Source organism: Tetrao urogallus (assembly GCF_951394365.1).
Source record: "Tetrao urogallus genome assembly, chromosome: 8".
In the NCBI taxonomy this organism is placed as follows: Eukaryota; Metazoa; Chordata; class Aves; order Galliformes; family Phasianidae; genus Tetrao; species Tetrao urogallus.
In genome coordinates, this window is record NC_136821.1 from 11,125,233 (window position 1) to 11,413,590 (window position 288,358).

A 288,358-nucleotide genomic window follows, 5' to 3' on the forward strand; every position below is an offset into this window, starting at 1 on the left:
GTCTTTAACCATGCAGTCTCCCACCCTGGTGGTGATACTGTTCAGTGCTCTGGGGAACAAAGCCAAAAGTAATACTAGAGGTACACCTCTGTGGTGCTGATCTGCCTGGATGTAGCTTACATAACTCTGTACAGAGACTTCTTTTTTTTTTTTTTTTTTTTTTTTTTTTTTTACTTTGAATCCCTTTAAAGTATTTAATACTTACAAAAAAAAAAAAAAATAAAAACAAAAAAACAAACAAACCAAAAAACAAAAAAAACAAGTCTACTCTATTGGAACAGATTATTTTTCAAAAGCACATTGATAAACCTGCTTTACACAGACCCCTTGGATAGCGCTCAGGCCTTGTGCTTTACTGTTAGGACATCATGTTGAGAAATTTACTCTCTTCTGCCAGGGTGGTCAGCATGGAGCTCATATCTCCTATTGCCATATTGCTTATTCCTGTAGGTATGGTGGGCAGAGTCAGAGAGTTTCGTGGAGTCGTCAGGCGAGAGGAGTTCTGGGAGAGGTTCTGCAGGATGCTGGGGCTCAGGGTTCCTGACATCAGGCTCGAGTGGTCCCCATCATCCATGATGGCATCAAAATCAATCTGGGGCGGCTCAAGACCTTGCGAGTCCACCGTGCTGGACACCTGGTTGGTGCCCGGGGATGGCAGAGCGGCCGGCTTGCCGCTCAGTGCGCACTGCTGCTGCCTGACCCTGCAGTCCGAGTGATTATCAAAGCCGCTGTTTTGTTCGTACATGTGGATTTGACCATAATAGTACATCAAATTGTTTTCCCTCGTGCCATCCGCACACTGTTGGGTCGATGCTGGCAACATGTCGCTGGTTCTTTTATGCGCAGCCTCCACTGCTTCCTGGCCCGGGCTCATGGTGTTTGTAGGATGAGGAGTTCTCATGTAGCCCAGCTGCTGCACGGTGCGGAGGCCTCGAGGCCTGTTGGCTGGGCTGGGCTCAGCGGGGGGACGAGGTTGGACCATGCCAGGTGGATACGTCTGCGCCGCCGAACCCATCATGCTCTGCTGGGGCTCAAAGCTCTGCTGGTTGGAGGGCATGATGGGCTGATGGAAAGCCTCCTGAGCCATGGGGAAGTTCATGTGGGCTGGCTGAGACGAGTAGTTCTGCTGGCTCGGTTCATGCATGACCTGGTTCAGCATTGTGCGTTCGCTGTTGCTGCTGACCATTAAGGATGGGTCGGTCGCCATGTCCATTTGCTGAGGGTGGAGGTGGGGCCCAGGCTTTGTCGCCATGTTGCTACAAGAAGGAGAGAGCTGATTTGGGTTTCCGTTGATTGCACTGGGGCTCAGCATCTGATGAGCTTGGTTATACCCTGCCTGTGAGCCCAGATCAGGGTTCATCCCTGGGCCTAGGCTCATTGGCTGCTGCCGCAGCTGCATACAGTTTAGCCTCTGCCCATCCATGCCCACATTTCTTTGCATAAAGCTCTGCTGTGTTACATTCATGCTGTTGTCTGGTAGCTGCATCTGCTGCTGGCTGTAGTTCTGGTACTGACCAAAGTTCTGCTTCTGCTGGACCACTGCTAAGTTCCCTTGTGAAAACTGCTGCTTTGATTGATTGGACATGAGATCAACTGTACCCGAGCTTACTTCATTCCACTGGACAGGCATGTTATTTTTATTCATATCTGAGGCTGCATCAAAGCTCATGGGACACTCTGCCATCATGGGCCCCAAGTGGCTCATGCTTGCCTCAGCAACTGCCATTCTGCGCTGGCTGGGAAAGGCTGGTGGCTGCAGCTTCCCGCCTCCATGGAAGCTCTGCATCTCGCTGCTGTACCCCATGGAAGTGCTCTCAGCTGCTGTCCCGCTGTTCTGAGATTTGATGTACTGTACCACATCATCTGGAAGCATAATGTCATCATCTCCAACGGGCACCTCTGCCTCCCCAGACATAGCTTCCATGGCAATGTTTTCACTGATGCTCAGTGGCCGGGGTGAGTAGTTGTGCCGGGCAAGACTCCCGTCAGACCGCCCATAGCTCTGCATGCTGAAATTCCTCCTGTCGGCAGGATGTGCAGGATGGAAGGGGTTCATGCTGTTGGTGCTGTTGAAGCGGTGAACTCTTGGGAGGGCCTGGGGCTCTCCAGCAGGTCTCCTCACTGGGTCACTCGCCCGTCTCGTGCAGTTGCCTGGAACCTCATGGGGAAATGCTGCAGTGGATGTATAGCCATAGCTGTTGCCATCACTGCAACGCCTGGGGCCTGGTGGGAGGCGAATGGAGGGCAAGGTGGGCTCTGGCCCATCCATAAGTGAGATTCTGTTCTTTAAGGTCATCCTCTCCATGTTCGGAAGAGGCGTTGGAGGAGGGCCCCCTGTGGCAGCAGCGTACTTGGCTTTTAGCCTGTAGTGCTGAGCTGGTGTGAGGTTGAGTAGGCCCGGCATCCCGCTGCACTGGCTTGCCTCACTTGACCGGCGGGAAGCATCCGTTGAAATTGGGTCATAAGAGTCAGCAGAGCTCGTGTTATTGGGACGGTGCCCGAGCTGTGAAGCCTCGCTGGAGCGGCGGCTGGAGAAGTACGGGGAAATCCCTGATGATCTGCGGCTCACGGTGTAGGCAGAGCTGATGGTGCTTGTCGTACTATCACGGCGCTCATTGATTTGATTCAGCATTGTAACCTCATTGACAGACAGCTCCATTATTCTCGGATTAGGCAGCGTAGCAGAAGAACCACCACTGTTTTCTAGAATAGAGCCTAAGAGAAAGATTGTGGGAAGGAAAAGATTTAGTCAGTTGAGAAATTCCAGTTGATAATGTCCTTGGTTCCAAAACAGAGACACACTTAGGCACCCCTAAGCCCAGCTGCTGAGGTAGTGCCCTCACATGAGCTTCTCTTAGTGGGGAAAAAGTAGGACTGGTGGGAACCATACCACAGGGCAAATGAGTAGCTACAATCGCAGCTGCTTACTGGAACAGAAACACAACAGTCAGGCACAGGAGGCTGCCAGACCAAAAGCTGACAGTCAAGGGTTCTTCCCAGACTAAACCAAGAAAATTCAATATACTAAGCCTGAGGTTTAGTGCAAACAGGGACCTTGAGACTTCTTGGCAAAGAAATTAGAGGAGCACAAAAGGGATCATAAAGATACCGTTATCAAGAATCCCCAGCCAGTGGAAATCTAGTACATGAAGCTGTAGGCAATAGCCATTATTGCTACTGGCTATTACTCTTCAAGTAACAAAAGGCCTGCTGGGGCAAGAAAAAGTATGGAGGGCATGGCTGGTTTGCTGCTGTGCTCCAGCAGTCTCTTTGGAAACACACCAGCCCTTGGAGAACTGTTACTGTTGGAACAAATCCAGGTAGTCTTGTGGCTGCCACTATGATGCTAAAGACTTCCGCAATTGCGTTCTGGACAAGCCCAGAAATAAGATTTCTCTGCTTCACTTCATAGCTCTGCAGTCCAAGTTTCTTTTGCACATAACCAGACAGCTGCGCTTTCACTCAAGCTCTCCATTTTACCTAACATCTCTACCCAGCAAGGACTGACTCAGAAGTCATAAGAAACAATCCTAAAGGGCAGACTCTTGGTTATGAGATCTGAGACAAGTTCTGGAGCATTCCTATAGGACAAGACCTAGGCCCATGGCTTACCATTTCCTGAGATGGGAGGCAGCTTGGTGTTTCTGCCTTGTGGAGCTGGGTTCACCCATGAGCAAGAATCCTTAACTGTCTTGAGTTTCTCTTTCTTGAGTTGTTCAAGTCGTTGCATTGTCGTCATGTGTTTCCTCAGCTGCAGGCTGACTGTCAAATTACCAGATGAGACCGTTGAGTCCACAACAGGAGCACTGTCATCCAACGCCGTCAGATCTCCCAGACTTCCCCCGCTGTGCATGTTCATTTCTACTCCACTGTCATTGTTGTTGGTGCTGCCCAGGGGTGACGGCTCACTGCTGCATGATGACTGGCCACCAGGACTGGACTGACACATCTTGGGAAGGAACAGAGGAGGAGTTGGACAAGCGAAAAGAAACCAGGAGCTCAGTACCCTCAATGGGTTCCATGTTTGGCCCTATCCCATATTTCCCCTCATGTTACCCTTCTCTGCCATAGGATCTCAGCTCTACCAGAGAACATGGACAGCTTCCCTGGGGAGGAGAGCAGGGCTCTCTTCTCCTGCAGCTGGAGAAACTACAGTGTGTTCAAGTGGAGGATGGAGAGGACCAAAACAATGTTCCAGTAAAATATTAAGGGGCAGGTGCTTTTTGAAGGAAAGCAGCACATGCTACCTGGTGCAAGGCATATGGCAGCAAGCACTGGCTTATCTAACATAGGATCAAAGCCTACGTATTTCAAAGACAATGTATTTCTGTCCATTCTATCATATAACTGGATTAGCTGACAAATTTCCCACCTAGGTAAAAACCTCATTCACTGTTTGCAAGCTCCACTTACAGATAAGACAGATAAGCAGCATAAATACTTAATTTATGTACATTATTAATTGCATTAGAATTGGGTAGTTTATTTGCAGTAGACACTAAAAGGTTTGAACTTTCTCTGAAGTAGCATTGGTGCTACCTGACAGCACACATAGCTTCTCTGCTTGAAGCCCATGCTCTAGCAACTATGAGAAAGTGAGAGCGCTGAAAAGACAACAAACTGTGCCTGAAGACAAGGTGGGAGTGCAGGGTGATGTTTACTGTTTTACAGCAGCTCTCACTGGCAGGTCTGACTGGCTCTGATGGACTCATAGCCCTTCAATCAGGATGACAGAGACTGCAATCCTGGGACTTAATGGTGAGTTGTGATACTCAGAATGACGGGATAGTGAGGGTCCTGAGACATTGTTATGTTCTCTTTTTTTCTGTGTTTGAACAAATATCCTCTGTTCCCCACCATCACTTCAGTCTGCATGCCTCCACCTCCTCTCTGCAGATTTAGCTAGAGGCAGGAGGTCTGCTAGAAACCGTACTTTATTCAGCAATTTTAATACAAAGGATTTCTTTGCTCACCTTAGTACCGACTGTCCTTAGGAAGGTAGAGTAAGGAAGGGTAAGCAGGAATAAAGAACAGGTTGTTAGGACAAAGACAGCAACGACAGAAAAGACCATGTTAGTATATGGAGGAAGAGGGGAGTGCAGAAGAATACAACACAAATTGCTAATATTTCCTCATTCCATACCCTGCCTTCCCTGCCATAGTATCACAGAATGGCTTGGGTTGGAAAGAAACTCTAAAGTCATCTAGTCCAACACCCCTCCATGAGCATACCTTCCACCAGATCAGACTGCCCAAAGTCCCACCCAACCTGGTACTGAATGCTTTCAGGGATGGGACATCCACAGCATCTCTAGACAGCCTGTTCCTGTGCCTTACCACCCTCCGAGGAAAGATTTTCTTGGATATACCTAATCTAAATCTCCCCTCTTTTAGCCACAACCCCTAGTCCTATCACTACAGACCCTGGTAAAACTTCTCTGTCCACCATTCTTAAATGCCCCTTTTCAGTTTTTGGGCCCAAACAAAAGCTCCTTGGAAAGCCCTCCCACCAGTTTCTGTGGGTTTAGGATTAGACCAAAGCTGGATCGACACACAGGGCCTCAGAATTAAGTGAAGTAGTGAAACATCTCTCTCTCACCACTGATTTTAACCAGGAAACATCAGATGATCCTCCAGGATAGATGCTGCTCATTATTCATGCATGGGTGAGGTACTGGACAGGGAGAATACAGAGGACCAGCAGACACATGGGTCCTGCTGTCAATAAGACATCTTGGATGCAGCCCTGGGAGCACAGAGAGCTGGGAAAAAAAGCCCACACCTTCTGAAGGAACTGGGTGGGGAGGTGTGATTGTGGGTTTTGTTTTTTTTTCATAATAAAAAAACACACAGAGGAAAAGTACTGGAGAGAGGTCATTCTGTTCACCTGTTCTCATGGACCATTTTTATAACCCAGTGCAGAGTATTATTAAGGTAAAACTGTTCTTTTAGTCAGAGACAATTTTGGATGTGAAAATGCTCAAATCCTTCATAACCAAAACTTGAAACTCATTTCTAATTTGTTAAAAATTACATCCCTTAGCCTTTTTCATAAAATCCTTGTCATTTCAGAGTATGTTGTTTGGTTGGAACAGTAATCTTTTAGCCTGGATTCAAGTCAAGAAAATATATATTTTGGAGTTCAAGTCCTTCCAGCTCTACCAACAAGTCTGGGGACTGTATTTACATCCTCCTTCAAAGGTGAAGGCCATTTCTGCCACATCTGACCCATATTCTGCCACACACACAGCTGGTGCAGGAGACCAGGACTTTGGGAATGAAGGTGAAGAGAACTATCAAAAGGCAAAAATGCTCCTATGCATTCAGTGCCCCATCTCCTTCACCAGCAGCAGTATGCAGAGGAGCAGGTGGGCTCCCTGCATGTGCTGGATGAGTTTTGAAGGCACTTGGGCCCATCAGCGTATGTACTTTGTTAGCATCACTGACCATGCTACTGCCTACCGTGGAGTTGCTGTAATGGCTGGAATGTTTTTAAATAGTCTTTGTTTCAACTTATGGCAACTCATGGGGCTGTAAAGTATGATCATGGTTGACTGCAAGCTCATATTCTGTGAGTCAAATAAGAAGGACTGTTCATTCCAGCTCACCTGATCATTGCAGGCATCACTTCCCCCACCCTATCACCCCACCACAATCCTTCCTGGCAGATGGGGGTCCTGCAGTGAACTGGTGTATCCCTGAGCAATTAGCTCCAGCTGGGACAAAGGGTTGGACTAGATGATCTCAAGAGGCCCCTGTTAACTCCAGTGAAAGAAGAACAGTGAGGGAGGTGGGGAAGGAGGAGGGAGAAAAGGGATGGACTTCTGCTTAAAGACACATTCATCGATCTGTGTCCTACATCTCTTGTGCAATTTAAATTAGTGAGGGGGGTACTGAAAATCTGTGATATTGCCACGTTTTACACAAGTGCACAACACAGGCGGGCCAAGCATGATATCACATAGCCCCTGTGACTCCATGGATGGAAATTTGTGCTGCTGGGTAGGAAAGCACAAAATGTTCTGGACTGTGCCCTGACCTGCAATCTCATCTTTGAACCTGAACTCTAGGGTGTGGGCAGCCGAAGAGCAACTGTAAATGGCATGCAATGCTTCACGCCCCCACTGTACTGGAGAAATTAGGAACCGTGTGAGTTCTAAGAGCAACTGCTCTTACCACAGAATTCTCTGTTTTTATCGTCTTCACTTGTAAGCAATCCTCCATGCTCCTCGTGGTACTGTTGGCCTCGGGGCTCTCCTCTGACACCTTACTGCTCTGCTTGGCGCTTGCCTCATTGTCCCCATTTTCCTTGAGTGGAGGTGGCCTTGGGTGCACATCGTTGCGCTGTTTCTTCGTGACGTGGGCATCAGGTCCGTGTACAGTCTTGACATGTTTCCTGAGGGAACTAGGGTCTGTGTACCTCTTTGTGCAGCCAGGGATTTTACAGACATAGGGTTTCTGTAAATAAAAGCAGATATTGTGTTATATTTAGAGCAAGCCCAAATATTCCAGGTGCATTGTACGGGCCAAGAGAATATAGTGAATATGGCTGCTGGCAACAACAAAATGTGGGGCATCTGCTCCACAGGGTTGTCCAAGACCAAGATACTCCTGATGTGATATATGGGCTGCTGCTGATCCACACAGACCTGGCCAGTCATTTGATGTTGGCTAAACTCCTTGTTCTCAGTTGTTGGATTAAAAGACAGCTAAGAATTCATGAAATACTTTCCTAATATTACTTTCCCATGTATGTATTTGCTTGGGTGGCCACAGGAATGTTTCCTGATTACAAATGGGCAGGAGATGATGTAGAGGACTGGTCATAGCACGTTCTCTCTGCTAAGGTGAGGTCTGCACCGTGAAAATGCCTGAGACCTGGCTGATGGAATTCCAGCAAAACCAAGCCGGACCAGAGTAACCCTACACAATCTATCATACCACTCCAGCACCTGTCACCTTGCAATCTGTTATTGTGCAAAACAAACCACAGACATGCAATGTTTTTTCAGACGATAGCACTCTAGTCTTGAATTCATGAATCATTGATTGCCACAGGAAAACAAGGATGAAGCCATGCTTCTGAAAACAGAAGCAAACAGATACTCTTCTTCTCTTTCTTCTTTTAACTTTTTTTTTTTTTTTTTTTTTTTTTTTTTTATTGAGCTTCAAATACGAAGCACCACAGTTGTTTGAGATGGTGCTGCTGTGCTGGAAGCTCTGAATTCATCACAAGTTCCACTTTCAGCCTCACAGCTACTCTAAGTACTTTTCTGCCAATGCACTGGAATAGATCCACAAAAAAACCGCTCCTATAAATGCTGTTTGAAGGCTTCCCAAAATGACCATTCTTACTCTTTTTTTTAATCTGTTTTCCAGTGTTATCCAGAAGCTTGAGTAAAAAAATACAAAGGAGTGTGTACTATAATCACAACTATAAGCACATGAAAATCACCCAAAAATCTGTTTCTTATTCAAAAGCATGCTTCCTGGCTGATCTTGGCAGGTCATTTGAATAAACTAAATGCTTGTAACACCACACTGAGGTAAATATTTAATATATTTTAACGCTGGGTAAGCCAAAGCACAAAAAGTAAAATAGCTTGTTTATGAATCTCATGCAACTCCTCCTATGAGGCATTATAGAAATATTATTACTGCTACTAAAACTCATTCTGAGGAGCAGACACCACCCTGTGCTAAAAAAAGCAATATTAAACAGTTCAATGCTACAGAAAGCAAGAGAAGAGGGAAGAATTCCTATCTGTTATCTGAGTCTTTAATTTGTGTTGTTGGATGCAGTCTTTGTAGGGTATCAGCACATGAAGTCAGGAGCACAAGGAGCTGGATGTTACTGCCCTACAGCTTCACATTTGTGCAAAATGGGAACGCAGAGGAGCAGGCATCTTGCATTCAAGCTTTGCTCGCATGAAGAGCCGAGTCATCACAGACCTTGTGCAGCTCCTGATCTGGATCACTTGGGAAGCTGAACCTATTTGAAGAAATGTAATGTAATAATACAGCCAAAGGCAAAATTCCATATGTAGGAATATGGGACATCTCTTATACAAACAGAAGGGAAGACTCTGGCATGCCTAGGAGGGATCCTGAAAAAGCTCTAGGGATCAGAGTTCAAGGGATCTATGGGCAAAAGATAATTCACATAATAAAATTAGTTCACAGGTGCTTCAATGCACACAAACTGGTCAGAGAGTCTGTACCCAGTACTGAAAGTTGTACAAGAAGTCTTGGTTCATTCAAATAAGGATCCTTAGGGACGGAAGAGGCACACAAGTTTGATTTAAGATAGGAAACAGTGCTGTACTAGTGGGAGACTTCAGAGTCTTGATTGACGTACTTAACTTGAGAGAAAGAAGAGTGGCTTAGCAGTACAGTGCTGTGGAAGGGAAATAGCAAAAGTGAAAGAGACATTGTATCCAATTCTGGAGGAAGGCATAGGAAGATTCCAGGGCTGGAAAACAAGCTGTTTCTAACACATGAAGTTTTATCAGTGAGAGTAAATCACCCTATCTATCACCCAGTTAGAGAAACTTTAACAGAAAACAAATTTTGTTTTAACCAAACACCAGCTATTGAGAATACAGACTAGCGTACTCAGCAAGTGGGAAGCTGCACGTCCTGTTGGTCACTCCTGACCTCAGGGTCTGCACAGCCTTGAACCAACCCCAGTGCAGACACAGGTTAATTTTAACCTTCATATTGCTGAGGAAATTGCTCACAGGCAAAGGACAAACCTGGCTTTTGGGATCATACCCAAACAAATTAAAATAGTACTAGGATCCAGGTCTCAGCATCACACAGAACAAAAGGGTACCCTAGACTCTGAATCCCTCTTCTGACTTCAACAGAAGAGCTTTAACCGAGCTGCGGTTATTACTGGCAGATATTATGATACCAGAGATAGAAACTCCCCAAAAGCCCTTTGTAGACACAGCATCGCTTTAAAAAGCTCTCACCCATGGCACTTGCGTTCCATTCTCCAATAGTCTATATTTAACAGTTGCAAATTAGGCTGCAGACTGAATTCTTCATGGCTACAAACATTATTAGAACTTCAGAGTGTTGTTTTTTCTCCCCCCCGTCAGCTAATTAGTGGTAATATAAATTTCAATCATCAGCTATGGTTGATTGCAACAGACCATCACATGCGTTACAATAAAGGCAATTTCCTCTGCTCCCCTAGTACTAATAGCGGGTCTTAATTAGCCAAGGTTAACAAAGCATTGCATTGTGCTCTATCATTGTACATCAAACGATGGAGGAAGTATTATTTCCAGAGTGTCAGAATCCCGGGTAGCTGTTATACTACTGAGAGTCTGTGCTACACTAATATGAAACACTACATGCACAAACGTACAATCCTATTCACACTATTAAAAATTATGAATTTGGAAAATGCTCACTTTAATTTCCAAAGCCGATTAAGAAGTTTGCATACTTTAACATCTGTTTATGATTTCAAACATGGCTTTCATAAATATAAAGCTAATGTGGTCTGGCTCTTCAGCAAAATAAATCCCATTAAAAAATAAGAAAAACCTCTCATTACAGTAGGTTTCTTTTTACATGAGTCCAGCATGTAAAGTGCATGTTTATTGTCAGCAGAATTAAAAAAAAGCCCTCCGTTGAGCTGCGGTGAGCCCAGGCTTACCTCATTGGAATGCGTCCTGTTTTGGTGCTTGGCTCTATCCGAGGCATTGGAAAAGGCTTTATTGCAGCCTTCATGCTCACAGACGTACGGTTTTTCTCCAGTGTGGGACCTCAGGTGTGTCTTTAAGTTCTCCAGGCGGGAGTAAGCCTTGGAGCAACCCTCAAACTAAAATAAAAAAAAACAACACAAGAGGGGTGATTAATTAACCAGAAAAAATTGATTTCCCTCCTGCCTAAACCCTTCTCATCTGTTTCTCATTCTTTCTTTTTTTTTTTTTTTTTTTTTTCCCTTCCATTTAAAGGGCTTGTGTTTTAGGGAACAACATCCACTTTGTTGGGAGAATTCCCCTCCCTAGGCATGCTGAGAGTTTCAGCAGTGACTCACACTTAAGGTGCTGCTCCTTGTCGGATACACACCTGACATTTCAACAAGAAACTGCTTTTTCCAGCAGGGCTGAACAGCCCTCCATTCTCTTAGCCATCCCTCTGCAACTAACATACTCAGAGATGGAGATCCTTTCCTCTCACCCAGAGAATCGATGGCTTCTCGACAGCTTGACCAGCCTTGCAGCTTCCCTAGCTCCAGAGCTGGAAAGATCAGACCATTCTCTAACACACAAGTAAAAATCCCGCAAGCTTTGAAGTTTCCCAAATTACAGCTTGGGTCTACTCTCGGAAGATGCTGTGGTCAGGCTGTCTGACATTACCAGTTTAAAAAACAAGGCTCTCAATCTTGAAGACAGATGGATTCTTGGACGAGAGTACAGGCCAGAAGCCTTGCTCCTGGAAGGAAACCAGCTGCCCACACAACGAGAAGGAGCAGTTTGGGAGATAAAGTCAGACTTCAGGAGATGCAGTCCCGCCACCCTCTGCTCTGCTTGGAAGTTTCTCCCTGCACCTGCCCCATCTGCAGCATGAAGGATCTCACCAGTCACTCAAATCCAAGAAGTTGTCTTAAATGCTCTTTGATGAAGCGTGTGGGAACTTACAAATGCTGAATTTTAAGAAATGTGGGGCTTTCCTTACAAATTCTGGCTGAATGCAGCCCTCACACCAACCATGGGGTGAGCTTAGGTGCAGTAGTTCAGGTGCCACTGTCCTGGCTCTGCACAGGTAGGGCTCCTCTAACTAGGTTCTCCCATTCCTTGTTATCTAAGATCCCAGCACATGGGCACAGGATGATCCCATACAGCTCCACTGTGCTGAAAAAGACACAGCAAATTCAGGTATCCCTTTATGGTCTGGCATGGGGATGGTGGAAATAAGGGCTCTGTGATCTTCTGATACCCAGATCTCCTCAAGGAACATCCTTCAAGAGATGATTCCTTCTGTAGGTATGTTTGGGTGGGATGAATCTGGTTCGCCTTCCTCAGACAACCTTCCTCAGTCCATTAGATCCATGGAACATGCTGTAACTGTGAAGAAGCACAGTATAGCATTTCCTTCCCTTGGCATAGGCAGACAGTCCTTTACAACTGGAGTCATTTACGGTTACTGAAACACAACATTCCACTCGCTGAAAAACAAAAGGAACTCAGCATGAGTTCAACTCAAGTGTCCATTTTGGTTTTGACAGATACTGACACACACGCATTTAAAGAAGAAAAATTCTGAGGTCCCATTTTCGAATAAGATCTCAGCAAAGCATCCCGTGTTTGTTCAAAGCGGTTCCCACTCTCAGGCGTGGATTTGATTATGTCAGTGGGAGTTCTGGCTGTCATTTGTTGAAACAGTTCTTTACCGGATCCCAAGCTGCAATGGGGTTCATCTGTAGCTTTATGTACACCACAAACTTCTTGTCTGAAATGAATGGCACTTGGAAAAATCACTGCCAGACTCAGGCAAGGAATGTTCTGCCAAAGAAGGGCACCATCTGCAGAGCTTCCATGTATCGCAGGCAATTGGAAATGGTCAGCGCTCCTCTTCAGAGAGAGTTTCTCTGACACATCACACGCAGAAGCAGCACAGTTCTCCTGCAGGCAGAGGATGGCTCAAGACTGCAAATTCCCACAGCTCTGTAATTGCTCCAGTGAGAGAAAATCAAGACTGGAGCGAGGTGGGATTGAGCAGCTGAGGATTTTCCTGCTCCATCTCAGTACTGAAAAAGTCCCTGCTACTTTTCACCTTCTCAGTCCTTCCACCTGCAAGGATAGGGCTAGTCTTCCCTTCCTGCTTACTTTGCAGCACACCACAGATCAATACGCCTTGATACTTTCAAAAGTAAGATTGGTAAAGCATGAGAACTGGGCAAGGTACTTTAGAAGATTAAAACAAAAGACACGGCCCCATGCCCTGGGGAGCTTAGGCTCTAAATTAAATGAACACAGAGCTGGAAGACTGATAAAAAGTTGTGCAGCAAGCAAATAATACATATCCTAGTATTTGTAAGCAGGAGCTGGAACAGAGCTGGGGGGAGCAGGGCTGGAGGCTGGACTAATGCAGCAGAAGAGGAGGAAGATACTGGAGGAGGGCTCAGACATCTGCCAAGCAGAAAGAGAGGCTCATTCTGGAGACCCTGGGGAGAGGAACAGCATAATGCTGGCAGTGGAAGAGGTCCTGGCAAGAGGAAGAGGGTGGGAGCAGAAGATAGCAGAAGATACAGCTGGACCCTAGGGCTGAAGTATTTGTGGGAAGAGATGATGAGTTCCTCTCCTACCAGCTGGCCGCAGCCACTGAGCTCCATGGCTCACTTCTTTCCAGTGTTCCCTCTCACGCGTCCTTGGCTGCCCCACATCAGCCAGTGGCTTGATGAGAGATCCACATGGGATGGGAGACATGGGCTTCAATCCCTCAAGGCTGAGGAAGAGGTGAGTCTCTACCCTCAGGACTGAGATACAAAATGGCAGCCTACACTGTTCCTCAACGAGTGATTAATGCTAGGTGCTATGCTGTGTGCATGCAGAAGGTTTGGGAACAGAGCTCTTCCCAAGGTTCCCCAGGGTTTTCATCACCTCTGAATTAAAACAGGGGAGGCAGGAGTGCATACCTGGATACACGGGTGCAGGAAACTTGCAGCCCCCAGCAGTAGTGCTGGGCAGTGCTGAATGTGATGCTGAATTACACACAACCAAGGCTGGCTGCTTCCCTATAGTGTGCTGTTCCTGAGTTTCCTTCTTGGACACAAGCACTAAGTTGCCTTTTTTGCATATTAAGTGACCTGTCCGGAGTCACTCTGTATCCCTGTGGTAGAGCTGAACCCACTTTCTCCATGAAATAGTTTTGCCCACCAGCCTCTCAATTGCCCTCCTCCTGCTGCACTTTCCCCAGGGTGCGACCTGCAAGCAGCGATGATCCTGTCTGCAAGTTTATGTGACCCAAAATCCAGTGTCCCAATTGACAAGCTGAGAAGTTCTGCACACCCCCGCCAGCTCACCGTGCACTTGTGGGGCTTCTCTCCAGTGTGCCTTCGCATGTGCACCACCAGCATGTACTGAGCTTTGAAGGGCTTCTGCTCCCGCGTGCAGTCCTGCCAGCGGCAGACAAACTCCTTCTTCTCCCCGTGGATATGATCATTGTTGATGTGCTGGTGGGAGAGAAGGGAAAAACAGGTCACTTCTGGAAGAGCTGATGCCAGCAAAGCACAGATGGTGTTCCCAAAACCAGCCATGCCCTCCCCAGTGCTTGTCATTGGGCATTGCACCTGGGTGCCAGGTGCATAGATAACCCCAATAACCCCTCTGCCCACAGGGACACAGGGACCAGTGCTGTGGTCTGGCATGTCCAGCTGGGTGCTGGGTCCAAAGCAGCTATAAATCAGAGGTTTTCCATAAGTGCTGCAAAAGCAAGGGAGACATGCAGTGCCAGGGAGCAAGTAGCCCTCTTGGTGTCTCCGGGGCTGCCCAGTGCCAGTGCTAATGGGTGAAGGGAGGATAATGCTAGTGGACCCTAGTTGACAGGAATCAGACTCAATGATCTTTATGGGTCCTTTCCAACTCAGAATATTCTGATCCATGACAGTGTCATTTCTGTCTGCTGAAACCTCCCACACCACACCATGCAGACAGGACCCCTTTGTGGAGAGATGCCAAAAGAGGGGGCAGAGGAGATGAGCCAGACAGTGCTGGCCCTGAAACCTCCACTTGCCTCAGAGTGGGGCAGGCAGGAAATGACAGCAACTGAGAGCTATGTGCTAGGTAGAGCTTGGTGGCCCCAGTGACCGCTAGTTTCTTGGGTCACTAAAATCCTCCTTCTGAAAAGTCAGATGCAGAACAATGCCTTCATCTTCCCTGAGAGGAAGATGAGGGTTGCTTTTCACCATTCAGAGGCAGATGAGGCCCTGATGAAAATAAACAGAGTCAGAGACCGGCCCATTGGAAGCCTGGCTGCAGCAGCAGCCTCGTCTCTCTGAATGGGGTCTTGCTGCCAAAAATAATGCCTGTCCTTGCTCCTGTGTTTTCAGCAGACATTCACTGACAGGAAATCCTAAAATAAACCACTTTGGGTTTGGGTTTTGTTTTTTTGTGCTGAGATTTTTTTCCAGTCCCCGTCTCCACCCCCTGGCCAAGGCCAGGCACACATGTTGTGGCTTGGGATGAGATTTGTTGGGGTGGCGGGGCAGTGTGAGGACACAGAAACTCAGGAAAACAGAGCAGTGTGCCTTCATGGCCCTGACTAACTTACGCCTGGCATTCTGTATGCATGATCCAGGCCTGGGAACAAAGACCTGCCACATGCCCAGATGACGGAGGGAGGCTGTGGCAGACAGGTTTGGGTTAGGTTTCAGGTGGGACTGGAGCACAGCTGCCTATGGTTCTGATTTTATAACATGACACTGGTGTGATATTTTGGCAGAAATCTGGTTAGCCCCCTGGGAGACCTATGGACACATTAAACCATATCTAGACCGGACTGCAAAGATGCCTCCTGGCTCTGTTTGCGTGGGAATCTGACTTGCAACCAAGACTATGCAAAGCAGTGCTAGCAGGAAGCGTGTAAGCTCTCCTATTGGATTCCCCTTGGGCCAGAGGAAGACACTTTTATTGGTGGAAGACTGCAGCCCCCCTTAAGGCTTATGAACTCACTGTCTGGGCAACATCTGCTTCCCATCACACCACGCAGGAACAGTCACACGTCTTACCACACTTAACTACACTGCTCCGCAGCCCTCACTAAAACCCTAACAAGCCTATGGCTTTCCTTGGGCTTCTCTGAGATGTGTGCAGCCTTCTAGGCTGGAAGCAGTAGCAGTGCTTGAAAAAATACATTCTCATTCCTGCTGCTCCTCTTTGACACGCACTGCTCCCACAAGCACATTGCCCACTGCATGTGCAAAACAGGCCCTGCATGCCCAAGTACTTTGCTCTGCACACAAACAGAATTTTTTCCATGCATGGTGGGATGCCACCTTCTCAGAAATTGGCCCATGACATCTGTATTTCATTTACATGTGTATTTTGGGCATCCCAAATCCACAGCCCCACATTGCTAGTAATCATAGTACAGACATATCCGTTTTTAAAACCATCCAAATTTAGGAAAATCTTGGACATTCTGTCAAATATTTTTCTTTGGCTTTTCTCTGGAAATAAATTGTGCTGAGCTGCCTGGATCTGCCCTGCACTGGGCAGAGTTAAAGGGTTTTTCTTACGTTTGAGAGGGAAGTGCACAAATACTGCTGGACAAAAGTGAGACCGGCCCATCCGACATGGCCGTTGTGGTTTAACTACAGTAAAGCACCACCCTGAGGCACAAAGTGCAATCCATTAAACAGAAATGCATATTGCTCATTTGGCCCTTGAAAACAATTTCCAAATCTGTTTGTCCTCAAGGACTTGTTCTGAATGGGTGACATCTGGTTGGTTGGGCAGGTGTTTAGCTTTAAGTTGAAGAAAAGTAAATGCCCCAGATGATCATTTGGAGCACACTCTCTGAGCTTAAGGTTACATTTGTGTGCAGAACTTGAGGGATAGAGACTAATGCTTACTTGGTGGCATCTAAACATGACTACAGTCAAATGAAGACCTACAACAAAGCATTGTTGCTGAGGCTGATGAATTCCCAGCAGGCCCAGGCTGGTGTCCAACAAGCAGGGCTCACACCACAGGGCCCAAATGAGGACTGGGAGGTTGCAGGGCTGAGGGCAGGATGGGGCTCAGACACAGTTTCTCAGGGATTTGCTTGGAGTTTGAGGGATTTGTCAACCCCAGAAGCCAAAGAAAAACCAAACAGTGGATTCCCACACGATGCAAAGCACACAAAAGGTTCTTGGAATTAATTAGAACTGAAAATTTGGTTCAAATGACTTGGTTTGGAGATCCTTCAGAGAGCAGCTTTGACATTAGTTTGGGGACATCACTGTGATTATTGAAACCTTATTTCCCAATTTTTAAAAAATCAGCCCACTTTCTTTATTTCAGACCCTGAGGGAGACACTGTAGCATATCTCCACACTCTGGAAGTGCTCTATTTCTGCTTATGGGCAGGGAGGTGAGAGGAATGAGCTGGGCACGTCAACAGTCCCTAAGTGACATGGCCCCACAGCTTGTACCACTGGCCAAGGTCTGTGGATGCTACAGATCATCCTTGCACACTAGTGTAGCTGTATGAGGAGGCTCAGTGAATACAGCCTGAGAGAAGGACTCAGTCCTCCCCATTTTCTGATCAGGTCCTATACGTGGATCTTCTTTTACTAGATTGTGCACAAGGGAGACCAAAATTGCAGCCTCAGCAGCTGGGGAGAGAGCAACATCAAATAATCTATGAGATGCTTCTTGCAGCTAAACTCCTCAGGGAGCAGCAACCTGCTTTGGCAGTGTTTACACATCGTATCTCTGATTTGCACCTTTAGTAGCTCCCAGAGTGGGCTCTGGCTGTACAGCAGCTAGTGATAAAAAATGAGGACAAGTGCACAGAAACCCAAATTTATCACTGGAGTTTCCTCCCAGCCATTACTCACATGGACGAGCTGCTCTTGAGTGTCATATTCCTTTGTGCACCCTTCCCAGTGACAGTTTGTCTCATAAATAACCTCAGGCTCCTGTTTACATTCATCCTTATCTAGATCTTCTTTCAGGTCTGTCAGATGCTCCTGCAAGACACAACAGTGCAGTGTATAAGGTGAACTTCTTTCATCTGAATTCCTCTGTCACTCATAGATTACAAGGCAGGTACCAACTGATCACTAAGGTGAGCTCATTGTAGCAATACAGCATCCTTGATTACAGAGAAATAATGAGTTACGGAGCTTTGGCAGAAATGGATCAGAGTTAATGACAATACACGAAACGCCCTAAAGCCATGGTTGCAGTGGTGCTGGCTCCAGTCAGGTCAGGAGCAGCTGCAGGAAAGGCTGGAGAAAGGAAAAAGCTTTTGATGTTTGTTTTTGTCCTTTGCTGGAGCAACACTTCTGATCTGTGGAGGTGAGGGAAATACAAGCATGAAGAAAGCAGCCAAAGTTTATAGTTACTAGTCTCACCTGATATGGGCTGCAGAGAGGCATTTATTTTATCTTTCAGTAGATCAGAAAATGATGCTTAACTGTTACCCAAAAAATTATGGCAGTGGGACACTCCACAGGGAAAAAGTGTTGAGCCTTCAGAACTTTCTGGGACTGGCAAATGTAAAAATCTTGAGCAAGACTCTATGATGAGTGGATTGCAGAGCAGAGATCCAGGGGCTCTGGCTCCAGTATGGAGTCTTCATAAATGAGTTAATCTAATCCTAGGCACACTGTGAGCTCTCCCCTGAACTTCTCTGCCTACCCAACTCCTCAGAGCTAAATGAATCACAGAAGACATTTTATATGGCTGCTGCAAGGATTAAAACATTGACACCTACATAACAGTGTAACAGAACGTGAATGCAAATTACTACAAGTCAGAGGGACAACGGTCACACAGTACGAGCCACAGCTACTTTCACTACAGACAAAGCAACCAGCAGCCAGTACTGACTCTGGAATTCAGCAATGCAAAACAAACCCTGTTGGTTCTGAACCAATTCATTCCTTTTCCTCCCAATTACTACCTCTGCCCAGCGCAGATCATCCCACCTGTAGGGCACAGGAGCACCTGGATGACTAACTCCATCAGACATTGTTGTGATCTGATGCTCCGCTTGGCCCCTTTAGTATTTGGCCACAGCTAGACCCATCTCAAATTGTCTCTGACCTGCCCAGATGGACCTATTTGGCTGCCATCTCCTTCCCCATCAACATCTTTGCAGTGCCTACTGAGAGGCTGCAATGATTAATGACTTAACGGCATTCTATGGCTTGGAAAGTAAGATGTGCTGTATGAGAGTTCAACAATTTTCATTAACTAGCTCATGACATACATGCCAGCTGTGACTTTTCAGTTCAACGGTTTAGATACGGAGAGGAAGAGATTTGTTTTAATTAGCTCTTCATCTAAATACATATATATATATATGCATATATATGTATTGCAAGGTGGCTCCTGGGAAAGGAAACTGTAGAAATTCACAGAAAGGTTTCTGGAGATTTAAAGTATATCTGAGCAATAGCCTCAGAAAGTTCAAACAGCACTTTCTTTTTCCAGCAGCTCTATTTGAATGAGCTGTGAACAATACTTTTATTGAGATGCTTCTTTCCACAAAAAGCTGTCTCTGAAAAAGTGAAATTTTCTCCTAAAAATATCATTTTGCCAAAATGTTTCTACTTTCTGCTGAAAAAACTGAACAGAAACCTTTTTAATTTGTTGAAGAGGATTGACACGTTTCATTTCTGGCTAGTTCAACATTAATCTGAGCCTGCATTGGAGCTACTGTGGTATCATAAGAACACAGTAACTCAGGTCTGTCTTGCCTGATGCTTCACTGTGTTCCACGGATTTTGTCTGGATCACATTTTTTATAGCACACACCAGCATGGGAGATACTGTCTGGCAAGGATTTTAGACACCCAAACCACAACTCACATGAGGTTTTTTAAATGCAGCATTTCCAAAACAAAACACACATATGGATGCTTTTTTGGGATGGCTGTTCCTCAGTAATCAGGTTTTCAGCAGTCTCCTGCAGAATGGAAATCCCCAAATTTCAAAAGCTGGTTGTTGCTTAGACCAGCTTAAAAGGAGACACCCGTGACATTCAATCTTCTAACCTGATCTCCCTGCCAGGAATGGACTGTCTCTCACAAGACATATTCCAATAATCTCTCAGTCAATACTGAAATGTTGCAAGATGTGAAACCTACGTTTCTCTTGGGGTATTACTCCACATATTTCCTCATTAGGAACCATTAGATAACAAGAATACATTTTCTTTCTCTTAATTTCATCTTGTTCTTCTAATCAAGCTTCCATGTACCACTTTAAACAATTCCCTCCCTTCTTGCAGTGCTTATTTCATGTGGGACTCAGTGGATGAAGCACTGGGGCAGAGCTGCAGGGAGAGCAGGCTGGTGCTTTACAGGCACTCCTTGCTGTCAATGACAGCCATCAAGGAAGTAGCTGTCTGTCCCACAGCTCCTCTGCTACAGATGCTTTAGAAAGCTGGTGATGGCTTTCAAATCTTTTTTCATTTGCTGCAGGAAAGAAACATGTTGCCTATTAGCCTAGGTGTTGGCCAGATTGGCTTTTTGGGGCATGTGCTTTTCCAGCAGTGTGTGGATGTGCTCCTAAACTCAAAGCTCCAGAGAGATGCCTCTTTGCCCTAATCATGCTGACTACAGCATGTTTATCTTTCCCTGATATGCTATCTTCATCAATTTTACCAGCCCCCTGATGACTGCACACATTGCTGTCCCCATGCATCATGCTGAGACCTGCTCCTGAACCAGGGCAGGAGGAGAAATTTGTCATCAACTCTTCCATTCGCCTGACAATAACATGGCCTAATATTTCATGAAAATGAAGTGCCCAGAGCACTCCTGATAGTTTACAGTTGTGATAAAGGATGGTCAGATGGATACTGTCAGCCATTAAACAGTTTGCAATCACAGAGCTCTGGGAAGAAAGCAAGGGGAATTTGGGCCCTTCTTGGTGTCAAATGTGACACTGGTGTAAAGGATGTTGCTAGGAGCAATTCCTTGTTGAATCAAGGAGTCCTTTTTTTTCTGCAAGCTTTCTACCTACATGCAAGAATTCCCTGTAATCTATGTTTGCTCTGAAACACCAATACTGCTTGCTTTGCAGCACAGAAAACTCCAATGCCATTTTTTAAAGTTATCATGCTTCAAATATTCCCTCCCTCCTCTATCTGTATCCAACCACAGCAGCTGCATGCTGAGTCTTAAGCACCCACTGAATGCTTCAGTCAGTCACTGCATCAAAACATGCCAACAGCATCGTTCCCAGAGGCAAGAAGACCCAGCAGCTTTGCTGCCTCGGGCCCCAACACGTCTCGCACCAAGGAGGTTACCTGCGTGGTTGGGGATACTGGGGGCAAGCCCTCGACTTCGGTCTTGACTTTGGTGCGCTTGTTAATTACAGGATTGACGGTGCTGCTCACGGCTGACTCGCTGCTCTGCTTGCTCTAGGAAGGAAAACCAGGCAAGATGTGGTACAGGGTTTGGGATGAGAGACTCAATGCAGCCCACAGCGTTGTTCAAAGTCAACTAAAAAATCAGTCAAAGTTGAACGTCAAGAGCGGATGCGGACAATGGCATGCTGGCCTGCTGCCACGGGCTTCGTGTGAAAACTAGCCTGTGAGGGTTTGTGCAAGCCAGAAAGAGGGGAACATAAAGGGCACCATCAGCTTCTGCAAGCTCATCAGCAAGCCTGGCTCTTTTGGAACGATGCAGTCCCTGTCAGATCCATGAAAATGTTATGTAAGACCCACCCAAGACACGATTTTATTTCTCAATGTGATGAAACGACTTGTTGAGAAAATGAATTCCCAAGAAGAGTGGGGGCCTCTGGTTACATGTGAGGGCTCCTTCATGCTGGGTGCATGAAAGGCAGCGTGTATATTTTGCTAAGCTTTTAAAAAAATGAAAACAACTTCATGAGAAAAAAAATCCCATTGTATGTTCATAAAATTGGAACGTTAACATTTTAAATACACTACTCTTGCTAATTGCTCAAGATTGGTCATGCAAGTTATTAAACAGAGGCATAACTCCTACCAGCCACATTATTTTGGTAGCCAGTTTGTGAGAAGAAAACAAAACCAATCAATCAAATAGCCTTCAATAACAAACAGAGTTTGCAGTTCAGCAGCCATGAGAAATCCTAAAACAATAAACCAGTCTAAAAAGTTCAGGATAGTGCAACTAAAACAACAATTTGAAATGGGTGTGAAATGAGGTGAAGTAAGTCTCTGGGGAGAAAAGCAATTGCAATTTAAACTTCAAAGGAATGAAAAGGAGAAGAAAAAATGTTAAAAATTGTGCTACGCATATTCACTGCATATGTGCGTAGGGAGGATATGTGCACACAGAGATATGTGTGTGAGTGCGTAGGTATCGGTATGGACCAGGTGAGGTGTATGACCTCATACACATTGCAGCATTCCTAATACTCAAAATATGGCCTTTGATTCTGCAAAACTTAAAATCATCAGCAGAGACATGAGAGAGAAAGTGACAAGTGAAAAAAGGGAACAATATGTAAAATGGTGAGAGGTCCCACAGGATGCACTTACCTGCTTGTGAGGGAAGGAGTCATGTGCTTTAAAACTATCTGCATGATCCACATCAGTAGGAAAAAGGGACAGGTGAAAGACCAACAAAGCTTGATTCACAGTATTCATCTGCTTATGTGGCAAAACACTTCAGCATGTGCCAAATCCCACTGACTTCAGCAGCATGTGACAGGTGCTCAAGGAGATTTGCTGCCTGAGATGGCCCTGCGTGTCATGTTCAGTGCTTTGCCAGATCAAGGCCATGGCTCCTGCACTGGTATGTGAGTGTGTGGGTGTTCAAAGTGGGAGGTGGGTGCAGAATCTGACTGCGACAAGTCCAGAAATGCTTTGTCAGGAGGAATAAAGAGTGCTGTAAGGTGAGAGCCACCCCTACCTGACTGGAGTCGGAGATGCAGTTGCTGTTGCTGCTGCTCTGTGCCGGAGGTGCGTTGACGGAGATGACGGCCATGTGCTGCCGAGGGGGAAAGGTGGGAGACGGCTGGATGAGGGGAGGAGTGTGCCCAAAAGCCGAGCTCAGACCTCGCTGCTGGGTCAGGATCTGCTGGTACGTCACGGGGTTGATGGGGTGCGGGAAGCTGAATGCAGGGCTGCAGCGGTGGGAGGAGAAGAAACGATGAGGGATTATTTCAAACAGCGTTTAGCACTTTGGCTAGTGACTGACTGAGTTTGGCCAGGACTTCGTAGAGGATGCAGCATCCCAGGTAGGTGCTTCAATGCAACAACAAGCTTGCTATTGTGCTTTGCTGCAAAAGCAAGCTTTGTCTCGTGTGAACCTCAGCAAACTTTCTGACCCATGTATCAGACTGACCATAATTCCTTTGCTTCTTATGTTTAAAAACAGCAAAGCCCTTGGCAGGGAGCTCAGAACACATCTGGCTTTGCAGCCACACATCCCCCAGCTTTTCCCAACTCTATTCTGCAGGCTTGCAAGCTCAGGGTTAAGCTGCCTGGACTGTGAGACCCCAGCATCACCTGGCTCACCTGGCAGAGATCACAGCCAGGGTGAATCACAAGCCATTTAGCATAGTCCAAAACATGTAGTTTACTTTACACTCAGGTGAGGGACATGCTGGCTCAGGGGATTGCAGAAGTATGTCACCCTTCATATGTAGGTCACTGGTTCAGCCCCAATCTAGGTCAGCGGTGATCAGAAACCCCACCAACTCCCTGGGGCTAGCTAGAGGCAATGGGCTGGAGCCAAGGTGCAGCAGGCAGAGGCATTAAAAATGAAGCTCTGCTTCTGGAAACAAGGTTTTCATACCCCAGTAATGTATCTGTGGTGGATGCCCTGTCCTTGCAGACATTCCCTGATCAAACTGTAGGTGTTCCTGTTCATTGCAGGGAGTTGGACCAGACAACCTTTAAAGGTCCCTCCAACTCAAACGATTCTATGATTCTACGATTCTGTTGATAGAGATGGAGGAACACAGGAGGTGCAGTGAGTATCCTCTGCTCCCTTTACTCCAGGTGAGGGATGAACAAACTGTAGACTCTCAGCCCCAAATCAATTATTTGGCACCTTTTAAACACAGCTGCCCTGAGTCCTTACCACTCATGGTACTTTTTCTCATGTCACTAAAACTGTCCATGGTGTAAGCGCTCAGGGAACAGAGTCATAATTAGCAACAGACTTCATTTCCAGTTTTGTTTTTAGAGAAAATATGCATTGCTGGTGATCACACAATTAGTATTTCTATTCCAAACTACTTAATGACAACTTGACCAGAAGAATAATGGGTAAAAATCACTGCAGTGTTATAGAGCTCTAGAAGTCAAAAGCGTGCTGCAGTAAATGAGGTGTGATGGCAGGTTGCTGCACAGCACTGTTGTGTTATAACAAAGTCCAAAAATGACTATCACTGTTTTTTTAAGCTAGCAGTATGTTACACTCTACAATTTCTAAATGACAGTCAGATAAAGTAACTGATAAAATTAATGTAGTGGTTACTAATGGCAGTGCTCCCCTACAAAAAAAAAAAAAAGCACAGGATCTTTATAAACCCTTGCTTTGCAACAACAATGTTAATTAGAACTAACATATTTAACAGTTAAGTAATAAAAAGAATAACAACATTGTGAAACTTGGGTTAAGCAATCACGGCAGGAACTGACAACAGTAAGCTGCCTAGCGTAAGTGCTTTTTAATTAAGATTTGAGCAAAACTTTACTCAAGGGCTTAGATTTTTTTCCAGATATGTTTTTAGAATCAGGCTCTTAAATCCACCCAGGCAATATTTGTTTAAGAATGTGGGCCAGTAATTTTGAGAATACTTTGGGGGCAGTTTCTTCAAACAGAGGGTTTCGCAGAATCAAAGAATGGTTTGGGTTGGAAGGGATCTTAAGGTCTGCCGAATGCCAACCCCCTGCCGTGGGCTGGTTGCCCCATACCAGCTCAGGCTGCCCAGGGCCCATCCCATCTGGCCTTGAGCACCTCCAGAGATGGAGTAGACTCCTCCAGTACCTCACTGCCTTCTGAGCAAAGAATTTCTTCCTGACATCTAACCTAAATCTCCCCTCTAGTTTAAAGCCATTCCTTCTGCTCTATCACTATTACACTGTGAAAAAGTCAGTCCCCCTCCTGCTTATAAGCTCTCTTCAAGTACTGGAAGGGCACAATGAATCTCCCTTGTTAGAGGACACCCCTCGTCCTTTTGAGGGTGGTTACACAGTTAGACAGCCCCCAAAGCATTACCTTATTGTCCCGGCAGATAAATGGCCGTAGGAGCCACTTGCCGCTGAGCTGCTTCTGGAGTTGTTAATATATGCCACAAGGGAGTTTGGGGAGGTCCTGATCATCGTCTGCAGATCAATGCTGGCATCAGACAGTGGGGAGATAGACAGGGCTCGTTTTCGGCTTAATCTCGGAGTCACCCGTGGGCTTGAAAACCGGGACACTGCAGGAAAGAGAGAGGAGGGGCGAATGAAGCACAGACTTTGTCAGCCAAAACCAGCGGGCTGCTCCGTCCTGCGGCCAAGTGAGGGGAAGCAGATGCCTGGTGGCTGAGGATGGGTTTCAGGAGGTGTGGGGGGACCTCCCAGTGCACTCTCACCATCACCTGGAGATGCAAATGGCCAGCTCAGCTCACTGCTGGTGTGATCATCAGTGTGCTGGGGACAGAGGGGTTCTTAGGAAAGGCGACGAGCAGGAGCTGAGACCTGCTGGCTTGGGACTGCTGTGGGATGTACAAGAAGCAGAGCAAGGCAGCAGCTGAGGCTTCCCCTCTGCTCAGTGCTGAGTGACCCAGGGCAGGCAGCACGGCATACTGCATCCTCCTCAGAGGGTAAACAGAAGCCTGTCAGTCATCGTTTTTCATTGGCACTAAATAAACTTGAAATTAAAAGGGAAAAGGCCCCACAGGATTTCTATGAGCACAGCCACCCCATTGACTCAGCGAAGAGTAGAGGCCAGCGGAACCACGTCAGAACTCAGGCAGCCCTTGGACATGGTGCGTGCAACGGTGCGCAGAGGGAGCAGGAATGAAAGTGAGCACAATGCTGACCACCCAATTAAAGCAGGGTGAGAGACTCTGGGAGCCTCAAAAGTAAATTAGGAGTTTTAAGAAAACCAATCTGGCAGCTCAGGCACAAAAGTTCAAGCTCTCCTCCTCCAAGGGGATCTGCCAGGGCCTGGACCCTATTAGCAATTGTCAATCATACAGGCATGAAGTCACTTCCAACCCTGCCAGTCCCATTTGTGGATCTGCAACACACAGTGAGTTGCTACTGTACTAATTTGGCCTCCCCCAACGTTTCGGTATTGCTAACTAGAACAACTGACTTCATCCTGAGGAAGCTCTGCCCAAGACTAAACAACCTGCAAGTCACATGGTGGTGTAGATGGGAGCCGGGGCTGGGCAACATCACAGCAGCTCCCGATAACCAGGTATGGCCAATACCTCAGCCCTGCCTGGATGGGCTTGTCCCTCCAAAGCAAGGAGAGCAGCTTCCAAGAGTTGCTGTTATTTAAAAATGATTTTTAAGGGTGAAATACTCTACAGGGTCCAGTGGTAATCCCCATAATCCACCCAAGTGAGCACAGTGCTGCATTACTACCTGTTTTTTCCAGCTGTAGTCTCCTGGGAAGCTGCCGTTCAGGCTTGCTGTGGCTACATCCCATTAAAGACTGTGAAGGAAGCAGTAACTTGCCCAGACAGGCAATGCAAGCTATTTTTCTTTAGACAGTTGGAGGGACAGATTTCAGTTGCATCTCACCAAATAGAAAGCTGGCACTTTGCAGGAGCACAAATTCTCTGCCCTACAGACAAGTGCTGGTATGAAGGGGGCGAATGGGATGTACAAGGGTAGTAAAATACAACCTGGCAGTAAGAATAATGTGTTCCTTGATTTGTATTGGCTCACAAAAGTTTTTGTCAACATTTTCCTGAGCACAGTGGATGGGCTTCAATCTCCTGGAACCTGGAATGAGTGAGTCACTCATTTACCCAAGTGGCTCCAACCTTGCTGTGCCCAGATACTGTTATGTTCATAAGGTTTGCTCTCCTGCTACTCATAATGTCCCTCTCTGCACAAGGTAAGTGATCTGCATGAGGTTACTCTGGAAATACAAGGTTAAGCTGAACCAAGTACTCTTGTGACTTCTGTCCTACACCTGGGAAGCTTCAAGAGCTGTTGGCTGCAATTCCTTCATTGCAGCTCCGCAGCCTCATGGGGTGGGGAAGAATCTTGGAAACTCAATTCAAGGGCCAGGTAGCAAACACAAAGAGCACACGGTAATCTATAACATCACCTCCTGACTTCAAGGTTGTCCCATGATCTGGTGGGACCAGACTCAAACTTTCTGAATGCTTGCGGCCAGCCCTGCCCCGCCCCATTCTCACACAGTGAGTGGTGCTTCCCTCAGGAGCTGGAAAAGTAGACGCCACTGTGCCGAGGTGCTATGGAATCAAAACCAAAATGAGTAAACAAAGTTCCTTTGTAAAGACTGGGATTGGAGAATGCCCAAATTTCACACTTTATCTGACAGGGCCCCAAAACAACAACCACAAGGGTTTCTTGGGTCCAAGTTGTAAAGGTGAAAGCAGTACTCTGTCCACAACATAATAATGCATTTACTATCACTGATGAGAACTCATTAATTTATTTTCCTGGCAATAAGGCATCCTCATTCATTACACATCCTGGACAACCTGGGTGCTGTCCCAGCCCTACCCATTTACATCGCCTTGAGCGGGTTGCTGTTTCTTTCTGCATCCCTATTTCCCAGTGCCATACATTCAGATGAACTCCTTAAGATAGGGTTTGTGTTTTATTTCCTATGTGTTGCATCTACCAAATGCAATGGGGCTCCATCTCGGCTGAGTTGTCAATGTTTCTGTCCTACAAATAATATGCATCTTTCCAGATATAGTTATTGCTTTCTGCATTTGCATTCCCACAGTCTTCTCCTTCTCTAACAGAAGGAAACAGGCCAGATTTGACAGTCATATTTATCTCTGTTACTCCCACACCTCAAGGGAGATCTGTTTATTAATGTGCCACTTCCCTTGATAAATTACTAAATAGAAAGAAAAGCCTTGTACTCATTTCTCGCTGCTTTTTCCAATGATTTATGTCCACAGTGCTGGTTCAGCCATTGGTCACCGTTAATTTGCAAAGGGAAGAAGTCCTGACGTCCAACAGAAGCCCTGCTTTCACTGGTGCAACCAGTGTGGGCACCCTTCTGTGTACAGGTAAGCCCTTCTTTCCCTGTGTAAAGCTCTGCTGAAAGCTGTCAGATTGGCAAGCTGGTCTGGGACTTCTCCTGCCCCAAACCAGTAATATCCATTGCATTAGTGTCTGTCTGCTCTGATTTAGCTCCTGCAAGTACTGTTGGGCTATACAGAATATTTGAGAGTAGATCCAGTAGGTTGGGTTCATGCTTTACACAAAAGCCTCTGAGATCTTGCAAGTTTTCAGAGAAGGCTGTGACCTAAAATTGTGCTACAGATGAGCAATTCATCTCCTCTCAATAGCAGCACCCAGGAAGGGAAGCATCTTGAAATGTAAAAGGAACTGAACCACAGAAGGAAGCACTCAAGACTGTGTTAAGAAGGGGGAATCTTTTCACAATTATTACTCAAAAGCAGGTTAACAGCACTAGGATCATTCTTAATAAAATTGGCCTAATCCCCTGATCTGACGACATGAAACATGAACATCAAGTGGAAACAGGCAGCAACAAAGACAAATGTTAGGGGAGCTGCACACACAGACAAAGTGCTCAGAGTGAGCTGACTGACAGTCACTTGAATACATGAGCAAAATCTTGTATTGCATGAGACCCAGTGATGTTTCAAAGGAAAAACCGCACAAAACTTTTCCAGCAATGAATGCCCTGAGAAGGAGATGAAGAGGGATCCATTTTTCAGACAGAGAGATGGGGACAGAGTGCCTCAGAGTGTTAAGCACCAGGGTAGTCAGAGTACCCTTCCCCACTCTTGAAGCAAACAAACATAAATATGAATTTGGCTGCTGTTGTTCTGAAAGGAGGTTTGTTCAGAAGCTTTGTTTCAGAAGTTGAAACAAAAATAAGGAATGATGTAAAAGTTCATTAATCTGCCTGAATTTCCACTTTTAAAACGAACTTCTCTGTGCCTCTCTATCTCAGAGACCTTTTAACCTTTAGTCGTTTTCCCCTGAATGCCGATTTTTTTCACCAAGGCTCAGAAAGAAGTTATGGGCCACAGCCCACACTTGGTACTGTGTCTGTGAATTATCACATCCACAGATTAGTTAGAAACTGATTTTCTTCCCAAATTATGATTTATCCACAGGGGGCCAGTGACAAGCCATAGGGCACACCTCACATTTCACACAAGGGGCAGCCTGTGGTGGAAACATTCACCATGGCTGTGGGCCATCCAAAGGACACTACAGCAGCACATGGTCTTGATCAGAGAAGGACACTGAGGAAATTTCCTTCCAAGTGGCTGAGCCCACAAAACACATGGGCTGCAAATGCTCACCAATTCCTTGCTAAAACCTTGGCCACCGCTTCCCTGCACCTAGCTCAAAGAACTCAGAAATACCCTCTCCTCCCATCATAAGAGTAAATCCACGGATGGTCCTTTTATCAACAGGCAGCAGCAAGAAGTGACTAAAGCTCTGTGCACAGCCAGTTCCTTATTCCCCTCTCCCCTTGGGCAGCAGCAGCACACGTCTCACTCAGACTGCAGCAGATGCTGGACATTTGTTCTGGCACCAGATGCTGTCCTGGGACCCTCCTTTCTGCCCTCCCCAGGGCCTGATCAGCTTCACAGTTCAAGGAATACTAATGCTTCCCTCAAATCCTCGCTGAAAGACAAGGCTGCATTCTTCTACTCCCAATCCACAAGGTAACTGTTTAGATGACCCAACTTGCATATGCAAATTGAATTCTTTAGAAACCAGAGTGCAGCAGAACTCCAGACAGAGTGCTTATGGGATGCTCTGGGACTTTTTCTCTCTTCTGCACATATTTTTCTAGGGAGGAAAACAGGATTGCTGGCTAGAACTGGGTGGGAAACCGTTTCACATTCTATGAACCTTTTCTGAGACTTCAGCAAGTTTCCATTCTGTGCCGGGACAAAGAAAACAACAAAAAAAGATCTCTCAGAGTGGTTAAGGAAGCAACCGCAGGGCGGGCCGTCTGCCCGAGTAGCCAGCAACTGGCTGGGTTGGGATGGCATCTGCGATGCAGAAGGCTCAGCCTGCACATCCCGTGTGCTGGGCCTTCAGCCCACACAAGGCACTTTTCCCAGGTCACTGTGAGGCTCCAAACCTCCGAATCGAGCAGTCACATTGTGTGAATCTGTTAGAGGGGAGTCCTGAACCTACCTCTCACACTGCTAACTGTGAGAGCCTGCCAGTGCCTGCCTGGTTACATTGCCAGCCCAGCTCCTTACCCTGATGACTATTAAATCATTTGCTTGTAGTAGAAAGGTTTCAACAACAGTGACTGACAGAAAGACAGTGGAGGCTGAATCACTGTTTGACTTGGGGGAATGAAGTTCTGCTCGAATGTCTGCCCACATCCCAGGTGACTGTTCCAGCTGCCAGTCCTGTGCTCAACAAAGCCTTTTCCCAATTAAACTGATTTTATCAAGTCAAGACATTTGTGACTGCCATGCACTAGCCAGCAAGAATCAGAGCAGGAGTCCATCCCCGCCTTCAAAAAGGGATGAAATGCCATTACAGCTTGCTAGGTTGCACAAAGATGCCTATGCAGCCCCTGCGACTTGAATGACTGTCTCTGTACAGTGCCATCTGGACATAAGGTGGATTCAGGACACTTTTTTACCATTCCCATAATCAGTAAGGACAACTCAAACACGCTTCCAACACTGTAACTAACAGAAGTGATAGCTTTAAAGATAAACTCTTTTTCTCTCTCTGGCCATGAGAATCCTTACTCCAAAGACCTAGATCTTGCTCCTGGAGCAACTAGTGCATTGCTTACTGATCACCTTGTCTCCTTTCTCTGCAGGGTTTCCAATGGTGAAACAGCTTTGCTTTGTACAATATTTACAGATCTTCTGATGTACAGAGCTATAAGAGCACAAGCATCAAGTCAGGCCAGAGGAAACGGCATTTCCTTCAGGATGACGAACCTGCATTGTTACATTGCAGGTAACAATGAGAGCTCTCCATTCAGACTTTCCTGCCCCATGGGTGCCTTCTCCACCCCATTACCTGGAATAATCCATCTCATCGCACCCACGTTTAGAAAAGAGATCTGCTCTGGTGAGCAGATGCTGACAGTTAGTTTCAAAAGTGTCCCACCAGGAATGCTGTGACACTGGAGGGGAGTTAACATTTGATTTGAAAATGCAGGCTTTTGGACAACTTGATTTAAGACTGGATTCAAGCTCTGCTCTTGGACTTAGAGTCCCTGCTTGGACGGACAGAATGCAACTGGAGCAGCCTGGTGAATAACACTTAGATTTGGTTTACTTAAGTGCTTCAACTACTGATGCAGTGGCACAGTAAAGACCTGGTAAGAGATGCAACTCTGGGGCATCCTCGCTCAGTCCATGTGAACACTCAACAGACAGTTGGTCAGTTGCAACAGGCTGCAGCTGACACTGATGCCCAATTACTTCTCTGATATTTTTGCACACCTGATGCAGTGAAAACACAGCATCAGGTGTGAGAAGAGAGATTCTCCAAGAAGTGTGATAAGAGTAATATGAAGGGCTCAGGTATGTAAAAGGATCATGCTCACTATCGCGGACTTCCACATTCTATAGATGTCTGGAGGTGATGTGACAATGAACGGGCTTTTTCTTTTAATTATTAATTAAAATACACTTATCTGCTCTTTTGCTGTTCCAGGTGCCAGAGTTGTCACAGATGTGCTGCATGAGGTTCACCAGGAACTACCTGCATTTCAGCAACTAGCAAAATAATTATTGTAAAGTTCTTACATTCTAGGACTCTGGGAAGAAAAGAGCTCTCTCAATGAAAGATGCTGCAAGACAGTGACTCACTGGGGTTTTATGCATGCTACCCATATTCTCATCTCAGAAAAACACCATAAGAGGATGCCTTATTAAATTATCTGTTCAACTATTTTTTTTAGTTCCTACTGATTTGAATTTTTGAAATAGCTTTCTAAACAGAGAGGGATATTCCAGCTCTTCGGACAGAACTTCATAGCAATTCATTTAACTCTCTTAGTAGTGCACAATTCTCTCTTCATGCTGGCACTGAGCCTCCATCATTAGACAGAACAGTTCACTGGGGATAACACATTAAGCCCACCAACAAAATGCCAACCCATGTAAGGCACCCCGATGTGTCAGGATGCAGATGATCTTAGAGGTCTTTTTCAACCTTAATGACTTTATGATTTTAAGTTCCTCTGACTTCCAACATGCTTTTATATGCCTCAATGGGCCACAGGTGATTCCAGTACCTGCAACAGCACCACGCATAGGGGCAGTGAGGGACGATAAACCAAAGCAGGAGTCTCTCTGGCTGATGGGTGAAGCTGAATGTGTAGAATGTGGTACTGGGTTGCTGCTCCTACTCACATTCTTAAAAAGTAGCCTTCCCATATCTCATCTTGCATCCTTATGAGGTATGAAAGATTTAATCTCGTTCAGAGCACTTGAAGGTCCAGAAAAACCTTACCAGTTACTGATTAACAAAGCTTTACTGAGAGATCAAAATAATGCCTGGCAAGCTCTGGCTTTCTGAAGAGTCATGGTTCTGAGCATGGCTGCAGGAAATCAAGACCTCTGCTATGTGATTTACTCTACAGCCATTTTCAGAAGCCAGGAAGGAAGAGAGTCTTCTGCTCAGAGGAGCAGCTCAGATGACTTCGGATAAAGATGGATTTTCAGCAAACTCAGAGGATGGGCATTTTGATGTACTGAGCCTGCGCTAGCATGAAAACAATTGTGTTTGCTTCTCTTACTGGCTGTTTATCTGGTACTTCAGCGAGGCACTGCTGGTCAGAGATGGACTAATAAGGAGGCAAGGAGGAAGGAGTCTTGTTCAAGGCCCAAAGAGAACTTGGCAGAGCTGATTTGCACCCATCTGCTATAACCACAGAGATTAACCCCTCAGATGGAAGACAGCGAGCAGCTTTACTGACAAGCTGCTTCGTGGAAGAGAAACTCTGAACATATTTTGGGTGTTAGAAGCAGGATGGCATCAAGGAGCACGTGCTCTCCCATTCAACCCAGGACACGATTTCCCTATCAGTCTAGGAACAGAAAAGGACTATTCAGGTAAAACTTTGGCAGCAGCTGCAGACGAGAAACTGGATTTTTTATTTAGAAATATCCATAAAGTCGCTATCACTGAATAGCCAAGAGCAGCTTTTATCATTCTAAACCAGTCACTTACGAAGCAGCAAGACCACAGTCTTTCATCTTAAAAGCTCAACAACAGAAACTTTGAAGCGGTAATGAAATGATGCAGAACTCCACTCCAAAAATTATAATGGTCCACAGGCAAATCCGAAGGCAGCCCAGCAGACAGAAGCTGGGAGCTGAAAGCTGAACCTTCTCTTTCCTGCAGCAGAAGTAATCCCCAATCTCCATATCTGTGCAATCCCAGTTCTTACAAGACATAGCATAAAGGGAAAGAAATTTCTAGCAGCTCTAAAAATCTCAGATGAAAAAAGCCTTCAGACAGTCTTCCACATAAACATTACCCATCATGTCAGGGCAGCGGCCAGGCTGGGGGTGACTCAGCACTGCCGTCCATAACATCATTTTACTTCTTCATTTAGCAATGAGCCAGAACTTTCTGGGTTTCTAATGACTTATAGTAGTATAAATACAGCATTCCAGCAATTTTTTTCTCCCACGAAATACGAACACAATCCTCCCCACCGTGGCTCCCTGTTAACATACTTTTTCTCCTTGGGCGGTTTATTTTACAGTCACCCCGACAGGCCCAAACTCAGAGGAGGTTGTGCTGAACATGGCAATAAGGGGACATCACCAGTCCACGGCCCAGACAGCGGCCAGAACAAACGGTGGGATAGGAGGGAGCTGGAGCACAGCCTGGGGCACACAGTGGTTACCCATGGCCAAGGCAGCGGGACGACAACATTGCCCTTCTGCTGCATCAGCTACCTCCCGCCTGTGCAGCAGCCCTTCCAAAAGCACTGCAGCATATCTGTTTTAAATTAGGTATATTTTATATATAGATGTATGGAAAAAGATAATGTTTCAAGCCAACAATCAGTGTAACGCCTATGGGTTTCAGCAGGATAGGGTAATCTCATCCAGCAACCTCCACCTGGAGGACAGTCCCACCTGAATGCCCCAGATTCCTGTGGCATGGTTTGCTACTCACCATCAACAGGGCTGAGGTACTCATGGAGGTGGGCCGTGCTAGCTGCTCCGCCACTCTGCATCAGGATGTCCCCATAGGGGTTGGGGTGGCCGGCCATCAGCGTCATTTGGTGGTAGTAGTCGGTTGGGTTGGCTCCTGGTGGCGGTGGGGGCAGCCCGAAGAGGCCTCGCTCCTTCAGATGCTCATGAGCCACTGCCGAAGCCGAGAGTGAAGAGGAGAACATGGAGAGAAGGTTCCCAGAGGACGTTAGACCTCGGCGCCGAGGTGGGCGGCCGCATTCCCCCCGCACCCCCACCAGCCCTTGCTGCACAGCCCCGCTCAGCGTGGTTGTGACGTGTGCTTGGGCGTGTTTTTTGTGGACGAAAGAAACTAAGCTGGGGCCTCTGCATTCCTCTATTTCCGCAAATTTATAAACAATCTCTCGTTCCCCCTTTTAATAATCCTCCCGTTCGGACGCAGCCGTCGCCCCGGGAAGGGGGGAGAGGGCCTGGCTGTCGGCAGCAGTAACCCTGTCAGCATCCACATCCCTGCTTATTAGGGAGGAAAGACAAATGCAACTCAGTTCCCGATAGCGGTATGAGGAAATTAAAGCCAAGGTCTAATGCATAGAGCTAGGTTTAGTGTTTGGCAGCATAAAACCATTTTGGCTGCCAAAGCCAATTACGCTCACTTTCTTCCAGCTGTAATTTTTCAAACCTGCCTTCCCACCCGCTTGCCCCATTAACTTATTTACGGCAGCCTTAAAAAAATAAAAATGGAAAAGAAAAGGAACCCAAAACACAATGCCTCTTTTTCATAGCAAATAACAAAACCAGCTTTGATGGGGGAGGATGGTACAGAGCACACGCACTCACAGCTCTGTGCAGCAAGGAACTCAGGCACTCATCATAGTGAGGCCATGGAGAGGAAGCACCCTACATCATGACCTCATTTTGGGAGAGGGAGGAAGGCTTCTCATCTATCTCCCCATTACTGTAGCAATGTTTTTTACCCACAGAAAATGGCTTACTAGTTTCAGACAGTAAAGCAGGACCTTGCTGCACTCTGGTGTGCCTTGTTTGTCCCCATAGTGGCTCAGCAGCTAATGGATGCTAGGTTTTGAAGACCTATCTCAGTCCTTAAAAAGCAAATCTCTTAAAAGGGGTCCTGGAACTCTCCCACGAAAGCTTTGTGTTTTCCCCTTTCCCTTGGCCATTCTTGTCCCCTGGTCCCAGACACAGGAAACCTGGTATCCACACTGACCGTGGTGTGGTCTGTCTAAAGTGAGTGGGTACCACTATCTCCATACACCCTCGCCTTCTTCTGAGAGCTTCAGCAAAGCAGCTCAGGAGCAAGGAAAAAAGCATAGCTCTCTCCTCTGCCCTGGAGCTCTGCACATCCCAGGAGATGAAGCCAAGGGGATATATCCCACACAGCACCTGAGTAATTGTGACTCTGTTGGAGAGGAGCAAGGTTCCTGGTAGAGTGAGGCAGCTCATAGGAGAGCAAAGAGCTCTGCAGAAAGGAACATACTTTAAACAAAATATTTATAATATGATCCAGTGGTAATAGCTATTCTCACGCTCTGCTTTCTCAGCGCAATGATGCAAAACAAATGTGTAGTTAAAGTAGAGGAAGAGAAAAAAAAAAATGTAGAAGAAAAGGAGACAGCTTTCCCACTTCAGAGAGCAGCTGTGGAGCCTTCACAGCTGTAAATCTCTGAGCTGCACATCAGTGCTGGTGAGCTACAAAATCGCTGCAGTACAAACAGCACGATGTGAGCACCCCGGTCACGGTGGGACGGGCAGGATGTGGTGGGGTAGGTCTCTTACCATCAGCAGGGCTGAGCCCTCTGGCAGCAGAGATGACGGAGAGCGTTGGGCTGCCATGGACAGAGCGGAGGTAGTGCTCCATGTGGGGCGTCACGTAGGGGTGCGGTGGGCTGAAGGGTGATTCGCCTGGCCCAGCAGGGTGAGGAGACAGACGGATGAGGGAGATGTCGGAGATGACGGGGCTGCCGCTCAGGGGAGGAGGCCTGGGGAGGAAACAAAGATGCAATCACCTATGGCTGTCTGGTTGGACTCACGAGGAAGGAGGTTGAGGAGGGAGTTAAACATTGTATGGTGTGCCTTGTGGGTCTGGGGCTGTCTGAGGCTACAGCAGTCCTGTGTGCATGGAGCCAACCCAGCACCTGTGTGGGGAGAATGAGGATGCAGGGACATCCAAGGCCTCCAGCCTGCTGCTTGGCCACATGAATGGCAGCCCTGGGCACATAGTCCTCCCACTCGTGTCAATCAGGGCTTGCACAAACCTCGTTGACAGGTCGGCCTTACAGTTCAGAGGGCAAAAGTTCAGGAGAGGTTTTATTGCATGCTTTCTGGGGGCCACCACTGCTAAATGCCGCAGATCTTCCCCAGGCGAAGTGTTACCTGAGAAAGCAGTCAGTAAACACTGGGGAGTCAGCAGGTAAAAAAAGTCAGAGGCATGTTTTTGGCACTTGAGGGGTTTTCACAGGGTGGGCAAGGATGGTATAGAAAGCACACAGATATCTCCCTGCCACATCCTCCATCTCTTACACAAACCACAGAGGGTGCAAGGAGAGGAGAAAAATATCTTGACCTGAGAAATGGAGAATTTGATCTAGGCACCGAAACAGGCAGGCTAAATGAAAGAGCTAATTCTGCTTTGCGTTAGACTTTGCTGTACTAGCAGGCTGCTGGGAGTGGAGCTGCTCAGACACGGGGCTGGTGCTGGGGACTGAGAAGTTCAGGTACACCACCTGCACCTCAGGTCCCACCCTCCTTATCAACAGCTCAGGTGCACTGTAATTTACTTATAATGCTTGCATATCAACAAAACCACACAGAAATGTAATATGAGCTTTGCAGACCTATTCAGCAGTTTATGAGCATGTTTGTCTTTGTTTGATCTTCTGTGCGTTTCTCTGTCTTTCTGATAAATTAGTAAACCTTGTGGCTTTTTGAACACTTTCTGCTGATGTGTAGTAAATTAAATGTCTTTTAAAATATTTATAGTTCAAAGTACTCTTCTATAGCACTACACACCATGGGTTGCTGGTGTGAAATAGAAGGCAGTGAAGCAAAGCTCAGTAATGGTCTTGCAGTGATGCGCAGCCAACTTGAGCGCTCCTCACACCAAGACCTGAGTTCCACCAGAGGAATAATAGAACCATAGAATCTTTAGGGCTGGAAAGACCAATAATATGACCCAGTCCAACCATCAATCCATATCTGTGACTGCTCCAGACCACACCACCCAGTGCCACATCTCCACAGTTCTTTATACAGCTTCAGGGACGGTGACTCTTCCATCACCCTGGGCAGCCTGTGCCAATACCTCACCACTCTTTCAAGGAATAAATTTTTCCTAATATTTAACCTGAACATCCCCTGACTCAACTTAAGGCCATAACTCTTGTCCTATCTCTGTTACCTGAGAAAAGAGGCTGACCTCCACCTTGCTACAACCTCCTTTCAGGTAATTGGATCCCCAGCAGGATCCAGCCTGGTTTCTTTCACAGCACCAGAAGACAAATTTATGATGGCATTGCTATTTCAGATCTCATAACTTCCCCACCTGCGCTGTTACAGCATTTTGTTACCCAATTTACAGGGCGACTGACGCCGGCCTCTGAAAGTGCCGAGGTGAGCTGTTGCTCAGCACCTCTCACCATGACGTCAGGGGAGCCTGGCTGCAGCCTGTGGGCTGCTTTCTGCCAAGGTCGCTAATAACGTCGGCCGAGCACAGAGCCGACCAATTTATTTCTACCGGGGAGGAGGGAGAAGTGAATCAAAGTCTCTGTTCCAGATTTAGTTTCAATTCATTTCTAATAATCTCCACTGCCTCATCTGGAAAAAATGAAACAGGATTAAAAAAAAAAAAATGATGTCATTAAGAAAACATCTGACTAATTTTTATTCTGACGAAGTCTTAATATAAGTGAGGGGGGATGTAAATTAAAAGCAGCCCCAATCTTCCCTGGGCCACAGAGGCTGCCTTAATACATAAGCCATGAAAGAAGTTTTCTTACATATACAATAAGTTCCCTCTTTCATCAGTACTCACAGCTTCTCCCAAAAGGGCTGTGAACTTCTTTGATGCAGGCTTGGAACTATGTATTACCAGGTTTACGAGCCTTTCGAGCCTCTGTGGATCAAACTGTGAGGCCCACATCTAAAATGTATATAACAATATGAAGGGTTTGCTGTTCATTTTCTCCGTGCTAAATTGGGCAGAAACTCTGGAGTCCCTCAGAACAGGAAAACTCCACCCTGGCCAAAAAGGTAACACCGGGAAACAGATCAAGAATTCACCCAAAACACATGCAGCTGGAGACCCAGGCTGTATTTCAATAGGAGGCTGGCCCTGCATCTACAGACCAGGTTGGAGAGCAAGTTCCTCCTGACGGCTCTGCGTAAAGCCTCTGCTTGCCACATCTCCCCACCTGTGTGTCAGGATAATCCCGCTCTCATTCAGGCCTGGCTCTGAATGAGATCAGGCAGTGATCACGTCTTGCTGTGATACACGTACAATTTCACCAGAGCATACCCCAAAACAGCGTGTCTTCTAGTAGTGTCCTACAGGAATAGGCCAGAACCATAGCTCCTCTGCACCTAATTCCCTAAGGATTTGTCTTTTCCTCTCTTTCTGGTTGTCTCTCTGGCATTATTTCTTGTCCAACTCCCAGTCCGAGATCATGCCATCCCATTACCACTCTTCCAATGGATTTCTTAACTGGGATTCTGGTTTTCAAACAGGCTAAGGGAATCATGTGTCCAAATGCCATTACATTTAATGGGAGCCGGGGACCTGTTTCCCCCACAGCAAGATGCCCATGTTTGATAATCAATGCTCAGGACTCACACAGAAAATTGTATCTCTGATGAAGTGCACAAGCTCTGATTAATTTCTCCATCCACCAGAAGAGAATCTCCCTTCCCTGCTCACACTGATACTGGGGAGATATTAACTGACCCCAACTAAGGGCTGCAGGGTAATGCTGTTGGAAGTGTGCTATGCTTAACGCTTTACAGAGCTTTGCCAGGGCAATGGGTGACACTCCCCAGAGAGCACACAACTTTGCACTATTTACTCACCATGTACCAGCCATCCCCAAACCTTGAACCATCTCACTGTGGGTCTGAAGCCTCCATAAAGGACACCCAGCAATGAAGAAGTTGCACATTTCTGAAATAATCTCCATCATTTAAATAAAACCTAGAAAAATGGGGACAGTTAACCAACACTGACGTCCCATGACTAGTCTAAATTAATGTTTACGTGCCAAATGTATTCATTCAGCAGAAAACAAAGGGCTGAATACTTTTCCATATGCTTAATGGAATATGGACGGTTATAGGCAATTGTTTTGGTGTGCAATAAAAAAAACTGCATAGTGGCTACCCAGGAATGGAAGCTAGGAACAGAACTGCTCTTGTGGGGGTAACACTGCCTGGTAGAGGTTTGCTATGAGAAAAGAAAAAAGAAAAATGCTTTTAAAACCAATGATCACATCCAAACTCCGCATAAAAATCCTTGGTTTTGTTCCTTAGGATAAATCAAACCTCCTGGCCTCATTTTCACAAGCCCTTAGTACCCAGAACACCTCTCCAGGTCCACGGGAGATGTAGAAGAACCATAGGGAAACCCAAAAAGGGACCATGCTCATGGCAGACACTCTATGTATGGGATGCCACTGTTTTGCACAGTAGGAAACCTACAGTGCCCCAGTTAAATGGTTCAGTCTAAACAGCCCTTGCTAGCCCCTTGACTTTACCTCTGTTTATTTCTGATTTAAGGTCTGTTACAGCAGGAAGGGCAAAAGGTCATGACTTGAGCGGTACCCTCAGGATGAAACCCTCAAAACAAGGTACCTTTCAGAGGTCAAACGAGGGCCACAATGATATAATTCATGTGGTATTTCATCATTCACAAAGATTGCCCCCCTCCCATTTTTTTCCACTTGGAAAGCAAAGGATGCGCAGATCGTGGTGTGCCAGAAGGAAGTTGTCCTGACCTTATATGCCTGCCTGAGAGCCTGACAATGATGTGAAAGAGAATCTTCCCTGCTTCCCAGCTCTCTCAGCACCTCAACAAAGTTCTAGCAGTCCAATAAAGCAACCCAATGCTCTGTGATGGAGCTGGAGGTCTGAAGATGCCAGCTTCATGGCCCACTGGGAAGAAGGAGACCCAAGACAAATCACCGCTAACTCCCAGCCCTCCTCTGCTGGGATGTTTCTCTGTTTTTCCTGTATTTTCTCAGCTTTAAAATGAGATTAATACATTATTTCTTTATACTCTGAAAAATGGGTATTACAGAAAATCGAGGTTACCTTTACCAATTCAGCAACTAATGCTCTCGCTGTGAAGCTGGATAAAAATTTCTACAGCTTCTCTGCAGAAATGTAAGGGACATGCTTTGGGCAGTTCCCATTTTCTTCTTTCCCCTCAAATATAGCTTTGAGGCATTGAAAACTAGATAAATAATTTAAAAAAAAAAAAAGATATTTAAACAGTGAGGGCAAATTCTCATTAGAACAGTTTATGAAGGGAAGTGGTAAATACAGCACTACTGCAACACTTTATGGCAAAACTAGATGTTTTTCTAAAAGATGCGTTCTAACTGTTTGGAGGTTTAGGGTTTTAATGCTAGGAAAGAGTAATTTATCCCAGTGTAGAAATGAAAGAGGAAGGAGTTCTATGGTTGGTGTCACAGATGTTAGATCAGATAACTGTGGTAGCTGCTGTGGGTCTTCACACAGAAAAAAATCTTTGAATATAAAAAACCCTTATTTATGGATTTGTGGTTAGGGCCCTGCTTTTATTAGGATTTATTTAGGCATTATGAAAAATCCCACTGCACATCCATTGGCAGTGGTAGTTGTCTAAACGCCTTTAAAAATCATGCCTTGAAGTCTGATCTTGTACCACTGAAGTTGAAGGAAACTCTGCCACTGACTCTGGCTGGGGGAACAAGAATGGGCCTCCAATTGGTTGATCATTCTGTTTTCCAGCCACATCATGGAAACAGCATAGTAAACTATGATGGGTACAGTTTCTTAGTAAATTTTTCTCCATTCCTTAGAAAAATGCATTCAGGACTTTATGCAACTTCTATACCATGAGGTCAGTTTAATATATTTGTTCCAAGTAAGAAAAAAGTTTTTGTTGTTGTTGTTTTTTTTTGTTTGTTTTTTTTGTTTTTTTTGTTTTTTAGCTCTAAAGCTTAAGATAAAGCCAAACATCTTTCATTTTTCCTTATGAAAGACCATTCTGTTTTCAGACACACCTGACTTAATCCATAGGTTAAAATACCTAGAACCAAGAACAAATGTAACAAAGGTTTAAAATCCACTTAATATGGCTGCATTAATATTTTTAATCAATGAAATAAAAAGCGTTTTCATTTAGAACTTCAATTTTTTTTTAATCTAAGATCCACCAGAAGTTAGCAATGTTCTTGAGCTCACGGGTTGCTCACAGCACGTGGGGACCACAGAATCGCTTGGAAGAAGCAAAGCTGGCAGCAGAAGTAACCCTGTATAGGAAGTGGTCCTCAGAATAGAAACTGTGCTATCTACATACAGATTTTTATTCTACTTACACAACAATTAGCACAACGAAGGTCTAGCCTTGGCTGACACTTAAAGGCACAACTGCAACACAACACAACAACAATATTTGCTATTAAAATGGAAGAAAAACACATATTTTAAATAACCAAGATTGCCCTCCATTATGCAACAGACAAAGAAGTCAGACATCAAAGCTAGAAATCAGAGTTGATATGAGACCCTCAAACCCAAATCAAATTAGTGTCTTGAGGAGAGATCTTTGATTTAAACTTAACAGTGGTGATTTTTTCCTGGGTTGTTTTGTACTTAATCAGCCACACAGCCCACTGTGCAGACGTATGTTCCCAAAACACATCAAAGAGAGTAAACATTCTGTTTCAGATCCTAATATTCCTTTTTTATCCAATTACCTTACTTACACGATCTTTTAATTTACATTCTGAAAGCCCACCTTTTCACACAATCTTTCCTTTAGCAGTGGAGGTAGAAGGATGACCACCTCAGTTCTTGTGAGATATCCGCCAAGAAAACCACAACAACACAATGAATAAATCAAAGCATGGTAGATGAGTCTCTAAGGTAGTTTCTTGAGAGATTAATGATGAAAGCCTCCAGAGAAGAAGAATATTTTAAGAAGGGGAACTTCAAGGAAGGTGGCTGAGGGGAAGAGAGAAAAGGAGGGTGAGAGAAAAGGCATGAAAGAAAGCATGGATAGAAGTCATGGAAGTCATTGGCATGGAAGAGCCAATGAAAGCAATCTAGTGACAGACCGAAGGAGTATGCAAACCTGGAGGTGTGTGAATTTCTGGTTCAAGCCGCCAGACATGAGAATCTGGTTCTGAAAGCCACAGGATAAGAAAGCTGGGGGGCAAAGATGCTACGAGTTCATGGCAGGGAAGGGATGAAGGCTTGGAAGCAACTGCAGATTGCAGGGGGCTAGCAAAGTGGGAAGCAGTGAGGAGTGAGATGGTGCCAGGTGAAGGCACAGACCGAATCTCAAAGGCAGAGCTGAGCAGGGGGATGAGGGAGATCTGAAGAGATGTTCAACTAGGGGGAGTGTGGGAAGTGGATGCTAGAAAGATATGTTGGATGTGACACAGCTGTTTATCTGCATCTGACTGATTTCCCTTGGGACACATGGTAAGGATATAAGCGCTTTTGAGTGGGTATTTTGCTCATAGCTGTGAAGATAGTGGGGTTGGGAAAACAAATGGGAAGTGTATGTGTGTGGGGAGGAGATATTAATTTTTCATCCCTGCCTAGTATCTTCTTGCCACGCTACTTTTGGGTGTTGCTTTTCTGCCTTAAAAGAAAATGACATTCACATGCTATGGAGCAGCTTAACATTTTAAAGACTGTACCTACAGTATTTCTGAAAAGTCCTTTTCCATGTTACGTTGGCCTGTCCTGGAGATGGTACATCAGTGGCAGCAACAGCACAGCAGTGGAGCTCATGGAAGAGTCAAGCAAACTGAGGAAAATGCTTATTCATTCATTACACTTTAAATCTGCCTTGGCTCCGTACCCGTCGTATCCCAGAAAGGCAAAAAGGGACCATTCCTCTTCATCATGACTGTAATACAATCAACTGGCTGCAGCATTACTCCAACCAATGTTAACTAACGGAGTCTATGTCAGACATCTATAATTTCATGTGAACAAATTAGGTAGACTCCTGCATTTCCTGGTACCTTGAATGCCCAAGAAGCTCATAACTTTTCTTTATATGCAAAATGTCAGGGAAAGGGCAAACAATGTTATGCCAGAAGACCATAGCCAAATCACTTGGTTGGAATGTGCTGTAAATCATGGGGTGAATGGAAAATGAATCTTTGTTCCAAAGCAGTGTCTTCCAGCATTAATATTGCTGCTAATACCCTCCTTTTTCTATTGGGAATATTCTCTTCCCATAACCCAACCTCCTGAAATCCTATAACTAAGCAAGACACTGAGGAAGGAAAACCTACACCCAATTAATTATAAAACACCTGAAATTTCTTATTTCTCTCTTCCAAAGTACATGGGAAAGCCACTGGACTTCATGCTTTAGAAAGATGCCATGCTTGCTCTAGACAGCAGTAAGCTGTTGTAACCAACTGGCAGTACCAGAAAAATGGTTAACAAAGGGGAATAAAAAGGAACAGGGACAGGTACACCACAGATCTCTACAAAGCCTTTTTAGACACAGCAGTCAGAGGAGTTCTGTAGGAACAGGTGACTGTGATAGCCACACAGAAATATCTCATGCACGCACACCCCAGATACGCTGCTGCTGTGCCGCGTGTACCTGTCTCTGGTGCATCACAGCACAAAGAAGAAAAAGACACACATTCCTATAATAGCAAAGCTTTGGGTTGGAGCCTGACGGGTTTTCAGTAGGAATTAATTTTATTGCCATTTGACACATTTTAAACAGCAACAGCACTCACAGAAACCTCCAAAGGGAAATATTCACGAACAATATATAATAAATACATTGATTTCTAATAATAACCATCTGCCCTAAATCTTCTTGCTGACAGGTTTAGTTGGACCAAAGGCCCCTTTCACATCTACTTCATGACAGTTCCCATCACTACATAAAGACTTTGAAGTGCCCTAACGTGCAGTAAAACGCAAGATAACCTACCAAACTGTCAATATTTCTTTGCTTCTAAAAGGAAATGCTAATGGCACTCAAAGAGCTCAAGATGTAATGTAAGATCTGATCCAGCAGGCTGGCTGATCTAACCATCCTTTCCTTTGCTATGTGGATGTGGAACAGCTAGTAATTACATGCTGAAAAGCAGAACTAGGCAAAAGTTTTTTACTGATAAAACGACTACAAGGAGAAAAGCCTTTTTATTTCTAGCGAGATTTTCTCTCTGAAATGCCCTGTGTTTCCTGCACAAAGTAAGAGAATTAACAATATCCTTCTCTTCCATTTTAATTTCCTCTTTTTAATCTATCTCTTTTTTAAAAAAAAAAACTTTTTTTTTAATCATTAGGAAAAAAAAGGTGAAGCAGAATGAAACATGCATGTTTTTAAAAAAATGTCAATACTCAGCAGTTAATTTTCATAGGGAAAAGATGAACACAATTCAGAGAAAGCAGGACCTCATTCCAATTGACCATGTTAAACACCTGGCTTTTCTCTATCATCTCCAGCTTGCAGTATAACACTGAGGAAGGCTCTACTGCAAGGAAAATTAAATGTGATAAGCCAAAGCCCAGGCCTATAGTAAAACCTCAGCACTGGTAGTGGAGTTGTGCAACTCATACAGACTTCAAAGGAGCCAGGCTGCCCCCTGAGATCATCAACCCACGATAAGAAGGGATGCGGTGTTTTGTATCATCAACCACATACTGCCTCAAAATGCATTTGTGTCATTCCTCAACAGCTGCTCTCCTGTTCTTTCAGCTAACAATGGCAAAGGAAATTATTACATTTTTCTCAGTTAAGGAGCAGGGAACTGATGTTCCTCATCTATTTACTGCTGAAAAGTTACACCAGTGCTTTTCAACCCGTGGTTTGCAAAACCTTTGGGAATCACAAAGAACTTCTATAGGTGATGTGGAAGACAGCAAAAAAAACCCTGCAAGCCTCCTATCATTCAGGCTAAATTTACTATACCATGCTTGACAGCCCCACTGAAAATTTTCAGGGAGGCCACAGACTGTAATAGCTTGAAAACCCCTCATTGACTCCGTGCTTCCTGATATCAATAAAAATTACATAGAAGACATTCACAGAGTAATCACCAACTGCCACCCCATCCATCCACCAACCCCCTCCACCAGCTAGTACCGGAACAGGCATGAACAGATGGAGTCATCTCTACTCTGCCAGCACCAGGTAACCACATCTCCCCAAGTCAGCAGCTCTGAGTATCCACTGCAACACCTTGCTCCTGCCGCCAGCAGCTCACCACCACGCAAAGGGAGACCTGAGGGCCTCATCTTTCATTCTCTTATCTCATGCAGCTATTCCTTATGCAGACACATTTCTGTATACAAATCCCATTATACTTGACCCTCAGTTCACCCTGTTTCCATTACAACGCTGTAGACTCAACCAGACTTGCTCCAGTGCCAACTCTGTGCTGTCATTCCTTGCGCAGAGTGGTAATAAAGAAATCACTGTTTTAAGCTGACAAAGAACAGATTTCTTACTAAGTAAACACTGATGTTTTGGTAGGGAAATTAAGTTATAAAATTGTGTCTACAAAGGGAGACCATACAGATGGAGTTTGTTAAGAGACAGCAATGCAGTCAACAGTGGTTAATTCAATTGCCTGCTACTTATCAGATTTCTTTTTTTAAAGGCTTATCCAGCTTTTGTAAATGCAAATGCAGAAAAACATTCAAAGAGTCATCACTGATTGCCATTTTAGCTGGAGAGCTATACACGCACACACATGGCTTTTTGAGGAGGAAAGTAGAGCCCGCCCTCGTGCATCTGTCATGGCTATGTCAGGGTCCAGTAGATATCACATGTACTAGCCAAGGAGGAGAGGACATGTGAGCACAGCACAGCTCATCACCATGCCACCATGTGCCAGAGATCCATTCACATGTCATGGCTTCACTTCTCCCAGCCACTGCTCTCACTCGACTTCCATGTGTGTGGTGCCCAACACCAACTTACGACACCCCATACCCATACCCAGGTCAGTCAAAAGCAGGGCATTAAGCTCAGCTGTGAAAAGACAGGAAATGCAATGCCTCCAGTAGTCAGCTGAGCCTTGAATCCCAGCCTCAGATGTCAGATTCCCAAAGTGCTCTATTTGGGAAAAGCATGATGTAAAGTCTCACGTGAGCCAAAAAAATGTTAACATTGTGTGCCCTTTAAATGATGGACTTAGCTGGTAAAATGAGATGTGCTTAGGTTGGAACTATGTAAATACAAGAATTTTATTAAATTTATTAAGGTAAAAATGATTTTTTAAAAAAGAGCTATTGCTGAGTAATTAAGTCACAAAGTATTGGTTCTATTTAAAATTCAAAAGAAGGGCTATTAAACATAATCATATTTTAATGAAAACATTTGCAATGGCTTTAATAATTCAGCACAAAATTTAATTTAAACATTTATCTCCAGTTGTGGAAAAGGCAAACATAGGGCCATTGCACTGCGGTCTGGGAATGAGAAAACAGACTTGCTCAGGTGCAGTGGATTATTTAACCTACTTAGACATCAGCGACAAACAAACAAACCAACCCTGGAAATCAAAGCCATGCCAAAATCCTGGCAGCAAGGCTTTCCATGCAGTAGCAGCCTTTGAAAATCCCATTAGTCTTCTCTCAGCACCTTCAAATATCTTGTGCAGCCCATGCTGCTTGCAGTGCGGTGTGAGCTCTTGTGAGCATTCAAGAAGAAGCCAGCTGCTGATGGAGCTGGATGTCTACATAAGTGTCCACTGGACTGATGTCTATGAGTTTACACTGGACTCGCACTTCATATGTTTTGGGTTTTGCTTCTGTTGCATCTTCCACTTAATTTGCTGAAGTAAGCAAAGGGCATCACACGTGAAAGTAAATCAGGTTTTAAAAATGTTTTGTGGTTTAAATAATCTATAGCATTATTAGAAACCAAGGAAATTCAACTGTCCAGAAGCTAACTTCTACTATTAACAATTCACTTTATGTTCATCATATAACGGTGCAAGTTTTAAAGTCGTTCACAATTTAATGGCAAAATACTTACTCTTGCTCGGTGCTCAGTACACATTTGATACTAACGAACACTGTGAAGATTAGCACAACCATTGACACCTGCTGTAAAAGCTTCCAGCCAAAAAAAAAAAAAAAAAAAGGCACAAGGGGGCACAGTTCATTTTCTATGCTCAGCCATTTGAGGGACAGAGCAAGAGCACGTACAGTCAACACTGCCAGCAATGCCCTCTCTATCTTCTGCCCTCATCCACCAATAAGGGCACCTAAAAGTCTCCAGTTTCCCTTCAATCTCTAGCTCCACTATGCTGAGATTTGCTCCCAGATCCTGGAGGCTCTTTCATTTGAAATTCAAAAGCATTCACAGGAGCACAGACCACAGTGCATCATATGCAGAGAGGTTATCAGCGTGGTTTTCACCCACTGGATGGTAATGGATGGAGAAGGGCACACTGAAACTGCACAGACACAAACACACAAACACACAAATCTTTACTGCACTGGAAGTTCACAGATTGCAGTAATTCTGCTGGTGATGTGTGAACCACAAAATTGTCCTTCCTGGGACAAAAGCCACCACTGAACACAGAGATGGTAGGGCTGGGGTTGGGCTTAGGAAAGGCAAAGCAATGAAATCAATCACAGCAACCAGAATCTGGATAAAGGCCAGTTTGGCAATGCAATCAGAAACCAAATGAAGGGACAGGAAACCACTGAACTCAGTGCAATTTTAATGGGAGGAAGCATGATCTGCTCTTCAGAGCAGGGCACCTCGAGGAATTTTCTGTCCTCGTCTGTCTGTCCCATTTGCTCACTGAGTAACACAACCAATACACTGCACCAGTTTGATATACCCGAAGCAATGCAATCTCTGTATGGAAACAAAGCCCAAGTCTCTGCTCTGCTCAGCATCATTCTTATCAAAACCCATCACATGCTTCAACAAAAACGCAAACCCTGCTCTGCAGATATCAAGCGTGGAGAAAGCAAGCTGATAGGATACTGGACCCGAAGGGAAAGAAGTTACAGCCCCCAGTGCTCTCACCTCTCACCTTCCTCTCATTTGGCAGACGCTGTCTCTTAAACAAACAAACAAACAAACAACTATGTGAAGATTTCTTATTCTTGCGGTAACACTCATCTCGGTACTGACAGGATTCAAACCAGACGCGGTTGTGGGAAATCTGGAGTCATACCAGGTTTAGCTCTCAAATGCCAAGAGAGGTCAAGACCCAGCCAAGCCTTGAATAGATGACTTGCAAAGAAAATCCCAGGACATGGAGGAAGTGGTGCTGTTGAGAGCAGGCCTTTCCCTCTGACTCACCAGGCAATGCCACATGATGGTGCTCTGGTGAGGAACATGAAGCAGCTGTCATTCTCATTCACCACAGTCCCAAAATTCAGTGTATTCATCCTCAGTAGAGGTCCCATGGGACTCTCTTAGAAAAACAGGGCTTGCAAAATATCTAAACTGACTCAGTTCCATGTTAGACTCTTACATTCTGGTCATCTCCTCACTGCTGGCCCAGAGGGATGGATTAAACTTTCCTGACCTAACCTGACATTTGGTTTGGTTATGCGTGTGTACATGATTCCTTTCACAATGATGGCTGGAAATTCAGTCAGAATTTAGAAGTTTGCTTTTCAACAAGTGACTAAAATGATTTGGGAGTGTTGACACTCGTTTCACCATGAAAGGTCAAGATCAGCTCTCTGTTCAAAGACGTTTACAGGGAATAAGAGACAAACAGGTAATAATTGTACTTAAGCATTCAACTGTACTGGACAAAAGTCCAGTAGACACCTTGCTTTTCATGTGTTCATGGCATTACTTCTTACACAGAAACAGTTGGGCTGGAGAACTAAGAAGAAAGGGGAAGAGCTAGAAATAACTTTTGCCTAATTTATCCTCTGGGAACTAACTTCAATATCCTCTCTGGTCTGCAGATATTAGAATCCACCCCAATCTGGGCCCTGCTGTATACCATGGAGCTGAAGTCTCTTTTCATTAAAGCTTAATTTGTACTTTGTCAAAATTATTAAAAGAAACATTACAGAAGTGAAACCCTTCATGAGAATACCAACAAATAATCCGGTAGTGTAACAGGTCTGAAGCCAGCTGCCAAGTCTATACTGTCACATGAAAAATCTCCAACATTAACTGTTTTTCCAGCATGACTACACTGGAGTGTTTAGTAATAACTCCTTTTTATGGTGCCTTCAGAAGAACAACTCTAGCCAGGCCAATATGTGAGCATGCACCTAAGCTCCTCTAAAGTCAACATTTAAGCTTACATTTATAATTAAGCATATAGCCAGGTTTTTCCTGAACTGAGACAGCCTTACAATCCATAGCCTGGATTTCTTCTCTGGATGTTCCTCTGCCTCATCAGCTCATCATTTCTTATCAAATCTCTCCTGCAAGTACCTCTTTCTTTCCTATTCCCCAGTAGATTCATCTTCCTTTCATTTACTGATTTGATGACTGAATGCTTTAATTCCTTCACTCCCTTATCTTTCTACATTCTGTTATTTTGTCATTCACAATGCTGTTTTCTCTTGTAAGATACTGTACTACACTTGATCTAGCATAGAAGTTAGTATATGAAATCAGATGTTGCATCTCCGAACTCACACAAATAGTCACAAACAAAAATACACATGCAGGAGCATCGCTTTAACGCAGCTGTAAGCCTGAAGCTTTCCTATTGGTCATGTACTAACCACAATCTGGTAGTCCTTCTACTACCAGTGGTAATTTGGGATGTGTGGTCACCTTGTGGGATCTTAAGAGGCTTTCAGCTAGCAGGTAACACATCCTGTTTCTGGTCTGCAAATGAAAAGCCATCTAAGTAGCTCCAGAATCAAACTAGGAAAGCCTCTCACGAAGAAACAAAAGGAGGAATGAGACAAATTCTTCTTCAGGATGCTTTTACAGGATCAAAAGGAAAATACTTCAAAGGCCCTTACAGGATTTAGGAACAGGTTTATTTTTCAGAGACTGAAACCGATAGAAAGCTCAGCGCAACCACACTTCAGTTACACACGCAAACCCAGCATATTTTTTCAGTCATGCCCAAGTGCAACCAGGTGCTGTTATGAGTGCCTTGGATAGCTAGAGTTTGGGGAGAGATAAAATAGGCTGAGGCAGAAAGAAATCCCTTTACTGTGAGGGGAGAAGGCTACTTCTCTGCCTCCCACCATGCTGCAAGGTTCTCTCCCCAAAGTCAGCTTGAAAAATTCATAATTGGGTCACATCTCCTTTGACTACTGACTACTGCCAGCAATCATATCACAAGTCAATTCCATACAAGCCAACAAAGTGAGTGTGGAGCATGCAGTAAATTTGCTCTTGAAGTGGAGTCTAGTCTACTGATACTATGTAAACCTTGATTCTCCATAAGCTTGGCTTCGTGCACTGGCCTACCATAGAGAGGAGGCAGGTCAGAAAACATCCCTATCAGCACTACAGAAACACAAGAACCATATAACTTGGCAGAACACCTCAGACCCCAAACATACACGTTAATATATATTCATTCCAGTCATTTTCTTAATTTCTACAAGCTTTACATCTCCATCGGGGCTGGCCTATGGGTTCAGATTTTCAATGGAAGCTGGGGCAGTTTGGCATTAACTGGAGTACAGCATGTTTGAAAAATCCATGATGCCTTTCATTTCTCAGTTGACAACTGGCCCTCCATTATGTTGAAACCCATAATATTCACTTTGAAAATAACACTGTTAGCCAGATCTAGTAAAGTGGGACTTACAATCTTACATCATACTGTCACTTTTAAAAATTGACCCAAGTAATGACCTACACTTTAGCCCTGTTAGTTGTCTATGTAGTGCCAATGGTGAAACATTAAAGAATAGACATGAAAATCCTAAGTTGGAAAATTGTGTAATATCACAATAGTCTGGCACATGAAAGAAAAGCATACGTATGTGGTATTGTCAAATTCAAGGATCTGGGAAGCCCACTTAAACGCGCATATTCCCACAGGAGCACTCTGCAGATCTGAGATTTGTCACAGTAACAGCACCTACCTCTGCCCTTTGATTTGTGCAGATGTGAGCACACGATGTTAGCTGCAAGCAGGGTATCCAGAACCGCCGTTTTGCCAAATAGGGTCCTGTCCTTTTTTTTGTCTTCTTTTTTCTTTTTTTTGTTATTATTATTTTTTCTTCCTTTCCCCCCCAGCCATCTGGGTGGTCCGAGAACCAGCCCTGAAATACCTAGGATCCCTCGAACCACATGTTCTAATCCCAGCAGAGTTGACTCAGTCCTTCATCCTTCCAGGGTAAATTGACTTCGCTGCACTTTATTGCGTGGGGGGAACTTTTGGATGAGATTTTAAAATTTCCGCTCTGCATGTACATTACAAACCCTGCATTTTTTCTTCCAATATCACAAGCCAGCATTCCTGCTATTTGTTTTTTCTCTCTCAGCACCTTGTGTTATTTGCTTCCCCTGGCCACTGGTATCTGAAAACCCAAATTAACAGCACCTGAAAAGCAATGTGCTGCAACCTTCATTTTGCAAGCCAATGGGATGGATGGGTTTTGTCCATTTTTTCTCCACGCACTGGAAGGATTTCAGAGAACAATGAAAACGAGGAGGCTGAACAGGCTGATATTTGAGTCTACGTTACAGACTGCAGCCTGGTCAGTTCATTACTGCAGGAGGAAGGATATGACAACATGCAGCAAGTATCTGGAAGGGGGTGTTACATGGGAGGTGTGTTAGGTGTAGGAGGGTGACATTCAGGCAGAAAAGGAGGGCAAACTGGGGAGATGAACTGTATGGAGAGCTCTGTAGACTGAGAAAGGATTTGCTACAGGAGCTACAAGAGCTCCTGGTGAGCCCAGTGCTGGACAGAAGCAGCCCTGGGGCAAAAAAGTCTTCACTGCCTCCTGTCCTCATGATCGTACGAAACTGGTGAGAGGAGAAACACCATCTAGAGAGGGGATTTATTTAGGATTGATAAAAAGGAAAAGTCAGGAGAGGCCGTGCTCCACATTTAGCTGAGAGAAAACTTGGGAAACAAATTTGTGACACTGGAGTTTGACAGGGCAGGAGACTGGCACTGAACACTGATCCATTTTCACAGGATGCTGAAAGCTAAGGAAAAGTGGGCTATACCATTGAGATAGCTTCTGAAAGACCTTCACTGCTTAGAAACTCTTTAAAAAGCAGTGGGAGAAGAGAGTTCAAATGAATTTTTCCTAAAGCACAAGCTTAGCAGCGGATAAGGTGGAAGCATGAAGTCACTTTTAATCTACTATAAAGTGAGGTAAGCAAAGGGATTATCACTTAAGACTCGCTGACATGAAGCTCTGAGAATGACATTTAAAAGCAATGGTGGATTACAGAGTGACATCATATTAAACGAACACATGCCAAAGGTTTACATAAAAGACCTCAGAGATCAGACTTTTATTCTCAACAGTAAAACCTCCTAGCCATTTTTACACTTTTGGCACTGATCAGGCTAAATTAGAGCTGCAGTTTTTCATTCTGTACATTGTGGTGTCACAGCCCCAGCAGTTTGGTGGCCCAAATCTTCTCTGAGTACTAATGGGCACGACTTCATCTGAGCTCACTGAGCCCCTCACTTCACTGTGATGATGCCAACACACAGAAGCTGAAGATCCAATCCAAACATTTATAAGTCTGATCTGCAGGACCTCGTTTCTGACTGCATGGTTCAGTGGCTCTGAAGCTGCACACTTTGAGGTCCCTCTGGACTTCAGGTCTGATTTTTTCAGAGTATTCTGACATTTTCAATCAAATACACAGGATCAATCTACTTTCTCAATTTTATGACAGCACAGATATCTCTTAGATATCTCTTAGAATAAAGAACACTTGGAAAATTTTACCCATTTTTTCCCCTAGAATGGTACGCAGACTGAAAAACCTACAGAAGCATTCAGGCCTGTATGACCATTTCAGATTATGCTTGCTCTTTTTTTGGAAGACCACATCTCAGCCTGTCATCCTACTGAAGACAGAAAATGTGAAGCATGCACCTTCTCTGCTTTTGCAGAGATAGGCAGAACTGTGTACTTCTTTTCTGATGCCTGAAAACATGCCACGAGCCCCTTCGGAATTGAGTCACAGTTAGTTAGCCTTCACTTCTCAGTTCTCAAACATTAAGGAGAAAGCACATGTGGAATTAAAGTTCTTTTTTTCTCCAGTCCCCCAGAAAGAAGAGCAGTAGTCCAGAATTTCATCTGTGGTCTACTGGAGGTGGGTCAAGTGACCAGTGAATATTAGACCTGGTAGTTTTACAGTGAGAACAGTATTGATAGTTCCCCAAAGCGCCTCCTGCAGGTTACCAAAGAGCCACTTACAAACAACACACTCTTGCTAATTACAGAGCGGGGAGAAGTCTGAACCAGCCTTGCGGAGGGGACCAGCCTCTGCAAACTAGCGTGCACTCACACATTCTTATTTTCCTAAGTAAATAAAAGAAGCATGTGGGAAAGAAGGGGACAGAGTAAATTGGATGTGGGAGCCCCCAAACCTGTTTCCCAAATGAGCGATGTGTCTATTTGGTGAAAGTCGTAAAAATTTGCAAAACACATAAGAAGGTCTCTCTAAGCAGCTGTTTACTCTGACTCCGGAGGGAGCTCACTGTATCTCCAAGGCAGCACAGTACCATCAATCAAGACCTGCCAAAGATTTTCTCCACTGGTAGCAAAGTAAATATGAAAACACACATGTTTTATTGGTGCGTACGTTCTGCGGTGCAGCCTGGCGGTGTCTTTGCTGCAGGAATGAATGTTACCTGGTCCCATCCCAAGAAACCTGGTGGGATCAAAGCTGGAGCCTCATGAGAGACCGTCCTACAAAGATAACCGCACACCCGGTAACGCACGGGGCCGGCGCCCTTCTGCCAATGGTGGGGGGAACGAGAGCCCTGGCAGAAAACAGGGGGCACTGGTGGGAAAGCCCCCATCGGTTGGGCTGGAGCGTGGTCAGTGCCACACGGAAAATTTCACTGCCAACCTCTAACACCTCTCCACTGACCATGTGTGAAGGGAGATTTTTCAAAAGATTTCTATCCTGCAAAACTGAGGAAGGTTTGTGTTTTGTTGCTGGCTTTTTTTTTTTTTTTTTTTTTTTTAATAGGAACTGCAAAAGACACATCTGTGACAGTAGCAAATTCCAATAAAGCAAAAAACACTGGTATATCTCAGAACACCGTGACAAGATGATCATTATTATTTTTTGTATGGCTAAACAACATACTTTCCCTTAACCCCACTTGGCCTCTGTTGGCTGAATCTCACAAAAACAAAGGAAAGAGAAAATCACCCTGAAACATACCCAAAATGGAAAACCACAGATAAAGGTTGAATCTGGAGAATCTGTAAACACTCGAGCCATAGTCTTTTGATGAACAGTCACTTTGGCCACCTGTGAGTTACCCACCTAAGCTGCTCAGGCACACTGGGAACCAATCCTGAAAAGGCGTTCTCCAATTTTTAACACAGCAAAAGGAAAACAAACTTCAACAAGGAGGGGCAATAGGATCAGATAAAGGAAAACTGTGTAGGCTGAATATCAGGGAAAATCTGCAATATATTAAGATCTCAGGGAAATGGAAGAAGATCCATGATTAATACAGATAAAAGCCCTAGCAAAGGGAAATTAAGGGCAACTCCACATTATCATGGTGATGGAACATTCTCTGTCAGTAGGTCTTTGGGAAGATTCACTCTTCTCAAAAGCCACAGAATTATGAGCTCAGTTTGTTTTTTTTTACTTTCTAAAATTATTTCTAAATGTGGACAAAAGAACAACAACAATATTTTGTTAATAAATAATGTCAGAACTGCAACCTGAAACATCACTGGGATGTCAGTAGAAAAACAAGGCTGCTTTTGTTTGTTGCACTGCATAATGCCTGATGGGTTTTAACCACAGTTTAGGAACTACTGTTAAAAAGCTTCTTGCTGAGTCAAGCCTAGGCATGCTGTTTACAAGGGTTAGCCCTGAAGGCTCTTGCATTGGCAGGTACTTTTAAGCTGAGCTAAGAGGTTTTCTGTTATTTTTGTTATAGTTTGGAAAAAAAAATAGTTGAGAGTAGCTAAGCACCCTAAAGGGGTGAGTGCAAGGGAGCTATCAGTGCTCACCTGCCATCCTCACCTGCTGCTTCACTCTGCAGTTGAGAGCTTGATCTTGCAAAGCTGGCTCCAAGTGTCCCCTTGGTTTGCAGATAAGAGATTTTGCAGAGACAGGGCTCCAGCAGTGTAAGTTTCCACAAGGAAGCTCACTAAAACGCAAACTATCTCTTTCACTAAAAAAGAACCTGTTTTAACATATGAAGTGAATTTGGTTCAGCTGTTAACCTCTGAGGATTTCTACTCAGGTGACACTGATCTATGTTCTGCCTACAGCTAATAGTACAGAGTGAAATTCTGACAAATCAATAAAAGCTGCATGCAGGAGATGCATCCAGCATCCACCATTACCCATTCACGGAGCATGGCTGTGCAAGTTAAAGCACTATGGCGATGAAAACAAAACAGGTCAGAACCTACAAAGATATTTCTGTCATTTCTTAGCTTTTGAGTGCTGTATTTGGTGACCTTAACATCAAACAAATGCTGTTTTGGAGAAATGGTGTCTCATATAATTTACATGGACCAGTATGCTTTCCTTCACTCATTCTGCTCTAACTCTGCAGTCCTGGAAGAGATTCCCTCCCACACTCGGTTTTAATCCATTCCTCACTACATGTTCTTGCAGTGTCTGTTGGGCTCCAACCCTTCCATCTCCTTCCATCCTCTGTACGATCATTGAGTCCGCAACGCCAAAATCCAATTGATGTCTTAACTCCACAATATTTCTATTGGTTTGCACTGCAGAGCTCAAGGATCAACTGAATGAAATATTTCATTTTTCCAAACTGGCCAAGAAAGCATCATGATTCCAACAAATTCTTCTTAATGCTAAAGAAGAGATCACTTGATAAAATGAAAAAGAGGTGTATCACCAAACAAGAAAAAATAACAGGTTGTGTAAAAAAGTGAAGTGTCCTATTGACAGAAGAAACACTATTTTATCCAGATAAAGTTCTCTAGGAAATATATTTCAGGGTACTATCAACATGATCAACAACTGCATAGATATACTAAATGCTCAGTGGGGAAGACTCAGGCTCTGAAAACTATTTGTCATGGCGCTTAACAAGGAACTGTCTGGGACAGAACAACAACAGTGAGCAAAAATGCAGAACATTTTTCAGACCCATCTTTGCATGTGGATCTTTCATTGCTTGAGTTTTCCATATTCCCATCCATACTCTCAAGAAAAGGGTACCAAAGCTTGTCCTGCTCAGGACAACCTTGCAGATGTGTTCCCTCCAGCTAGGATAAAACAACTGATGTTCTCATTAGGCCAAAAGCAAACAGTGATGTGGGGGAACGCAGCCACGTCACATCAAGCAGTCAGGAAACAAACCTTTGACATAATGCAGCAGGCAAGTAACAAGACCCCATAGTTAGCAAGAAATGAGACTACACTTAATTTGCTGTGCAATGTTCATGTAATTAGATAAATTTGGTACCAACAAGACAGCAGACAGCTAGAATACGGGCTTGATGAATTAGGGGCTCTGTCAAGCACTGATCAAATTAATCACGAAGCCAAAACTCAGTGACACAAATTGTCTTCCAAACATTTACCACAATTTTCTAGAGTAAAAATATACATTATTCCTCAATGTTATTTAATTTAAAGACAAGAATGGGTTTCTGCACCTCCGGGAAGGGGTACAAATTTACAGAAGTGCCTCTGTACCCACATAGCTTGCCCAGCCTATCCAGGCACAGAACTGCTAAGTGTGCCCTAGCCCAGCTCCATTACCATGTTCTGAGTGATTTCACACTGGATATCCTCCAGTGAGGAGGGTGAGTACTATTTTGTGGTATCTGGAACAGAAACTGAAAGAGAGAGAGAAGGGGAAGACAAAAGAGAAGTAGAACAAAATCTAAAAAAGAAAAGGGCAGGAGATCAGGTAGAAATGTTTGCCGATAAGACTGAAAGAGAAAAAATGGACAAGAGACCAACTCCACAGCTGGTGAGGATTTTCCCAGTGTGGTTATGCACTTGGGAAAGAAAGCCAGAGTGAAGTTGCATTCCCCTGATTCTAAAGAACAGGCTTTGCTTTACTGCAGGAAAGCCCACTCTAACTGACAGCAGAATAAGGCCCAGGACAGGACTGACACATGTACGCACTTGCACGCTCACAAAAGCTGTAATTGATATTTCAGTCTAAGTTGTTTTCAACAAGCCTGCTGCCTTCTGTAGCTCCAGAAATGTCACGGAAGACTGCACAAAAATACACGGCCAAGGAACAGTCAGCTGCTCTGCTTTGATGATTCACCATTCACATGGGCACCCTTCAACACAGTGTCCAAGCAATAAGGTTCATTTTACACAAAGTTTCCAAGAAAGCTACGTTTCCTCTTATAAGACCAACAACCAAGTTTTACCTTCAGTAACTCAGAATTCTTTTTCGTGAAAGCTTCTCCTGGGAAGGTGAAGGATTGCAAATAAGGACGGTAGGAATATACCAACAATTCTTCCCAAATCCTACGCAGGATACTCTTGGTTCCCTGACAGACAAACTCAGCCACTGCTAGGATATCAGAGTATTAACATTAGTTAGCCGAACACCTGACCCTGCCAGAGGATATAATTCACCGGACAGCTGGTAAGTTCTGCATCGCATTTTGGAGAAAATCCTGCTCCACGACTCCACCAAAATCACTGTTGTGGTGACCCAGGAAAGATGCAGCACCAGGACTGAGGGGAGCACAGTCTCTGCATGGTTCCCAAAGTGCCAGCCTGAGAAGAAGACAGACCTAGCCATGCTGCAGCAGCACTGACTCTATCCAGCTTTTTGGGGTGCGTGAGTAACCCATGCCAAACATCTGAGCATCCGCTATCCTCTTTCCTAAACACAGTTTGGAAGATGTCCCTTTCAGAAGTCAGTGTGTGCTGTCTTAGGTATAGCTCTAGCTTATTATCTGTCTCCTAGTACATTTTTTAATTAATGTGTGTTCTTTTTTTCTGCAATTTCTGCATGTACGTGCAGGCAAGCTCAGAACTTCTTCATTAATCTCCACAGACCCCCCCCCCCCCCCCCATTTTGCCTACTCACATTAGCGACCCATTCTGTTTTTTTCCCCTTTGCACACAGCATGGAAGGAGCTTCTCTGCCTCTTTAAACATCTAGTCAAGCTGACTGCCAGCCAAAAAGACAACTTGTCTCCTGCTAGCATCCAGGGGAATGCCCTATCACTTTTTCCTGCAGCGTTTTGGAAGTGGAATAAAGCCCTTGCAGCCGTGGGACTCCACAGATCTCGTGGCTGCTGCTGTCTCCTTTCTTGCCTCCCAGAGGCTGTTCCCCCACTCACACCCATTCAGAAAAAGCATGGCTCTGCAAACAGCCCTGCAAAGCTGCAGAGCAGAGAATCATAAAATCATGGGGCATGGAAGGTCATCTAATCTTTGGGGATAATAGAGGGAACAAATAAGAGTTTTTAAGTGATGAGACCTGCTTCGCTTTCCCTTCCCACAAACTGTTTTTAGCCCTTGTGGGTTCTCCTATGCTGAATGCCCTGGGACCTGCCCTCAGGTTGCCATCACAGGGTAAAGGATTTCTGGGAGCCGCGAGACCGCCAGCCCATCAGGCTGTCCCTCACCTCCCATGGGGATGGTGTGTTTCAGGGATGAGGAGAAAACCCACTGGCCGCATGGCCACCACATCCTCCCACTCCCTTCCCTTCTGGCTCCTTTCCTGCCTGCTCAAAATTAATAGGAGGTGAACCCAAATCTCTCTATAAATGTGTCTTCACCACTCTCCAAGGACCACTGGGTTGCCATGTCTAGGAGACTTGGAGATATGGACCTGGAGACCAGTGTGATTCCCCCAGCCTGGGAACAGCCTCTGGCCAGCATTTGTGGGATCTCATGAAGAGGAACCCATTGAAACCCATGATCCTGCCTGTCTAGACCGCATGTAGACACCAGAGTCACTCATCCTGTCCATGCTAAAGCCCCATGAAATAAAACTGATTTATGGAATGCCTGGCAGCTTTTTACCCTTTCCTGAAGCAGTTTCACCAAGATGGTGTCAGAAAGGCACACTACGACATGAGAAACACCGTGGGTGCAAAACCACAAGCCAGCCCCATCTCCAGGACTTGTATCCCGGAGCTACACAGCACTTCTGTAGGTCTAACAGAGCTGTATGACCCACAGGGCAGTGAGTGCCCCATGCTTCAGGAATGGAATTTGATACAGGGTCAGCGGACGGGGCCATAGCAAGGCTCAGGAGCAGAGGTGCGAGACTTACCCGTGAATAGCGTGGATAGAGTGAGGTTCGTAATGGTATCGTCCTTCCTGGTGGCGCATGTCAATGGGCAAAGGAGCGTGGAAGGCCGGAAAAATGTGCTGCGGCACTGTGGAGGGGAATAGAAGAAGAAGAAGAAAAAAGGGACTTCAAAAACTTTTCCTTTCCTTTTAAAACAATTTCAAAGGCACTAAATCTCCATGAATTTCAGAGCAAGAGCAGTGCAAGACAAGGGGTCTTCATGATATCAGCGCTATCATACACCAGAGAAGTGGAATGAATAAATAATCAAAGTCATGCGGAGAAATCCTACATCTTCGACATAAAAGATCTCCAACAGGGTTTTTGACAAAGACAAGCAGCTAAGCGCTCTTTGAACTCGAGGAGATTATAGGAAGCACCAAGGAAAACTAGACTTGCAGCGCAAATCAGACTCAACGGAGCCTGGCGGGACCCAGACTCATGCCATCCCCCGCGCCTGCAGTGGCAGCGAGCACCTCTGCTGAAGGTCTGGAAACATTTACCTAAAAACCAACAGTGAGAGCAGTGCTAATGCAAACCATGAAGGCATTCAGAAGTGGCTCAGAAATGCCTACTGCCAGCTTCTAAGAGAGGAGCCCAAATTGCTTGCGCTTGTAATCACTTGAGGCCCTATTTTTTATTCATTTGAGAAGCTTGTTTCATCTTTGATGGAAAGATAAAGTGGTCTCAAAAGGCAGAGAACACCTACATTGACTTATTAAATCTACAGGTTTTAATATTTATTATTGACCCCAAAAGTTAACGGCGAGAATACTTGAGTGAGTTGAGCCAATGGAAAATTCATCAGGTTATTTCTCCCACCGCCCCCAACTACACCGGGCCTTTCCTGTAAAAATTACTGAAGCCAAAGAAACACCATTAACAGAGGCTCAGCCCCCGCTGGTACTGAACCATGACTTGCCTCTGTGACAGGTAGCATCTCTCTGCAGAGCACCATCTGTAAGCCAAGCGCCAAAGCTTGGGCTGAATCTCTCGCTGATGCTGAGCAAACTCCAGCAGCGCCAACTCTTTTTCTATCAGCCTTCAAATTCAGCTTTTCAACCCCGTGAGTCCAGCTGCTGTGGAGCTACGCTGACCCCATCCAGCGAGGCTGCGCTCCTCTTGCAATTCCCCTGGAAGAGATCCCCATGTACGTCCTTCCCTGCGTGTCAGCCCCCAGCTCCGCAGCTCCTGCCCCCATCGCAGCGCTGAGTTCCCAAGCACACGCGGCACAGGCGCGGCAGTGGGAGAGGTGAGAGCAGGCACACAAACAAGCCTCCTGCCAACAGCGCTGAAAGGCGTTAGGCTAAGGCAGTCAGGCTGGAAAGTATTTAACGCTCCGCAGCAGCCTCACGCTCCGTGCTCTGGCGCAGGGCTGGCACCGTGCACGCCCCGATACACTGGGAGCATTTTTGCAGCTCGCCTGATGTCGGGACACAGTAGGGTAACTGTTAGTTGCTTCCCCCCTTCTGCTCCCCTCCCCTCCTCCCCCAAAAGCAGCTCAGGCAGAGAATAAACTCGCATCCTTTAGGATTTGCTTTGGCAGGAGGGAGATTCACTCTTTCATCGTCCCAGGCAAGGATGATCCCTTATGTGAGGACACTTCACTTTAAAAGGCAGCCAGTGTTTTTCCAGGTCAGAAGCACAGCAGTGCCTGCTCTCACCAAACCGCACTCAGCCCAAACCACTGCCCCGGCTGGCAGGGACCAAAAGCTGCTTCCCTCCTCCTCAGAGGCACCGCTGTCCTCTGGACACAGTGCATGGGATCAGAGAAGAGGGGCAAGGAGGTCTTGATACCCAGCGCACCCTCTGTAGTGCCAGGGCATCCCTGCTCTGCTCCCAGGACAGGGGTTTTACTCCAAGCATGGCCACAAACTGTCCCAGCACAGCCACTCACCAGACACCACAAACACCTTCACCAGCCAGAGCTGGGCTTCCTGCAGCACTCATTCCACAGAGAGCTCATGAAAATAAACCCAAAGGAGCAAGGACTCTCCTGCATTCCTGATGCCTACCTGCATAGCTCTGCTGGAGTGCCTATGGGTCAGATTTGGCATCTTCTCAGAATAGGGTGGTGACACTGCCTGGATGGGGTAGCTCCAGGGCTGAATAGCCACAAAATGCAGGGAGGTGTAAGGTGATGGGCTGACGCTGCTGGGCATCGGGGTGGTGTTTTAGTGGAACAGCCTTTATCTTGACCAATTTAACTCACCAATAATAGCAAAGCCATAAACAGCAATGGGTCAAATGCTGAATCTCAAACAAGGCAAGTTATGTCTTGTTTTCATATAATCATAGAACTATACAATTGTTTAAGCTGGAAGCAGCCCTTAAAGGTCATCTAGTTCTCCGCAATCAAGAGACACCTGCAGCTCCATCAGGTGCTCAGAGCCCCATTCAGCCTGACCCTGAATGTTTCCAAGGACAGGGCATGCACCACCTCTCTTGACAACCTGTGCCAGTGCCTCACCACCCTTACTGTAAACACTTCTTTCTTATATCCAGTGCAAATCTCTCCTCTTTTAGTTTGAAACCATTTCCCTGTGTCCTGTCACAACAGACCCTGATAAAGCACTTGTCCTCTTCTTTTTCACAGCCTGCCTTTAGATACTTCTAGTAATTAGTTTTGTAACTACCTACTACTAAATGACCGATTGCTGTAGTAATATCAAAAATTTAGTACAAAAAGATCTCCCAGTCACTCAGGAGAGCTGGGAATAAGAAAGCACGGGGTGTCTAGGTTGCTTGGCCTCTGTTCCTAGCTATTGGTTGGTACAGCAACATCTGAAAAGAATTCTTCCCTCCTTGCACATCTGACTATTAATGGAAGAAAAATTTCCACAAATTTCCTGCCTCCCACGGGCACGATTGGTTTGTTTTTGGCATTTCAACTTACTTGAATAGTGGCAGTCAGCAATTCCACTTCCTTCCAGGGATGGGTTGCTTTGGGTGACCTCCCTTTTGGCTGTCCCACTTTGGGTCCCTCCTCTGCTGCCCACCCTGGGAGTAGCGACAAAACCAACCACCACAAGTGCTGCTCCTTTTTCTGCTCTTCCAGGTGCTTGGTCAGGAATAATGAATGGTTTTATAGGCAATCAGCTTCCAATTCATGAACATCATCCCTGCTTTGCTTCTCATTCCCACCCCCCCCCCCCCCGATGAGGAGGGCGAGCTGGCATCAGGACAGCAGTGCATGCTGCTAACAAAGATGGATACTTTACATGCAGGAGTTAAAGAGACAATTATATTCAATTACTTCAAGTAAGTCATGTTGATGTATTCCTGAATAGCCAGGAGAAGGGCAATACGATGATTAGGGAAATGAATTTGCCAATTTTAATCTAATCAAGGCGATCTTTTGTTTAGTATTATCTGCTTTGTGGTGGCAGAGGATTTACTAAACCCAAGCAATCTTTGCAGATTTAACCCCAAAGCTGCCCAATTAGTACTAACGATGATTGTTTTACACGAGGAAGCTTTTAGCAGGAGAAAGCTTTCCCACAGGAAGAAGCAGGGCCATGCCAAGCCCCTTGGTAGTGTGCACCACTGAGGGAAGGCACAAAGCGACATCCCCCCTCCATGTCCCATAGCTCTGAGACAACAGAAAAAAACTCGAGAAAGGAAGAGAAAACCAAATAAGTGTCCTTTGGAACACTGGAGGTATTCAAGGTCAGGTTTGGATGAGGCCCCGTGCAGCCTGACCTAGTGCTCAGCAACCCTGCACACAGCAGGGGGGCTGGAACTGGGTGATTTTTAAGGTCCCTTCCAATCTAAGCCATTCAATGATTCTGTGAAGAAATCAAAGCAGCGCACAAAGGGCAGGGCCAATGGAAAAACAGGGTGTTTCACACTGAAATAACATGGCTCCTCATTAAGCTGTGGCATGCAGCTCTGGGGTGAACGCACGCCGATGAGGCTGGGAGGCCCCACCTGCCCCCAGCTCCTGCAGGAACGCGTCTGCTCCGCTGCATCGCTCGATTAGGGGGAGACGCTGCTACCTGTCCCCACTTGTCAGGGCTGATTTTCTGGCCAAGGTTTATGAGCCATACACGGACCTCCCACTGTTCTATTCTCATCCTTGCCTATTCAAAGGCCAGCCAGCCAGCCAGCCCTCTGGCTTCAAAGGGGAGAGATATGAAGCAGAAATATATGTTTAAAGGGGATGTCCCTTTGCCGAAAATCCCAGGAATCAGGGAGGGAGGCAGCAGAAACAGGCATTTTTTGAGGATGATGCAGGCTTTTGATTATCTCTGCAGATAAACCTGTGCTTCAAGAAAAACACACATGGCACGCAGGGATTTGTGCAGTGAGCAAAGGAGATGTTCTTATAGCACCCACAGAAGCTCCTCTTTTTAAACCCAAAAAGAAGAGTTGGGAAGGGTCAAACAAACTTTTTATATTCCAAATACTTCAACCTCCACATGTAACCACTTAACAAAAGGCAGCAGAAGAAAAGAAATCAGACCCTGTACCACTGAATCGGGTTTCATTTGTGGTTCACTTTCATAGAATCACAGAATATCCTGAGTTGGAAGAGACCCAAGAGGATCACTGAGTCGAACTTTGTAAAAAATAATCTGCAAAGCCCTTCCTCCTGAAAACTAAGCGCAGACCCTAGCAGCAGGCACAGACTCAGATGAGGTAATCCTAAACATGTACACACTTAAAGGACATCTTCAACTCCCACTTGCAACTGAGTGCTGCAGCACAACCAGGGTTTGGAGAGACTCAAAAGCTCCCCCACATCTCCTGTGCTATCCAATACATGCAGAGGTCCTGGAGGCTTACCTAAATGGAAAGTTATTAGTTGAAGAAAAACATAAAAGACTGCTGATAGAATAATTCAGTACTTATAATACTTTTTCCAACAATTTTGCAAAGCCACCTATCTTAGAAAGTGGGAAAAACCAATGCTGATTTCTTGAGAACCCTCTCAGCTTAATTTCTTGTGATATTTATGATGCGTGGAACACAAGTTTCATACAGGGATGACAAGCTGTCTTGCCAAAACTCACAAAGCTCCTTAAGAAGAGAATCAAATGCTCACACACATTGAGTCCCAGCCCTTTTTCAGTCATTGAGGGCTGGTACAGGATAAAGTAACACAACTTGCCCACAGTCAAACAAACAGCAGGTTCCAGAGCAAACCTCAGCCACAGCAGGTAGAAAATGCAACTCGATCTGAAAAAGGCTTCAGAGCCCTGCGGCATTGGATTGATTTGAATTAATGGGAGAAAAACTCCAGACAACAGCTCATGTGATTCTGTCGCTACAGTGTCATTAGCAGCTTTGCACAAGAAGCTGACCCAGAAAAAAGAAGAAGGGGACGTCCTAGAAGATACTTTTTTTTAAGTCCCTAACTTAAAAGATGCATTTTGGCATCCAGCAACTCTGTGGTGGCAAACACCATGTTCATTCTGAAACAGCAAACTGCAAAATGTGCTCTGCTCCACAGCCTTCATTCTGTGATCTTTCTCCCAGTGGAGGTGCACTGGGCTTGGTGGACTCTGGATGGGGAGGGGAACCTTCCATCCCTGAACATGTGGGTGGCTTCCGGAGCCCTTTGGGTCGTCCGGTGTTGTGCTTGGATCCAGCAAAGTGCCTCAGGCCATAGGTGTCAGCAAGGGAGATGGTTTTGTGTTTATGTGACATCCCAGGAATAATGATCTCGCTGTTTAAGTGAGTTGAGCGAATGAATAAGCGCAAGAAAAACATCTCTGCTGAAAGCACAGCCTAAGTTAATGCACCATTAATAATGGCCTGGGTGAGTTATTGGAGGAGATAATAGGGTTGGGGTCAGGGAAGGTCCAAGACAAAGAATGGGGAAAATTGGGTCACAGAAACATGACGGAGCAGATCACGCTGGTGAGCCTGTGGGATTCTCCTCTGATGAAGTCATGTGCTGCTGCTGAACAGACTGCTCTGCAGGGACAGACATTCCCACCGCCACCACGCAGCAGCCGCTGCCTCCCAGCCCCACCAAGCGCTGCCAAAGAGCTGAGCCTCCACATTCTGCTGCTTCGCAAAAGGAGCCAAGCGTGCGCTTACCTCCAAGAAGAGATAACCACGTGGCTGCTGGCTACTCCAGTCTGCACGTCTGCAAAGTGCAGAGCTGTGCTGAGGGACAGCTGCCCTCCTCAGGTGACAGTGCCGTGTTCCAGGTAGAGCCATCCCTGGTGCTTCTGCAGCCTCCAAAATCACAGCGTGGTCTGGACCGTCCAGGAGGCAGCAGCCTTCACTCCAGCCTGCCCAATTACCAACTAACCTCACCGTGTCAGAATTTCCCCTCTTTAAAATGGAGATAATAATACCTCCCTACCTCAGAGGTTTGGTTAATGTTTATACAGCGCTTTAAAAATGATGTGGTAATTAAGTGCTCAGTATTATTATATCAACGTGTATAATGACTCCAGCAGACAGCACTGTAAACAAGGCTGCACGGTGCATACTTTCCTTTTGTTTGGCTTGTTAGTATTTGGTTTGGTTTCCATACAGCATACTTCAATTAATATCGGTTAATTATTACGCTGTTTTATTTATTATTACCTACTCAGTGGCTTTGGAAACAATAAAAGAGGAACTTCACAGGTAAAATAATAGAGAAGATTAATTCTGGTGTGCTATAAACATTAAGGGAAGGACAAACGGGAGGCACGTTCCAACCAGTGCACCCAAGGGAGAGCCCTCTCCTGTCCCATTATGCACCATTTTGATGCACATCCAACCTGCTGCTCCCATCCAGCAGAACCTAGAATCAGCTTTCTCCTTCTAACACATGTAATGAAGAAAGGTGGTGGTAGCCTGATTTACAAAATCATATTTTAGACAACACCTTAGCATGCCAGCAGAGGTAACATGCTTAGTGTAACCATGGGCACAGCAAAAGCCAAGTTTCCCATTCAGGTGAGCAATAAAAACAGTCTATGCTGCGAAGAAAACCAGTGGCTCAAGTAATGAACTGCCTTGTAGGGGTGCTGGAAGGAGTCTGGGATGCAGATACGTGCAAAGAAAACAACAAATAATAGAATCACAGAATATCCTAAGTTGGAGGGGATCTTTAAGGACCATCAAGTCCAACTCCTGGCTCCAAACGGAACTACCCATCAATCAGACCACGTGTCTGATAAAAAAATGTCTTGCTTATCTTCATCTATAAAACCACAAAAAAAGCCTCAAATCAAGAATGGTATCACCAACATCCCAAAGGACCTGCAGGACAGAGTCCATGTGACTTATGACTTTCCACTCAGAGGAACTGAGGCATGGGCATGGAGAAGAGTAGAGTACAAAGCCAAGGATGTGGGTTTTGGGTACCCATGGGGATACCATGCTTACTTTTACACAGAAGAAAGCAAATTTCTAGGTTTGCCTGCATAATAAACACTGTAATAAAAGCTGTAAGACAGCAAACCACTCCCAGGAGCCCTCGAGAGCTCCCAGGCAGCCAGCGCAGTGGCTCAATCCCATATACATTTATTTCTTACCCAGATCAAGAACTCAAGAGGCACGAGTGGAAGTAAGATAGGCTTGTTCAGGTCCACATCTGCCCCTTCCTGAAGCTCCCAGCAGGGCTCCTCAGCTTCCTCCTCTGTACTGCAAGGCTGTCATTAGGGACATTAAACCTGTCAGTCCTTTACTGGGCAAAAGAGTCGGAACAATTACAGCGAGGCTAAAAATGGCCTTTCTCTCTCCATGGAAAATTTCGATTAAAAATGTAAGAGTTCATTGACATTTTCTACAGCAAAGATGACTCTTGTCATTAAGAAATCAAACCCTGAAATCCCTCAGCTGCTGTCTCCTGCCTGGGTCACCACTGCTCCCTTGGAGCACCTCCTGGCCAGGGCATGGCAGGGATGCCATGACAGTGGGACCTCAGTGAAGTGCTACCAGCAGGGAGTTGGCTTAGCATCCAGCCTCAGGTGTGACCCAAACCATTCAGTTCTGGGACACTCAGCCTCTTGGTGAGAAAATAGAGATTTTCAGAAGCCTGCAGACTGCTATGTGAAAGTATTTTAAGACATTCAGGAGGGCATCTGTGAATAAAAGTGATGTATTATTTATTATTCTACAAGGATTCCTGGAGTTTTTAGGTTACTGCTATGTGGCAGCCCTGTAGGGACAAACTTACTTCCTTTATCCATCTGGGAAGGATGAGTAAGGTGAAAGATGGGGAATCCCGCAGCTGGGTGCCCAGATCTGCCTGGCACTGAGGGTTCTCTGGTCTTCCAAAGTGCCGTAATCAGAGATGTCTCCAGAGCAGCATTGCTGCCACCAGCCATCATCCTCAGACCTGAGGATGGCAGAAGGATGGCAGCCTGAGTTGGCAGAAGGTTGGGAGCAGAATGGTTTTTGGTCAGAAAATATCTTTCAGCAAACTGTGGCTGCTGTTGGAAATGCCCCAGAAGAGCCCAGAATGGGCAATGATCTATTCTATTCTAGAAACCAAAAAGAATGTGGAAGTGACGAACTAGCAAAGTGACATTAATACAACAGTATCTGCCAACGTAGAATCATAGAATCATTAAGGTTGGAAAAGACCTCAAAGGTGACCTAGTCCAGCTGTCCACCCACCACTGATATTGCCTACTAACCACGTCCCTCAGTTCCACAGCTCCATGGTCCTTGTACACCTACAGGGATGGTGACTCCACCACCTCCCTGGACAGCCACTGCCAATACCTCACCACTCTTTGTGAGAAATGTTTCCTATTATCCAACCTGAGCCTCCTCTGGTGCAACTTGAGGCCATTCCTTCTCATCCTATTGCAGTTTCTGAAACTGATTGCTGAGAATTTTCACTTTCAGATCATTTTGTAAGACTTTTTCTGCTAAAAAGACTTTGGATTCTTCTCTGGGACAAAATGCACTGTCGGCAGTGTGACAGCACGTTTCTACCTCCACGCTGATTTCCAGAGTGTTTCCCACTGAGGCTGGCTTTCTGTTAGATGAATGAGGAGCTGCAGCTACTGAACAGCAGAAAACAAAACCGAGAAGGCTTAATGCAGCTTATTAATTCCACAGGTCTTGAGCTGCAAATGTTGAGAGTCTTGAAAATCACTTAATTGCCCGGCTGTCATGCCAAGATGTATCCTGAGGATGCTGCCAATCTGACGGTTATTAACAAACAAGGCAGCCACAAGCCCTGACTGCACAGAGATCCCGGGTACTTCTCATGTGCCACATCCCAACAGGAAATACTTAATAAGAATAATAATATCCCGAAAGGCCAACCTACGGCAGTGCAATTAAAAAGTTTTTCTGCCTCACTTTGAGGGGAGAAAAAAAAATGAGAGGGAAATTAAAATCAGACAGGAAATTCCACTAGAACAAGCTGGCTTATGTCCTAATAACACCAGGCTGTGCCAACTCCTCCAGAAAGCAGAGGAGGGGAAAGGAAAAAAAGAAAAAAGAAAGAAAAAAGAGAAAGAAAAAAGCAGCCCTCTAGACTGACTCGATCTGAGGCTACATTGTGGAGCTGCCACGGCTGCAATTCTAAAGGGAGAAAGGCAGTACCAGCGAATAAAAGGCAGTTTGCTTTGCTAGCAAGTCGCAGTTTTATAATGTAACTCTTGTATTACAGCACAACCATCACTGCTTTGTCGAGAAAGCACGTGGCCTGGGAAGCTCGGAGGGCCAGATGGGTCCTTGGGGCTTGTTCTCCAGCAGCTGCTGTGAGAGAATGGGAGAAGAACAAAACCCAACCCCAGCAGGCAGGAAGGCACCTGGGGCGCAGGGACTGAGCAGCTGGTAGCTTAACTGTGCCAGCCTGCGTGGGGATGGCCTGTGTGCCCACTGCAGAGGAAAAATCAGCACCTCAGGAGCATCTATGCAAACACGTAGATCCCTCAAAAACACAGGTCTAGAAGAGAAAGTGTGCCTATAAGTTTAGGGAGAAGTTTTCTCCATGTTGTTGTCATCCTGCCCCCATAGAAGCCAGAAGCATCCTAATGACTACCTGGGCCTCCAGTTGATGTGGCTATTTCCAAAAAAGATGGACCAATGGAGTTTGCCACTGAGTGCCCTGGGACCGGGCCAACGAATGGCAAACTCTTTCACTGCACCTTTACATTAACGCTCACATCACAGCAGGAACCACATCCTTTAATGTGTTTTGTGGAGGCAGCTGTGCTGCTTTGTACAACTCAACTCTGGGCTTGACTTTGCATCCAAGCAAAAGTTTCTTTTTTCTTCAGCTCTCAAAAGTGCAACTGCTTCTGATCATCCATGTATGAAGATAGGTTTTGATTTGCCATTAGATGGAGGTGTTATGGAGAAAGCACTATCTGGCATTAGTAACCAGAAGAGGCAGTAGCTCCAGAAGACACACCGTTGCATGCTTTGGTTGCATCCAAGCCCAGAATCTCCACAGGCAACAGGAATAAGGATGGAGTGGTTCAACAGCCTCAGATTGTTGTAAATCACAATTCCATGAGAACAAGAGAGCAAAAATGGCAAATGAAAAACGAGGGAGAACATTCTCTGAATCACACTTCATGTCTGACAGTAAGTCTAGTGGAGCCCTGGCTGGACCTTTCGCTCATGCAAATTGAGGCTTACTCATGAGTGTCATCCCAACTGAATCTCTATTAGCAGGATTACTGAAGGGGATGTCTTTAGTACACAGACAGAGCCTGCCTCACCCCCAACCATGTATTCACACCCCTGCCTGGAGGTGGCAATGGCAAACCCACAACCAGCCAGCCCAGAAAGATCATCCAGCTGAAAACTAACCACCTGAAATTGTATTGCATGGGTTTTTGGCTGGATCGACTCCCTGAACCAGTTTACCTGGAGATGCTGGTGCAAAAATGAGCAAAGAAGGCACACAGGCTGCAGTCCAGCCACTACTTCCAGCCCTACTACTGCTGAAAGCAGCTGTCTTGACTTCCCTTGGCCACCCATGCCTACCTCAAGCCACTGCTACTTTGGACAGGCTGCTTTTGTGTAGCCATGCAGCTGAAACACAGTGTGCCCTTCCTGAACACTGGTGGTCAGCTGTGTGAGCTCCATGCCCAAGGCACAGACCTCAAGTGCCTCCAGGGATGGCCAAAAGATGTGCATGGTAAAGCTGAGCTGAAACTAAATCACAGAATTGCAGAAAGGCTGAGGTTTGAAGGGACCTTTGGAAGCCGTCAGGTCCAGCCACTACTCAAATAGGGCTACCACAAGCAGGTTGCCCAGGCCCACATTCTGAAACTCTCCAAGGAGACTCCACAGCCTCTGTGGGCAACCTGTGCTATTGCTTAACCACTCACACAGCACAGAAGTTTATCCTAGTGTTCAGATAGCACCCCTTGTCAGTCTGTGCCCACTGCAGTATGTGCACACAGTACATCTCCACATCCATCAGGACGGATGGATTTGCCCAGGTGCGACAGTGCACCAGGAGCTGTTGGCACAAGCAGCCGGCACAACTTGCAGGATTTGGAAAGCAGCCTTAGAGAAGAACTCCCAGGCACATGCTTAAATGCTGTGCAAGCACAGGTGCTGTGCCAACAAGAGCGGGCATGCCAGCCCGCCCTGGGCACAGACCTACCAGCATGGTCCCTGCCACTGCAGGGCTGCCCACTGCCATTGCAGGGACACCTGGTACCATCCTGCAACAAAGCCCTCCTTGGTCTTCCCGGAGCAAACTATGCTTCAAACTCAGAGCTGGCATTTCTAGCCTCTCCAAACCACAGAAGTCAGTTTGCTTTCTTTATGCATATGCTCCTCTAGGCACTAAGACAAACTGAAATCAAACTGTTCCTATAGGCAATAGCTTGAAAAATTTCCCCTCCATACGAAAGGTCTGTTAATACCATTTGTAAAATCGAACAAATCAAGTCTGGAAAAGCCCCATATAGAGCCTGCTGTGCATTGCGACCAAAGTACTTTCTGGAAATAAAAGCAAAGAAGTAAGTCTGCTTTCTGCTAGAGATATGACAAAACCGAGCTGGGCATTTTGCTTGCACTTACACTCAGGTGTTCAGCATCTTGGAGGCCTACAAAAAAGAATTTGGGGAGGTTCCATGCTCACCAACATCAGTTCCCAAAGCAGTCCTAGTGCATAAAGATAGAGAAGACAGCACACGAAGAGACTTTTCTCCATGCTTGCAGCAGCACTCTGCTTCCAGCTGAGCACAAGGGCTGAAGAGCAGGGGGTGAGAAAGTTATCTGTTTCACCCAGCTGTGGTTTGGGTGCAGGCTAATAACCGCCATGTATCATCCTGCCTCGGTCTGAAGATGTTCCAACTGGTGTTAAAAATGGTCCCAGTGCAGCTTGCAGTGGATTTTCTGGGCAGCTCATGCAAAGTCCGGGTTGTTAGCATGCTGCTTGTGTAATGAGGGTGCTTAAGACGGGAAGGGGTCTCTGGAAGGTCCTGAAGAGTGATTGCAGTTCAGGAGACTCACCCACCTGGCAGCACGCTGATTTATGGCCTGCTCAGTTAATAGCCCTGCTTAACACAGGAGTTTGTCGAGATTAAGTAATTGCCTGAAACAAAAAGTTTATTATCTTTAAGTCTCTGCTGATGAATGACTGGGTGTTGGAAGAAGCATGTGAAAGATCATCTGCGACTCCCTCCCACTTAAAGGGGGAGGGGGAAAGAAAAATAAGATTTTTGAAGATCAGCTTTTCCAAAGGAGTTTGGAAGTTCACGATTTACACTGAAACAGCATCACAGACATTTACAGGCAGTATTGGCTGCCACGTAATGAATAGCTCGAGTAATAGCAGAGCTCTGTGATGCATTTTTTTCCCAAGAATTGCAAAATGTTTTGTAAACCTTAATTAATACCACCCCTTGAGAGATAACCGATCCTGTCACACAGCAATAAGATTAGGAATAAATCAAGATGCAAAGCCTGTTTCGGTTTTATATATAACTCAGTAGCCTCTCCCATCCTAGAAAAATCTGGAAATCTTCCAGTCTAGAAAACAACGCATATACGTGTGAAGTTAAAAGATGCCACATGCTAAAATTCTGCACTTATTGCTATTTCAAGGTTAATCAGCTTGATCACACACTTACACTGCCCCACAATGCTGAAATCTCAAGTGCCCTTAATCTGGAAGATGGCACCAGCGCACAGCACGTGTTCAAAGGGCTGAGGCATGAGGTGCTGGCATGGGCAGCAGCCCTCGTGTGTTCCCACAGCCCCGTGCTACCAGCACAGTCCCTTGTCGCATCACTTTGAGGCAGTAAAATTGAACTTGGCTCCAGCTTTCCCCAGTGCTTCTGCTATTACCTATTAATCCAAATACAGATGGTTCAGGGAGTAGTGAGAGGCTTGCATGAAAGGATGTGCACTGAGAGAATGCAAACCCTAAAGAAAAAGAGAATGAGCTCTGCAAGTCTCCCTTGGCCCCCACCATACACACCCCTGCTCCCCGGCATATTAATCAAGAGCCTGATGAGATTCCTTTTGAAATCCCCCAAATGATTTCTGCAGACTTCAGTGGCATTTGGATCAGGCTGCAAATTCAGAATAAATCATAAACTGGCTACATCTGCCAAGTTTATTTCTTTCTTTTCCAGGTTTCAGAACAAATCCATTTTACTGCTGGGAAAAAGCAGAATCAAAAAACTGACGAGAGTTCAAATATCCAGTATCACTCCCCATATTAATTCAGTCAGTCAATCCATCCCATAACTTCGGGAAGCAGATTACTTTGGCCAGACCAAAACACACAACACAGACCACATCATTTGCCTGCACTGCGTCATATGACATATAGCCCTTGCAAAGCCCTTTCTCTTAGTTTAAAAGTGACACTCTGGGGGACTAAAGTTTACCACAGGCTTAAGCTACAATAACCCAAAAGATATCTGCTGGGAAACAATGTAATGATTATTGGCACAGGCTGCCCAGGAAGGGCTTCAAGAAAGTGGAGACATGGTAGTGAGGGACACAGTCAGGGGCAGGGTGGGAATGGACTGAAGGATGGACTAGTCGATCTTAGCAGTCTTTTCCAACCTTAATGAGTCTACGATTACCACAATTCCCTCTAAAATTCAGAAGCAAATGATTACTGTTTTCCTGGGTAGATTGGCAGCAACTTCGGAGACATTCTTCTTATTCAAACCTGTCTGATTTCTAAAGGATGCACAAAAACAAATGACTTCAAAATGTGGCTCCAATCAAAAGAGCTTTGTGGCAGCGGGATTATTTTTAATGACATAAGGGACTCTGAAACGGGTCCCTGCAACCTCATTTTTTGTGTAAATTGGGATGGTTTTATTAATTTGCGGCTAATCTAGCACTGACAACAAATTCCCCACTTTAAAAGACCACGTTCAACAGCCCAGGTTTGCAGCCTGTGCAGCACCTGCCTTCACTGAACAGAAGGAGCTGTTTCCCCTCAGATCAGAGCCTGACTGATGTGTGCCAATAGCTTCAAGCTCACCCGGGAGAAGTGAGAACTGCAGTATGGGAAGCCTCCAATGGCAAACGGCTGCAGATACCATTTCTGGTTTTATTTAGTGATTCACTGTCACTGCTTGCTGAAGCAATATTAGCACTAGTTTTGAGTTGTAAAGCCACTGCTTGGTTGGACGAGATGATCTTGGAGGTCTTTTCCAACCTTGGTGATTCTACGATTCTGTGACATATAATGGATATGGCACTGTGTTTGATTTTTCTCTGATTTTTAGTCTTACTCTGGCATAAAATCACCAACAGCAACGTAGCAATACCTGTAGAGGCCAACAAGCAAAGTATCCAGCCTGGTACGAGAGGCTCGAGAGAGATCCTGGGATTTGCTTTCACCCACTGCTTTGGGGCCATTTCAGGATGGGAAGAGCACAACCACTCGTGTACTTGTTTGACGACTTAAAAATGGGGACAGGTGGAAATACAGATCCATTTTGCTGGGCCCCTGAAGTAGGGCAAAGGCACAACTGAGCAGATTGAGTTCTTCATAAATACAGTATGGGCAGATCAAAACACACTGCTCCACTGACAACGTGCTTCTAACTCTGAAACAGAGACTGCTATCAGGCTGTTAGTACAAGCACTTCACTTTGAAGTATCAGCTGTAATTCTTGCAGTTTCTCTCCCGACTCTGGTATTTGTTTGGTTCTGGTTATTTCTGTAAATTACCTTCCCTATGTCTTACTCTGCACAGCTCAGACTGCAACATGCCAACCCAGAGTGCTGTGGGTATATGCACCCTCTTTGTGCGCCCTGCTTTTATCATGCGTGATATTTTCATAAAGGAATCCAGGTTTTCATCCTCGGTGATGGCAGATCTAGGTTGTTCCCATGAGAAAATCCCGTGCAGGTCTTCTGCCTTCCAGTGACTCATTGCTGTTGCCCTGCTGAGGGCTTCCCCTTGTGTGTGGAACCTGCCTGATGTGGAGTGGTGTTGGCAGCTGCTAGCAGGCTTCCTGGGCTGTCATCTGGATGTGATCCGTGAGACAAGAGATTATAGAATGATTCCTGTTTACAGAGCAGTTCTGATCAGCTGGCATTTGCCTCCAGCTGCTTGATAGCTCAAATCCAGGCTACATGAGTGCTTGTCTTCTGAGCCTGTAGCACTCTCATTACATTTTCCTCATATCCTTCTGGAAATTAGAGGCGAATTTTTTACTACTTGTGACTGAGGCTGAACTGACAGGTGAGGAAGTGACAGTCTTTCTTGGGGAGGTCCAGGTTCATTTGCCCATCCCGACAAGACAGGTGTCGGTAGAGCACTGGACATGCCCCTGGGGCATGGGCACCCACATCCTCACAAAGGGTCAGTGATACGTGCCTCTGAACACAAGCGTGACCATTTTCAAACTACCAAACCTGATTTCACGGCTCATCATCTAAGAGGAGAAGGGATCTGCATCATGGATGAGGAACACAAATCCCATTTCACAAGGAGCAACGTTGTTCCTTGGGAACTGCATGCACCAAATGCACACCGATATGAAACCTCACCAGAGCTTCTGAGGAAGAAGGGAAGAGAAGCACCAGACTAATCCATGTCAGCGTAGTGCTGATGAAGATGACAGTGTGTGGAATCACACTTGTGGGTTTCCAGCATCATGCCACATTTCCCCAGAAATCAGCCAGCAGAACATATCCTGCAGTATGCATTTAGGAAAAGGCAGGGGAGAAGAAGAGGAGGAAGAAATTGGACTGGGGAAGCATGATGTCAAGGAAGGGGAAGACAAGAGTTTTGTGGAGAACATTCTAAATTATTTATGGAACTATAATGGCTACAAATTGCTGTAGCTATGTTTAATTATTCACACACATTCCTGTGAAATTTTCAGTTGGTCAGCAAAGAAGTTTGTGACCACAATTTTTTAAATTATTGGGTTTTCACTGTTTTTCAAGGCACTTTCTTGTCTTACTTCCCTTTGTCATTCTCTTGTCTACTATCAACACAAGCCACATCCACAGTCCCCAAGAGCAGTCAAATGCAGCTTTACCAGTACATGGAAGGGCTTATTATCATCATTATTAAACTGTGGGACACAGGCCCCAGCCACCATGCACCAAGCAGGGACCTCTGCAATACAACCCAAATCCAAAGGCCCACTGAGCAGGCTCTCTGCTGGCAGACTCCACAGGCTGACATACCGCTGGGAAACACAGGCAGATTGGTTAGCACAGTTTCCTCAACTCAAATACCTATGTGATCACATAACAGAAATCTGTTAATACTTGGGCAAATCAAGGACATTAACCGCTCTGCTGTCAAATCAACGTTCACATTCACGTACACAAAATTTCTTTTTTTTTTTTTTTTTTTTTTTTTTTAATCAGCATCTGGTCCCAGGCAACTCAATTCATTAACTGTAAGTCCAGTTTTGCTACACTTATGTCTGGTAATACTATACTTTGCAAACAGTTCCATGGGATTAATGGCACTCTGGTGCTGGATGGCAGATTTGGGCTTATGAACAACAGCCTTCAATTCACAAAAGCAATACTGTGCACCCTTGCTTCCATCCCATGCAGTTATCCCACTTTTTTTGCGGTCTAAACTTCTCAGTGATGCCATGCAAATGACTTGGACCTGGTCCTGCAGGGCGAGGTCTCCATCCATACACAGTGGATACATCACCCACACTCCAACTGTTTGTGTGGCTTTTCTGTCTGCACCAAGATCCAAGCCCTGTCCCATGTATCCAGAATCACCTCTGGGCTGCTGGGCATGGAGAGGAGTGCTGGGCAGGAGACAGTGCTGACCTGCTCTGGGAATGGTTGGGATGACTCCTAAGTAAAGTTTTGCAATTTCAGCTCCCAGTGGAAACAAAAGTGGAAACAAGAAACTCATTTTTAGCACCTCACCTCATCTTTGGTCTATGAAGTGAAAGGCAAGTGCTGTGCTGCTAATATCTTTAGCCACATTTAGTGAAACCTTTTGACACCAAGGCTATTTTTATTAGCTAAGTGCACTACGCATGTATCAGAATGCAAGTTTTATTGCTCACAGTTCAGCCTTGCAAAAAGCCTTTTCCAATCACTGTCTGTGGCAATGATAAGCCATAAGGACGCGGATAGGTTTGAATGCCTCCCAGCAGAGCCTGGCAGTGGGAGCAGCCCCCACATTGCCTCCTCCCTCAGCTTCTACTCCCCTGCTCTGCTCCTCACGCTCCAGGGCTGCAGTTACAGCCCAGGTCTGGAGACAGAGAAGTGTATTTAATTAAACTCAGATTTCCTTTGCAATGCCTCAGTTTGCCCAGGAGCAAAATGGAGAAAAAAGCTGCTGCCAGTTTTACAAAAATCTTGCAGCAACTATAACAATGCTTGCAAACTGCTTAAAACAAAGCTTCCACAGAAATGCATGCGTATGTAAAATTCTTTATCTTTTACTGTTCGTAATCACATGGGATTCCCTACTTGCCTATTCTGGAAATGCCATCTCTTACATCCCAGCAAATTGCATCCCACATGAGTAACAGTAGTTTACAGCGATACAATCTTAGAGCCTAACACCCTCGAAGCATCACATGCCACACCAATATTGAGAAACTGGGAACTTCAACAGATGCAGTCAGACCGCTCGTGGTGGGAGTTCAGAGACAAATAATTCAACCTTTCATCACTCTCTAATCCCAGGAAAGATATCAAGGTTAAACTGCTAAGAAAAACACAGGGAGTGTTAAGCAACTTGGATTTCACTTTGGAAAGGCACCATTAGCCTGCTAGCACCAGTCACCCACTTGAAGAACTTGAACCTAGTGAAACATCTCCCCTTATGTGATGCACAACCCACGGAGATGTGCTTGCTGCCTGCAGCCCCTACATGGGCCCGCTTGCTCTGTAATTGCTCCTTTATTGCGAGCCACCGCAAAAGGCTCCAGGAGTTCTCCATGGACCTCGCCCTTGATCTGGGTTAAGATACTTTGACCTGTGATCTTTTATAATAAATGATATCCCTCAGTTCAAGAATGCTCCCTTCAACAATATAGGCTTGCCCTCAGGAAATGGGGAAGGAATTTTCCTGTAAAGGCAGATTAAGGAAATTCCACGCAAATTTCATGCATTTCGAATGATCTTCTGAACCGTCACGAACCAACTTCCCTTTGCAGAGATCCTGCTCCAGGTTGTTGCAGGTGACAAATTTAGTTGTTGCTTCCTTGGTGGCAAAGCAAGCTGTTTTTCTTGGACTCGGCATGCCGGGCTGAGCACAGCGCTGGGTGCCGCTCATCCATCCAGCGCTGCCTGCTCTCACGCACAGACTTGTGCATCTCACTGATCATAATAATGGGGGATGCTCTCCTTTTTCACCTCCAGGTTCCTCCTCAATTTCTTCCTTAGAGGATTCCTAGCTTGCAGAGTGCTAGCACTCACCAGTGCACCCATTGAGCCCCTTCCTCCACCTCTCAAACAGCACCGTAGCTCTCGGGCACCCTGAGGTGCTCTTCTCCCGGCCATACGCCATCCCTTCGAGCATCTTTCCCTGTATATCAAGGCTGCACTTCCCCAGCACTTTTACAGCTCAGTCCTTGGGTTTGTGACCTTCAGCCAACACCCTCAACAAGGTATCATCTCATGTCCTCTTGCTAACAGGATCAAACCAAGAAGCAGCACAGAAATGTCATCAGATTCTTAAATTTTTGCTGCCCAAAGGGCTGTGTTAGCTGGGCAAAAGCTTTCTTTTTTTTTTTTTTTTTTTTTTCCCCCAGTGACAGGGAATCCTCCGAGACCATGAAAGTTTAAAGCATTATGTATTTTTTTTTTTTTACAGTAAACATATAATATAAATTCTGAAAGTTTTTAATCATCCTCCAGCAGTTTATATCAAAATGTCTCCCCAAGCCTCACACAAATATCAGATGAGAAAACCTTCAGTCTGTAAAAAAAAACAAGTCTTAGGAATCTTTTACATGCAGCAATGCTAATGAGACTGTAGCCACAAGCAGTGGAGGCAGAGGAGAACAGTGCTGCAGTGTATATGTCAGCCCTGGTGTGTGCTTTCAACAGAGAAAGCAAATAAAATATTTTGCCAGGCTCCTGAGACAGTACGATGGTAGAACAAACCCCAGCCCAGCTGGACATCTTGGAAAATATAAAAATGTAAGCAATTATCAATTGTCATTATTAAACTAGGCAATATTCAGCAGTGACGCTATTTTCCTTCCAGTCAACATCACAGTAACTGATACAGAAAGAGATATTCTGAAAAGGAGGCAACATCTTTACTCTGAGTAAATCATTTGAGATTTTGAGTTCTTATTTTACAGAAAAAGTTTTGAAAAAGCATACTGTGGTTAAAGGCAAAGCCACCACCAACATGCTAGCAGCCTGATGTAAACTCTATTGAAATCAATGGGAGTCTTTCCACTGACTTCATTGGGTTTGGGATCAAATCCTCGAGGAGAATAAGCTATTCTGCAATATCCATTATTATGGAAGGCTTTGTCCTGGTAATTAGATGCCGGAAGAGCACGAGGTGATTGTTGGGCACAATGATCACTCACCCATGGAGACTCACAGTCAGCACCCACTCAGGTCCTGCTCAAAGATGGGCTGCAGGTTCCCACCATGCCTGCCTGCCCCATAGCCCTGCTGCTGCCAGGTAATGGGATTGAGCAGGCAGAGGTGGAAGCAAGGTACCTGCCTGAATTTACAGGGCCTCAGCGCTTCTCTTGAGCCCTCTGTCTTCCCAAGAGCCATCACACACACACAAGGCTGTATCACATAGGAAAAGCAGGCAGCCATCAGGGCGCAGGGCTGCACAAAGCCCTTCTGTACAGCCCAAGGCAGCGTGCCGAGCATCATCAGGGCTGACTACACAAGGAGCATGCCTCCGTGTTTACATCTCATTTCTAAGGGAAAACATACTGCTCCTTGGGGGATACGGCCAGGGGAGGCACTGCAAGTCCCCTGCAAACAAAACACAAACAGAAAGGGCAAGTGATGCAAAAGGGATTCCCACCACGAAACAATGTATTTGGCTTGCTGTGATTATAGGACAGTGTAGCATTCACAGCACACAGAAAAGACTGCACAGTCCAAATCTTCAGGGGAGATAAGTGAGGGGAGAAAGGAAGGGAAGGGAAGGGAAGGGAAGGGAAGGGAAGGGAAGGGAAGGGAAGGGAAGGGACCAGTTTCTAAGATGCATCCTGCACTCATTCATTAAGGGAAAAAAAGAAAAAAAAAAAAAAGAAAAAAAAAAACCCAATAAATGAAGTAAAATAAAACAAGCAAACAGCGTCATCCTATCCTAGGGGGCAGAAATACACCAGAACCCGAGCAAATCCAAATCATTCAGACCTTCTGAAAACCCTGAGAGGAGCTCCTCTTCAAGAAAGCCATGAAGAGATCACACCTCTTCCACCTGCACAGCCTCTCTGCATAAAGATGAAGACAAAAAATGAGAGGAAGGAATCAGGCTGGGTGGCCTGGCTCTCTTGCCTGAGAGATCATTTCTTTCCTTTCTACTCAGGAGGCCTGGAGAGTGCCATTCCTTGCTTGAGATACTTAAAAGCAAGGAGCCTTAGGTACTGAAAGCAGAGCTTAGCTCCCGTGATAAGGCCCCATGCAGAGCAAGCAGACTGAGACAAAGAAACAAATGATGAAGGTTCAGCCTGTTGTGTCTCCGATGGAGAAGATGCAGGCTAATAATTCAATCTTTTCCCATACAAGACCTGCAAGCTACCTCTCTCTCTACTGTTGCCTAGCCCCAAAAGCCCAGGCTATAAGATTTTGCCTTCGCCTCTCTCCATGTTGGGTGTCGCAAGATATATGAAGAGGGGCTGGAGGCAGCCTGCAAGAGTAATTAAATCAATGGAGCCAGCTGCATTTGGATGTGCCTCAGCCATGCTGGTGTGCAGGTCCTGCTGCAGGCTGAATAAGGGGAAAATGGAGGTCAGCATCAAAGCTAAGCAAACCCGTGCAGCCCAAAAAGTGGCCTCCCTTCCTGCGTTGCTCTGACATCTTAGAGCTCTGCAAAAGCTATTTGCTTTCTTGTAAAACGTAAACGAGTAGCAGCTGCCGGACCCACTCCCAGCACTGTCTCCCTCCTGGGCCGGGCTGTGAGCTGAAGGGCAGCCTGCCTGGCGGGGCTGAGTGTCTGCCTGTCTGTCTGTCTAGCAGAGACACTCAGGAGCTGCTCAGTGAAAAGACAGCAGTGTTTTCACACTGAGGTGTCAGCTTGTAAGCACGTTAAGTGCGTCTGGTCCTCAGAAGAAAAAAAAAATAGCTTTTTATCCTCCCTGATCTTTCTAAATAAGCCTCTGTTCACCTGCAATACCACTCTTGTGTCACCCAGGAAGGATGCCTCTTCAGGACGGTCACCAGCCCGAGGACTTGCCTGGGATGCACTCACCTGTGGCTGTGGCTCAAGCAAAGCATTCCTGTTCTGCTGCATTCAACCTCTGCTGGCAAAGTTGGTTTGTTTTTTTTTCGATTTACCTTGGAAATAATATTTCCTGGCAGCGTATTAATGCCCTTTTCAATGCTGAATAGTAAATCCAACCAGCAGCACACAATCAGCAGCCAACTGCTTTAGCAATGAGAGCGGTACCTGCTTTGTACCTAAATATTTATAACTTGCTAATACTGTCATTAATATTCGGTTTTATTTTACCTATGTGTTTTATCTGTTTAAGTACTTACTTGGCCTTCATCATTAGAACATCCAGCCAATGTTTTACTCCTCTTGCACTGATATTGCTGGCTTTTTTCTCAATGCACATGGACAAATGAAAACACAAGAGTCTCTGTGCTCCTGCTGGTCTTCAGAACTCTGGTAACTGCAGCAGAGAGGCACACCAGGCTTTCACAGCTCCCATCTGGAGCTGAGCAAGTTCGAGCTGTGGCACAGGGCAGTGCTGCAGATGACAAGAGCTTTAGCATGGAGGTGACACGGTTGTGCAAGTGCACTGGAGAGACTGTGCAAGGACGATGCTGACATGCTAGCTTTAAGGCCAGTGGAATTTGCCCAGGGAGAGTTTTAAGCTCTGAAATTACTTGCAGGTGCAAATGGCAACGTGCAGCCCTCTACCACCTGTGTTGAGAGAGCTAAATCCTGGCTGCACCCAAAGGCTTTCATACAAGGAGAGGGCAGGGCTGCACTAAAGGCTCTCTGAACCACTGGCAGCACCAATACTCCCCACCACATGCCACTGGATGTGGTCCCCATCCCACCATCCCTATGGGACCATGCTGGGGCCACTGCCAGCCCCAAGGGCACAGACCTCTACACTCATCCCATTCGTGCCCTCCAACCACCGTGAACTTGAGGCACCAGGAATGCTAATCGCTGCTCGGCTGAACATTTCCCCGTAATAACCTTTAATGACTCTGTAATTACTCTTTAAACCATTGACTTTGCAATCATTTTTTAATTCCCCTTTGCCACATCGCTCCCTGCGCTCCTAAGCTGGAAGGCTGAACTGTAAGTGAATATTAGCCCGCGAAGGCGATGCTTGCACCGATAATGCAGGCACTTTGAAAGACTCTGGGAGGTGGGGAGGAGTGGAGGGAGGAAACACAAAGCACAGCAAGATTTTCCCCAAATTGCTTTCCCTCAAAACAAAGCCCTACCACTCTGCTAAGCCGCTTTAGGGAGCATTTGGAAGAAGCAGAGCTCCCTCGGCAACTTGCTCAGCTCACTCTGCAAATACAGTCCTTTGCTGCAAGTGCCGACTTCCAGTGGAAACAAATATTAGAAGCTACGCGGTGATAATTCAGGGCGAAGGCAAGCCCCTCAATGAATGAACCCAGCCAAATGTGCCCCATTGGAAAGCTGTATTTCATTGGGGGTTATACAGAAGCAGTAAAAGAAACTTGAGTGTCCAAGACTCAGCGTGAAGCCAGCACAAAGCAGGCAGGGACGGGCAGTTTCTTTTCAAGCCTTCACCCCCATGAACAATGGCCCTATTGCAGCCACCCTTTGCTTTTCTTCCCGCAATTAACATGCAGCCCATGCGGGAAGAATGGGAATTTATTCCGCAGTTAAGATTCCAGAGGTGCTATCAGGTCAGGTGGCTAATCGTTAAATCAAACTGCTGTCATCTTCATTCAGGACCCGTCACCCGAGGCCGCATTATTACTTGGGTTTATGCAAAATAAACAACTTTGCTAAACATTCCTCTAAAAGGGGGTCAAATAAAGAAGGGAAGGAGGAGATGCACCGCTGGCATCAAGTAGATCAGGCATCCTCACCATCCCCACTCTGATAGGGATGGGGGAAGGGTTTCGTCCAGTTTTTAGGCTTTTGTTTTTATCAGCAGGCTGTGTTTTTTCTTTTCTAATTCCACTCAAGGCTCCTTAGTGAGTACTGTTAACTTATTCTTGTCTGGGTCTGGCTAATTCAGTTTCTGTCTTGAACTACATAGACTTACAATTCTGTATTTTCTATAGGTGAACTCAGCCATAAGAAATCTCTTATAACTCCTCCATAAAAGACAATGTCTCAGAGGCTTCCTTCAAGACACATAGAGATGCTTAACACAAGGCGCTCAAAAGGAATGTTAATTGCGGAGCGGCACACACAGATTTTTGGATCAGCGGGCTGTTTGGAAAGCCCGGGTTTGCTGTTCTGACAGGTAGCAGAGAAGAGGAGGTCTGCTAAAGTGTTCCCAACTGCCAACAGGCCAAGTCTTTGCGAGGGAAAGGATGTGATTATGAGTACATGGTGCCAGAGAGAAGACAGTGGAATTTTGCAACAAGATCAGAAATAGCACTCCCCATCACCCTTGCATCATTTTTACAGAATGAGAGAATGGCTTAGGCTGGAAGGGACCTTAAAGATCATTGAGCTCCAACCCCCTTCCGTGGGCTGGCTGCCCTCCACCAGATCAGGCTGCTCAGAGTCCCATCTAACCTGGCGGCTAACCTCAAGGTGGACGAGCCATCCTCAACTTCTCTGGGTAGCCCAGTTGCCTTCCAGTCCAGTTTCAAAAAGCTAATTTCCAAGGATATCCAATGCATGCATCCAAATGGCTCATCTCACTTATCCCAGTCTCTCCTGCCATCACGCACCACATCCAGGACCTTCGCAGAGTGCATCCCAGAGCCGCACTCACACAATGCACAGGACAGGTAGGTGCGCACAGCAGCCCAACCTCCCTAAAGCACCAGGCACAAGGTACAGCTGGGCTGTAAGAGCAGAAATACCATCCTCTGTATTGGGCCAGCTGCACAAAAGGATGCCTTTTTAAAGCAGACTTATACTCGCTTAAAACAAAGCTGTCTGCTATTACAGTTCCTTCAGACCAGCAGCAGTCAAAAAAAAAAAAAAAAAAAAAGAAAAAAAAAAAAACAACCACCAAACCACCGACAAAAAACCCCACCCCCATGATTAACATTCATCTGCTTTGAAAGAAACTTTTTTAAATGTGTTTTTGTTCTCTGCGGCTTGTCGATCCCAGGCAAAAAGTCAAAACTGGGATTGAAACCAAGTGGCTGTAGCCAGGAGACTGTCACTTCTGGTTTCCCTTCCCTCAAGGATTAAAAAGTTACTTTTAATTAATGTTGTTTCAAGATGTCAAGCCCGGCGCTGCTGCCCTCAGCACTGTCTCCGAGGGCGGGCTCGCAGCATCAGCTTGTTCCAGCCCTACGGCCCCATATGGGGTCAGCCCCAGGGCTGGGCAATGCTGCCTATGTGCATCCATGGGTCTGCTTGTGTGGGAAAAAGCCTGGCTTGGAAACATGCTTGCTCTGCCCCGACCCCTGTGCACAGGTTGAGCATCTATTGCAAAAATATTTTCATTGCCTGAGCTCCCTGGGGAGATGCATTGATCCTCAGCAAGCACTGAAAGCCTGTTTCATGTATGGAGAAATCCCCTCCTAGCCCAAACATCAAAACATCTGAGTGTGAGTCCAGCACTGCGGAGTTCTGCCGGATTATTCCTGGACTATACACAAGCTGGATGCTAAACACACACCGGGGTGTATGACTAACACATGTCGCTTCCTTCCTGCATGCTCTGGCAGCGAGTTCAATTGAAACAGGGCTGTCTGAAAAATCCTGCCCCAAAAGGTCAGACACAGAGAGTGTCTCGGTCCTTCTGGAGTTTCACAGAGAATCTGGTATGAGGGAAAATTATGGCGAGCAAAAAGCGAAGCAGAAATGTGACCACAGCCCTGACCTCTGGTTGAAAATGCCTCGTTGCTAGCTCAACCACAGGCAGACAGACATGATTTAATCCAACTTTTTCATTCCTCTTGCTGCACAGTGCTCGCTCGCTCCTTTGCTGCTCCTCGGGGGTATGAAACATTTTTTTATCCACCCACGATAGCCAAGGTACATACGCCACAACCACCAACTATGAATTTATTCAAGGTGTGCTTAGAACTTGGCCAATAAAACGTGAAAGGGTATAAGATTCCCTGGAACATTTTTAAATCATTCATCCAAGGAGTCATATATCTGTGCAGGCATTTGCGGAAGGGGACAATGCCAAATGTGACAGGGAGCCCCCTAAAAAAAGGCTTGGAGAATTGGGAAGACCCAAGCTGGGGTCCCCGGTTCCCCCCCCAAAAAACAGCAAAAACTTCCTACTATTATAAACTTTCCCACTATTGCATTTTTAGTTCTATGTTGCAGAATGTGTAACTTGTGGGAAATAAGCTATGTAAATTATCTCCCGTACAAGCCCACCAGTCTGCAAACAACTCAAAGTCAGCAATCATGAAGCAAATGATTACAATTAAAGTAAGCAAGTCCCGTCATCATTCTGAGATGGGTGACACGAGAGGACTTACCTCTGTGTATAACATGGAAAACGTTCATCAGCTTGGGATCATCTCACTCCACTGAACAAACAGGAGGATTGGAGCCATGTGACCACATTTAAAAAAAGGAGATAGAGAGGGAGGAAGGAAAAAAAAGAGCAAGAGCGAGCGATCCCATTCATCTATAGATTGTTGAGGGTCGACATAATGAGTTCTGCAAACTGGACCAAGCAGCTCTGCAAGGCATTATTGCTAGTAAATAAATCACTTAGCAGGAGAAGAAAATGCATGTATAAATCTTCTGTGCTGGTAGAAGACATGTTTCACTAGCAACTACCTCCTGAATAACATGCCAAGAAAGCCAATAGAGAGAGTTTGTGAATGCTTGTCCAAAGCTTCTTAGCAAACTGTCATATTGATCTAGCACAGCGTAAGGAAGCCTAAGAAGACTCAAGGAGTTTGGGCAAATGCTTGTATTAGTGTTCCCCTCCTCTTAAGAGTTTGCTGAGACGGCACTTCAGTGTTTCCCAAGTAGTGCACCTCCGACCCTGGCAATCCATCAAGTGAATGCAAATTGTGGACCAGACAAAACCAGGCAAACAGCAATGCTGCTTAATAATAATGTACTCCCAAAGAGAAGGACTTCCTCTACAATGATTGCTGTGTACACATTTAAACTAAACACCCAAACTTCTTATTAGCCTCATCATGATTTGTGTTTTTGTTCCCTTTGAAATGCTCCAAAGTAAATGGTACAAGTTTACTCAAGGCTAACCTCAAACAGTAGGCTTTCTGAACTGTGCAAACGAACAAAAGTTGGGCTATATATAGATAGTCCACATTTATTATATGGCCCTTTTGAAAACCAACACCCAGCAAAGAAGAGCTAAGGAGCATGTTTGAAAAGAAAATAATCTTGGTAATCACTACTCTCTCCACATTCAGCCTGACTGGGCCTAATTTGGTGGGGATCACTCAGGACAAAGCCATGGGGCAGCTTCCTTAAAGGTCCACCTCCAGCCATGTAATTAGTGGGAGTCAGCTCGAGTCAGAGTGAGTTTTCTTCCCATCTGCACAAGGTATTCCTGCTGCCTAAAATGTTGGTCTCTTTCTCAAAGCCATCACATGTGGGGGAAGAACAAAAGAGGAGGAAAGAAAGAAAAAGGGCTCTGTAGTGCTTATTTATATGTTGCGTGTTAAACACTGAAAGTGCTCCCAAGAGTGTGGGGTAGCCCGAAATATCACAGAGCCTGACCTTCTGCAAAAGCACTTTCACTGTTGCTCTTAATAAATGTGGTTATTACAGAGTGTTTGTTTTAAAATCCTCTTAATGGATCGAGCAGACCTACGTTGAGAAACTCACTAAATTATATTTAACCTTGTTAATTTAACTCAAGAATTAATGAATATATTCTAATGAGCTTTCCATTCGGATTCGCAAAATCTCTTCTGTACAATGGATGTTTTCCTACCTGTTATAATGGGATCATTACCAAAGTATCTGAGTCCTTAGGTTTCACCTGACTTGAACTGTTGCTACTGGATTTTTTAGTTTAGAAAGAAAAAAAATTGCCACACACAAGCTGAGATTTGTTATGGGCTCATGAGCAATATCAATATATGAAGAACAGAATGTGTGCTGGCTGATATGCGCTGGCAGTGGTATCCCTCATTGGAGAGGGAAAATCACTTTTTCTGTGGAGTCTGACCAAACCCATGTTTGAATCACTGCCTTCAAAGATTCATTCCAAAACATGTGTAGGAGTCTAGTCCCAAACAGATTAAAAATCCATTAGTAGAAAAATGAATAAGCAAATCAGCAGGTACATCCGAATCTACTTTAATTCCCCCATCTTCTCAGCCATTTGGAGCTAATTCTTAAGCACTTGGGGAATCTTTAGTGGCAAGTACTTATGCTACAGTCGTCAGTCGCCTGTGAAGTGGCACCTGTTGGCACCCACAGATGTGATGGTACAAAAATATCAACTCTGATACAAAGTGCAAGATGGACACAATGCAGCCAGAGAGCTGTCACCATGTCTTGTCAGACAAAAAAAGCAACAGATCTCATCAAAGCTTTTGTTTCAATGTAGTTGGTGATGGGTCATCCTGACCACTCAGTCATGCACACTCACTGTAAGCATCACTGGAACAAGAAATCATAATGTTGCTGCAGAGGTACTGCCCAAGCCAAGAAAAAGAAGAAAAGAAAGAAAAAAAAAAAAGAAAGAAAATAAAGAAATTTGGCATCACAGAACAATTTAAGCTGATTCCTAAGCAGCTGGGCCAAAAGCATCAGAGCTCATTATGAAATAGCAGGACTTTGCCAAAACAGATCCTGAGGGTGGGTTTCAACATCATTTACATCACAAACAGTAAAACTGGCAACCTGTTGGTGACTTTGGGAAACACTCTGCCAGAAATAAAATATGACCAACACGAGCATCATCCCTCAAACACTCAACAGAGCAAAAGCAAGAAGAGAACAACCACAGCTTTGCTCTTGGCTCAAACTTCAGTCAACCAGAATGTCACCCAGTTTCCTTGGGACGCAGAAACCAGCCCAGCACGAGCTGGACCTTGTGTTAGTGAGCAAGGAGCGAGTTCTAGTGGGAATGGGCCAACATTTTCTTGGCCTTGACTTAATGGGTGTAAATGTGTTTACATGTCTTTGCTTCCACTAATGTGTCTGAATACCACAGTTCCCAAGCAGGAAGCCATTGATGAATGGGTGTGTGCAAAACATAAAATAGCCTGTTTATGGCATGCCATTCACTAGTATGAGGAGCACAGCATCCAAATGTCTGGGAGAGTGCCTCAGAGGGAAGCCACACTCCAAACCTGTACCCTATATAGAGCAGGTTGAAGAGGATGTAAGCCTCACCACACTCAGGAAAGTCTATCAAGAGCATTTTAAGACATCTTGAAAGTCCAACTTGAGATTCTATCTGTGCTGTTTCCAGATAGCTTGCACAAAATTCTCATGCTATTGAAATGTTCAGCATATCTGCCTCAAGCCAGGCAACCTACAATAATACAAATGCATTAAAATAGCAGCTTTTCTGTTTAGTTCGGTTCTTTTTTTTTTTTTTTTTTTAATCTCTCTCACATAAAAGCCTCTATCGCTGAGATGCCACTGTCATCACCAGCATTCTCATCCAGGCACGGTCATTTCAGACCGGGAAGTATTCAACAAATTGGTGCTTCATTTACATTTCATTTTTTGGCTAAAAAAATCACAGGTTCATAGAATACCCAAAGATCATCAAGTCCAACTGCGGGCTGCACACGGGACTACCTAAAAACCAAATCCTATGTCTGAGAGCACTTTTCAGACACTCCTTGTACTCTGCCACTCCGGGCCATGCCAGCAGCCCTGAGCAGCCTGTTCCTTGCCCACTGCCTTCTGGTGCAGACTCTTTCCCTAACCCCTGACTGCCCCTCCCCTGACACAGCTCCATGCCCACAGACAGCAGAACACAGCACTGCCCCTCTGTTCCCTGTGAGACCTGCAGGCACCATGAGGCTTCCACTCAGCTCCTCTGCTCTGGGCTGAGCAAACCCAGAGACTTCAGCTGCTCCTCATACAACTTGCCCTCTAGACCATGCACCATTTTCGTAGCTCTCCTTTGAATGCTCTCTCATAGTTTTATATCCTTCTTATACTGCGGTGCCCAAAACTGCACACAGTGCTTAAGGTGAGGCCAAGGACCCACCATAGCACATTTCTTGTAGCTCATGTGGCAGAATTGGGAAGCACAGGTTTTAATCAAAACAGGAACAGAGGCTGCAGATGTGATTTGCCTCTGGAAGTTTGTCCCTGCTTACCTTGGGACCCTAGGAAAACTCAGTCTGAACTTCTAAACATCTGGGCTTCAAGAGACTTCACAAGTCTTCTGCGAGGGAGATGAAAATGTTTGCACAAATGATGAGTGAAAGTCAATCTCTTCCCACATCTCAAAGTTTTAATTTTTGCAAACATTCTAACGCATGGCTGCACTTAAGACTCAGGCAAATTAGATCTGTGATCCAAATTACAGCACATTCTTTTAGAGTTAGTCTGTTTTTCAATACAAACAAACTAGCAGCCCTGTAACTAAGAAACCATCTCCTCCTTCTCTCTCTCTCTCCCTTATTTTAAGTTGCTGCCTAGAACCAGCGTCTGTGCAGATGTACCACAAAATTTTCCTACACTTTCAAGAAACCAAAGTAGTAAACTGAATTCAAAACAAGGAAACAGAAAGGAACCACTGAAGGGAAATAAAACAATGCTACTATTATTATTCCTAATTTTGATTTCAGAAGAGGCATTGGCCTGGGGAAGAATGCCAACTTAATGTGTCACACTGAGCTTAGGAAAAGAAGTTGCGGTATGAGAACCAAGCCAGCGCAACATGGCCACGACAAACAGAGAAGAGTCAAAGAGTACAAAGTCCTTCTGCTGAATGAGTCACCTCTCCAAAAGTACTCTTCTTCACCAGCACTGACCTGGAGCACCTTCCAGGTGCCACCAACAGATCTCAACCTTCAGAGCCATCAAGCGACCCCAGTCGGGTGTGCACAGGTATAAGGAAAACCATAGCTAAGTTAATACATTTACTGCTATTTACTACTATATTTACTAAAATAGTCTGTCAGTGCATTTATATGATGAATATATGAACAATGACTGAGTATCAGGAGTTACAGCTGAGTAAGGGCTTCTGGGCTTGTCACAGAACTGCTAATCACCATGGAAAAAAAATCCCACCTCATTTCACATATGCAAATTGTAGCTTACAAGAGCACATAATTCCCATTATACTATTCAACAGACATGCTGCATGCTGTGTAATTTCTGCCCACACCTGATGCTAAGTTAAAATGCATTCAGTTGCAAACTATCATTCTCTAGACCCCTACTACACACCATGAATAGACAAAGTACGTAATTAGGGTCAAATTTCTATCTGATGGCCACTGAAAATATTTTGTTTGTTTTGGAAGGTTGCTGGGAGGGGAGCTGAGGGGGAACTTTGGTTCAAAAACAATGTTTATTTTGAGCAGCCTAGGCGGAACTGCAAAGCATTTCAAGAGCAAAGAATATTTTCTTTGTTGAAATCTTCGAGCGAGTCTCGTTGCAGTGAACTGATGATAGGGTAGCATTCCTCAGTGCTAATTATAAGCAATGTATTAAATTTCATTCAATAGCAAAGTAGCATAGAAACACAAAGGAAAAGCTACTGCACAGCTAAAATACCCCAAGTTGTTAATGAAAAGTAGCTGAAATAACATACTGGCTTGGTCAAATCTGCTAACATAAAAGATGCATTTATATTGGAGTGATGCATGGAAAGAAGATGACAAAACTACTTCTTTGTAATACTGAACGATTAAAGGCAATAAAGACTTCCTACAGCTGAGAGAACTTCTTCTGTTTCTCAGCTCTTACAGAGCATATCATGTGAGCTCTAATAAAGAGCTTGTATACAAGAGAAAAGCATCCCTAACAGCAGAGATTCTCCTAAAAACACATACACACAAAATCCTGTGAAGCAGAAAGCACCTACATATACACAACCAATTCAGTTAAACCAAACAACTGGCTCAGTCTCTGGATGAGAAGTTACAACTGGTCATTTAAAAAGCACAGCAATTGGAAAACAATTTCATCTCCAAAATGAGAATACAAATAAGGATCAAGAAGCATCCCCAGACTCTGGAAACACAGCAGCTCACAGGGATGTTGGGGGATAAGTATTTCTGTTGCAGGTACGACACCACTGCTCATCTCACAAGAAGCTGCTGAGCTGTCTTGGAGGCATGCTGATTTCTAGCTGTAGTAACTACTCATTACTACTCAACAAGAGTACGTGTAACACATTTTTGCCCCTTAAGACTGAAACTATTCAAGTTTAGATGGATTTCAAGACGCAGTTTTTCATGTTCTTTGTGCCACTCCAGATCAGTACCCATAATCCACTGATACAAAACATTTACTAACATGCAAATAAAGTTATTTTTGCAACACTGAGACAGCTTTCTAGATGACTGTGTATTAAGAAGTTGCATTCATGCAGCGATATGACTGTACTCCACAACTGCTTAAGTCTCACAAATTCTCAGTAAGTGCATACTTTCTCTTCTCTTATTTCTGATGAAGAAATAGAAATGTTTTTTTCCTCCCCAAATTTGTCCATCCAAAAGGTCTTTCTAGCTTGCCTAACTGGGAACACAACCAAATTGTTCCCAGTACTCCTCTACATCCAATATAGTATAGCAAAAAGATCCTAGTACAATGCTTATTGAAGCAGCCGTAAGTCAGTAGCTATAAACTTACATTCTAAGAACTTTTCAGGGCACTCCCACAGCACGCAAGCACAAAACTGTAACTGGTGGCCAAACAAGCAGTGAAACTTAGGACCTCCAGCAGTTCTTGGTCATGCTGTTCTAAAAATTAGCAATTCCAGATCTTATATAGGGAAATAGTTGAAAATAACCCCTTTTCATAGTAATGCATCGCCGCAGCAGATGAGGAATATCAGGACAAGAGAGCGACCAGCAACTGGGAGCTTCCTGCAGCAAAGCACCCAAATGGGCACTGCTGAGCACCAGCTACTCACACGCAACAGGAAAACTCAGGTGAAATGTCAGGCTGCTGGCCACAATGGCTCCAACCCATTACCAGCAAAGAGGGAAGAGAAACATCAAAGTAACACTATCAGAAGCAGATATACATTAATTGGGAAGCGATAGCTGCTTCACTGGAGTTTGGACTGGAGAGATTACTATGCATGTAATTGCATTGTGAGCTCCAGAATACGTAAATATGGCTCCCTATAGATTAACATCAGCTTTTCTTGGTCTTTCATATGAATTGGGGATGTTTTTTTTCTCTGCGTCTGCCAAAATGTTAGCTGTTGACAAACTAGCCGAAGTGCTACCAGAGCATCTTTCATGAGCTGACTGCATGCATCTGAACAGATACATTCCTCATTAATGTGTTATATTTCAAGCCAGAGAAAACAATGTATGTCGAGAGACTATAAAAAAAAACAAGTACAAATGATCCAGGTCACCTATGATGAATATAAGCAGTATTACATGAAACATGACACATGGGCTCTCTCTTCTTGGAAGAAAGAAAGAAAAAGTAGGAGAGCAGAGATGCAGAAGGGCTCCACTTTCTTATCTGTTCTTCTCTTCTAAAAGCTGACACAGACAAGGAGAACGTTCAGAAATTTTTTCCTTAATGTTTTGTACTTAGGATGCTTTCTCCCTCCCACCAGACACCACCTGTCCTGCAGGAACATCAAAAGAAAGAGAGCTTTAATCCAGATTAGTCTCTAAACCCAGGATTAGGTTGATGGCTAAACTACAGAAAAGGACTCAATTGGGGAAGCAGCGGACCTGAGAAGGGTACTCCCGCCCTGCTGTCCATTCCTGCATCCTTGTGAGATGAAATTACATGATAAGAACTTGTTCTGCCAAGAGTCAGGTTTGATCAGAACCAGAAACTCAGAAGACTGACCTGGGACAGAAATCCCAGCACTGAGAGACTCTGGCTCCAATGAGCTGCTTAAGCGCTCCCTTAAACCAAAACATTTGACTAATTCTGTTGACTGAAATTTCAGCAGTTAATTTAAGTCCCTTGTTGAAGTGGAGGTCATGCAGGTTTCAGTTCTGTGTGCTTTGCCTGATTCTGCACACTTTTCTGAATAAAAGAGCAATTTATAATTTCCATAAGTTTTCAGCCTGCAAGTATATCCAGAAAGGTGCAAGTGAAAAAATACACAACAGCTCATAAATTACTATTATAGAAGGAATATATGACAAGCAATGCTCTCTGTATATTCATTAGCCCATGCCTACTTTGGAAACTAAATCTTGAGAGATTTTATAATTCATGCCCTTATGCTCATCAAAACCTTTTTTATAGCAATCACTTTTCTGACAGATTCCCCCCTTTCTTCATTTGAAGTAAGCAGAGTTATGGAACAGCCACGCTACAAAAATACCTGCAAAGTAGCAGCTGCCCAAGAAGAGGCCTAGATATAATATGACTGCTGATTTTTGAACTGCTATGCATGCTGTGTATGCCTAGAAACATAACAAATGTGCACGGCTTGGCTTGTAGCACCTAATTTGCAATAATATTGAAGTCCCCCACAATAACTCATTTACTCTTATAATAAATATATAAAAAAAGACAAATTGCTACATTGAACATGCATTTTCTTCACTGCAAGTAGCTGCTACCCCAGGGAGAAAGCCCTGTGCTGCTAACTAATAGTAAATCCTTTGGAAAATCATGTGTCATAATGATGGACAACCAGGGAAAGGGTATTAAATAGATTTAGAGGTTAGATACTCTAACAAGAACAAAAGAGGCCTTTTGCAAGCTAGTACCAATCAGAAACTGGCTCATTGGTATGATTAGCACCAAGTCCAAAGAAAGTTATCATTATAAGACAAGAGAAGAGGGAGAATTTAACCCAAAATCTTTCTAGGAAGATCATTTTGGGATAGGTCAACTCCACTAAAGATCAGAGAACTTTTCGGTTCTCAGGAGACTTTAGGAGACGTTATGGTCTCTTCAAACTACTTTTAGGTTGGACTGCCTTTTGCTCCATCTTTTTTCTGTTATCTACTGGCATCTCAGAGTCTACAGCATATCTGAGTCAGAATGTACTACCATTACCTGACTACTAAAAACTAAAAATACAGATGGTTTGAAAACACATCTGATGGACAGAAAGAAGTTGTGTTACCTAGGAACTGAGGCAACACAAGATAACAATACAACTTTGTTTCACCTTTAGCAGACTGTGCACATGCATAAATTTATCCACAAGGGTGATTTCTGGGGGCTGGAATGAGATCTAAATACCAGTTTTCTGAAGAACTGTGCAAAATGAAATGATCACATCCAGACCTGATTTTGGCTTCAATGGATTTCCACTAACACTTTCTAATTAGATTTGATACAGTGGGGGCACGGGAACCTTAATTTATCATAACTGTCTAAAGTTTATTTCACTCAGAAGCGAGGAACAGCCCAACCCTGACAGAAACAAAGAAAAAGAGTCTCTTAATTTGTATTTTTGAGGACTCCCTGGTATCTTTCGTACCTGCAGAACTCCCAGCTGTTCCCAACTAGCTCCAAGTTTCTTCCTCCAGAACATTTTCTATTGTTTCAGATACATCAGCCCATAGTGATTTATCGCTATTTTGTGATCATTATCAGTTTACTATTTTAACCAATACACCATAAATCAAGAAGAAGAATGTTTGGTGGGTCTTCGTAGTGTAGCTTTCATTCATTACCTGCAAAGATTATAGCCATTTCATAAAAACCAATATCAGAGAAAGAAGTTTATTGGCAAGGACCACTGAAATTCATTTCATGCTTCAAAAGTTTGTGATTGGTCTGGTAAGAAAAAAGCCTCAATTGTTGGAAATCATTTTTTCTTTTAAACCAGCAAACACCCAAGACTGTGCTATGTTAACTGTACACTGCACTTTCTACTCAAATGCAATGGAGACTATTCCATATCTGTCCTTGTAAAACCCACTATGCTTACTATTCATGAACCGCTGGAGAGAGATACGTAAAAGGCAGGGCACCAATACGTTATGCCTGCTGCTCTGTGGAGTTGTGACCCTCTGAAACCAGACTTTGGGAAAGTCAGTTGAACACTTGGCATAATGCTTCACACCTGCATGGGGAATATTCATAACAGGAGTGATTTTGGGGGCTATTTGGAAGTTGACTCTAGATCAAAACCAAAAAGTGTGCCCTGCTTGACTCTCTGTAGAGAAGCGAATGAATTGAGTCAAATTCCTTTTGATAGTGTTTGTCTTAAAGTGGTTGTATGCTGTCCTGGTTTGTTCTGTATTCCTCTCCAAATTGCCAAGAAACTTCTCAGGCTAGTCCAAGTCTCCCCTTCCCACTCCTCACTGGATCTCAAAATACACTGAAGGTTTTGATCATCATTCAGTGTCCTGGTCTAATACCCTGCTATAAATGAAATGTTACTCTCTAATTGGGTCAAACCTTATATCTACCTTGGTTGCCCCAGTCTGAAGATTCCCATTTTTTAATCTTCCATGAATTTGAGTGTTCAGACAAATCTATCTTCAGCAATTACAGGATCGTGATCTCTAGCAGTTATCCTCTCAGTCATCTCCAGTGTAGAACTACCAGCAGAGCCACAGGTCCCACCACGACAGAAGCAGCAGGGACTGAACCTTGGCCTTCCCAAATCTGGAGCAGAACTCCCACCTGGGCCAGTCACCTTCTTCCAGAAGAATAGATCTGGGTCCACTGTCACACTGGGTTTGGGAAAGGTGTGGGCTAATCTCAGTCCCCAGGTGGGCACTTAGCAGCATTAGCAGACAGCTGGGGTTGGGGCAGACCTGCCCTGAAGCCCTACCTTGAATGTCATCTGATTTGGAGCCCATCTGTTAGGGGGTCTGCCTCGCTTCCTGACAGCGTACACATTTTGTGAGGTCTCATTAGTTGCATGGTGGGGAAGAACTTGAAGGACTGACACGCACAACTTTTAAACTTCTCTTGCTATTTTCTTCTTTCCCAAAGAGAATAAACTCAGTCGTCTCTTCTTTAGCCTCCTCTCCCCATCCAGACTCCCAGGAGCGTGCATCAAACTTGGGCTGCACAGAAAGCACAAACACACACCGCTAATTTACACTTTAAGAGGCAGAAGAGAAACCCTTCTCTTCGACTTACCATTTGTTACTCGAATGCCTTTCACCCTGTCAGTTACTGGGGGAAAGCTGCTGAACTGGAGCCATAGCACTCCTGCACAAGGCTTCTTGATGTAGCATACGGACTGAACATCAAGTGGACGGCTGTGCACAAAGGTGTGGTTACCATGAATCATTTATTACTCCAGCTAAAGCTTTAGGAACAACATGCACTAATGTAAAAGATAACTTGACTCTGGGAATACTGCTGTCACGCTGGCTGCATATTTTACAAGGGGAAAAGATTCCTTTAGGTCTGTTTGTTGCATTAACCCTTTCAAGCATGCACTTTTCCTGCAAGGACAGTTTGATCTTTTGTTTCCCTGCAAGCAGAGAAATACCAAGCAGCACTCAGAGTTCTTATTTAAGTTTCTGTACAGTAACCAACCATGTGAAAAGACTTGAGGACCTAGAAAATGTTGGAAAAGAAAGTTTTCAGCAAAGGCAGGAGCAGCACATCTTTATTTCTGTCTGTATACAATTGTACAGCTACCTTGCAGACATTTGAGCCACACTGCAAGATTATAAACAACAACAGTGGAAAACAGCATGTCCTGTCCTCTGCACATCACCAGAACATAACTTTGGCCAGAATTTATTTCAGGGAAAGCATAAATACAAAGTAGGAAAGTTTCCCCTTATTCAATAATAGATATTAAATTTTAATAATTCCCTAGGTCTCTCCGGAATGCCTCCTTAATCACTCCCAGTTGGTGGTTTGATGTTAAGAAGAACCATGTGCACCGGCCAGCGCAACAGCATGGCGCAGAGGTACACACCACACATTCCTGCTGGGAGACCACTGCCAAACACACAGAATTTATACTCTTCTGTACAGAAAGAGCAGCCAGATAACTTCAATCTGAATGACCTTCCCTTTAGATTAAGAAGAACATGAAGGACTACTCCAATTGCATGTCTTTCTCTGACAGTCTGCACTGAGATTAATGCTAAACGGTTACCTATCTCTGTAAGGAGCAAAGAGCTTACAAATTTAAACACATAATATACACGGTACAATAGCTGAGTTCAGTGATGCCCATTCTGCCTCTAGCTGCAATTTGTGACTTTCCAAAAGGCTTAGATTACTGTCACTGACACCTCCTAAAGCTTGGCTATTTATTTGTGTTCCTCTGGCCCACAAAAAGAGCTCAAGAAATATGGAAACCTTTTCCTCAGCCACCAGTGTGTCAGCCAGCCAGGCCCTATGGGATAGTCCCTTAGAAACCTCCTCACGATGGCTAATTGGCTAATTGCTGAACATCACTGAATATTCATTCCTCCTCTGAGGCTGCTCATCAGGAGCTGAAACACAGAGGCTTGGGCAGTGGGAAACAGGAGCTACGTGCTACCTCAGCTGTCTGGTATCATGCTGGCAGTGTGCTCAGTCAATTTGCTAAGACCAAGCAGAAGAAAACTCACGTTGGAAGGTGCATCTTCAATGCCAGCCCTCCCCCTGCAGCCACCCAGAGCTCATTCCACACATCTATAATGAATCAGGCTCCAGCTCATTAATAAAAAATGACAAGTCATCGTCTCATTGAATCCTCCACGCTGGAACAGCATGCAGATAAAACCCCCAACTCTCTCTCCTCAATTCCTCTGTGGCCCAGTAGCTAATGAGACTAAAAGATGGACAGGACAAAGTGAGCTGCAATTGCAACAGAACTTAACTCATGAGGGAAGGGGAAATAACCTTCTCATTACAGTCATATGACTTAAATTTTAATGCCTTTTTTTTTTTTTTTTTTTTTTTTTTTAATCTATACTAACTAGAAGGCAGGATCAGAGGCCTTGGTAGAGCCACCACCCAGGTCAGTGAGTTGTAGGAGTGTCATGAGACAAAGAAGTTGAGCTCTGCCATAGTAATGAGCTGATCCTTGCTTCAGATCCAAGATGAGCCAACATTAATTCAGAATTGCAAGATTTCTAAGCATTAACAAAAATCAAATACTAGGAAAGTAAGATAAGGTAAGCAACCTAATGAGATCTGAAAACACCAAACTTCCTCTGGGGAGTTTTCTGGTCACAGACACTTCAGTCTTTCCTCTTCACCTCTCCTTCATCTCCTGCATCTCCAACTCACTGCCAACATGTTTCCTCATTTCCAAGTGAGATGAGGGATCAACAGAAATAAATGGTTAAAAAAAACCTGCATTGTCTGTTTGATATTAGTAAATACATCCAGCAACATCCTTATTTAATAATCTTGAGCTACACAGTAGAGAACATACAGATTACAGATCACAATTTCATATATACAGCACCAACTTCATTCTGCCTAGCATTCTTCTTGGAAACTATGTTTCTCATGAATTTTTACAGAATTAGCAAGATGAATAACACAGAAAGGGGATGAGAAGAGAAGCAGACTGATAGTGTTAGGAAGGGAAAGTTTCCCTCTGAGTTGTGGAAGGGGACAGGAGATGGATGGGAAGGTCAGCAGTTTGATCAGCAACGAATGACGAGAGAGGCAACCCACCTGTGGACAGGGTGCAAAGTGTCCCTGCATCAACCTCACTTCTAAAGTCGGTCCTAAGTTGCTGCCTTCCCTTTCTGCAGAGTTTTGGTTTTAATCCCTTTAATTTGCACATGATGGAGTCTCTTACAGTGCTGTAGGTCTGTGGTTCAGAAACCCCACGGGTGGTTGCAAGCGAAATAGAAATATCATATTTGGATACAGTGGAACTAGGGTTTTCTATTAAGAAAACAAAGACATTTCACTTTGGAAAATCAGGAGAAAAAAAAAAAGCTTTCTTGTACTAGACAAATGAGAAGATCAATTCAAGAGTTCCAAAGAAAACGCAAATGTTAGGGCTGCCCAGACTATCTTGCATACATAAACACAGAATTAATTACATAGTGACACATCATTTTCATCCCCAGAGCCTTTGCCTTAACCTCAAGGGAATCAGCTGGCCAGGGCAGATGCTCTAGGAGGTAAATAAGGGAAGACAGTCGTTAGGGTGATACAAGGAGGGGGTGTAGCACTACACCAGCCTTCAAAAGTAAAATATGGCTAAGTGCTGGTGGGCAGCTGGGATTTTTAGCTCCAGGGTGATATATAACATTAGCTCATAACTATTTGTAATGCGATAGTGCTATCTAAAGCTCTAGTAAAAACCATCTCTGCCCCACTGTTTGTGAGGAGATGACCCAGGTCCAAAGAGGCTGCAGTCACAGCAGATGACAAAACACAACCAGGGATCGGGGTGGAGTAAAATCACGATAAGGCTGAGATAATGAGGGCTGGTGCTAAAAAAGCTACGGTTAAAACGTGCCAGCTGTTCTGTCATTCCCTAAAGCTGGATCTGAGCTTAGTGATGCTACTGCTAGTTCGGACCAGGCCAAAAACATGGATGATTCAACAGGAAGAGCAGGAACCGCCTATATCCCAAACATCTCCAGCCAGCCCACCCCTACAGCAGGAATAATGAAGTCAGCTCTGCAAACAAAAGTTGTGCATCTGCCAGTTGAGACTGCAGATTGCACATTCCTGCACCACAACCAGACAACGGAAAAAAGAGCAGCGCGTTGTCCCGGGGTCAAGTATTCTTTTCTCTCTCTCTCCCTTGTGTGCTGTACACAGAGGGAAATTGTGTTTGCTTTCTGGAAAATATTTATTCATTTGAGGCAAAAAAAAAAAAAAAAAAAGAAAAAGAAAAAGAAGCAGCCTCGACCCTTCACATTTAAATAAAAAAAACTCTCTAAGAATTAAGATCATCTCTCAAGGGGCTTTTTTTTTTTTTTTTTTTTTGACTGTGAAGACTTATGCTTTTTGAGTGTGCAGAAATGCTGAATTGGCAGTGTGATCTGCCTGCCAAACTCCCTGCGGACCCCCTCCACACACACACCCCCACGCCCAGTTTACGGAGCATGAGCTTTCCCACAAAGCACGGGATGTCTTCAAAATGGGGAGGGTTAGGCCCTTCAAATGCAGACCAAATCACAATTCTGTTTTAATTTCATGCGCATTCAGGGTGTCTTTGCACATTTGCAAACCAGTGGCTACAGACCACTACTGTACTGTACCAGGCAGTCTGACTTCTACCTAGCTTTCCTAGCTTTATATGTCTGCCGAAAGTGATATGAGCAAATAAAACACCACCTGAATCCTATCTTAAATGAGGAGCTCTCCCTGGGCATGCAGCTATGGGCGAACTCCCAGCCCCAGAGCCCAGGAGCAGCCCGTCTCACATAAACCAAGGCTTAACATCTGGTAATGATATACGGGGACTTTAGCATCCACAGTGCAAATCACACAGACTGTTCAGGCAATGACGAACTCGAACTTCTTGTATGCTAAAATTTACTGACTTTTTGCAGAAAGAAGTTTTTCAAGTCCATAGTGTTACAATGTCACTGCAGCTGTAGGTAGTCTAAGTTTGGGGGCTCACTACACATCACTCCCATTGCACAAAGCAGCAAACAGGAACACGAAGTGTGAGTGTATGTGAAGCACTCAGTGCTAATTCAACTCGCACTTCACTTCTTCCTTCCCTGTGCTGTTATCTGGGACTTTCACTGTCATTTTTTTCCCACCAGTAAGAGTTGAACCATTGCCACGTGCATTAGAAAATCCCAGTTGTGATGACTTGCTCAAAACATGGTTAGCTTGTGACAGACCATAACTCCTGAATCCTAGACAAATGCTTAAAAGATTAAAAAAAAAAATCACACTTTTTTCCCCATAGCCAAAGCAGATCACTTGGTTCCTGATCATCAGGGCAGCTTGGGAAGAACATGCTTGCATGTCACCAGATATGATGGCCCCTCCAGTGAGCCACTCCATACTCTGCACATGGCAATGAGGAAGTTGGTGAGGTGCTGACATGCAGGTCACACCACAAGCAATAGGGGAAGGACTACACAAAACCCAGGAGAGAAAACAGGGAGGACTTACTCTGAGGTCACTCATGTCCACCAGGCTCTGCCCCTCCATGCAGATGGAGACAGGAGTGCTGTCTGGGTGCCACAAGGGCCACCACATTGCTCAGCAGTGTCCAGCACCATCAAACGCAGCCTCAAGGTTCTTATAGAGCATCAAAATGGCACTCAGCTCACTGTCCTACTGCATCAGGCTGGTGCTGCTGGAAGTCAGCAGAGCCACTGAGACGTTCAAATGCTATCCTGCCTGGCTGTCCAGAGCTGTTACTCCTGCTACGACCGTTATAAATGAAGGTGCTCATCAAAGAAACGCTAACAGTTGCATGGAATTTGGGGAAGTATGGGAAGAACCCTTCATTACACAGGGCAGCAGTCTCAGAGTGTGGGAGAGACATATGGTAAAGGAAGGAGAGAAATGTGTTCTTGACCAGCTCTTTTATTTCAGGCCATTCCCCAACCTATTTCAAATCTCACACTGGTAACAAAAGGAAAAGGAAAAAAAAAATTTAAAAGAAAGGAAGAAAGAAAGAAAGAAAGAGAGTTGCATTTTGTACACAGACTTTCTGGATTTCAGCCTCTTGGACTCGTTTATTTTACAAAATCAAGTATGCGAATCTTAATGTGCTGTACAGAGGGAATTCAAAGCCCCTTCTTTACCCACTAAACTTGATCTGAGGCTCCACTTGACAACACTGATAAATACGTTGTACTGCATTATTCATGCCCTTCCCTTACTGCCTCTGCCTGGCAAGCATGGTGCTGCTGGTGCAAAGCTGCAAGCCGGGAGTGCAGAGCCCTGACCTGCTCCAGTACCTGCCGTAAATACGAGGCAAACAAGATACAAGTGACATCAGCTGCCTCTCCTCCTCCAGGGGGGTCTGGGAGGGGGTTCACAGGCTCTGCAGCTGGAAGCTGCCACACAGGGCTCGGGCTGCAGCTGTATCAAATAAAGCACTTGGGTAAGGGGAGACAACACTCCAGTGCTAAAAACATCTGAGAGCTTAAATTCTGCTGATGAGCGTCAGGAGATCAGCGGTTTACAATGTGAGCTACATTCCTTCAGTTACTCATCATCATCGCAATCATCATTATAAATCTTGGCAACCAGCAAAAAACATCCATTGTTTCTACCCCTCATTTCTTTCCCCTCCAGATCTGCAGACTTAGTGACGAGGATATTTTGTTGTGGTTTAATCCTCAGTGGTTTATCCTGGCTATGTAGGGGACCACCTCCGATGAAGACATTTTGCTGCAGCAACACAGAAGGAGCAACCGTGTTCAGCTGCCAACTAGGGACAACCAACAACCTCAGATTCTTCTCTTCCATGCCAGTGAAGGAACTGATACTCAAGAGTTTTCAGGTTCTTCCTCTGATGCCATGACCTCAGCCTCTCTGAGCTTCAGGTTGCCCATTTGTACACCACCAGCAGCATGACCCAAACTGGCCTTATGTGGTTTCTGGAAAGCTCTCATGCTCAGCTGCATAGAAATACTATCTCATCTAAGGTTTTTCTACTACAATATACATTCTTGCTCCAACAGGCAAAGGAATTAAGTCCTAATGAAAATTAGAGTCAAATCACGTGTACACTCCCTGCAACAAGTCAGGGATCCACAGAGATTTCAGGCTACTTAAAGAAGGATAAACCATGAAAACGCATGTATGCACACATGCTTTCTGTGGAGAGAAGCCTTTACAGCAGTGAGCAGCACGACTCAGCCATCACAGCATCTAACCCTTCAGCCTGGTATGCTGAGATGCTACCAAATCACTGATAAATGAGGCAAAAACGCTAGAGCTTCATGGGACTTTGGGCTGCCTGATCTAGTGGCTGGCAATCCTGCCCATGGCAGGAGGTTGGTGCCCAATGATCTTTAAGGTCTTTTCCAACCTAAGCCATTCTATGATGATTTATGAAGAGTCAGACAAGAAGTACGCACTGTGCTGTCAGGTCACAATGCTCAGGACACATTAGGACTTGAGCAGTAAAGAAAAAGGACCCACAAATGCAGAGATATCCTGGAAAGCTGCAGCAGAGCCCAACCCCTGATGCAATCTAAGAAGCTGGGAAACCTTCAAGAGCAGCACTGTCCCACCAAAACAACATCCACGTGGTTACCCGCCCAAATGGTACATTTTGGCTGCACAACTGTTCAGAACAAGCCAAAGGAAAAAAAACTGCAGGGTGACAGGAGATCTCTGTAGTCACTTTTAACAGCTTAAAGATTCCCTCTACCACGTCTGTTATAATAACTAATACCCGACGCAGCTGCCAGTTTGATCCTTATTAAAACGAACTGTGTGTGTTCATTTCTCGTAGGAACACTGGTGTCTCAATTCTGGGAACCAACTGAGATTTGGGAGGCTCTGTGGCTTGGGGCAAAGAGCTCATTTTAACGAGCTTTGCCAAGTCAGGACTGTGAATGGTTTTCCCCACTTATAGCCTCCAGACCTTTATTATGCTTGGGATGCAACATATACCCAGCTCCACCTCCGCCAGACCAAAGCTACTGCTTTGCCTATGAGTCATAGCAGGCAGAAGTGCATGTTCTCCACTCTGTACCTGCCCTGGGATAAACTTTCCTGCAGTTCAGAGGCTCCTGATAGGGAAGGGATGAGATAGGAGACTTCTGAAGCCGGGTGGAGGAGCTGGCGACCTCCCAGCCCATTCTTTACACCATTAATTGTTCCCGTCGCTCCCATGATTTGCTCAGTACAGCCATATCCGACACCCATGGGATGATGGAGGTGAACTGCCTTTGGTGCAAGCAGCAAGGCTGAGCTGGTGGCTCAGGCATGGGTCAGGGAATTCTCCGTGCAGCTGCAGTGGGTTTTGCAACCCGTGCACGGCCCTGGGCTGCTGCAGTTCTGCTGCCGCCCTTATCTGAACAATGGGTTTAAAGCTAAGCTCAGAGATTTCTGTGTTACCTGGTGGTTGCTTAGTCACTGGATTTTTCCTTTCAGCTTGTGGTCTTCTGGTCTGGTTTTAGCCTGAAGTCCCAGTCTGGCTGGTCGGTACATCGAGTCCAAGCTGCTGGATATGTAATCCCACAGAGCATCAGTCCCTTCCCAGGACACAGCACTTGAAAGGGATGCATCTGCCCCATAGAGCCCCAACCAAGATCTGATTCATCCCCACATCCAGTGGTGCTAGGATCTCTGGGTGTTTGGCTGCAGGCCATCACCTTATTAAATACAATTATAAACTGGTGCTTCTACCACCAGATGAAGTTTGTACCTGTTAGATCAGGAAAAAACATACATATTGGAATACATTTCTCCTGATCTGACAAGTACAGACATTATCTATGCACCCAAACACACGCATGCATACATACATTAGCTTGCAACACATATCCTGCTTTCCCCTGCATTCAGACCCTGAAAGTTGAGGATTTCCTCCTCAAGTCATGATTGATTTGGTCTAACAAACTGCAAAACGCGATCATCAGCTGCAATAAACGCATTCTGCAGAGCCCAGAGAGGGAAGGTGACACACTGAAGTACCAGGTACTTGTTTCCCCAAGGCACCTCAGGCCAGGCTTGGGAACTCTTCACCCAGCAAACATCTTCCCATATTGGAACCACTCTTGCTAAATCAATACAGGTAATTAGCCAGAGTAAGGGGATATGAATGTTCTCCTTTATAAACACTAGCTAATTAATTTTCATAGCGTCTCTACAGAGACAGGCAATATGATAATCATAATGTAAAATAAATGATGAGAACATTACTTTTATTAAACCCAGAGCCTGAAGAGGAATTGGAAAAGCCCCACTAAAGCATACACATCATCACTAGACTACCCCTATGGTTTAAATACTCAGTTAACAAAACTCATAGATGAACATTTTCTTTACCAGTGCCAAAAATAACTTGAAGCTCAGTACCAAAAATTCTCTCCCTGTTAATGCATATGGATTTTCTTTGCAGAACTTGGCATCCTCCTGTCCTCTTCCCCTCCCATTGAGCGCCCTGAGCATAAGAGGACCAGTAGCATATTGGATCACCCCCTGAAATACTTTAAAAGTCTGATGTGGTGCTCAGAGGGCTCTGTGTTACGTAAAAGCCACATAAAACACTGCAGCAGTATCTTTGCGGCAAGGCTTGGCATGCGTGTACTGAATCAACATAATTATTTAGAATCCTTCTCTCCGCATGTAATTTCTTTATCCTGCTATTGTGTTGCAAAGAATGAAAACCATGAAGAACTGATCAGCCGTGCACCCTCTCCTCCTCCTGAGTTTGTTTTTTATTGAAGTTGAAAAAAATTCTGGGCTGTGACGGAAGCAATCTGAAAGCTAGAAACTGTGGGACTCTTAGCCATGAGAAATTAGTGCAGACAAGAAATTAGCAGAAGACATAAAAGATCTCAGCATCTGTACGTACACATATATGTCTACTTTATCAAACAATAAATAACCAAGTTAAAAGATCATAGCATCACAAGGGTTGGAAGAGACTTCAAAACATCACTGAGCCCAAACCCCCTGCCAAATCAGGCTCCCTAAAATAGGTTGCACAGGTAGGTGTGCAGAGAAGTCTTGAATGTCTCCATAGAAGGATGAGCTTGGGAAAGGGAAAAGCTTACTTTGCTTGCTCTGAGGCAAGGTCTTGTGCATCTCTTTTCTTAAGGAGCAGACTGAACTGCTGAGCCATGAATTCCTAAGCCACAGAAGAAATAGGAAAATGAGGAAATCACATCCTGTCAAAAGTGACGAGTCCCATCACAGGCAGAAAGAAGCCTAAGAGGAAATCACAGTTCAAAACAGCCAAATAAATAAATAAACAAAAGCAGAGAACTCGTACTGGCAACTGTAAGAGCTTCTTCACAGCCACGCGCTTCCAATCATTCTCTCATCATCAAGAGGACTAACTCTTATCAAAACAAATTTGTTAAGAAATATACAGAGTAGAACAATTGGTGACTCATGAACAATTGTAGTTAAAATGAAAATCTCACAAGTCACCTCCTCTAGGGAAAACAAAATGGATTTTCCCTGTAACAATACTTACTGTACATACTTCAGTATCCACCAGCTAGGTACATTCTGCCCCACCAGAGCCACGTAGGCACACTGTGAACTCTTTGCAAGACATGTTTCTACGCAGCCATTAAATGCAAGTGATTACTATGCAATCTCCCGTGGAAATCAAATGCATATAATAAAAATAGTTTCACATGTGCATAATATGGCACACAGATGCTCCTTATACAATATGAAGAGCCATTACAGTATAACTCATCTATGATGATAATCGCTTCTTTCTTAAGGCCTGGAATCCCCAACCAGAAGCACACATGTAGCTGCATGCCTGCTTTTGCATATGCAACTGCTGTCGCTGCAAGCATAAATTTAATATGCATATTGCTACATAAAAACCCAGTCATCTACAGACACGAATTTCTCCCAAGTGCTTTCCAGCTCTCAACTCTCTGGACGTCTGGCATGCTGCTAACAGAGCCTGCTTTCACACTCTCCATTTATTTACTGCATTCCCCACGTGTAAAGAGGAGGAAACGCCCACACTTAACTGCCAGCAACTCTAGGAAACTGCAAAGGTGACGTGCAAAATCAGTTACAACCTCACTGCGTTTCTTTTTTCCATGTGCTTACTCATTCAGCCCAACTCCTGCTCTCAAATTCAGCTTTGAATCCACGTCTAAGTATCACTGAACTCAGAGGGAAACCCAGCAAAGCACACACAGGAGCAGAGCACTGATGCTTACAGGGTTAGGAACACAGCTCTGTGAAGCCCTGCAGACAAGAGCAAGGGGAATCAGGCTTCAGCCTCTGCCTTGCCTGGGCACTGCTGGCATTGTGCTTGTGGAGAATGTCAGCTCTAGGAAGCAAACAACCCACTAATGGCAGAATCATTCCCACATCCCATATTGAAGACACAGAACAAAGCAGGACCAGTGGCCACTGAGCATACAGCGCTTCAGACAAAGATGCATAGAGCTGCAGAAAAAAAAAATATGCAGAACTCGTTCCTTTCCCTGACATAGTACTGAATATGTCGACAACACTGTGTATTTAATGCACTTTTGAAAACTACGCATTGGACATGCTGACTAACAAGAACAGGAAATTTTTTGAAAAGAGAAAGCTACCCCTGTCTCTTATCTAACAGGATGCTGAAGAATGTTGTTAAGTAAAATTTGCTGGTATGTCTTTGCCAGGCCTGCATTAAGGATAAATGCACTGCAAAGAATAAAAGGGCTGTTTGCAAAGGAGAAGTGGAGGTATCTGTGTTCTGACTTCCTCTGGAAGCTTTTGCAATCCAGCCCTGTATACTATAGTAGGTGCCAAACTTCAAATGCCTCCTAGTAAGCACTTGCAAAATTACCTGATAATCAAACCAGCAACAAGTTTTGCTACCTGTGGCTGTTGATTGTAAACATGTACAATTAACATAAGTAATAAAAATCAGAATAACAAAAACTGTGTGAATGTTTAATCATTCCTTTCTTACTCCCTTGCCTTAACCGGTGCTGTAGGAACATAAAGACCTCAACAATTTCAGGAAGCTCCTGCAAGGCAGTGATTCTGTGACATCCTTCCACCATTCACCAGGTCTGAGATCTTATGGAACAGCTGAGGAAATGATATCTACCATATTGGTAGATGGACTTGTGAGTCCTTAGTTTTCCTCACGGATTGGCCCAAATCAACTTTTACAAAGAACAACTTTTCTGTCCCCCCCATTTATTTGCAGAACATGAACACTTCCCTACCCTTTGATTTTCTAAATCACTCTGAACTCCTCAAAAACTATTATCAAACCAGTTACCTTGGTGGAGATTGGGACAGGAAAAAGAGTAGAGAAGGAACTCTGCCCAGGTAAGTTTGATAGGACCACGTGTGCAACCACCATGGTACTGCACAGGATCATCAGGCTCAAAGAAGCTCTGTCAGCAGCACTATGTTGATTTGTGCCAGGTTTTTAAATGAACAACAGAAAATGAAGAAAATATATATATATTTGCAGCAAAGCAATCAGTTTAAAAATCATCTGCAACTAGAGAAATAATATTTTAACAACTGGGGAATAAGGGAAGCCTAGCTTGTACTTAACCGGATCAGTTCCATCTGTTATTTTAAGGGGTGAAGCCTGAACTGAGAAATTTGTGTCACACAGAGGCCAGCAGGTTTGTGAACTCTATCGGGAGCTGCTTAACAGTTGGTCTTAATCGTTTTCCAAGGCACAAAGCGGAGATCAAGATGAATCTGTTTCCCACATTGTTTCCTCCCAACAGGGTTGGATTTCAGATTTGCCTGGATTAGAGTAAAGCCACCGGAATTCCCCACCTGGACATTAAGAAGGTTGGAGGCCTTGATTTCAAAGGCAAGTGGTATGCAGTAATTCCACCCCAGTCCCATGGGAGTACAACTTTCATTTCTAATCAGTAAATTGTCTTTGCTTTGTGCAAAACACTTTTTTTAAAGAAGAGGATGGAGATTTTATTACATCTTCCCTTAACTCTTATCATTTTTCCTTCTGAGCCAACATATTTTTAGCTTGAGCACTCATGAATTAAAAGCAGAATTATCAGTTCTTTTTTTCTGGAGAAATTAATAGTAGGACTGAGATTTCTAAACCCCAGACCTCACCTACCTCACCCTGAATTTGCTCATGTCGCTTTTTCACATAATCAGCCTGGACTCAGGGTCTGTGCTGAGCTGTGCTTCAGTCTCACTGTGTTTTACAACTGCAGAGACCAGTGAGTCACGTGCACCTCTATCCTACAATCACTGAACAAGATATGCATCTCTTCCAGCTTCAGAGCCAGAGAGGAGGAATCTCTGAGGTTCTCAGTACACTCCTTGACCAAAGGAAGCTCCTTCAAATGGAGACAGATCCTGATCCCTTCGCCCTCGCAGCCCCTCCGTCCTCCTGGCTCCTGAAGTTCTGAGCAGAGACAGATGTACTGGCCCAAGAAAAAAGTTTAAAAAGAGAGTGAGAAAACATCAGTTTCCTGTGTTGGCTTTGTTGGTCTGGGGAATGAGTTTCAGTTCCAGAAGGAACACTTCTGCTAGTCTAAGCTGTACTAGAGGAGTTTGTTGATGCAGAGGAGGCTGAAGAGGCCTCTCTGAGATAACGTAAATGCCAAGCTCCAACTGATAGGAGATTTTCTTCCAGCAGACTGCCTGCAGGAGAAAGGGGGTTACACCAACCAAACAAACAGCACCAAATCTGTGCTTCTGCCAGTGCCCTTGGGGACCAGCAGTACCCCTGGTGTGTCCCACAGGAGACAAGGACATGTTTTGGAAAAGCCCCAGTGTTTGCCTTGGCAGCCTCCAGCCCATCTCAGTGTTTTATCCACTGAGCTCCAGCTTCCAATAGCTCCCCAAGAGGGTTTGCCCTGCCAAAGATCTTCCTGTTCTCTGTTCCAGTCAGTCAGGCTCAGTTCATTTTAATGGACTTCATAGGAAAAGCTTTGATTCTGACCCCTGCAAAGAAGTACTTGTGATGAGAGAAACAGAAACAAAGGCAACAGCTTTTGGAGCACCCATGTGGCTGGAAAGAGTATTCAAATGCTATCACCTTGAGCCTGGAGGACTGAGACGGTTCCACAAGCCATCTTGGATAAGTCCCAGTAAAATCCTTTCAACCCCTCTGCCAAAAGACAGGAGCCATGGGTTCATAGATGGGCACATGCAGTGCAGCTTGGGGCCGCCCCCAGACTGTTTCTACCTCAAATTCAGCTTTCTGCTATCAACCCACTCATGGGGCCTGATGATTTACAATATGCATTTAAGCCAATTGCCCAGCTTCATTTGCTTTAAACATCTCTCTCAAGTGCAGCACTTGAGGACACTGATGACAGACGAACTGCTCCAGCACTGCACAGTGAGCCACCGGCCACGGCCTGCCTATGGCTGCCCAGAGCCACCCTATGCAGAACTTCCATTTACTCTAGCTAATGGGAAGGACAGAGAGAGAAAAAAAACCTTGAATATCTGGGCAATTCCCCCAGGCCTTTCCATTTGTGCTGTTACAATGTAAGGTTGGCCACTCGCAGATCAAAATGCAATTTCTGAAGTCATCACATGAAGGAATGGCCATTTCCCTCCCTTGGTTGCAATCTCCTTTTATGTCAGTGAGACTTTAAATAAGATGCAGGACTGGATATTGTTAAGAAGCAGTGGGATATTGCAATTTGGAGAAAATCTTACATTCACAGAAAAAAAAAAAAAACAACACCATATCCCTAGATTTAGAACAATAACAGAAAATGAAAACCACTGACAGTTCTTCCAAACAAGCCAGGGGTTCGCCTTGTTAGACCCAACCCCACGTGAGGTATCACACAAGAGCAACCCTAAATGCTAAATACATCATTGCCATCCTTACAGATCCACAGGATGATATTTGAAGACTTTGTGAGAACACTTTCTTTATCTATCTGACAGCATGTGTTTTCAATACAGACATATTTGGGCCTGCACACTGCTATTTTAGTGCTAACATTTACAAGTTTATTTGCTGAAGGCAATTTTTAAAGACATTTTGTCAGTGGCCAAGTCCAGCTCCCATTGAAGTGAACTGGAAGATTCCCACTGACCTCAATAGGAAACAGCTCAGACGGTCAGGGCTGGATTCTAAGCTGCACAAGTTGAAGAAACAATTCTTGGACCAAAAGAGGTTTCAGTAAGCCTAGAAGATCTTCACCATAGGAAAGGAAATGAAAGTGTTATCCATTAATAAGCATACTAGGATATGTAGCCATGTAGTTCCTTCTGTGGCTGCACCAGTGTAGCAGATTTGCACCCCTGTGCCATGGCTCACCTCCAGCTTCTGCCAAAGACCTGGTTTGTGGGGCTGTGCACTAATGCCTGGGCATACCAACCTGAGCGTAGATTAAGAATTGAAAGGAAAAAATGAAGAGGGGGAGGATGTTTTCAGTAATCCAAAGTGAAATTGCAAGAAATCCTCACATTCTTGAAGTCAAGCATATACACAAGTGCCTGGAGAAACTATTTTACTCTCTTCTATCAGATAATTATTTTCCTCTAGTTCATCACAACTCAGAAAATTTTGTTTAATATGTTTCTAATATTGCTACCATTCTGTAGCTGTTCTTCCTTCATTTCGCTGCAGAAAGAGCTTAAAAATTCCTTGCAGACAGTTTTTTTTTCCCTCTCTTTTTCTTGTTATATAGTCTACACATGCTACAAGGGCACAAGGGATGGAAGAAGTATTTAATTAGTATTTCCAGAAATATCCTCGCCTAACCAATAATGAGGTCATGCCAGATCATAATCCTCCTCAAATACAAGAGACAAAGTGATTTCCTTTCATACAACATCCATTTTTTTGGGTGCAGCACCGACAGCTTTTCTGGGGTTTCAAAGGAGAAATGAAATCAAGTCAGTCTGAGAAGAGTAAGCCAACAAATGCCCAACATCTCTTCCTGTAAGATGAGTTTAGTAGCTGCACCTCAGTGAAGACATGGATGAGATTCTACACAACTAGAGAACAAAACACAACACCAACAGCGCAGGGAGGAAAGAGCCTTTAAAGCTGAGGAAACACTGAGAGCAAGTGGCCTGCTCTCCTTGTAGTGCATTTCAGGGGTGTCATTAATTTCTCCTCGCAGTGAGTTCAACAGCTTGTGCAGGGCAAAAATTGTAACTTGAAAAAAAAACATCCAGAGTCATCTGAATACATACAGAGCCTGAAACCCTCCCAACTCCCACAGCAGCTTATCCCACTACATCTTCAGCTGTACTGCCAGGTGCAGACAGGAGCAAAGCTCAGGTGGACACACCAGTTTAGCTCCCGGCTGCTTGCAGGTCATTGGCTTTTCCCTAATGGGGTAAGAGCCTGGAAAGTACAAAGCATTTTCTCTCCTCTAATTCTCCAAAACTGAAATAAAAGAATAGAGAACATTATCCAGTGTACTTGCCCTCCTCTTCTGCAAGCACACACCTTGCTTCACTGGATGATGCTGATTTACTGTCCAGACTCGGGAAGGCAGCGGCTCTGCTCCTGCCCCTCCCATCCCCCCTGGGTTTATTGTTGAGCTCTTGGAACATCAAGTACAGAATGTGAAGTAATTTAATGGTAGGGGAGGGGGGTGTTCGCCCTCCTTCTCTATCCCAATATGACTAAATTTATTGATTTTGGATTGCCGTAAATTATAATGTAATTATCCTGCTGCAGAAGCAGCTTTCCATTCCAGAAATTAAAAAGCAATTCAGGTAAATGATCTTTAGCTATCGTGGTGCATCCCTGCAGAACTCATTAAGTTGGGGGATTAGACGGCACACCAAAACTCCTACAGGGAGGATGACATTGAGAACTATCACTCCTGGACATACAGAAGTCTCATGGTTCTTTGAGAGGTAGTGGATACCCAATCCCTGGAGACATTCAAGGTCAGCCTGCATATTGCTTCACATGCCTTTTGCCAACACAGCCGTTCCCAATCCTCGTGGCTGACCCAAAGGTGAAGTTTTGCCTCTGTAAAGTCTCCTGCTCCCAATTCAGTCAGTGATGGTGTTTCCCACTTACTGCCTGACACCACTGTGATGCTGCAAAACAGCCATCACCAGCCTTCGCACTGAAGGCCGCTGCAGTTGGTGGCAGATGAAAGGAGACGTGCGCGTGTAGTTTGCACATCATTAAGTTCGTAAAATGCTTTGAGGATGAAATGTGCTACACAAATATAACAGGTTATTAAATTCCTTGGTGCCTTTTCCTTCATCTGCGGTAGTTTGTGCCTAAATCTGCTACTGCTTTTAGCTTCCCAGGGGAATTAGTTGTTGCAGCAGCCAATGAGCCCCGTGCACCTTTTGGCTGGTCCCACACAGCTGCTGCTGCGCAGACACAGGGGTCCTACTGGCTGTGGGCTGAGCATATGCAGCCTCTCCCTCATTTCCTTTGCTCCCACCACTCTTTCCCTAACACAGTCTTTAACTGATATCGAAGGCAGCTACCATTTTTGAGAAGGGCAGTGCAGAGCCCCAGGATATCAGCCAAATAGCGCAGAGATTTATAAACTTGTCAGCGTGGCCAGGCTACCCAGAAAAGAAGCCAAAATCTTCAGTTTAAAATCTCCTACACTTCCATAAATTTCAACTTTATCTGCAAGTTCTTCTCATTATGAAAGTTCACTAGTTCTGTTATTTTGCTTCTCGTAAGTACCATGCCCTAATTTGGGCATTTTTGCAACATTCAGCTGAATTATGGAGATACATGACATAAGCCAGTAGTCTTATCCCCTGTTAAAAGCAAACTGCTAACAGAAGGTCTCATCCAAATCCAAATCACAATATCTGGTCTCATTTATACCAGCGCAGGCCGCTGTCCCCCCACCGGTGAGCGGCGATTGCAGTCAGGGCTATGGCAGAAGCACAGGACCTCACTTCACATCTCCCTTCTTTTTTGGGATGCAGACATGCTTTTTGAATTTCCTGAAAGGAGAGATTATTTGGTTTTGGCTGAGCATCTGAAACCACTCACAGGGCCACACAGAAGTTACCGAGTAAGCAGACGACATCCTCCTCTAAAACCCTTATGGACACAAACAGATTTTGGAAACATATACTTCAACCACCTCAGCAAATTGTTTCCCCATTGGTGCCACAGGCCCAGTGCTGCCCTGCTCCCTCTGCTTGGCTCTACTTGCTGCATACAGCGAGGAAGATGCTAGCACTGGATCGAATCCACTCTACCTCCTTTGTATTGATTTGGATGATATAATTTGGTCATGGCTGTAGGCAGTTTTATTACTCTGATTTATACAAAATCTTGCAGGGGTCTTTTTTATTTTTCCTTTTTTCCATAAGAATGCACAACACACAGAAGCCCTTTTGTCATTCCAGCCAGAGGACAAGCGGTGTGATCTCCAGTTCTGCCTGAGAAGATGGTCAAGGGAAGCTCAGGGCAACCACTTCCCCAGTCACAACCCCAACCTCTCTCCTTTTATCCACCGACCTTTCAGAAACTCTCCATATTCCCAAGGAGTTTGCTAATGCAAACTGTTATCTGAACAAGCCATCACTTTGTGATCTGCGTAGAAAGAAATGAAAATCCAGAGTGCTCTGTCATAGAGTTAAGAAAGATGAGGACACCGGGCCAGGCACATTGCTACCAACCATCAGCATTCCCAGGGCAGCTTAAGCCAGGGATCTGCATTAGTATTCTCTGCCAGGCATCCACCAGATATATAATAATAAATACCAGCCTCCCTGGAGAACATGTTACCTCCTCATGCTTGACTGGGTGAATATAAGGGAGAGCCATACTTGTATCTGCTACCTGAAGAGGCCAGATGATGCTTCTCTAAAACATGCCAAGACCTTGTTGCTGTCATTATCATACAAATTTCATGAATGAAATCCTGCCTCTTTTGTTTTATCTGTTTTCTGTCTTATTATGTGACAAGAACATGCTGTACTAAGTACAAAAACAAGTTGATAAGTGACTCAAAAATTAATTTCTGTAACTTACCTAAGGGATTACTGTTTGAAACAGCACCAGGTTGTGGAATAACAGCAACAATGACCACTGTCAGTCCTACCCCATCACTGGCACATGGAAAGGTACTTTTGCACTGGGTCCTGGGCTTAGAGGACAGCATCATCTGAAGTCCAGTCATCTCAGTGTGGTAACCTCATCTTCACAAGCAACTTGGATTCTTCTGTCTTGTCTACCTTGTGTGTTTTTCTGCACTGAGCCAATTTCTGTTAAGCTGCTACAAGCATGTAACTTTTACACACAAATATTTTCACGACTTTTCCATTCGCTGCCAAGCTCTCCACTTGAAGATCCCACAAAACGGTGTCTTCTGGCAGAAACCCTGCTGTTACAGCCTTGCTCCTTATACCTCTGGCCAATGGCTGGTCAAAGGCCTTCCCATCCCTCTGCACAACTCAGCCATCCTCCTGCACCTCTGGTCCAGACTATGTGTGCTGTTACATAAATCATCTTATCTAAGTAAAGAGTTTTGACCATAATCCACCACAGTTTTCATAAGGAATTTTAAACCTCTCTCTGCTGTTCTGAAACTGCTGTGACCTTGTGGCTTACCCCATCTGGTAGTAGTTTTGCAAAGTTTTGAAGCAGAATCCATGTCCTTTCCAGCTGTAAGTTCACAGAGCACTGATCAAATGCTGCTATCACTGCCTTTTGCTTTATTTAGGAGCAAGGTAATTGTCTAGAAGTGATTCAAAACAACCTGCAGAATATTTACCAGAAAACTCACAAGTGGCGTGGCCAGCTCTGCATATCATGGACTACGTGGTTCATTGTAAGCCACCACCATTTCAAGTGCACTCAGAGGCTGATGGGCAACACTGGGTTTGCACATCTGAATGAAACATTGTCCTTCCTTCCTGGTATCCATACTCACACCCTTCAAAGGCCAAAACTCTCATTTTCTATTCTTGTGCCACTGCTGGCTGCTGTAACCTTCAAATTCCCATATGTCTCTGCACACACTGGGCCACCAGACCCATATCCCACAGAACACAAGGTTAAGCAAATCAAATTCAGGGGTACATTTCTAGTCTGTCTCTTAACTACCAGAGGGTTCTGAAGTTCGAAAGGAATAGTTTTTCACTTAGGTCACAGCAAGGAAGAATAAACTAAAACCATCTTTACAAGAAGCACTGCAGATACTGGCAGTAAGGAAAGGCCCTTTGGGCTGATACTTAGAGAAAGCTCATTTCTTTCCCTGCTCAAGTGCTACAGAGGTTAAAGACCTGCTACAACCTGCCATAAAAGGCAAAAACTACATTAATAGGAAATGTGTTCCCCTCCCCCTTCCAAATGTATTTTTTATGAGTAAACATTTCTGTATTAAGACTTACTGTCTTCAAAGATCCCTTTTATGTCCCAAAGGTAACCATTTAAGTGATCTTATAACAGCCGTTACTTATCTTTACAATGGGCAATGCACATGAACTCAGTGTCTGAGACTTTCATTTTGCTATATATTTTTTAGTAACCACATATAAATCCAGCCTGTTTCAAGTGTCAGTGACTCTATATGGCCAAAAGACAGCCTTGGATCTTATTTCAGCTGCTAAGACACTGTTTTGAGTGGAATGAAAACTGAAAGGAGCACAGAGGGGTGCAAAACTCCTTTTTTCTTCCCAACCCCTTAAGCATGCTCACAGAAGAGCAGCATGCACAGAGCTCAGGAAAAGAGGTACAAGTGTGTTTTTTACATGTTCAGCCAGCTTTTATCTATTTAAGAGTCACTGCTCCACCATCTGAAATACAGGACCTTGGATGTTTTCAGGTCATCTCTGTAACAGCACACAAAGGTTCCTCGGGAGTTTTCCAAGGGGGAAAACTTGCACCAGATCAAATAATAGCACTGATGGCTTCTCTGCAGCTGACTACAGTATTAGCATGCACGTGCACAGCAGGCTAACGGGAAACAAAGCTGAAACTCAGCTTTTCTCTGAAGCTGTCATCCCAAGTCAGTGATTTTCCCCTTCTGCCATCAGCTGGTCTCCAGAACAACACCTTTCGTAAGAGTCAAATTACAGAGGACTTTGATAATAATAATTAAAAAAAAAAACAAAACAGTCATCTGCAGGTCGGGTCAGGGTGAAATCCTGAAGTACTGCAAGTTCTGTAAATTCATCCCAGTCCATCCAAGACTTTGTTCAAGTATTTGAACCTCAGCAAAAAGAATTGATAAACCTCACCCAGAGATATGTAGAAAACATCACTAAATTGGAGGGAAGAAAAAAAAAAATTAAAATAAAATTACTTTCTTTTGTTTCATTACAAGAGATTTACACAACCATAAATAACACTGTGTTCTCCAACTGAGCTTCCCAGGCTAGATTGCTTGGAAAGTTCTCTTGCTTCATATCACAATGTAACTTAACTCCTTGGAATACGCACAGTCTCTCCACTACACACACTGAAAATGCCTTCAGAACTTAACCTCACCTTCCCTAACCCTGCAAATCTGTTTTATTGAGCCCCTTTGACAACAGCAGGTTGACGCTTCAGAAATATGAACGAGGTCACCCTGTAAAGCTGCGCTCCGGGGCAGCAGCACCCTCCTGCATGCAGCGGGGAGGGGAATGGCAGCTTCCATGCATTCTGACCTGTTAAGTGCTTCAGCATGACCGATGCCATAAACATGCTAACCAGATGCTGATTGATGGGCCTTGAGGCCCAAAGAACAACGCAAGTTCATTATGTAAACAGGGGAGTGAAGGAAGTCAAGCAGCCTTCCCAAAATCATGAAGGAAGTTTGGGGCTGGATCAGGAACTGAAACTAATTTTCCCCAGGCTCAGCTCTGTGCCTTCACCATAGGGAGCCACCAAAAGATTGGGTACCTTCACACAAGCAGCCTCTGGGAGTCGGGTCAGCTTCCCACAACACATAATAATTTCTCTCATTAAAATGAGACGTGCAAGCCAATGCCTGAAGTCCTCACCTTCGTGTTTCTGTTTTTCCTTTGAAGTGTGGCTATAAATGCCTCAGAAAGAACATCATCAGCTCTAGCTGCAAACTGCTACAAACAAGATTCAGCTTAACCTCAGTGCAGCAAAGCACGTCACTCATTCATGCAGAACACCAATGTCACCCCAGTAAGCATGCAAGAGCGGCAGCTGCCTGGTTCCCCCCATCGCAGCTGGCCATTCCCACTAAGAGCAGCCAGAAACCAAGGGAAGGCTCAGACATAACAACAGATCAGAGAAATATCACCAAAAGTCACTTGAGGAAAACTGAAATGCTTCCCAGGATTTTGGAGCCAGCCCTTACCACTGTCTCCAGGGTTGGAGCATCTCATTTGATCCAGAAGTATCTCTGCACTGGTTTAAACAGCTACACTAAAGTAGCACATGCAGAGCCAAGGCTTACGGGCAGATATCTCCTCTGTTGGATGGTTTTCAGGAATGCTCAGGCACTGAACTTTTGTATCAATACAACCGAAGTTATTAAAAACATCAACATTAACTGTTTACTTAGGGATGCATCTGTTGCAAGCTGTGATTATTTCTTTTTGAAAATCTGTCACAGTCAGGAGCTGATCCATGCAAGAACAGCTTTCTGGCCCAAACAGTACCGTTCAATCCCTACAAATGTTCTGTTTTAAAGATCAGATATTAGCAACAGAAAACATAAATATTTTTCTTGCTTTACTCCTGCTCTTATTTACATTTTACTTAAAATTGGAAGCATTTTCAGTGGAATAGATTCCTAAAAGTAGTTGAGATTCCAGAAGAAAAGAAATTTAAAAAAAGGGAGAAAAAAATGTTGCTCATTTCTTTCAACCAAAACTTGTCCAATTTCAACTCAGAACCACTACAGGAGTCACAGAATAGCCAGTGTAGCTTGGTTTGAAACAAAAGTAAACTCTCAATTTTAACATAAACCTAGACCAGTTTGTGTGAAAAGACTGTACCAATCCAATTCCTCCATGATAGCGCTCAACTTAAGATCCTGACTTGGGCTTATATAGCTTGGAGAAAAGAAGGTTACGGGGAAACCTCACAACAGCCTTACAGTACTTGAGGGGAGCTTACAAGAAGGAAGGGGAACAACTTTTACACAGTCTAATAGGGATGGCTGTAAACTGAAAGAGAAGAGATTTAGGTTAGATGTTGGAAAGAAATTCTTTACTCAGAGGGCAGTGGCACAGGCTGCCCAGAGAGCTGTAGATGTCCCATCCCTGGAGATACTAAAGTCCAGGTGCAATGGGGTGTTTAGCAGCCTGAGCTGGTGGGGGCACAACCAGCCCATAGCAGGGAGTTGCAGCTCAATGACCTTTAAGGTCCCTTCCAAGTTAAGCCATTCTATGATTCTATGATTTATTCTCTGCCTTTGCTGTTAAGGTCAAAGAACTCATCCTGCCAAAACAGCCTGTACATATCTTTCCTTATTACAGAATTCAAGGATTTTGCTGTTACTTAGCAATTTGGTCTGGAAAAATATTAGTTGTTGTTGTTCTCTAATTATAAGCCTTCTGCCATAAATGAGTTTAAACTCAGTAAAACACTATAAATGCTACTAATCACTTTCCATAGCCTTATGCAATCTAAAGGAATAGTATTGCCTTCTGAAATCAGATGTTCACAAAGGCAGTATACGATCTGTAGAAAACTTAAGTCCAACTTCCCTAAGGAAAAAGAAACAGCTCCTCAGTTCAGCAGATGGACTTGAGAATTTGAGTCATCCAGCACCAAGCAGGTGGCACATCAATGAGATACAGAGAACTTGCTTGTGGATATGGTGACCAAAGGAACAAGGGCTCAGCTCTCTCTACCACCATGGATGGTACAGGTGCACCACCTATGAACTTCCAAAGTCAGAGACATGACTGATTATCAACATGTCTCTGAAAAATCTGAGCACCCTACAGTCACCTTGGCCTTGGAAAATCCCTCCCTGCTTCTCTGGTTCTCTGTCTGCAGCATGGGAGCAATGTTACCTCCCTATTGTACCAGGATGTTCATACTTAAGAGGCTGAACTATTCATGCACTACCGAGGCTGAACAAAGTAAGAAAAGAACCCACCGGATCTGGGCTCCCAGACAGCACAGTTCCTGTTCCATTATCAAGAAAAGCAAAACACGATGCATGCTCACCAGCACATGAAATCATGCAGTTTAAGGAGGAGACAAGAAATACCAAATCCTTCTTTCACTTTGAGGTGTGCAGCTGTCTTTTCAAGGCCATGCAGAATTATTTAGGAAGCGTGGGGAATATGAACCCCACTTCTTACTGCTGCTATTGGATGCACAGCAATTCTAGGAACATTTTTCTCTGCCACTCATCTGACCTCGGGAGCAGTCCCACTGCTCTGCACAGGCAGCTGTGGAACGCTCTGCCAAACCCTATCAATTATTTAGCGTCAAAAGGAAGACTTAATCTGTGCGATAAAAGAACGGATTTTATCTAAGGCTTGTTCTCCTTAAAGTGATTTACACAACCAGCCTCTCTGGTCGCATCCCTTACCATAATTATTTACTTTTGCATTAATAACTTTCCTCCACTTGGGTTATTTTTAGGTGCCCTTTGTAGCTTTTACAATTTACTGTTTTTTCCTTGTCTATTTAGTAGGGATTTTATATTGCCTATCTTTCTGTTCAAACACTTCTGTCAATGCTGGTGGGAAGCTGCTCCCCCAGCTACACTGATACCTGGGACTGATTCTGACTTCAAACTGGGAAGCCATGGGATGAGCTTTCAGTTCAGAGCTGGCAGGCTGGGCTCTCAGCACACTCACATGGCTATGGGCTGATGAATGTGAATGATGACCTTTAAAGCCTTAATTTCCCACCTTGGTTCCTTGCTTTAACTTTACTCTGCACAAATTTGGCCAAACCATGAAGACTTCAATCTTCCCACCTGATATTAGCCACCCTAAATCGGGCATGAATGGCTCAAGGGAAAAAAACATGCATTTCCTCAACGTTACTTACTCCACCCTAATGTAAAGAGAGCCCAAACAGGACACATATAACATTTAGGCAGCCAACTTTTGATAAAAGAATTCCCATGCCTGGTCCCTAATGGTAGTGGCAGGTTCAAATGCCTGCGGGGAGACCAAACCAGAGCAAATTCTAAGAAACAGAGATAAAAAGCTGACACAGAGGCTAGAAATATACACTGTGACAAAACACCAGCAGCACAGAAGAGACAGTCTAGGAAAGCATCACCATAAATATAATCCATTACCACCACTCATTTTCTTATTTGACTACAAGTCAATCCCAAAATAGATAAGTTTAGTATTGCTTAAAAGGGTTATATATAAGTACCCTCTGAGTGGCCTTTCAATGAAGTCTAAACTGAAAAAGAAGATACATCAGCACTTGCCATAAGCTTTTGAATCTTACAAAGTGATAGAAAAGTAGAAGGCATTATTATTATTATGACTATTATTAAAAGTGAACATAACATACACAAGTCTTTCAGGCAGTGCTTAGTGGCTGGGATCACCAGTGCCAGGACCAGCCTATGATGAGTATGTTTTTCCATTTTTAACCCACAAAAGCTTTTCAAGCTGGTGTACAATCCTGCAGTGTGGTCAGGGGTGAGATGAAATTGCTCTATCTTCAGAGTACCTCAGCACCTGTAATGGGCTGAAGTGGTAGGAATTCTTGGTATGACAATTTGGGGGAACTGCATGCAATCAGTAAAACATGGTTGATGTGAAAATGCTCAATCATCAAATACTTGGGTGATACAGATTCAAGCATCTTCCGTGACGGCTATGCATTGCGAACTACAAAGTCTGTAATGTGGGTGGCTTCTCACTGTGAGGCTGTACCTCTGCCCACAAAGCTGGCTGCAACACGGAGAAACCCAGTGCAGGGTTTTGGGAAAGGGATTTCCCCCGTGAGGTAAAAAAGCAAGCGAACAAGTAGTAGGACACCAACCACTTGACTAAATGAAGGGTCATCCAACAAAGACAAACTGCTGACTGTGAATCAACGCTAAAAGTCTGGAAAAGGGAGAAGAAAATATGTGACTCTGTGGCATGATTTATGGCAATTTTAACTACTAAAGTACTGTTACATGTAACTGAAGAAATCAACCTTCTCCTCCCAGAGTGCTCTCCATCATGCCTAAACGCACAAAAATGGCACGGCATGCGTTCCATTTCAACCACCATACATGGATTCCTCTAAGCTACCCTAGGAGTAGATTTCACATGACCAGTGTGCCACAAAGCTTGCAGCCAGTTACAGCCCTCTACAGCCTGTAACTGAAGAACTGTATCATCGTATTAGCAACACAAGTATCTGGGCTTCCCAGAAGGAAACGATTAGGTCCACAAGAGAGACCTGGTCACACAAGAGATCTGATCAGCCAAGGGAATTATGGTGACAAAGAAGCCCACTTTCAGACCCAGTGAAATTACACCTTTTAATACTGACAGAAAGGTTCAGGAAAAAATACAGTTCTTGGTTGCCATCATTCCTATGGCCGTTTTGCACTGAAGCCCCACCTGAGCTGGGAGCCAATGGCTACGTGCAGCAGATAAACAGTGGAGGCAGAGGCCAACAGGCATATTTTGTAGTCTAAATGATCGTCTTTTCCCATCATCCTGTTTGACCATTTGCCCTTTTCCTCCTGCAGCCAACCCAGGCATTTTTAAGTTGCACAAAGCAAAGCAATACAGGGCAGGGAAGCTAAGAATGTGCTTACGCTGGTTATATCCCTTTTCCTGGAAAATGTAAGCAACAGAACAAAAAACACACTTTGGAGATCCCTGCCCCTCCTGGTGGATGGAGGAGATGACTTCATAGGGGCTGCTCTCCTTCTAATTTGTCTGAGTCTCGGGCCACACAAACTATATATTTTTTCAGTGCAGTGAGGTCTGCTGGGACGCTGGCATTTCCTCCTCCTCATTTACATGGTCTTCCCATAATCCAGCACTGAGACGAGCTGAACTGCACAAGGTCTCCCTGCCAGCTCCACTCAGGGTTGCTTACAGAAGACCTCTGGAGAGTGATGGGAGGTGCCCCCTGCCCTTCTCTGCCTATGAAAGGGCTGAGTGTGTTGCTTTTGCAGCACTAAGCATTCCCACCAGCCCATAAATCAAGTGACCAGACCCTGTCCCAACCTCTGATCCAATGCAGAAAAGCCCAATGCTCTGCCCTTACAGCACACGTGGGATGATAAAGTATATTTCAACCGAAGCCATAATATCAGAAGAGAGGCGTTACCTCCTGGAAAAAAAGTGTAGCCAGAGTCACACTGGTTCTGGAGCTTGGTTTCCCCATGTTTACACCAAATGACTTGTTGAACTTCATTATATACAAAGTATTTCCATAGATCAGAGGCAGGGAGACCTGTGCAGCTAACGTAAAATAAATTACCGCCCCATGATAAATGGTTCTATTAGCAATCCAGATTGTTAAACTCAGATACAACAGGATGAAGGGAGCACTGCCCCATTCATTCTCCCCGCGGCAGATACTGAGTTGTAAATAGGTTATTTTGTGTGTAAATAACACATTAAAACTCAGCATTAGCTGTGTCTTTTGATAGAGAGGAAATTGTTCCAAATAAATAATCTCGGACAGGAATGTAAAATAAACCAGATTTAATAGTGCATGCCTGCTGCAGCCGTGTTAAACATGACTAAAATGATAAACCCCAGAATATACTAATAGTAAACTATGCTCTGACATCAAAGTAATGAGGCTGTATTTTTACCCAGCTTTAGAAATGCTAAAATTAGTCTTGACAGAGCCAGACATCAGAAAAATGTTTCAAACATAAACACCATCAATTTGGGAACTCGCTGTTTGTGTCACATTCAGGGTGGGGTGGAGAGGGAAAGGTGCATTCTGGGTCTTGTTAAAGTCAGACACTTAGCATTTAGGAGAGTTTGTATTTAATTTTTACTACAAAGTGAGAAACTCATCTTCCTAAGTATCTCTGCCTTTGAAAGAGTGGCTCAGTTCAGTTTCTCCCAGAACCACACACCTGGGCTTCCTCACACGTGCCACTGTTATTGCAGCACTGGCCTAAAGGACCCAACTTGTTCTCATGTGCTGCTCTGCCCCAAAACCTCTTTCCCCTTTGGAGCACTATGCACTTCTGCACTCAGCAGAAGAGTTTTCTAAACATGACATGTCTTGAGTTGCCCTTCCAGAACTGGAGGCACCAAAAGTGAGAGGCTCTTTTGCAAGCTGGACTATCACCCCTGCATGCTGTCATTACACAAGCTTCCATCTCAGTCACACAAATGCGTACGCATACTGAAACAGAAAAGTGCTGACTCCTTGGCTGGCACGATTTATGGGAAAATAGAAAATTCGGAGAGAATTCCTTATGCCCTCTATGAGAGACCAGTTTCTGATCATCTGATCAATTAGATCTACATAAAAATGCAAATAATAACTCTAAAATGGTAGCTTTAAGACACTAAAAAAATACAACACAGGTTGTAAGCTTGAAAGAACTCTTCTGCTCTGACAGCATCAACAGAGCTGATCTCTTTTCCTACGGATAGAACTTAACTTGTTCAAGACTGCAAACATTTGGGACAGATATTTAGGCAAGAGAATTGCTAATGGGGAATGGACATATTATTGCAGTGCAGAAATACAGTCTAAATAATAATATAATTAAAAAGGTATTTTTCAATTATCTAACTAATGCTCAGTTTATTGCTTCAATTACCTTAATTGTAAACAAACCCTTATGAATCTATTCATTTCTACAAGGGAAAAAAGAAAGCCCTGTGATCAGAGAAACATGCCATGTTGGCACTCCATCTGTGTGACTCAGTGGAAGAAGGGAGAAATGTGTTGCAAATTACGTCTTTTTGCCTCCAGAGCACAGCTTGGTGATCTGCATCACGAGCTGAGCTTTGCTGCCACTTTCTCACATGCTAGTACAAAGAGTAGAACCTCTACAATAAAAAAAAAAAAAAAAAAACAACAAGAGTTGGTGTTGGAGGGGAATAAAGACATGCTGGTATGTCCACGAAGCAGGGTGGGGAGCTTGGCGGTTCTCCCTTTAAAGCCTGTCTGCTGCTGTTTCCTCCTTGAGCCGAACAACATAATTAATCTCCATGCCTCGTTTGCTTTCTTCTGTAAGGATATGAGCATAAATATGTATATCCCTGGCCTGTTCTGAAGTAATTACACTAGTTTAGTGAAGCAAATATGTTATATTAGTATGAACACTATGTAAGCACCGCTACACAGCCTTTTTGTTATTATCTGCTACATCACATCTTGCAGTTTACTGATGTTAGAAGATGACTTTGGATTAATTTCTCTACTTAGAAGCACAGCACTGTGCCCTTTCAGGAGCAAATGTTACCACTGGGCAGAGTTCAGACAGAAGCCCCCGAGCCCCAACACACATGTATTACCTGCAGAGCCTGGCGCCTGGAGCCCATCACCAGCTACTTCACTGCTGGCCACTTCAGGTCATTTATTAGCACTTCTCTTCCCAGTGTGATATAGATTTTGCTCTTTACATCTCATAACACAATGCTTTCATCATGCTTCTCCTGACATCTTCAAACAATCCTCCACCCACTTCTTCACTTCCTCTTAATAAAAGGCGAAATATTGAGCCCGTAAATCATTCTTTCCAAAGAGCACACTGATAATGTGACACATAAAACTGGATGCTTAAAAACTAACCCAGTCTCTGGGGTACTGAGCAGGCTGACAGACACCCCAACATGGGGGGGGACTCTGATTTCCATCACATGTCTGTGAACATGGCACAGCCTGCATCCTCAGCAGAGGCACTCCCGGTGCATGTGCCAGATGGGAAGATGGTATTTATTTGCAATAGCATGTACGCGGGCTTTGAGTTTTAGCACATGATAAAGAAATACTTTTCTTTAGGTATCAAAGTTTATCAAAGTTGTGAACTGATTTGATAGAATATAGAACAGCTGCTTCATTCTGCACAACCAGGTCTTCCCAAGTTAAAGTGTAAATGAAAACTGGATAACAAAGGTGTTGAATAGAAAGGAGAGACAAAGATTTAAGCATTCTGGGCCAGGGTCTGCCAACAGAAAACACAAACTCTCCAGATGAGCTTTGTAAGAGACAGAGGAGGTGGTTTCTCTCCTGAGAAACCACCAAGTGGTGAAGGAAGGGGTGGGGAAGGCTTCATTTTGTGGTAGAATCTGACTAGCAATAAACTATATTTTAAACAACAACCAAAAAGCTGCCTGCAAAGTTTACACAGCTGGGATGTTCCTTTTCACATCCAAATTAGTGCAACCCCTTCTAAGTTTGTCTCCTTATGTCCTGCACAAAAAAGACACCCTGTCCTGGTCCCCACCAGGCACAGCCATCCCACAGCAGGAGCCACCAGGAAGGGTCCTGGCACCACCCTGCAGAACAACTGGCTCCATGCACATGTACGTCAGTAAGGGATGTGGCTTTGTAGGGCAGAATCTTGCCTGCTCCAGGCCTGCATATCCCCAGAACATTAGCATCACATCCACCAAAACTGTGCTTGAAATCATATGTGAGAGCTCCCCTAATGGACTCCAACACCGGCAAGACCATAACCTCACCAGAACTACTATGAGAAAACAAAACAAAACAAAACAAGATCTGATCTCTTTCTGATGTAACCAGAACAGCACAGATGGAAGGGTCTTTATCTCTAAAGCTCTTGCACAGAAGTAGGACCCAAATTCCTCCCTCAGCAGTGACAGATGAAGACAACGCAGTCTGTTTAACTCATTAGAGGGATCACAGCCACTGCACAACACCCTCCCCAAACCCAATAACAGGGTCAGCCCTGTTTTAATCCTTCCATGGAGGAGCAGCTGACACCGCAGCCCTCCACCATGTAGCACCAGTTACCTAGCAGCCCTGGCCATGGGCTCTCTGATGGGTACATCCCACCACCCAGCCGCAGGACAGTGCCACATGGTGACATAGCTTCTCCCTCCCATGACCTCCAACGGCTGAGAACCCCAATAAACTCAGCGTGTTCACAGAAGGACAGATGCCACTGTGCTTATTAAATTCTTACAGTCTAATGAAAAACACCCCTGCTGCTTTCAAAGTGTGGAAAACATAAAGTACCTCCTTGTGCCACTGCTGCTCCTGCAGCTGTTAAAGGAGTGGGTTTCTTCCCCGTCTCCGTAAAGCCATCCCCCTCCAGAACCGCACCTTTTCCTTCTTTTTTCCCAGCAGCAGTTGAAGCAGAAGTTTCCATTTTAGACGTTCATCTTCCAGTTCAGCAACCCTAGGGGACATAGAATAAAGCCAGATTATGGTCACTCACAAAACAGACAAAAAGGAAGTAGCAGAGCTCAAAACCTGCAAGCAGCAAAGATTTCCCAGGTTCCTAACTGCAGGGACTCAACCAGTATGGCAGTAAGTCACAGCCAACAAGGGCTCAGCCCCGTGAGGGTGCAAGTGGCTCCAAGCAGCTGAAGACCTTAAGAGATCAGAACCAACACATGTTTTAGCCTCTTTTAGACTCAGGTACATCATAAAGCACATGGGTCTAAAAGGCTTTCCAGGACCAGGGGACAGGTGAGCTGCTAAAGCTTAGCACGTGAAAAACTGTTTTGTTCATCTTTTACAAGACCAAGAACATCATAACAACAACAAAAAAGAACCAGTTAAAATGTTTCCAGTAGTGGTAACGCAGATAAAAACACATATAAAGTTGGGTTTTTTTGTTTTCCCAATTGGTGTTTATTCTGTTTCTTGGTGCTGAACCCATACTCTCACCTTTTCAGTGGTAATTAGAGGCAAACCACAGCAGGTTAGAGAAGACTAGGGGTGGTTAGAACCAACATCCATTGATTCCTCTCACTCCCAAGCAGATCTTTCTCTCTTCACCAGGGGAAAACCAGCTGCAGCTTTACCCCCGTTACAAATGGCAAATTAAGCACAGGTGAAAGCTCCACAAAACAGAAGGTATCCAAGCACAAGCATCATTTAAAAAAACAACAGCTCTCAACCTCTTACTGACTTGACCATTTGTTCACATCTCAAACTTCTTTTGTCTTCTCAAAGAAAATATAATACGTGCACCCCAAATTCCACATAATTGGCATTTCTATTAAAAAAACAGACATACAAACACTTTCACGTTCCTCATTTTAACTTGTTTTATTTCCAGTGCCTCCAGTTGACTCCTGTTTTCACAGAACCCATGGCCGCCTGACACACCTGGCCTCAGGTCGGGCCTGGGAAAATCCCCTGCTAATTCCTCCTTTCCTTTCTATTTTTAATGCAGACCTACAATTGTTCAGATGCAGACTCTGAAATGCAAATTTTTCAGCTTCTGAGATGCTCTGGAGAATCCTAGCTGTTTTGGACTTACATGGACTAGCCAAAAGATGCTGGGAAAACAGAGAATTCTTTTTGTGTACAGGTAGTCTTACTGCCATCATGTCAACTCAAACTTTTCCAGCGGGGGAACAAAATGCCAAAGAAACATAGCATTGCTATCATCGTTCCTTATTGCCAAGCTCTAAGCTCCAGCCCTCCCCAGCTTAACAGAGAGGTGACACACAGCCCTGTTCTTCCAAATTCCCCTGGTGTTCAACACCCTCTGCATTTTTCCCTCCTTAAGACCAGCTGTCCTAAACTCCTTCCTCCTCTACTGGTTTATCTACTGCCTCTACTAGCTGCCTTATCACGCTGGCCATTCCATGAATGCACTGCCATTCTTGATGGCACCCTTCCAGCATCACCAGCAGGATGGTGAGCCCAGGTGCCTTGCAGGCACAGCCCCTGTTGACAGCACCACTAAATTACAGCTATGCGGTCACAATTTGCAACTGTAAACAGCAAAGCCCACATTAGAAATGATGACACCCATGCAATTACAGGCTTTAGTGATGCTCCAGTGAGCACTGAGGCAGCCCTGAGGTCCTGTCCCGGCATGTGCTGGTTTGGTGGCAAACATGGGATGGGTTCCTGGGGGCCAGGACATTACAGCCATTTAATCCAGAAACCAGGTTGGGTTACAGGGCATGCATGAAATAAATACACTCAAACTGGAAGAGCATTTGACCTAGCCTGACAGCCTTGGCTTCTGTTCGTTAAGCAAACAAACCTCAGAGGCTGCCTTACAAGCCCCCACCTGTTTCTTCTTAGTCCCTGCTTTCAGGGCTTTGTGCTCCTGTTTGAAACCAGCCGCTCGCACCCCCGCGCTGCCCTGACCCCATGGGAGGCTTCCTTGGGGGGCAATGGGAGGGGAGGGGGAAACTGGAAACAGAAATGGCTCTCTGGCGAAGCGTGTAGATCAGAGCCATGTTTTCTTTTCCAGAGAGGTGCCTCAAGTGGCATCTCTAAACCCCTGCCATAGACACCTCAATAGGGATCCAGCTTTTCAGATGTGTCATTGATCCAACCCAAATTTGAAAGGAGATCAGGCCCATGTCTAAAATCTGGCATCTGTAGCTGTATGCTTTCCAGTCAAATGAACTCGGAATTTAAAAAAAAAAGTAAAATCCAGTGATTCAAATAAATGGTTGTATTAAACAGGTAAATCTCTAATACTAGCTTAGCACCAAAAAAAAAAAAAAAAAAAAAAAGCAACAACTCTAATCTTCCAGGATTTAGGATAATAAGCCTGTAATCATTTTTGTTTTGTGAAGGCACTCGGGGCAGGGCTGGCTGGAGGCTCCCAGAAGCTGCTCTCCTCCAGCAGCTCCAACAGCCATCCATACCAGAACTGACTGTCCCAGCCCAGGAGACACACACATCCCCAGCCATCCTGCTCACAGCAACACTCACAGACCAGGGCAGGGACCAAAGAGCAAAGGGGCACCAGTACCATATCTGCACTGTCTGCAAGGTGCTCTGAGATAATGGAGGCATAATCCTATGGAAGTATTTTTATTACTGGAACGAGAAGATATAAGGATGGAGGCACTCAATCCACACCGTCCAGGAGCACAGCATTCATTTTTAAGCAATGTACAGTCTACTTTCTGTTCAATGCTAAACTTTTCTCACTGCTCTGTGCTGCACAGAACTTATAAATTCAATGACAGATTAATCTTAGCAGCGAGACATTTGGCATGAAAAAAGGTTTCACAGGGAGCCTGCATTTTCCTGTAAAGAGCATGCATTTAGGAGCGACTGTACGTAGAAAGACCCCGTGCACTTATTCAAGCACAAGTCCCTGCCCTCCATCATTACTCAGAATTAGAAACCCAAAATGGATTACTCAGATTGTTCCTAAGGTTTGTAGCTTTCTCTGCAGGAGAAGGGTTGGGTAATTGATTTTGACACTAATACCGGCACTATTCATATGCCCTGTAATATAATTCTGCAGCAGCACTAAAAAGGCAGCCATCTGAGATCTGAACAAGGAAAGTGCTATATGATTTGCCCTGGACAACCCCAGCTATTTTAACAGCTGCGTTGTATATTAAAAGGGAGAAATCCCAGCAGAATTAAAAACAACAAAGTCACATTTGCCTTTGAGGGAAAACCAGGAGCCATAAACTTTCCTAATAAAACAATCCCTCCCGCTAAGCACTTGAGCAATAGTCGAAAGCACTGTCCTAAAATGCCTGTCTCTTGCAGAGCATCAGCCTGAAAAGAGCTGCTAGCAACTTTGGGAATAAACAGATCCTCATCAGACATACCCCCACCCCGCACATCCTTTTCTTGAAAAGACATTTCCTTCTTTGGGATTCCTCTTTCAGCAGGAACTCCCCTCTTCCTCCCCTGGACAGAGCAGAAAGCAGATATCTCCCCCAGAGGGCTTTTCTCTCAAATGCCAATCGCCGATTTTAGCCATGTCTCCTCAAAGATTAGGCACCAGCGCAAGGGTGACCCTCATCACCACCCACAAAAGAACAGGGTTGGGACATGCCCACTGCTGACCCCCAGCACCGTGTCGACACCGCACAGCTGGGACAAAGCCCCACCACTGATGGCTCCTAGTGCGACCCATGGCAGCTGGGACAACCCCACCAAGCCCCATTCTTGAGCACCTGCAGGTTCTGCCCACCACCCCTACATTGACACAATGCGGCATTTGGCAGCTTCTCCTGGTAGCTTTTTAGTTAGGATAAACAAAGAGGTGGTCCCATCAGCTCTTCCTTTGCAGGGGACTGTATTCTGAAGCTAAAGCCTTCTGAATACACGACCTGCTTATGAAATTCAGCACGAGCCAACCGTTTTAAATGCTGCCTTAATACAGTGGCTGCTGTGATCTTTTTCAGTCTCCCAGGGCTTGAGCCAAATTATGTTCTCAGTTACACGGAAGTAGCAGCAGTTAACCCAGTGAAGTCATAGGCTCTATACCAGAGCAAAACCTGACCCCTCTATTTTCTTTTATATCAGCAACAGCTTCAAATTACTAAAGAACATTTACTCTGCTCACATGCCTCTACTCAGTGCTGTGACTATCCAAACATGCTGCCTGGTGCTGAAGGATCTACAAAGTGTTCACAGAACAGCAATCTCAGGTAGAAGTAGAACAAATGTTAATTCAGAACTAATCAGTTTTGGGCTCCTCCGGGTTTGGTAACACCTGGAAATTAGTACTGTGTGCTGGGGGGGAGGAGAAACATGCAAAGTGATGGCTATCTGCTTGGAAGCCCCTGCTGTCCCCAATATAGATGCCCCACCCCTGGAAGTGTTCAAGGCCAGGTTGGATGAGACCCTGGACAGCCTGAGCTGGTGCCTGATTTAGTGGTTGGCAGCACTGTCCGCAGCAAGGGGTTGGAACTGGATGATTTTTGAGACCTCTTCCACCCCCAGCCATTTTGTAATTCTACGATTCTTCCAATCTTCAGAAGGCTTCTCTGGGAGCAGCTACGGGGAGGGTAGAAAGGAAGCAAAGATGTTGACTGAAGTGACATTAAGAGGGGACAGTGCAGCTGAGGGCTTCTCTTTTTCTATCTCCTTCCCCAGCTACTACTTAGCGGACAGCAATATAAGAAGGAAGAAAGGAAGGAGCTTTCAGCAAAGGGAATAGAAAGAAAAACAAGTTCTGCCAGCCCTCCTTCAAATGGAGGACTAAAACTGGCCAGACAGCTGGTGGCTCATAAGGCTTCACCAAGCGGTTCCAGCCCGTGGCAAAAATCACATTACTCTAAAAAGCATGTGCGGGGAAAGGGGTATTGGGGGGTGACAAAAAAAAAAAACAAAAAAACACCCAAAATCCCAACCAGGAGAGCTGGCAACACTGCAGTAGTTATACAGGCTCTGGAATGTACAAAGACTGAAATCAGAGACTTAGCATCTCTTTTGAACTTCAAAAACAACATGTCTCTTCAAATCACTCTGTTAATTGGCTTTAAATGAGAGTTCTAAGTTTAATGAACAAGTCTTACACGTACGGCATGAAACAGATATGCTTCTAGATGAACTTCCTGATCAACACCATCTGTCTTTTCCATATGGCAACGGCAAAGCAAAAGCATGGGGAAGGAGCACTCCTGCCTTGCTGTGAAGGGTCAGGGTGCAGCCGGGACTGCCTGTATCTTGGCAGCATTCCTCTGTAATGTGATCACCTCTGAATATCACTTCCAACCAATTCCAGAACATCAGGGGATGTTCCAGGCCCCACTGAGCACAACTCTGCCTACTGAGGTAAAGAAAGTAGGTGAGAGATGGGAAATGCACAATGGGAAGGAGACATAAGGGGAGAAGAGATGTTAGAATGAGTAAATTCCTAAAGGAACAGGTTGCCCAAAGAGGTGGTGGATGCCTTGTCCTTGGAGACATTCAAAGTCAGGCTGGACCAGGCTCTGAGCACCTGACTGAGCTGTAGTTGTCCGTATTCACTGCATCAGATGTTGGATCAGATGACAGAGACAGAAAATAGTGGCATGGGAAAGAGAGAAAGAGACTGCAAAAACAGGTGCTGCCTCTTTCTGAGGAGATGAAGACATGCCATGACATGGTATCTAGCTTGGAAGGGAGGCACAGCACAGAAGGAAGAGAATCAGAAAATATCCAGAGAACCTGCAAGGAAGCAAAATGGAGAAAATAAAAGTATCTGGTGAAAGAGCTGTACCCTGCATAGAGCTCCAAGGAATGAAGCCTGCTGGTGTGCTCCATCTCCAACAAGATGCAAAGATGTGCTACTTCATGTGGTGCCAGGTATGTGATGGGAGGCAATCTGAAATACACCTGAGAACAAGCCCCAGCTGCTGTCCTTACTTGCACTGACCACAGTGGCCTTCCACTTCTATCACAAACAGTCAGCGCAGCCTGCAGCAATGGTCAGAAAAGATCACCATCTGCAAGGAATTGAGGTAATCAGCTACCTCCCCAGCTGGGTGCTCCTTGGAGGCTTTCCAGCAGCATCCAGACACCAAGCAGTCACTAAGCTGCAAGGGTGCAAAGCAGGGGTCTGCACTATGGCACCCAGTGCCCCGCAACAGATCCAGCACAGGGCTGGCAGAGGTGCCATAGGACCTTCTTTGTGCTTTTCAGGAATGACAGCCAGAGGCCAGGTTATCCTAGGACACTCATGGGCACCAGATGCCAACAGTGAGGCCACAGAATTGAAATATAAATGTTTTTTTCCCTTACTAAAGCCATCTACTTTACAGGCTGTGGTTACTGGATTGGATACGGCATGGAATAAAGGAACTCACACTTCTTTGGGTTTAATCTGCTGATTTGGTGTTTTTCATGAACACTGTCGCTTTAATGTTGCTGTTTCCTTACAAATAAGACCGATTTATAAAGTATCAGATAAACTGGAATCATTTCCCCACTTCAAGTAGATTTTCAAGCCAACCTTGGAGCCTTGAACAGAAATTATCTTTTAGATGCTGGGTTAAAAACAACTATAATACATCATCAAAACATAGGAGCAGACATAAAAGCCCAAAACCAGACGCAGATTCGGCACTGGTCCATGCTGAGACATGCAGGCTGGGGGTACATGACTTTCCTTTTTCTCAGAAGTTATCTTTGTTTCTTTCTTTGGAAGAACCGAGAAGATGGAGGAGTGGGGGCTGGAGGGAAGAATCTTTTGTGGTGGAACAGGAAAACAAAGTCGTACTTTTTCTAAGCCAATCCTACTTGTCTTATCATGAGAAATTTTTTATTACACGAATTCCAACCTGTGAAAAACTGTCAAAGAAGATAAGCAAGACACTCCTGCATTCAGACTCTGTGTTAACTTGCTGCAAAAATATGGGAGGATGCCACCAGGTAAACAAAAGTTGTTCAAAAGTGATGTGTCACCATTAGAATTAGTCCATGAATCTTCACTTGATTTTACTTTTGTTTGCATTGTTGTTGTTTTTGCAATGGAGGGAGAATTTTGGAAGGGAATTTTCTGTTGTTTTTTGTAGATTTTTTTCCCCACCTCAGAAAAGGGAGGAAAAAAAAGACAAATATTCTGCATGTATTTAACAAAAAAGTGTTGTTCTAATTTTAGGAAACCTTTACACAAAAAAAGTATGAGGGGGGGAAAAAAAGCAAAACAAACAGGAAGAACTCGATCAAGACTTCATGCTGTAACAAGAGCAGAAACTGTTAATAGCTAACATGTCAGATAAACCATCTATGGTGCCTGGCAGGCTTACCTGGGTGGGTAGCAGCTGAACACGGATTGCATTAAAACCAGCAGTTAAGCTCTTTATAACAGAATTAGCCTATAATTCCAAATCGGTAATAATTAACCTATTGACTTTTCAGCAGGTCTATGAGTAAGAGATATAAAGAAAATAAATTGTGCATGTTGAAGTAGAACTGCAAGTCTGATTCCAAACAGAGATGTTCACACAGGTTCCACAGAGCAGGTGAGGGCTGATGCAGGTTTGGCCAGGAGAAAAAGAGCTGCCTTGAAATCAGAGAGATTAGGGCAAGTTTCTGAGAAGGTGGAAGTGAACGTTCTATTGGCTGGTAATGATTAAAGGAAATCTTCTCAGGTTTTCACTTCCTTACTCCAGCAGTTTGGACACTTTCAACTATCCAGAATGAAACCCTGAATACAAACCATATGCAGTGAAGTATAATGGGTTCCCTTATGTACAGATGGGATGAGTCATGCTGTCCTGTAGTAACTTGTCCATCTACATGACACTGAGCAGTCTCCAAAGCTTGGGCAAGAAAACTATCATTTGGCTCAAGGAATGTAAAACCTCTGCTTTGAGAAATGAAAGATGAAGGATTGCATCGCTGCAAAAATTCCTATAGCAACTGGGTTCTTGCAGAACATGCAACGTTACAAAATTTTCATTTATTTTTATACATTCCCAGTTAACTTCATCGGTCTATTGAATCTTTCCTCCAGAGGCACATATGTAAGTATGTAGAAGATAGAAGCCTGGGAAGGAAACAAGAATGTAATTAAAAACAAAAAAGCAACACTTCAATTGGCTCGTTTTCCTCTACTGAACACACACCACAAAAGCTGTTATTCCACGCTGGGTAGAAACACATATTGTCTTTATAAGTCTACAGTTGCCTGCTGAAGGCAGGATGCAGACCACATAAAATGGTTGGCAGTTCATTAACTGGAGAACGGAGAAAACTGCTCCAGATGGGGCTGAAAGAAGAATTTCTGACAGAACCATAGACTATCTGGGGTCGGATGGGACCTCTGGAGGTGATCTAGACCAACTTCACAAGCAACAAGGAGCCAATCACTGGCATTTGCTGACTCCCAAACTGTCCAAAAATATCGACCATCCAACTAGTAGGACAGAAAAGTGCTATGTGGGACGTACCCATGAACTGCAATGCAGCATAGCTCACAAGGAGACCAAGTGCATCAGTGAAGAAAGATTCTGAAACCACCAAGAGTCACTGAAAGGAATTTTACATGCGGGAAAATGAATCAAATACTCTGAATGAAAACAGCATTCATTTCTGCAGGCTGCAATACAGGTAAAAGTGTTCTTTGCAATTCCAGAAATTATCAGCTAAGTAGGAAAGGCAGCATCTCAATTTTCAGCAGTGTAAGTCCATCTTCTACACAGAAAAATGAGTGCACAGCAGGGCTGGTTATCATTTCAGAGGAAGGGGATAAGTCTTTCAGGAGACAAGCTACAGTATTCAGGAGGGTATTAAGCTAATGACAAAAGACAAGGGTGAAAATGAGCACTCATTTAGCCAGAAATCAAGATGTCAAGATTAAAATTAATCAAAGTACCAAGGGATTCAAAGAGAAGAGATTCTCTAATTGTGTAGACTCTAATGTTGCGAACTCAAGTAATAAACAAGAAGTGGAATAGTCCATTTAATACACCAATTAGTTATGACCAGTATTGCTGAGTCTGGTGGTAACTCATGTGATCAGAGAGTCAGAATCGAATACCAGCAACTGGAAACAAATACAGAGTGAAGAAGTTTGTCAATGACAAATGACTGCAGCAAATCAAGATGACTGCTTTGTACCAATGCCTGGCTTCTCCATCTCTACCAGATGGGCTGGATACAAAGATTATCTCTTTTAAAGCAAACACATAAAAGGCCACACATATAAGGCTATACACAGGGAAAATAATTAAAATGAAGACTGAGTTTTGAGAAACACCGACTGAAGATGGTTTGAAGTTTATGGTGAGCAAATAGTGAGTGACAAGTTCTATGGAGGCTGCTGATATCAGAGCAGCTAAAGCAGTATGTGTTTTTCCAAGCAAAATTTGTAATGTGTCTTTTTTTAACCCTGAATTGGCTGCTAATTGAACACAACCCTCAGGCTTCAAGCAGAAAGATGAAAATTGCAGACTTCAGTGCGATCCACAACAATAATGAGAGTGAGCTTAAAAGGCAGGTGTTTGTAGGATGACTTATCGGTGTTATTAATACATACATTTAGCCAAAAGAAATTTTCTAATAGAAGCTCTTTGACCCAGAGATAGGGGACATTACAAGAACTTATTGCTAAACCAATCACAGTTGCCTAATACCAACTATAGGAACTGAAAGCTAAAAGTAAAATGAGAAATTCAGAACAAAACAAGGCTCCTGGCTTCAGCAGAGAAGAGCACTGGATTCAGGATGTTGATGGACTCTAACACTGCACAGCTGACACTTTGTTCAGAGAACTTTGCAAGAAGATCTGCTGTAGTCAACAACTCATCACTGGACATACATGGGCTTAAGCACAGGAAAGTCCTCTGATGGTGTTACAGAAAGACTACATGAGCACCCCGATCCTCTTTGATCTTACATATGTATGAATCTGTGTTATAAATGGCTGATTTGTCATACTTTCACAGATCAAAACATCTGCCTTTTCAATCTTACCATGCCTATCTCTGCTGATAAGCAAAATGCCCACCTTCCAATTTCTGTGTTTTTCCTTTTGCGATAAGGGCTTAGTAAGACTAAAGTAATAAACATCTCCCAAAGTCCTGATAATCTTTAAGGTGTTTATATCCTGCCAGTGGCAATGTTGCCGAGCTCACATTCCTTTACTATGCAGTTATGTCTATTGTGCTACAAGTATTTTGATGACTGAGACAGATACACAACTGTTCACCAGCAGAGTATCATGCAATCTTTGCTTGGTTGCCTACAAGAACTGACTTGGTTTCTTGGTCTGGTGAGTTCCTGATAGCCTCAAAAGGAAGAAAAAGAAAAGAAAAGAAAAAAGAAAGAAAGAAAGAACATTATAATTAAATTCGTTCTCTTGTTATAAAAGGGAAAGTCTACCTTTCTCTCCCTAAGCAGCAGTGTCTCCACAACCTCAAGAAGAATGGAAGAGTGGGGAAGTCTCATCCTCTGCTGCTCTGTAGTATCTCTTTCACATATACAATGAGCAGAGCTGACATGCCAGTACATCTCACATCCACAAAGCTCACTGAAACAAAAACCAGGCTAATAGGAAACTTTTAGCAAATGTCAGCAGGTTGCTATGGCTCAAAGGAATGGTTCAGGAACCACGTTGTGTACACACAACCCAACAGTCAAAGCAAGTCAAGCAAAAGTGTGTTTTGTGATGATCAGGCAAGAGACTGAGCAGTAGAGAGAGCATTCGTTCTTGGACGTCCCCACTGCTATTTCAGATGCTGTGCCAGACTCTGAGGCACAGTGACTGCTGTGGCCACTTGACAACACATAAAAACAATGTTTTTCATCCTTTCCTTAAACAAGAGACTGAAATCACAAAGACTGTCCTGAGAATATCCTGTAGTTACTTCTATCCTGTTTACTTTTTTCGCTTGATACTATTTAAGACATAATATAAAGGATAAGCCTAAATTCTTCAAGGCAGAGCCCTTAAATATAAAACCAAAGTTAGATATCTAGGCTTTTTATTTCCACCAGTAGTAATAATGACTTATTTGTCTTGTAGTTATCCTACATTATTTATTGTATATTAGTGCATACAATAATTACCTTCTATGTGTGTATTTTTTTTTTCTACATACAACCTTGTCGAGTTCTTCCTAGAGAAACAACCAAGTCTTTAACCTCACATCTACAGCTCCTAACATCTAATCTGCCCTTCTCCTCTAATCACTTCACTCCTCCACAACTATCTTCTAAACCCTCATAGCCATTCTTCTTGCTCTTCATTCCATATCTGTCTTCTTCCTTCTCTTTTTCCTCAGAAACACAGTCTGCCTCACTCAAAGCAAAATCCTATTTGTGTCTGCAACTCTCATCCCATTTTTCTCTTCCCTTCACAGCTACTTCTGGGATTTCTGTCCCCTAGATCTTTCCTACATTTCACTCAGATTCTTGATTCTCCCCATCAACATGCAGGCATCAGCCTGCTCTCCGGTCACTCTGCACAGCACTCTAACCATGGATGAAAGGTGGCAAAAGGTGCCAAATGCTGTAGAGGTGGAGAGCATCTTGTTTGCTACTCAAATCTGAAACCTGAGATAGTCCTCACTCTCTTCCAACCTCACTGCAAATTTTTTGCCTCTAGGCCACCTCTGACTCCTCCTTCATTCTGCAGAATGGCTTCAAGAGTTTGGCATTTCCTTGTGCCTCTTGCACTCACCTACATGCCTGAACTCAAAACACCAGCCTCTAAGCCATTCATTTTCATTTACAGCAAGTTCCTTTACATTGGTTCTAATGAGTACAAAGCTGATTTTACAGCCATTCAGAATGTAGGAGCAAAGAGCATTTTTCTAGCGTGTCACTTTGTTCCTGTCATTTTGCTTTACATCCTTTGATGGCTTGCTCTTTTGTTTTGCCTCAGCCATTGTCTCCTCTTTCAAAGCCCTCCAAAGCTTACCACACTGTTTTCATTGGCTTCAGGCAGACTGCAGTAAATGCATATGCACCTCCTTCAATCAGGGCTGCTGTATGTGCCATTTGAGCCACTTGGGTCATATGGACCATGGATATCAATCTACTTCTAATCTCATTCATATTTATTTTCACCAATGAAACTATTGACTTTGACCATCTTATGCTTGTGTCCAAGATTAGAATCAGATCTACCTAGAAAATCATGAACCAGTGAATGTACCCCCTCAGGATACATTGTTCTGATTTTAGCAGAAATACTAGTGTGCTTCAGTTAACTCTCTTTGCACTGTATCTTTCCCCAGGGAAGGGAACAATCCTTTTTATAACTCTTTTTTCATAACTAACTTGTCCTGTATCACACACAGTGTCAGAGCACCTTGACATTCAAAATTATACACCAGAAATACTGAAACATCTCTCCAAGTATTCATCCTAATTGCTGTCATAACCTAGCACTCGACTGAAAAGCAAGTTAGGTTTTCATCTACTAAAGAAATGAAATACCGACAATCTCCTGTTTCTACAGTCATTCATCTGAGCCTGAATTTTTATAGAAATGGAGAGATGTCACCAGTTTTAGATGCCCACACAACTTCTTGTCTTTAAACTCTGTCCATGGCTCCTCAACATTTGTACCACTTTTTCCCCTTGGGCTTTTCCCAGCCTTTCATTACAAGTGAGACAGCTCAATACGTTTTCTATTTTGTAGCCAGTATTTCCACTGCAAACTCAGATTCGCACAGATTTATTACTAGCTTATAAAATGTTCACCAAAGTAACTGAGAAAATGTATCTTTTGAGAACAAAATCTGTTGGCCGTCCCCAGATCACTAGCAGTGTATGAGAAAACATTAGATACCTTTCTTGAGTGCTCCTGTAAGAGAAGATGAGTATTTGTGTGAACACATTCAGGCAAATGCCTTCAGAAAACTGGACCTGCGGCACGCACAGGGTTGGCTTTTCATCTCTGCACCCCATTGGGATTTTTAAAGAAGACTGGTAGCAGTAAACATTCATTAATGTTCAAGCTTTCCCTCTGGGGGAAGTGGTCTGTTCAATGGTAAGAACAGCCCCAAAGTCACGCGGCCACTGCCCTGACTTCTGTTTGGGACCTGGACAGGACCACTCATACCATGCATCCCTACCAGCTTTCACCAGACCCATGGCCTTCCTGGTCACAGCCCCTACAGCTACACAACAGCCTTGGCAGTTAAAGGCATATTTCAGAACCGTGAGAATCAGCAATCAAAGGAACAAACCGTCAGTCACTCCAGCACCAGATGCAAATCACAGTGTTTGCGAGACCTCAAAGCAAACAGCATCATGTGTAAATTACTCCAGGGAAAACACACGGAGGAAGAGGTCTGTTTGCTACATAAGTAAATGATTCCTGTCTGGTCAGGTGCAATGGAGCAGCTCTCAGTTCCCAGGACAATGGAGACAGTGGACTGCACACACCAGCATCTCAACCCTCCTGCTACCAACCTTCTCTGCCAAGAATTGTGACTGCATGACAGATAAGCACAGCAATCTGCATATAATTAACTCTAGTACCTGCACAGCAGAAAAGTAGAATAAGCTACAATCTACTGAGAACAGCATTAAAATAAAGGCCCCAAAAGCTTTCCATTACTTACAAAACTGTACCTTGTTTTCTGAAGTACCAAACCATTCATCCTGCAGTAGTGCACAAGAAACAAACAGATGCTAAAATAGAAGGAAATATGTCTGAATCTATATTGCTATTGTCAAAGCTGAGGGAAAAATAAAGGAGGAAGAAGGGGTTTTTTAATTCATGTCTGCTTTCACGATCGAACATGAGGTTGGACACAAAGATAAGTGGACGACAAGTCAGACAGTCATTCATTCAAATCCATCTTAACACTGAGTAAAACAGTTCTGGAAATACTTTTGCTATACGTTCACTATGAAATGAACTAAAACAATTCACTTCAAGAGGTCACCTAAACTTATGCGGCAAAGAACATATTATAGCCCCATATACCCAACAAGAGAGTTTCACTATAACCCTATTTAACATTTTTGGTCAAATTTCCTCTTTCCAAGACACTCAATTGCCCAGTGGCCCTGTCCACAACACCCTGATCTCCTCTGATCTTGTCAGCATGCAGCACAGTTGCATTTCTTGCCATCTCTGGAACACTCCTCAACACAAACTGTTGAGCTTCCTTGGAAGGGAATTAGTCCATCCAACACACTACCAACACTAATCCAATGCATTGCCAATACTAATCTCCAGCATCCCTGTGTAAACACAAACATGCACTACTTCCAGAATGACACATCATAGCAATCAATAAAGGCACAAAGATTTTTAAACAGTTACCTTATGCTAGTAGAGGAAATATACACAACCAGCTGCTTGTAATCACTTTTTTCCTCTAGTTTTGACTTTTGTAGGTCTTTGGTCCTCCAAGGGATCGCAGTCTTAATCTGCTCCAGCCTCCCAAATTTATTTCCCTAACCCACAAAATCCGTCAACTGTAGCTCCCAGTTATAAGTTTCACCTCAAGCTGGACCCCGACAGTGGGAAAAAAACACCCTTTGATTCTCCAGACCTTCCTGAAGCTCTGTGATCTGCTGGTAAATCCCTGAGGCTGATGCATCTCACTTTGACATCCAGCTCCTTTGTTCTGCGCAGGGAGCTTCTGTAATGCACCCTGTGGGAAAGGCTGGGAGAATTCACCTCACAGTTGTCCTGAGAAGCTGCCACCTGTTCGGTGAACACTGGAAACTCAGAGCTGATGGTTCTGCTGCTCTGCAAGCACCCAGTCATGCATGATATGGCAATTAGATGTTTTCCTGCAGGCAGACTACCCACACTGTCACAGTGCTGCATAAGGACTGTCATGCTGCAACAGACAAATGGTCCCACTCATCCAACACCTTGTCTGACAGCAACTACTGATGGATTCTTCATACTAAAATACAAAAAGGTCATTTTCATTGCCTGCTATTACAGCAAGAGAGCAGAGGGTGTGGAACTTTGCAGGCTGGGGGAGCAGGCGATCTCTTTGTGCTACAAAAGGGGAAGTGAGAAACTGGAGGAAATCTCTGTCCCAAAGAGTGAGCTTGTTCATTCATAGATTAAAAGTACACTGGGATCCTCAGATGAAAGATGACACAAGAGCACAAATTCTTATCATTTGGGCTTTTCTGGATTTGAATGCTACAACTAGAAATACTCTTATGCATTCATACGATTGTTTCAGTGTTTTTCTACTGAAACTTGCAGAGCTACATGCTAATTTACTAAATGCACCATAAACATCTTTTCCCTTTTCAAGTTAATCACAATTGCCTTACAGGAGATTAACACCATAAAGCACTTTCACAGCTGACGTGCCTTTAAAAAAATTCCCAGAGTTAGGCTTGTATAAATAATGTAAGTGACATGGAATATAATTATTAAATGTTGTCATTTTGGAAGAAAATTAATTAGCAATAGCTGTAGCTGTCTTGTGTCTATTTAAGCAGTGTGCATCTCAATTAAAATTTAATTGCCACAGATTCAGTCACAGCGGGGAAAAGTGATGGAAATGAAAAGCAGTCCGATCCTATATTGCTGTCGAAAGAGAAAGTGTAGTAGAAACTGAGGGGGAAGGGAAAGAGAGGCAGGAAGGTAAGAGAGCAAATTCTGAAAGCTGCACAGCCAGGGCGCTCAGAGGCACCGGGTGCTCCTCATTCATAAAGTGGCTAGCTGGTACCAGACACAAGCACAAAGGGAAATAAAGCCAGCTGCTGTTGGAAGAGGTGTTCCTTCACATTGCAGATGTGAGCACATGAGCACACACCCACTGTGTATCACAGCCAGCACTGTGCTCTGTGTTACGTGCCCTTTGGTTTCAGTGCCTCCCTTGAGTCACCCTAGGGAATCCCCAAAGCTCTCCTTAAAGTGGAACCAAAGTCCTTCTGGAGCTGTAAGACACTAGAGGCACAAAGGTGTGTTTTGAAGAGAAATAATCCCCTGCAGGTGACAGTGAGAAGCAGCTGTTCTTCCAAATGACACTGGAAAACTTCCACAACAGAGGAGAAGTATGACTTAAGTAACACCATCACCTCAAATGTGGAAGATTTATACATCGTTTCAAGATGCTTTAAAGAAAATTACATAGCCAAAAAGAGCTGGGTACTCAAGCCATCTCTCATGCCCATAGTATAAAGGGCTTGAGTTCAATGGCCAGTTCACCAGTCTAAAAGATACTGACATCTGTCTTTACCAAAATACATTTCCTGCATCATTCATTTCTCAGGATTTAAACTATCTACAACTTGTTTACTTGAATGAATAATTCACATCTCAGACAAAAAGAAAACAAAGCAAAAAAGCATTGCTGTTGGTGTGCAAGGTGTAAATTATATTGTCAAAAAGATGGTTCACAATGCAGGGTTCATTTGTGGTAAGTATATAAAACAGATGCAAAAAATGTTCTGGTCTTAAAACTTGGGCTAATTGGAAAATACATGCTGAATGTAATATCACTGAACTACATACATATTCTCGAAACATTTATTTTAGGACTTACCCAGCTTCCAAATGAGGCAAATATATTCCTTCAAATTCCCAGGGTGTATTCTCTGTCAACCTAAAAATCAAGTTATATTGTTTCTGACTGACATCATAATTGTAATGTAAATTTACAGTACTTGATCATTTTGTTGATGATGCTAAAGTCATAACAGAATCCAACTCACTCTCATACCAGTATGTGACTCTGCCCACTCTGTGAAAATATACCTTTCTGCTGACAAAAATAGGGATAACAAGCTGAAATGGTAGATTCATGTTACATATAAACTGATGATGATAATAATAGTAGCAATAATAGCAGTATTGTCACAGTCTTGTCATGATACTAAGTTATAGGTATGATATAGCCATGATGAAATGTTCAGATGCAGACTTCCTTGTAGTTAGTGGACTGGTGAAGATTTGGCTAATGTGCTTTAGTACCTGCCCATTGCTGCCTGAAAGCACTTGCAACTGAGCCAAATCATTCCTGGTAGCAGCAATGGTAAGACACAGGGCATGAGCTTCAGGTCACAGCTTGAGAAGTTCAGGCAGGACATTCAGAAAGCTTTTTCTCTAGCTGGGTCCTGCATTGTTGGAACAGGCCACAGCAAGAGACTGGCACTGGAGGTTCTCCAGTTCTGCCAGACAAGTCATGACCAACTCAACGTGGAGTTGATGACAATCCCCATTGGAAGCTGGACTGAGGACCCTCAAAGGTCACTTCCACCCAGAATTTCCAGGATTATGTGATTCTATTCAAATGCAGCTGAGATCTCAGTGCTCTGTAAGGTCATACTACTACCTAAAGACCCAGTGTCATGGCGTAAAATCAGTGTGTCTTTTTGCCACAATATTCTCAACTACATATTAAATAATGTGAGAGAGCTTGCATCGAAATGTAAAACTGATAACGAACAAGCTGAAAGATGAACTCGGAGCATTACCACCTTCTTTAAAAAAAAATGAAAAAACAAAACTCTTGCACTGGAGAAATAGTTAACTTTCAAACAAGATGATAAGCAATTCCTTTCCTTCTGCAATGCAATCTAAATCTGGATTTAAAAAAAAAAAAAAAAAAAAAAAAAGCTTTATTTACAAAAGACTGCAATTTTTTAAGTTATCAGATGTTTTCTATCTCAGCATAACTAAAACCAAAAGAGACAGCCTCCTTCACCGGAATGTGCTCTGATTGTACAGACCCAATGCACAAAGCACGTGTCTCTCTGTGTAAAGCACTCCTCTGCATCTTATTTATATGTTTATACTGCCTGATATTTTCAATTTTTCTGAATAACAGCATGCCATTTTTAAAAACCCCCGTTCTACTTTCTGCATAGTGGGATATGGTGATGTGCTGGGTTTTCTCCATATACTTCTGTCTGAAACAAAGTGGAACTTGAGGCAATTCTAGTTTCAAACGTTTTCCAGCACACCGTAAAGCTAAATGCATATAAACTTCAGACCCCAAATCAGACTGCTGAGCATACCTTTCAGCACATCACGTTATTTGGTCTTCATTTAGCTGTCACAAAAACATTTCCTTTCGTCTACAGATTAATTACAGCCTGGTGAGGTTTCAGCACAAATACCTTTGCACATTGGAAGCTCTGCAAAGACACAGTGATTCATGCCTCTGGAAGGGAAAAGAAAGCTGAGGCAGGACATGCAAGCTGTGAGAGGATCCGATATCAAAAGAGCTGGAGCCTCCTGTGAGCACCCAGCCGTACCAACACAAATACGTCCCTGCACGACTCACGGCGGAGCCACAGCTGAACGCAAGCCGCCGCTTTAGTTAGCGCTAAGCTGATTTGGCTGCACAGCTCATTCATCGAGGAGCAAAGAAGACAGGGCAGGAAGCATCACTCAGTAATGAATTATACGCGACACAAAAAAGCCACAGGTGTGGTTTTAGAGTCTGTGCATGCAGCCGCCTCAGCCCTGGATTCCACGTAATTGCTGTAAGTAACTATGGAAAATGGACAGTGGGAAACTCTGTAGAAATGCAGAGAGCAGACCGGTCCAAGAACACATTCCCACTTGTTCAAAGCAGCCAGATACACCATTTAAACATGTGTCAACTGTATCTGATGACGACCATGTCAGTGCGTTAGGTCTGGATAGTTAAATACAAAGGGCTCGATTCTTCGCGGTGCCGGAGCTGCGCTGTCAGCAAGCTGGCTGCTGCTGCTGCTGCTGTGCAGCTGCCTGCCCAGTGCAAGCAGAGCTCCAGCAGCATTCTGACACAGCTGGGCAGCCCCACAGTGCTCCCATGGGTGCTGCTCTGGCTGCACAGGACTGGAGGGACCCGCAGCATGGTGAGCACTCTGCTTTCTTGTTTGCAGCAAGGTGGGGAACTTCCTCACTCTTAGAGCAACTGGGATTGGAGAAAGGGAAAGAAATAGGAAGACTTTTACATATTAAAAACCGAAGAACGTGTGCTACATAAGCCACAGATTCTAATATCTAAAGATGCAACACAACAGTTCTCAACTCCTGAGCAGATCTAGATGCAATTTCTTCCCTGGCCTTGCCAAAGTCACCTCTCCCTACCGTGAAGTCCCAAAGCCATTCCAGGAGTCCTCTCCTGCCAATTCCTTCCCATTGCGCAAGCTGAGCTGGCTCACCAGCTGCTATGGGTGTGCATAAGGCCACTTGTGTGGCCCATGTGGGCAGCGGGGGCTGGATGATGGAGCTGAACTCATCATTACTATCACTAGTGCTAAATGTATTGGTGAGGTTGGTGTTCACTCAGTTTTTGTTTCTGAGAGCACAATATTCTCGCTCTGGTGGCATTTCTGCAGCTCCCATTCCTGTGATGTGGGAAGTCTCTCCATGTGCTGACGTCAGGACATAAAGTTATCCTCAAGAGCCCTCAAAATAAATGCATCCTCACCCCCACACCGTGACCCATCTGTTCACTGGGGCAGTACATCAGGTCCCCTGAAAAACCACACATGCAGCTGGTCAGACACACAGAATCATAGAATGGCCTGGGTTGGAAGGGACCTTAAAGATTACTTAATTCCAATCCCTGCTGTGGGCACACAGGGCACAGAGATCTCAAGATTGACATTTTCTGCTTCCTCAGCGTCTTTCAGCATGTTTTTTTTTTTTCTCCTTGGAGAACATGAGCTTTGTTCTTTGGGATCAACCTATTTCCTCTCCTCAACAGAGATCCACCGGCTGTGTAAGGACCCTATGGCTCCTGGGCAGGTACCCAGTGAGCTCCACCCGGCCACCAGGGGTGATCTCAGCAGTATTCTGGCCTCAAAACCACACAGAACAACTAGTCCTTTCCCGTGTGATGTCCCTGCCAACAACAATCAACTGGTGTTTTGGAGAAATCACCAAAAGAGGGATTTGTCTGGCTTTAAATAGTATTAAATATTTTCAGCCCTTTTCAGTAACAAAGGACACAAAGAAAAGAGGGAAAAAGAAGTCTCACTTCTTTGGTTGTTTTTGCTGAATTTGGAAAGGCTCCTGGATCAAAGCTCAAAAAGCTGCAAGCTCATGGAAGACACATTAGCAATGCTTAGTGAGAAAAAATTACTGAACTGTGCAAGGAAGACAACCGACCAAATCCAGAGGATTTAGTCAATGGACAAATTCAGGGAGAACAATTCACCAGGAGGAAGTGTGCTCAGAGCCTTCAGACAGCTCAATAGGAGCCACCCCAAACTCAAACTCAAGGCAGGTCACAGCGTGCAAAAGCACCAGCAAGAGGAGATATATTTTAATCCATTAGATTGTATTTTACAAGAAGCAGAGCCTCTGGGGAAGCCATTATCCTCATACAGATGTACTCCTGTGAAAAAGAAGAAAAAAGAAGAAAAATACCTAGACTCCCTGATGCGAGAGGTCAAACAATTACAATTTCCTTAATTTCATATCCAGTTGGGAAATTAAATAACAGAACTATGAAAGCTTTACACTTCCTTCTGAAGAAAGTGGCAATTTAAATTAATTTTTTTTAATGCTATAAGAATTGATGAGTGAGTATAGGAGGGGGCTTTTCCCCAGCGCCCTTTCCCCACCACACTTTTTAAACAACCTTGCTCATTCAATGGACAAAGATAAATAAATAAATCCAAGGAACACGAAGTCTTTCATGAAAGAGCGATTCCTTTGCAGACAAAGCACAACGTGCTGCTTCTCGAGAAGCCATTTTATTTTATTAATCGTCTTCTCTGTGCAATTCAATGAGCTTTGTCCACAATTTTTTTCTCAGAGTTGGGGTTTTAGTCTCTGGAAAGAAGCAGCATCCATTCCTGATCCTACAACTTACAAGAATGACATGGGGAACGTGGGACCCATGGTCCATCTGGCCTCAGGCTACATCTCTCACCCACAGCAACTCCTCCTAATTTCAGTGGAAAGACTCTGCCTTCTCCACAGCTCCATGAGTTGAACCATGGTCATGCTCTGCTGGTTACTACATCAGAAAAAGTTCCAATGGTTTTTGTAGAGAGCTTGCTCAAGGTCCTTCCTTTGCATAGAGCTCCTTCCAGCTCTGGAGCAAAGTAAGTTCCTGTATCGCAACACTGACATGGAAAAATGAGATGTGGAAGATGTACCAAGAAGCCTACGTGGTTTCTGAACTGGCTGCAGTCACAGCGTTCCTGCAGAGCACTTTTATCAGTAAGAGCTTGCACTGTAGAAGCGTACACAATAAAAATAAAAAAAAAATGTGTACACAATATACACAAAACTTGATGGCAGCAGCCAGGCAGTGGAAGTTATTGCCAGGAAGAACATGTGATTAACAGAGAAACAATCTAACGCTTGACGCAGAGCAAACAGGGCTCAGAGAACTGGACTGCAGGACAAAACAAAAACAGAAAAAACACATTAGCACTTGCACACAGACCAGGCAAATAAAAATAATCTGCTCATACAGCTGGTCATGGGGGGATAAAGATGAGAAAATGAATTGAAAATCTTTTTCTACTGTTTCACTGGCAAAAATAAATAAATAGGAGATTCCTATTTATTCATTTTTTTTATTTTTTTGCTGGAATTAACTGTGGAACACCTACTGACTGATACAGTTATCCAGACTCTTGAGAAATCACTGTTTAAAACACTACACCCCAGAACCAGCAAGGCAACAGAACTGCAAACTTTCATCACAGAGCTGCAAACTCTGGCACCCACATGTGACTTAGCAGACATTAAAGATTTTCTAATTAAAGACAAGGCCATTTGCAAGACAGATGATTCCAGTTTACTGGCAAGCCTGTTGGGAGATGACTGAACCACAGTTAAAAGCATGCAGGGAGCAGCTCACAAGCAGCTTGGACTGGGCTGGTCAGCTCGTGTCCCTGGGCACCAGCACAAATGGCAAGGAGGAAACAACCAGCTGCAGGCAGTGAAGACCAAAAGCAGTTTGTGTCCTGATGCTGAGAGAAACTTTAGGGAAAAAAAAAGAAAAAAAGAAAAAAAAGCAGCTGTAAGTACAGTTGTGAAGACATAGAAACTTCCAGTCTGAAGAGAGAAAACAGGCTGACATTTGCAGATGGCAGAGCTCTTGGTGCACATCTGCTCGGAGGAGCCCCAGAGGACCAGCTCTTCTGCACGCTGTGGTTCCAGCTGCAGCGTAATCCCAGTGACTGATAAACAGCAGAATCATGCTACAGAAACAAGACCAAGGGCGGATAAAACCACTGCAAGGCCAACTGATTTAAATAAATAAGCCTCAGAGATGATGATATTTCGGCTGTGTAGTAGTTGACATCCAGGATTACCTCCAGAGGCCTGCAGGTCAATCAGCAAATGCTTCTGCTGTACTCTCACACAGATTCAACTTCATGCCCCACCATCCATCCCAAATGCAGCCTGTCTCAGCAACCAAGAAAGCAGCTTACACCAAGCTAAGCCTGGGATGCTACGATCCCATCTCTCCTCCTGTTCCTGTCTTCCTTTCTTTCTCTTGCATTCACGTTAATGCAACCACAGTATCAATATAGGAACTGATCCAGCCAAAAATCTCACTCTGAAAAAGTTCCTGAGCATGTGCTGACGAAGAGCATCCCCAAACACAGTGAGTAGAGCAGCCAGCAGAAATGGAAAGCTCAAACAACTCTGCTTTAATCCATTAACATTTCCTCAAGGGTTGTCGTTTTTGGTGGGGTTTTTTTTGTTGTTTTAAACTATTTTTACACCACTAATACTGATTTTAAAAAAATGCAAACCAGGTAGTGAGATTTCAGACAGAGCTGCGCTGCAGGAATGCAGGGGCCCTGTAAGGCACTCCTCCTCAATAACTGCTCTTTTGGGTATTTGGGTATCCTCTTACTCTAAGTCCAACCTCCCATCTGCTTCATTTCATAGAATCACAGAATCACTAAGGTTGGAAACATCTCTCAGATCATCTAGTATAATTGTCAGCTCATCCCCACCATGCCCACTAACCACATCCCGCAGTGCCGTATCTCCAGGGTTCTCGAACATCTCTAGGGACAGCAATTTCTCTGCCTCCCTGGGCAGCCTGTGCCAACATCTCACCACTCTTTTGGAGAATAAATGGTTCCTAATATCCAACCTGAACCTCCTCACTGCAACTTACGGCTATCACCTTTTGTTCTACTGCTGTTATCTGGGAGAAGAGACCAACTCCCACCTTATCACAACCTCCCTTCAGGGAGTTGTAGAGAGCAATAAGGTCTCCCCTGAGCCTCCTCTTCTCCAGAAGAGTAGGAGGGAACTGTCAGCATGATGGGAAGGAAAGTTCTAGGCTTCGAGTATCATAACATCTAAATTTTCGTTTAAAATTAAAGTTCTCTTATCCAAAATGTAACAGCTTCTTGGGGAGGCAGCTGAAGTTCTCAGCTGTTTATTCCCCCAGCGATAGCGATTCATGTCACCTACATCTCCTAAATATGTCACACCCCACAAGTAGCCAAAGCTGATGATTAAGCTATTAAATATCCAATATGCTCCTTAGTCACTTTAAATTTCTGTCCCCTTCCAACGAAGGTCACCACAACACACAGACATGACGGCTCTGAAGGCTGAGCCTTACCATTTATGCCTGGCAGATCCTATACTGACAATAAAGCTTTACAGAGCTTTGTTTCTGCACCTGTGAAATAAGGAAATCCATGCTTACTCATCTTTGTTAATATTCTTTTGTTCATGTTTTGTAAATGGTGTTAAAGAGCATTTATCCCACTAAGGAGCACTGAGCACAGTATTTAAAAGTTTCTGTGAAGTACACTGTGTAGGATCCATAAAACAACACTGCTTTTATCTCTTTCTCTGCATGCCCTCCATCTCCTGCGTTAGCATAACAAAGAAAATGATGTTTAGGGCATCAAAACAGATTTTTGGAGGGTAAAAGAACAACAGCCAGTGGCTACATATATAGAGGCAGAGCAATCAAAGCAAAGGAAATAGACTAGTGGTGTCTCAAGCAGATCTCAAAGTTTTCCAAATGAAACATTCTTGGAAGCTGATATTCTCATTCTCTTAAATCACTGCTCGTGGCTGAAATCCTGCTTCCAGAAAACCATTTGCCTCCCCTTTTTGTGCAGTGAGGTATGCAAGGAATACAAATCCTGCAGCCTGGAGTTTTTATTGTGGTTTCTAACGAGCTGCACCACTGGAAAAATCCAATGGAAAATGCAGTTTTCAGTGGATGGCAAAGGACAGTTTTTCCATGCACACACATGTGCAGGGCTGCGCTTGCAGGCTCGCGGTGCAGCGGTCAGGGAGGAGCGACTTTCCCCCGGACAGCAGGCAGGGTGTGAATGTGGAGTCAGTAACTCACCCACACACCGCTCTATTTCCTGGATTTAGTGAGTGGTCTTTGTTGGAGCTGAAAGGCTGCAGCTGGGGTGGACGATGCAAGTTCACGAGGGGTTATTCAGCTCCAGACAGCCTTCATAAAAGCACAAATAAGACAGAGCAAACTTTCCTAACTTTTTTTTCCCCTTTCCAAGCAATGAACTTCTGAACTTGGCTCTTGTGAGTACCGATATGACGGTATAGTAGAAGACTGCAAAATTTGCACTGTGCTGATCTACACAGGCCGTAATTCACGCAAATACAAGCAAACCATTTCTCCATACTTTTCAGCAAAGATTTAATGATAGCGTAGCTGGCTGCGATCTCCTATTACTTAGACAGATATGTTTTCCAAAACACACAATTGCAGGTCCACTATACCTGGAAACAACCAGCCCAGGAACAAAATACATCAAATACAAAATACATCAGATGATGTATTACTCCTTTTTTATTATGTACCTTTGCTTCATCACTAATGAGTGGAACTAAATACGTTCTTACAGCTGTTAGTAAATTTACGTAAGGGTGAATTTTATAAAAGGAAAACCTCTAAGCTACTGAGGTCACAAAGCAGAAAGAGAACAGCTCAGACATATTTGGTTTATTGACTACCTGCTGACAACTGTTTGGGCACCTTCATTTAGGTCCTATCCAAATGGTGACCTACAGAGAAGCCCATGTTCACAAGGTTTTGGTTGCTCTGCTTCAGCAAGGCTCCAAATCTCAACACCTTTACAAAACCTTGTTAGCAGTAAATAATAATATGACATCACATATGCACTGACATGCCACCATGGTGGTCAGGAGCCTCCTGTCATGAGAGGCTTCCAATGAGACTTGTCAGGTTGTCCAAACTGGAAACGTCTGCGGCTGTGCACCAGTTGGAGATAACCACAGGTGGGGTGGGTCAGAAATCTGCCTGATTTCTCACCAGCTGTCTGGGCAGGCAGTCGAAGCCTTCAGCTTCTCCCGTTCTCAGGCAGCCCCACCTCATGGGCTGCCTTTTATAGCTGGGAATCTGGATGCTCATCCCAGGATGCTGGCAGAAGCAGAAAGCTGGGAATTCCATGAGTCCAAGCCTGAGATGAAGCATGGGGGGCAGTTTAAGCCCCCTGCTCTGGGAATCTGTGCAGACAGCTGCTCTCCCTCATTTTGGAATCATCAGCTAAAACCAGGTTTTTTTTTTCCTTCCAGAGCAGAAAAATGTATGGAATTTCCTTTCCGTGAGACACTTTTAAGAGCTTTGTTGGGAAATGGAATGAATTTTCACAAAGTATTTTCCCCAAAAACAGAAATGTCAGTTAGCACCAGCTCCAATTATATAACGATTCCTTTGCATCAGACAACCAGTTTGATATCAATCTTATCCTTAAGCAAGTCCCTTTAAAACCCTTTCTTTGTCCCTTTAGCCAAACATACCAGCTTCCAAAAACAGAAGAAGCTTGCCTGTGAACTAGAGAAAAGGTGGTGATTCATAACACAGGGGAAATGTGTGATAAAGCAGAGTAGCTTATCCCAGCTGTTGAAAGGACTGTGTAGAAATCCACGCAGTGCTGAGATGCCAGGTTTCCATTTTCTTCAGATATTCAAAGGGAGAGATGAAATCTTTGCATCCTGCCAAATTGCAGTCCAACTGGAATGCGTGCTGTTGTTTTGACAAACTGCAGCTTACTAGAGAAAACTTAATTTTCACATCATAAAGTTTCCTTAAACTGGCTTCAGGCTCCATACTTGCAAAACCTCAGCTAGAAAAACGTTATTCAAAACCAGAAAAGTTTAGGGAAATCAGCACAATTCAGCATCTGAATCCCAAGATTGGTTGGCAGCTCTCAGTCATCCCAGACACACGCTTGGCTCCCCTGAGTCCCACCCTGCTTTCCAGTACATGTTAAATATATATGACAAAATCCCAGCTTAACACAACCCAGAGTTTAAGACCCGGTTTGATCAATACTAACAGTTCGCCCCTTCCCCCTTTCCCCATTCACATACACACACACTCCCTTACAATAGTTATCAGATTTATAAGCGCAGACCATAAGAAAGAAAAAAGTTCTGAGAAGAGCAATTCAAGACATAAAGACTAGTTGGTTACTAATTATTCCAGTGTCATTTCTACATCTCCAAGAGAATTTTACACTGATAAAAGACTCCAGCCTGGCAGCTCAGGTAGTCATTTGCAGATGTGACCATGCAGTGAATGAAGTCTGTTAGACACCTCCAGGCTGGGACTGTATGAACCAGCACAGCTGGCACATGATCTCTTTGGTGAGACCACTTGGACCCTGCTTTATACATGGCTTTATGACTCACTTATCTGGAGGTAACTTAGAGGTGTCGAGGCCACATGTCATGGTGCAGCCCAACAGAGCACAGTTCCTGTGCTGCCCCTGCTCTCAGCCCTCACAAGAGATGTTGAGGACACTGCTCAGAGTCATGGCCAGTTTCCCATCTTGTCAGAGAAAAATGACAAGAAATTATTCATCCAGGGTGGACATACTGCAAAGACAGCTGATTTCTCTGGACATCCCAATAAATCCTGTATAATTTGTTCTGCATTACAAGACAGAATCCTGCTAAGCTAGCAGTTGGCCGAGACCTTAAGAAACATGCATCTCCAAGTTCTGCAGAACACAGTGTAAACAGGGGGGGACCATCACTCACTAAGAAACCAGCCTTAGAGAACTGATGCACTGTGAACTGTGGTCCTGTTCCTGGGACAGGGAGCCAAGGGTCCTTGTTTCCAGACAGTCCACAGATGTCAAGATACCTCCTGATTGTCCATTCATCTGTGATTCAGCTTCTATTTCCATTGGGGATAATTTTTTTTAAAGCGCACTGAGAAGCATGAATGGAAACTAACTGTGTGAGTATAGATGAGCAGGGCAAGTAGCCATTAGTTATCATAACCTGCAGTCACTGCTGATCTGCATTTGTTGTAAAATGAGTATGTAACAAGGAAAAAGTCTCCATCACCTAAGGCTGGTTAATCTCCTCAGTATTTTTAAATGGATGTGCAAAGTAAATATGTGAGTTATATATCTCCAAGGATCAGCTACTTCAAATATAGCCTATGGCAGCTAACAATAAATAAAGTATTAAGTTTTGCCAAGGAAAATAACAGCAAAAAAAAAGCCGATATCATTTTTTTTTCTGTGGGAAACCAGAATATAAAATTGACTGAGAACCATGTTAGCACCCAACAAAATAGAAAACAATAACAAATTGCCACAAGTCGGGGCACTTCCTCCTCCAACAGGTAAATAAACTTCTGTTGACACAATGCACAGAATAACTCTCTCATAGCTTATTTACTCCTTCATAAAACCCAACCTTGGCCTCTGACAGATCTTGCGGAAAGACGGCTTATTTAGACATAAACAAAAAGAAGCAATGTTACTATAGGCTGCAAGTATAGAAGGTCTAAATCCACTCTTAAAAGCAGAGGTAGAAGGCAACACATGATGGCAGTTTCTACATCAACTCACAAGGACATAGCACTACAGAGCATCGCAGCACTTGGACTCCTGAAGCCATTCTTGAATCCAAGGAATTCCTCCTGTTAAAAGTTTACATCAGAGCAGACCAAAAGAAAGAGCTTTCTTTGAAAGCTGGAAGAGATTTCACCAAAAGCTGAAGAAGCATTATAAACATTTACTCTCACAGCACTCAGTGTTGGGCAGAGAAGGAGGAATTGCAGGAGATGAAAGAAAGGAATTAGTAAAGGAGAGGGTGAAAGCATAAGAAAAGACCCAAGACAGTAGAGAAACTATGTAACCCTCGAGTGAAATTAGCTGTCCAGCCCTAAAATACCGCTACAGAAAGTGAATACAGTATTTCAAGACAAAATAATCTGCTTCCACTGCGTGGCTTCCATGCACACATTTGTGTGTTTTCCCATATGGTGGAAGAAAAAGAAAGGTGTGTTCCCTGCACTTGGGCTGATCCCTCTGCTTGGCCTTCTCCTCATTTCCTGCCAGAAGGTGGGTTCCGGGCTGCTCCAGCCCTTAGAGTCAGGCAGCAAAACATCTGTTTCATTGTAGAAGGAGAGCAGGAAGGGCCACAGACATCCGAAACTCTCTTACACTTGCTGTGGGGAAATGTAAGAAGACAAACTACTACAATTCAATATAGTAGTTCAAACATTCATGCAGGTCCAACATCATTAGCATATTAATCCTTTTGCTGCGCAAGCTGACTCTGGATTTTGCATTCCTGATGGCAGATTAAAAGAGAGTGCGATCCTCTTTCTTTCCCTGATAAATGCACACTTATTTCAGGTCTGCACACTGCCCAGCTCAGTTCCTGTACACTGGGTCTCTGTGAGCTCAACTTCTGCACTCCTGCTGTGATGGCCTGGCCCTGACCTCCCACCATCTCCCCAACCCTTCAGAGGCAGATTATTGGCTTAGAAGTGGAAAACATCCAAATGGCCCGAGCAACTCTGGCCTGCTGCAGAGGTTTGCAGCAGGGTGGGAACAGAGGGAACTGGGAGGCACAGACACATCTGGTACGGTGAGCAGAAAGCTGCAGGAACACATTTGCATTGTGCCAAGGTATCCCAAGACCTCTGTCATCAAAAGAAGTGGCCTGGAGTGCTGCAGTGACCCCCAAATTCACATTAGTCTGACGTGCCCTTTCCCAAAGTCCTTTCTTCACGACTCCAAACACTTTGTCCCTGGAATTCTTCGAGAAACGCGGAGACGTGGTACTTAGCGGCATGGCTTAGCAGGTAATATTGACGGCAAGTGGACGGTTGGACTGGATGATCTTAGAGGTTCTTTTCCAACGTCAGTGATTCTATGATTCTCTCTGCCTCCTCCATGCCACTGCTTAGCAATGATGTACCACACTACTTAGATCTGGAGGAATTAGCAACACAGCTGGAAAGAAACCTGACCACACTGCCCCGTCCTCTCCATGAGGGGAGTGATGCTGGCCAGGCTGTGCTGTAAACCGGTAGGGCCCCAATTACAAACGGAGGTGCTAAAGTATTATGAATCAAACTCCAGAAAGTAAAACCAGTGTCTCCTGTAAATGCTATTAATGACCACCAGCAGTATAATTTAAATTCCTTTTTAAAGTGGCCTCAGCAATAAGGTAGGGAGAATTATTGATACTTCCACGCAGCAGGGAAACCAAACAATTTTTTAAAAATAATTCTGGAGTCATTCTGACATGAATGATTTATTTCTGCTGAATGCAAACCACTTAGTTTAAGGTGGCAAACTTGAGGCAGCTTAGTGGTTATGGCGCTCTCCTGAGACAAGTGGCCTTTAGCACACATCCACCCTTGATCTGGGTATGAAAAGTGGCTCAAAGCAAAGCTCTCCTATCCAGAAGTGCACTCTCACCACAGCCCCCTCAGTGACAGGAAGGGCTGCAATGAAGACACAATTATTTAGACATTTCCCTCCCCCCTGCAGCAAAATTCCCTATTAAAAGCATTCGCCAAATTAATCCAGTTCTGAGTTGAACAAAACTGCATTTTTCAGAAAAGAAAATATCCTCATGCAGAGGAGAATGAAACCCTTTAGTGGTTCTTTCTTCCCACAGGCTGAGAAAGGATATAATTCAGAAATTTCCCTGAAGTATACAGACACAGACCTCTTCAGGGCCAGCACAAGCAATACAAAACACATTTAAGAACAATTATAAAAGACTTCCAGCTCGTTTCATTTATGCTCCGAGCACACCAATACTTTAAAGTTTTCTGTCCTCTTTCTCCAAAAGAATAGCTGAGTTGCCAGTGTATGTTAAGTGCTACAGCTGTATTTGGTTCTCTAATTACACGAATCTCTGCCATCTTCCCTATGCTGAAGATAAACTATCATCTTAGCTGAGATGTTCTAACTTGATTTACACAGCTAGTTTACCTAATTTTCCAATTTAGCCCTTCAAGATAAGGAAAGGCAAGATGCATTCAAGAGAGTCATGCTTAGGCATAACGAGCAGATAAATGAACCCTTCCTCAGTTACTGTGGAGGACATTTTAAATGACAGACAATGCAGTGTGTTCCGCCTGTAGGAAAGTGATCCTTTGACCTTAGTTTGCATTTCAAGTGAAATGAAAAGCAATAGAAGAAATGGGAGTTTCTGAAGAAAAACTTATGGTGCAGTATTGTAGATTTTTAAAAGACTGTAGACCACGTGCATTGATGGGATCTTGTTTGATTTCTTTGAAGAAAAGTGGAAGAGTTTTTGGTTTCTATACACAGATGCAGTATAGCTTTGATGGTGATTCCAGGGACCATAACTGAACTCACCCCCAAATGGTAATAGTACAACCCTCAGCTGGGGAGAAGTGCGAGAGGTAAGAGGAGGCCCTTATCAAAGAGCAGACATGACCCAACTTTTCATACCAACAGGGCTGTCTGAGCTGAGCTGTGGCTCAAGAAGCTGCTCAGGCTCATGTCCACTGCTGCAATGTCAAGAGCCACTTGACATCGAGATACCAGGATGCAATATCAAGATGCACATATAAGGAATGCAGGCACAAGGATTTCTGTGTACACCTTGCACATCTGTGTCAAACAGATAAAGCCCACAGGCACAATTTGAAACTGTCCTTAATAAAGACTGAAAATCTCTGGCTTCTTAATGAACAGGGTTGTGCCCTAACTAGTGAGCAATAGGACTGCTGCTGGAAGAGCAACCCATGGCCTAATACATCACACTGTCAAAAAGCTTCTCCCATTATTCAACTGAAATTTGCCTTCTCTTAAATTTCATCCCATTACTTCTCGTTACACCCCATTGTACCACTCTAAATAATTCTTCATAGCCTTGGTGTTTACACCCTTCAGATATTTGTAGATTTATATCTCAGCCACCCCATTTGTCATCCTTTAGCCAAGTTATCCATATTCAGCTCTTTTGGTCTTCTCTCATAAGTCAATCCCTCAAGCTCTCCTGTTACTTTTTTTTTTTTTTTTTTTTTTTTTTTCCCTCCCTTGAACACTCTCCAATTTGTCAATCTCTGTTGTAATGGGGTGAAGCAGACCTGAATGCATTACACTTACTGTGGTTACCAGCGATATGTTTTGAGTTCCTGCTGCTTGTTCTCTATAGAATAAACACCCAAACACACTTTTTTTAGGTTACCGGAAGCAACAGATTTGCAGCATTCTTACAGTCACCTACTGATTCCGGAGGACCTAGGATCCTGGGTAAAGGCTCTTCCTAAATCTCTCCTTCTCTTGTTTATTCTCCCAGGCAGTCTAGGGTGTTCTGCTTACTTGAATCCTACTTTGAAATGCTGTGCTGCTGTTTGAGTGCTCTCCACAAGTCATCTAGTAACTTCACCAAATGCCAAGTCTACGTGCCACTCTGCTCCCACCCTCACACAAGTCTCTCTCTCCATCCGGGAAGCCACACTGGAGCCCTCCTTCACCATCTGTTCCAGTTGCCTACAAGGTGCCCTTCCCAGAGACTTTCAACCCACAAGGAAATGGAAGACCACACCAGGGCCTTCACACCTACGCACCGGCTGGGCTTGCATACTCCTGTGCTAAGCCAAATTCTTTGCTTTTAAAAACACCTTGGATGGTTACAGAAAACACAGGGCCCTGCAGAAACCCAATGCAAACGAAGCACAAATGGATGACATTCCGCCAACACCTGCGTCTTCATAAAGCCGCCGCTGTTCTTCCCCCTCCAGTGAACACATCCGACTGCACATTTCCTCCAGAAAAGTCATCTGGACAAATAAGAGGAGCGCTGCTGAAAATAGCTGACAGGGGTAAAACCACAACTGAACCGACTCCCGGCTGTGCAAGCACAGGCCTCGCAGCAGGCTGGAGGCTCCGGAGAATAACCGTGGGGAGCAGAGCTTGGCGCCAGGGCAGGCGTCAAATCCTGCTCCTGTGACGAGGGCAGGACCCTCAGAGGGAGGTGGCAGCTTCAAACAGAGGAGCAGCCCCCTGACCTTCCCAGCCCGTGTATGCTCATGGCTACTGCTTGTCTGTCCGCAAGGGGACTGTGGCCGCCAAGTGTGCTGGCCAGTGTGTGACACCACGGTCTAAGCTATCTCCATTTTGACGCAATAATCTGTAAACCTTTGGGCAGATGGGCACTTGGTTCTTCTCAACATGTTCACTCTATCCCATATCGACTACGCAGGACTTTGAAAAAGAAAATTGCTTTCTAATAGCTACACAAAATAGCTTTTTTAAAATTACAAAGTTACTCTGCTGCAGACCATCTAATATGAACGAGACACTATTACAGGCAAGAATGAATCTGCTGTTAAAATAAAGATTGCATACACACGCCTATAAGCCCAGCTTTGTACAGACAACAACAAAGTAAAAGTCTCCAAAAACTGTGACAGACGCTTGTGTTCTGAAGCCATGTCAGAAGCAGTATCAAAGCCAGGTGGGACCTATCAGCTCCAGCTCACAGCCTCTCTCCCTAAAGCAGAACAGAACAGTGAGGAAGGACAAAAGCTGACCCCTCAGGGAATAGCTAAAGAAAGCATCCAAAAACACACAGCAAGCTCTGGCAAGAAGTTTGCATTTGCCATCACTTAAATTAGCAGCAAAGGAATCCCCAGGAGGGAGGAAATCTGGACTCTGTCCAACATTCAAATGCGCTGTGCGAGGAGCTGTGGGGGAAAGAGCCACACACAAGCACTGTGGGTTCAGAAAAAGCCAACACACATACTCCAGCAAACCCCAGACCTTTCAGTGGGCAGGAACGTGATGGTTATTTACTGACTTGACTATGTCACCAGGTGTCAAGAGAGAAGTTTACTGTGGGTGAGCTCAAATTGGAATTGCCTCTGTCATTTTCAGTCATCGGTTTGCCATGAGATGTCTTCAGAATATAAAGGGCTTTTATACGTTAAATATATACATATATCTTAAAGCTTCTCAAGAGTTTAAGAACACTAACATTTTCTGAAATATTGCAGTTGGTGATATAACAAAAATAGCACTGTGAATTATTGTCTTGCCGTCTTAACGACCAGAACTGCTTTCAATTCCTCTACCACGTGCAGATCCCTCTGACTTCCAGAAGAAGAATCAAATGGCAAGTCAGCAACCATTTAGCTTATGACAGAAAGGATGGTGCTCTACACCTCCGTAACAGCCTGAAGAGTTGTGACATACTCTGGATGAAGTCCTTCTAAAACACCTAAACAGATGTGTTTTTCTCCACAAAACTCCTTACTAGGTTAAGAAGTAATTCAGCCATGTAAATTTAACTTAAGCTAGTAAATCTAATAACATCATTCTAAAAGCAATAAAACTTTCAGACCTTAATCCTTTTAATTCACTGTTTATCCCCTTGGCACCTAGACTATTTTTATTCTAGTCACTTTTGCTGTAATAAAAAGTTAATAAAACAACACAAGTTGTCCAACAGGTTGCAGAACTAATGAAGACTGGCTTCCTACAGGTTTGGTATCTGATGCCCCTTCTGTCCCCCAACAGAATCGATCCCAGCCCCCAGTGGGCTGTCTGTGAGGCTGTTTCTCTGAGTCTTCTTCATGTCCCTTAAGCCTACGGGAGCCAAGAGGGAGTGCATGGCTGTGAGCTCGATGTGCTTTTGCACTCGCCGCAGGTCTGGCAGAGCAGAGAGCTCCTGATTTTACATTCCAGCCTTCTCTTCTCTAGGGCACTGGCTGGCCCACTGAAGATCAATGACTTTAAGGCAAAAAAACAGATTGTGAACGATCTATGATCTCCCTATATGACAACGCAAACGTTTTGCTTTCTATTATCCACCCTGACATTGCTAATAACCAGAGCTGTAACACATCTATGTTCCCCAAGTGCCCTAGAAGATAAGATGAGCTTTGCAGACCCCAGGAAAGGCTCTCACAGATAAGAAAAGGGCAGCAAAAGCACTGCTTTCTGAAAAGCCCCCTGGGAAATAACCAAACTCACAACCACTTCTTTTATAAAATAAGGAGATGTGCTTCAAGTAGCTTCTCATGTCCTCCTATGACAACACCACAAAAGTAAGGTTCATCACAGCAATGCAAGTCCCAAACCCACTAAAGATTTCTGGTTTATAGCAATTGCCATCAACAGCCCCTACATACTGGTATGCAAATAAAGCACACTGCATCAAACATACCACTTGTCTTTACATAGCTGCAGAGTAAGCTGCCCCTTTTCTCTAGCAAAAGCTCTGGATGTTTTTAAAGCATAATTCCTTGTTGAGCATATTAGCATAAACAGCTCACAGTGGTCCACATGGGTGGGAAACAGTAACATACTTGGGGTTGAAAGAAAGCCCTCTCAGCCACACTTGACCTCCCAAAGCAGCCCTTGCTCATGAACCTTTTGTTATGAACCTGTGTTAAGAAGAACAAACACCCTCTCTGGATGACTCTTGATAGTCAAAGCTGCAACATTTACCTCTATTTCCAAGGATCTAAGTCAAGCTACCCTCTTGCATATACCTATTGTGTGAAAACACTTGGTCACCTACTTCCCTGCCCCTAAAAAATGGTGTAAAACGCTGATTCAGGACTTCATGCCTTCGGCCCTGCACAATCGTGCTCCAAACAGACTTGCACAACACCTGTACCCACAGCTGCCCAGGGAAGCAGGGAGGAGAGGGCAAGCTGCAGCACTGCACCTTAAAGCATTTGGAAAACTGTATCTCTAGGGTTTCTCCAGAAGATGATACAGAGCTCTTGGAAACTACAGAGAGCTCAGAGCCATTCTGTGAGATGCTAAGGGCAGGTTAGTGCTAAAGTAGCTGCACTGACCCATCACCAAACTTCCCTACCAGATGTAGGTGACCTGTCCAGACAAATAACAGTTTTCCATTCCAACTTCTCATCTTAAAACCACAACTCTGAGTTTTTTGGATGCCTGGGAATTGTACCACAGACTCTCTCAACTGATCCACAGACTCTCAAGGGAAGAAAGCTGCATTCAGTTGCTAGCAGAGAGGAAACTTACCTTGAGATTCCTTTAATTTATGGGTATATCATGAACTCCTACCTATCTTGTCCCAGTAAGCAACACTAGCCTAAGGTCGAGCAGTGTTAGAGCCTTGTTCCAATCAACAATGCTCAGAACAGAAAAATGTCATTTATTAATTAACAACTTGTTTTGCAAGTAGAGGCACTGATTATGGCTCTTTTCTCAAGGTTTTCTTTTGCCTCTTTAGCTCAATACTACACAGCCCTCTCTCCCTCACTACCGTAGAGCAATCTCTTCCCTGTTCTCTGGTGGTCTCTCCTGCAATATCCCCAAAGGGAGATCAGGATCTTCTTCACCACAGACAAAGGCTAAACATCTCAGCTGGGCAGGACACTGTGCTTGCTGTCCCTTAGGCTGATGTGTCCAGTGCTAGCCCTTGCTACATCGCACCACTATTTCTACCACTACAACACACCTAGCTGCTGTGCCCAGTTTGAGCTCCCCAACAAACCCAAGGAAACAGTGAGAAATGAGGTCCCAGTTACAGTGGGACTCATCAGATTGATCTGACAGAGCCACAGCCAGGTGGAAACCCCGCACTAGGATGGAATGGTGTCAGCTTTCCTTCTGATCACTGTGCACCTCATCATTCAACCATTGCATTCGCAATTACACCTAAACATGAAACATGAACTTTCTATTCTCGTCCACTTTTCAGAGGAAGCTAATAAATCACTCCTTTCTCCAGAAGACAGAATTCCAAGCCTGACACCCAAGACACCGGCTGGGATCCAACCTTTCAACAAGGACTGAAATCTAGGATTTTAAAAGAATAAGAATGGGAACTTATCCAGTGCACAGCACGGCTGGCATGCCTGCGGGCTGGGACATCGGTTGGCACAGCCTACACCAAAGGTGGCTGCGGGAGCACCGCCTACAGCAGTGAGGCTCAGAGAACTACTGGATGTGGGAGCTGTGGAATACCCGCTCCTGGCAGTGTAAGCCAAACGTAATAGAGTTGTTGAGCAAAAGCACTGTCTGCCTCCTGTCTCTGCTGGAATCAGGAGCAGCCCTCCTGCAGCCAGCAGCCCCAGGAACTGCTCCCACAGCAAGCATCCTCACCTTTGCCACTCACAGCAGCACAGTGCCAAGCTGCAGTCTCACCTTTTCTGCCACCATGACCCCAGCACTGCAAGCAGCAGAAGGAGCGATATCCCACTTTCACAGGTAGCACAGTCACGATATCTCCTGGTTTTACCAGGCAGTAAGGACCTTTCAGAGGCAATGTCTGTGGGAGCCACCCTCATGATAGCAGGTACCCAAGGGTCTTGGGTCAATTTCTCTGGTGGCTTTCAGTTTGCTTCTTGCGATCTTGCAGACCACAATGAGAGACACCAGCATTTCCAGCTTGTACTATTCACACTATGCTCTAATCTAGTTTGCATGTCCAGTCCTGTCATTAGCTGGAGGAAACATTAATCCAAGACAGTAGAAAAGGAGGAGTATAAAAAATTGTTTCTGGAAACAGCAATTCTAATGGCAAGTGTTTGTTATCTAGACCCACAACTGAGTAAAACCGAAACACATTATACTCCACACACAACATTTTTAACCATATGTTGAATCACTGGTGAGCTCCTGATGGTAACACACAACATAAGCTGAAATATCAGCATCTAAAGTGCCTGATTTAAAGCACGAGGGGCACTTACACAGAGTCCAGTTAAAATCACTGCTGCAAGTTTGTAGGGAAAGACATTCATGTGAGGTGATAGGTATGGGAGAACAGAGCCCGAGTCTGCATGGGAGAGGGAGAGAGGAACGCTCATTAGAAGTTATTCTGTGAGGTTGACTGGGGAGAAGATTATATAGCTGGGAGGAGGACTGAGACAGCTAAAGAATAACACATGGTATGCTTTCAAAACATACAGCAATACAGCAACATGTGACATTCGTCTGCAAGTCTGGCGCTGAGGAGCCTGTGGTCTGGCAGCAGTGAGAATTTCTGCTTTTTATTTCTGAAATCATCACAGGCATGTGAGTTGAACCCCCCACCTAACAGTCTGGAGGGAAGAACATAAAATCAGATTTTTACGTACCGTACTCAGTCAGCCGTTGTTCTCAGCGGATTTTATCCTCCAACTCAATTCCCACATCATTAAGTGATGCTGTCTCTTTAAAACACAATGCGGCGCTGTGCCAAAGCCTGCAATAAGGATCACTGGCACCAAAACAGTCAAAGCACAGAGCTTAATTCTCTCCTTAATAAGACAATTAAAGAAGAGTATTTGGATACGGCAATCTGCAAGTACCAACACAGAGAACTGATATCTCCAAAGGCATGTTGATCTGAAGGCTTTATCATAGAGCATCTGTCGCAACCAGATGCCACCAACACCTGAGAAAAGTGGGAAATAAAGTGGGTTAATGTTGCCGTGATGCACACAGAGATTTGTGCTGTCCAAGTTTCCACTTCTGAACATGCTAGAGGGGGCATGATAAAAGCTGTCCTTTTGCTACAACGAATGCCTTAATATACACAGATGAATTAGGTACACAGATGAGGATGGACACAAGCGATTGCCCATATGGTGGAGGCTCCTGACCACATCCGCCTCCAAGTTTCCAGTCAAATAATTCTCCAGTGTTTTCTCTTAGCAGGCTTCACCCCACAGAGCTGAACCAAAGCTAGAGCAAAAGATAACCACAGTGATATAAGAGCTAATTAGTCATTTGATTAGCTGGCGAGAAGGCAAGGCATTGCAGTTCTGTGACCTAAAAGCACCACCAATGACCTCAAAACTCCACTTCAAGGATGTACAGAAATCTGCAGCCCACGGAGAGCGAGGGAGAAATGGATGATATCTAAACTCCATTAGCTCACAGGAAGTGTTGAAACGGAACAGACGCTGAGTTGAGGTATGACATCCACAGCACTCAGACAGAGAAAGAGCACCTGAGCACTTGGCTTGAACCACTGCACTGACATTCATGGCCCAGTCTGTGGGGGAAGCTGCAGGGCCATGTGATATAGTGCTCCCAGAGTATGCTGCCTGGCTTGTGGGAAGCAAAGACCTCATCCCATCCAGCAATGGCATATAACAAGAGGGGAAAAATAACACACAAAAAAAACGCAGCTGTCCTGCCTTCCTCACAGGAGACACAAAATCCAGGCACTCCATGCCAGCAGAGAGCAATGAAAGTCACCTAGAAGAGGACACTTGAGCAGTCCACTTTTTCAATTCATCTCCACAGAACTCCTGGTAGACTCCATGAACCTGCCTGTAATTCTATACGTAGCAATATGAAGGGGGTTGAGACCAGCATGTCTCCCCTAGGCTGCAAAGTTGAATCTTCAGCAGCAGACAAGGACACCAAGATGGGCAGGGCTATGGGTCCCACATTACTGCATCTCTGTCCTTCAGCCTGACAGCTGGAGCATGTCAGCTTCTGACTATACCCAATGCATTAAATATTTCCAGCCACATCTCAGGTTGTGCCTGCCCAGCACGTCATCATGTGGTGTGGATTTACCTGTGAGTACCTGAGAGAAACCAGCCCAGAATGGGCAGCACAGCATGGCTCTGGCTCACTGTCAGCAGGTCCCTCCACCAAAAAGGCCCTGCCCATCCCTGGAGGTGCTCAATGTCATGTCAGATGGGGCCCTGGGCGGCCTGATCTAGTAGCTGGCAACTCTGCCAACAGCAGGAAGATTGGAACTGGATGATCTTTAAGGTCCTCTCCAACCTAAGCTGTTCTGTGATTCTACGATCTCCCCTCCCCAACAGCTTGGATGGCATCTTGCTTTTGAGTATCTCTACCCTGGGAAGAGATTAAAGGAAGTGAATGCCTTGGCAGAGATCCTTCTGCCACCTGCACCACTGGAAATGCCCTCTGGAAAGTAAAGGAGGAGGATCTCTCACCTCGCACGCTCCATCCACAATCCGTCCCTTCGGTGCAGATCCAGACCTGCCATTCACCGCCCACCACCAGTGTTCTTTGTCCCAGACAGGTGAACTGAGCTCCAGCACCAGCAAAGTTCTCAGTGTAAGCCCAATGCATAGCTTAAATTTTAGCAAACCCTGTCAGAGGCCTGGGAGTAAAATGCAGAAGAAAGGACTTTTTCTTGAACACAGACTGTGAGAGCTGCAGCGAGGAAGTTTCTTAGGTTTACTGAGACAACGCAACCACAATTTGTGCCATGGTTTCCCCTTAATTCTCCTTTCTTTAAGTGGGGAAAAGACCCCAACAACAAACACAATAAAACAAAGACCAAACAATTATTCATGGTTTAGGAACACGCATAATGCACTCAGCCCTATATTCCATCACAATTTTGAGAAAGGAAGAGCAAAGGTTGGAGCATAGTTACTACAGTCTACAAAGGAATTCTAAATTTCCCAATCTGACTTGTTGTGAATTGGAGCAAAACCTCTAAATACTGAAATTGTCTATAAAAGGAATTCTAAAACAATCACTTGCAGTCTACACTGTACTGCAACAGCATTCCTTGCAATCAATATATATTTCTAAATTCTGACTAAAAACTTATTTCAACATAAAACCTGCATTTAAGTGCAAAATAGTGCACTTTAACACTATCAAAAAAAAAAAAGACCCATCTCTCTTTTTTTCTGCCCAATTTTTACAAATACGACCCGATTTTGCAAGAGATTTTAGCACTGATGATGCCAGGTACTGGAATATGACTCCATCAGCAAGCTCTAGTCAGGAAATACCAAAGCTATGGTTGCCAAAGCAACATAATTAACTTGATCACGGTACGTACACCGTGCACCGCCTCCCAAAAGGCCCTTTAATACCCAACTAATGGCAACCTCTGGAATGGCACATCAGGATTTATTTCTCCTCTAAGTTCTTCAAGAACACACCCAGAAAAAGGGAAAGTTTTCAGAATTACCAGGAGCCAAAAGTAGCCCTCTGCTCCTGGCCAACAGTGCTGGGGACAATCTTGCTGTGAATCAACTTGAATCACTAATGGCTGTAGAAGTCACGGAAAATCACAGTCCAATTGGGTAGAGCAAACACTTTTCAAAATGCTTCACTTTTGGTTCACGTGTGTTAGGAAATTTAAGAGATTTCTTTCTTTTATGGCAGAATTGATAATATTCTTACTACCTGGGCAGGGAGGCCCTAAAGTTGATGCTGAGCCTTGACCTTAGGGCCACAGATTTCCAAACCTGAATATGCTGTCACGAACTTAACACATATAATGTATCAAAAATCAGCTCCCTCTGTTCATCTGGAAAAAAAAAGAGGGAAAAAAAATGTGAAAAAAAATTGAGTGATGGGCTTTTCAGCCTGTCATCAGACCACAGTGACCTCAATTTTTTGAGAAATAAAGTCAAAATCTATTCTTATCTTCAGAGATTCAAGATGTATTTATGTGTCAAACTTTCTCCCCCTTGTCCTTAGCCTTTGGGAAGCGCACTAAGAATGATATCAAAGCCTGAAAATCCTGCTATCCCATTCGTGTTCACCTGTGACCTGGGACACCCGTAGCTCCCACCAGCTTCCCAGCTCATCCCCACCACACGGTGCAGAATGCAGATAGGGGAGCAGCTCACAGCAAGCCCCACGGGATCAAATAGAGGCCACTTTGCATAGGAAAACCATATCAACCTGCTTTTATATATATATATATGTATTATATATATATATATATATATATATATATATATTTAGGCAGAAAAAAAAAAACAAAAAACTTTGCTCTGGCAGTTTTCTGCTTTTCTATAAGCCTTGAAAGATGTTTTACCAGCATCTTGCTCTCCCTTACACACAAATATTTGATTATTCTCTTTGAAATGTCTCGGTAACATCTACACGAATAAGATGCTGAATGCAAACACTGATTGATTCCTTCTTAGCCATCAAATGTGCTTACACAGCAACTACACAGAGCAAATGCACACAAATCTCACATTTCACGTTCAAAAATATGAATGCGCCGTTTTTTTTACTCAAACATAATGAATGAGCTTAAACATTACAACTTGAAATTATTAAGTAAATCATGGCACCTGCAAAGCTTCAATTTGCATAGCATTAATTCATGATGGCATGTAAAACAAATTCATCACTCTCACTGTATTGTGGTCTGATTTATGTCGGAATTGGAAAAAATAAAAATCATGGGCACAAAATTATGTTGACAAGATGTATGTGCTCCTCAGTGCTCCTCGAAGCCCAAGGTGGTTCTTTTTTTTTTTTTTTTTTCCCCTCTTTTTTTTTTTTTTTTTTTTTTTTTTTGAGCATCAAAACAACTAAATTATGTGAAAGAAGGCTGAGAGAAAGCATCTTTAAAAATGAGTAACGCGTTGGCGTCACACGAACACACTCTCCCGTTATTAATGTCAAGCATGGTGAAGATACTCTAGGAAATCATTACCATTCATAGCTACTAACAGCCATTAAATTTCAATCAATTCAACTTAACACAAGTGTACTTCAGTAGCCCTTACAGTTCCTTACAGGGGTGGCTCAGAAAGTCCTGTCTGACTTATGGCATTGTCCGCTGCACAATGAAGCACTGCTAAGGACTGCTCTGAAAGGCTCTATCTTAGCGTTGGGAGCTGATGCTCTTTTAACACTGGAGCAATCAACAGACCTTGCTTTTAGGGAAGCTTGATACAAGGGGCTCTAATAGGAGGACTCCACAGGTCAGTATGAAGCAATAGACTGAGCTCAGATAGGGATGCTGCTTCCCAAACTGAAATTTGGTGAGATGTTTTCAAGGCTTTTTCAATTAATTTTAGTAACTGAATCAATGTGCTTCACATAGAGCTTGACAAATTCTAGGTGATCTCCTTGCTACAAAAGAACATGATTATTAAATATTTTGGATGTTTAAAGGAAAAAGGATTTAATTTCCAGAGGCACAGTATTTGAAGTTCCCAGTAATGAATACAAGCCACCAAGCTGTGACATTACGGCATGTCCTATGCATCTGAATGGCATTTGTAACACTGGATGTTTTTTCCACTGCTCTTGCAGGCATTCAGCTGTGCATCCCTTCCGGAGCACGGGGGGCAGCAGGCAGCCCCACACCAGGGATGTTTGTCACTATGTGGGATGGGTGAGGGAGGATGACCCTGTAGAGCCCATTACCAGGGGTCTGAACCCATACCATGTTCCACTCTGCAGTATTACATCCCAAAGAAGGCCTGTTCCTCCAAGGAGATTTCATTAGTTTCATCTAAATGAATTATCTACAGCAAAATCCCACATTTCACAGTGCACAGAAGTCCTTTTTATTGCTCTTTTTTTTACAAACAGGAGCTCAGATTTTCCCAATAGGACGCATCCTGCTGGGCACAAAGTCCTTCTGGTGGATTTAGAGGCAGTCTGAGATTGCAGGTGCACATTCCTACAGGAGGGATTGACACTTTGTGCATAGAAAAAGCAGATACAGTCACAGGTGTGCCATTCCCGCATCTGAAATTGCTAGCTCTGACACAGATGCCCTTCTGTACCTTTTAGCTCATCCCTTAGAAGCATCAGCATTGATGACGCTACTTACTATTGAAGTGTTCGGGACTATTGTGCAGAACTCTGGGGCTTTCCTTCCTCTGAGACTTTAATTTAGAGTAGTAATGAAGTTCTTTGGAGTCCAAACACCCAAAAAATCTCTCAGGCAGATACATACTCAGTTTTAACTCATTTCCCTACACTTATTCATGTTAAGAAGGTCTTTATTTAAAACTCTTCCAGTGACAGGATCAGAAAGTGGCAGAGTTCAAGTAAACCATGCCAGGGAAAATGTTAGTAATGCTTAATCATACTGGAAGCCGCATTTAATTACAGCTTTTTAAGTCCATCTGGGAGAAACAGAAGAGACTGAAGTATGTCACCTGAGATGATCTAGATACTGAAACTATTTGTAAGTTAACAAAAGCATTTGCATCACAAAGCGCTCTGGGGCAGCACCAGATGTGTAATGAACAAGGATCATAGCACCAAAACAATCGGGACTGTAAATAACTGCTACTAATCTGCAATCATTTAAATTTGGGTTTAATTGCTAGGCAGCGAATACATTTCATTCTTGCAGAGGGAAACGCTGTGCGCTACAGACACTCTGAGGTATTTAGCGGTAGGAGTGCAACGCAGTCAAGAATCCGAAAACCAGGAGGGCAGGGAAGAGACAAACAGAGGAATGGATTTGCTGCAACATCTCACACACATTAAACAAACTTTTCCCCGGAACAGAATTAATAGCACGGCCATCCTCACTGTAACGTACTGTAAGCGCCGCAGGAGCGGCACAATGATGCGCATGGGAGGCGAGAGGTGCCAGCTATAGAACTACATTCAACCTAGTGCTAGTGAATAAAAAGTTCCTTTTATTTCTCTGTTGTTTTTGGTTCATTAAATTTTCCACAGATTTGCGGAGAAGAAAACGTGATCAATAAACCTTGACAAAAGTGAACATGTGAAAAAGGCGAGAGAAAGGCACAGGAAGATAAAAGTGATATCCCGATCCCAGATTTCAGAGGCAGATGACCAGAGCTCTGGGCTGCTGAATAATCTGAATAGACCATCATTTCTTTACAGCCTTTTACTTTCTTTTTCCTGACTGTTGGAACTCTTCATTCAATACAATAGTAAATGCACTAAAACTTTTTTTCTCATGCTAATGGTCGAAATCGGGCGCTCACAGTTAAAACACACTTCCCACCAACTTGTTTTCTTTAAAAAAAAAAAAAAAAAAAAAAAATTAACCTATTCAAGTTAAACTAAAATGTCAAAGACAGCTTAAGGCTTACTCTCACCATTCCACAAAATTAATGGTTTTCTCCCCAGCAGATACAAAAAGAAAAGCCTTGAATAAGGATAAAGCTGCTAAACTCTTTTCATATGAAAAAGGACACTTAGAAAGTAAAAAGAAATACATCCAGTACAAAGATCCTGGCACCTACAGTTCTAATTTGTATTGTTTTCTCTTGGAATATTTATAATTGCAGTGAGGTGACAGCCAAGCTCAAATAATTGCAAAAGGACGGAAAAGGATGCGCTGGTGTGTCTGGGCAGCCGAGCCCAGTGACAGTGCTGCAGATGCTTCTCCTGAGCACAACAGGGACCCAAAGGAATCCATTTTCAAGTATGTTTTCTAATTTGGGCGTCCACTTCCAGACACAGAGACTTCTTTTCAGTGCTACTGAAGATTCAGAAATCCAACATAACTTTTAATACTCCAAAGTTTTGAATGACAGGATAACAACTTTCTGTAGCACATTTTAGCATTTGAGAATTTGGGGTTTTTTTAGAACTTAAAGAGAATGGAGTCTGGTTTAGTAGTAGTAGAGCAAGAATGAAGAAAAGTTCAGTGGCCTCTCCCACACTATGCATTATCTCATAAGTATCTGCTTCCAACTGGAGCTTGGCCTGCAGAAAATTGGACCTAGTGGTGCAGTCACTTGTTTGCAGTCATCCCATTAGGAAAAGCTACAAATCTGTGGCCTCTCCACCTCTCAAGGCTGCCATGCAAGATCCGATCCTTACCACTCAGGCACCAAACATCAGCAAATTTCTCTAAGATTTCTTGTATAGGATCAGCTGTACACATGGGTCAAGCACTGTGCACTCTGCATGCACTGACAGACGTGTACATATACACACACATGCACACGTGCAGTGCTTGCCTGTAACACAACGCCTTCTCCAAGTTCCTCATACCAGGATTTGTTGTTCATTGCTACCATTTCATTTAGCGTTGTTTTCATTAATTCCTGAATACCTCCTGTTGTTTCCCTTTTCTTTGAAAAGGCCTTGGGAACAGCGCTGGAGCAAACAGCAGCAAACCCTAAATACCACTTCATGCTTTGTGGCGAGTTGTCCAAATGCGCAACTGTTTAAAATATTTACCCAGGTATACAAGGGGGTTGTGCAGCACTCGAACAATGCGCTGGAATCTTTCCCATCAGTATGAGAGCAGACAAAAAGCAGAGGCTGCTTAACCTCAATGTCTCAGCAGCAAGTGAGAAGTGCAAATATTGCATTTCTATAAAGCCCTGGAAGCTTCATAGGAATGGAGTGGCAACTAATTAGTTTGATGCTATAGTCACATCTAATGTCTCTAAGTAGCTGCTTTGAGAAAATCTGGCTGCCTTGAAATCCTTGGCCAGATTATTAAGTGGAGGCTTTGTGGCGAAGCAATAGATAGGTGTTTGCTGCACAAATACATACAGATTTTGGTGATTGCTCACTGAATCCACGGCCTCCGCTAATCTGCACTGGAAACTTCCCTCTGAACAGAGCACTTCTCAGAGTACAAAAGCATGAAGTATTTGTGTACCTTTCAGACTACAGGGCAAACAACTGCGTACAGTAGGCCACCAGCCCCAAGGGAGGCAGCTGACCGGGTGTCCTCCTTACAGGCATGGAATGAGGGTAATGCTCATGAGATCTGGGCAGATGCTCTACTGTGTCCTTAAACAAAGAAAGATGGGGACAGAAGACTGGAAAATTCTCTTAAAAAGTCAAATTTGATCTAAACAGGAGTATGTCAGGATCACACACACGCCAAAAAAAAAAAAAAAAAACATTTTGAATTTATAAAACGAAGTGACCACATAACCCTTCCCCTGCACAGCTGGTACTATTGCCCCAGAGTCCCTACAGCTCCTCTGAAAACCGACTGTAAGGTACATCACGGTGTGAGCCTTGAATGGCATTAAAACCACAGAAGCCAGGGGAAATAAATGATCTTTTGCCACAAAAGTTCCAATTGCTTTTAAAACAACACCAAATCCTGATTGCTGTATACCATTGTGCCACCAGAAACAGCTCTTATCCCAGTGTTACTGCAGTATTCCGTGTGATGCCGGGGAATGCAGGCTGCTGTGTATTGGATATCTGAGGTCAAGTTCTGTTTTCTTTTACACAAGTATAAACTGGAGTAGCTTCATTGAAATTATGCCAGATTTACACTGGCATATGCCTCCAGCTCAAATTCCTCTACGGCTCTAATTTTTCTCTAAATGAATGACCTAACACAAACAGTATTTGTCCATCTGTATACATCCCCTTTGACACACTGAAAAAAAAGACATTGAAAGGAAGTTGGAAACAGTCCTCGAGATCTGTTTTTCTCTGAAGAACAGCAGTTGCATTTCTGGGCACTTCAAAGCCACATACTTGAAGCAATAACAGCATTTAAGCTCAAGTGAATCCTACCTCACCTTGCTTTACAGATCAGCTCTTCCACAAACATACACAGAGGCCACGACATACAGACACAGAGATCAGTTCATCTTCAGTGGATCAGGCATGTTTAGCACTACGGATGGGTCACGTTTTCAGTCAAACAACCCATTTCCAAGAGTTGTTCAGAGTGAAAAAAACATAATGAATTTCATTCACTTCTTAAAAGTTGTCAGTTTTGCCATAACCTTCAGTATGGCGTTTCTACTGCAATTCAAAGGTTGACAGGTGACAACATTTCCTGCAGACCCAGCCAAAGCACAAATCACCATATCCACCCCTCAGGAACGCCGACCCAAACCAGTTCACCAGCGGCAGCTGCTGTGCACCATAAGCAGCGCAACGCAAACATCCCAGCAGCAGCAGCAGTTATTCAGCAGATCCTCTTTTCCAGGTCAACGTGCAGCACAGATTGCACTTAAGGCTCCTTTTTTAGTGAAGTGAGTTAGGTTTAGACCTTAAAACTTTTTTCTGCTGTTTTTTTTGTTTGTTTGTTTTTTGTTTTTTGCTTTTTTTCCCTTTTGAAAGGCAGGTCAAATAGATCAAATCAATCTTACAACCTATCGCTCTTCCCCACTTCTATGTATTTTGAATTTCATGGGTTATTTACTCTACTTTCTTGGCACCAACTCCACAGTGCGTGCCTATGTGATATCTGTTGAAATGCTCTTTTACGGAGCACGCTGGTCACACATCTACTTTCACAGCCCCGTGCATCCCGAGAACCTCAGTTGCAATAAATAATTAATAACAATAACGAGTATGGCAGGAGGGCAGACAAAGTTTTACAACTCCTCCCTTTATCTGTAAAAGCAACCAACGCAACGCGCCAGTGAGATGCTGATTTATCCGAGCACAGAGGTGGGCATACAAGTGATGGAACCGCATGGACCACGTGGGTATTTACAGGAAGGAGCGAGTTCAGGGGCAGCTCCACGGTTCTGCCACTCCGGGACATTGGCTCGCTCACACCCGGGTACCAAAGGCCGAGCCGGGTCGTGTTGGGCTGCGCACCAGCTCCCGGAGCGGGCAGAGCGCAGCGCAGAACCTCCCATTAAGTTTCTAAGGCCCGGCTGCAATGAGCAAAAAAATAAAATAAAATCCCGTACACATCGCAAAAGGAGCGGCAGGACCGCTGCTAAACCACCCCGAGCCCCTACCCTCCACAAGTCAGGTTTCCCAGGAAATGATGGCAATCACTTGAGGCAGAAAAGGCATCTAAATGAGCCCATCTCCCTCCCTTCCTCCCCGATTGTTTTAAAGCTACCGAGTCCCGGGGAAAAACTCTCAACTCCCTAAGTCCTTAATAGGATTGGAGTCCGGGTCTACTCCGAGCCGCTCCTCATCACACAGGGATCAAGTTGCAGCAGGGAATTTTTTAAATTCCTCGGCAAATATACTTGTCGAAAGATTGCTCCTCCCGGGGGGGGGGGGGGACGGGACTGACAAGGAGGGGGAAGGGGGGTAAGTTAATAAAATTAAAATAACGAAAAGGCGAACTCAGGGGTGGCCACGGGGAGCTCCGGGGCCGGGCCAGGCGATCCCCAGTGTGGGGACGGTCCCCGCAGCCCCCGGGAAAAACAATGATCCCGGAGACAGCGGTTCCCCGGGGGGGGGGGGGGGGGCACAGCGGACAGAGGACACGCACTGCGCCGCAGCGCTCCGCTCATCGGGAGGGGGGGGGGGGAAGGGGGGGGATGGACGAACAGGCACGGGTGCGACCCCCACACAAAGAGGAGCCCCCCACCAAATTCTTACCTCCCCCCCAGCCCGCTCCAGCGCGGAGCATCTCCGCCAAAAGCGGGAGGAGAGGCGGAAAAGGATAAGAGAAAAAAAAAAAAAAAAAAGAGAAAGAAAGAAAAAGAAAGACAAAAAAAAAAAAAACAAAAACAAAAAAAAACGCACCAACCCAACAACAAAACCTAAAAAAGCACAATGAAAAGACACAATAAGCATCAACTTTACCCAAAAAGCGGAGCAGCAAGTTTTCAGCAGGCGAGCGGTTGCTGCGGAGCAGAGCTACTCCTCCGGACCCCCATCATAAACTTGGGGGAGGGGGGCGTGGGAGGGACTTTCCCTCCGTCCTTCCCTTTTGTGCCTCTCCCCTCTCTTTGCTCTTCGCCAAAAGCTGCGGCGGAGCGCAGCGCGGCGCTGATGCGGAGCGGCCCCGCGGAGCCGTGCGGGGAGGCCGGGGGCGGCCCGCGGAGCTCCCGCTGCCCATCAGCCCATCGCGGGACGCGGCGCGAACACTCGCACGTATATAAATAAATATATATATACACACACGCGGGCTGAAGTTCGGCGGCTTGCAGGGAAGAGGCTGGAGAGCTTTCAAGGGAGGAAGAACTGGCTGCAGGGTTTGTGTTTTCACCCTCCTCCCTTTAAAAATAATAAAGGAGAACGAAAAGCTTCGCACCCTTTCTGTGTGGGAGCAGTGGACCTCTCCAGATCCTCTCTCTTTCTCCCGCTTTCCTCCTCCCTCCCATGCCCCCTCCCCTGGGCAAACCGCAGCGGTTCGGTGCGGGATTATCCCACCCCCGCTCAGCTGGAGGACATCTACAGCAAAACCCGCAAATCCCTCTTCTTCGGGGAAAGCTGACCGAAAAAACACACGCAGAACCCCAAACAACAAAACTTTGGCCACATGCGGACGCACCCGCTCAGGGGCGGGATGGAGCTTGGGCTGCGTTTCTCCAGCTCTTTTTTCCTCCTCCACTTTGCGTTCCGAACATCTCCGCGGCTGTAACCTGGGCCTGGCCCTTGGAACGTCCTCCCTGGGAGAAGCGTTCGTTTAAGACTGCTCCCTAAGCACAGTGACTAACCTGGCCAGAGCACATTACTCTGTTTAATCCTTGTCTTTTGGGAGCAGGGCTACAAGGAGAGGAAAATATCACCCAAATCTACCCCTGTCTCACCCCAAATATCTTCACTTTTGCACTGATCTGGTGCATTAACGTTAATACCAACAAGGAATGCAGCAGTTTTAACTTGGACGTTGGCCAGACGGGGCTTGTTACTTGATTTGTTTTGATTTCTTTGACTATGGAATTTATCAAAAGTTTAAAACACAACCAGATGCGGCTAGGGAGGGTCGCCATGCTGTACCCTACAGCAAGCTGAACCTCACTGGACCATCGGGGCATCTGACTCCAGCAGGGTTATGTCCAGTTCCATGGCAACCGCATGCCACATCAGCCCCCAGCTTCGCTTTCAGTCCCTTGGGCACTGTTAACATTTGCCAGTGGATTTGCCCAGCACACAGCCCAGGTTTGGGCAAGAAGAGAGTGAGCTTTATGCCCCTTGGGAACCTTTCTGTACAAAATATAATCTGACCGGACCCCCCCACTCAATACCTCAATTTAAATTCTAAAATCCTTCTACTAATTATAGTGCCTTTGGTTTGAATGCTTGCAACCTCTTTTCTCATAGAATCATTAAGATTGGAAAAGACCACATCATCTAGTCCGAACATCATTTTGTTGTATGGCATTAGAAGGCTAACATTTGAGAGTGACAACTGGCTTCCCATGTAACCCAAAGCACCATTTATACCATGCAGATATCCCGGGGAGACAAGGCAACAGGTTATTTCACCAGTCACCAGCATTACAACTCTTTTTTGATCCAAGACTAGCACCAGCATGCACCCACTATCTCATCGGAAGTTCCTTCTTCCCACCGTGGCACACACGCAGCCCATGCTGGGCCAGAAATGCAACCTTTCCCCATGTGAATGGAGGATTTTGTGCTGCAAGGGGTTTCATTGCTGAAGAGCACTCCATTACAGAGAGAGAGGGGTTTTGGTTACCGGGAGTAGGAACAAACCAAGCCTTTGATCTCAGCAAACAAAGCGCACTTGTGCACCCAGGTACTTCACTGGGGGAGGATGACCTACCAGCCAAGGGGGATGAGACAGAATAAGAGGTTTCTGATCGATCAGAAACTGCTAGAGAATAAAGCTATGTGAGATATGTCTTAAATTCTTGCTGCAGTTATTAGAATATATACCCATCTAGACTGTTGGCCAAGAACTTTTTTAAAATCAAAAGAAGGAAATAATGGATTAATTCAGAACAGTTCTACAGTTGAGAAAGACTGTTATTCTTTCTAGAATTCACATGTGCAAATCCCTTAGAAAAAGATGATTCTTAAGCCTGGGGGAAGCTCCTCCTTTTTGTAGCAGGATGATGGCAGGTGACGGCTGGGGCTCTTTGAGAACCTCCAGTTGGCTTTTACATTATCTGATCGCTGTAGCTCATCCGTCCTTCCCTCTCCTGCTCTGCTCATTGAACTGCCCTCTCTTAATCTTCCATAGGTGTCTGAGATTAAATAGCTGACAGAATGACTGACATTTGGTATACATAAAAGAATCAAAATATGAACAAGGGGTCAAAGTGCAGCTCTTCCCTCTGGTCTTCTCTCTGCTCTTGTACAGCTTGATGGGGGTGAAGCCAAGTAGGGATTTGAAGATATGTGACAATGCACAGTTACTATGCCTTGCTGTAGCATGAGTGTGTGGGTATAGAGGATACATTCAGAAAAGTTCTGGACTAAGGAGATGGGTTTTTAATCATAATTTTTTTTTAATAAAAAAAAGAAGAAAAAAGAAAAAGCTCTCTCAATAATGAAAGATGGACATACCACCAGCTCCACGATTGCTAATCTGGGGTTTGTCCCACTTCCATTAGGTCAGTGGCATGAATAAGATTAACCATGGGGGAAGCGAGACCAGATCAAAATGGGGAACAAATGGGGCTTTTAAAATGTTCGGTTTGGTTATGAAGGAAGTTTATAATTTATTTATTTATTTTTAATTAAAGAAGATATTTAAAGAAAACAGCCTCCCCCCTCCCGCCCCCCAGAAAAAAAAAAAAAAACAAAAACAATGGGGGATGCTCTGCTCTGCTCATATCTGTAAGATTTATTTCTATATATTTTCATAGATCCTCATAGTAAATTAAAAAGCCCAAATGAGTATTCCAAAGGATATACATAGATAGAAGCTACCAGAAAAGAGAGAAAGAAAAAAAAAACCTGCTTTAAATGCATATCTTTTTTAGAAAGAAGACAATAATTACATATAGGATGATCACTAGGAGCTAGAGGCCTAAAATTACATTTCATACAATTCATATCTTTATGGCATCTGGTTTAAGTCCAAGTGGAAAGTAGCACTTGATCAGTTCTGCCCTGATTTAAACAGCTGTATCAGCTCTGGGGTCAGTGACATAGCACAGAATCTGAATGCATCTTCATGACTTTAGAATATAACTAATTTGAATGATATTCAATAAATGAAGAACTTTGTGTACAATGCTGGCTCAGAATTTGCTAGGAGAATGGGGAATATTTTTTGGCACAACATATTGCCTTCGTTTTTTTTTTTTCAAAGTAGCCCTCTTACCTGGGGGAAATCGTAACTTTGTGCAGTGAGACAATACTCATCGGGATGATATGCAGCTTTGATTCCTATCTGCCTCAGTGTATGTGTTGTCTCTTGTTTAAAGCTTCAGTGGGAAGTTCCTTGAGGCAGATGCCATTTTCCTGCATTGTACATTTTGATTAAGCCCTATGCTTATTTTTTTTCTCTCTTTCTCCAAAATGTATCCAAGAGAGTAATCACTGCTAATTTTCTGATAGCTTTTTCTCTTTTTCCTTCCACTGGAAGGGTCAATTCTTGCCAGGTTTCATCTCTGCTGCATCAGGAATGCAGAGCTGATACCATAAACTTCTGTCAAGTTTTTCTGTGGTTATGAAAGGTTACTTCCATGCTACATCAGCAAATGAGGCAGTACTTTTATTTGCTACAAAACAAGCCTGGAAGCCTGCATTTCATTACACAGAGCGTGCAAGAGCTTATTAAATCTTAAACAAACTGCTATGCCTTACTAAAACAGGGGTTGATTCACGTGACTACAGACACGGAAAGTACTGCTTGTAAAATGGTAGAAGTAAGCCATATGAATGCGCATTCTCCACAAATGAGAAACATAGATGCCATCCCCTACCTGTCTTGGCTGAAGGACAAAAGCTTCTTCAAAATGCAGAGAGCCTGTGTGTTCCCCACAGCTTTCAAGAAAAGTCAGACCTGGCTTGCTCACAGAAGGTGAGGAGTCCTTTCTCTGGTTCAGATCTGAAACAGAAAATCAGATTTACCCTAAGAGAAGGAACTCAAAGATCCAGCTACCAAACTATAGAAAGTTCGAGATGAAAAGTTCAGGTCTGGGTCTATCCCTCTCACAGAGCTTCCAGCTGTAGACAAGCAGCGGCACGCTGTGATTGACAAGTTTCTTCCCCAGGGCTGGTCAGTGCATTGTGTCCATAGCAGGAGATGAGTAGGACATGCAAAATGATAGCTGGTCCCTGTATGTGGCATTGCATGAAGAGCTGTAAACAGCTGGAGTTAGGCAAGGTACAGAAAGTAAAAACTTCGTAAGAAGTTCGTAAGTACCAAGCTCCTTGAAATCTGTACTTGAATTCATGGGGGAAATGAAAATGTCTTTTTCATTCACTTCAGAGATGGAAGAGAAAATCTGTTTAATTTTGCAGAAAAACAGAAATCTCTATCAGCAGAAAATGGCGAGTCTGGTCCTGTGTGGAGAAAGGAGCTGAACTCAGTGATCCTTATGGGTCCCTTCCAACTTGGGATATTCTGTGATTCTGGGATTGATACATTATCCTATATTGTAGTGTACGCACTCCATCAGTGTAAATACACTGATAATTTTCGTTAGCCTGCTGTGATTTTAGGGCCATTAAAACATTATCTATGGTGAAAGGAAAAAACTTGGTTTGGGCTTTCCCATCACCAAAAATCTTTATCCATTTAACCTTTACAGTTCCATAAATTTAATTAGAGTGCCTCACACTTATCTCAGACAAGGCCATATAAAGAGTCCCTGATAAAGCTGGAAAACAAATCCTAATTCTTAGACCAAAATTCAGGCAACTAGATAGTGCTGTCTTAAGAAGAACTGTTTTGCCAGAGCTCGGAGTTCTTTCTTCACCTTCACTTTCAGAGGAAGTGTTTGAAAATAGCTCATCTTATCTGCTTTCGTAAGTCACTTTTTTACTTTTTCTAAGTCTTTCAGATGAATTATAAATCTTCTAGAAGACATTTCAGCAAAAAAATGGAGGCTGTAAAGGAATAAAAAGTTTAGAAATAGGAATGTGACCATGTTATCCATATCTCAGAGTTCTCGTGTGCTGAGGGCTCCTCTCTCCAGACTCCTCTAAGGGTTGCAGAGCAAAAGGTAAAGTTGTATACATGCTAAGATTTTTGACTGGGTTCCTATTATTCTGTACTCAATTTTTTCAGACAGATAGTCTGCATTCGTTGAAAATCAGATGTCTGTGAGTTATCTCAACTCAGGCAACCAACATACCCATCCTTCTCTGTAAATCTTAACTAACGCCGATGATGATGAGCAAAAAAAATGCAGACACAGTTTCTATGAAACTGATAAACAGCATGAGATGTCTGCAAATTCTATCAAACTGATGTGAATTTCCATTACATTTGGTGAGAAAACGAGTGATATCAACACTTGAAATCAGAAGGGCCTTGAATCCCTAAATAATAGCCCTCATATGCTACTGCCCGCAGAGGTCCAGACTATTTTGCTGAAGATACAAGTAATGTTTGCAATCATGTCTAATATATTTCAAATCAGTTATATTGTTTATAGATTGCTTATGTCAAAATCAGTGAATTCTCCAGTGTGCTTTAGGATTTATGCACTCTACTTCTTTGCAAGGTTTGTTCTTATTTGTTGCTACCTGCAAAAATATATCTCTTGGCCCCAATTCACAGTGGAACAATGTTAGGTCATTATTCCTTGAATTGTTAGGCTGTAAAGAAGCAATTTCTCACTAACCTGTGACACAGGAAATTGTGATTCTGATGTCAGGTCATTTCTGGAGTTCCTTTTACAACAATCTGTTTTTCTGTCAGCAAATGACATTTATGTATTATTTCCAGGAAGTGTAGGCTTTAGTATTTTCATATGTATACCACCAATATTTCTCTTCTGCCTCTTATTCTGCACAGCCCAGAGCTTTAATATATGATGCAACAGATAAATAAATATATTTTGATTGATAGTGCAAATACCTGGTAGTTGAAACTAGTGCTACTTTAAAGTACTTCTCAGAACAGTTGGGTTTCCTTCTCTTGTTTTCAGTGAGATTTTCTCTTATGAAGCACTGCACTGAATGGTTAATGCTTGGATACCCCTTTCTGTACATCCTCTACTGAACTCAAGGTGCTGCTCAGTGCTCCTTGTGAAGGGAGCACAACCACGACTGCCACCACAGCAAGATTTTATACTCTCTTTGATAGGGTTTGGTGTTATGAACCACTGTCACTATTTAGGTTCAGAACTTCTTATGATGAGAGAACAGATATTTTTACCAACATACTGCAACCCAATGCAGAATTAGTTTATTGCACTTATTTGAAACTTGGTGACATGTAAAACATCTGACAGATGACAGTTTGCACGTGTTTTACAAATACATATGCATATTAACTACCCAAGCAACAATGCACTGGCAGAATACGTTTTACGTATACTTGGGGAATGGATGCTATGAAGTTACATCTCCACAGAGACAGAAGTTATTTCCATTAAAATTCACAGCATCAAACCTTTCCACAGAACTTAACCATTTCTCTCTCTCTTCTCTTCAGTATTGCTTTTTAGGATAGTAAGTAGAGACTCCTCCTGAGAAATCCCAAACATTTACAAAGCAGAGCCTAAATACTGTTCCCTTTGCACACGGGAGATGATCTGTGTATGTTTCCTGGGCTAAGCAGATGGGATATCGTTCTCAGCGGTAGATAATATGCCAGATTATGTACCTTTACAAAAGATAAATGTGCAACTTCTATAAATTAGAATCTCACTGAGCACAGCCACAGCGTGTCTTCAGCATAAGCACAGTACCTATTTAATAACCCAAGAGAATCTGTTCATATGCTTATAGAACAACACCAGTAGAAGATGACCAGCAAGAACCACATAAACTTTCACTGAAAGACTGAAATGCATTTCTAGCAGCATAATAATCACATTTCTACCAATAAACAAAGAAAGACTGAAGAAATTCCAACCCGGGACTTCCAAATTCAGAGTGGACAAACTCTAGAAAACATACACTAGTAATAACCTTTCATGAAGGAGAAGAATGATCACGTTACCAATATGCAGTTTGTTAATCCTTGATTTCCTCAGCATCAGCAATTACAAAAAAAGTGATAAAACGTTGATATAAAATGTAGGATAGAGCTGGCTATGTAGTAATATGACCTATTAATATTCTAATTAATCTTCTAGTATCACTGAACAATCCTCAATTCCAGCTGGCAGAGCCAGTACAACATAACCTACATACTAACTGCAGCATGGTGAGAATGACAGAGAACTTGGGCACCGCATTGAGCATCTCATTTGGGAACTGTTGCTCTCAGTTTCCAGCAAACAGAGAGAGTTGGACATAGGCTGTGTCACGTTAATTCAGCTGTTACTGTGAATCCCTCCTGGGGGAAGCTGTTTTTTCCCCCAGCCCCAACCCAAATAGATTACTGGGGCAAGTACAGCATGAACACCCCCGTACTGACTGTGCAGATTGCTATCAATATAAAGAGCAACATTCCTCTCTGCAAAGATCATCTCAAGGTACTGACAAACACTAAATATGGCCAAGTACACCTTACTTACTAATAAATCTTAAATATCAGAAAGAATAATATTAAAGCCATTAAAGTCCTTCCATCGTTCTGTCCCTGTGCCCCAAGCAGCAGCAGGGCCCCCACAGAGCAGAGCTGGTAGCTCACAGCATCCTGGTGCAATCCAGCAGCTTATTCCATCCTGGGGCTTCTCCCAGCAGGCCTCCTACAACATAGCTGAAAAACGTGCAATATTCTGATATCAATATATTTAACCTAGCAAATGATTTCTTATGCTGCAATAATACTTTTCCCCTCCTGGGTGATACAGACAGCCCAATCTCCGTGTTTCTTTCCAAATGTTCTCTGGTGAGCATCCACTTTCTCCATCTTATTTGAAGAACTAACTGCTGAAGACAAAGATTAAAATCCAGGTTGCTGATGAGTTCAGAGAAAACCCAAAACAAATATAGAAAAAGGGTAGAGATGACGCAACGTGAGACAACATATGCATTATAGTCAGAAGGTAGAAAGGACAAACTACACAGCAAGAGAAGAACTCAGTTGCTGCAATTCTGAACAGATCTAACTAGCTCTGCTAGCAAGTCAGTGTGTGTAACTGTGCCTTGTAAAGTGGAGCCAGTAAAGGGGACTGGTTTGGTGATGCTCACGACCTCCACGTGATGCAGTGAGGACTTTTACTACAGAAAGTCTGGAGGAAAAGTTGGGAAGATTTTTTTTAAAAACACATTTCTCTAGATTTTAATTAGTAATAACATTTCTTTGACCACATCAGACTCCAGAAGGGATGCTCCTATTTTTGATCCTACAGCACTACCACTGTGGTCCCTGGTGTACCCAGACCTGAGGGGCACTGACTAGACCTGGTCTCAGAATCAAAGGAACATAAAGGAAAAGACCTCTAAGATCATCTAGTCCAACTTTCCACCTATCACCAATATTGCCCACTAACCATGTCCCTACTACATCTCATCTCACCAAACCACAGAATCCTTAGGGTTGTGAGGGACCTCTCTAGAGGTCATCTAGTTCAACCCCCCTGCAGTGAACAGGGACACCACACCTTAACCCAGCCTTGCCTTGAAAGTTTCCAGGGACAAGGCATCAACCACATTTCTGGGCAACCTGTGCCAGTGCCTCACCACCCTCATTGTAAAAGATTTTTTCCTTATATCCAACCTAATTCTACCCTCTTCAAGCTTGAAGCCATTTCCTCTTGTTCTGTCACCACAAACCCTGCTAAAGAGTCTGTCCACTTTCCTGTTGCCCACCTTTAGATATTGAAAGGCCTCTATCAGGTCACCTTGCAGCCTTTTTTTCTCCAGGCTGAACAGCCCCAGCTCTCAGCCCATTCTCTTGGGAGAGGCATTCCATTCCTTTGATCACTTTTGTGGCCCTTCTCTGGATGCACTCCAGCAGCTCCATGTCTCTCCTGTACTGAAGACTCCACATCTGGATGCAGTACTGAAGGTGAGTACACCAGCACAGAGCAGAGGGGCAGGATCACATCCCTCAACCTGTTGGCCACACTTCTTTTGATGCAGCCCAAGTTTTCCTTCTGGGTTGCAAGGGCACACTGCTGGCTTACACCCAGCATCCCATTCACTACTACCCCAGGTCTTCTTTGGCAGGGCTGCACTCAGTCCTTTCACCCCCCAGCTTGTATAGTGAGGGTTGCCTCGACCCAGGTGCAAGATCTTGCATTTGGATTTGTTGAATCTCATGAGTTTCACCTGGGCCCACTGCTCAAGCCTGTCTGGGTTGCTCTGGATAGCATCTCATCCCTCTGGTGTGTCGACAGCACCCCACAGCTTGGTGTCATAAGCAAACTTGCTGAGGGTGCACTCAATCCCCCTGTCAGTGTCACTGATGAAGATCTTCAAGAATATCTATCCCAGAACTGACTTTGGTGGGACGCCACTTGTCACCGATCTCCATCCAGACATTGAGCTTTTGACCACTGCTCTCTGGACTCAATCCTGCAGCCAGTTCTTTGTCCATTGAATAGTTCACCCATCAAACCCATATCTTTCCAATTTGAAGAGAATGATGTTGTTGGGTACTGTGTCAAAGGCCTGACTGAAGTCCTTATAGCTGACACCAGCTGCTCTTCCCTTGTCCATTGATGCAGTGACGCCATCATAAGAGGCCATCACATTGGTCAAACAGGATTTGCCCTTGGTGAAGCTTCGTTGGTTCTTCTGTATCACCTCCTTGTCTTCCATGTGCATTAGCATAACTTCCAGGAGGATCTGCTCCTTGATCTTTCCCAGCACAGAATCTCCACAGTTCTTGAACACCTCCAGGCACAGAGACTCAACCACCTCCCTGGATAACTCATTCCAGTGCCCAACACTCTTTTGGAGAAAAATTTTTTCCTAATATCCAACCTGAACCTTCCCTGGTGCAACTTGAGGCCATCACCTCTCATACTGCCGCTATTTCTTGGGAGACTTTTGAGAGTCCATTACAACAGGAGCTAAGCGTAGGCTGCTATCTGCAGGGCTCTTCTATGTGTGCTAAGCAGCATGGTTTCACTGCATGAAGGTTATGAAGAAAGGAAGCAGTAGGTAACTCCCTGGGTTGGAAACATGCATGAAGACTATTTTACAGCATGCAGCACAGACACAGTTGTGGTGCAGTGCATGGAAAGAGAGCAAAACCCATAAGAGGCAGGTCTGACGGAGTGAGCTATGGGGATCCCTCTGAAGCTTTCCATGCTGTGTTTTCTGCACATACCACATCTGCTTCAGAAAGACGAAGGTCTATTTTAGGCACATTTTATGGAGTTTTAAAAAATGTTATTGGGACTATATTTTGTATCCCTTTGCCAGTAAAGCCAGATGACTGCACCATGGGCTAGATCTCCAGATGGTTTAAATCATCAGCCTTGCTCTAATTTGCACCAGCAAAGGATCTGGCCCCACGAGTCTAACTACATAAGGTAGATGGAGCTATAAAGAATACACCAAATGAGCTAAAATAGCTTTTCTAAAAATAAATGCCACAACAAGACTTCCAGTGCTACACATACGTATAAGGTCTGTGGAAATAGTGTTGCCGATCCCAAGAATTCAAAAATCATGAGTTGTGCATTTGAGATTGGCTTTAAAAAGCCCTCAAGGTTTAAAACAAACCAACAAACAACAAAAAAAAAGAAAAAAAAAAAAAAAAAGAAGCGAGCAATAATGTAAATGGGGCTTTTTTGGTTTGCATTTGTTAGGTTTCTGGGGGGGGGGCGGGGTTGAGTGTTCAGGACAACTCTGGTGATATTTTAAAGGTTTTTGTGTGATTTACTTTTTTCCTCTTTGGCAGGAGCAGGCCTAGGAACTTGCTGCTAAGAAAAGAAAAAAGAAAAAAAAAAGAGAGAGAGAGAGAAAATGATTCTCTTGTAATTGCTTGACTCCAGAAACCGAGCTTTTAAGAAGAATATCATGAGACTCATGATAAAATCATGAGAGTTGGCAACACTATTAGTGAGCTGGAAATGATATAAAGCTCCCACTTCAGCAGTCTATAAAGGATCGGACTTTAAGTCATAAGCTTTTTATACTCAGAAAACCTGTCACTGCCTTATGACTGGCCTTTTCATTGTCACAGGTCTTCAGATTTCCATTAGATTAATTCAGATAGTTTCTAGGGACCTTCTGTTTGTGTGTAATCAAAACAATATTTGGCAACAAAAGATTGGTGCAGCACATTACAGATGGACACAAATGGGAATGGGCTCAAAGCAGGCTGTGAGCCTGGAGGAAAGGCTATGTCTGGGGAAAATGAGATATTTCCACCCCACTGCATTGGCTGGACTTGTATGAATCCCTGAAGAGTGAAGCCCTCCCTGAGAGATGAATCTGTAAATGCATATTTTACATTAGCAAACCAGAAGGATCCTGGGAAGAAAGAACAAATAAAGAAACCAGGAGAACTGCTTTGGAAGCCTGACATCTTCTACGGTCTGCAGCAAAGATCCCTCTGTCACTGCGGTGAGGGAGCTCCCAGCAGCATGGGGCAGTGGGATTTTCCTGATTAGTGTGTCCAGCCAGAGCTAATCCATGAGGACAGGAGTCACTGACATCAGATGTGCGGAGAAGCGAAATCCAGAACGCAGCTGGCTCTGGGCACCATTCACAACACCAGTGGCTGGGTAACCTTTGTGTGCCTTCCTGCTGCTGTCTGAGAGGTCAGCCCAGCTGTGACCGGCTCCAATTAGCACTGCAAGATACCCAGATCCTCGCCAAGGTCACAGAAAAGTGGGAGATCGTTCTGTGCCTTTGAAAGCCTATTAGGAAGCATTGATCCTCCTAAGTGAAAGTTGAAAAGACTTGCATCAAACTTAGGAAAACAGATAGGGAGAGGTGTGAGTACATCACACCTCACCGTGGCTGTTAAAAGGCCCCCACTGCTGAGGGAACAGCACATGGCAAAGCTGACACTTCCAGAAGAGTAATTGCTGATTTGTCTTTCTGCGTGGAGCTCACCCTCTAGAAATGGAATTTCAGGTGCCAGGGGCTGCTGTGCGCCTGACAGAGCTCAAATCCCCATCACTGTTTGATCTGGGCATTTGAAATCAGCTGCACTGTGGTGTTAGGTGGAGAGACCTTGACTTTTAAACAGCTGATTTACTTTCTTAGCACAGATTGCCTAGGCAGGAGAGTACTGTAGGAAAGTTAGTGATTGAGAGGGGAGAAATCCACACTACTGTCTCTGATCTCTCTCTACACCAAAGTACAGCAGGAAAAATCCCACTACACTCCGTGAATGACACAAACACAAGCCTGTCCCTGGAAGAATTTCTTAACATTACAATAACAAATTCCAGAAGAGAAAACCTGGGCCCACCTGAACAGCCCTGTGACTCACAGCCATCTTTCAAGGGGCCCTTAACAATTTATGGGCTGAAAGAAAACGGGATAATTCTGGCAGCTGTGTTGGAATTTGCTTTGCATTTTGAATCCAGAGAATCGGCAGAACCCAACGCAGTCGAGGAGCATCCTAACTGCTGAGTTCATTGCTGAGACTTTCAGAAGACCTGGGCCTGCTCTAGGGAAGGAACTTCCCATTTGGAAAGGGTGAGATACTGGAAAACACTCCAACACACAATAAGGAGAACTCTTAACTCTTAGAAAGTAAATTCAGTTCCTTCAGAATCCAGAGAGGAAGAAAAAAAAATGTTTTGTGCAGTAGCATTGGTCTTTTTGAGATGCCACGTGTCCAGAAATCTCAGAGAGCCACATGGATGTCCTAGACTTAGCCAATACACTCCTTGAAGAGTCACAAAGTACTTGGGGAAGGTGCTGCGAAGATGCAAACTGCTCTACCCCTCATGCTTTTAGGAACCACGTGTCATACTGCATGCATAGTGAAATGCCAGACTGATGCAAAGTAAGTGCTATAAATAAGAAAATTAGCTCAATGAATTGTAAACAAATTGGTGAACAGTGCATCACCATATTCATTCAGCTTTTAATGTTTTGTTTGTACACGAAGGTTCAACTGCAAATCTGGCAATGAGATGATGCTCATTAACGGACCAGAAAGAGTATTAAAACTATGACAAGGTGCCATCTAGTGGAAAAGTGGAGATCACATCTCGGCTACTCACTAAAGGTGCTAAAAAAAATACTCTCAAATCTGCAAGGAGTGAAAAAAGCTACGTACCTTGCACGTACAAGGCTCTCCATTGGTAAACAAAATCAGGCTGGCATTTTGACCTCTGAGGGCAGTGTATCTGCACAGAAATTTACAAACATGTACATATGTTCATAACATTACACGTGTGTGTGCTCATGAATGTTTTAAGGTGTAACAAACCAGAAGTCCCCGGAGCTACAGAGGCCTGGTGTACATCGTAATGGTGATTAGCATCCCATGACCATTTTGAAGTCCAGTAACACTGATTGCCAGGAAAGTCCTCAAGACAGCAACTTCACCATGGAAGACACCACAGTAGCTTGGAAAGATGTTATTTTTGCAGAGACCTGCTTAGCATAGACTATCACTAAGGATCAGCACTTCCCAAGAAGTATGCTGCTTTCTTTTTACAGTAAATACATTCACAGAAGTTTAATGAGTACAGTACCTATTATAGAGGGCCATCATGATTTTGGTTCTGCTGCCTGGCTCCTTGCTTTGCCTGACCCTGAAAAAACAGAAGTACTACCAAATCACTTCTGAATTGTCCTACACGTCTTGATCCAAGTAATTCCCTTCACCATGGCCTGGGGCATTCAAAGGGGAGCATAGGTAGGATCCAGATACTATTCAGAATCCGGATTTTAGTCTAGACAGAGCTGGTTGGCCTGTTTGCTGCTGCTGGTTTTAAACAGGTGGGCAATTTCATGCCATGTAAAGATGTGCTCAACGATTGGATCTTGTTTGTTTGCTATGGGACACAAAGACATACCTACAATACAAAGTTTCAGTCCTAAGTATACACACACAGGTAATTGTTGCAAGTCCAACCCTGCCATCTCGTGGTGACTTTTAAGAGGTTCTATTTAACGTAATAAGTGGAGTTAACTGTATATGCAGGACAGGAAGATTTCTGCTGAAGTTCCATAAGCTAAAATATCTACAGGAAAGACACCCTTCTGCATTTATAGGAATATTTCCATCTTTCAATTAGATAGAATAAAGGGGGGATTTTCTCAGTAGCGATTTGCTTTTTATTTTTACCTCAGCTATTGAAAGGCTGACATTTGTTTCACATTTGCGCGGAGCTGGCTTGCAGTCAGGTTCTCTTCCCAGTTCTCACGCAATGGCTCCACGCTGCAGCGCCTGGATTATAAACAGGGGAGCATTTAAACTCAAGCAATTTCTTTTCCTCCTCACTGAGGTCTATGCAAGAGCCAAGTTTTAAACAAAGCAGTTCAGTCAATTATATGCAAAAATTATTATAAAGCAAAGAACCATTTAAACTTTTTGGACAACAGATATTTGCAGTGTGCCAAGAGGCAACACAAACTGCTGTCCTCACTGAAATGAGTGACCTAGCCTGCCGCCCACTCTGGGACCAGATATTTCAGAGGAAGAAGTAAGAAACTCTGCTTTCAAAGGGTTGCCTCAGTCTTTTCCTCCCTCCTTGTAGAGCTAGTAGTTGGCAAGGCACAGAAAACAAACACCTTGATTTCACTGTGACGATGCAGACACACTGTGCATAACAGCGTGAACTTCCCTTCACCCTGCCCTCCTCTCAGGTGAGTCTCCAGTTACGAGATCCACAATACAAGGGTTGTTCAACAGCCCACCGCTCTGTCAGCCTTCATTTCCATCCCTGCTGTCCAGTGCTCATTCATGCACAATTACTTGCTCCATCTCACTTCCTCCTGCTGTTGCTCTCAATATTGATGTGCACATTCTTTTCAGATGTAGTGAGGCACTTGGCTTTCGAGCTTTGAAAGCACATCAAATTATCCCAGGCTTATGAATAAACAAATCCAGATTAAAAGTTTTAGTGCAAAACTTCTCGTTGCTTTCCTTCACTTTTCAATTCTTCCACTACCATAATTTATGCATCTAGAGTTGCAAAGCCAAGAGCAAAGCAGTAAAAAACAAAAGGACTCACAAAGAACTTACAAATCAGTGCCTTACACCCAGCCAGCCCTTCCCCTTCCTCCCAGTCATGTCAGATGATGATCTCTGTCCTTGTGGTTTCCTACCTGCCACACTGATGTGTCTCCTGTGGCGCCCTGGAGGAGGAGGTCAGTCTTTGCAGTGAAAGAAGCCAGGTGTCAGGGTCTACAAAGAAAGTTTTCAGCAGTGGCAGCTGCTCGTTGCATCACATTCCCCTGCAGGCTTGTGTTTGGCTCTGACAGTGTATCTGTTGGTGGCCATGCTTGGTCCTGCCGAGAGTCACATGTGGGGTCAGCTCCCAGTGGGAACATCAAGTTTCTTCTCCTGGAAGGCAGCCCCCAGTGATTTGCAGCTCTGGGAAAATGTTCTCTTTCTTTATTCTCACATTTTCAGAAATACTTGAAATTCCTTCTGTATAGAAATGTATGCTCGAGAAAGTCTATCTTCCATAATTTCTAAAGAACTTCCCTCTCAACAGGAGACTGAAACCCTTCTAAGTACATGTTCTTTTTTAAATTCTATAACAACGAAAGTATACCTTCTTCTTCAGAAAAGTTTTATCCACTGACAGGAATAAGTTTTAGGATATTTATGAAGAATACTGATCTTCATTTGAAACTGAGTCACATATAAGGTGAGATAGACCCTTCTGAATCCCAGCAGTCCTTCAGCATTTAGAAGAGTCTCTGATTATGAGATTTACCTTGTAATCATGATGATCACGTAAGGTTTCAGGAGAACTTGTTACAGAAGGCAGCATTTACCATCAACTGGAAATATTTGAGACAATCTCAAGTGCAAGATAAAAATGTGGAGTTGTGTCACTGAGACTTTGCACTGTGACTTAGGCAAACGCTATCTTTGAGTGTACTTCTCCATTTTCTTCTGGGCAGGTTTACTGGGAGATGACATTCGCTACTGCTGCTTGGAGCACTCCTGTCCTCTGGCTACTGGTTTAGTGGCTGGTCACAAGCCTGGGATTCAGGATGTTGACTTCTATTACCTGGAAAATAAGAATAGTACACTTATAAAGAGAGTACAGTTATTGAATGTGATGAAATCCTTGACTGCAGTGGTGATAAAGACCTTAAAATGTGTATTTTGACAGCTCTGAAGAACAAATGCCACAGACTGAGAGGAACACTTTGAGGGAAACCTGTAGCAGAGTGGATGGACACCGGGTTGCTCTCTGATCCCTGCAGCTGTCCCACTCAAGGGAGCACCATTGGCAGTCCAAGCAAATTCTTTAGGAGCTGGATGCTGCAGTGCAATCCCAAGTGACAAAATCATTTGGCCTTCAGTCATATCCTCTCCCTCTCAGCTGTTTCTTTGATCAGGGAATTGCACCAAAAATACACAATGCAAACATTTCTCTTCACTTTTTAAATGCTCTGTCCTTTAATTTTATGAAGTGTCCCTCGTGATTTTCTAAAGATCCAAAACACAAATTATATCCCAATGAATTTTTACTTGCTTAGGTCAGATGCTTCTTCTCCTGAGGAGTTTTAACTTTTCTTCCTACTTCCCTTTATCCTCATCATATCTTTTTTTTTTTGGACTTCAGTCAGATTCCATTGCTATTTCAGAACACCACTACCAATGAATTTGTGGTAGCATACAAACTCATAGTGGTTATCTCAACATCCGTGCAGTTTAATCCGAATACCTATGCTAGATTAAAAAGAGCTTTCACAATTTCTATTGTTATTCAAGGGGCCAGCATCTGACACTTGTATGAGCTGCCTATTTACTATTCAAACTCCTGATAACATAACTCTATATACAGTCAGAAGCTCTTTTACATCTTCAACACCCTTGTCCTTCCCTGCATACAAAGTTTCTGGAGCAGCCAGAAGAGGGGGCTTACTGTGCCATGGCACTTGGACATAGTTAAGGAGTCCAACTGATTCCTTCTTGGTCCTCCAAACCAAAGGTATACTCACTCTTCATTTCTGTTCTACCTCCAAGGCCATAAAGTTGCACTGCTGATCAACAGGCCTTTTCTCTTTAGATCGGTGCTACTATCACCGTGATACAGTGTCATGAGTGTTCTTTTTATGTCAAGGTATCAAAAGAAAATTGTAGTTTTTCCAACTAGTGTTGCAGTTTTGCTCAGTGTCAGCATTAGAGACCCACTCAGGGAGAGCCACAAGCCAGGCAGTAGATGGCACCAACGTACAGCAATTAAAGTGAGCACCACAATGCAAAAAATGCTTCACGTTGCTGTCGCCTCTTCCAGCCCTTCTGTTTGACCTTATCTGAGCTCAAAAGCATCTTCGCTAATGATTGCTTCCTCACAGTAAAACCCAGATCCCGACACCTTCAGATGTAATCACACTCCTCTGTGAACAATGCCTTTTTGCTGCTGTTTCTTTCTTGTGTTTACCATTGTAAAAAAATAGCACAAAGGATAGGAATTGTGCTCTCCCCACCACTCTGCCTCATGCCTGAAGCAGACCGCTGATGTCCTGTATCCATTTTCCCGCATGCTCAATCTGGTGCTCGGTCAGGGTATCCATGTATACACCTAATTTCAAGCTAACAACCAGATTTGGATTTTGAGGGAACCTTGGAGTTGAGTGGGTTGTTTTTTCCCCTTCTCTGTACCACGGATTACAATCTCTTCCTAGAAGCCATCACTATTGCAGGGACTTTGGACATAAGCAGAGCTGTCTCCCTTACTTCTTCTTATCCTGCTATATCTTATAGTTTCAGTTCCTCGCCATTTACTCAGTTCCTCACCATTTACTCCCAACCTTATTGTTTTCTACAGTGTTTTTTGGCTCATTACGTGGATGTCTAAGCCTGACATATCTTACAATGTTGCTCAAGATTTCTGTAATCTATCATGATCCTTACTTTTAGTGCACCAGAAACTGCCTTGCCCTTTTCAGCCCCATACTCAAAATGTGACTTCAGATCTGCAGTAGGATGAGGTCTTCAAGCTTTGTATACAAAAACGAGTGTAAGGTAACAGAATCACATTCCAATAAATTATTTTAAATACTTTCTGGCTACAACAGTTCCATTCACTGCCCTTATTCACCCTCTTCCACAGTTGCCCAAGGTTCATATGCAGACTGCCATAAATATCTAAGCATATCCCAGCTCGGTAATGTCCATGTTAGACCAACAATTTGTACTGCCAATCAAATAAACTTACAAGGGATTTCACTGGGGACCAGTACAGTTTCTCTAGAGGCAGAAAGAACTCCTCCTCTACAGTTACAAGAGACTTTTCTGGTTACCATATACTTCAAAGCATTATTTCTATAGAACAGATCACTTTTGTGAAACATCAAAATAGTGATTAAAAAAAACAAGAAAAACTGGCAAAGCTGTCATTGTCCTCCTACTGCTTTTAGCCAGCTCTTCTTTTTGATAAACTCATTATTGGCCCTGCATAATTCTCATTTCCCCAGCAGTTTTTCAGTTTGTTCTGCCCCCTTCTCTCCTACACTTCTTCCACTCCTAAAGGAGTTTGTTTCAAGGAACTTAAAATTTTAAGAGCAAGCTTTAGTTATGGTTTTATTCATGTCCACTTGTGTTCATTACAAGGTGAGCTCCGTTTGCTTAACTGAGTCAGAATAACCTGATGCTGAATAACCTTCCAGTAATAAAGGGAAGAGATCTCTTTGGCTCAGGAAAACAAATTATTAAAGGTCTAGAGTCTCTGTGATCTCTCCAACGGTTCTGAAAATCCAGCTCCATGGGGACTGTGGATGGTCCAGTAGACACTACCAGAGAGATTTAGGAGACAGTGACTCACTAGAAGTAGATTTCTTTTCTGCCCCTGCTTAAATCTCTGCACTCCCTTTTTCTGTTCTTTCCTTGCTAAGGCACAATTATGAGATCATAAGTAAACAGTCATATATTTGCTTTGTGTTAATAAAATCACACATAGATTCCTTCACCCTCCTTTTCTAAGAACAATAAAGTAAAACATTTGCAAAGAATTAAAACCCACTTTGTTCTGAAACAACCTTGAAACCCGAGGAAGGATTTCACATCAGCATGTAGTTTTACACTGACAGGCACATTTAGAACATTATGACTCATGTAAGTATTTCTGGGTCAGAGAAAACAGGGTTATTTACCTTTTGTTGAAGAACCATAGTCCTTCAAGAGGAAGGAAAAACAGAATTGGAGCAGTCTAGCTGGGTCATCAGGACCAGGTCTCTGCAGTCCCTACCACCGCATCTGACCATTTAACAGGGAAGGAAATACATATTCTCCTCTTGTTTTCCCTCCTCCTCCCACCAGGTCTAGACCTCTCTCATCGCAAAACAGCTCTCACCACCCATTTGAAACTTTCAACATCAAAGATCAAAAGCCTCAGCAACCTGACCACGCAATAGGTCATTAATTACTATCACCCGTGGTGGTGGGGAGCTGTGACTCATGGAGATTTGTGGGTGAAACTGTGTGGGTGATCTGAGATAAATAATGCTGATAACTGTTATTAGGCCAGTTAAAATAGGTGGATACAGTACACTAACTTTGGGACATGAAGTCCTTGGGCAATGGACTGTGTGCCATGCAGCAGAAGATGGCAAAACCAGAGAAAGCAGAGACCTGCTACCTTCTGTTGAAGTTTTCTCCCATCAGCCCAGATTTGGTGACAAATTTAAAGCTGATGGCATGAGGAACACATCCCAGGTAGGCACCTGTTTTCTCTACAGTACCTGCTGAATGCGCATTCACATCCTTTGGCACTGTGCATCCCTGAGAAATCTCCCTCTCTCTAAGTAGTGCAGATCGCAAAACAAAACCTGCCCCTTCTTGTCATGCTGAGCAGAATCTGCTACTGCCAGTCTGAAAGTAAAGACCAGCAGGACCTATTGCCATTTGGGCTTTCTCTTCTCCTGGAAGCTCTGCTGCAGATCAGCAGAGAATAGAATCTTAATTAGTTCATATTGATGAAATTATACTTGTTTTTAGACATACAGTGCCACTAAAATGCTCATCTATGAATGCCTGGTGTTAAGAGAGTGCATATCTGAACATGTCTAGAAGATATACATCTTATTAACATGTGGTGTCCTTTGAGTGAATGTGGCAAGTATCTACCCACCTGGGGGACGTCCTCTCTACTACCACCCCAGCAGACTTCTGGGGACTACAATTCCTTTTTCAGAGTTAGAAGATGTTTGAACAGAGGATGCTAAAAGGCCTGAAAGATTCTATTGGGCAGGGAACAATCAACCAGTTTAGCTTTGTCAGTGGAGGAGGATTAAATAAAAGCAGGCAACTTCTATTCTGGCTCCTGCGTATGCTCAGTAGTTAGATCTAGCTAGAAAACTGGCCTACTCTGACAGTGATAGATCCAGAGGAGTAAAGAATATCCTCCATAGTCCATCAGTGGCAGCTCATAAAGCAAATCACAGTTATGGTGTTCTACCAAGGTGAACAAAAACCTAAATCAGGATCTGCAGTTGTGGTAACTGTTTCACTAAGGTTCCTAGGTTATAGTGAGACATAGAGGAACATGTAAAGAGGTAATTTCCATAAGACAAAAAGCATAAAGCAGAGGGCTGCAGCTCTTCTTATGGAAATAGTAGCAGTACTGAGAAGCCTAGCATTCTTGCTCTATGCCTCTGGCATAGTACCATCAAACAATATACAACATCCATGTTGGTAGGAAGACATAGGAAACGCAGAATTAAATTTTCCTGTGTGCTCAGTGCTGAAGCGTAATTGGGACAGAGGTTAGAAATTGATCCCTTCTTTTGAAACAATCCTCATTATTTTCATGTCACTAAAAAAGGTAATCTAGGAAACGTCTCTTTGAAGAAGGAATTGGAGTTCATGCAATGCAATTAGGAGATGCGAAGTCCTACTATTCACTCAAAGACCTGGATCAAGTCCTTTAACTAAATTAGAGCATAAAAATGGCTGTAAGATCAAGGTTGCATTTAATCAAGTCCTTTGTGCCCTGTACAAACAAAATTGAAGACATTGAGGAAAGAGTAAACTCCAGTCATTTCTAGTTTACAGAAGCTCAACCAGAGGTTGTTTCTGTTAATAAGCTTCAATTAATTTCAGTTCCTTGAACTTGCCTAGCCTGTCCTTGAACTCATCCACAACATCCTGCAGCAAGGATTTCTGTGAATTAATTATATACTATATGGAAAACCACTTTGTACAGAAGCCATTCTATTTATCTGGTGATTCTCATTGTCCTTTTTGAAATCTATTCCACTTCTATTTTATCAGCAATCTTTGTCACCTAAAAATTCTCTTCTTCCAGGTACATCATCAGCATTTTGAGCAGCAGAAATCCCAGAACAGACTCCTGTAGTGGTTCATTGCAAGACTTGCCATTTACTCTTATGTTTTATGCCTCCTATACTAGTTTAATTCATGCAGAAACCTTCTCTTTTCTCCCACTGTTGCTCAGTTCTCATAAAAACATTGTGAGGGCTTTTTAGATCTCCAAGTACTATATATGAAATGGCTTTCCCTTATCCACGTGCTTGCTGACCCTTCAAAAAACCTCAACAGATTTTGATGCTTGAGTAAAAGAAGTTTATATAGTTTCCTGTATATATACACCCATACAGCTCTCTGCCTATCTGACACTGGACAGTTGCTTTATTTTGATGTATCTAAAAAAAGACCTGCTTTCAGTTTTAATGTCCTTTGTTAATGTTTCTTAGGATGTTGAGTTGAAACACTCTGCAGTTACCATTACAGAGCAACTCTTGGACTCTAATATTTCAACTTCTCCATGATCTATTCTTTCAGTTATACTTCCAAGATATTTGAATTCCCAATAAATTTGCAGATGGCACTTTTTTCACTTCCTTTTCTGAGGCAAATAAGATACTTAGACTCATCAGCTGTGGGCAGACAACTTGACATAAAAGGCAGGGTTCAAAGCCTGAAATTTTCTAGATTCTAATTGCAAAATTGCAACAAAAATAAAAGATCTTATCTGAGATAAATTGCTGTTACATAATTAACACTACTTACTTGAAAATATGTTATGTTCTAAAAATGCTAGAGGGTAAAAAAAAAAAAAAGTACAACAACAATGATGAGATGAAGGGGAAAAAAAACTGTACTCCAATTTTCAGGCACGAGTGGGAAGGAACTGCAGAATGCTGGGACAAAGATGTGTAGGACAAATATATCGCCTGCATGTGTACTGTTACCAAAATACTCACTGAAACACATGGGGGATAAACAACCTTATTTAGAATACAAGATTGCACACACAGTTAAAAAGCTGGGAAAATAACTTGAAAACCTAATGAGCATCAAATGGATACTGTGGAGGAAAATGCCAGAGAAATGGCAGGTGTGAAGGCTACGTAAGATCATCTTCGATGAAGAAGTCAAGAAGGTTATGAGTACTTAAGATTTGTATCACTTGTTCAGATTAAAGATGATAGCTTTTAACAGGAGGACGCTACTGACGAATTACATTGTCAAAATATTGTTGGTATATAGGCATGAAGGGTAAAATATGTTTAAACACACAGTTTGGGATACAGTGAGATATCTGTTCAGCTCAAAGTAAAAGATGCAGCAATTGCTTAAAAAGTAGGATCCTTTCTGCAGTCACACACGTGCATGCTGGGATAAGACTACTCATGGGGACTATGGACGTGGCGCTTAAGAAAGAGACAATCCAAAGAGAATAAGCATGAAGGTCGTGGTTTATAGACCTCTGACCAAGAAAGTAAAGCTGGCATGACAGGATTTGGAAGAAGCTGGGGAGATACAACTGTCTGCAAATACACGGAAGGTTACTGTACAAAGTCAAAATTTCTATTTAATCACTTCAGAATTGTGGCAAAGATTAGATTGATATAAAAGAATGCTTACTAACTGTAGAGATAGGAAAGGAAACTATAAGGCCACTTAAAATGGCTGAGGAATCCCCACAGTTGGAACTTCTCTGCAAGCATATTACATAAATACCTATTGGGTGAAACTCAGGTGTAGCTGACCATGTTCTGTACAAGAGGACCTCTCTAAGTCCTGGCCTCTATCAGTGATGTTTGTATTTCTACAAAGTTATGCACAAGGTTAGAGATTAATAAAAAGATGGTGATAGTACATGCAGTTTTTTTTTTTCCATATCAAATGAGTGTGTTACGAAGACTGATTAGATAAAAAAAAGGTTTACTAAAAGAAAAAGCACCTGATTTCCCCCCCCCTTAAAAATCTATTTTCTTATGAGAAAGACCCAGAAAACAACAAAACCTGTATCAAAATATATCAAGTGAAAACAAATATTCTGATTGAAATTAAAAAAAACTCCCATTTAAGAGTGTTGCCCTGGTAACCAGGGACACTGTCATTCTGTGGTCCTGTTCTTTCATTCTCCCCCACGATTCAGGCTTCCAGCATGCCTGGCCCCAATGTAGCTGGGACTCCCATTAGGGGCTCTTTTCCCTTCTCCCAGACTGTGGGCCATGAAACATAACAGTATGTGCAGTCCAAAGAGGAAACACAGCTGGGAGAGGACCAGATCTAGAGGAACTCACAGCGCAGTTATAGAGAAGCATGAGGCAAAATACATGAACAGAAATATAGTTTCAGTACAAGCTAATTTAAAATATATATGTATATATATATATGTATATATGTATATATATATTTCAAATTTGGATTTTTCTTAGGAAACAAACAGCTGTCCCTTATCTCCCACAAACAACTTCAGGAGGACAAATTCCTGACAGGACCCTTCATAATTTCCTGTTCTGCATTAGAGATATCTGATTCTGTTATTTTTTTCCTACTTTGGTCTCCCTCAGATGAAGGGGTTACTTTTGCCAACATTCACTGCAGCCGTTGGAAGTGTCAATATTGTGAGCTTCCCCTAAAGCAAGATTCACTCTCAGCCAAGCTGCGCTCAGAGGCTCAGCACTGCACTCAGAAAATAAAACGCTGATAAAATAAACATACCTTCATCCCAATTCAACGGGAAGTCTATCGCTCCTTATTAATAATGTCTCTTCCAGACGAATGATCTGGCAGGACAGCAATTTCACTGTCCTGTGTTCACATTTCAGAGGGGGGCTCTAAAAGGAGCAGCTGGTTGACTTCGTGGAATAGGCCAGCAACTCCAGCAGAGCCCAGAGGGGTATTTTAGGCAATATTCTTCCATAACAGCTTCACATAGCGCTCAGGTGAACGGCAGTGCCCCACCTAAATATTTGACCTGAAGCCGCCACTAAGCAGCCTCTCCACGCTGACTTCTTTGATGGATCAATTTGGAATGTGTTAATGGCATTACTCAGCACAATAAATAAAATGCGACTCACCTTAACGTTTCTTGGAAGTAGTCATGGAGTTTATGACACCCAGTGGGAACAGCAAGAGAGGGTCATCTGGAAGGAATGGGGAAACATGCCGAGTGCTCACAGGGGAAATTTCAAGAAACAGATGGAGAAAATATCAGAATTCTCAGTAGCCTCAAAGGAACAGATGAAAAACTTTTGGGTCAATAAGCCAGAGAGTGAAAGGCTCAGAAACCCAGGTTTGTGGCTGTGTTATCTAGTCCACGTACTCGGAAATGCTAACGACCTTCCAAGCTTCATGGGGTGCAAAACTTTGAAAACTTCTGAGGTGAAGCAGTAGGGAAGATATTTCTCAGGTTATTTATGGGAAATAAAAATATGATTTGTTAAGCGGAAAGGAAGACATTCCAACCTCGGAAGAATGTCAGAAGGAATATGATTCTTCTTTCTTTTTTAAAAGTTAAAATGAGAGAATTTTCAAACCTGATCATCAGATCTATTACCGAAGACATAACTGGTGTAGAAAAACAGCAGAACAACAATTTGAGATGGAAGTGCCATTTGTAGCTGTTAAGTCACCCAAAGGATCTTTCACACGAACGCTCCAGACTGAATAGCATGTGCATACACATTCCAGTCATGGGTCCAAAACAAACCAGGAAGCTAATATGCACCCTCCAATGGGATTTAATTGACCATTAGTTTCCTAGGTTTTGAAAAATCATGTCATTATATCTAACTTATTTCTACATTGCATTTTACCCCCACAGGATCCTACTGCTATAAACATTTAAAAAAAATGCATCCTCCACCACAAAAATGCTATCACCTTTTGTGAGTGAAAGCTTCTGCCCGGCAACACTCCACAGTTGTTGTGGACATTTTTACTTTGGAATTGAAAAATACCATATCTTGCTACAATTACCCAAAAGAATGTAGGTCAGACAAACATAATTACGAATTATGGAGTTTTGACAAAGATGTGGCAGTAACAAGCTCACTGCTGGGAAACAGCATAACTAGTTCTTAATAATAAATTTCCTTTACACATCAGCCTCTCCCTAAAGATTCACACCAATAAAATGTAGCAGAAATATAAAATAATCCTTTCAAAAGTCTAGAGGGAGTTCATCTTCAGGGAAAAAAAAAAAAAAGAAGAAAAAGATAAAAAATAAAAGTAATTATAATTTCAGGTGTAAGTGCCCCGTCCTTGGACGTGTTCAAGGCCAGGTTGGACGGGGTCCTGGGCAACCTGATCTAAATGTGTATGTTTGGTGGCCCTGCTAGGCAGGGGGGTTGGAACTACATGATCCTTGAGGTCCCTTCCAACCCGGGTGATTCTGTGATTCTGTGATTCTGTGAAGTGTAGACATTCCAAAACAACACCTTTCATGAGTAATTTCTTGAGACTTTAGCAGGGCAGTAAGTTTCACAAGAAGCAGATCTATATTTGAGATGAACAAGAACCCCTTAGAGTGTAATGCCTCTAAATGCCAAACTGGTTCCTTGGTTTGGAAAGTGCCAGTAATGGACTCAAGTACGCTAACTTGCATAGAAACAAAGACATCCCTGGCAGCAGATCATCTCTACCTGTATACTCACAGATCTCTGAAGTTGATTAGCCATGATGTGGGGTAAGACCAAATTTTAAGACAGCAAGTCTAAGAAAAGGCCGACCTTTGTGGTTTGTTTGTGAGCTATCAGCCTTCCTTGTCCACAGGGCTCTGTTTGGAGGACAAGTTGGCAACATTCTGCTTGTTTTTTTCTCCTTTGAGCATGGTTTACCACGTTGCATATTCTGATTAGTGTTGAACAAGCCTTTAGGTAGTTCTCAGTTCCAAAGCATACCCTTCCTATGGCAAAATCCATGATTTTATGGTTTCTCGTATTCCTCATGAAACAGTTAATCATGTGACACTCTGAGTCTGAACATTTTGCAACCGTCACAAGGCTGCACCAGACAGGTATCTCGGTCAGGTATTTGGACTTTATTTAAACTCCATAAAAGTAACAAACAAAAAGGTTGACCTTGTACTGTACGTGCATGAACGCAGGACTTAAACAGATGCAGAAAAGATCAAGAATTTCAAATAGGCCCAGGAGAATGCCATTCTGCAAGAGTATATTAGGCTTCAGCGTAAAAGCTCGCCATAGAAAATGAAATGAAATTAAATAAAAAAATAAGTGTAAAACCCAGGAGTACTAGTAAGAGGTTGAATGCGTAGTTCTAGTCCTTGCTTTCTTTGCTAATCTCAGATACTAGAAGTTTCATACAGCAAATAACAATGTCATCCCTATTCCTGCAGCAACGCTCCATCCTCATTCGAGAAAAATTACAGAAAAGTAAATCATAGCAATAAAAGGTATGGAAAGTCAACATATGCATGCATATGTGTCAATGTGGGACGTCACTGTAGGTAATCTGATTTTTTTGGTTTTTAGCATGCATCTTTCATTAACCATCTTTAAGTGTGGTTTTCAGATCATGTCCATTTCTAGAACAATATCGACTTGAAAGAGACTAAGAAAAGCATTTTAGGTAGAGAGAAGACAGGTACTTCAATGCCAGGTAGGGCTATGCCACTGTCACACATAGTTAGAAACAGACATAGGTACTGTGACACCCATGCAATCACCAAGACATTAAGATTTCTTTCTAAATATGGAAATATTTTCAAGTGACAGAGGCCTTACACGTTCATGAGATGTATTTGTTTAAAAAAGGTATTTCTAAAAAAGATACACTGTGTTTCAAGTATGAGTTATGGGGCCAGATGCTGGAATCTAGGTGAAGAATTATAGGCTGTGTTTATAGGAGGTCAGCTCGGGTAACCACAATGGCCTGAAAATTTATTAATCTCATTTGAAAGATGGAATGCAATCTTTAAGTTAATATAAATGCACCATCTGCAGCAGTGAGTTCTGAGGAAGTCATTAGAATATGGAGCAACTTAGGCAGAGTAATAAACCAAATGTGAGATGAGGCTAAATATGAACAGCAAAGTCTGATGCCTGTTATCCCCTGGAGAAGCTGAATTTCAGGCCTGGATGAAGCACAGAGATTCCCAGGTCTCACCTGTGTTTCTGAAGAAAGCTTAATCTCATTATTGCTGGGTACAATGCAGTTCACCCAGATGAGAGTGAGAGAACGATCTGATGACAAAATGTGCTTACTCATTCACATAAGGAAAAAGTACTGCATCCAACTTGAATTAACTCATTTTGTAACTCATCCTGATTAACAAAGAACATATCAGTCATACAGCTGGAAAGCGACATCATCCTAAGAGCTTGTAATTAAAAGTGGACAAAATGAAGACAATTGTAGCCAGTGCTTCCCAAAGGCTAATATCCTCCAGCTGAGGAAAATTACAAGAAGAGCGAGTGGGAGGAAAAATTCAGAGAGGAAAAAATGAATGAAAATCAGAAGTTCTTTCAGAACACAGTCAGTCCATCAGCATCATCAAAGACAGACTGGCTAAGGCCCAACTACTTCATTGGTAAATCAGAAGTATTTTGAAGACTTAATGCATGGCAAAAATATAGCAGTGCTCTGAAATACAGAATGAAGAAGAAATTCCTACAGGAAGGTATGTAAGGAAGACATTTTTTATGGTAAGGGTTGTGAGGTACTGGTGCAGGCTGCCCAGAGAGGTGTCCTATGCCCCATCCCTGAAGGCATTCAAGGTCAGACGGGACCTGTCTTGTTCATTGCAGGAGGGTTGGACTAGACGACTTTTAAAGGTCCCTTCCAACTAAAACAATTATATGGTTCTATGAGACATTGATCCATAGCAATTCTGAGCAGGATTTCTTCAATAGCATTCCATAGACATATTGCCAACGTAAAATTTCAAATAATAATAATACTACAAAAAAGCCAGAGTCATTCAATAACTATTTGTTTGGTATTTGGGAAGTAACAGCGAGATGTTATTTATGCGAGACTAAAGTCAAACACGTCCTTTCCAACCCATTAGGAAATAAGCAGGATGTTAAACATCATCTCATAGAGATAAACATTTTTAAATCAGCAGGACTGGATAAATCACACTCAGGGGTCCTAAAATATTTGACAGAGGAGAACTCTGGCTTGCTAATGTTAATTTTTAATAAATTCTAATATCAGAGGGATCCCAAGTGACTGGAAGCAGCGTAGTAGCCTGGAAAGCAGAGGGAGAGAGATAAAGGAGGAAGGGAGGAAGAGGAAATCGAATACAATTACAGATAAACTATTGAGCAGTTAACCTCACATCAATTCCAGGTAAAACAGTTGAAAAGCTGAGACAGGACTGAACTGCTGAAACATGAAAGAACAAGATTTTAATTACTGCCAGTCAACGTGGGTTTATGGAAAATAGCTCTCCTCAAATAAAACTGGTTTCATGTTCTGCCTGCACAAAAGCTAACTGCACAGATGTAGCAGACTTTCTCAAGGCTTTAGACTTAGTGCTTGACATACTTACTAGATAAACACCATATAACATCAAGGAAACTTATGTTAAATGGCTAAGACATGGCTATTTAACATAACTCAAAACCCAGCTGCGTCAATCAGGCCATCATCAAATGAGGAAGCTATAGTGGCTTTCTGCAGGGCTTTGAAGTGTACTCCATGCTGCTCAGCATTTTCACTGATGTTCTGCAAGGGAATATAAAGTCAGCACTGACAGACAGATGGCTGACACAAATATTAGCAGCCTGGTAAATAATGATGAAATGAAAATACTCATACGGGGAGTATCTCGGGTCACTTGTTAAAAGGATCCCATTTGAACTGAAGAAGACATTAATGCAGGCAGTGCAAATGTGACATGTAAGGCCAAGAAGAAAACAGAATCCAATGGGACCCTGGAAAGCTGTGATTCTAGAGGAAGATTTAGGGTTTAGGGAACATAGTGGGCACATAAAACACAATGAAATTCCAAATTCAGAAAGACTTAAAACCAAACAAACTACAAATGAAGAAGTTGTTCGCATGATCTACACACAAACAAATTAGGGAATGGTGAGCAGCAATGGGATTTTACTCCCACACAGCAGAACACCCCACAGAAGCCTGGAGCTCAGTTTTTACCAATCACCATTCCAATCCAAAAGGCAACAGAGAGCATTAGACTGAACTGACAAATGGACACCTGACCGTGGGAGATTTAGAGACCCATCTACTGAGTTTATTGGGAAGAAAAAAATGAGTGATGTCTTAATTACACTGCGTAGTTACTTCCAGACGAGAACATACCGGATACTAAAGGGTTCTTACATCTGGCAGAGAAAGGCATAATGAGAACCGGTGACTGGAAGCTGAAATCAGAAATTCAAAACGGTCACAATTTTTCAAGCAGTGACGGCGATTAACCACTGGAACAAACTTCTAAAGGAAATGATTGATTATCCATTTCCTGATGTATTCATATCAAAATTAGATACTTTTCCAGAATATATATTTTATTCCAAAAAGAAAAAAGGAAATAAGAAGAACAAGCTATGTTTAATTCAAATGTAAAGTACTGAGTAACAGCATGAAATATAAAGTCTGTGACATAAAGGAAAAAAAACGTGATAGTCCATGGTCCCCTCTGAGGACAGAAGTTCTGGATGTCCATGAGAGAGAGACCTACAATGTGATACAGCAATGCAGCTCATTAGGAAAAAAAGACAATACAACAAAGCTTGAAAACAATCTACCTAGAAATGAGCCAAAAGTATTTCAGTGACTCTAATTAAATACTGAAGAAGCTAGAACTCTATTTACTTTACATCTGGGCTAGTTTTCTCTAATAGATTCTGCTTAGGGCAACGATAGGGCTGACTGTCCTCCTCAAGGCCCCATCTACTGCTATCACTGCTGGTTTACACTTTGTGTAAAAGTCAGGGGTGTGATGCTAAAACTCCTTGGGGGGGAGGGGGCGGAGGAAGTCCTCCACGATGTCATGAATGAATGATAACTTGAACATAACATTATGTAATGATAGAAAACTTCAGTATCTCAATTCCTGTATTCAGAAAGTGAGGAAGATCTGCCTATTTTTCTATTTTTCTTGTTTTTAATTATTATTCTTTTGTATTGTTTTGTTTGTTTGGATCTGCTAAAGTCTGGGAAAGATCAGAAATTGAGGTTCCGGTTATCTAATACCTATCTCAGGACTTACCTGCCCTGGAGCAGTTCAAGTGCTCTTTGAGAAATGGTGTTTTTCAGACTATCTGAGGCCAAACTGGATCATGGTGAACTTGAAAGCAGAAAAATCAAAAGCACCACGCAAAGGTGGCAGGGGCTAACATGTCCTCCTCAGCAGAGACACAGCAGAGTCAGGATGATTCACAACCAGGCCTGTACAAATAACTAATTTTTCAGCTTGCCAGGTGAACTTGAAGGAAGAAAAACACTGCCCTGAAGTGAAGTGCATGTGTGTTTCTCGATGGAAAGAATGATGGAAAAAAAAAAAACAACCAAGTTATTTAGATCAGGCTAACTAAACTGTTTCTTTGATTTGAAATTGTTTTGTCTTTGTGGTCTGTTGCATATAAACATAAGTTTACACAAAGTTTTCTTGAAATGTCAAACCCAGAACTGATTTTTTTGAGTGGTGAACAAATGATTCACCCCCTCAAATTTTTGTGGCTCTGTTCAGAGATTTCTGTGCATTTCAGCATTTCACCCATGCTGTTGGGTGCAAATATTCTCAAAATGCATCAGAGAGTCACAGACCATCAAATCATCCAGCCCCACCCTGCAAAAGAAAAGTCCAGAGGAGTTCAATGAAAAGAATTAGTATCTGGAAATTTCCCTAGGGGAAAAAAAAATGCTACTCAGGTAGAGAAAAGGCAGGGCAGCCAGACTTCCCTGAAACTGCAGGACACAACTAGAAGAAAGCAAAGTCTTCCCTTTTCTTTTTTCCTCTCTTTGATATTGTCCATTTAACAGGAATTTCTTGGTATTCAATCTCCTCCTCCAACAGCTATACATCCACCAGGACCATGAAGTCCTGCTATCCACCTTTGTCCAGCTACTGGTCAGAAAACCTGGTACCCAAACATAGCTGTATTGCAAACCTTTGTACAGAAATTTATCATCAGCCAAAATACATGAAGGAAAAAGAAGCTATTTTACACAGAGAGGAATCTACATCATCAAGCTTGCCCATATAGTGCTGCATGGTGTGTCTTTCAAACATGTTGAAGAAAAGTAAGACCTTAGCAAGTACCCACCGCTTCAGTTCAGGCTGAGATAAAGCTGTGCAGAAAGAGTGCTCCCACCAGTTCAGGCAAAGTTCAACACCATCTCCTAAAATGCAAACAGCCTCTGAAAATGCTGGCTGAAACTTAGTACAAAATCTGGAAGAAGACAGAATATCACAAAACGGATCAAAAATGGAGAGGACTCAGTCTTGGCACTAACCGTATTTTACGTGAATGGATATTTAACAATGGCAATGGACATTTAACAATACCTCATCAGCTCTTTTTACTGTGTTTGGAAACACAAAATTTGAGACAGCAAGTTTCTGGGGATTTTTTTGTTTGAAGAAATATGTCGGTGTCAAGGGAACTTGCATCACAACCGAAATTGATTTTATATTCGTGCCAGTGGCATGAATTTTCAGCCTTATTCTAAGCCAGTACTATAGCCAAAAGGCCAGAGAATTATTGTATGGTCTTCTTCTGCTCTGTTGAATGATGATCGTTTTAAAAAGTGGAGTAGCTTAATGAAGAGTTGAGAGAGACAGATAGTCCAGATTAAGGGTGTTACCTGAAGTTTAGTTTGTTCTCACTGGTATTCAACCTGTGCTAAATCCGAAAGGTGGAAGGATTCAAGTCTGGTACCATAGATCCATGCACAGTAGCTGCCCCAACTTACCACACTTGGATTGTTTGTGTGGGCAAACACAACACAGTGTGCACTGCAGCTTCTGCCCACCCAGCTGTCTGAAATACCTGCCAAGCACTGCAGCTCTCCTTGTGATTCAGTCCTACATGCTGTCCTTTCTTCTAAGGCATGATGGTGACATATTACAAACTGCTGAGATTTATTCTTAAAATTAAACTTAGGTTTCCCAGCTACCTGCTAGAGTGGAGTCCCTACATTTCCTAGAGGGCTGCATGTCTTTCTCTACCTATTCTGCAAATGATTTGCATTGCCTGTTTCACAGCTGGCAAAGCATCAACTTACAAGGAGCTAAGAAGCATATTTCCTAAAACAACATACTCCCATGAAGAAGTAGAAGACCGGCCTCGATTTATTTGTACAGAGCTCAGCTGGACTTAGAGTGACAAGAAGCAAAGAAGCAATGGCAGCACCTCTTTGCACCATTAAAACGGACAGTGTTTGCCATTCGGCCCAGGTGCAAAGCCCTGAGGACGGAAGGTACCATGTTCGCAATCCCTTGCCTTTTAGGGCCGCACCAGGAGGGGGCAGGAGCAAGCCGTCCTCGCCTCCCCGCGCGAGGAAACCCCGGCTGCAAACTTCCCCATCTCCAGGTTCGCTGCTCTGCTCCTGGCACCATTCCTCTTTCACACACATCAGAGATACGCGCAGAGCGGTTCGACTATGGATTATTTGCCGGCAGAGTTCCCACAAATCCGGGTTTGTAATGCATCCCGCAGTGTTTAGGCCAGGATTCCTAAAAGCCTTCCACGTTGGTCCAACTTCGCTTCCTCCCCAGCTAGCAGGGATTTTGACATCGAGATAAATGAGTTTTGGCTAATTTTCCCTTATAGCTCTTTGATGTAAAGACCGTGTCAGCCTCTGTATTTGAGCGGCATCTCAGAAGTTGCTTACCATGCTATGTGCAATAATCAGCAACAATAATTGCACAGTGGTGAGGCTGAATGTGGTCTTGTATAGCTCAAGGCATGGTAGATAAGTAGTGATAAAGCACCTAGTGGTTATCTCAGCGGAGCAGTCCCGATGCACCCAAGAGTTGCTTGCAGATCATGTTGAGCATAGCAGGGCAGATCTCAAAAGATTCCTGGCACTGGCTGTGCTTGGGTAAATCTCCACATTCAGACATCTATCTTCGGAGGGGGAAACTGAGAACTGGGATGTAGGGGAAGATTCTTGTGCATTTTAGAACTTCCATCTTCTGGGAGGGTCAGGAATAAATAAATAAATAAATAAATGAAATCAAAACAACAAAAAAAGAAAGCCAACAACCCAGTCTTCTCTTGTGGTATTTTGGCATTTCTGCTTTCAATCATAGCCAGAAACCAGAAATGTGAAGACTTATGAGAATTAAATATGTAAGGAAAAAAATATCAACCGACCTTTGCTGAACAACAAAGACAACTTGGCTCATGTTGGTTTCCAACTATGGGTGAAGGTTCAAGTCACTTACTTCAAAAATACATTACTCATGAATGAGCTTTATTAAGAAACCTTGTGCTCCTATAACTCTTTCCATGTGAGGTTTTCAAGTACTTTATGGAATTAAGCAAAACAACCCTGGGAGGTAGATTAGTTCTAACATCCCCACATTACAGATGGGAAAACTGAACACTAAGCACATCTGTAGGAGAGCCAGAAATAATATTACCTAACTCTCATGTACTGCTTTTCAGCAGTAGATCTCACATCTTTACAATGGAGGAACCATTATCCTTATTTTATAAAGAGGCAAAGCGACTTGCTTAGGCTGGCCAACAGCTGAGTGAGAGGAGCCAGTTCTTCCCAGGCCTGGTAGTCCCAAGGCGTGATTTTACTAACTAAATGACCAAACCACACTTCTCTTTCTTTAATATTAAATAATTACACAAACACACAGAAGAAATTAAATGCAAAGGAAATGCATCGTGGTTGATTTTGGGAAGGTAAAGATCTGTTCTCTAATACTGAGGAATTTCTTGATGACTGTATCTTGTATCCCACTGATGCATTACATCTTTGTCTCCCTAGCGAACATGAGAAAATCAGTAAAGGTCAATTCTTTTCACATTAATCATGTGGTATTACCTGACCACAGACAGCATCAGCAGAAAAGTTTAACATCAAAGAAGACTGTTCTATAGTCCTTTGATGTTGCAAAGCTGAACACTTAGAAGAGTGTTTGAATTTTCACAGAAGTAATGACACACAAATACAGAAAGGGTCACGATGTTGCTATTTTCAAAATAAATAAGTAAACCCAGCAATCCTTTCCCCACAAATAAAATGTTCATTTCCATTTGATAACCAACAAGAAAAGAGAAAAACAAACACTTGAGGTCTTTTACTGTGAATCTCCCTTGCAGTGCACCCAGTTGTCTTTTAAGAAGATTTTGCCCTAGGGCAGGCCCCTCTAAGAATTCAGCAGACAAATCAGGAACATGGTCCTGTCCCAGAGAGTTCTCCATTCAACTGGTGTCTTGAAGACACTGCTCCAGCCCTTGAAATCCCCTTCATTCCTCTGTGCAATCTCATTATTTTGAGCCCAGAACTAACAGACCAAGAGCAGGCAGCATGGAGGCTTTCAAAATACCAAACAAAACAAGGAGAATTCAAAGTGTGTTCAATGAGGAGAAATTATGAGCAGGAATCTCATAAAGGCAAGCTGTAGTTGTCACTTTCAAGGGTATGGTTGAGTTGGTAGAGGGGTGTGACAGGTTAGGGGATGCTACCCCACCCCAGCTGTGATTCTGTACACATGGTGATTTTCTGCGGAAGAATGTGTCTAAAGGAACCATGTTAATATGTTGTAATTACATAAATTATTAAGATTAAGATTATTCCACATAAATTATAAGCACAACCATATAAGGAGCATTTATAAGTGTGTGTCCTCCCCCTCCCCCCCAATCAGCTGAACCTAAGCCAATCTTTAAAATGGTTTCAGCAGATTTTAGTGTGGATATAGCTTCCCTCTCTGACTGAGTCAAACCTCTTTCCAGAAGGCTAGGCCAAGTTAGAGCTGAAATTACACTAGAGGGAAGGATGCAGAGTCATTTGTACATGACTTAAATTGAAATTCAAAGGGCAGCAGAAGCAGAAACTGACTTTTATTTTATGCATTCATGCATTTTTTAAGATTAGCTGTTAGCACAGGCAGGCAACAGTCAAGTTCTTTTGCTCTTTGCTGTGCCCCAGCTCTCCTGTGTATAACTCATGAGTCACTTCTCACTTGTGACATGTCCTTGCCACCTGCAAAATGGTCACATTTTTGGGGGTGTCCAATGGCTGGGTTGGAGTGGGGTTTCAGGGGGAGCGGAAAGTGTTGAGGTTTTTTTCATTTGCAGAGTCCCTTAAGATCTCTGGAACAAAATTCTGTAAACCTGCGTTGTTATTCTCCTGAACTTCAGATAAGAGATGGAATTTAAGTGATGTAGACACTGTACTGTTGTTGTCTACAGAAGCCGACCTTTTGCTGAGCTGAAAAGTGGCAGACACTGCAGAAATTAAGGAGGATGACACAGTGGATGTCCTCCGCTCCATTGTGAAGCCTGATAAGCCCAGAGGACTTAGTGTGTGCCTGACAGCGTGGGCAGACAAAAGAATTACTCATTTCACTCAATAAAAGGAAAAAAATGTCATTTTTGAACAGCTAAGAGAGATGCTGTACCAACAATATTTGACTTATTTAACCAATCCTTAGCTTCAACAAATTTTCATCTTAGTGACAGCACCAACCATCCATTCAAGCACCAGAAAAATGACTTTCTGTCAAATTGCTATCGCTTTGCTTTAATTATAGTTGTGGAAATGGAAACACAGAGGTATTTTGGGCTCCAAGGTGTGCTAGAATCTCCTAGAGCTTGGCTGGTGCACTTGCTCAAACATTCAGGGTTAAATCAATTTTTATAAAAGAGTTCAGGGTAGAAAGACCTGCCAGCAAAGCAGGGGACAAGGAGTTGGCCTTTATGATGCCAACTATCGGCTGGGAGTACCAGAGAGCTTTATCCAATAGCTTTAGCTTGTGCCCTTTCGATGGGCCTGAAGTATTGCTAAAACTTTGATCACTCTTTGTTTTCCTCCTTGATTCACCATTCCCTTCAGTTAAGCTTTTACGTTTTTTTGCTCTGAGTCTGTAATGATGAAAATGAGCTTGGAGAAGCATGCCTATGGGCTGGTAGGGGTCCGGGTGAGCCAAAAATGGAACTCCATGTCCCAACTGGTCCTCTCCAAATCTGCATTCTTATAGTCACTGGTGGCTGTGGGATAGTCTCAAAACTAAAACATTTCTTTTTTTTTTTTCTTTTTTCTTTTTTTTTTTTCTATTAATCAAAATGCATCCATAAAAGAAGTCTCTCTTGTTTAGTTATCTGGACTGCTGCCGGACAAAAAATGAATGAGAGGTTTCCTTTAAGTCCACTGAGCAGAACCTTGCAATGTTCACATCCCTGAAGGTGATATGCTCTCATCTAACCAGAGCATCTGCTCCTTTATTGTCCCCGGGAGTCATCACCTGGAATTGGGAACATCAGGGTTTTGCTTGAGCATTCAGCATTAAGTTGTTGGCAACTCTTCACTGTAACATTTTTTCTTATCTAATGATAATTTGATGTATGAGAAACCTGCCGAGTGAAAGCATGACTATTATGCGAGCAAACAATACGGCAGTATGTCCAGTATTATCTGTGAAATGTATTTCAATACCTGTGTGATTAATAATGGATTTGGAAGCACAGTGAAGTATAAATAATCCAAAGCAATATGCAAACTCCTGTGAAGGAAAAGGGATTAATAGTAGAACTAAATGAGGCCCTGGAACATGCAGCATTCAAAATAAATTGGCCAAAATGCAAGACTGTCCCTCAATATAATTGAATAATAACATAACACTCACAGATCAACAACCCAGTGGTTTTCTCCAGTAACCAAAAAGCAAAAAGAATCATCAGCAGCCTAGTCACTTCTTAACTATACCAACCACTTCAATAGGAAAAGCCCATAAGAGTTAGGCAAAAACTGCTGCTCAGGCTGGGCAGGCTTGCTCTGCTGCATAGTATTCCAGGGAGGGAGTTTGGAAGCAGATGGAGAAATTCTGCGCAACATATTTTGGTCTTTTTAGAAAGCATACAGGAATAGAACAAGTATTTTTTTAAATAGGAGCATCATAATTCTGCAGTCTCCCAAAGAGGGCCCAAGAAGAAATTTGACCCAAACACTTATTAGCAGAAGACATCTACACAAACGTTATTCCACTGAACACTTCAGCTCCTTAGAAACCCTGTGATCTTTCTAGCCAAAAAGTCAGTCCTGAACATCTACACTAAACCTAGTCTTTAAGGCCTGACAGATGCAGTTTTACTTCACAGCGTGGGGAAAGCTGGTCAGGTCTGCTCCCATCTAAAGGGCAGCGTGTGGCACATCTGCCAAACAGTTTTCAAATATGACATCTCTGAAGATATCTTAAATACTGTGAATTAACTGAGTGCACAGAAGAATGAGCAGTTCAGAAATACAACTGACGCTAAGAAAATGATGCCAGAAACAAGAAGGGGTCCTGGCCCCTTCCCTGATCAGCCAGTAAGATCTGGTGATGGTATCAGTTATTTCTTTAATTGTCCTGAGTGGAGCAGGTGTGCTGGCTAGCTTTGCACGCTTCTCTACTCCTTGATTTGATTCTTTTAGCACACACAGAGAAATCTGGGTCTAAACTAAGCAGCTACAATTCAAGTGTAAAAATTTTGTATGACAAAATAGCATTCTCACAAACAAAAATAAATTTTTAGAACTTCCCAAGAATTGCCTCAGGGGAAATCTTTCACTGAATTAAATGTTACTCACTAGAGGAAAAAAATACATAGTACAAGAGTAAGTCCTTGAAATGAAAACAGCCTCCTAGACCCACAAACCCAAGCAAATCAAAAGACAACTTGTTCACGGAGATAAAGGGAAAACACAGAGAGGAACATTTTTAACAAGGACTTTTTTCATTCTCTCTTTTTAATCTAGTATCAGTATCAAGAGCTGAATGGGGAGGGCCTTTGAACAGCACCTGCATGGGCCAGCAGTGAAGGTCACATACCAACCTACAAATCTCTCTCCACTGGCACTGGAGAGACAGTGTTACATTCCTCTCTTTGTACTGACATCAAGTGGCTTCAAGTCCATGTCCAAGTCTAAATAGTCAGGAGCTGTAACCCAATCGTAACTTGTGACTTCTGTGCGCAACCGACAATGGAAAGCAGAGATTGTGGATTCCCACCCTCCCACTCCCTGCTTTGCGCCTTCCTTCGGCTCAGCCCTTTCCTTTCCCCATTAGCAACCTCAACTCCAGTTCTCTTGGGCTGGCACTGATTTATTGGGAGACCTGCGTAATTAAGTGTGTAGGAGAAAAAAAAAAAAAAAAAAAAAGAAAAAAAAAAGCCCAGCTTCCAGCAAGTTTATTACAGAGGGCTGTGGGCTGGAGTAGGGGAATAGGTTCCTTTCACCAGGTTCAATTGCATGAGAGCCTTGGAAAACTTTCTGGCAGTTTGCTGCAAGGTTATTGAAGTGATTGCTGCATGCTTCAGTCCCTTCTCTCTTCTTTTTTAAGCAAAAGCCTAATGAAGGCAAGCAGGAGAAAGAACTTTCTGTTACCGTCACTGACCTGTTTTGACTTTTAAAAAGGAAAGTGATAGTGCAGGAGAGGGGTATTTTAACCATTGCTGCTGCATTATTCAGCAAAAAGAGGAACATTTCTTTAAATTACACACAGTGGCCTCCCAGCAATGTATGGAGGAACTGCTCACTGCTTGTCCTACCAGAATTACTCTGCGGTTCTATACAAAATTTGTTTCTATTTTTCATTTTAACTAACTTGAGACTCATTACAGTAAATCCCCTTCCCAAAGTCTGTTGGCAAGACCTCAGGAGGAAAAAAATATATACTGCTGTACTCTATTTTTTTAAATTAGACAATGGTATAATTTGGGGTTATAGATTGTATTTCATTTCAAAAGAAATGTCAGAGAAGAAGAGATGAGATTTTAACATTTTGGAGGACTTCATAACCAAACACACAGGCGTACAAAGGGAACGGGATGTTAATTGGCTCTAGCACAGTTGTGGCCTCAGTCTGCTCAGTCCTGTATGGGACTGCAGTGAAGATGTGTGCCCTGGGAAAGCAAGGGGACCTGGAGCAGACCCTAAAAAAAGCTGTGAAAGCTTCTGTGTGAGGGCATGGATTTACTCAGTGTGTGTGGAGAGTTATAAGCTCTCTTCAGAGAGGGTGGGCAAAAAGTATTACACACACTGTGGACAGTCTGTGCTTTGCGAGATACCATTGTGGACCTGAAACCTGACCTTTGAGGGCTTGGCAATATCTGAGAGATAACACTTATTCTTCTGACAGCCATTGCACTGAGAACTTTTTGCCTGGAGCAGACATTGTGCTCACACAATGGATGTTCTCGCCCCAAACATTAGTGCGATGACTTTTATTATGGGGTTGACAGTCCCATTACAGAAACACAGCCAGAGCTGCCAGCCTCTAAAACGGAGATGATCACCATGCTGCGTATGTGGTATAGGCACACACTCCAGCCATGAGATTACAACAGCACTCTGCAGCTAAAGTCCTCTGTAATCTCTGTAATCTCAGTTGTATGTTAACAAATACTGAGTATTAAAAAGATCGCAATCCAAACAGCAAAGCCTTCTCACACCACAGAGAACCCTGAAGTCCACTAAAGACCACTTCAAGCTAACAGAATTTGTTGGGAGTGTTTAGGCAGTTGTAGCACAGGAAATCATAGAAAAACCGAAGATCAGTGGAAAAAGTTCAAAGACTATTGTGCTTCCCAAAAAGACATCCCCTTCCCAAACCTCGAGGAGGCACAAGGCAGCCGCTGTTTTCTCTACACCTCTGACAGAATTAAACATGACCACATAGAGCAGCAGAGCATCAAAAAACCAGGTACAGGATTTCTAGCTGTATGAACTCCCAGCCAGCTAATGAGGAGCTCACAAAATAGGCAATAACTCAGAGCTGCTATTTTCAGATCTAGATGTTGTGCTTTACTTGGAAAGGTTTATATATAAATATATACATCAATAGGAAATGACAGCATTTTTTCCTTGTGACGTTCTTCATCCCAGTAAATTACATACAAATATTCTATGTGCCAAGTCTTATTCAGGCAAATTCTGGCTCATCAAAATCCCAAATCCTATCATTTAATTAATATTACTCAAATTAGCCATTAAGCAGTGGGTGAGGTGGCCAAGTACCTAACGTCATCATGACATAATATTGTCAAGTAGTGTTGTGACAACTTTTGCATTTTAGAAAAAAAAAAGCTTAGCCAATCTTAAATGATTGGATTGACAGCAGGTAATTATTGGGTAGTCAGATAAAATTCAAGCGCATTGAGGGGAAACTGAAGCAGGAACAGCAACTATTAAAAATAGCTTTGAAGACAGCAGCAATTTCCCAAGTTGTTAAATAAGAAAAGGCATTAATCTTCTGGGCTTTATTGACAGTTGTCTTTATGATATCAACAACCATATCGCATCATTAGAGAAGATATAAATTAGCCTATGAGAAAGGTTCATGACCCTAATTTCATTTTTTCCAAATAAATCCAATGCAATGTCCTCAGAGAAGATAATGAAGATCTACAGCTCACCTGAGGAATCATTTAAAAGCCCATTAATCATCTTTAAAATACATTGTGGTTACATGTATTACCAGATTGTCCTTTTAGAGAACTGTATGTAAGATATTCCTGGCATGCAGTAGATTACACAACAGTGCCACTGCCATCAAACTTGGTCTGTCTTTACTGGAAGATGTGGAAACTGGAATATAAGACACAAAGGAACAAATGTTTGATTTGCAGTGTCCCAGGATAACAGTCGGGGAAGCTAAACATATGAAGAGAACAGAATAGCTGAGATAAAGATGACTTCAGAAGGCATACAGCATATGATACTGTCCTCATAGGGGAGAAATATTTGTTGAGAAAGAGCATGTACAAAGGTGCATTTAAAAAATAAAATCATTACCTCGATCAATCTGTGCAAAGCAGCTCTCAGCTGCGTAAAATCTCCTGTTCATCAGGGCTAGAAAGGGGCCCCTCCAGAAGCAGTTAGCAATTGCATAAATAAAGGAAACATTAAGCAGGTAACAGAAGCTGACTTATTTCATTTCAACAGAACCGGAGAAAATTAGTCATAGCACAAAGCAAGTTTTTAAAGAGTAATGAATGACTCAACGTATTTGGAAAAAAAATAAAAAAATAAAAAAATAAATAAAAAATCCAAGGTTGTTAATTATAAAATCTCTTGAAATTAATTCATTTGTAACATTAGTTTTCTTTAAATGATTTGTTTCAGCACTTTTCCTAAGTTTATGGTAACATGCAAAATCAGCAGTGACAGTCTTGTTTTGAACTGCAGTGGAAAACAGAGCACGGAAATTATGTCCAATTACAGTATTATTTGTTGATAGTCCTTACCTTTAGAAATTATTAGTAGCTGTTACTAAATACCAGATGCTGTCAGTAGCGATGAAGATGTTAATTTTTAGTCTTCACCACTTCAGATATCATCATTCAGTTTCTCTGACAAATGCAGATATTTATGAACTGACTACAGCAATCTTCCAGAACTGGAAATTGGTCTGCAGTACATAGTGGTGACGAACAAGTTGATTGTGATTAAAAGCAGAATCCTGTAACTAAAGTTAGCTTTGTGCTTAGCCCAGGGGCTGGGGCTGTTCAGACTTTCAGTAAGACATTCTAACTTTGAGGAAGATGAAAATTATAAAACCAAATACTTCCAAGCTGAGATATTCACCAAATTCTTTTGGTATATTTCAAGAATCGGCTTCCTCTGTCCTTATCTGCCATTTCATAGGAAACTCTGCTCTTCTCTCTGGAACCTCAAGTACACTTTTAGTCCAACACCAGCCTTTTCTGGTGAGTGAAATCCCAGCTAACTACTCAGATACGGTGGACTCTAGGCAATTCAAAACCATTTCCCTCTGGTCTTTGCACATTTCTGCTGCATGTGTAATAGATATGCGGTCTCTGACAGAGATGCAGATATGGCTAGTAAGATACTGAACACAGGCTACTTAGTTCCATAAAATGAATGAATCATAAAAGTAGAAAAGAAGAAATAAGGAAAGTACAACCAATTGATATAAAAACTGATAAAGGAAGATGAAATACAATCAGACCTTCAGTTTTTGCCCTGAGGAGGTGATCGGCCTGCATGAAGAAATGCTCTGGGGCCCTAGAAGCAAAATCATGAAGACTGAAATATTACACAGAGCTTGAGATTCACTGAATCATGGTTTTATAAAACATCATATTTGGTCTGAGCCTTCAAATTGCTTCTTTGTGTCTACAGATACCATTTGAATGTAAGTAAGCTACAGAATTAATGAACTTCCATTGTGATGTTGACGTAATTCCAAGTCAGTTTAAGAATTCCATGTTTCTAACTTTTGCAGCAATGTTTTTTTGCTGTGGTCTAAAACACAGATCCTCCAGTTTGCTGAATACACCGAGGGTCTTGCTTGAACCCAGAGTACCAAGACAGAGAACCTCAGGGCAACAGGAAGCCCTCCACAAAGATTACTGTCTAATTTCATTAGATGTTTTTGTACTTCAACAACATCATTTAAAAGCTGCCTAATGGATTATACACTGTGACTGCTCATCACTGAGAAATGGGAAAGGTAACGTTTTTCACCAGTGATGACAGATTCCTGTAAACATTCTGTAATTTAGCTAGGTAATTTAGCTGGCATTTAGCATGGCAGTATTATGGAGGTAGACAGGAAAGATGTTTCAAAGCAGAGGCTGAGATTTAAATCACGGCAATGCCATAATTCTGATTTCTTTGTGTAATGAGCACATGCTACTCAAGCTGAAGCTGCTTGTTTTTTTTTTTTTTTTTTCAAAAGACCACAACTGACATCAAACTCAAATTTCAGAATATGGAAGAAAGTGAAAACAAATTACTCTATGTCAGTCTAATGATCCAGAGCTTGTACTGAAAATAAATGTTATTGAACAAGTGAAGCGTATGCTTTTATGTGAAGAGGATGACAAAGTCTATTTAGCTCCTTTGTTTGCACATGGAATCTTGCTTTTTTTTTTTTTTTTAAATAGTCAAAATAATAAAGATAAAATGACAAGTCTGGTTATTCAACTCCTGACTTTTGAAAGTAAAGAGAAAATGGAGTAAGAAATGCATAATCTAGAGAAAGTCACAGGCCTGTTGAGGTGAAACGAGCTAGAACTGGGGGCAGAGCAGCTCAAAAAACCCCTAAAATTCTACTTTTTGCTCCATGTGGTCAACTGCAGCAAGAACCTAACAACCTGCTATAATATCTATGTCAACATTAAGCAGCTTAACTTACTTTATTCGGATATTCAGATACAGGTCAGACATCAATCAGCTCATTTCCCAGTTTCATTTTGATTACCAGTTAGTCAAAAATCAATATTATGTGCTTGCACTTTTACTGCTGGATAAGGCTCTGATGTGCAGACACAGAAGGAGACTCTGGGTCACAGGTCTGTACCTCGCCATGGCTAACAGCCACGACTGAGAGCCCATTTTAAAAAAGTGTACAATTCCAGCTTATAATAAGTAAGGCTCTAACTATTATTAGAGGAGGGAAGTTGTAAGACTGTCATTATCATAATATCATAATAAAAAAGTAAGAAAAGCTTATTTATATGCTTTATTTATTTTGTTTATGGCCACTTCTTTACTCGTTAATTCTTAGCCAGTACTGACCTTCACCTGCCCTTCTTACCTCTGCTACACTGATGTAGAGCAAATGCTTCATGAAACTGAAGCTGTTTTCATGAACTGAAGCTGGGGATGATGGTAAGCTCAGCTTGCTAACTTTTTGTAGTTCAGTCTCCCTTTTCTCTCCCTGTTTTGCTTTGAGGCATTTGGTACTGGCTGCAACAGAAAAGCAGTGTGGCACATGGGAGGGATGCATGTCTGTCTAGCTGGAGGAAGGATTCCCAGCCACGCTTCACCTGCTTCTTTCCTTGGTCTTTTTATTGCAAGGGCTGAAAAGATCTTTCTGCTGTTGTAATTCCCTTTGCCTAACTTAGCTAATGTCCAGGATCTCTCAATTTATTCCTAATCTTTCTGAATTATAATCTACAAATTTATTTCAATAGAGTTAACATCATGCTTTCTGTTCATTAGATATTTTCAGAAATCATTACTTTTATTGTTGGATCTAGAGGCTTTGGTTAACTGGACCTTATTAATATCTCCCTAGATGTGAAAAACTTCTTTTTTGAAAGACGAGATAATCCTAGTGACAGAACTACTTGCGTTTATGCTTTCAGTGGGAACAACTCACAATTTCCTAATTCAGCAATAATTTTTTTAGGGTATTTTCTTTCAAAAATAGTACTTGCTTTGCTTACAGAAACCAGAAGTGTAACAACAGTGTTGGTGTCCTTTTGACCTCTGGGAAAGAAATGTGTCCACTCTCCTCTGCAGGACTGTCTGTCATATATCAGTATTAACAGATGCATTTCTATGCCAGAAAATTATATTTTCTTCAAATAACCCAAATCTTAGAACAAACAGAACTATTCCTAAAATCAACAGAACACTACAGATGGATTTAACCAATTCCAAGAATCTTCCAAGTGGCTGGAAACTCTCAGCAACATCTTACTATCACCCACTGCATTCACAGCACTGCTCTTCCCAAAATCTCCTGCCAAAACTTATTCCTGCATGCAGTGTCTTCAAGCCCTTCTTGGCCACCCCAATGGAGGTAAGACGGCCAGTAAAGCCCTCTTCCGTTCTTGGTTTTATCCCATATCACCCCCAGCAGCAGTTCTCCTGAAGGCATACAGCCATGCATGACCTTTGTGAGTCAGATCATCCAGCCAGTAATTTAGACTAGGTCATAACCCAACAACGTATAAACCAAAACCATCATTCCTCCTCCCACTACTTCTGTCATCTTGTACTAATTTGAGTCCTTATCTCTCTAAGATGAGTTGGAACTGGCAGCAGCCTCATGGTAATGGAGCCTCTGAGAGCAGACGTCACACCTGCGTAGCAGCACCACGAGTGATGTGCGTCGTGACCGTGCCTACAAGTAAGGCATTTGGGGAAACAAGGAACAGAGAAAGCAGGGAGACCTTGGGGAACAGCTATGAAAGAAATTAATTAAGTCTTATTGCAGGGATGTTTTAATCAAGAGATTAGCACTGTGTTGTTAAGTAATGAAGCTAAAACTTTTTTTGCTGCACTCTGCTCTGAGTGCATCTGTTCTGTTGAGGTAAGGAAATCTTAGCTTAGGAAATCTTAGATATCAGTTCAGCTTCTTTTAACACTTTGAGGGTGAAAAGTAAACAAAAGAGACTCCAGAGAAAAATATAACTATTTCATACAATGTCCTCAGTTCAAATCAAGAAGGTTGAAGCAATAGCACATCTAAAGGAGCAGGAGAAGTCTATTCAGTGATTAATGCTCAGCTTCACTTAGCTTCTGTTCATCCTACTGGAAAAAGTGGTGAAGGACCTGCAGCAGCTCTGATTTCACCAGTGTGAGCACTTGGGTCTGCAGTCACACGACTCCTGGTGCATCAAGGTGAGAGGTTTGCAGTACAAGGCCTGAGGAGCGCAAAGTGGGAGCAAGGAGCATTGCCATGGCTCTGCCCCCCGCCCCAAAAGACTTTATCCACAAAAATACTATGGCCTCTAAACAAATACACAAATCCAAACAGCAGAATGCAAAATGTATGTTACTTAAAGTTTACATACAACATTAACAAAGAAGATGCAAGAGATATGCGTGACAAAGTGAAAAGTAACATCAGAACCTGCTCTTCTTTAAAAGCAGCCTTAGTGCCAGCATTTTTCAAATTTCGTTTAATCACTGTACTGGTTTTGTTGATTCTTGGGGCCAGGGATCATCTCCTTTCAAGTGTTCATAGGAGGCTTGCTTCCATGGCCTCCCAGTCTTGGACAGAGTTTTCACATGTTACTATAATGCCACTGCATAATAGTAGTTGTTAAAAATAATACCTTTTAGCAATAGCTTCAAGTCCAACTCAGCTGAGGATGAATCACTCTTTACTTTATTGGATTTTGTATTCTTACTTGCTATGAAGTTCACCAGCTGGCTATGACTACAAAGCAAATAAGAATTTTTATGGGGAAGTACAAAAATAAAAGAGTTCAGCTTCTGAATGAATCCCTCTGAAGCTCGGAAATTAAACTAAAACAACAAAAGCTCGGAGGAGCCCAAGGGAATTAGGTGCCCAGCTGTCATTCATTTTCTGAATTATTGGGGCTACCACTCTCAGAGGGATAGATTTTTCTGCCCATTGGTAAGCAATAAATTTAGGGAACAAATGTCATGTTTTTATGCTGGGGGGGACAAATGTATATATATATAATGTATATATATATATATGTGTGTGTGTGCATATATACATTCCAAACCTGAAAGAACAGAGTTGATCTCAATTCTCCCTTTGTGTTACTAAGGATACTTCACGTTTGAAAGACAGGTAATAAGACAGTCCTTGATTCTGGTAATTTTCACCATTTGGGCATAGGTGAGAAATATTTTTAAATTGCAGCTTTCAAGCCCATAGATATATGAACACGTTTTATGGAATTTTCTTTTTCTGGCAGTTGAGCCAGCATGAACAGAACCTCATATTTTATTGGTCCACTATTATTATTATGTCAAATGCCTCTATTTCTTTAGTTCTTGCTGAACACTGTATAACTATGGAAGAAAGTTCATCTTTTCTATGTGACAGAAATTCTAAAATTCACATCCCTTAAGAAAACCTTTATTTCTAAGACTGAAAGAAAACTTTCAAAGACATGAGTGACAAATCTCTACCTGCCACTGAGAACAGATGGACTCATCACTTTCTCCCCTTTAGTGCTTTTGAGTATCTCTTTTATGTAAGGCTTATGACTCCGTAATTTCAAAGGTATTGGACCTTTTTTCAGGGTAGCCTTATCATTTGTCTGTGATCAGGTAGTTTGTATGTCTCTATTGTATTGTGTCCAAAAGCTATCAAAGTTATGATGCTGACCATCCAATCAAGCAATAGGATCCAAGAGTTCAAGCTATCTGCTCTAGAGAAATAAAGACTAATAAAGAAGTGGTTTTCAAAAGAACTTGAATGGAGATATTATCCCTGTAATGCAGCAAGTAAACTCAAAATACGACAGTACAGATTTTTCACCAAAGAATACACAAAGGTTTTCCTTTTCTAGGTTTCTGAAATAATTCCCCCTGAAGAAAATGCAGCATATTAATGCTGAAAATATTACTATCTGTTGGTAATAAGAAACACTAGCAGGTAGCTCGTATTTCAGGATTTTTTTTTTTTAATTTTTTTTTCTTTTAACTAAACCTTCAGATATTTTAATGAAAAAAAAAGAAAGATTTTCAATACACCCATGGCTGAAAAAATTTGTATGAAAATATGCTAAATATGCTAAATGTCAAAGAAAAATTGTGTCAGGCTGGTGCTTTATGAAAACAAAAAGCTTTTGAGGTTAGAAGTAATCTTTTTGTTTAGTGACATCCTTGGTCTACAGTATTCCCTTAGATGTTAGCAAGATCTATTTCTGCACAAGTTTCTGGGAAAGCATGCAAGCTGCCTTCATGTTACTAGTTTCTAGAATCTAGCTGCCTCTGCGTGGTCACAGAGAAATAGAAAGGTGCATAAGAAACTGTCTTTCTTACTAAACAAGAGTATCACACACGAGGAACTCTGCCATCCGTCTACCTGGAGGCAGTTGGTGGCTCAGGCAGAGCAACTGAGAAATTTCCTTAACAGCTAGAAGAAAATGCACATCTGATGTTTGCACAAAAAAACTGTTCCTGCCTAAATACATCATTGCTGATGAGAGTTCTGGACTCCTCAGCCAGCTACCAACTAATACTAAATTAGCTAACCATGTGAGGCAGCTTGAGCTCCATTCTCTCCAAAGGTCTGTAACAGAATAAAGGCTAAGGAAAAAAATCTCAAGATTTTAGCTTCTCTGTGAAGCTACAGCACAAAAAGCAAAATCAGTGCCATCAATAACACTTTTATTCTTAGGAATAAAAAAGCAACAACAACAACAACTAGAAACTTTGACTATTATATAATCATACATATAATAATATCTACTGGACCAATAAAGCTACCTGCTGATCAATATCTATATTATCAGCTGCAGTTCAACGAAGCCAAGTGCAGTCAAGTATTCAATACCACTTAGCTTTTGCACAGTACTTTTCATCAGTGCTGTTCATCAGCACCTGGCAGTTTATGAAAAAAAAAGTGTTTCATTATCACATTTTAACAGGTAAAATGATAGCTGAGACAAGAGAGAGAAAGTGACTTGCTGAAGGTCATTCAACAGGCTCAAGACAGAGTTGGGAATAGACGGCAGGTCTCCCGGATCCCTGTCCTCACCATCAGATAGTACAGTCCTTCACAGTAACTCTCTGTTTGTATGCTCTTTCAGCAGCCTGCCACAAGTTACATTCCTTACTCTAGATATCTGTGTCCTTATATAATGGAGAAGATAATTACTGGTGGTACATAGAAAGCCTGGAAGATTTCATCCGTGGTAAAAGTGGCTAAGAAATAGCTAGTCTTAAGCTGCTAACAGGTAAAATTATGTCCATTCCTTCCTTATTTATTAGAGGCAGAGTCCATTCCTTCCTTATTTATTAGAGGCAGAATAAGGTCATAGAAGAAGTTCATACAAATGGTTTTGGTCTATGCATTTTTGTCTCAAGACCTGAATTTATAATCACCTCTATGGCAAACAATGAAGTGGACAAGAGTTGCTCCAGAAAAACATTATGAAGATTGCCATACATTTCCAAACTTCAAACCCACCAACAAAGCGATTTATGTATTTTTTTTTTCCTCCAACCAGATGCATGTGGAAGGCACATGTGTAAGTTAATTTTTGGACATCTCCATAGGCATTCTTCAGCAGGTGTCGAAATAAAAGTTACCATTTCCTGCTCCTTAAGGGCTCTTAGAATTAGGCTTCCAGACATAAGCTTATCTGAAATCCACAGAATCCAATTAAAACTGTACCAAAGTCTAGTGAATTATCTTTTCATGAACTATTGGTAGCAAGAATTAATACTTGAAAGATGCATTGAAGGCATCTATTACTGGTGAAAAATGTTAGATTTCTCTTTTTGAAGCATCATTTAATGTTCATAAACACAATACAACTGAAACACAACGTTGTGTGTTTTTTTTTCCTATTATCTAACTATTGCTGCAGTTGGTATCCCTTCCTTGCTTGAATATCCACGTGCATAATGGTTGTCCTAATAAAGACACCATGAGTTTCTCAGTTTCATTAGTGAATACTGATGTTATTTGCTGAAGAACTAAAGGGACATCAGAACCTCTTAAATCGCCATGGTCTGTGTAGCTTTCCAATCTGCCTAACCGAAATGTTCCTCCAAAATTTAGGCTTTTTCCTTCATTTTAGCTACTCTATCCTAGTCTTGCATCCTACAAGAAGCAGGTTTGAAACAGAACAAGTTGTGGCCCATTCTACTGTACAATCTTCAATAATCAGAAATTTATTATCTCTACGATGTGCTACACATGGGTAATTGTTCCTACTGCTGTGCATATTATGGTATTCCCAAGAGAGGTCACTAATGCAGCAGGTTGTCAACCATCAGCAAAAGTTAGGTGCCAGAGAAGTTCTGTTTGCATTATTCAACAGGATCATAGAATCATTAAGGTTGGAAAAGACCTCTAAGATTATCTAGTGCAACCATCAATCAGTCACCACCATGCTCACTAAACCATGTCCCTCAGTGCCACATCTACTGTTTTCTTGAACGCCTCCAGGGACAGTAACTCCATCACCTCCTGGGGCATCCTGCTCCAGTGGCTCACCATTCTTTCTGAGAAGAAGCTTTTCCTATTATCCAATCTGAACTTTCCTTTGACACAACCTGGGGCTGTTATCTCTCATCCTATCAGTTACCTGGGAAAAGATATCAACACTCACCCCGCTACAGCTTCGTTTCAGGCGGTTGTAGAGAGTGATAAGGTCTCCCATGAGCCTCTTCTCCAGAGTAAACAATCCCTCAGCCACTCATTGTAAATCTTGTGCTCCAGACCCTACACAGCTTCACTGTCCTTCTTTGGACAAGAAGGAGCAGCAAAGGTTTCACCACTCCAAAACCTCCTTCTTCCTCAAGATCTCTATGCAGTCCCCATAGGAGGCCTAGAGGCATGCCATTTTTTCACTAAATGACAGCTGAGAAGTGACAATATGGAAGGCAGAAATGATATCCTCAGTGGCTTAAATTCATGTAAGAGCCTACAATATTCACTGCAAAAGTTCTAACACTAGCTGAAAGACTTTGTCACATTAATTCCCTGAGTTCTTTAATAGAGCAATTTATTTTCAATTTGCTAAAAAGCAGCCAGAGCTGTCCCATACAATACAAGTCCCATACAAGGCTGTCCCTGCATCCTTACATCTCAAATACAGCCATCTCATTAAACAAATCAGTAACAAAGTGGTTCGTTCATTAAATAAAGGTATCAGTTTCCCAAGAGAAGTGACCAGTTAAAAAAAAACTGTTTTACACAATCATTTCATCCAGAGTTCCTGAGATATTTTGGTCTTATGAGATCCTGAGGGGACTGCAAGTGTCATTATAATCACTCTACAGATTTTGGAAGCTAGTAATGAAGAGGTCATTTTTCTTGCCAGACTTTTCACAAGCAATGTCAGCAATGGAAGCAGAGTACAAGACAGCTGCCTTTCCAGTCCTCACTACAGAATTATTCCCAACAAGAGCAACATCTGTAGCAACATTTCTACTTTACCTTTATGTAAAAACGTGGTTAGATTTCTTTCCAGATTCTATTTCTATTTAGTCTCTAGGATATATTGATCATTGCTGATTTTTTATTTTTATTTTTTTTTTAATTTTTAATGTAAGTATGACAGATACAGAGCTAAATGTCAAAGAACAAAACCAAATTTCTGGTAATAGCTGAAATCCAAGCCTAGATACTATGAGTATCTCATTCTCAGAAGCAGTTTCTTCAATGTCTTGCCCTTCAGCCACATCAAATCAACTTGATTACTTCTGAAGTTATATAAAATATTTTAGAACATATTACAATATAAAATATCCCTCAGGCAGGGAGACAGCAGGAATTATACAGAGACAGGCTATTTCTACTCCTGAAGTTTCGCTACGGTTAAACAACTATCAGTGTCTAATTCTGTATAGAGGAAGAAGTTATTTTAATAATAATATTTTCTGAAGTACTATGACAATTGCCTAAAAAGATCAAATCTGTCATTTCTGAATTATGGGCACATACTATTTTTCTCAGTAAAGTCCTGGAAATAGTCCAGATTTAAGACTAAAAAACTTCAAATTCCAGTCATAAATATTAGAGGGCACCATACATAAAACCCATCACCAATATCTTTCATTGGGGAATAATATTATTTACCTGTTTTCCAAATCAAGTTATTGTGAGCAAGGAGGAACACATCCCTCAAACCTGCCTGAATCTATGTACCTGCAGCAGTAGTTCAGGAAGCAGCATTTCAGAGCACAGAATTGAAGCTGATGTTCACAGAAGCGTGAAAAATACTCTTATTCACTTGACTGAAAATTATGAAATGCATAGCACCACTTAGCATACCACCACCATCCCATCCGTAGATATTTGTTACACATGGGCACAGCAGTGAACAGTACACACCTGTATCTGTTCACTTGTTCTCCTTTAACCTCACTAAACAAACAGTTCTGATGCAATAGTATAAAAAAATAATGGATAGAGTTAACACAAAACCTGAGTCACTAATCAAGTGGATTAAAAAAAATCTTTTTACAAGCAGACATGAAGCAATTGCAATTAACATTAACACCTAGATTAGGAAATAACGTTAGCTGAAAAGGGATGCATTAAGATATGCAGTATTTGCCTATTCTAAAGGTACCAAGCAATATCTCACTGCTGTTATTACACAGGATCATTCGTACATAGATAGACCAGCACTCAACAAAGACAAATTCTGGCTCTTGCCAAAAGGCTTGAGTTATTTTTTCTGCATTTGGAGGAGAGTATGTGAGGGACAATGAAGATAAAGGAGTGCACTTTTCCTCCATTTAAATGCTTTTTGTTTTTCTGTTTTTATTTTACCATTTCTGTTTTAAGAGATATTTATAAGAAGGCAGTGGAATGCACACCCTTTGGTTTTGGTGGGTATCTACACATACTGACAGGTCACCTACCTGTTTTTTTATTTATGGCATTTTATTATAGATGTCTTTGCTACTAACAGACCCACGCTATGTACACCTGCTCAATTCTGTGCCTTCTGTTTGTTGCTAGGAACCTAGTTTATTTCAAAGTCAAGGCAGATTTTGGTTACAGAGTGCCTCACAGGAAAACGTATTGAAAGCAAGCAGGTGAAAGATCATATATAGAAGGAAACAGCATTAATATACCTTCATTCCTTTTCTAATTTCATACCAAATTCTTCCTTAGAGAGAGTTCTTTTGGAAACACATCTGACAACAATTTACTTATAAATTAATGTCTTTTTCATCTTCCATTGGAATTGCAATGCATAATTTCCATAAATAAAAGAGAAAGATGAATGACAAGATTTTATTACTGAAGGAGCCACTGACACTCTAATTAGCAACCCAAGGATTATGCTTAGGGCAGATGAATCGCCTGAAGTGTGAGTAGCATTTTTCCCTCTTTCTATCAGGAAAGGAAAAGTTTCGGTCAGCCGAGGGAAATGAAGGAAGCAGAGAAAAAGACAATTATACCTCCTCTCCTCCAAGGACAATCTGGGTATCCCCAAGCTGGGAGTTGGTCTCAGAGCATGCCAGGAGGTGTATGTGCCTGTGCACTGCGCGATGCCGCTGGAACGGCGAACGCCTGCTCCCCCAACAATTGCCCTCTGTTAATATTTGATATACAGCCAAAGTGCCTCTGTGCAGAAAAGGAGTGAGCCACCTATGAAAAAAAATGAACTGCTTTTCAAGAACATCCATCACCGTAAGGGGCTGATTTCCTTGTCCTCAGACAACCCTGTTCCTAAGGCTTCTGAACGGAAGACAAAAACTTATTGGGGGTTCGCTATAGGGTGCAATCTGTTTTGTCATACTAACTCCTTCATTCAGTTTCTCTCACCCTCACAGCACAGGATGCCTTACCGTGAAACCAAAGAACGACTAAACTGACCCATACTGCAGTTGTGACACTAGCAAACTACATATATTAATACCACGGCTTCTAGCGTGGCACTAATAGTTGGATTATTAGTGGCTGAACAAGCAGGCTTAGGCAGCCTTTATTAGGCTAATGAACAGATTTTTCCACCAATGTCCCTAATCACCGTGCCTGCCTGCAGTAAAACTGCATGAATAACTGTTAAACCAGATACAATTAAGGTCCTCACTGGGATTAGAGCTACGGAGCGGCTGTTCCCAGGCACCTAGATCCCTGTTTCCTAATTCTAGTTAATAGGAGACCTTCTGCCTGCTTTCTGCCTTAAGCCAGTGAAGGAGAAGCCAGGGGGAGGGAAGGGGGAGAAAACCCTTTGCAGAATATCAGATCCTCTCTCCTAACCTTTCCTGGATGAATAGAGACGGATTGTGAATCATGCAAACCTAACATCTTCTAGAACAATGAGGCCCTTCAGGGACAACAATAGTACTAATCATAATAGTAGGCAGCTCCAGCCCCTTTCTATCATGTGCAAACAGTTGGGGCAGAATATGAAATTGCTTTAGAAATAGATACTGACTCCCCCCCCCACCCCCCCCCTCCCCTTTCACTTGCCTACTAAGAATAGCCTAATTTATTCATGCTTTTATTTGGCAACAGAAACTAGGCTGACCTGCCTCCCTTTTTATTCATACAGATAAAAGGGCTTTGGCAAAAAGGCAGAGGACACTCTCTGCATTTAAAGGTGTCTAGTGTTGCTCTCCAAAGGAATGACAGAATGGTTACTGCTTCTTTCATTGGTCCTCCTCTGCTCTCTGGCCTTCATCTCTTTTCTCTCCGACTTTCTTTGGGGCTGTTCATGCCATAAAACTAGGTTAAATCTGGGGCGGAGGGGAGGGGAGAGCAAAAGAAACTCAAGTGCCTTCAGCATCTTGTTCAGAATAGTGTGGCACTGTGCAGCTACAGAGGTCCGATGTGTAACTCTCAGTCTTGGAGCTCGGAGAAGAGAGCAATGATTTAGAGCTCACATTAACCCTTCTTTTATCTTTTCTGCTATGCAGAAACGTGGGTCATTCAAGAAACACCTTGCATACCAACACCAGTCTATACGAGGCAGCCTTACTGCGTACATCCCACCTACATCCTTGCTGTGTTCTCCAAGCGGAGCCCTGCCGAGGACACTCACAGCCGAGCTGTACACCCAACACAGATAACAGCAAAGTTAAATGCTGTGCCCAGTCGCAGGCATCTTTCAAGCCAGCCAAAAGCCTGGTGTATCTGAACACTGCATCAGTGCCTGCCTGCACACTGCTTGGGCGAGGAAAAAGTAGGGCTATCTGTCAACAGATGGGGGTAAGAGTGCTTCTGTCTGCATGGGTAAAGTTCAGCTGCCCTCTGCTTGATTAGTAAAACCTTAGTCTAAATAATATATTTTTAAAACCTATCAGAGGTGAGTGGCAGTGTGTTCTGGCATTCTTGCTGTTGCAGCAGAAACGCAGCCACACTGCCCGCTGTGCCAGCGTCTGCATGAGATAGCCACAGCCACTGCCACCCGCACAGCGAGTCTGCCAGGCTGCTGGAGACTCACCTTCCCCACACATTTCTGGTCATGGTCATTTCAGGAGTCTTTCAGGTGGTTTTCACCACCTTTGCTGCTACATAGAGGTTGCCTTTTCTCTTGAGTTTGTCTAGTTGCATGCAACACATTTGTATAGAAGATGGTCTAGAAAGTGACATAAAGAAGAGGCAAACTAATAGTCTAGGTCTGAAAAACAAACGCTTCGGAAATTGATGAGCAAGACCAGATATGAATAAACATCCTCTGCACTTTTAAGATCAACCACACCACAGATTGATACTTGTGCTTCTCAACATCTGGCTCCTGATTTATAGTCCTAATTTGTCACCCAAGTGATTGATTTTGTTCTTTCTGCACCTTTGGATTACCTCCTCTTCAATTTCGCCAAAATAAATATGAATTCAGCAAATATATTATGGCTTACTCCACTGTAACTGAGAGCAGAATGTGACTTGTCGTCTTCTCAGATGCATTATTAAGAAACCTAGTGATAACACAGATTTTCCTGCTCTGTTATCACATGATAAGGTCGAGTTGATCTGCAAAGTGAAACCTTTCAGAATTTTATTTGGCAGTTTGCTTTGAAACATCAAGTGGTAAATGGTTTCTGCTCTATTTCAGTTCTCATGAACACAGTTCTTTTACGACTGAACCCTTCAACAGGTTAGCAAACATTGTCTCTCTGCCAAGACATGCCATTTCTTTTTTGTAGAATACTTCTTTTCTTCACTCCTCTGCCAACCCTTTTCTCTTCTCCACACACTGCTTTCAGATTGCCAAGACATGATCGTGTGCTTTAAAGTTGATTCTGGAATTACTTGGCATATCTTCTTAGCTTTCATCTATTATTCTATCTGGAAACACAATAGAAAGCTTTGACTTTTGAGATTTTTTTTAAGCACCTCTTTTGAGAACCTAAGCGCTAGCTACCACTGATTTTGTATAACAAACTAGAACATTGAGATTCATATTCTCTTCCATATATAGTTGAGAAAGGTTAAGACTTCAAAGCTAAAATCTGGATTTAACCTCCACACAAAGCTCAAATATTGGCATCTTCTCATTAAGCTGAAAAACAAAACATACGAGGGAAGTCTTGTGCAAGAGTACATACCCTAATCCTCCCCAGCATTGTCCGTGAAGGAAAGATACTATCTAACCACATGGAATGCATCAGACTGGGAACTCAAGAGTTTTGTGTCTGTCAGAAGTCTATCAGTAAGTTTATGCCATCTCCACTGATATTATCTCCACTGGTAACAAAACACCACTTTGCCACTTTTCTCACTGATAAAAACATCTTTCCAGTTCTCAGCTCATTATAGTAGCTCTGTCCTAAACTCTGTTTCTATTTTTTCCACACATATTGTAAAGTTGAGCTCCAATATACCAGAAGTTGTCTTCCTGTCTCTCTGCTCCCTAGATAATCAATAATCAAACTGGTCATTTTACAAGTCAGCATCTATTTGGCAGCCCAGAGTCACATAGGCTTCTGTCATTACCTCAACCTCCTTTTCATGTCATTGCATTCATGACAAAGGCCTCCACTTTTAAGTTTGACCTACGTTCTTTGCTCATCACAGATATGGGACTTCATATTTGGTTGCATTCTTTCAGAGTGCTTGTTTCTGCTATAGTTTTGTACCTCCCTTAACTCTTCAGAGTTTTGGATAGTCAGTGTACCTGGCTATGTGTTGCTGCGTTGTCTAAATACAACAGATCTCCACTCCTGGTAGCAGTCCTTGAATGCTGCCTCTTCACCAGCCTCCCCCATGTACCATTCACACAGCTACCTTTACGTTGGGCTGCTTCTTCAATGTCTTTCAGTACTCAGATGCAATCACATCACATAAGGCATCATGTGTCTTTACTGCTTCACTTTCATTGCCTAGAGTTCATTTAAAAAATACGCTGCATTACACAACTATCAGACATGCATGCTTTAAGGCTAATATGGACATCCTGCACAAAATCATGGGCTTGTTTTCTAAGAATTCACACTTCTACTTTTCAGAAGCACTTACAGAAGTCAGAAATATTTTTTTCTGTCATTAGAACACAGGATGGCTAAACTCAAGACGAACTTGGAGCTGCAGACATACTGTATACTAAAAGGTCAAAGATAATAAATGTTTCAGATGCACCTGTACTATATATAGCTGGGAGCTATAAGACACAACCTGGAATAAAGATATTCTCTTCAACCAGTTCCTTCCATAAATGTTGACAGTGAACATCCTATGGAAAAATTACTTTCAAAAACAGTTTTGCATAATATCAGATGCAATCCATCAGCAAGAACAACTTAGACTCTCTGCGCAGATGAAGAACCCAGGCTTTTTGGATGAAAATCTGCTTTAATTCTCTCTTTACTCCCTTCCTGTGGGCAAATGTTATATGTTTGGTGGGGTCAGTGAAGGGCCCAATACACAATCTGCAGAATCGTAAAAGCTCTACATACTCAGCAACTATTTCCAGCAGTAGGGAGTCTACACTTACTCCAGAATAGCTGAAAAAAATCACCCCAAGATTGTAATATAGAGAAAACTAACCAACTTGAAATATACAAAAATTATCTAAGCAAAACATAGCTACGTTAATTTTCCCCAGAAGAAACAAATAAATCATTTGCTACTACTTGCTGTCATCTAGCAATGAAGGATGGTGGGTTTTAAATTCACCTCTGCAAGTTTTTCAAAATTCCTTAGTATTTAATTCCTCCAACATTTAACTGCCTCTGACTGCCTTCAGGAGTTGAACGAGAAGAAAAGCTGTTGTGCAAGGCAGCTGGGAGACCTCAATCAGTTCCAACTTTTCCCAGTTAATTCTATAGCCTGAAAGCAAGCCAAGATCTTGGATTAACACTAGAAGGGTGAGGATTGTGGCTTCAGAGTTTGTTACAAACAAAAGCACATTGTCAGTGTATAGCATCAAATGGTACTTCAGTGAGCCAACTGTGATGCCCTGAATGCCTGAGTGAAAGCATACCATGATTGCCATTTATTTCAAGGCACCAGCAAACTCCGATGTTGTTGCAAGCCCATAGGGAGTCAGGGCATTTGTAATTTAGCAAAAAAAAACAAACAAACATGTTGTCCCCCCAGCATAAAAAAACCCACAAATTCCCCACACTGCAAGTAAAACCAAACAAAAAGTTCACCTTGTATGCGTTAGCTTTCAGGATTTTGCATGCAGGACAATCCCTAGACTCACTGACACTGACAGATTAAAGTTTTGGCTTTTATAATCCTGATAAATATCTCATTATATATTACTTTTATCTTAGACTGCGATAGTAGTCCCCACAGATGCTTTTTCCTTAAGATGGCAAGTTAGCAGTCTACCTACTTTTCCCAAACTCCTCAAAGTCATAACAATGTGGAAATCCAACGTGGGCCACATGCAGTTTATTTAACTTCTCCAGGTGTTCTGGGAAAGGACTTCAGCCTATTGCTGATCTAATTTCATCTTCTGTCTTCACCTTTTCCTTAAAACCGCAGCAAAACTAATAACTTAGCCTCAAAGCAACTCTTCAGAGCAACTTGTCAATTTTCCTTAAAAAAAAAAAAATCAACTTCCTTTTTTTTTTTTTTTTGTATAAACAACTTGAAATAGAGATCTAAAATGAGTACAGTATTAAATTTCTGTTTTATTTCATGCTCAAAATGCATGAAGTGAGTTTTACATTAATGAATGCACAGTCAGAGATTGGGGATATACCAGCTGAGGAGTTGGGCACAGCTCAAGTGAAGATATTAAAAAAACACCACCACCAACCCAACCTCTGAATACAACCTTTATTATGATACTACACTTCCATACCTCCAGATTTACTGCTCGAGTGGAACGATTTACGTACTATTAGTTCAAGATTTCATTAGACTTTTGCACAGTTATGACAAGGACGTATGCATCTCTGTAAGTTTGTAAATTCTTCTAAGTGAATTCCATTGGTCACAGACCACACATCTAACATAAAGGCATCTCAGGCAGGACGTGTTCTTGAAGTTCCTACTTAGAAAGTAAACTCAGAAGGTAGAGATGTCTTTTTTGTTTTGTCTGTGCACACTGGAATTCCTCTACATTAGAATTTTAGAGTTTAGGATAATGCAGACAATCAAATCAAAACTGTAACATTATGAAACATGCACCAAATCAAGTAGAGCAGTGCACAACACATCCAGCTTATGGGAAACCTGACCCAATAAAAACCTGCCTTTTTCTGTATCATTTCCCCTGCAATGTCTTGAAAATACATTCTTTCAAAGACAGGACTGTGTTTTTTCTTTAGTTTGCATTGTGTAGGATGTTTTCTTCACTTGAAAACTCAAAAATATTGATTACTCCCCTTCAGAGGGTGGCCTTGGGGCCAAGAACCTGTGGCTCTCATCCACCTGTGTGAGGTCCTCAGACAGATCAAATACTTCTGGTATTCAGAGGTGTGTGGCTTCAGCTGCATTTTCAGGAACCTCCATGGAGTTGAGAGGGCAGGAACACAGCATACAGGAGGAAGGAGTCTGGAAGAGTGAGCTTCCTCTCACATGAGCGTGAAGGTTAGTTAGATAAATGACTGTGTACAGGATTTAATTGGTAATTAGCCATGAATCTCTGCATATAGGCATTTTTATCATAAGCCAAACACATTTAGCAAAGCTGGAGTCATCTTGTATTATTTTAGTTGGCTAATAGTGTACAATATCTTTCAACCCAGTGAGAGGCATTAGGATTGACATCAAGAAAGTAAGAACATTACAGAGCACAAAGCAAAGAAGGAACTCCAACCTACAGAAAAGTTCAATGTTAAGGCCTCAAACCCTGACTAAACATGGAAGGAAAAATTCTGTCCAGGATCAGAGTAGATCATCATTATCAAAACTATAAAAATAAGGAAATGTTTTAAAAATGAACACTTTGATGTCCTTCTACCTTGAATTACACACACACACACAAAGAATGAGACAAAGTTGCCTAAAATAATTGATGAATAGACAACAAGTGCATTTGATAAATACTGATTTTGACTGGTGAACCAGGAATCTGTAAAGAAAATCTATGTTTGCAGTGCACTACTGCAAAGCTTGGTATACACGTCTACCTCACAGGCATAAAGGATTCGCTAAACACAGATGAGATCATTCATGATATGAACTATTGAAACAATTGAAACACTGATTGAGAGAAACAGCTCAAACACAAATACAAATGCCTCTGAACAAAAAGCACAAAACTGCTGAAAAAAAGGCACCAGAGAAAGAAGAACTATCACAGAAGAACAAGTATAGCAGAGACTTGAGCAAAAGGAATCCAGAAGGTGAGACAAACATAAATCTGTTAAAAGCATAGGCACTGTGCCATGGAAAGCAAGATGAAAGATAAGAGCTGAACATACCTCCATGCAACCAAAAAATGACACTGAAAATCTCCATGAAAAAAGTTTGTGTTAGCCTGGCACTGTAACACAGAAAAATACAGAAAAGCCAGGGAAATAAATTTATCCTCTGCAGCAGAGAAGGAAAGGATCTGGGGCTCCAGTAGGAAAACCCACCTCAGTCCAGCTCTCAGAATTATCCAGAACAGCCCCAAATACAAGAATCACTGGCAGAGGCAAGGATGGGGTTGGAGAGAAGCAGGAGAGAGGCATCATGAGCAGTGAGAGCGGGATCTCAGCTGCCAGAGGCACCAAGAAAGAACCCTGGATTTGTACGCAGCACACTGGCTGTCATTTCAGATAGGTATATTTACATCAGATCTACCAACGGACAAGGCAATCGAGTTTTACAATCACTCTTATCCAGAATTAAAGGTACAAAAAAAAACAAAAAAAAAAAAGAAAAGAAAAAGAATGGGAATGTGGGTGATAGTCATGCTTGGAGCAACCATCACATCTTAATTACTTTCCCTTCATGAGGAGTGATTTTCTTTATCTCTATCTGAGGGATGGATCTTGCCACTACACCAAGTCCCACTGAAGTTCATTTTATTGCTAGGGAAAATTAACAACAGATTCATGGCCCCCAGGGGGATGACCTCGTACCAGTCACTCTACCTGCTTCATTATTATGAAACAACCACCCCTACTTTGTTAGCATCTGAGCCACTAACCATTTGTATACAAAGCGTTTGGAGATACTGATTGAAGAGGAAAAAACAAATACAAGGAAAAGCATAATACTCTTAACTTCAGGTAGTTTACTAGAACTCCCATTAATTTTCTTGTCTCTACATGTCAGGTTTAAAACTGTTTCATATCTCCTTGCATACATTCCAGCAAAGTGTACAAGGGTGCTTTGAGTTTGTCTCTGTTGGCTTCTGTTATGTTGACTTCAGCTACAGGACGAGTGAACACACTGAGGAATAGAGCCATAATTCTGCTCCAAAATCTAATGCCAGCTGGAAACAGTGAGATTATGACGTTGGACTTGTCAGTGGGATGTCAACAGCAGTAGCAAGTAAAGGTTTTATGAAATGCTTTTTTGCAATCCCACAGCTCATGCAGAAGTACTGAGAGGTTGCCTGTTAGGGTCTGATCTAAATCTCTTTAGATTAGTAAAAGTTTAGTAATGGGTTTCAGTGATCTTTGAATAAGAACTTTTAATTAGAAACATGTCTGGAGTAACAAATTTACATCCCTTAGAAAGCACATACTCTTCTCCACAAACAAGCCAGGAAATAAGCTGTGACTAGCCTGCCTCTTGGACAGATTGCTTTTTATTTTGTTTGTGCATTACAACCAAATAATACAAGCAATAGACTGTAACCATGGTGGAACCAAAACGTAGTGTAAGCTGACATTATTCATATTGGCCATTATTTGAGGAAGATGCTGGTTACAGGTTGGCGTAGGGTTTGCACAAGGATATTTCATGCTGTTGGTTTTGTAGTAACAGTATTTAAGAGTCTGCCAGGGAATTAGTAAAAGTAACTATGTTTACTAAGAGTAATGCTATCTAAACAGTTCAAGACAAAGCCTCCTGTGCTTTACAAACCTTTGCACTCTGCCAGAAGAATGTGGGAAAAGAGTTAATCAATAAAAGACAAAATAGAAGCATTACCTCATCGCGACAAAAACTTCCATAGCCTAAACACTGATCCAAAAGGAGAAAACTGAACTACTGACTCCTGAGATACGAATAAAGCTTCGGTAACGTCAAATGCTCCATTATAGCTGGAGAAATATTTGGCTCCTAGTAGAAAAACAATCTCTGGTTTTATCCCACGGAGTGAAGACAGAGATAAAATGCGAACACAAAATGAATTGTTTTTAAAATAGAGTGTGATATCTTTAGGCTAGACTATGCCTTTCAAAACACTTGAACACAGTTGAGCATAGAGAGACATCCCTCATAGTTCTGGCCTCTGTGCACTACCATACCCTAAGGTAGTAATAACAGAAATGTGATGTGTGCCCATTTCTAAACAGCTAGCAAGTCACATTACAGTATGTCAGTCTATCAGCCACAAAGTATATATGGGTGCATGAAAGAAGAAATGATTTTAAAGCTCTGTTCTCTTCCTGGAACAAAGTTATCTGAATCACGCACTGATCTGAAAGCCTCAGAATGCACTGGTGGACTTTTGAGAAGTTTCTCAGTTCCTTTAATGCAGCCCTGTGTGTCAGCTGCGCAGATACTAATGCACGGTCATTTGAAGTTCAGTTTCCAGGAAGACCACACGTTGTATATTATGTTTCCGACAGGCAAGTCTGCTTTGTGCTTCGCTGTCAAGATTTGTTCCTTCATACCATCAAAAGTGTCAGTAGGAAAAAAAAAAAAGAAAAAGAAACGATCAACAAAAGCGTTAGGCAGGTAGAAATCATGCCCAAAATTCATTACTTCTTAACTAAAAATGAACGTATCAAACTTTCCATGCACTTAGCACAAATTAGGGTCCAATTCAGACTTTAGGCAAATGCAAACAACAATCCCAAACCAAACAACCTGGTGCACAATGCTTATCCACTTCCAGGAGCTTGACCATGTGAGTGTGCTACAGCTCAATTGTCGTTCACTTCTTGCTGCTTTTGGAGCAGTTTTTTCCATTTGTTTGTGTTGAAGGCTGCATTTGTTTTCTTTCCTTGTACTGAAAAAACTGGAGTACTGTTGACAGTAAAATTATTAGGCCCTTTACCCCAAAGTTGTCAACCAGTCTTGGCTGTTAACAGATCTAACAATTAGGTAATTAAAAGTATGATTGACAGGCAAACAGCAAAAGAAACCAAACCTGTTATTGCACCCCTTCAGAGCAACAAATAAACCCTCTGTACGTTTTCAGTATTCACTGGCTTCAACAGGCCTAATTATCCCTGGTTGATGAGTATGTGCATAGCATTCAGAAAGTGTAAGGTTTTCATGTCACTTTTTCTCTCTCTCTCTTTTTTTTTTTTAAGCTAGAAACCTTTTTCTCATACGTGTCTGTATTTTGAATATAATGTTCAGATACTGGATGTCACCACGACTACTGGAAATAAGCCAACATATAATAATATCCTATCAGGAATGCTTAGGAAAAATAAATCACTGCAGATCCTTGGAGTCAGTGATGTAACTGCCATTCCCCTGTCACAAACAAGCTCGCGCATATGTTTAGTGCTGCACTTCAAGGAAGGCAGTCGGAGCTGGCTCCTGTATGGGCCAGCCTGCACAGCTCCCAGTGACAGAGCTGTCACCGTGCATTTCCCATTTGCTGCAGTGTGCAGTTCTGCACCCTGCTGTGTGCCCCCTTGGTGGCCACTGATTTGATATGACATATTCTGAGAGGCAAAACGCCTGATGATGTCTTTAAAATAAAACCAAAAGCTTACTGCTCTTTTCCAATTTAGGCATCTGCGCTCTATTGGATCCTTTAATTTTTTATTCTCTCCTTTTCAGATCGCATTCTCTGCCTTTCTCACACAGAGCAGGCAATAAATCTGTGTGTGCTTCGTTTTTGGTGGGCATCATTCAAAGGCCGATTTGTTAGGTGTAATTACATTCACAGCAGTTTGAAAGAACTGAGCTAAGCCGCCTGCCCTTCAGCTGCAAGCCTTGGTTTACAGTGCACCCTATTAATATGCAACTGGGCAGACAGATGAAATGCCCTCAACAGGTCTCAGATGTCTTTAGTGTCTTAGTCCACCAACTCTGTAAACACTGGTTCACTCCAGAAGCAGGGACTGTGGTGCAGCACAAGCACTGCCACTCTGAGGAAGGGAACTTGAGCCTCGGGATCAACCCAAGAGTCCCAGAAACACCTGAAGGGCTTGTCAGATTTTCACACTCATGTGGCTGAGCTTGCAGCCACCTCTTCTGGCCAGGCAGAATTCCCCACACACAATCTGGCTGAGAGGAGGCGAGAAAAAATACTCTGTAAAGCTGCCCCAGCAGCCTCAATCAGCAGGGCCAGACCTCAAGGTCTTCAGACTAAATCACACCAGAGCAGGTAACTATACACACAGCTTTTTGGAACAATAACCAATATGGATGACAATACAGCTCCGCTGCTGTCTCTCTCTCCTCCCACTGAATTTCCTCCTCTTCCTACACACTGCCGTCTCTTTTTCATGTCCCATTCAAAGCAGCTTTTCAAACCAAGAGCTGGAGTTAGCAATGGATCATGGAAGGAAGGCTGTTCTCCCAGGCAGGATTTAAAAAAGGAAATGTTCAGACCTGCTACACAGGAGGATTTTCTTACATTTTTAAATATTTTTTATAAACTCTGCTAACCCTTGCACTGGGGGTAAGATGCAGAACCACTCTTAATGCAATACCTGCAGTCTCTTGAGCATCACTTCTTCCCAATTAACAAACTCTCCCATGCAGCTGTCACTTTGTGGTAGATACTTCATGTCTTTGAGGCTGGAGAGATTCCCCCTTATCATGTGTGCAGACTGGCTAAAAATGATCTCTGATGCGTTGTAAGTTACAAAGGAAGACTGGGTGTGCAGCTGTATCCCTGCCTGTCCTCATGCATCTGAGTTGAAGCAAACGATGCACCTTATTGAGGCTCACGGAATGTTTTTCAACTGAGAAATCTGCAAATGCAGAACGTATCAAAGGTTAATTACGGGGAATTAGCAGGCCAAAAGCTTTGTGGAAACAAATTGTGTCTGTAAAACAGAAAGAATGGCTTTACTTGTCAGGGCAGGGTTTGACCTAACAAGAGACAACACGGAAAAAGAAGTGAAGATCAAGTCTCTGGCTCTCTGTAAGATTTAAAGATGAGAAAATTTCCTAAGTAACAAGCTATTTTTATACAATCTATTTTAAACCTCTCTATTCATGAGATGATTTTTCTTTTATTCATGCTTCTTCTATTATACAGACCATACTTGCTGAGCTACTATACTTTAAGACCATGCAAACTGTAAATATTGGCTTGTAATAAAGACAAGCCTGAGTCACAGGGTTTAGCTTGTGCCTCCAGACACAAACTTCTCCAGGATCATCGGTCTTTTGACTCAAGCCCATTTAAAGGCCTTGGCTTTACAGGATGCAAAGAGCTTTTAGCTCCCACCCAAGTCAAAGGCAGTTGAAAGCTCCCTGTGCTTTGAAGGGTTGGGCACATAATTTAAAAATCTCTGTTAAAAAAAAACAGAAAAACAAAAAAACACACAACACTCTCTTCAATGATCCATTATTTAAGGGGCATGAATTTAATTACTTACTGTAACTAAGCTAAAGAAAGTTAGTCTTCTCACTTGGAAGGATACCAAATTTCCACGTCTGCATATAGGCACAATCACATACAGTGTGACCTTAACAAGATTTATGGTGTGGTTTATTAATTCTCTAAATTGGTTCCATAAATCTACATGAGCCTTCACTATTTAGCTGAGTAAACGGCCTTTGATCTCCACAGAAAGAAGAAACATACAAATCAGATTTCTTTCATAAAGTTGGTGGGCCAAACTCTGCCCTCAGATTTAGGGCCAGCAGCTTCTCAGCCATCGCCTGGACACATCAGAATTTAGGCAAATCATGTCCTCCGCTACAAGTATTTGGATTTCCAGGCTGTAGGCATTTTGTCCACATAGTGCTGTTCTTTTTGCAGTAGGTAACAATTCCCAGAGAATTTGGAAGATTTTTTTCCACTTGGGAAAAAATTAAATTTGCTTCATACGGGTAGTTATTTCTAGATAATCAGCACTGCACTGCCTACAAATATTTCACTTACATTAGTGCAATATTGTCATTTTAAAGAACATCATTTCATTCATCATCTAGTCTGCAGGTGTAAGTGTCAGACTAGCTGCTCGGTCCCCCAGTAGAGCATGATCATCTCTGTGGACATAGAATCAAAGCATCACTAGGTTTGGAACAGACCACTAAGATCATCTAGTGCAACCACCAACCCATCACAACCTTGCACAGCTCTGTGCTGCAGTTCTCTGCTTTTACATCCCAGGGACTTTTCAAACGGCAGTTTTCCTTCTCAGCTATGCTAGCCCATCCCAGCACTAGATGTAGCTTTGTTTGGACATTACTAAGACATTTAATACTGCTACTGACTTTTAAAGCAAGATAAATCACAGACAGTTCCACTCAGCTTCTAGAAAATTTCAACAGATTCAAAGTCAACTGAAAATTCAACAAGAAAATTAAGTCAACAACTATTTTAGAGCTTGTGAAACAAAGTAAATCCAAGAAACAGATATTATAATGAGAAATTTTGAGTTTGTTTCATGTTGGTCAGAAGGGAGAAATAAGAGTATGCATTACTTTCATTTACATTTTGAAATTTCACATCAGTCAAATTAAGCCCATGATGTATAAGCAAATTACGTGTCTGTAAACCGACTACTCTGTTCACAAAATACTGAAATGACTCCACCATATTAAAATCAAGATTTAACTCAACACATCTTCTGCATTTATACCACACTGGGTTATGAAAGCATCTATTGTGCTCATTACCTCTTCTGACAAAAACTGAACAAATGCCACTGATGTTCGGTTCAGACTTCTCCATTTTTACTTTTTTTTTTAACCTCCACATGAAATTCAGGTTTGAGAGTTGTTGCATTTCATTTTTAGTCTCAGACCAAAGGCATTTTCAAATAGAAACTGAGTTACTCTGTAGGTTTACGAGTACTCTAATGAAATTCTTCCCTATACTTTCTAATTGAACTTTGAGATGCAACATCTCAGCCTTTTGTGTCAAGAACACAATGCAAAGATTAAACTATTTTGTCTGGTCTTTTTTCTAGATATCAAAGTGGCAAGTGAATTCTTATTGAACTATATGTGAAAAAAATGTAATAGACAACTTATTCTCTACTCTTTTTTGAAACAAACAAACAAAAAAACAAACAAAACAAAACATGAACAAACACACACACAAAAGCCTTCCCTTTAACTTTTGCGATTTTCCCTTCACAGTGACAAGGATTTCAAATCATAAAGTTTAAGAAGGAGCAAATGCCCTCTATGTCACGGTAGAAAAAAAATTCCAGGTAATACTTCACACATCTGTGGGGCTGGCTCATGTTACGATGAAGCTGCAGTGCTACGTAACTGCTGAACTGGTATCTAATAAGCTGTACTGGAGACAAAGGCCCAGGAACTGCTGTTGAGGTGCACGCTGGTTCTTCCTCTGTCCCATTCATGGAAGGGAAGGGAAGGGAAGGGAAGGGAAGGGAAGGGAAGGGAAGGGAAGGGAAGGGAAGGGAAGGGAAGGGAAGGGAAGGGAAGGGAAGGGAAGGGAAGGGAAGGGAAGGGAAGGGAAGGGAAGGGAAGGGAAGGGAAGGGAAGGGAAGGGAGGGGGAGGGAAGGGAAGGGGAGGGAAGGGGAGGGGAGGGGAGGGGAGGGGAGGGGAGGGGAGGGGAGGGGAGGGGAGGGGAGGGGAGGGGAGGGGAGGGGAGGGGAGGGGAGGGGAGGGGAGGGGAGGGGAGGGGAGGGGAGGGGAGGGGAGGGGAGGGGAGGGGAGGGGAGGGGAGGGGAGGGGAAGGGAGGGGAGGGGAGGGGAGGGGAGGCGAGGGGAGGGGAGGGGAGGCGAGGGGAGGCGAGGGGAGGCGAGGGGAGGCGAGGGGAGGCGAGGGGAGGCGAGGGGAGGGTTCCCCGACACTACAATAACATTTGTTTCTTTGTTTGTCCCGCATATTATCTAGAGCTGAAATCATCCTTGTTTTTCTCATCTGGACATACTCCAATCAGCCACTGATTTCTTCAGGAGTAAACTGAAAACTGCAGTAAAAGTGTCTTTCATCCATTTATGTTTTATATTGGTTAAAGTCGATTTTGTTCTTTGTTAAAACCAGCACTTAGTTCTCTTGAAACTTCTCCATGTACCGCAGCTCCAAAAGTCTCTAAATCAGAGACAACTCCTTTAGCCACAGGTCCACCAAATCTAAGAATATAAGGGAAACTCGCCATATCTGTTAAAATGTTATTCCTGTTTGCATCATTGTTGTTTCCTCATCTCCATTTTCTCTTTCATCTATCGACAGTAAATGTTGTCTGCCATTTATTTTAGCATGCTATCACTCACTCTTGTGAGATTCTTCTGCAACTCCTTAAGTTTGGATTTTATTACCCAGAATAATTTTGTATCACCAAATGCTCTGATTATTCAATCTAATATCTAAGTTCATTTATGAGTATGTTGAACAGCATAGATACCAGCTGGATACTACTCAGTTCCCTATATCATGCAAGTTGACCATGTATTCTCAGTTATTTTTACCTCCATCTTCTAACTAGTTGTTAACTCCTAAGAGTCTCTCCTCTCTTGCTTTATGATAGCTGTTTTGTTAAAGCCATCATGGAATCATTTGAAAAGCTTCCTGGAAATTAAACGTCTACCCTTCTCTCAGCTCCATCCCAGAGGTTTTCATTTGCCTGTATTTAATTCCTTTAAAAAATCCTCTAAGAAATCCATGAACTGAAATCCAACTACATAGCTCACCTTAGCTTTTCACAACAGAGCTTACAGATCAAATTTATTGATATTTCTACTTTAAATTTGGCACAGGTTCTGCCTCATACTAAGGTCAGACTCATTGCTGTTTAGCCATTTAACGTTCACAAATGGTATTTCCCTTTCTAGGAGGGGGAGTCCTTCAGTGCTATTTTAACTCATGTTCCATTTTTGATCCTTAAGTACAACATTTTTAAGTAAAACTGCTGCCTAACCATGTTCTCCATCCTATATTTGGGTAAATGCTTGCTGCCCCCATCTGAGGCTGTTGGCTGCCTCCTCCTAGTTTGGAAATGACAAGACAAGAAGCAAATTCAGCTGAAATATCTTCTTCCAGAAGGGACCCTTTCACCCACCCAGTACCTTCTCAGTTCAGCACTGGTGACATCTGATAACGGAAGTGGGACCGTGTCCTTATTTATCAGTCCCTGACAATTAGTTGGGTCTGCTGCCTTTCTGGTACGTTGTGTAGGAACAGACTGTATATTTTTGTTGCATAAAGATAGTTTAAGCATATTGATGTTTTTGCATTGATAGGATGTGGGGAAGGTGATGAGTGCCTGCTTGTGTATCTGAGTAGGGTGTGGGTTTTTGTCGGGCGATTATAACACAAAGTATGCAACAGTGAGATAGGTTATTTGAAGAATGTACAGCAATGAAAACCACAGGAGGGGAGAAGGCAAAAAAAAAAAAAAAAAAAAGACACTGTTCTGTTCTAATCCTCAGCAGTATGTGAAAGGTTAGAAAAAAAGACAGTCAAAATGTAATTTCAGAGCCTGATTCAAATCCCACTGAAGTCAATGAAAAATCCCCTTTGGCTGCAATGAGTTTTGAACTACATCATTAATCATCTCTCTGAGGTTGCGCTTAAAGCAAAATATGGACAACCGAGATTATATCTAAATTGTAGAGCTTGATTAATATATGGAAAAATCATAGCATTCGTGGGGTCCAATCCTGCTTTCTTTGGAGTGAGAGCTTTGCCATTGATTTCAGCTTCTGGAAGTCCTCCCCACATGCCAGAAGGAGATTTCCATGGGAATCTCCAGCAAGGAAATGTTCACTCACAGGCCTCATGACCTAATCCATGGCAGCTTTAGCAGAACACAAGGACATCCTTAGAGAAGAGGATGAAGTCAGATCAGAGCTGTAAGATGAACCAAGGTCACATAAAGCCTTGCTTAAGTCAACATAAGGATATTAAAGTTCAGATTTTGCCACAGCCTTTCCATTGCAGCGGGAACTTGATGCAAAGAGTTTGAGAGAGTTGAGGTGGGGAGACCCATTAATGCGGGGTTACATAATAATCCAGCCTGTTAATCACAAAAGCATGGATAAGCATTTCAGTCCACATTGCTCAAGTGAGCATCTAATCTTGGAGATGCTAGATGCTTTATGGGGGGGTGTTTTTTCTCATTTCCCTTCCTTACTTTTCCTTTTTATTATTTCCTTCCTTTCTCTCTCTTCCTTTTTTTTTTTTTTTTTTAATCTTTCAAAAAACCTAAGGTGAGAGGAAATAGAAGTAGCCCCCTGCTGCAGATAAACCACAGTGCTCTGAATAATGATTTCAAAGACCCATCAGTCTTCAGAGCATGACTGGAGCATCACTGAGGGTTAGAATGACATTTTTCATGTGCCCTTTCCCTCCCTCCCACCCTGAGCTGTCACTGCAGAGTTGCAGATGGCAGATAAGCAGAGATGGCGCTTCTGATTCTCAGACAAGACATAAGATAAAATGGACCAGTCAGTTCTGTTGAGTCAAGATCAATGGAAAAGGAGAGGATTCCTGAGAAAAGGATCAGGCAGGAATCCCACACATCTAATAGATTAAGAGAGAAGGGAGAGGAGAGTTAACTAATCTTGCAATTGCCTTTCCCAGATGGGAGATAGGGACTTTCCAAGTTTTTCATTTGTCATTAGCCAGGGATGGAAAATCATAGTCATCATCTCAAGGAAAAGAAACATGTAAACATCAGTCACGGAGATGTTCTGAACCTCATTTGTTAAGTACTAGAAATGCAAACTATTATAGGTCAAGCCCTGCTATGTTAGCTGTTATCCCACTACAAAGTTACTCTAACCTAATATTTCAAGGGTTGTGTTTACAGGCAAACCGTAACCAGGCTACATAAACTCTCAAACTTAGGGTCATCGTACCTATTTAATAAACTTCGGTGCTATGTATCTATTATTCCTGAAGGACAACAGTGAAAAAAAAACTGGCTAGGGCTGAGAATGCACTGAATGCCATATGAAAATCCATAAGCCATTTAAAACAGATGATTACAAAAACATTTGTTACTTTCAAAAACTATATTTGCATTAGGTATATTTCTTCAAAAAAAATGTGGAGAAGAAAAAGAAGAAAAAGAAAACTGTGGAGACGAAAAACTGTGGAGAAGAAAAGGCTTTGCATATTCTCCAGAAATCTGAATGACAGAGGAAGAAAACAGAAGCAAAACCACCCACAAATTACACATGCCCTTTTCACCACAGTAAGATTACTCTTGAGGTGAAAGGAGAACAAAGTCTTTGGCATTTTGGATGTATTGACAAGTTTTTGTCAGATTGCACACACACTTATTGAACTACACTTGGAATCTTTAGCACACAATTCACTAGGCAAGCAACACTTTGAAAATACATGGGCCACTGAAATTATTGTACAAGATCCTTTCAGAGAGGCCAAAATGCCTCACTGTATGTAAAAATACGCAATGATGGCACAACACCCCAAGGCATAGTTGCCACAGGTACCAGAAATACCGGCAAACGGAGGCTCTCAAGCATGAGATATGTTAAAACCCATTTCTTAACTGTGAAAAGACAGTGATATATGGTAATCTATTGTAAGTTCTCCAGCACCATCACATCTGAATACTTCTCAATCTTTCACATACTAACCTTAGAAATATGCCTGAGGTGAGGCAGTATTCCTATTTCTGTGCTAGCCAACAATCAAGGATGAGAAAAAGCTCTGGATTTAGACAGACAACTAAATCCGGACTGCCATCGTGTCATCTCCTTTCCAGTTGATGCCTTTTATGCATTTTGGCCTCAGTGTTTTGCTCCAAATCACCTCCAGATCAACATTTATTTTTGTGTAGAATTGAATATGCCAGTATGGGAGAGCAAAAAGGAGTTGGAAAATAATATAGCAAAGTGTTCTTATAGAAACATTAAATATAACCCATAATTGCAGAAAAGTTCATTTCAGACAGTTGTGAACATAATCAGTGGATTGTTGACGGTTACTGTGTTTTTCAAACAATAAGGCTGTTCATGTCATTTATGTAACCAAATAGATAGATGCCTTATCATAGAACTCAGGTATTGTGACAAAACTCATGAGGACACCCACATAGTCCCCAAGGAAAACACAGCTCAAGGTTCCCAGCTCCCTCACCAAAGTTGCTGCTTCTTCAGATACACCTACAAATTCCAATCCATCAAGCCATCTGACCAGGGAATGGGAAGCAAAAATTGCATAACAAGCTTCAAGATGAAGCATTCATTGTGAGGGGGAAATTTGTCTTTGTGCCTTAAGTGTCCATCAGGAACTTAGTCATCAGTGCCAATGATTAGAGGACAAGATGATAGAGGCAGTTGCTCTGCCTTATACCTTCCCAAAGAGGAAAAATTACATTTGTTATAATAATTTAAAGAAAGTGGTAGATACCATTGTAAGAGAAAGGGCATACCAGATATATATAGGTTTATGCCTTTAAAAATTTTTCAATTCCTCTTGGAAACCTTTGTTGAGGAAGTACTGTTTTCTGTGCAAATGCATATCTGGGAAAGATAAAAGTAGAATGCAAAATAGTTTGCAAATACTACAAGTATATAACACTTCATATAACTGCTTTTTTCTTTAAATTTACACTTTACTAAGAATTTTATATCTAGTTTAAAACTTAGTTTTAAGGTGACACTTTTCATTACATTCAGGGGATTTTGCATACATGAAACAGACTGAAAGGAGGAATTTCTTCTCAGAAGGAGTGGTGATGCATCAAACACTGCTTAATGAAGTGGTGGAATCACCATCCCTGGGAGTGTTTATGGAAAGTGTAGATGTAGTAGTTAGGGACGTGGTTTAGTGGGCAGTGTTGGTGGTAGGTGAACAGTTGGACCAGATGATCTTAGAGGTCTTTTTCCAAACATAACAATTCTGTGAAAAGTTGATTAAATCTGAGAATCACTAAAAATGTGACTATAAATACAGCATAGTGTTTCTTACTGAAACATTCAATATATAAAGTCCAGAAATTTTTGTTCATCTCATTAATTTGTGAGATTTGTTTCCTTTAAATGATTGAATTTCTTCCTGCTCACTGATCTGTTCCAAGGTATTTGCAGAAGCTGATGTCACCTGGACCTTCACATAAATTTACTTTTCAGCTTAGTGACATTACTCATTATAAATAGTTTAGAGCAAACTAAATCAGCTATTCATTACCAGTGCTAACATCAAGAATAAAGAAGAGAAACCAAACACAATTTAACAGCAGAAAAAAACTTTCATGTTTTTTGCCCAATTCTACCACAGCAGTACAGTTTGAATATTTAGATTACGTTTGGAAATTAGGCAGGCCTATTGTACTTAAGATATTTCAGAGAGTCCTAGAAGTCTGAATAATTCCCAGTGGAAAACACTTATTTTGTTGAATCTGACATATGGGGGTCAGCCCCTTCTCCCATGTAACAGCGATTGGACAAGAGCCAACGCCCTCAAGTTGTGCTAGAGGATCAGGCTCTATATCAGGAGAAAATTATTCTCTAAAAGAGTGGTCAGGCACTGGCACATGCTGTCCAGGGAGGCGGTGGAGTCACTGTCCCTGGAGGTGTTCACGGAACGTGGAGACATGGCACTGAGGGACATGATCAGTGGGCATGGTGGGGATGGGCTGATGGTTGGACATGGTGATGTTAGAGATCATTTCTAACCTTAATGATTCTATGACATTTTTCTTAAGTAGGCAAGAGAGGTGCTGGCTCTGCCTCAGTACTAGGGGAGCCCACACTTCCCTGATTCATCTCTCTCATATTTTTTCCTATAGGCTGACTCCCAGAATTTAAAGCTGAAAACATCACATACACTGAAAACTTTACTAGCACATTAAGGACAGTAAAACCACAAAATCAGTTAAGTGTTCTATTAGCTTCTCTTTTGTGTCTCCATATCTGTGCCCCAGGTGCCCATGGCCTCTTGGACCTTGAAAAGGGGAGCAGCTCCACATCAGTGCTCACCACAGTCCTGAGTGAGCAGGTCTGCAGCACCTTCCTCAGAGCACTCCCGCAGCACGGCACTGATGAGCAGCTTTATTTGGCTTGAATGCATGACACCAGTGCTCTCTGGAGCACTATACCTTTCTCTTTGCTAACATTAATGGCTAGGGAAGTTGTCAAGATAATAAAAAGCCACTCCATGTCTATTGTTAAACTCCTGCTTTAATTAACATTTTTCTTTCCAGTACTCTGTCCCTTTGGGCAGAAATTCTCGGCTTGCATTTTCTACAAAAGACAGGTTCGTTTTAAAATACCTTAAAAGAGAAGAAAATGCCAGTAATCTGACCCAGAAACAATGCTCAACTTTTCTCTACTTACTGTAAAACACAGTATGAAAGCCTTCTGAAAACACTTGCCAAACTTCATCATGAGATTAGGATTCATTGCTTTATAAAATGAAGTAATGGTAAATAAGGCACATTTGGAAGTTTTTATTTGCTCTCTCTTATGAATGCCATAGAAAAATCCTAAAGAAATACATGTATATTTTCCATGGTGAAGTACAGCTGAGCCTTGCCTACATTATCCGTAACAGTTGTAGAGAAATCCAACAAACTTGAGTGGCACAGGTCAAAAAAATTCTCTTATATTTTGTAAAACCAAATGAAGTCACCAGAGCAGTGCCATTAAAAGCAACCAAGACGTGGAGTCATTTAAATGATTTCCCCTAGATGGCTAGGTTAAGCTCTGTTAAAATTAATCCTTTTTCATGCTGGCAGGTGTAACAAAGAAAACCTTTTTGTATGGAGTGCAAAGAGGGTATTTTACCCTCTCAAAAGAAAGCTGCTTGATATTTCCATGGAGAAAACAGCACAAGTGATTAACAATTTAGATTTCCCATTCCTCAGCTTTGTTTATATAAATATATGGGGGATAATTTCAGAATCTGTAAGAGGATTTTCTATAGTCCAATGTAAAGAACTTAAAATCACCATAAGTGAGATGTTATAAAAATAAACAGAGTGCCTTGATAAATACTACTTATTGTAGACTGAACTCGACTATAGTAACACACTAAGCAGCTGACATTTAAAATGAACCTGACTGCAGTGCTAGCTCCCTAGGTAAATTTTTCTCTTTTCTAAAATTATCAGCGTGTGCATGGTGCCCACAAAAGGATCTCTGTAGTGACGCTCAGCCCTTCCTGACTCACCGTTCTGACCTACTTCAGGATGGCCTTTTTCTATACACACACCCCAAAGGATCAGCTTCCCCATCCAGGTCCAACAAGAGACACGTCATTGCCAGGACAGAAGGGACCCCAGAGATCAGGGCTCTGTCATAAACAAGCAACGCATCATTCACTTCACTCTTCTCTACCTTTTTTAATGACTTTCATCCCTCTCCAGAGCAGTGGTACTTCTTCCTAGATGTTTTTATGTTTCCTTTCACCCTACCCATGGGAACTACTTCTTGCCTGCTCCTCACAGGTCTTGCTGGGAGCTTCTCAGCCCTCCACAGAGAGCAGACTCTCAGCCTCAACTGCTGAAGGGCTGTCCCCTTTGCAGAACAGGGAGCCTCAGTGCTGCTTTGCTTGGTTGGCTGCCATGTTATTGCATTGCCAAAAGGCACCCACGGAGGCAAAAGCATCTGTCAGTTGTGAAATTCAAGAAGAGAAAAAAAGAATTTATTTTCTCTCTTTTTTTTTTTACCCACCTGAATGAACAATTCCCTTCTCTCCCACAACTCCCTTTCTTGTTTGTTAACAAAAATCAAATGGCTTCAGTCACTCTTGCTAAGCACTGAACTTACAACGCTTACCAGCGTATATCTTAATAACTGATCCCTCTCAGCTTATGGCATATCATTCATGGTTGGTGTGAAGGAAGCAAGTCAATGAAGATTGGATATTAGGAAAAATTAATTCTCAGAAAGAATGGTGAGGCACTGGCACAGGCTGCACAGGGAGGTGGTGGAGTCACCAGCCCTGGAGGCTTTTAAGAAACATGGAGAAGTGGCACTGAGGGACATGGTTAGTAGGCATGTTGGGGATGGGTTGGTGGTTGGACTAGACGATCTTAGATGACTTTTCCACCCTTAATGATTCTATGGAAGGGCAAGACAATATTTTAAGACCAAAAGGAACAGCCAGGTTTTGGATCCAGAAAGGATCATCTCTCTGCATACCAAATATAAACTATAGGATAACAGTGTATTGACTCTATACTCTTCCACACTGAGAGCTGTGCATTGAAGCCCAGAGCAAGATGCACCTACAAAGCCAATCTTCCTCCCTACATCGTTGGTGTGACATACCACCTGCAGCAGGGTCATGCAAGACGCCTCTGCTGCTCTGAGGGCTGCAGAGGGACCCATGCTGAGTATGGTCATAATTCTACAAACTGTGATGAAAGAAGACGCCAACTGACCCTGCACGAACTGCGGCAATCCTCAATGCACCCTAGACTAGGATCAATGTCCTATAAAACTAGTAAAAGTATCAAAACACTCCTGTTCCATTCATACCTACTGAATTCAGAACTAACAAGTATAAAACTTTGAATTTGACATCCAGTCCTTGGAAGGTTTGCCCTTTACACAGAGATGTGAAACTAATAAAGCTGGAAGGAAACAATACATTTTTAAAGCTGACTGAGACTCAAAACATCGGGTTAGGACTGTTCAAAATGTGCTCGCTGCCACATCATTTTGACAGTACAGCAGTGTCTCAGCAGGTTGTAATGCAACTCCTTGGTATTTCTAAGTGCACTGGGCCTCTAGGATCACTCTCTGGGAAGACACATCAGGACTGTTATTACAAAGTTGTTTACATTTAATTATAATGGTTAAGTTATCTGAGTCTCCACAAGTTTAATAAACTCAGAAAATTTCTAGAGGGCCTGTAAGTAGAACATACACATTCTAGTAACTTTCCTCTGTTTCTCCAACATTTCTATAAAATATTTAAGTCCTCAAATACTGAACATGCACATTTAGTGATCTAAAGTTCATTTTTGAATGAGTTTGAGAGGTTTATCAGTAAATAGTTAAATTTAAAAGAAGAATTGGCATAGATACACTCAATTATGTAAAGATCGGATGACCTTTCATTCAGCCTCACTGGCTTACAGAAAAACTCTGCAATCTTTGTAGGTTTAAACTCTTCAGTATTTTCAAGTTACTTAAAACCCGTGCTTCAATTGCCTGGAGATGTATTTGCTTGTGATCCCATTTCAAGGCAATTTATCAACTATTACTATTCCAGTAATAACAGCAGTAATAGTGCTTCAGTTGTGGGTCATCTCCTCCACTCTAGACATTGTAGGATGTCACAACTTGTTGTTCACTTATTTTCCTAATATCCAGCCTGCCCTACTGCAATCTGAAGCCATTACCTCTTGTCCTGTTGCTGTTACATGGGAGAAGAGACCGACACCAACCTTGCTACAACCTCCTTTCAGGTAGTTGCAGAGGCAAGGGCTCAGCAAGGTAAGGCCCACAGCCAGCTCACACATTATGTTGCTGATTTTAAAGAATCAAATTTTATGGGAGAAAGCAGCTGGAAGGAATCTCAGGAGGGAATCTAGCTCACCTCTCTGTCTAAACAGAAGATCAGCAATGCTTGCATCATTTTGACAGATGCTCACCCAACTTGTTCATTAAGCCTCTCAATATTGAAGGCTATTTAATCTCCCCAGCAAGTCTAAACTATTCTTACCATTATGAAGATGTTTTTTTTTTTCTAATGACTAACCTCTGTTTGCTATTTGAACCTATTACTTTTGTCTTATGCAAACTAAACAGTTGATTTTCTCCCTTTTATGTATTTAAGGCCTGCTTTGTCTTCCCTCAATCCCTTCTTCAAAAGACAGATCATTTATTCATTCTTCTCATCATGATTTCTGAATCTGTGACCGTTCTGCCTGGTCTGTGAAACCTCCTCCTTTTAATCTGCTATTACAGCTTTCCTGTCAAAGTGGCAACAAGTTCACGGTAGTTTCATCAGAAATACACTTCTATAGTTTGTGAGAAAGTACTGTGAAATAATCAAAAACCTTACCCAAATGAACAGGCACAATGAATACCATTTCCCTCCTCTTCAAAAGGCCTATTGTTCTGTTGCAGAAGGAAGCTGGATATGTTTGATATGTTTGGTAAAATTTGCTGTTAACTCTATGGTGTTTCTTGCTTCCACATACACATGCATAGTCTCCTTAATTATTTTTTACAGTATTTCCAATGAAATTAAGCAGCACTTCCTTATACTTGTCCTTCTTTAAATATATGCACTAGGCTGCCAGCTTCCAGCAGTCCATTACTTTTCCCATCATGTGTAAATTGTAAGAACAGCCCCTAATTAAATATTCTCCAGATTCTTTTTTTTTTTTTTTTTTTTTTTTACTTACTAGACGATAAGGACTTGTCCATGTGGCACTGGGATTACTTATGATGAGAGTGACCAAGCTGGCACTTTTGGTGAAGAAGAGGCTTACTGCCAGAAGGCAGTAAGCACTGTAATCTTTACAATTTCATCTGCCACTAACATGCCTCTGTTGTGGTCATTCCTGATCATCTTCTTAATACTCTGGTCATCCATTAGGTCACCCTTAATGTTCATGAGAAGTCTCTCGTCTCTGTGTACCATGATTTTATTCTTTTCTTGAGTTTACACTATTCTTGCTGCCTCCACCTGCCTCCTCAGATCAAAAGATTGCCCAGAATTCCCGTATGCCTCCTTAAAAATCCAAAACCTCAACTAAAAGTCATCAGCTGCATTTTAAAACAAGTCCTATTGTAATCTGAATGTACTGACACTCACAACACTTTGGCTGAAAGATAAGAGATCTGATTTTGTGTGTTACTTTTGGCTGTTAGGATTCATATGTTAAAACTCAGAACCTTTCTAAAGAAACTATGTATTTTTGCTCCTGCCCAGCAAGGGTAATATATCAGGTAAGCTCAATGTTCAGTTGAACAAGAAGAAGTAGAAGTCAAACAAAACAAGAAATCGGACATCCCATGAGCTTCCATGTGAGGCACAAGACTCTATGGCTCAGAGGACAGCCAGTAGTATATAAAACTGGGGCCACAATTCAGAGGGGTAGACCTGAGCATTGCATGGGCAGCACATCAGGTCCAGGTATGAGATGAGGGACTGCAAAGATATCTCAACTGGAATTATCATTTCCCTCAATTCTGGAGCATTGAAAAAATCTGCGACACTTTTCAAAAATATCTCCTGCATAGGTCTCTTAAGTCCATGAAACTTCATCTTTACATTCCCTTATTTCAATGTATTAAGTAGATGCTAAGGACATTTCTCCCCACCCCCTCAGTTTTATTTTCAGGCCACGCTGAAGGATAAACCTATCATGTTTCTGACCCAGTAGAAAAGCTGCTTTAGTGTTGCAGGAAATGTAATCTGTATGGCCGACAAGAAAGTGTTATAAGATGTGAGCCGCAGAGATTTTGGAAGGTTGTGTCTGAGCCACAACATCCATTCCTCGTCGCAAGGCTTTACAAGCTAATATCCTCTTAGCCTAATTTAAAATCATTAATTAAAACTAAGCTGAAACTGATGTGCAGTGTAATAAGAACAAGAGGTCCCACACAAAATAAATAAATAAATAAATAAATAAATAAATAAATAAAAATCACTAGATGTCCATGCCTTCAACTTTGCTCTGCTTTTCTTGAGTCAGAATTCATTGTATAACTCGACCCTCTTTAGCACAGACCTCAGATTTTAACAGCATGTGTGTGCATTTTGACTGAAAAACAGTAATTAGTATGAAGCAATGAGGAACCACACAGGCAGCCAGCAGGTTTTGAGCAAATCATAAACACAATCTCAGTATTTCTTGGTCCTCCGGTGCACTGGGTACAGCACATCAACACGGTAAGGAAAATCTGTTGAAATCAGTTGGAAATCCTGACTAGCACAATATGAGCTGTTGCTGCAGTGTAAGAAGTTCTTCATCTCAGCAAGTGATACACTACAACAGGTTTTGTGAAGTGAATTCATTTTCTCTCCTGTGCATGCCGGGGGGGAAGCAGGAACGAGGATGAGGAATAGGGACATAGAAAAGATGGTAGAACAGAGGGATAAAGAAGTTAACATTTTATTTGGTTAAATCTTCGCTAGCTTTCAGTGAGTGTAAAAAATAGTTAAATTCCCTAATTAAATTATAATTCCAATCTTAAACAATAAAAAGAAATCCTGTAATAATCTATGTGCAGTGCCTGACAGCTGGGCCGTCTGATCCTTGCAGTCTGCTTACAAATTGGTATTAGTGGCACTAATAAAGCTGATTAATGTTGTGACTAGAGACCCACTAACCTGACACTGCCAGCTGGGCGCACAAAGGCTGTCAATCTACATGGCAGCTGTTAAACTACGAGCGCCGTAGCCTTTAATTTACATTTCAGCAACCTCCACACTGTAATGCATTTTAATGGGCACGAATAAAAACCGCTGGTGACGTGCAGGAATTTCACAGGATATTGGTGTGTACACATTATATTAGTAAAATACCGGTTATCCAAAAGACCAGAGATAAAGCCCATTCTTTCCTCAGCTACATTTCTTTAAACTTGTAGCAACTCTGTCATAATCAAGGCAATTATTCCAGATTACCACCTGAATGGCTGAGGGCACATTTTCAGCCACTATACCTAACCTTAATGGTTATGATATCTTATTAATTCTCACTGATGCAAGCAGCTATGAAGATGCTATCTGCATCTCAATAGCATTTTCCCACGACTGGTTTGCTTAAAGTGCTTTGGAGGGTCCCAGAAGAGGTCCCGTCTATCATTCAGAGGCCTTTAGCAAGCCACTCTGGTGACACTTTTTGGAGAGCCCAGGGCTGGACCAGGAGCCCGAGCAACCGGCTCCTTAACCACGGTATTTCCCCATGAGAGGATTGCTGCACTGCCTGTCCTCTAACCATGCTGTGTGTAAACTATATGTAAACAGAGGTTTATAGGCTTTTAAGACTATCAATCCTGGACCTTCTACAAATATTCAGTTCAACTGATCCACTTACTACTTAAATTCAAAGAATTTACACTAATGACACATCAGAGTCACTCTGTTTAAATAACAGTGAAGACACACAAATGTTCCAGCAACAATGCACAGAAAATAGGTCTAATTTTTTCAATCCTAATAAAAACATACTATGCTATGATAAATATTTATCTGTTTTGTAAATTATATTACATTCGCAGAAATTCAAGTAACTTTCCCTTAGGACAGATTTCTTGGTAGACTTTTTTTTTTTTTTTTTTTAATTTTTATAAATTCTTTAATCATTGACTGTTTTGACCCCAGAGTGCCCGAGGACATTACTGGAAAGGCCTTTCATTTTTCTGTTGTGACATCCTGGCAGCTTTCAAAACCTGGGATTTATTTATTTTGTGACAGGGGATGTGGGTAGTGGAAGTAAGTGGCAGAGGAGAAGATGATGTCAACAGGAAAATATCACAGACCCAGAGAATTTACACTGCCTATTCTGAAAACATTGTAAATACAAATATATCACAAATACTTCAACAACTATTAAATGCTTAAGTAGGCTATTACTGTAAAGCAGATATATCTATCTGAGCCATTCTCTCTCATTATTAAATCTTTGCAGTCAAAAATAGCTATTCTTTCCACTCAGGTCCTAGAGAAGAGGTGAATATTTGCTTATTTGGAGTTAAAAAGAAAATAAAAGGGCCAGGAAGGAACAAGAAGAGCAGAGCAATAAGTACAAAGTGGGGGCTGGGTTAGCATTTGTCTGCACAGCCCAGGTCATGCGTCCTGCTTTGCTGGGCATGCCTGTTACTTCTGACTCACACAGTATCAAGTTTAAAGGCAAGGACAGTGGCCATGAGAACAGTTGTTTGCACAAGGCTGCGAGGATAAAAATAAAGGCGCTCTCCTGTCACATCACCAGTTGTTTCTGTGCCTTCCAGCACTGCTTTTCCTGTTTCACAGAAAAATGTGGAGAGGGAATCCAGTGGCTTCCTAATCCTGAAATCTTGTTATTCTTATTTATTTCTGTATCATTTCTTATCTGATTTCATATTTATAAGAAAGAGAGACAAATGCTACCAGAAACTTAACCATGTTTGCAGAATAAGTCTATTTTCCCCCAACTAGCAGGTTGTGATTCACCAATTCATACTTATTTGGGTTTCTGTCAGCTGGGGAATACTGTGCTCAGGCATGTACATTCATTTAGTCACTTTTTATTCCTGACAACTTTTCTCTCGGCGATATCAGGCCAAGATGCTGCAAATACAGCTCTCCTCTTAGCTGTATCCCAGCACGGCCAACAAACCTCCTCTAAGCGAGAGAGACCTTTCCTCACAAGACTGTCTGATTGTTGCCTGAAGCATGGAAGAACTTTGTGCCCTAAACAGGTGTAGTGAGGCTCAGTGTTGTGAGCTTGTTTCAGCCCTTGCAATGATCAAACCCTTCCATCAGTCCAGCTCCGATTCCCAGGACAGCATCATACAGAAAAACAGACCTAGTAAATAAATCTGAAACTCACCTTTTCACAGAACTTTTGCAAACTACAACAGGGATAAGATAAAAAAAAAAAAAAAAACACAACCTACATTATAAATAACATGCATTATAACTATTGCAGTGCCATTGAGTCTCATCTTTTTTTTTTTTTTTAATTCAGTTACTGGCGAGGGGGAAGGGATGACAAACACAATAAAATCTGCTAAAACTGCTAAAACGTGAGACCAAAAGGAGAAGAAGAAAACTCCAAGACTAATATCTCAAACAGGATCTATTAGAAATGGAGAGAACCATGAAATCACCTACTTATTTTTGTAACTTCCACCAGATAACAGGATTCAAAGGATTGTATAAATGCCAAGATAGATTAGGTACAATAGACAGAATCAATTGTTTGTTCAGTCCTTTCTGCAAATATGTTAGACAATTGTAGTCCAGTATGGACTACATGCAGAGAGATGTAAATGCTTAACATGAATAGAGTTGGGCTGATGACGTCCATAGTCTGCAATCTTTACATGGCATTTCCCTTCTCTTTTCACTGTTCCATAACACAGTGTTAGGTGGAATCAGCAAGAAACAGCCTCTCTGCATTTCGTTAGCATAGCAAGAATAACAGTGAAAATGTACGTTCTAGTACAAAACTAAAGGCAGTTGTCTTGGATGGTCTCTAACAGTTAATAGAAGTACTAACTACTGAAATGAATTACTCATTATTTGAGCTATAAAGCTTCTTTAACAAGCTCCTTCTGCACGCACAAAGAAACTTTTAACTGGGCACAAGCTCTTGCATTAGAGGTTAAAGCAGATAGCATTACCAAGCTTTGCCCTGCCATTAATAGAAATGTCTTGTCTTCGCATATCTACTGAAAGAAGAACTCACATAAACTATTTCTGCATTTCCAGTTTAATTTTCATGATTTCCTAAACTGATAGGGGTCAAGTGAAATCACATTTCATAAGCAGAAGTTTATGACTAGGTTTTCTTGCCAGAACAGAATGGCATCTGTTCCTATGCATGTTTAATTTAAATATTTTTCATGAATGTGGGATGATGGTATAAATATTTGAAATCATCAATATAGTAGACTGCACTATAGCATGGAAAGGCTGCTGCACAGCTGCTGTTAAATTATAGATTTCTTATGCAATGAATACATTTAACTTGTCCTTTGAAGAATTAAAAAATGATGTCTTCTCTCTAAAATATTTTGTCAGGTCCTGAAGAGGAGATGTTCTTCATGTGACCTACAACTTCCAGAGAACGGAAAGAATGCATCTGTGACCCCATCATGAATTATGGTTATATAGGGGTGAACTAAAAGTCAGAGCAAGAGCACACTGCACATGGGGGGACAGGTAAGTTTCTTCTCTTTGCCATCTTAAATCTCCCCTTCTTCCTGTTCTCACTAAAAATAGTTCCCATTTCCCGTATCTTGGTCTGTGACCTGATTCTCTAGTTTTCATCCTGGAAAATGCTCATCCCAGTGTTGTGACTCAAAAAAAAAAAAATTAAAAAAAAAAAAAAAAAAAAAAAGAAAAAACCCCAACCACCACACACAAAAATCAACAAACACCACAAACATCAAAAACTATTTTTGCCTTCATCCCCATTCCAGAAACATGATGATGTGCCAGTTTGTATCATCTGTAAAAGATTTGACAACCAAGTCTCAGATGCAGATGAGACTCTCCCATATGTATAAGTCACTTAAAAAAAGCCTGGAGAAGATTTTGTTGAAAGCAAATAAGTCCAGGATGTGGGGGAAAGAAGGCACTAGAGTATTCCATGATGTTTCATGCTGATATCCAGAACCCAGGATGATAAGAAGTAAATATGGCATTGGCTACATTCATAACTTTTCAGAGAGAAAAGTAAATGTTCTGCTATGGTCCAATTAATCAGATATCTCTTAACATAAATAAATAAATAAAAACTCATCAACTATTTTTAGAGCATCTCTTCAGAACAACTCCCTTTGTTATTACTGCAATCTGAAAATGAATGCCTTGAGATAATGGAGTCTTTGTAGCCTCAGCCATAAAAAGTCTACTGTTAGGCTTCTTAATTGGTAAAGTCAATTACAGGTTACATAATTTTATCAAGCTATTCATGTTGGTGATTATTTGTTAACAGAAACCACAAAAATGCCATAGCAATGGGGAAGGCAATACACATAGTGAAATATTTCACGTGTGGTGGCACAAAGCTTTATTGGCATGAACTAGGAGTGGATGCATTACTCATGAATGGTGAAGCCAGCAGTAAATGAAGGTGGCCCCAAGCAAGTATTAGTCACCTAAATGCAACCATATGCCACTAGATTTTGTGTTACATTTTCACAGAAATGTTATTTCTAAAACTTGCAGAGAATTTCTAAATGGGCACCAACTTCAAAGCCTCATAAATGAAGACCTAAGAATCAGCAAATAGGCAAAACACCTCTCCCTTTCCAAACTTTAAATCATCAAGAGTTTGCCTATAAACCAGGATGCCCATCTGAAGTGTGGCTGTTTAACCTAAGATCTCTGTGGGGTAGGAACAGCCTGTATCAAACGCCATGAGGTCACCCTGCTTGTTTCTCTTTGCAAACCTTAGATCACCAACCACTTCCCACCCACTGAGGGTTGGCTTGTGTGGCACAGACTTTACAAACCAAAGTCTGAAAATCGCTGAGCCTGTTCTAGTGTGTCATGCCTGCAAGCTAACTGCTACTTCTTGTAAAATTGCACAACTGAGGATGTAAGCATATTCTCCATCTTTCAAAAGATAAGCCTGTAAGAGACTGGTACAGCACACATACAGCATAATATAGGAGCTGTCAGTTGCTACCATTTGCTCAGAGCAGCTTTTGAGCCACAGCAGCAATACAGAGAGCGCTCTATGTTGCCTTAGCAGTGTTATTTTAACAGTAATTGAATTAGCATGGTAAACAGGGTGACATTTTCGTTGTCTGCGCACAAGCAAGCAAGGAGTAGGCAAAGGTGTAGGCAGCACAGCAGGGACCAAGGAGCTCTGTTTTGGGCTGCCATATCTTAATTTACCCGTAGAGCTCCATGGGAAGTTTTGTATCCAGCAATAGTTTCTACAATGCTTTATTTGAAGAAAGGATTCCGGTAGAGGCTTGAGCAAGCAGCCACATGTCTCTGGCTTGTCTCATGGCCAGAGAATAGGAAGCCTGTAGCCAGTGCAGAGAAGCTTGAAACAAATGGGGTATGGAGGTAGTTAATGCAAGAGCACAATGTGGGAGAGCCCGAGAAGCAATGTGAGCTGGGAGCTGAGCAAAGTTCAGTGTATTTCGCACGTTATGAGTGCAGATCGTAGAAACTGAAAAAGCCATTAGCTGTATGTGTTTTGCTAATAAACACACACAGTGCAAGAACTGTTTACAGACAAAAATAAAACAATGGGTGACTTTCCAACGGGTTGGGGTTTTTTTTTGTTTTTTGTTTTTTTTTGTTTTGTTTTGTTTTTTTTTCCACCAGATAAAACAGAGGGGCTTCCAAGCCAGCTCTTCCTTTCCCTGTACTTCATGGCTAATTCTATACATACTTAAACAATCTCAAACTAAACCATTCCCAAACAGGGGAAAAAAAAAAAAAAAGAAAGAAAGAAAGAAAGAAAGAAAGAAAGAAAGAAAGAAAGAAAGAAAGAAAGAAAGAAAGAAAGAAAGAAAGAAAGAAAGAAAGAAAGAAAGAAAGAAAGAAAGAAAGAAAGAAAGAAAGAAAGAAAGAAAGAAAGAAAGAAAGAAAGAAAGAAAGGAAGAAAGGAAGAAAGGAAGAAAGGAAGAAAGGAAGAAAGGAAGAAAGGAAGAAAGGAAGAAAGGAAGAAAGGAAGAAAGGAAGAAAGGAAGAAAGGAAGAAAGGAAGAAAGGAAGAAAGGAAGAAAGGAAGAAAGGAAGAAAGGAAGAAAGGAAGAAAGGAAGAAAGGAAGAAAGGAAGAAAGGAAGAAAGGAAGAAAGGAAGAAAGGAAGAAAGGAAGAAAGGAAGAAAGAAAGAAAGAAAGAAAGAAAGAAAGAAAGAAAGAAAGAAAGAAAGGATGGAGTCCTCAAAAAACTGGCAAAGAGCTATTTTGTAAGGAGGGAACCAAGGAAAACATTGGCATAAGGCACAGTTGGAGGGTGTCAAATCCGATGTGGCAGCCCTTTCTTGTGCTGCTATGTGGAATTTGCTTCAAAAGATCAGCAAAATGAAACTCTTCATACCTGAACTAATACAAATCCATGTAAATTTGAGCTCTGATCTTATGGAGCCAGTCACATTGCCAGAGGCTCAAAAGGAGTTGTCTTTGTTTGTTTTTGAAGTCTATGTGAAACCGGATCTCACATACTAATATCTTGATCCAAACAATATAGTTGAGTCTTTTTGTGTTCCACTCACCCTTTCAATAAAACTTTCCTCCAGTTAGATTTCATTTTTATCTCCTTCCAAAGGAAGGGTAAAGGGTAAAAATACTTTTCCTTTTGGTTAAATCTTTACCTCCCTCCACAAAAAGTTCCAGAGTATGATAGAGGTGTGGAGGGGGTAAATAACTAAGCAAATAACTACATAAACATGGCTTGTATTCAAGGCTCCTTGCTGTATCGCAGAGCTGCAAATGAAGCTCTAGGATCTGTATTGCTGCTATGAAGCTGTCGAACAGTTTAAACATGCGAGACCAAGGTAACACGAACAGCAAGCAGAGGGCTCCACTTCTTTCACATCATTTATAAAAAATGAACACATTTGTCTTCTGGAGGGCAGAGGAATCTGTTCTATACTACCAATATTTAACTGTTTTGCCACATATAATCCAAGGCTGCATCCACTCTGTAAAGAGAACTCACATTTGTCATCTTAACTCTTTCCTACCCGATTATCCACTGAAGCATACTTGAGCAATGTCCCGCTGTTCAAATCAACCAACTGCATGGATTTTCCTAAGACTTATTTATGGTTTTCAGCTGATTTCAGAGTTAGGGTTCTTCATGTATTTCTCACAAGTCGTCAATGTGAAAATACAACTTATACAACAGATTTGCAGCTTCATCACTGCATTGGAAGTCTCCTTCCAACAGATTTTGGAAGTTAAACGTAACAAAATCCAAATTCTAATGTTTTGGACAGTTGTTCACCGAGACTTAAAACCATCCACATGTTTCCCTTCTTTTTAACACATACTTAAACAAATATTTTGAAAACATTTACTATAAACTTCTTTTCAATTACAATGGAATTTATGAATCAGCACCCATTCATAATAAAGCTGTATAAAACCTGTTCTTTATATTATTGAGCTAACAGGAACAAACACACACAATAGGACAGTCCAACAAGAAAAAACTGTTCTGTTCAACACAATAGCCAAGGTTGTCAGAGATCCTGGAGTGATTTTTACCTTGCTTCAGAAAAGCACGTGTTTGTTACAAACCTGACCAGCAGCAAAATCCACCTATAACTGCCTTGTAAAATAAACAGCAGTGACTACAACTGAACTTTTGTAATGTTTAAGCAAATAAAAGTTTAAAGGCACTAAAATCTTTGTTAGGCTGGCTATAAAAACAATTATCACTTCTGCTGCAATGTTCTACTTGAACAGAGCTTTATATGCAAGTTACTATCCTTACAAACCAGCGCTCACCCCACGCACCTCGACGCTGAGGTTTTGCACAGCCCTAAAACCCAATATACATCCAGCACAGCCTTGCTGAATGCATACAGGCTAAGAGCAAAGAAACTAAAAATCAACAAGCGGCACAGAATCCAGCTGTAATCCATTGGTAAGCCAGCCTCTCATGCAGTGGTTGTTTTAGGGGGGTGGACACAGCACTGCCTAGGCTCAGGCAGCCTCTTCTAAAGCACTACAGAACGAAGCTCAGTCCACTTCTCAGTATCAGGCCTCAAGCCAAACTCTAGTGAAGTCAGTTGGACTTTTTCCATTTTCTGTGAGTGATACTGGAAAAGATCCAACTGAATATAAGTAATGATATTTTAAATGTACAGTGCTTCAGGAAGTAAAAAGATCGTTTGTTCTACCAGCTTTTCTTCCTGAAGCCTTCTTTCATTCCTCTTTTGGTTGATTAATTTAAAATCAGCAAGAAAAGTAAACTATTGTCATGTCTTGTGGGTTTGCTATTGCTACTCTAAATAAGCCAGAGGCCATTATCACCTCAGACAACTCAGCATACATGTGAACTACTCTTACCTTAGTCTTCTTCACAACCCAGGACTTGGCAACTTTTCTTCAGCCACCAAGCCTAATATTGCTAAAAACTACTGTTTTAATATACAAAATTCCTAGGAGAAAGGCTGAAGTGTTGAGGAAATCTATATTAATAAGTACTTCATAACAAGTGAGAACATCATAGTAATATATATGAAATATTATTTCAACTGTAACAGATTGAGGTCCTTTGAGGAGCCAAGCATTTTTTACTACAAAACATTGTGCAATGTTGACTCAAGAAAATTTGGTGAGAAGCTTGTTTAAAAGATGATCTCACCCCTGTGCCCAATAGCAAACGTGGTGATTTGTGTTTGTGTGTGTTGTGTCGGGTTTTTTTCCTTCATCTTTTTGATTTGCAGATCCCTATGGGGGTAAACATAAGGCTACCAATTATAAAGTTGTTTTTCTCCGTGATTTTCAAGACCTTCCCAAGTTAGCCCACAGGTCGCTGTGGTTTGCCACTGAATTTAAACTGTCTTCATTTTAATCTAGCAATTTTGCATTCTGGCAATTATTTCTATCTGTGGTGATAGGCTCAGGACTAAAAGCCCTAGATTTAAAAATAACAACAAATAATTAGATTGAAAGGAAAAGCAAAACATTGTTGTGTTTCTGTTTTCTTATTAACTTACATTTTGGCAATCCTTGGGGAAATTAAAGCTTTGGAAAAATTCCATGTGGCAACACTTTTTCCAAGAGTAAAGTATTGCAGGGAATACACAGACTCTATTTCATGATTAACAGGCAGTGACCTTGTGGACAGAAATGAGAAGAAGAAAAATCAGTGCAGTAAGATCGTAGGAAATGGAAACTGGGAATCACCAGCCAACTTTCCTTGGAGTCACTAGGACCTATAATGTTTTTAACTACTTATCTGCAACCTTAACAATGTTTATTTAGTGTCTTCTTGTCTTTGGTCATGGAACAGACTTAAGGCAATGAGAAGCACCTGTTTCCATCTCACGTAAAGAGCTTGGGAAGCATGAACTTCTCCTAGATGCACAGGCTATGTATCAAATCAAGTTAGTGCCCTGGAGACGTGATACACCCATGTCTCCTCTGAGACATCACAGAGATAACAACTAGAAGGAATGGTCACTGTAATCTGTATATGTTAGGGCTGAGTCCACATCTGATGTAATTTCAAATGCAGGTCTCATTATACGGTCTCATAGGCTATTCCAAGAACCACGAGCAGCTTCTTAGTTGTTATAAATTTTCCCTGTGTCACAAGTGCTCGTTATGCTGATTGTAAGAACACTGGTCCCAGAGAGACCAACTTTGTTAAAACCAAGTAACCGCACGCATAAAATTCACAAATCCCTCTGCAGCGAAGCAACTGTTAGAGCATACTGTTCCTAGAGAGCTGCCCATTTTTCGTTCAGCATCAAACCTTGAGAAAGGACCAGAGAACAAAAATAGCTTTATTAAGCACATTTTAAAAATACTTCGGTTTAGAAAAGACTTACTACTCTCAGAAAGAAGAGATAGACGTCATATCTGTTCAACATTTATGGCTATTTTAATTGAGCTCTTTGTTACCCTCAGATAGCTGCTAGAAATTCAGGTCCAACACCTCTATGAGTGCCTGCACAGAAGCTACCAGCATCTCATTGGTATAAAACTTCATTTTTATACACATATAAAAGAACAATTTGAGTCTAGCTACTTGAGAATGGGGGAGGTAGGGGAGAAAACCCAAAAAAAGAAATATGTGTATTTCCTATTGAAATGTTTTAGCTTGGGATTTTTCCAATAAAAATTTACAGGCTTTCCAGGAAAGTAGCAGCTCTCTGAATTTTTTCTTTTGGTTGAAGTATATATACACACACATGCACCAAAGCATTTTGGAGACTTAGTTTTTCCATCAGCCCAAATCAAAATGATGTTTGCAATTTATTGGCTAATGGTGATCTATCAGAAGCCGGAGAAGATTGACGGACTCAAGTAATTCAGCTACCCACAACAGAATTCTTAAATGGACAGCAAAATAGATCTTGTGTAACACCACATAGTGAAAAATGGTATAGTAATAGAAAAGGAAAAAGAGGTTAGTTTATCACACCTCAGGCAATCTAACATTTCACACTTAACTATTGAGTAAAAGCCAAGAATTTAGCTTCAGCACAGGAGCTTGGTTAAGACCCCTTTACCCCACCAGGCTAGTTTTGCTCAAGACTTTCCTCATAAATGGAACCTGGCCAACGTAGAACTCTCAATAATAATAATAATGATAAAAATATATATTTCATAAACAGAATCTGTTTATCTGTTTTATAGCAAAATAAATATGAGTAAACAGCCAAGTTTACCCAGAGAAGTAGAAGGATAACAGTAAACAAACAGCCAAGAGTTTTTGCGCTACTCTAGTGGCACAGAAGTGCTTTGAGTGTAGATTAGATAGCAGCCAAATCATTTTCACACTAGTGAATACTTCTGATCTCAGGAACCATACCTGCATAAGGTAAACCTTTCCCCTCAGACAATAGCACAAGAAAAAAATTCATGCGAGTTCCATCAGTACTTTGATACTCTAGCCGTTTCTCATAGACTTGTACAACTGGGAATTACACTCAGCAGCTGAGACCCCAGCCCTGTTCTGTTTTCCAGCTCAGGATTAAGGGAAAAGACAGCCCAAGAGACAGCTAGACTCAATTCACTATTCTCAGCCAAATCTCACATCACTTGAGATGTATCATTACTACGGACCTTTAACTGTGTTGGCCCAACACATGGAGGTGGGACATCAGCAGATCTCAGCCAGGAGCAGATCTGTGGTGCCACACTGGAAGTAGCAGATGTGGGTTCAGATTTTCAGATCTACATCAGGCTTCCCAAGATTTGTGTAAGTCACTCTGTTTTTATACCTCAGAGTCAAAAGCTTCCCTCTTCTCACTTCTGATCTATTTAAGTGATGTAATCTAACACCTGCTCCAATGCTTCTGGGCTTGTTTGGTCAAATACTTTTGCCTAAAGAAACTCTTTCAAAGTGAGAACATTTCCTGGGGACAGCTTTAAAGGAACAGAGAAAGAGAGAGAGAGAGAGAGACAGAGACAGAGAGAGAGAGACAGAGAGAGAGGAGAACTCAACACTCTCTAGTCGAAGTGTGACAGTGGTTTAAGGTTATGCCCACTAGACCTAAATTGCTGTCCTGCAATTTAATAAAGAGACTGCTCCCGTCTCTTCCATATCATCAGTTTCTTAACATAATGCAGTTTTTATTTCCTATTTCAGAAGGCTACAACCCTGTAGGCTTCAAAATTTTGCCTCACAACTGGCTTCCAAGAGCTCTGTGAACGCATAAAGTAACTGCTAGCCTTTTCCAGGCAATCCACTGGATAGATGCCTGAACACATCTATGGGTCATGAATTTTTCACATCATTTGTGAGATATAAAAACTGAATAAAAGCAACGCACAGAGCAATATTTCTATAGCCAATGCATTAAAGGTTTTAGAAAGGCACTCTGTAAACATAATATGACATACATCACATACACACAGACACCAAAAACTTCACTCAGGACCACCTCTAACAGGCCACACTTTGTCTCAGGTAATCACTTCATCCTTAACACATTCCCATCTGGTTTTCACTGTAATGTGGTTCAATCCTAAAGACCACCAGAAAGGTTTTCATAGTCCTAATTGGCAGACACTTAATTTCCATTTATTTTTACTAGGAGCTAGGTGTTTGCCATTTTTGCCTTTGAAAACTTCCCATCATCTCACTTCTAATAAGGGAAAAATTTCTGCTAATCCTCAACAAAAATATTGAAGTAACACTGACTGTGCTTGTTTCTCATGCAAGCACACACCCCCACATGCTATAGCACAGATTTATACACAAGGGCAGACAGAGAAAAGCATAGAGATGGTACAGCATTGAGCAATCACAAGGGCAAATCTCCTGGAAGCGTGGGAAGGATGAAGTATCTGCTCCAGTATCCAGAAATGAATGTTGGTAATGCACACACAACAGGCCTGTAAACAATGCGACTCACTTTTCCCAGGTATCATTTCCTCTGAAATACTTGCCTTTCCCAAGTGCCTTGCTTATCCTAAGTGAATTGCTTTACTGGATATTTCTTTCAGGTTGAGTTAATGGCGTGAAGAGGCAAAAGAACTTTGATCCAATTCCTACAGTAAAAACAAGCCTGTCTTTTCTCTTAGACAAACCTGATAGCAAGCATGGCTCCACATGTGACACTATTTGCAGAAAAACTTTCCAGGAGAGCCAGATGTGGCAGGGATTAGGGCCTGTTCCTGTGCCATCCCTCCCTACCTGTGCTGCGCAGGAACCACCCTACGAAAGCAACCCCCAGGTGGGCTTGCTTGTGGCAGCAATGCATTTATGGCAGTTACACAAATGGTGCAAAACACCCTTTCGTTACTCTGATTTTTACACAATTTAAACAAAATTCAGTAAGAAAAAAAAATGAAGACGTGCTTTCTTTCCCTTCCCTGTGTTGCCTTTTATATTTGATGCAGGAGAAGAAATATGGTGTTGTCTTAAATCCCAACCTGCAGGCAGCAGATCTGCGTGACTGATGCTTAAACTATAAGTGAGGTATATTTTTTAAAGGGGAAGTGCAGCTGTCCCCCTCTGCTGCAAGGTATTTTTCAATTTATGTTGCAAATCCAATATAAAGGTTTATTGTACGGAAGGCAAAAGATCTTAATCAGGAATTAGCCTCTTCTAATGAGGAGAAATAAGCACCACGGCTGCAAGAATTATTTCTAAGAGATAAGAATGTAATTGCCTAATGTGACTAATAATCTGATAAGAGCCTATTTTATCTGATTTAACCCACGGAACTGCTGCTAATGTACAGAATTTACAGTAATCCCCAAGGAATTCCTCTTATCACAAATGGGATTGTAGAATGATAAAAAGATTCATTGTTGCAGTATTTGCTCTGGACACTTCTGTTCAAAAGAAGCAGAGTTTCAACAGCTTGAGGTAATTGCAGCATTTGCTCAAAGATGGGATCATTTCTTCAACACTTGAATTTCTGAGGAAAGAGTACACATTCTTTTTAGCAGGCTGTAAATTCTGTGACCTGTCTTCCTTTACAGCTTGGATAACCTATCAATGCAACTACCACGAGCTAAAAACAATTTCAAGTCCCTGTGAAAATGTTTTCCAGTGTATTTTTCCACATTGACAGAAATTAATATAATTTGAAATCTATGGTGACACTAACAGAGTCATTATCCAAAATCATGCTCAGTTCCAATCCTACCATATAATGACTTTAATCCTAATGGGCATAATCATATCTGATGTAAAACTAGACACATGACAATCACAGAATTTAGTGATATTATTATACTGAAGAATAGCAGCTGTTGATTTGCCAATATTAACAAATAGCAATCCTATGATAACTCATTGCTCCAAAAACTGATCAGAAGAGGAGGACTGAAAACTTGGCAGTTTGGTTCCAGTAATTACATCTTTCGGAGGCTACGGTTGGTAATTTGCATGATTTTTGCTGTTGTGCTTGCCATGAATTTTCTCCTCGTTCGGCACAGAGACTATTGTTTGTTTACACCTAATGATACATTTAGCACAGCAGAACTCTGAGAAGCAAAGCACTGTGAATATACTGATAAGTGGGACATAAACGAGAGGTAAAGTTGAAAAACTTACCTCATGACTGTGGGGAAAAGACAAACAAAACTTCACTACCTCAAATTCACGCAGACTCCTCCTGCTGTGTTTTCATGATTATAAAGTGAGCAAAAGATGCACAGAGAAGACTGTAAAGTCTATGGAAGGGGTAAAACACTATTTGTTCCATAATTCTTGGAAGAGAACTCTGGACTGTTTCATTTCTGCTTCACAAGCAGAAGTTTGAGGAATATTATCTGAAAGTCAAAGCACAAACACCTTCAAGAAAGAAGGAAGGGCAAAGGTGGCATATGGAGGATGCCATCTTCTCCCTCTCCCAGAGCTGGTGCCTGATGGATGGCAGCTCCCATCATCTCCAGGCAAATCAGCCCCCCTGCAGCACTAATACAAGACTAAGTCAAGTGGGTCCACAACAGCTTCATCCCTAGTCTGTATTTCTCTGCTTCCTTTTAGCTTCATATGTTTCTTTGCCTAACACAGCAGATATGAGCTGTTGCAGGTTTTATCAGAGCAGTCAGTGTAAGAGCAGGAGGCAATGCATGGAGCAAAACAGCAAAGGAACATGCCAGAACTCCTGTAAAAGCATGTTTGCACACAATACAAAATATGAGCATGAGCCGAGTCTCTCCCTCATAAAGAATGTAAATATCAAACAGATGAAAGCGTAACTTTTTGTGATTCAGTACTATTATTGTTTGTATGCACGATGTCCTCAGAGATCTTGGCAAGCAAAATTTTCACCACAGTAAATACTATTACACAAAGTAATAAACAAGCCATTCCCTGAAAAGTTTTATTTTTAATACAGGTCAATATACACAAAGTGGGTGCAACAACTAAAGAGACAATATTGAGGAACAAGGATAGGAGAGATCAGAGCAATGTCTCTTTCACAAAAGGATTATTTGCCACTTAGCCAAGAACCACAGAGCCCTAAGTCTTGGCAAATCCTCAAATATTACTGTGGTACATAAAATAATTATGTATCTGCACAATTAGCTGATCTCTAGTCAATTAAATTTAATCACAGTATTAAAATAAGAAATGTATCAAGAATTGCTGCTGCTGTTCTAAATACCACTATAGCAAGAGCAGATGGAATAAACCACATAAGCCCTCAGCCTGGCAAGACAAGTTCACCCAAAGCTGTAACATCCATGACCACAGAGCACCTTCTTGATATCTAGCATTAAGTTGGGGTTGCCGATAAGATAATACAGCAAGTAAACCTCTCCCACAGATCTACATTTCTGCACAGAGAAAATACTCAACAAATCACAACTACATGAGACATTGGAGGATTTTTATGTAAAAAAAAAACCAACCAAACAACTGCATCTCCAAGATTTTTTTCAGAGTCAAGTTGAAGCAGCTTTTGGATACCTCACCTCTTCTCTCCCCACCCATCATCATTACCTCAGCTGCTTCAGAAAGAAAACAAGGAAACATTAATGAACAGATTTGGCCATTGGTTGTTAATTCTAAAGGATTTTTTTTTTTTTTTTTTTTTTGCTAGAATCCTTATGATTCATCAAAGAGCAGACAAAGATGAAGTTGCTGTCATGTTAATCTGAAAAAAACTGCATGAAGAAGACTAACAGATATTACTTCCTATAAGGAACTTAAGGCCTTACTCCCCCATTCTTGATTTCAGATCGCAAGCAAATACCACTGCATACATTCCAAGACAGCTCCTGGGAAAACTGGTGCTCTATGTCTCTCACTCCTCAAACTTTTAACACAGTTCCTCATGATATACTAGCAAGAACATTCTGGAGACTTACAGGCATATACAACATCTTTGCTGTGGAGTTAGCAAAGTTCACAGAAACATCCTACAGCCTTCTATAAGCTGGCTTATTCCAGTACTTTATCTTCCAAGCACTCTAACAAACTACCTCCCTGACATCAGACTCTCCTGCGCACCTACAAGGTGACACTTAACCATTTTATCTTCAGAAACCACAGCTGACTTTCTCTAACCCCGGGAAACTAACATTGAAACAATCATGCAACATACCACATACGGAACAGGTTCCACCAATCAAACCTAACATTCAAAAATGGCTAAAAGATTTTGCTTTTATTGTCAACCAAACATTTATTCCACCAGACATTCAGTAACAGCTGTCCGTCCATGAAAGCGAGTCTAGATAACTTGTAAAATATCTGCTTTCTAGAGAGTATCAGAGACATATCACTGCAGATATGCAATCACATCAGCCTAAGAAAACATAGCCTACAATCAGTCTACTGTTACTGAAAACAGAGACGTATGTAATAGTCAGCAACCATCCAAAACACATCTAAAAAGCCAAGCTACACAGGCAAACCTTGATACACCATCTCATCTAGAATGAGAACAATCATGAGACCCATCTTATCAATCTAAATATGAACTGTGCTCACGGCCAGAAGTTATACAAGAGGAGGTTCAGGTTGGATATTAGGAGAAACTTTTTCTCTCAGAGGGTGGTCAGGCACTGGAATGGCTGCCCAGGGAGGTGGTGGAGTCGCCATCCCTGGCAGTTTTCAAGAGGTGCCTGGATGAGGAGCTACGAGAGATGGTTTAGTAGCTTGTGGTACTAATAGGAATGGGAGGGTGGTTGGACTAGGTGATCTTGCAGGTCGTTTCCAACCTTGTGATTCTGTGATTGAGTCTGTGATTAAGAATACTCTCCAAGGAAACTGTTTATCTCTGAATGAGCAGTGTTAATGTTGTTCTTAGCAACTACAATACTAAATGAAAGTCCCCTATCCAGCAATTCCTGACTGTGGCATGTCATCCCACCATAGAAGCTATTGAAGTCATAGCCCCTGATTATTTCTTCTGCAGTATTCCTTGAGCTGAGTTTCCTCTCCAGCTTTTCAACACTCTTTGACTTCCACCAAAGTCATTAGAGGCAAGCTATCAGCAAATCTTTGATGAAACTTGACAAACCAGTGCTGCAAATATATCACCAGTACATCTTCCCAACCTTAAGAATAAATGTTTTTAAGCCAGAAGCCTAGTTCCAGCATCCCATCCATAAAACACACCTCCAAGTGGAGTATGCAGCATCCCACTTCCCTACACCATCACAGCAGGTACAGCAGCAAGGACAAACAGGCAGTATATATTGGAAAGTAACTCAGTAAGTGTTAGAAACATGCAGTTACGGGTGGGGAAGTGTCAATCATAAAGAAAGAACTCAATTCCCAGTTTATCCATCATGATTATCCAGGGAGGCTCTATGGAAACTAGGTATGACAAGTTAGTAGTTGGAGGCAACATCTCTTGTTAAACCAACCAATATACTTAAGGAAATACAAGCTTTCGGCCATACAAGTCCTCCTCTATTTCTTGTTTGAAATAGAAGCAGCAGACTTCAAAGCTAAAAACAAATTGAGAACAGTTGCTTAGAGTGTAATTAAGACAAGTATTTATAAGACCATCTCTGAAAGAAAAGGTAGTTGGCACCAGTGAAACAGAAGGGATGTTCACGGGGAGGGGAGGGAAAGAAAAGGGGAAGGAGGAAAGAGATGAAAAGTGGTTCTCTCTCAGCAGAAGGAAAGAAACAGGTAGTTTAAAGTCGGTGAAATGTGGAGAGGTTAATGAAGGAAGTTATAGTGTGCCATAAAATAAATATCACTATTGAGCCTCTGCCTCGTGGCGTCCTGTTGAGTCAGGAATCTGAGTTCCCAGTCTTATCTTTGAGGGGTGTGTTGCAGTTTTTCCTATGATTAAGATACACACTATGTTTTTTGGTGGAAAAAGTTTGTCTCTGACAGCTTCAGAGAGACTTGAGTATAACTGTGTGTAGGTGAGGAGAAATAATGCCTGGGACAATCACTGCCGTACCTTCACCCCAAAGCACTAAGAGGATATACTAGCTAGAAAAATTGCTGAATTTAATTCAGACACTCTTTTTAAGGTATGTGGCCCTTTTACATCTTGTTGATCCAAAGCTGCTGGCCATCTCTCTGTCCTAAGAGATCCTGGGGATATCACCTCTCGCTCAGCAAGACCATCACTCTGCTCTGTGTGTGCTAACTACACCTCTTCCTCAAGCTTTCTAATAAAATAATATGAAATTAAACTAAAACAACTCTTCCCCAAGTGTTCCAAGTGTTCTTTGGCAAAGTTTGCTGCTTCTGTTTCAGACAATGTCCCTTTTTTCCAGCTATTTCTGATGCTCTGATAAGGCATTTCCTACAAACTTTGCTATATAAAGCTAGCACAGAGTCCCTAAAGTACTTTGGATAAAAGTACACTGTTTCACCTTCATTCATTTTCAAGTTGATTGATACAGTATTTTACTAACATATTTATGAAGCCTAAAAATGGCTTTAATTTAAAAAAAAAAAAAAAAAATTAAAAAAAGGAAAGAAAGGAAAAAGCAAGCATTTCCTGAAGGAAGGTATTACATTACTACATAGGCTATACTTAATGTAAAAGGAAATTACATGCTATAGCATCCTTTAATTTCAAGTGAAGCTATATTGGGAAGTTATTACGTTAGCCTGTGGATTATTTTACGCAGAAGATGCGAGTTTCCTGAAAAAACTTCTCGAATTGGAAATTATCATCTTGAAAGCTGTTCTTTCAATTGTGCACTGATATTTACAGAGAATGTGCAGATTCTAAAGGCGCTGAAAATAATAAGCAGCAATAGAATAAACCCCCTAAAATCCAGGACAAGATGTAGAGCTGCCATACATTATAAATCCCCACTGAAATCAACCTGAATTGCACTGTTCTGTGCCATGGTACTTTCCCAATCCATAAAACAGTACATTATGTTCATATTTGCAATTTTAACTCTGTGATAAGCCAGTAAGAGTTTTCCAGTACCCCGAAGCTTTAAGAGGTTCAGTAAAGGAAAATGGAAGCACATCTTTATCTAGATATTAGTGTATCAGCACAGGGGAAAAAATATATATATAGTTATGCAGCTACCAAACACCAAGAAAAAAAACATTTTCACCAAAAGGCAGATAAAATGTAAATCAGATATAGTTGTATCACTCTTCACAGACACACAACAATTGCTATCAGTGACCAATACTAAGCACAAAATGAAGCAGCAAACCCATTATTTACTTTGTAATATATACTATCTTTTTTCCTCTAACTTCTGAGAACTGGCAACTGGCATTAAATCAGACCATGACTTGGCATCCTCTACAGAAAATTCCTTTCCAATTCCCCAAAGTTGATACTTAAAGAAGTATTATTTGTAGCAAAAACTCCATGCCTTAACTAAGCACATTAAAAGGGTCACAAAAACAAACAAACAAACAAACGAGCATATTTTGCAAAAACTCAAAGCCAGTAATATGCCAGTGACTTTCTAAACACCCGTAAATATTGTCACAAATCCTCTACTCATTCTTAGGAGACGTCAGTAACAAGTTTTTACAGTGAGAAAAAGCATGAAACAATATTTAAGAAGGATATGCAGGAGATTAAGTTTTGACAGGTTTTGGTGTAGCTCTCCACTGTGAAAGTGCAACCGAGGAGCGACAGGGAATGCAGTTAGAAAGTTTGTCTATCCAATGTGTCCTCTTAATGTAGTTAGGTTCTTTTTCCAGTAAAAAACCAGAGAAAAGTTCTCAGAAGATGCCTGCCCGCAAACTGAATAGAATTTGATTTGTGTGTATATTTATGTTTAAATGAGTCTTCATATTACTTGAATACAAATGTCATAGAGTAATAGAGAAGTTCAGAAATCAGGTAGGATTTATTATTATTATACTTATTTCACTCATTAAGAGTGGTTTATTAGAGCGGACTGGATAAGTCAGACCCACACGTTAATTACATAGTGAAAAAACACAAGAGGCCACATTACATAATGTAGCAATAATCCAGACAGGACTGACGGGTAGACGGAATCTGGATTGCAACATAAGTACCAGCTTTTAAATGCTATAGCAGCTTAGAAAGACATTATCCCCATATAATGTTATTAATGTGCGAATCCTTTGACTATGGTAGGTAATTGTCCCCCATAATTAAACCCCAGCATCAGTAGGAGAGATATGTGTGTTTATCATTTGTATTCCTTCCGGCTTTTATTTATTTATATTTAGCACAGACAGGCATCATGTCACTTGAAGATTATCTCATGGTGGTTGAACTCATTAACAAGTACGTATACATTATTTCCCACTGGAACAATAAGGTCTCTATAGTACTTGTCAGACAGAAGTGGAGAAACGCATTCATCAGAAAGCAGCGACACAAGCCACACATTCCTCAAAACAAAACGTTTTGCCAAACTTACTTAACCAGATGAGAAAATAAGTTTATTATTCACCATTGACTAGATAAATGTGTTTAGATTAGACAACTTAAAAAAAAAAAAAAAAAAAAAAAAAAAAAAAAAAAACCCAACACAACCCAGCAGAACATACAGGACATAGCCTGTAACACCTCCATTAGGGTTACGGGTTCTTCATTACAGAGCACTGAATAGACTTGAACCCAAAGTCAAAAGAGCAGCATTTCATTAGAAAATCAGTAATGTTCATAAAATCATAATGCAAAACAGTCCCACGTGACATTACCAAGCCTGACCAAGTACTCCAGTACCCAAGAGATCCTCACTCTTGAAATATGGTGGCAAATTACCCAAACAAAACTGTTTGGCTTCTCCTAGTTGCAGCCATTGCAACTGTTTTCAAAGAAACAAGCTCTGCAGAGCTCTTGTGCACTTCAACCACTCCAGAATTTTAAGAAATAATTAAGTATTTAAAAGCATAAGATTTGTAGTTAACATTTTGTCTTAATGTTGATTACAAAATTTAATCAATCAGGGCACTATGCATGTTTACTCACTGATTTCAGTAATGTGGTTTCAGCAATGTTACACAAAAAAACTCCACCACTTTAAAACAGGTATCACATTGGCACAGACTCCATCCTACTAAATTCATACCCAACACTTATCAAGAAGCCACTGTGAGAAGCGAGGAGCTTTGTCAGCCAGAAATCAGTTTCTTTCCAGCCACTGCAGATAGCTTGACTATTCTCAGAGGGGATTTATCTATCCTTGGTGGTACCTGCTCTCTTCTTCTGCAAAGGAGTGAGATAGCTTGGCTTCTTCTGTAGGCACCTACATTCAGTCCCTAAGTTTGGCTGAACCCAGCCTCATTTCCCCCTTCTGAACTAGCCAAAAGTCTGAACTTTCAAAGCCTATTGTACTCAATTCAGGCATGATCAACAATGAGAGGCATCAGAGCACCAAATTCCACTTTTGTAGCCATCTGGGTAGCTTTGATCTGTTTGTATAACTTGGATGCTGATTCAGCACTTGCACTCAGACTGGACATGAAGCTGTTTCAGGACTTGCTCTCAGGGTAGTGGAACTATTCTGGACTTGATAAGGTATGTGTGTAAATATTTACAACATAACCACTTGCAGATTGGAGAACTATAGTCCTGTGTTATGTAGCAGCACCAACAGGTTCAGAAAAGAAATGGGAAAAATATATATAGCTACCTTTCTTTCACTCTACTTGAATCTCAGCTCTGCAGATCAGTAACCTGTAACTTACTAAGGCAAATACTGAAGAAAGCACAACACAGAGAGAGGCCTTACACTAAGCACTGTAAGGTTTGATGTCCCAACTCTATAAATACTTCATTTTTTGATTGCAAAAACAATTCCAACATATTAAATTGTTCTATATCCTTACAATGAAGTATGTGTATTTGCTTTTATGTGACCGATTGATAAAAAAAATAAATGTGATTAAGGCCAAACTGTACAAATAAAAACTATTCTTCTTATAATTAAAGAACTTTAAAATGTAATTGTGACATCAATAAAGGAGCTTCCTGAACAAAATTACAAATGTACTTTTTCTTTGCTTGTTTGAATATTTTTCAGTAATAAGAAAAATAAAATGCATGGTTTCCATGAAGCTTGGCTTCAACTAGCAGGTGCAACAGCTGGTCTAGAACATCTCTCACATGCAGTGCTTCCACAGCTGGTACAGAGCCTACCAGGTCTCAGACATTTCTAACTTCAAAGTTATTCACAGCTACCAGGACCATGTGTTCAATCCTGTTCTCCCAATTAAAACTAAGTTTAATGAAGATCTGTGCTGTGTTAATGTAACATTGCTAGCAATGGATTTTTGTAATTTTCTAGAATTTGAGCCCTCTGCATTTTTGTAAAAAGTATTCCCCTGCAAGGAATGAAGAGACACTCTCTGAACATCAAGTTCAGCATCTCAGAATTCCTCCCTGACACACTAAACAAAAGTTGCTATCTTTGTGTAGATTAGCAATTGAGATCTGCAAACCAAAAATAGCCCGGGAACTAGGTAAGACTTCCGAGCCAACTACAGTATCACACTAATGTTGCCAACAGCCAAATGAAACAATAATTAGATTTGAACAGAATTTCAATCAAGTCTCTACGCAATTTACCACAGGTCGAGGTATTTCAACACTACTCTTGGAGGTACCAGGAAGTGCATGGTGGGAAGATGAATGTGTAGCCCTTACCTTTTAACAATGATCAGGGTCACATGGCTAATTAAAATACCTTTGTTTACATCGGGTAAGAGTCCTGCTGTTAGACCATCTGCACCTGCAGTCTGTTCCATCAAAACCCCTTCCACAAATTGCATGCTCCTAATAGGTATTGCTGTGCCAATGACAATTACCTAATTAGACATTAGAATGTCAATGCCGATTTTAAAATCCATGCTAATTATTTTACTGTTTGACAGAATATTTCCCAATGAAGGAAGGAGTCTGGATAGCATAATTATGTCACGAGGAACACTTCTGTATACGATTAAAAGGTTTGGCTGCCTCTGATTGGAAGGGCTCCAGTTATTTATGTATTTAACAAAGCTGCAATCAGCACATACGGTTTTCAGCTGAAAGAAACAATCTGAACCCTGCTTATTCACTTGCCTGCTATGGCAGAGCATATAACGAAGCTCATGTTTATGTTCCTCTTTTCTTTAAGGTTTGTCTTTGAGTAAGGTTAGTTTGGAAATGGAGGGGAAACATGTCTAGAAGACGAATTACATGACAGCCTCTTTCTGGTCTGAAGGCAAAAAGCGTGGGTACTGAATGTGTGACTGGTTATATATGCCTTTAGCTACAGAACAATAAATACCTCTGTGCCTAATGCTGAGTGATTCTAGGACCATTGCTGTATTTATTGGTTGCAAGCTGCTCCTAGCACTTGGCATCACTATGAAGGTTCTGATAGATCTGGCCTGGGCCAGATTCTAGGCCTCAACATTCTGGCTTATAAAGCAAGACAACTTGAACCATAAGAGCGATAATGAGAAAGGTGAATTTAGGGTTCTAAAGTCTTAAATGCAGCTGCAATCAAAAGTCTTAAAGTACAATCAAGGCTGTCACAGCAAACCACATAAAAGACCGATTCAATAAATATAAGGAAAGACTGCAAAAGTGTACCGCGCAATGAATGAAATGTTCATAAACCTTTCTAAACAAACATTTTTTCTCATTTACTATATGATTTCCGTAGACGCAACTGCATAACAATACAATGTCTAACCAATCAGTTAAACCTATGTATCTGCATACCTACGTTTTGTGTACATCATTGTTTTTACCACTGGGGAGACTGAATGGCATATCAAATGTATAATAATCTGCATTTCAATTCATATTCACAGCCTATCATTGGTTGGTATAAATCTTGAAGTGTTCTGGAGGTGTTCAAGGCCAGGTTGGATGGGGATTTGGGCAGCCCAGTCTAGTATTAATTGGGGAGGTTGGTGGCCCTGCCTGGGGCAGGGGGGTTGGAGATTCATGATCCTTCAGGTCCCTTCCAACCCCAGCCATTCTGTGATTCTGTGATTAAGTGATACTGTATGACATGTGCCTATACAACATCCAAAGCCATAGATGTCCTTCATGTTCAAGAAACACTATCTGACCAAAACCTCAGGTAAGCACAAGATTTAGAAGTCACAGATCAAATATCATTAATAGAAAACACGATCAACTAGCAGCCATACAATTCAAATCCCTCTTTAAATTATTTCCCAAATCCCTTCTCAAGTCTTGTTTCCACTACTATGTCTACAGTAAATTAGCCCATGGAAAAGCAGGTTAAAGGATACATCAGGATGTCTGATCTTTGTTTTACTAGTTCATAATAAAAATACAGACATGTATATACGTGGACAGCATTGCATTCTTCTGTCCCTCCCATATCACACTTTATGCAGTTGCTTTATTAGAATGCATATGTTAGACATGTGAGCTTTTCAGCAGGAATTTTATAATGCCTAATGAAACAAGGCTCTTATTCTCATTTTGCAAATCATTCTGATACATCAAACAAATATCAAATACCTTCTAACAGTGTTATAGCCAGAAGACCTTTTTATACACATGTATATTTAAATGCGTTTTTTTTATCTTCTGAATGCTCCTAGGTGCATTTACAACCTCCTTGTTGACTTTGAGGATTACATGTCTCAGTACTACTCACCGTTGCAGTAATTGGAATTCTGTAGCTGTCCCACGCAACACACACTGAACTGCTTAGCTGTGAGTTTTGGGAAAGTTTCAGCTCCAGCAGAGCAGTAGCCAAAAAGACACATCCTTTAATGCCTGGAGAAGACAGAACAGAAATACACAGAAGGTTTATACTAACATTGCATCATATGTTTTACCAGACAATGCATCTTCAGAACATATAAACTAGTATTAATGTATTGTAAAGGCTGACATAGCGGGTTATCAAACGTAAAACATTAGAGAATTTAGGGATAACATCCTGACCTCATATAAATCAGTGGCAAAACTCCAATTGACTTTACAGGGACCAAGATTTCACCCAAGTTTCCCCTTAATCCACATTGGGTTTGCTCTGTATACTGTGTATTCCCCGGTGTACATCAACCAAGCACAAACAAGCCTTGCAGATCACGGCTAACCAAGATGACCAAAACAAATAAATAAATAAAAAATAATAATAAAAAAATTGCTGCAATGCTCAGCTGGGGTTAACTCCCAAGGAAACTAATCTTAGTTCTCCAGCTGAAGATGAGGCCCAAAGTAGGCAAAACTTCAGCAAAGCTTCACATGGAAATTTAATTAGGAATAGCTATTTCAGGGCCATATTTTCCAGGTGGGGCATATGTTATGTATTTAACTGTGCATCAGCTGTGTGCCTTAAGACCTGCTGTATGCACCTGGGCACCATTTTAAGAACATAAATGATAATCGGTGACTTAGTAATTTCATTAGGCATCTAACAAATGCATTTGCAACAACAGTCTTCTTTATTTATTATGCATTAAAGTTTTGGTGCAATAAACTCTGTGCAAGATGCAGAAGACATATTCCTTACCATAAAGAAATTTAAGCTTTATGGATTTGTTCATCTGGGATTTTTTTTTTCCTTGATTTGTTTTTTAATATTCCATTATGAAGGGATGTATGCAACTCTTTTGAAACAACCCATCCATGCTAGGATAATATGCATTTATCAGGATTATATCAGATATATGATGAAAGTATAAACTTATCAATTTAGGGTGTGATTTTAGAACCATTCATTATCAAAGTAATTTTCTCTCTACTGACATAAGTCATAAAGCTTCCATTGAAGAGATCAGAGTTAGGTCAACACTAAATGCCTTTGAAAATTCCAAAGTTAAAAGTTAACTCTAAATTTATGTTGACTCAGTCACAATTTTCATTGTTCTCACTGGAATCATCACAGGAATATGTAAGCCTGTTAATAAATATCTCATCCCTTTAAGAACAGCATACCCCAGACTAGCTTTAAATAACTCATCCTTCTAAGAATGACATACCCCATCCATCTCTATATATTTCCCTAGACTCGATAGCTTCAACAAGTGCTTGGAAAGGATTTATTTCCTTAGAAATCTGTAGTCCCATCGTGTGTTACGTTAGCCAGAAATGGGACACTGCACTAGATCTGGTGCAGGAAAGCATCTCCTAGCGGATATGGTTGTGCTGAATGTCATACAACGCCCTGAAAGATTCTTGGTCCAAGGATTCTTTCTGACAGGTAATACTCCAACAAAGCATCATCTTCTCTCCAATGGCCACAAATAGTCTCCAAGTGAACACTGCTGTGCTTTTTTTTTTTTTTTTTTTTTTTTTTTTTTTTTTTTTATGTACAAGATTAATCCAAGCTTTTTGGAAACGTAATTGCCATTTATCAAGGTAGCATCTACACTCTCAGGTCAGAGCTGGGGCCCTGCTCTGATAGGTATGTCCATACACAGAATGAAAACACATTTCCTGTTTCAACAAATCCATTGTTTGTGTATAGTAATGCATTAAGAAAAAGAGGTGTTAGAGCATTTTTCATAGATTCAGGACACTTCTGCCAAATGAGGGATTCTACCAAGCAGTGGACTCAGTCTCCACCTGGAAACCCCAGAGAACTTAGCAGTTTCCTTGTGCAGTCTTTACTTGTCCCAGTTCCTTTCTCCCGAGCTCTAAGTCCCCATATAAAAAGAAGAAAATTTTATGGGGGGGGAAAAGCATTAGTCTTCCAAGCAAGTTATTGGCCTCCATCAGAGTAATGTACACAATAAACCTTTGCTTCAGTTTCCTGAAACAGCACAGTATCCTATGAACATGAAGCATCGGGAGCCTGAAACCCTTATCTTCTGCCAACAGATTCTGAAAGGAGGTGCTTCACCAAAACTACCTATGGCACTCTCTCACCTAATCACCGAGTGTCACCAGGTTTACTACATTCATGGCCTCCGGCCGCTCACCAGAATGAGGCTTCTCACCATAATACCAACGTGGAGTCCCAAGCCTCCTCCCCAAGAAAATCTTTACTGCCTCATTGGCATCGATTTTGGATGCATCACAGGACAGCAGAAAAATATGTACTAACACAGAGAAACACAGAGATGAGCCCACGTCACTGGGAATATCCCACCCACAGGATAAGGAACCCTGTTCCCTTACTTCCAGTGTTAGATGCCAGCAGCACTGCCTCTCTGTGCAAAGCTGGCATTTTGGATAGTGTATCCTTGCTAACAGAGTTGCACTTGGCAAACTGCAGTTCTTCAAGCACACAGCAAAGAAAACAATGTTTTATTGTCCTCCCACCCACAGCTAATGACATCAACAGGGCAAGCAAACAAAATCTGCTCCTTGCCCTTTCATTCCTCTTTCTCTAGTTCCAGTAAACGGCAGTAGAGAGGGTTTTGTTGTTTGTTTTTTTTTGTTTTTTTTTTTCTTTTCCCCCACGTGATGCTCAGCCTATGCAGTTTCATACAGACAAGGCTTTCCACAGCCTAATGACTAATCTCCAGCTCTGCTACTGACATCTTTGGGAAGTTCTTTAGCCCTGTGTGTTGTCTTCCATAAAAATGGGAATGCTCTACCTCTTCCTCTCACTCCTCACCTTCCCTGCATAGGCTGTAAACTCTCTGATCTGCAAAACCTTTGCTAATACAGTGACCAGAAAATGTGAGTGTGATGGGTTTGGAGCCTTTTATATCATTTATATTACTGAAAGTATCCATAGGTGGATAAAACAGATGGGAAAGAACTGTGAGAAGACTGTGATTAGCATAATTGCTAGTGATCACGAGACAATCTGCATAACCACAGTCAAGCATTTTTATAAGTATTACTAAGGAGATTAATAAAAAACAATCAGTACTGGGAGAGCCACTAAAGCAAAAGCTATATTTTTTCTGAGGGTTAACACAGGGCTCTGTATAGACTGAAATATGCAAAAATTCTCCAGGGTATTCGCATGACAGCTTTTTGTATAAGAAACAGGTATAAAGCCCCTTCATTGACTCCTCTGTTATTTTACTGTGGTCTGTGACCTCTGGGAGGTGATCCTCCCAGAACACTCTCCTGTGGAAGAATCTGGTCCACACATCGAATCATAGAATCACAGGGTTGCAAACAACCTGCAAGATCTAGTCCAACCACCCTCCCACTACCACTGCTACCACAAGCTATTAAACCATATCTCATAGCTCCTCATACAGACACCTCTTGAACACTGCCAGGGACGGCAACTCCATCACCTCCCTAGGCAGCCATTCCAGTTTCTGACCACTCTCTGAGGGAAAGAATTCTTCCTTATGTCCAACCTAAACCTCCTCTGGTACAACATGCGGCCATCTCCTGTTTGTTGCCTGGGAGAATGAGGAATGAGGATACCTACAGAAGGAAATCAGAGGAAATGGGAATAGAAAAAGAGGAAACCTACAAAGAAGAAAAAAAAAAAAAAAAAAAAAAAAAAAAAAAAAAAAAAAGCAAAGAAAACCAAAAGAAAATAGTGACAAATGGTATCAGCGTTAAATCCTTCTAAAGGATTTTGTGCAAATCAGCCAAAATAGGTCAAAGAAGTCAGTGATGGGCCCTAAAGAGGAGGAGGCTGTATTTGACAGCCTGAACACTGGGCCTTGCCAAACAGTAGAAGCTTGTGGTGCCATGTCTCTTACTGTGCACAGAGGTATGTAACAGGGCATCTAGCAAAGTCGGGGAAATATGCACAACGTCTACACCTGAGCTTAAGCACAACATCCCAAGATACAAATTAAAAAGATAGAGGTATCAGGTGTGTTTGAAGTCACTCGTTCTGCCATTCTCTTATACTCTGAACTAGGACACATCAGCAGCACTCATTCATCCATCCAGTCTGTAATCTATCAAGTTTTTATTTCTCACCCTGCATGACATATGCTGAAAACAAAGTCACAACACAAGTTAGACCACTGGGTGTTTGCACAGCACAAGTAGTTATCAGGAAGGCTTCAGTAGTGAAGTTCAGAAAGACCTTCAGAATGCAATGCTGAGACTGCTAGTCATTCACAATGCTGTCACATTCATGCTGATATGCATCCTCTGAAATTCCACTGAAATGAAGTCCCAGCCTTGCACATGTTTTTTTGATTGCTTTCTTCATGGTTTAGATAAGATATAAATTATAAGATTTGTACTATAGAGCTTTATCCAAAACATTTTCTATCTTACACTCCTGAGGAATATTTGGCAGAAAAATGACATAATAATAAAACGTAAGAATAATTGTTAGGTGTTAGCTTTCTATGGCAAAGCAGAAGCAGACACTGCAGGGAACGTAGCTGGATTGGGCCAGGTTTGGATTATTCCTTGAAGCAGTCTTCTCAGGCTGTAAACAAGGCAGAAGACCACTGGGAAGGGCACGCATGTGGCTGCCCTCTCACACAGCACCTCTAAATCACCTTCATGCTTAGGGACAAAGGTTTTTTTCTGCAATGACCAAACCTGCTCCATTCGGCAGCTACATGGCTACACTGATCACCAGTCCAGTACTGAAGCCAATTTGTTCAGTGTGCAGGCACCCAAAGCTTCAGCTTCAGTTTTTTTCAGTTCTCCACAAGAGCAGATCTGTAACAGTAATTCCTAGCCAGGGAATAGCCCTGATTTCACTATCTTTGTATAGAACCTAGAGCAGTGCTTGTAGCTCCTAAATGCACTCACAGGGGTTGTGGAGCGCAGGCAAGAACTCCCTTTATTAAGAATCTGATGGTTAAGCTGTGAAGTTGAGGGGAAAAAAAAAAAAGACAGAAAGTGTAATATTTATAGCTCTCTAACTAGAAGTGACCCCTCACGTGTGCATACCTTTTGATGGTCTTAATTACATGTTCACACACTTTTTTTTTTTTTTCCCTCCAGATCAACATTTCCTTATGGAGCTAACAACACTGATGAACAAAGATGAAGATAGATACAGTAGCTCAGAAAATTTCACATGTACAAGCATCCTGGCATCTCTGCTTGGCAAAGTTGTTAGTGACTCAAAGCATGCCTCTCTAAAGGGAACAGGAGGCAGCAAATTCAACTGCACCTATATGCCCTCTAATTAATAGAAGTACATCCTGTAACACTTCTTTCAAGCTTTTCTCCATTTGGTGCACCTGGAGGACAAAGGTAGATCTCTGCAGATCCCAGATGTGGGAAACCCAGTGCTGCCATTCCCACGGCACCTTCATCCCATGGCAGAATCATCTCATATCTGACCACTGCCTGCGCCTAAGGGCTGGAAATTACAGAGCAGAAGAGAGGCAGCTCCTATGAGATTCCCAAACTCAAAAAAGCCCTGCTAAGCGGCACACTCCCACTCTCCCTATGTGCATCTTAGCACTGCAACCTCTTCACGTCGCACGAGCAAGCGTGGAACAGATGCGTCCCCCCTTCAGGAGGCAGCAACACCCCTCCTTCCTCACATGACTCATATGATGTCAGAGCTGTCCTTGTCATCGACCCCAATTTGGGCTCACACGTCAAGGACATGCTTGCTCAGTGGAGCCTCAGCATGACGGGTAATCCATCCCCTCTCATTTGAGCTCCCACGTTCTGGCTAAGCATGAAACAGAGGACTTTTTGCTAGCTCAGGAAACTCAGCTCCTCCAACAGTACCAGCAGTAAAACCTCTGTGAGAAGCTGTGAGGTTTTCAACCTTTGACAGCAAAGTCAGCATTGCAACACCCAATTCCACCCCCTCTCACAGTCCAATTAAGAAAGATGAAAAAAAAAAAAAAAAAAAAAAAGTTATAGAACAGTCATGTACTTTCATGTGATCTAATATTAGCTGTGTTGTATGCAATTATTTTATGTAGTACTCTGTGTTCTGGTTGCACTCCCATCGATGTGTCTAGTAGATATTTGTAGTTCCCTAGTAATTTAATAGCTAGTTTGTGCCCTAAACCATAAAAACATTTCTACCCTATCTAAAGTAACCGTGGGTGGTGTTATCCATATAAAATCTTTGAGTCCTAATGAGCTTTTGTTCTCAAGTTATAACCCAAAAATACATCACCCGGCTGTTCCGTTCTCTGCTGAAGATCCTCACTATGATGTGAAAGGAAAAGAAATTAAAACCCTAGATAAATGTGTTTGATCTGCCACAAAGTGGGAAAAGACAACCCTATGTATTGTATTACGTTTTTGGTTTTTTTTTTTCTTTTTTTAAACAAGCCCCTTTTCAGTTCATTGCCAAGTGTTTGAAGGCTGAAGATAAGCTGCATTTTTGTTAACCTGAAGACAACTACGGTCTGAGCAGGAGCAGCTGCTGGCCCCACAGCATGGAATGGCTTAGGTTGGAGGGACATTAATGCCCACCTAGTCCCAACCCCTGCCACGGGCTGGCTGCCACCCATCAGCTCAGGCTGCCCAGGGCCCCATCCAACCTGGCCTTGAGCACCTCCGGGGATGGGGCACCACAGCGCTCTGAGCAGCTGTGCCAGGGCCTCACCGCCCTCTGAGTGAAGAATTTCTTATAACATCTAATGTACGTCTCCCCTCTTTTAGTTTAAAGCCATTTCCCCCAGCCCTATCACTGCCAGACTCTGTAAAAAGTCAGTCTCCAACAGTGTCCACTGGAGCCTGGATACAATGTCACAAAGTGGTACCCACAGTTCATGGGTCTCCTGAGGGGAAAAGAGGGCAGGTCCCCATTTCCCTCACAGGAATGGCAGGAGAGCTCCTCACACGGCAGCGACATGATGGAGGAAGGCCTGCGGTGAGGCTGTGTCACCTCACAGCAGCCTGTGCTGGGAGCACAGCAATGCTGGGCCTTCTCCTTACAGACCCCTCCACTCGCCGTTCCTGGTGGCCATGGGCCAAGCCTTCACCGGGAGCCAGGGCTGAGCCTGCCTTGGCGTGCTCACCTCTGCTCTTTAGGAGAGGGTACAGGCTGTACAATGCATCATCTGTTATGCAATTAGACCTGTGCCCGGTTCCGGTTTGCTTCCCGGCGGCAAGAATACATCCCTAGCTCGCCTCTCACCCCCAGCCCCATTCAGCCCAGCCACGCGCTGCTTGCTCCCCACCAGCAGCTCTGCTGAGCACAGCCAGCACTGCTCCGACCGCGGGCCTGGTCTGCCAGGGAGCCAACGCACCAGAGGGAGTTTTTTGGGTCTGTTTCAGCTCTGCCGCCGCTCTCCTGGAAATAATTGCACTCTGCTGCTTCTATCGGGTCTGAGTGCTTCTCCCTATCACACTCTGCTACACTGTGTTTAAATACATGTCTGGAAACGGTGTGAGGAATATCGCAGATCATCCTGGAAGAAGCAAGAATGCTTTACCAGTTATGTATCAAAACAAAGAAAAAAAAAAACCTGGATTAGGGATTGACAGGCTGAGAGAGCTGAGGCTATTCAGCCTGGAGAAGAGAAGGTTGTGGGGAGACCCTAAAGTGGCTTCCCAGTATGTAAAGAGGGCTAA

At 42.8% G+C, this 288,358-nt stretch overlaps 1 protein-coding gene across 1 annotated transcript; it reads right to left on the bottom strand.

Annotated features, from left to right (window-relative positions):
* Window positions 1–358: 358 nt before the first annotated feature.
* Window positions 359–127,036, bottom strand: GLI2 (GLI family zinc finger 2; the record flags this gene model as incomplete). The annotated part of the gene is made up of 13 exons (XM_079539257.1): window positions 359–2,715; window positions 3,613–3,949; window positions 7,177–7,458; window positions 10,673–10,837; window positions 14,045–14,194; window positions 17,567–17,698; window positions 20,992–21,105; window positions 22,589–22,802; window positions 24,908–25,109; window positions 34,009–34,200; window positions 35,820–36,022; window positions 59,618–59,723; window positions 126,904–127,036. 13 exons carry the CDS (start codon window positions 127,034–127,036, stop codon window positions 359–361), a joined length of 4,587 nt encoding a protein of 1,528 aa, XP_079395383.1.
* Window positions 127,037–288,358: the final 161,322 nt, after the last annotated feature.